The 276,897-nt window shown below is 40.1% G+C and overlaps 2 protein-coding genes and 1 pseudogene across 9 annotated transcripts; all 3 read right to left on the reverse strand.

The window, feature by feature from the left end:
- Positions 1-60,566: 60,566 nt before the first annotated feature.
- Positions 60,567-60,663, reverse strand: LOC129537292 (U6 spliceosomal RNA; annotated as a pseudogene).
- A 4,831-nt stretch (positions 60,664-65,494) lies between these two features.
- BBS10 (Bardet-Biedl syndrome 10) lies at positions 65,495-69,709 on the reverse strand. 3 transcript variants are annotated; one of them, XM_088836811.1, is made up of 3 exons: positions 69,350-69,538; positions 69,016-69,240; positions 65,495-68,816 (listed from the first exon to the last, which is right to left on the reverse strand). In XM_088836811.1, exon 3 carries the CDS (start codon positions 68,810-68,812, stop codon positions 66,836-66,838), a length of 1,977 nt encoding a protein of 658 aa, XP_088692937.1. In that variant the 5' UTR covers positions 68,813-68,816; positions 69,016-69,240; positions 69,350-69,538; the 3' UTR covers positions 65,495-66,835. The 3 variants fall into 3 exon arrangements, with proteins under 3 accessions (XP_088692937.1, XP_088692938.1, XP_055251844.2); XM_088836812.1 differs by having other exon boundaries at positions 69,396-69,528; XM_055395869.2 differs by lacking the exon at positions 69,016-69,240 and having other exon boundaries at positions 69,396-69,709.
- A 5,009-nt stretch (positions 69,710-74,718) lies between these two features.
- Positions 74,719-238,003, reverse strand: OSBPL8 (oxysterol binding protein like 8). Of its 6 annotated transcripts, XM_055396179.2 has the most exons (25): positions 237,636-238,003; positions 175,545-175,653; positions 164,679-164,717; positions 158,206-158,242; positions 149,134-149,271; positions 120,284-120,354; positions 114,847-114,924; positions 112,982-113,083; positions 111,613-111,816; positions 110,159-110,243; positions 108,465-108,636; positions 105,614-105,851; positions 104,899-105,083; positions 101,041-101,122; positions 100,659-100,757; positions 98,472-98,568; positions 95,564-95,662; positions 92,142-92,239; positions 90,152-90,241; positions 88,783-88,919; positions 86,315-86,500; positions 85,869-85,956; positions 83,051-83,156; positions 81,216-81,318; positions 74,720-79,010 (listed from the first exon to the last, which is right to left on the reverse strand). In XM_055396179.2, exons 2-25 carry the CDS (start codon positions 175,584-175,586, stop codon positions 78,878-78,880), a joined length of 2,709 nt encoding a protein of 902 aa, XP_055252154.1. In that variant the 5' UTR covers positions 175,587-175,653; positions 237,636-238,003; the 3' UTR covers positions 74,720-78,877. The 6 variants fall into 6 exon arrangements, with proteins under 6 accessions (XP_088692936.1, XP_055252154.1, XP_055252156.1 ...); XM_055396181.2 differs by lacking the exons at positions 158,206-158,242; positions 164,679-164,717 and having other exon boundaries at positions 237,636-237,667; XM_055396182.2 differs by lacking the exons at positions 158,206-158,242; positions 237,636-238,003 and having other exon boundaries at positions 175,545-175,646.
- Positions 238,004-276,897: the final 38,894 nt, after the last annotated feature.

The raw sequence follows: 276,897 nt of genomic DNA on the forward strand, positions 1-276,897 counted from the left end.
AAAAAAGCCTGAAACCAAGAAACTAATGACTTTATCCTTCCTTTTGTAGAAGAACAGAATTTGCCACCCTAAATATATCTCTTTGGTGTATTAATTGTTTTAAAGTGGTTATTTTCTGAGAAATAATAGACAAGGAAAGGGTTCTGAAAACCAAGTAGACGAGTTGCCCTTTCTTAAGACATATTTACATTTGTAACAGAAATCTCTATTTGTGTGTCTTCCTCTTTGTACCTGGAAGAGGAAAGCTCTAGAAACTCTTATCAATGGAAAAGACAAGGACTTAAATCTGCACTCTAATCATTCTTGCTCACTTTGCTTTTCCTGCTCACTTCTGGTAACTGACTCTCCCCGCACTCAACAACTTTTGTCTTTAGCTAAGGACGGTATTTAAGGTGAGGGCTTCAGCCATTTGAGGGAGTGACTCAGTTTCCTGAGTAAACTCAGTTCCTCAGTTTTCCTGTTAATCTCTCAGGTCAGTTTAATTCTTAGACCAGCCAGAAGAACCTAGAATAGAAGAGGAGTGTCTTCCTCCCCAGCACCTTCACCCTACAAACACACACAGACTTACACTCCTGCCAAACACTGTTTTCAGCTGGTAGGGGAAACACACTAACACTGCCCACGGTAACCAGGCACCCCAGTAACCACGTGCATGAGCTGCTTTACGACAGGAAGTCTTGGTAAGGAATAAAGAACTAACAAGCCACCACCATCTGGAAGAATCTGGGAAAAGCCAAAAGGGGTCTCCACGTGTCCTCCCACCTCCCAGAATCCTCCTCTCTGGCCTCCATCTTGGCTGAGCAGTGTGTGCACCTCCAGGAAGGACCCTGAGTCAGAATGATCGCCAGAGACAACCCGGAAACTAATCCATCACCATAAACCCGAGACTGAGAGCCATGTGGCAGAGCAGTCCTCCCAGGTTCCCTTACCTTCCTGCTCTCTGCCCAGGCGCCCCTCCCCAATAAAGCCTCTTGCTTTGTCAGGACGTGTGTCTCCTGGGACAATTCATTTCCAAGGGTTAGACAAGAGCCCCCTTTCGGGCCCTGGAAGGGGTCCCTCATCCCATAACAGTGCTTCTCAAACTATCTGAGGTGAAGAACCAGTTTTTCTTTTTCCAGTCCATCATGAACTTGCTGCTGCTGCTGCTAAGTCACTTCAGTCGTGTCCGACTCTGTGTGACCCATAGACAGAAGCCCACCAGGCTCCCCCGTCCCTGGGATTCTCCAGGCAAGAACACAGGAGTGGGTTGCCATTTCCTTCTCCAATGTGTGAAAGTAAAAAGTGAAAGTGAAGTCGCTCAGTCGTGTCCGACCCTTAGCGACCCCACGGACTGCAGCCTACCAGGCTCCTCCATCCATGGGATTTTCTAGGCAAGAGTACTGGAGTGGCTTGCCATTGCCTTCTCCGATCATGAACTTACATTTTTATAAAATACAACCAAAAAGGATAACTAGACGAATAGAATAAAGACACGCACAATGCCCCCAGAGGGCCTTTTTGAGACAATGGGAACAACACTGAGTACAGGTTGTACATTAGATACTTTCATTAATCAGCGTTAAACTTCTTTGGTGTGTTGTACTATTGTGCTTAAATGGGAGGATGTCCTTTTTCTGAGGAAACACATGAAATGTTAAGAGATGAACTTTCATGATGCTTGCAACATACTTTCACATGTGTTACCAGAGGTCCATTTGCTTGACCTGAAGCAAGCCAAATGCTGAGATGCGGAGGTTTGTGGCAGAGAAAGAGTTTATTCACAAGGCAGCCAGGAGAGGAGATGCGAGAACAAATGTCAGATGTGCCTCCCTGAAGGCGAGAGGGTAGGGAGATTTATGCGATAAGCAGGGTAGTCCTGGGCATAGAGGTGATTAGAGGTGATAGGGATAGAATAGGATAGTTATACAGGTAGTTGTAAAAGTCCCAGTAGGGAATTATAGACAGAGAGGGAAACCTCTAGAACTCTGGGAGACAAGTGTAAGTTAATGATCACTCAAAAAAGCTATGGGAATGTTTGGAATGAAGCAGTCTTGCTTAACCATAAAGTCAGAAATGAAAATACAAGATATAACCCAGGTCACGAAGTGAGAGAGAACAATGTTACCACACTTTTGTTGATTTAAATAAGTGCTATGACAGTCCCAGTGACCTCATAGGGTCAGATATTCTCCTGCCTGATAAGAAAGAGAAGCTAGTGATGTGAGGAAGAAGGCAGTCTTTTATCGCTCTGCCACTTTCCTTCTATCATAAAAATGTAGCCTACTTTATTTTTCTGGGCTCCAAAATCACTGCAAATGGTGACTGCAGCCATGAAATTAAAAGATGCTTGCTCCTTGGAAGAAAAGCTATGACAAATCTAGACAGCATATTAAAAAGCAGAGACATTACTTTGTCAACTAAGGTCCGTATAGTCAAAGCTATGGTTTCTCCAGTGGTCATGTATGGATATGAGAACTGGACCATAAAGAAAGCTGAGCACCGAAGAATTGATGCTTTTGAACTGTGGTGTTGGAGAAAACTCTTGAGATCCAACCAGTCAATCCTAAGGAAAGCAGTCCTGAATATTCATTGGAAGGACTGGTGCTGAAGCTCCAATACTTTGGCCACCTGATGTGAAGAGCTGACTCATTGGAAAAGACCCTGATGGAGGGAAAGATTGAAGGTGGGAGGAGAAGGGGACGACAGAGCATGGGATGGTTGGACGGCATCCCCAACTCAATGGACATGAGTTTGAACAAGTTTCAGGAATTGGTGACGGATAACACGACAGAGAATGAGATGGCTGGATGGCATCACCAACTCTGTGGACATGAGAGTCCACGGGATTTGGTGATGGACAGGGAGGCCTGGTGTGCTGTTATTCATGGGGTCGCGGAGAGTCGGACATGACTGAGCGACTGAACTGAACTGAACTGAAGGAAGCCTGGCATGCTGCGGTCCATTGTGTGGCAAAGAGTTGGACACAACTGAACGACTAAACTGAACTGAGCCCACTTAATCTTTGAGGCAGAACTCCCTTGCCTGCCCACTTGCATCTCTCTCAAGTGTCCTATGTTAGTAAATCTACTTCTTGCCAACTTCAAGGAGATCAAACAAATCAATCCTAAAGGAAATCAACTGTGAACATTCATTGGAAGGACTGATGCTGAAACTGAAGCTCCAATACTTTGGGCACCCAATGTGAAGAACTGACTCATTGGAAAAGACCTAGATGCTGGCAAATATCGAAGGTGAAAGAAGACGGGCATGGCAGAGGATGAGATGGTCAGATGGCACCATTGACCCAATAGACATGAATCTGAGCAACCTCTGGGAGATAGTGGAGGTCAGAGAAGCATGGAGTGCTACAGTCCATGGGTTGCAAAGAGTCAGACACGACCTAATGACTGGATAAAACAGCAGAGCATGATCTGAGGGTGGACTTTTCTGGTCCTCTGATGTCAAAAGACCCCTGCACAGGCCCAGTTTTAGGGTCAGTGGTCCCAACCATTCAGAGCTGGCTCACACTAGACAAGAGCCCACTCTAAGTTCCTGTAAAACAATAGGCTATGTGAAGCTGGAAAAGTATGCAATTAAAGACAGGAAAAAAGAAAGAAAAAACACAACTAAAGCAAACAATCAAGGAAGGCAGTTTATAAGCAGAGGGATCTCTAAAAATTTTATTTTTTTATTGAAGGATAATTGCTTTACAGAATTTCGTTTTTTTCTGTCAAACCTCAACATGAATCAGCCATAGGTATACACATATCCCCTCCCTTTAGAACCTCCCTCCCCTCTTCCTCCCCATCCCACCCCTCCAGGTTGATACAGAGCCCCTGTTTGAGTTTCCTGAGCAAATTCCCGTTGGCTATGTATTTACATATGGTGGTGTGAGTTTCCGTGTTACTCTCTCCATACATCTCACCCTCTCCTCCCCTCTCCACATGTCCATAAGTCTATTCTCTATGACTTTTTTCCATTGCTGACCCGTAAATAAACTCTTCAGAACCATTTTGCTAGATTCCATATGTGTGTTAGAATATGATATTTCTTCCTCTTTCTGACTCACTTCACTCTGTATAATAGGTTCTAGGTTCACCCACCTCATTAGAACTGACTCAAAGGGGTTACTTTTTATGGCGGATAATATTCCATTGTGTATATGTACCACACCTTCTTTATCCATTCATCTGTCAATCAACATCTAGGTTGCTTCCATGTTCTAGCTGTTGTAAATAGTGCTGCAGTGAACAATGGGATACATGTATGTTCTTCAATTTTGGTTTCCTCAGGGTAAGCAGAGGGCTTTTAACAAGCTGTTTCCTATCCTTTATTCTGCAAGATAAGCTCAAGAATTCCTGTTAGTCATCAGGTTCTGTTAACTCTATGGGTAACGGTTTCAAATGTTTCATCATCAAAAAAAAAGCACATTAATATAGACAGAAAAACAGAGGACAGACAGACAGATCCATGACAAAAAGAGAAGAAGGAAGAAACGGAGGGGCAGTAGGAGGAGTGAAGGATAAAGGAGAGAAGGAAGGAAGGAGGGAAGGAAGTGCGGTGGTCAAGTCAATGTGGCAAATATTTAACCAGGCCTATTCCCATTCCTATTCCTATAGAGTCGGACACGACTGAGCGACGGAACGCAACGGATTCCTATTCCCGCAGGGCCTGGGTGCAAATGGAGACTCGTATACCATGTGCCGGAGAAGGGAATGGCAACCCACTCCAGTACTCTTGCCTAGAGAATCCTGTGGACAGAGGAGCCTGGTGGGCTGCAGTCCATGGGGTCGCTGAAGGTCAGACACGACTGAGCGACTTCACTTTCACTTTTCACTTTCATGCCTTGGAGAAGGGAATGGCAACCCACTCCAGTGTTCTTGCCTGGAGAATCCCAGGGACGGGGGAGCCTGGTGGGCTGCCATCTATGGGGTCGCACAGAGTCGGACACGACTGAAGCGACTCAGCAGCAGCAGCAGCATACCATGTGCCCAAATATTTAAAGCTATAAGGAAAACTCACAAAGTAATACAACATGATTCATCTTTTACTTTACCAATATATCTTCAAAATGACCTAGAAGCCAAGTTCAGATTTAGAATTCACAAACTCCTACAAGCGTTGTGCTAGAACATGGCAGTGCAAGCAGAGCCAACGTCTAGTTTCCTGGCCTGTAGCCAGTTGCCTTCCTCTCCCTCCCGCCCCCCAGGGTCCATCCTGCACCATAAGGGACTTTATGCATATACATGGGTGGCACCGCAGTTCATGCACTCAAGCATTATCTGTTAGGCAACAGAATATGCCGTCCTCAAAATACGCCATGTCGGCAGAAGGATTATTTAGAGCTGAAGGCAGCTGAGAAGCAGCAGATACAAGGAAAGCTCCCTGGCCTTCCTCTATTCGCCTAAAAGCAAAACACAAATTTTCAGAGGAATCCCTCCTCCTTCCTCGGGGCCAGGAAGAACAGAAGGTAATCACCAGAGACAACTTTAGATCCCATAAACCTGGTAGTCGTTGTTGTTAATCCGACCCTTTGTGACCCCGTGGACTGTAGCCTGCCAGGCCGTCTGTCCATGGGATTCCCCAGGCAAGAGTACTGGAGATGGCACCAAAAGATTCTACATAACAAACTTTACTAATTAGCTTCTATTCGCTTCCTAGATATTTGCCTTACCATTATTTGCTGTCCCTAGAAACTCAAGGTCCTTTTTCTTTGTCTCATCACTTTTATAGAAAATTATCATTACTTTGCTAAGGTACTTCATAAACTTAAGTTCTAACTAAGCCTTTGAATTACTCCTTTTCCCCTGGATATCTCCCTCATACACATGAGGTACACAGGTTAATAACATTGTTTTATTTTCTCTTATTAATTGTTATGGGGATCAGACCAAGAAATTCGAAGGGTGGAGGGAAATTATTTTTTGCTCCTCTCCATAGCCACATCACTGCTCCCCACCCCCACAATTGTTTCTTGGCTGCCTTTCGGCCAAGGGATGTGCATAGTGGGTGTGATCTAACGTTATGAAAACAGATACAAAAATAGATAAAAGTAGCAGGAATTCCAAGGTCTAGACTACCTGAAGTTTATGGGATAAAAGTGAGGGATGAAGGGTGGGAGATGAGCTCTTAGTGGGATGCCTTTTGACCTAGAACACTCCTCATCTCTTGGGGAGGAGTAAGGCTGGAGGAGCAAAGAGGTCTTCAAAGCGTGGGGTGGTATTGATCTAGATAAAGAAATACACATTCTCAGTGAACTTATTCTTTCAGTTTTTAGCATTGTGCCAAATATTCCCCCACTTTGCTAAAAACACCTTTCAGATAATTTAGGAAGAACAATTTTTTATTCCATTCTTTTCATGTATCTTTCTAAAAATTACAGGGGAGAAACTTTTAGCTGAGATCCCTGGAATAAAAAAAGATTAACAAGAGAAAAATCAAAGAAGTTTATTAACATGTATACCTCATGCATACATGGGAAATACCCAGGAGAAAATGAGTAACCCTCCAAGGTACCTTAGAATTTAGGCTTAATTATCATTTTAATTGGGAAAGGAAAAGAGGAATGCATTTATCTTACGGGAGAAAAAATGATTTTTAGGAAAGATAAATAGGTCCTTAGAAGAACAGATGGAAGGTGTGATAGTTGGTGATAGAGTTTGGATGTGGTGTCAACTTATAGTCTTTTCAGTGATAACTGTCAGTCTTCCCTGGTTTATGAAACTCTGGGGCAGGGGGGAGGGGAATCTATGAAAGCTGAGTTACCTTTAGAGGTTCCGTATTTAGGCAGGTAAGTGGTGTTCATAGAAAACCTCTCTTTATATTTACTGTTTTCAAGTGCCTACAGGTCAAAATAATCAGTATACTGCTGCTGCTGCTAAGTCACTTCAGTCGTGTCCAACTCTGTGTGACCCCATAGACGGAAGCCCACCAGGCTCCCCGTCCCTGGGATTCTCCAGGCAAGAACACTGGAGTGGGTTGCCATTTCCTTCTCCAGTTCATAAAAGTGAAAAGTGAAAGTGAAGTCGCTCAGTCGTGTCCGACCCTTAGCAACCCCACGGACTGCAGCCTACCAGGCTGCTCCATCCATGGGATTTTCTAGGCAAGAGTACTAGAGTGGCTTGCCATTGCCTTCTCCGATCAGTATACTAAAGGATTATATTTTGAGGTGGCATGTCCTGAAGTCAGTGTCTGTGTCTACTTGGAATTTCCAATTGACAAAACTCAGGCACACAGCTACATCTGACTTCTAAGAGAGCTCAGAAATGCTCTCTGACAGTTTACCCAGGAAAAGAGGGAAATAATCCAACTTATCCAACCTCCTCCATATACTAACAGAGTAGATATTTGGAAGCTGTGCAAGTAATTTATGGTTTCAGCCAGACTTCATGAAAGCATGAGGCCTCTAGGGGTCTCTGTTTCCTGGAGGACTCCATGAACCTTCACTTGACCCAGTGTGGCCATGGATCTCTTAGGAGACCTTCAGTCTCCAACCTCATACGTTCCTGAGATTTTCTCCTGGGGAAATCTGTATTGCTACCTATCCCTTTCAAATGTACTTCATGACATTAGTGCTTTAGCCAATTTGGTAGTATTCACTGTATATGTCTCCAAGACTGTCACACACTCACTCAATAATTCATGAATCACAAAACACAAATGGAGGAGTCCATCATTGTCTTCTTAAGTAAAGCCTTAGTAAAATTAGGTGGATTTCAGAGTGTTTTCTCTGGCTAGGAAGGCCCTTAGGTAAGGCACCAGACCTTTACATTCCCTCATCACCAACCTTGGCACCCATCACGTAAAAATCATCCAATATGTGTATGTTAGATCAAATTGCTTTCAAGTTTGATAAGTCATTTTATCACGTGACTCTAAGTTTTTAATTGAAATTTTTATTGCCGTAATTGTAAACTTATATACAGGTGTAAGAAATACTATAGAGGGTCTCTTGCGCACTCCTCCAGGTTTTCCCTACTGGTACCATCCTGCAAAACTACAGTGTCAATCACAACCAGGACACTAACTTGGATGCAATCCACCAATCTTATTCTCCTCACCCTGATTCCTCAACCCCGAGCAACCACCAATCTGTCCCCCATTTATGATATTTTACTTTTCAATCATACAGTGTGTAACCTTTCGGGGTTTTAACTTTTTCTAGTCAGAGTACTTCCCTGTCACTTCATTCCAGTGGTTGAGTACATTAATAATTTGTTCCCTATTTTATTGCTGAGTAGTCCAGTTTAACTACTCACCTTGAAGGACATCTGGGCTAATTAAAGTTTTTAGCAATTATAAATAAAGCTGCTATGAAACTCCATATACAGGTTTCTTCCAATTTTTATAGTTCCACTTTTTAGAGAAATATTGTGACTGAATCAATCTATTTACTCTTATATTCTGCAAAGTCCTGGTACCCTTTATAGCTTTCATTCCCACTTTTTTTTCAGCAGCCTCACTCACCCCAGCATATAGCTTCACTTCTGAATCTTGCTGACTTTACCTTCTTCATATGTCTTCTGTTGCCAGAAATGTATTCAAGCATCCAGTTTTACTCTGTGCCTAATATTCTTGGACATGCATCTTGGATCTACTTTCTCTTTCTTGTTACCTTTTTCTAGATCTTGAAAATTTTTGTTTTACTCCAACATTCAGTTCCTTGTAGACCCCCAAGGTCTTCACCCTGGGCTAGTTCTCCCCAGGGGAGAATCTCTACCTTGCATTCACTAAGAAGAAATTTCCACTCTAGCTTGTTCATGGACATTCAGGAGACACCCGTTTGCAACTGGTAGCAATCTTGTTGCTTCCATGTGAGATTACCACGTGATCTCAGCAGACCCTGAATCTGCCAGTGCCTTTGATCTTAAGACTTCACAGCCTTCTGGGACTTCCGTGGTGGTTCAGTGGCTAAGACTCCATACTCCCAATGCAGGGGGAAACTCCTGGTCAGGGAACTAGATCCCACATACATGCCATAGGTAAAGACGTTGCATGCCACAATGAAGACTGAAGACCCCTTATACTGCAACTAAGATCCGGCATAGTCAAAGAAAAAGAGCGAGCAGTTCTGTTAAAAAAACAAAAAACAAACCAAAACACTAGACTTTCAGAAAAAAAAATTCACCATCTCCAGAACTGTGAGATAAATGTTTGTTGTTTATAAGCCACCTGATCTATGGTGGTGTCTTATAGCCGCCTCAATAGACTAAGCTATCAAGAAAGAAAAGAAAGGAAAGGAATGGACTTGGACTTTTCACCTACAGTCCAGAGCAGAGCTGATTCTGGGTCATTCCCTAAAAATCAACAATTAAAATCTTCCAGGACGTAGCCATCAGCAACCTATCACTCCAAAAGAAGACATTTATGGTTTCTGAACTCAGTTCAGTTTAGTTCAGTCGCTCAGCTGTGTCCGACTCTTTGCGACCCCATGAATCACAGAACGCCAGGCCTGTCTGTCCATCACCAACTCCGGGAGTTCACCCAAACTCATGTGCATCGAGTCAGTGATGCCATCCAGCCATCTCATCCTCTGTCGTCCCCTTCTCCTCCTGCCCTCAATCCCTCCCAACATCAGGGTATTTTCCAGTGAGTCAACTCTTTGCATGAGGTGGCCAAAGTGTTGGAGTTTCAGACTCAGCGTCAGTCCTTCCAATGAACACCCAGGATTGATCTCCTTTAGAATGGACTGGTTGGATCTCCTTGCAGTCCAAGGGACCCTCAAGAGTCTTCTCCAACACCACAGTTCAAAAGCATCAATTCTTCGGCGATCAGCTTTCTTCACAGTCCAACTCTCATATCCATACTGGAAAAACCATTGCCTTGACCAGATGGACCTTTGTTGGCAAGTAATATCTCTGCTTTTTAATATGCTCTCTAGGTTGGTCATAACTTTCCTCCCAAGGAGTAAGCGTCTTTTAATTTCATGGCTGCAATCAGCATCTGCTGTATATTGTCACCCTGCTTATTTAACTTATATGCAGAGTACATCATGAGAAACACTGGGCTGGAAGAAGCACAAGCTGAAATCAAGATTGCTGGGAGAAATATCAATAACCTCAGATATGCAGATGACACCACCCTTATGGCACAGAGTGAAGAGGAACTAAAAAGCCTCTTGATGAAAGTAAAAGAGGAGAGTGAAAAAGTTGGCTTAAAACTCAACAATTCAGAAAACTAAGATCATGGCATCTGGTCCCATCACTTCATTGGAAATAGATGGGAACAGTGGAAACAGTGTCAAACTTTATTTTTGGGGCTCCAAAATCACTGCAGATGCTGATTGCAGCCATGAAATTAAAAGACGGTTACTCCTTGGAAGGTTTCTGCACTAGTTTTCCTGAATTCCAAATGATAACTACCATCAGATTAAATCAAGAAGGGAAGAAATTCACTTTGTAGAAGAGTAAAAGTTTCTATTGTAAGTCATTTTTCACTTTATGGTCCAAGGACTTTCACTGGAAATGGGGTTTCTCTAATTTTGCTGAGAGAACATCTGGAAAGATAATTTACAACTGAGACTGTCAAAATATCGCCGCCATAGTGGGCATCGTTTTGGACAGGGTTTTGACTCACTGCAGCTGACCCGTGCCCCTGGGGGATGGAGCCTTGTGCTCGACTCATAATAAGATTACCCGCCTTCCTCAGGCCTGTGCTATCAACCAACCCTGCCATTTATGAAGGTACATAAAATAATCATAGAAGCCTCTGATGCAGTGACGATGATGACAATGAAAAAGCAGAGAAATAAAACAGGGCCAGCACAAAGAAATGCCCCTGTGTAAAAGTTAAAGCCAGAGAAGCTGTGAACTTAGGACACTGTCATTAAATACCAGGATTTATTATTTACAACCAAACACTGAATTCTATAAGGTAAATATTTCAAGAATCTCAGGTTTAAAGTTATCTTAACTGACCACGGGCCAAATGTGCAGACATGTTTAGATCTTAAAAAAAATCTTGAGTAGAAAAAATTATGCAGAATAAAATTACCTATTACATAAAAGGCTAAGCATATACAATAAAAGCATGCACTGATTGCCTTACCCCTTCACAGATCACAGCCTTGAGGGTGCTTGTGTAACTCAATGAAGTTAGGAGCCATGCCATGTGGGACTACCAAAGATGGACAGGTCGTAGTGAAAAATTCTGACAAAATGTGGTCCACTGGAGGAGGAGATAGCAACTCACTCCAGTATACTTGCCTTGAGAACCCCATGAACAATGTGAAAAGGCAAAAAGACATGACACTGAAAGATGAGCCCCTAGGTCAGGTGTCCAATATGCTGCTGCTGCCGTATTTTTTCCATTCAAGATTGTTTTCATGATCTAAACATGTTGCTACCTATACATCAAGTCCATTTATTTTAACTATGATATTCTATAACTACATCACAGTTTATTTATCGATTCCCATATTATTTCCCTTATTTTCTTGGGCTCCAAAATCACTGCAGATGGTGACTGCAGCCAAGAAATTAAAAGACACTTGCTCCTTGGAAGAAAGGCTATGACAAACCTAGACAGCATATTAAAAAGCACAGACATTACTTTGCTGACAAAGTTCCATATAGTCAAAGCTACGATTTTTCCAATAGTCATGTACGGATGTGAGAGTCGGGCCATAATGAAAGCTGAGCACCAAAGAATTGATGCTTTTGAACTGTGGTGTTGCAGAAGACTCTTGAGAGTCCCTTGGACAGCAAGGATATCAAATCAATCAATCCTAAAGGAGATCAGTCCTGAATGTTCATTGGAAGGACTGATGCTGAAGCTGAAGCTCCAATACTTTGGCCACCTGATGTGAAGAGCTGACTCGTTGGAAAAGACCCTGATGCTGGGAAAAATTGAAGGCAGGAGGAGAAGGGGACGACAGAGGATGAGACAGTTGGATGGCATCACCGACTCAATGGACATGAGTTTGGGTGGACTCCAGGAGTTGGTGATGGACAGGGAGGCCTAGCGTGCCACAGTCCATGTGGTTGCAAAGAGTCGGACACGACTGAGTGACTGAACTGATATTAGGAAGCATCATCTTCAATTAAAAATTAGAAATAAAAGGTATATCTGCAAACAGAAAAAATAACTAATGATATATTTATATCGTAGAATATATGTGCTATTATAAAGAAGGAGAGAAAGGCATTAATTTGGAAAGACGTCCGTGATAAATTAGCATAAAGAATAATCTTGTTTGTGTTAAAATAAACTTTAAAAAACCCTCTATGTATACTATAAATGCATATGCATCTATGTATACTATACATGCATATAGAAAGACAGACCCTATAAACCCAATGAAAAGACACTCAATAAGCAAAATGTTCCCATGGCTGATTCATGTCAAGGTGTGGCGGAAACCACCATGATGTGGTAAAATAATTAGCCTCCAATTAAAATAGATTAATTATTTAAAAAATAAGCAAAATCTTAACACTTACCATGTTAACATTAAAATTAAAATGTTAACACTTAACATTTACCATGTAAATGTTACATGGTAGTGGAACCAGATGGATGGGGGGGGAACAGACTATACATTTTTATTTTATATGGCTCTGTGTTATTTGATTTATCGTGTGTTACTTTTAGAGTTTAAAACAGCAACAATAATAAGGCACTAGAGAAAAAAGGAAATTAGCGTTTGATTTTTGCTTTAGACTCTTTTTTTTCTAGATGATGTACTATCCCCCAAACAATCCTTCCTTTCCCATCTCCCTCAGATAAGTCCTTCAAAGGCTATGTTGTTTCTTCATTTTTGCGCCAGATAATAACCCAACTCACACTAAAGTGTGAATGACTGATGCTATCTTAATGGTTACTTTTCCCAGGGATATTTGGATTTTTCAAAGGGCTGTGGACAGGCTGTAAGCTGTAACTTCATTCCTCTCAATGCTTTTATAGTTTCAGACAAGAATGGGATGACTGGAGGCTCTTGGCCAAGAAATCTTTCTGATATCCGTCACTTCTGGACCCATCACAGATCCCTTACTCCAAATATATGTTCCCGAGCTCATTTAGGGGAAAGCATCCCTATAGAGTTCCTTAAGATCACAATTTCAGGAAGGCCCTTTTCATTTTATATTGGAAAACTGAAAAACATTTCCACAGTTACACCTGTGGAAATTGAATCATCCAAACACATTCTAAGAAAACATATTTCATTTTCTGCACAGCAGAGGTGAGGAGATTTTATTTGTCTTCTTCCTTTTGGCTACACATAAAGTCCCTTGCATCTACAGAGAAATCGATGATCAGTTTTATTTTTCTCTGAGTGAACTGACCACCAGGGTTCATCCTGCAAGGACAGACTTGCTTGGACCAACCTCAACAACCTGAGGCAAACTGTTAACAACACTGGCAACCTCTCCTCTCACTGTGGAGGCCCTGCTGCTGATGGCAACAGCAGCTCTGGGTGTGTGCAGAAGCACCCGCGCATTCACACCTAAGAACTCCTCCTGGAAATGTTCCCGATGACAAGGTGATGCTTTTAATGGTCCAATTTGGGGAATTCTAGTTGAGGTGAAAGTGGATGAGAATGAGTCAGTCTACGTTTCATGGCCTTTTTAAATGCAGGGAGAAAAGTAAAGCCAGCAAAGATTTCTCACCCCACCCATTCCACTGGGACTCTTGCTTCAGGCCCAAGAGGAACCTGGTGGGCCAGAGCAAAGTCCAGTGTTTGTTCTCATTTACCCTGAGCTCAAACTTGCCTGTAACTAGCTCTGTGCACATCTCCCCACAACACAAAGCCATTTAATTAAAGGGAGAAGAATAAAAAAGAGAGGCTATCTCAGGACACTTCACTGATTTCCTCTAGAGCAGTCATTCTCAACTGGAGTGGATTTTGACCCCAGGGACTATCTGACAATGTCTGGAGACATTTTTGGTCGTCACAGCTGGAGGCGGGAAGGGGCGAACACTACTGGCATCTGGTGAGGCCAGAGACGGTGCTAAGCACCCTCCAATGCAGAGGGAGCTCCCTGCGAAGAATTTTCTGACCCCAAATGTCAACCGTCACAAGGCTGAGAAGCTCTGGTTTCCGCACTTGATCTATTGCTAGCGAGCAACTCTTGATGGAGTCTGTGAGGCACTAGAGATTTTCAAGTACTTCTTTGCTTTCCATTTCAGAAACCAAATTGGTCTGTTTAAGAGTCATCTTCACCTTAATGGAAACCATCAAAGTAATTTCTCCTCTTTTCCACCTTTAATAGGAATAACAAAAGCAGTGGGAGCAATAGCTAGACGTCCATTGAGACTGCCCTCGACAGCAGGCGCTAAGCTAAGCACTTTGAGAATCATCGCATCAAATCTTCACAATGGCCTTTGAGGTAACCACTGCTGTCGCTGTCATTTTGGAGACAGGTTCACCCGAGGACACTCTGCCAGGAAGAGGTAGAGCCTCGGTAAAGAGGAGTACTGCCCCCAGAAGAGCGTGTGCCTGTGACAGACTCCTCGAGCCCAGCCGCGCTCCTAACTAGTGAGTGGAGACCCTGAGGATTTCCAAGACTCTACAGGGACGCTGGGCAGACGGAGACTGAAAGGCAAGCACAGCTGAGGTTTGCAGAGCCCGCTCACCGCAGCCCTGACCCTTTTCAGAAAGAAGGCAGCTCAGCGAGAGAAACAAACCCTGAAATGTCCTTTTACTGTTGTAAAATTTTATTACTTTCTGGGTTAATAGTTCTATAATCCCATCTCTAGTAATGAAAGAAGTTACAGGATATTTTCGTATAGGTTAGCAATCTCTTGTCAGAACCCTATGTGGCTGGGTATTTCATAACATAGAATTTTAAATTTTTTCAGAAAGGTTTTGCATTCATATACTATATTTCACATAATATTTCAGAGGAGTCTGCAGATAGTATGGGGCTGAGTGTGTCCTCCTAAAATTCATACATTGAAAGACCAGGGAGCTGCAAGCTAATTCCCAAAGTGCACACAGGGCTGAGGGGCTTTCAAGTTCTGATCATTCTGAGTGAAGAGTCCTTAGTGAACACCCAGGGAATTGGGCAGATACCCCAAAACGACCAGACATTAGCAGGAAGGCTAAGCTAGCTTGAAGTAAAGGTGACTCTTAAACCCACCTTAACAAGGCTTGAAAAAGAAGCCCCGAAACTTTCAAGCTGTTGAGGGAGTGTGTGATTTCCTTGGTTCTGTCTCGTCACAGCAAAAAATTATAAATGACGGATGGGCCAGGGTTTATAGCTCAGTTTTATTAGAAAGCAAAGGGAAGTACATCCTCAAGGCGTGAGCACGCACTGACCCAAAAGACACGGGGAGAAGAGAAGCCCCGGGCTCAGTTTTGGCTCCTCTTCTTATGTCTTCTCCTCCCCCTGAGCCTGCCCTGTGTAAACTGGGCCAGCCGGGAGGGCTGCGTGTTCTACCTGAGGTCCTCACTCCGGTCCTCGGACCTTCCTTTGCTCTATTTTTGCAGCTTTTCCCTTCTTTGTCTTTTAGCCACCGCCACTTTGGACTCCTTTTTCCTATTCTAATTGTCACGCATGTGTATGCTCCTCGGTTCTTTGTCTCATCACAACAAAGATTTGGAGTGATGGACATTAAAGCCCCGTCAGCATGTCACAGCTCTCGGGTCTTGGACCAACTGTGCTATAGCTCTCAGGTCTCGAATGGACCGTGTTATAGCTCTTAGACAAATCAATGTTACAGCTCAGTGTTACAGCTCTATTTTATTTAGAAGATAGAAGGAAAATCCATCTTCAAGGCGTGAGGGCACGTTGGTCCAAAGACGCGAAGAGAAGAGCGGCCCAGCGCGCGGGAGAGAGAGGGAGGGCATAGGCACGTGGGAGAGAGAAAGAGGGAGAGAGAACAAGCGCTTGGCTCCTCCTTTTATATGTTTTCTTCCCCCTGGGCCTGCCCTATGCAAATTGGGCTTAGTCAGGAGTGCTGTTCTACCTGCAGTCTTCACTACGGTCCTCAGACCTTCCTTTGTTCTATTTTCGCGGGCTTTTCCCTTCCTTGTCTTTTGGCCACCGCCATTTTGGACTCCTTTTCCCTATTCTACCTACCTAACATAATGACCTAACAAAGCCTTGAAAGGACCAAGCCAACAGCAACAAAATCCAACACTCTTAAGAGTTAAGTTCAACAAGGGACACATGGTTTTGAAGGTGTTAGCCTGCTGTGGCCCCCTTTGCCTAGCAAAGCTATTCTTTCCTTTTACCCCCCTCCCCCAAAAAAGAATAAGTCCAACAAAATCAAGTATGCAATTTTATATTCCAAGAGTCACTAAAAGTTACTAGACATTTGAAGAAACAAGGAAATGTAATTCACAGCTAAGAAAAAGTTAATTGATAGAAACAGATCTAGAAATGATAGAGATGAGGCAACTGGCATATGGCACTTTAAAGAACTTGCAAGAACAGTCCACCTGTGTTTAGTGTGGTCAAAATCTGTAGGTGTTCTCTCTTCAGCCATTCTTAGTAATGTTTCTTTTATAGCTTTATAGACATAAAGCTTTAAAAAATAAATATGAAGCTTTATTATCCAAATTATAAATATGTTCAAGGTTAATGTATACATCAGACATTATTTTAACAAGTTTATCAAGATTTTAGTTTCTTCAACATTAGTGGGAGTGCTGTCACTACAAATTTCTTATGTATTTTACATTATGATGTTCTTAAATTCTGTAGGCAGCTATGGTGGTTGAATTCTATGTGTCAACTTGGCTTAACTCTGGTGACTAGTTATTTGGTCAAACACCAGTCTAGATGTTGTTGTGAAGGTATTATGTGACATGTGGTTAACACCTGCAACTAGTTGACTTTAAGTAAAGATTACCCTCAATAATGTTAGTGGGTCTTATCCATGCATTTGAAGGCCTCAGTGCAAAATCTGACATTTTGGAATTGCCAGCCCCCATGATCATGTGAGCCAAATCCTCAAAATAGATCTCTTTCACATATATTTTAAAACATACAAAATAATACTTTATTGTTTGCGTTTCTTTGGGGAGCCTTGACTGATACTACAGCCTTCTGAATATTCACATTGATTTAAATGCTCAAATTTTGTAGTATATGGTAGTGGCTTGCTTCATGACCAGCAAACTAGAAGCACACGTTCACTTCTGCTGTGTCAAATTCATTTGATAAACATACAGTCGTGATCTATATCGTCTGCCCTTTGCAATTAGTTCTTGATCATCACTGCACAGAAAATCTTCCACAGCTTGCCATTCAGTTTTTAGTCATACATTGTTTTGATTCTGATATTCTATTTTTCATTAAGACAGACACCCCTTTCTGTTTTCTGTAATAATTTTTCCTACTACATTATTGATTACAACAGGTACTTCTTTTTCTTCTCTTCTCTGTTGCCTACAGGGACAGCTTCTACTCTTTTCAAAGAGTGAAATTAAACCCAAATTTCAAAAGAACAAAAATGCACACAGCAGATATGATAGTGATGAGTGGGAGCTCTGAGACACAGTTAATGATTGAAACTGTCTTTTCCACCAAATGAGTTTTTTGTCCCTGCGCTTACCAAAAAGGGTCCAGCTTTCAGAGCTTTTAGGATATTGTGACTACAGAGGAAGGGCTGTGCAGCTGTACCTGCCTCCTGCCGAAGTGCCACATGTTTTGAAAAATACTGGTCCTTATTTGACTAAGCAACAAGACAGAATGTTCTCTGGAAAGAGAACTCCCCCTGCCACCCACTTTTGTTACATATGGGATGTTGAGGGGACCCTGAGCTCACCATCCTGGCTGGGGTTCCTCGGTTGAGCTTCCAGAGCAGTGGAAGGCAGAGCCTCCAGACCCAGCAGGCAGCGCTGACTGCCAAGCTGACCTTGGCTCTCACAGTTCTTTGCTGGGCCAGCATTTTAAGTCCTGGCCAAGTTGGTACCCCAAAGGCATCCCTTTTTCTGTTAATATCAAGTCCTACCAAACTTCTGTTGCTCTGTGGGCTTCTACTCCGCGACTGGTGGTCCCTAGGGTATAGGCTTCTTTGATTCATCGAATCTATACCGCCTGCTGGGGGTACAGGATGAGGGAGGGGTTGACGGCCAAGCAGCTCTGCACCACTGGATCCTGCTCCAGAGGGACACACATGCACAAAAGATGGCGCTGCCAAGGGCCGTGTGATACTTAGTTGGGTTGGAGCCCAAGTCAAGCGCGCAGTGCTTTGTGACCTGGAGCAGACCACAATCAACTCAGTTAAATCTACACTGAACCAGGATAGTCTGGAAAAAAAGCTCTAGGCCTTTTGTCTTAGGTTCTGGCCCTATCAAGGAAAAGTCATCCAGAGCCTACGGCACAGACTCCTTCTTGTTGGGGGTGAAATGAAGAAATGCGAGGGGAGTGAGAGGAGCTGTGAATATATCTCCTGGTCAACAACATCCCTGATCTCTAGTCTTTGCCCCATTATCTGATAGACTTAACTTCTAAATCCATCTTACCTGGACTTATGGGATGAAAAATACCCAAAGAATCAGTGTCAACAGAACATTTTCCCCCCAACAGGCACTTTCAACAAGACTACACTTTCTAGAAACATGTCTCAGTGATTCTTCTTGCCCTTGATCCTGTTCTTGAGGGAAGAGCAGGAGTAGCAGTGAATTGGAACTCTAAGATTCTCACGGTCAGCACAGTGGATTTTACAATTACAGAGGGAGGGTCACTGTTTTACAAAGTGACGGAGGAGTGAATGAAAATGGAACAAGACTTCTCACAATCAGCCTCTACTGCAGAATTAGCATTGAGGTTGCTGCTCAAGCCATTTGCTTACTCACCACCCTGGAGGGAAAAAAATAACCTTGGAAAAGACTCTGATGCTGGGAAACGTTGGGGGCGGGAGGAGAAGGGGACGACAGAGAATGAGGTGGCTGGATGGCATCACAGACTCTGTGGACATGAGTTTGAGTGAACTCCGAGAGTTGGTGATGGACAGGGAGGCCTGGCGTGCTGTGATTCATGGGGTCGCAGAGAGTCGGAGACCACTGAGCGACTGAACTGAACTGAATGGTTAATTGAGGCAGTAAGAGATGTAATTGGAGGGGGTGTTGCATTTGGAAGCAAAGAATCCAAATAAATCCCAGCTTCCTTTCCACCTCTGTTTCTCTCTTCTCTTTGGGAAATGAATCAAAGACATTAACGACATCAGCACTGCCAAATATTATCAGATCTCAACACACACGCTGTAACAGAGGTCACCCTTCAGTAAGGAAGAACAGCCCTACAGAACATTTGTGCTCATCCCACTCTTTAAATTAAAATCTTGACAATGTACTTGGCTGCTTGTGTTGTTTTCACAAGAGTCTAGACTGGAAATCTAATTATACTGCATTTTAGAACACTGACAAAAGGCTGTCTTTTATAGGTTATAGCCTTATGGCCTAGATTCGTCTTCATATACGTTACTTGAGTAATGTATATGTTACTTCATATACATTACCTCATGTTAATAGTCTGAAACACCACCCTTTATACAGTTAATACAACATTTATTTTTGGTATTTAAGAAAGTGAAGGCTTAATACCATCCACAAATTAAAAGTTCAAAAAAGAACTGCCTTAATCTCAGCCCTCTACCTAGACGCCAGGACTTGCTCTGCTGAATTCGCTATCACTAAACCCATTCTGGGCTTTTCCCTCATAGCTCAGTCAGTGAAGGATCCGCCTGCAATGCGGAGAACCCGGGCTAGACCCTGGGTCTGGAAGACCCCCTGGAGAAGGGAATGGTAACCCACTCCAGTGTTCTTGCCTGGAGAATGCCATGGACTGAGGAGCCTGGCGGGCGACAGTCCATGGGGTCGCAAAGAGTTGGACACGACTTAGCGACTAAACCACCACCAAGACCCATTTTACAGATAAGAAAACCGCGCAAATGAGACAGAGAGAGATATGCTTGAAGTCACAAACAGTAAACATCTGGACTTGGAGAATTTGCTGACAGAAACCACCTTCTTGACTATGACATGAAACTGCCTCTGACTAATGCTCTCCTCGGCCAGGGCCTTGAGGCCTGCCGTGGTTTGCCCAACACGCGTCTCTGTCTCATTCGCCCCACGCTCACTCTCCCGCAGTCACACCGGCCTCCTTGCTGCTCCTTGAGTATTTCTAACGCACGCCCCCTCAGGGCTTCTGAAACGACTGTTTTCCTCCACTTGCAACTGTGTATCCCCAAGCAGCTTAATGGCTCTCCTCACTTTTTTGGCATCCATTCAAATGTTACTTCAACAAAGCAGCGTTCCCTGGACTCCCTCTTCATAAATCCCCTTGCCTCTGGCCTCTTCATTATTATTTTAATATGCAGCATGAACCTTCAGAATACTTCCTAAATATTGCTGGTGTGCCTGCATGCTAAGTTGCTTCAGTCATGTCTGACTCTGTGAGACCCTTCAGGAGGGTAGCCCGCCAGGCTTCTCTGTCCCAGGCAAGAACACTGGAGTGGGTTGCCATTTCCTCCTCAAGGGGATCTTCCCGACCCAGGGGTTGAACCCGCATCTCTTATGTCTCCTGTATTGCAGGCGGGTTCTTTACCAGTGGTACCACCCACAGTTACCTATTTACTGTCTATCTCTCCCAATCAGAACGTACGCTCACAGGGCAGAGAACTTACCGATGGGCTCACTGCTGTGTTTCTGGCTCTTAGAATGGGCCTGTAACATATGAAACACTCGATAGATGTTTGCCGAGTGGAAGAATAAAGGAAGAAAGGACAGACTAGAGGGAAACGAAGTAACTCATTCACATAATGATGCTGGTTGTGCAATCACTGCTTTCAATGCCAATCGTACCAACACATGATGTTTATTATTTTCTCACTCGTAACTCGAAAGATTTCTTTTTTTTTAATTTTTTTTATTGGAGGCTAATTATTTTACAATATTATATTGGTTGGTTTTGCCATACATTGACATGCAAGATTTCTTCATGTCATTTCCTGAAGCAGATGAAGATTCTAGCTCTAACTTTCAAAGTGCCTGGGAATGAGGATAATACAAATTAGTTCTTCGATTATCATTGTGTTCACAAACTCCAATATTTACTATGTACTTAACGGGGTCTAGACACTGAACTAAGCACTTTACATGGTTTATTTCATTTTACTGCTGCAACAGGGCTTTTCATCATTAGTACTGAAGTGGGCAGTGTTTATATCTGTGACCACTGGGGTCATTCTACCCAGATTTAAATCCTGGATCCACCACTGACTTGCTGTGTGGCTCTTTTTACCATCTGTAAAGAGGACGTGATATGACATTAATTGTACATAACCAGTAGCGTTGTTTTGAGGCTCACATGAGATCATACAGTGGAAGCACCTGGTGTAGTCCGGCACATAGCAAACATTCCAACATCTGTGCTGTAATTATCCCCACCTTCCAGATCAGGAAACCAAGCCTGAAAGCGATTAAGTAACTTGCCCAACATTACGAACAACTAAGAAGTTGTGCTGGGATTTAAATCTGACACTGTTTAACATTGAAGATTTTTTTCTTTGACATACCATCTTTTCTGCCTCTCAGTCTGGCTCTGTGTTCAAACGGCCCTAGTGAAGTAAGTCAAGTGTAGAAAATTCGATCAACTCAGCTAGCATTGTCTTTAAAGGGCCCTCTTTGAGTGCTTGCAAAGTGAGCCCTGATGCATTTGTAAGAAGAATTAGGCTGTGATGGTGACCTTGAGAGTTGTGGATATTTATACACCTCTCTAGAAAAATTTGATCCATGATTATCTAAACATGAAAATAGTGCTTCTAGAAGAAAATTTAGGAGACTACCCCCACGATTTGGGACTAGGCAAAGATTTCTTAAGATATACTAGCTGTATGATGAAATGGACTATATAAAATTAGGAATTTCTTTTCACCAAAAGACACTACTGAGCGAATGAAAAGGGAAGCCACAAAGTAAAAGAAGTTATTTGCAACATTCAACAACAGACAAAGGATTCTTATCCAGAATGCATAACTGTTGGTCCTTTAATGGACCGGAACCTGGTGGTGCAGAGTCGACCGATGAGAAAGTAAAGCAGAGAGAAAGAGGCTGATGTTCCTGGTTTACGCAGAAAGTCAATAGAGCCCCTGCATGGGGCTTGCTCTGTTCACGAAGGCCTCAGGCGCCTTCTCAATGGGGTGAAGGCACAGAGCGCCTTCTCGAGAGGGTCTTAGAAGCCCGAGCAGGAAAGTGAACCCAGAGGGCCTCTACGCTCCAGGAATTAGCCTGAAAAAGAGAGGGGGAGAGAAAGCAAGACACGGGGACCAAAGCTCTGATGGAGCAAAGGCGTTTTATTCAACATTGTGCAGGTATTTATACTGTCTTACAAGACAGCTACTTTCAGCAGAGATAAAATCAAAACTTACAAGTTATCAAGGAAACATGAGGTCATCCACATGAAAGAGAGAGAGTTGTAGTCACTTTTACCATACAGTTCATAAAAAGGAAGAGGGTACTTATCACCGTACAGAGAAACTAACGAAGGAAATGCCTGGATTCCTCAGCCCCTGGGAGAGGCTTGCCTCTCCTCTTAATTCCTGAATATTCAGGAATTAATAAGGAACAGAGAACTCTTGACAGATCCAAAACAGCACACAGGAAGCCTCCTGTTATGCTTCCTGACACATAACCCTACAAATAAATATGAAAAAGCTAGGGAACTCAGTAGAAAAGTGAGGAAAAGACATTGGGACTTCACAAAAGGTCTCATCACAACGGCCAATAAACAGATGTTTCAGTTCAGTTCAGTCTCTCAGTCATGTCCAACTCTTCGCAACCCCATGAATCACAGCACTCCAGGCCTCCCTGTCCATCACCAACTCCCAGAGTTCACTCAAACTCATGTCCATCAAGTCAGTGATGTCATCCAGCCATCTCATCCTCTGTCGTCCCCTTCTCCTCCTGCCCCCAATCCCTCCCAGCATCAGAGTCTTTTCCAGTGAGTCAGCTCTTCGCATCAGGTGGCCAAAGTATTGGAGTTTCAGCTTTAGCATCAGTCCTTCCAATGAACACCCAGGACTGATCTCCTTTAGAATGGACTGGTTGGATCTTCTTGCAGTCCAAGGGACTCTCAGGAGTCTTCTCCAGCACCACAGTTCAAAAGCATCAATTCTTCGACGACCAGCTTTCTTCACAGTCCAACTCTCACATCCATACATGACCACTGGAAAAACCATAGCCTTGACTAGACGGACCTTGGTTGGCAAAGTATTGTCTCTGCTTTTGAATATGCTGTCTAGGTTGGTCATAACTTTCCTTCCAAGGAGTAAGCGTCTTTTAATTTCATGGCTGCAATCAGCATCTGCAGTGATTTTGGAGCCCAGAAAAATTAAGTCAGCCACTGTTTCCACTGTTTCCCCATCTATTTCCCATGAAGTGATGGGACCAGATGCCACGATCTTCGTTTTCTGAATGTTGAGCTTCAAGCCAACCTTTTCACTCTCCTCTTTCACTTTCATCAAGAGGCTTTTTAGTTCCTCTTCACTTTCTGCCATAAGGGTGGTGTCATCTGCATATCTGAGGTTATTGATATTTCTCCCGGCAATCTTGATTCCAGCCTGTGCTTCTTCCAGCATTCCTCATGATGTACTCTGCATATAAGTTAAATAAGCAGGGTCACAATATACAACCTTGATGTACTCCTTTTCCTATTTGGAACCAGTCTGTTGTTCCATGTCAACGGTGTTTATTTGTTTTTAAATGTACCTAGCATGGGCTTCCCAGGGGGTAAAGAACCTGCCCACCAACACAGGATATATAAGAGACTCGGTTTGCACCCTGTGTCAGGAAGATCCCTTGGAGGAGGGCATAGCAACCCACTCCAGTATTCTTGCTTGGAGAATGCCATCGAGAGAGGATCCTGGCAGGCTATGGTCCATAGGGTCACAAAGAGTCAGACACGACTGAAGTGACTTAGCACAGCACAGCAGCATGTGAAATTCCCAATTAACATCCAAGAATCTGAAAAATCCAGAAAAGTCAAACGTGGTGTGGATGCCATCAGAGAACTGTGTAAATAAGACAGGATTCATGTCTCCAGGGAATTTCCTCATTAAAATACACAACACAATACAGTGCAAGGCATGATGTGTAAAGCAAAGGTTTAAAGCTCGTGGTGACAGCAGAGGTTAATTCTGAATGAAAGGAACAAGGAGGCTTCAGAGGACGTGACACTGAACTGTGCCCTGATGGATGATCAAGTGCGTGGGTTGATAATGTGTCTCTCCCCAGTTGAAGGCACCTTGAAGGCGGCACTATTGCTGTTGAGGGGCAAGGGGGACAATAGGAGCATATGTCTGACCAATCTTCCCGTGTGCGTGTGCTTAGTCGCTCCTCCTGGAGTGGCACCTTTTTAAGGATCTGTAAGACATGGGGCTAAAACTTCAGCGTTCACTTTGCAGAGAAAAACGATCAAATGTAGTCCCTCTGTCATTAACTCATTCCTTCCACCTGTGGAAGAGACTGCCCCTGTTCTGGCTCCTCCTCTCTGCAACCTGCAGCCCAATTTCTATCCAGGTTTCCATGGGAAGGCCACTGAAATGGAGATTCTTTTGGGTTGCACCACATTTTCTTCAGGGGTCAGGTTTGATTGGATATTCCTTATGACCTGTCTGAGTTTCGTTTCTACATCTTTAGTGAAGTCACTTTTGTCGATTATCAACCTTTAGCCTCTGGAAGCTTTGGGACAGGCAGAATGTGTGCTATTTCAGCTAACTGATGCTGGCTACCCAGAGTAAGGGGACACCACGTCCTGCTCCTTTAAAAGGTTTCCAGTGTTAGCCTTCCAGAAATAATGAATACACTGTCAGCTGCTCGACAAGAATTTCAAAGCAACCCTTTTATCTGTGGCAGGAGGGTGTTGAGGTTGGCCTCCTTTGCTGTCTGTCATTCCAGTTTGAAGCACAATAGCTTTATTGTTCTTCTCCAGAAAACAGTGAAACCCTCCTAGAGCCATTTGGTAAAGGGATTTTGGAGGAAAAAAATTGCCTGGCTTTCCAGCAAAAATAAATAATTTCCAAGTGAGCCTTAAATGAAATTGCAGGGACCCTGTCCTTAATGCAGAACCAAGCACAGGGGTTGATACTCCCTGACATGTTTCACAACAGTTCGTTTGGTTGTTAAGGATTTGTTTATTATTTATTTTATTCTTTTGATATCCCCCTTTTAAACTGTTTAAAAATAACTCCCTTACCTAAAAGTTTCCTATAGTCTTATGTAGGGCAGTGGGAAGCCCGGGAGAATGATAAGACTGAATAAAGATTTGAATTGGATTCCTAAGGGAAAAAAGAAACATAAAGAAAGTGGCTGAAGTTCGACAAACTTCCAAAGCTGATTAGAAAACATCTCGTGGGAGAGGTTCGTGGCTGGCCGCGATACTGACAACGGCACGAGCGGCAGTCCGGCCTGTGCGCACTTGCTGTGCGGCTTTCACCCCGAGCTCCATGGGGCCTCTGCGTTTCCTGGTGCTCTACAGAGACTGAGGGGCCTCAGAGGGAGGGCTCCCAAGCTCAGCACCCCTGATCCTGAGCCCCATGACTCACTGTAATCACCGTGATCTGGGCTTGTACCTGTTTACATGCTGTTAAGTATGTAAGAGTGTTTGAAAGCGTGTGCGCACGCACACACACACACACACACACATATGTTCAAGAGAAGTGGAGGGGGAAGAAGAGCTCAGAAATCGTTATTATGGGTCATTTCCCTTAGCATCCTTCAAGAGTCTCTCAAATGGACCCCCAGCAATTCAATCCAGTGCCCCTTAAACTGTGAGGACCACCCTTAGACAGGGCAAGCAGGGCATCTTGCCACAAAGAGGGCCTCATGTTTCAGAGGGCCATCCTTAAACATTCCTAGGTCCCCTCCAATGCCTGGGACTGGCTGAGTCCAGCAGTGCCGTCCAGGCAAAGCGCTCCCGAGCCCGCCTGGTCCCTGGGCCTGTCTCTCCTCTGATCGGTGCGCTCTGAAATCCTGGTATTTGATCACTGGTATTGATCACTTCCCCTCAGGGAGCTCTGGCAGTTTCCCCTCTGGGGTTCTTCTGCCATCACATGGCCAAGCCCCGGCGCCTGGAGAGCAGACTGACAACCAGTTGGTTCCAGCCGGCCACTGTACTGTTAGTTTTTCTTTCACAAGAGAGCTTCAGACTGGGATGCTAGAGTAGTGCTGACATTCTGATTTGGGTTACTAATACTTAAACTCACAGAAGACATAAGAAAACTCAGGGCTTTGGACAACTGACAGTCCACTGCCCATATCTGGATCTGAGCTGCATCTCTGGGCCTGTCCAGAGGCACCTGAGTGTCCGTGCTCCAACTGTGGAGCCGTCTCTGCTCTTGAGCACCCAAGGGCATTGACAGTGGTTGCAGGGATCCTTTACCTCTAACTCTTGCTGCTAGCACCAAGGGCGGTTGCCAACTCCTTCTGTGGGAGAGGTACAGCATATCCGGGAGTCCTCAGGACTGACCAGGCCTGTCACCTCCAAGAGTCTTTGAGGTCACTGATGTGCAGTGGTAACAGGTCTTCTGATCTATGTTCTCCCAGGTAGATCTTACAGCCTGCCCGAAGATGGATGGCCATTCCTCGAGTAAACGGACCTGTGCTCTCCCCATGAGGCCCACAGGCTCCTCTTCCATCCTCGTTGCACGTGGTGGTATGGAAGTTCAAAGTGTGTTCAATGTAAAAAAGATGACATTCTAGGAATGCAGTGACTGTGGCCTAAAGAGTTCAAAAGAAGTCATGGTTGGAATATGAGCTATTCTACATTTAAGGTATACAATTCTGAACAATAAATCTAACATGAGTGGAAAATGAATTAGTATTCACATTTCCCTGCATCCCCTGGACAAGACTTGCATTTGTGGCCTTCATCAGTGATCACGACCTCTGAGAGAGTAGCCACACCGGTGAGGACCCTGGAAGTCAGGACGACAGGCAGCGTGACGGATGACACCCCGTTAGGAGTAACAACACACCCAGCATGAAAGAACTGATTTTAGGGAAATCAGGAACAAAAAAACCTATCTTCTTTTTATACAAATAGCTTGAGAAAACCACGACATTTGAGTAATAACTGTATCGCTACCTTTTGCTTGCAGTGGGAGATACAAATTAGCCAGGAACAGCATATGTAACAAGAAGGAACATGAAGAGATAGTTCCTTGATCCAAATAGAACAGATGGGTCCTGGATCTGATAGAGAATCTTTCATTAGTCGATTGAATAGAAAACAATTATGAATATCTCAACTTCACCCGCTTTCTAAACCATCAGTCAATCCTTTTTCATGGGCAATGAACTTTGTAATACATTCTTAATCAAAATTTTCACATAGAGAGGACCCCTCCAAATATTCTGCCTACAGACTTACATATTCTAGGGGAAGCCCTCCCACCCCTGTCTTGCCTGATACTTTGTAATAATTTCCTAATTGATCCCTCTGTTTTTTAAAAATCTCTACCCATTCTAGTGCATCTTCTAACCTGCCAGAGAGTGCTCTTTCTAAAATGCAAACCAGTCAAGTTTATCCTGCTTACAGTTCTTTGGTATCCAGAAAACCAAACTGAAATTTTTTGGCTTGGCACATAGTTCCCGTCACAATCCAGCCCCTCCTTATCTCTCTTAGCCTCATCTTCTTGTGATATCCCACAGCCCCTCGATGTTCTAGCCACCCAACTGTCAACTTTCAAGATCCTCAGTGCTCTTAAATGCTCTACCCTTTCTTGGGATTTCTTCACCACTTCACCATGAATCGTCTTCCTAAATGGTTCCTACATGTCTGGCAAGACTCACTCAGGGTGTCACCCCAACTGCCTCCCTGAATGTCTTCTTTCTCCTCCAGTTCTCCCAGGCTGAAGGCATGCATGGGGGCCAGTGCAGCTAGAGAGTAGTTGGGGGGAGGGACGACAGGGAGAGCTGAGGTCAGAGGGTGTGCCGCTCAGTCCACAGAAGTCCTCAGAGGATTTTATTCTGAGAAAGCCGTGAAGCCATCAGTGGTGCACCCCTCACCAGCGAACTGCACCTCCCAATAGTCACACCCTGAAGAAGTCCCTTCCCACTCTAAATGTAGGCTAGCGGTGTAACTGTTTAACCCAACACAACACGGCAGAAGTGACACTGTGCCAGTTCTGAGCTTAAGTCATCAATGAGAAGACATGGAAACTTCTGCTTTTGTGCTTTGCGAATCCCCGGGCCCCATGTAAGATGTTCAGCCACCTGCTGGAGAGACCGTGTGCACAGGCCATATGAAAAATGGAGAGGCCTCAGATTACATGGTGAGAGGAAGAGACCCATCAGCAGCCCATCTGAGTCCAGCTCCCAGCTGTCCCTGCTAAGGGACCAGACATGTGCATGAAGTATCTTGGATATTCTGGCTCTACCCATGGGTAAAGGTCCTGTGAGACCATCACTTGAGCCCCAGTCAATCTACACAATCATGCAAAAACAATAAAAAGGTTATACCAAGCCACTAAGTTCACTGATATCTGGACTGGGACTCAAAGGTGAGAATGTGTCTTGGCATCAAGAAAGATAACAAGATGTTGGGTAGGGGGTGGGCAGTAAGTACCATTAGCAAACCCCACACCTGGCATCACAAAGCAGGGCTCAGAGACCCAGCAGGTAGCTAGAGTGCATACCAGGCATCCGACAAGCCTGGACTCATGCCCACTGCTGACCTAACCATACCTCCCCACTCCCTATCATGCTCACCCTACCAGTCTCACACCTGACCGAGAGAAATGAGGCATCCAACAAGCTCAGTGTGACCTCCACCCACAGCTGTGCCAGGCAGGAAGGCAAAGTGACCAGCCAGCTGGCAAGGAGGAGAGGACAGGAAGCTGAAGCCTGATGAGATGCTGTAACAGAAATGGCAGGAGCTGATTATCAGTGAGTCCTCTGCTCTTCTGGTCAAGGGCACAGATTCCAGCTCAGCTAATCTGGCTGTATTCCATAGCCACCAACAAAACCTCTAATCCCAGTCAGCTGTCCAAACTGGTCTCCCTCCTTTAGTCTCGGGAAAGAGGGACGAGATACCATGTCTAATTCCAGGATTTCTCAGGAAAATGCCGTGTTGTGAGTGAGTCCATGTAACAGTGGCATTATCAAAAAAATAACTGGGTTCTGCCCTTCATCCGCTCATCTCCTTCCTTCCCACATCCCAGACTAAAGCTGTTCCTCCAGCTGAATTCCTTATATTTATTGACAGGATCACCAGTCTCCACCCAGGCCCTCAGCTTTAAACTTTGACATTATTTTGAAGTCTCTCTTCTTTCCACCTCCCTCACTCAATCTGCACCCTGATATCACTTTTGCCCATCTCTTAGATCACTCTCTTTATTCCTGTAGTTCTAGGTTAGGTCTTGTAACTTACATGAAGGGTTCCAGGAACTGCCTAGTTGGCATTGCAGCTTCTACTTTTTTCTTCCCTCCATCTTTTATATCTTCGCAAGAATCATCTTTCCAAAATATGTTCTCAGCATGTCATTTTTCAACTCACAATCCATCAGTGATTCTCTAATTCATGCAACAGGGCTGCAAACTCAACTACCTTCAGGTGATCTGAGTATAAGATGTGACTGAATGTTTAGGATGACAGGGCGCTGCAGAGCCCTGCTGGCAGGTGGAGAGAATGGATCCTGCTAAAGACATTTATATTTCCTATTTTTAGAACTACTGTCCTCACCAAGGGAAACGCAAAATTTCTCAAAATAAAGGCCAGACTCTTTAGTCTGATTTTCGAAGGTTTCTATGAGTAGATTCCAACCTACTTTTCTAGGCTTAGAGCACTGCTGTCAGACGTGGTGCGTATATGGCATGTGACACACTTTTCCATCCCTGGTCCCTGGTGGGTACGGCTGCTGATCACGGTTTTCTTTCCTGTTGGGCTCAGGTTCAAGCCCAGGATCCTCTTCGCCCCACCACTTCGGAGAGCAACTACGAGCCAGCAGGGCTTAGTGTGCTGGTGAAAACCCACTCGCCACTGTGTGCAACTCATGTCTGGTCAATTCCAGCTCGTGCTGAATCCCCACATTCACCGCACCATACTCACCGTGCAGACTGAGAATCTGAAAACAGCTAACAACCTGTTTGGCTGTTTTACTCCAGCCCACACTCTGGCTTCCCTAAGAGGCTCAATCCCATTTCAGGTGAGCTGCCCACTGGTCACTATGGGCCATTACAGGAGACAGGTCCCGATCCTGGTAATGTGCTCCAGAGAGAGGCTTAGATGAGGGTCGCATCTCAGCAAAAGCAGACATCTCAGACCTCTCCCATCGCCATGCTCTACTTCTAGGCTTGCAGTGGCAACTGACCTCAGAGAGACCCAACCCTGTTGATACGACTGTTTAATAGACTTACTCATAGCAAGTCTTACTCACTGGTCCTGCAGACTGGTGTCCATAGGTCATACTCTGTTCATAGGTCATTTGTTAATGTTGTGTACACAGATTCACTCTCCCTAGAAGCATCATAATCTAGGTCACTTGGTTGATTTAGCTCAGTGGCACGTGTGGCTTGTCAGAGCTATTTATGGGATAGCATCCATACAGAGTCCAAGATGTCCCCACTGAAGAGTTTATTCTTTCTACTCTGTAACACTTGCTTCTATGACTTGGGGTCTGCTTCCCCTTTCCCTATTTAATTGGGGTCCGCACACTTCAAAGAGCACGATTTTCCTCTTTGTTTGGCAAGATGTTTATACTTTCTTCTAAAGCAACTGAATTTACTCTCTGTTGTATAGGAGAAAGTAAGACAGAGGTTAGTAATCCCACACAGATGAACTAAAAAAACCCAAGGGAGGGGCAGTAGGAGAAGAACGATTTATTTTACCACATACTTAATGGAGCTAGTTTGTCTTCACTCATGATTCTCTTGAGAGGCCTTCAGCCTGGAGCCTGCTGTGATGGACGCCACACTTGCTCCATATGGATGCTGTGCCCTAACAACAGGCCTGCAGACAGCAGAGCTGGAGTCCTGCCTCCCGTGTCACCCTAGATGCTACTCTGATTGCCCGTACGGGAACATTTGCCTCCCACAAAGCCTTAAAATTATTAGGTCCCTGGGACAACCAGCGCTAACACAGCAGATGTGAGAGTGAGTGTGTAGGGTGTGTAGTGTGTAGGTCCAACTGAAGCTGGGAACTAGGACCTCCATTCTCCCCATTTGTCTCTTCAAAGTTCCTGTTTTTTCTTTTCATACGTTTTTTATTTAGGAATAAACTCTGATGTGGATTTAATGTTTGCATCCCCCTCCCACCTTTCTTTATATGTTGAAGCCATAACCCTTAATGTGGCAGTACCTGGAGGTGGGACCTATGGGAGATGTTAGGTCATGTGGGTGGAGCCCTCATGAAGGGGGTTAGTGCCTTTACAACAAGAGCCATGAGAAAGATGATCTCTCTTTTTACCATGTGAGGACACAGCAGAAGACAACCATCTGTAAGGCAGGAGGTCTGCCCTTATGAGACACTGAGCCTTCCTCTTGGACTTTCCTGTCTCCAGAACTGTGAGAAATATATGTATGCTGTTTATAAGTCACACAGTCTACAGTAATTTTTATAGAAGCTGGAACTAAGACAAACTCCCGCAAGAATTAGTTAAATTTGAAGAGAAGGAAAAGAGGTAAAATCCATGCTAAGGATCACTTGCCAAAGTACGTCTCCCAGGGAGAGTGATTACTTCCATTTTTCCATCTATACAAAAGGTGGAAGGTAGCATTATATGGTGAGAATTCCTCCCCCCACAAAGCCCCATGGAATAGAAAATTGTTAGAGTTGGGGTTTTATTGTTAATAAAGACACTCTAACAGGGTGGGGGGATTCCTAGAGAAAGCAGAACTTGATGACCGCTGGAGAAATGAACCTTCAAAACCACTTAAGTTTCAAAAGCTTGTTCATCACTGAAAATTCGCCTCAAATGTGATGACAGGGTTTACCCACACCCAGGCCTCCCATCTGATCCCTGCCCCAGTTCAGGGAATACACACTGTCCCCTGGGCCTGGGGTCAGGTAGAGAGTATTCTTTAGCCTTGAGATGTCCACTGCACACGGAGTTGCATTTTATGAAAACTCATGAAGAATTTAAAAATAATTTTTATTAACCATTTCCCCAATTTAATTGATATAATCACTTTTTTGTAGAGAGGAAAACGTAATTTTACCAAAAGGAGATGCTGTGTCATCCCTACTCCCACCTACCAACCCTCACAATTCTTTGTCTGATCACCAATAGGGTGACGCTGGGCTTCCCTCATGCCTCAGTTGGTAAAGAATCTGCCTGCAGTGCAGCAGACCCAGGTTTGATCCCTGGGTTGGGAAGATCCCCTGGAGAAGGAAATGGCAACCCACTCAATATTCTTGCCTTGAGAATCCCATGGACAGAGGAGCCTGGAAAGTACAGTCCATGGGGTCACAAGAGTTGGACACAACTTAGTGACTAAAGAGAAAGAGAGGGTGACTCCAGATTAATATAACATGCCACCCTGTAAGAAATTATGCCTGAAACAGACTCCCAGCTGAGAATCTGTGGTTGGAGGCTGATGACAATGACAGTAAAGGGAGACAGGGACCTGTGATACTTAACAAAATGCCTGTAAAATAACAAACTAGTAACTATACTCTTTGGCCACCTCATGCAACGAGTTGACTCACTGGAAAAGAGTCTGATGCTGGGAAAGGTTGGAGGCAGGAGGAGAAGGGGACGACGGAGAATGAGATGGCTGGATGGCATCACCAACTTTGTGGACATGAGTTTGAGTGAACTCCGGGAGTTGGTGATGGACAGGGAGGCCTGGCGTGCTGTGGTTCATGGGGTCGCGGAGAGTCGGACACGACTGAGCGACTGAACTGAACTGAACTGAACTATACTCTAAAACTGACAGAATTATGTCCCTTTCTTAATCATCATAGAGATTTTAGGCTTTTTCCGTAGTTAAAATTTTATTAGGAAATATGAATACTCAGATAGACTAAAAAAAAATCACAAGATATGATGAAAATTTAATTAGGAGAAAGCCTAGAGAGAAGGCCATGACAAATAATAGCACATAAAATTTCTCTGACAGCATCAATAGTCAATCATGAGACTTCTAGTTTTCTCAAAGCCATGTTTTAATTTCCTCATTGTTCAATTTATTTCTCAGCAAATATTTAAGTTTTTTAATTCATTACCTCATATAAAGTTAACATCTGTGCTTTGTCTTTTCTCCCCTCTAAAGATGTTGCTTTAAATGGCAGGCCAGGGTGTAGGGTGTTTGATGTTCTCTGAGTTACCACGAGTTCTGGGCTGTAAATAAATCATGAATGTACCACATCAATCATGAATTATTCATTTTTGCCTGTACTTTCTATAGAACACTATGCATCAAAATTGAATCCAAAGTACTGAAATTTTAGGTGGTTAAGATCATTAAAACAGCTGGTTATTCAGCCCTGCAAAAAGATTTAAAAAAAAAATCTGTGTCTATGTAAAAATTCTTACCAGCTGGAAAAAGTACAGCCCTCTCTGCACTCACCAACACCACGGCGGTGCATTAGGCCGCAGAGGACACAAGGGGCTTAAAAACAGAGTGTCAATGTCATGAGGTATATATTTCAATTTTTTAACTTAAAAATAGTATTTTCCGATTATGTGCATCCTTTTAAGCCTTTGGGCTTGCAGCCCAATTACATGGCTGTCTAATAGGATATTTTCTCCTCTTTCACAAATGGAGCACAGTCTGTCCCCAACTTACCAAGTACCCAACTTAGAAGTTCCAAAGCTTCATTCAGAAGTTGTTTGATTGGAACAGATCAAACACATTTCTCAGAGAAGCAAGACGAGTGGTTCTGTTCCCATGCAATGTCATAGCCTGCTGACTCACACGATACCAGAAATATGGACCTAATGATAATCTAGAAAGTGATCAACAGATAGAAACATATTTCTATGGAAAACTGTCTATAATTAAACTTGGGATGGGAAGAACAGAGTTCCTGTCATTTCTCCTTTGTTCCTGCCTTCCTCAGCTGGTATGTCACACAGGCCTGAGGCTGCTCCAGCCAGGCAAGGGTTGGGAAAAAGTGCAAAATGGCAAAGAGAGGGTGACTATGCTTGGGTGCACCCATGTGGAGGATTGACTGTTAATTCCAGAATAATTAAATTAAATTCTTTGAATTAAAATTTAAGGTTTATATGTGTTTCATGCATGTGTGTACATACCTATGTGTATTTTCCAGCAAGATAGTCTTATCCTTTTGCTAGATTCTTAGAAGGATTCCAGACCTCAGACTTAAAAAAAAAAAAATCACGACTCATCACTCTGGCAGATATAAACAAAGAACGGAATGAGGCTCTTGCCAGCACAGCCCCTCAACACTGTTCTTCCATGCTGGGCCATCACCCAGTGGAAGGCTGACAAATAACCCCTTCCCTGAGTGCCCGAGCGTGCTCCATCTCCACTCCCAACAAACCTGGCTGTCCCAGACCTGTTTCCCATAAAGCATCTTGCAGCCCTACTCCCCCAGGTCCAATTACTAGAGAGTTAATGCCTGGCCCAGCAGGGGACCCCAGGGACCAATGCCTGTTCTCACTAGCTCATGCCTTGGCCTTGCTAAGTCACTTCAGTCATGTCAGACTCTTTGCGACCCTCTGGACTGTAGCCCACCACGTTCCTATGTCCATGGAATTCTCCAGGCAAGAATACTGGAGTGGGTAGCCATTTGCTTCTCCAGGAGATCTTCCCCACCCAAGGATCGAACTTGCAACTCTTATCTCTCCTGCACTGGCAGGCGGGTTCTTGACCACGAGCACCCCCCTGAGAAGCCCTGGTTAGATATTTTAATGTCAACCCTGGCTCTTCCACTCATTCACTGTATGGACTTGGAATAAACTACTTTACTTATCAGCTTCAGTTTCCTTCTTGGTGAAATGAGGGATGAAAATAATACCTAGCTTGCTGATACGATGATGTGAGAATTCAACCAGAGTATAAATTAAGTGCCTGGCATAGAGAAGGCGATCTAGAAATGGTAGCTATTACCATTCTTAAATGAGATAATCCTTGGAAGATACTTGTGTGCTTAGTCATGTCCGACTCTGCGACCCCATGGACTGTATCCTGCCAGGCTCCTTTGTCCATGGAATTCTCTAGGCAAGAATACTGGAATGGGTTGCCATGCCCTCTTCCAGGGGATCTTCTCAACCCAGGGACTGAACCCACGTCTCCCTCATTGGAGGCGGATTCTTCACTGCCTGAACCACCAGGGAAGCACTGGGCAAACTGTAAGTGCTCCATAAAGATGAAGTAGCATCACCCCCTACTGTTCAGTGGCTATTATTATTATTGACATCCTCTAGAAAACCCTTCACTGACTGGTAGATGAAAACTAATGACCTTGATCTGCTAACTCAGGAATTCTGTGAGTCTACTGCAGACATGTTTCCATGCCTCTGGTATCAGAAATTGATGTTCCGTCAGCGACGCCCTTCAGAAGGAAACATTCTCTGAAGACTGTGACCTATGCTTTTGCATTTTTAATAAATTCATATACATTTGCACCTTAGGCAGGGTCGGCCAATTAGAAAGCTTATGAATATTGTCTGTGCTCCAAGAGTGCAGGTTTGGGAATACCCTGATTGTGTCCAGATGGTTTTGGCTATTACATGGAACGATTTAGCTGATGAACTATGTCATCAATATTGAATCAGGAAATTTTCAGCCAGGAAAAAGAGGATTCAAATCCTTCTTTGCATAGCTTTGTAATTTGCATACCCCAATCTGGGCCCCTCTTTAGAAAACTGGAATAAGGTTGTCCTCTAACTCAATCCATATGCTTGGCACTGTTCCCACTGCTGTGACGCCCATACACTGTGGCCAGCAGTGTTCCTGCGTCAGCATCTACATTTCCTGATGCAACAACTGCCTCCATTTAGGTGCCCTGTTCTGTATATCTGCCCCCAAATAAATTCTATATAATTTCATATCAAGAAAGCCCCAATAACCTTTCACAGCCTAAGTAAGAACCCTAAACAAACTCTTTCCTCCTTTGTGATAGGTTTCAAGACACACAACCCCAATATATAACACATGGACATAGCATATATTTTTAAGCTAAAGGAAGTTGAGATATGGCATGTGCAAGAAAGACTTTCTGACCTTCCCCTGAAGCAGGACATACAACTCAATATGAGAGATGCCCTCTCCAAACTCAGAGGAAAGGAACCTCCTCATCTCTAAGACACTACACGGAATCTGAATGAACAGGCCATGCCGTTTCCCCAAGTTTACTACACTTATTAGCTCATACTTTTTTTGGCTGTCACATTTTCCCCACCACTCTATTCTCTTCATGAAAGCTAGCATAAAAGCAAGTGTGAGGGTGTGTGTGCGAGAGGCGTGAGTGAGCCTGCAGCTGCGAGAGACGGCTTGCATGGGAGCGACAGAAACTGAGCCTGCGTGAGAGATGGAGGCGGAAACGGGAAGACAGGAGGGAAGGGGAGGGGAAGGACACAGTTCCTCCAGTGTCCAGTGTTGGAACAGAAGCAGCAGGCTGTAACGGGAGAGTCATGACTGTGCCCAGGCTGGGGCCCTGCACTCCTCTGCCCTGCAGGGTCCCCGCTGACGAAGGCTGAAGCGCAATGCCATCTGGGCTGCAAGCCTGGACTCAGGCCTACGGGGACATCCCGGAATGCTCTCACCAGGCTTCAGTGCAGGAGGGGCAGCTTGGTGAGCAAACGCTTCTTTCATGGGATCACCATCAGACTGATGCTGACAAGCTGACTTGGGAAGGCACCAATTTTCTATACGGACAAGAGTTTCCCTGGTGGTTCAGACAGTAAATAATCCGCCTGCAATGGGGGAGACCTGGGTTCAGTCTCTGGACTGGAAAGATCTCCTGGAGGAGGGCATGGCAACCCACTGAGCAACTAAGCACAGCGCATAGCAGACACTTGAAGTGGATTACCCATTAGTTCTGCTCTTTCTGAATCACATTATTCCCAAGGAAGTAGGCAGGCAGAGAAAAGTCTATCTTAATAGGTAGGGGAAGGAGTCATTGAAATGGAACCATATTTCCCACAGGATACTGTCAGACTTGGAAATTGTATCTCAAGTTTGGTGCCAAAAGTATTCTCAGATTTTGCAGAAAAAAATATCTGAGTTGCATAGTGAATCTTAGATCAACGGTGGTTAGAGTGTAACTCATTTAGAGAGACATTAGAGACAAATTGCAAAATTTCCCTAAAAATGGAAACTTTATTAAAGACTGATTAACTGAATAAAAATATGATCTCAACGAGTCAGAAGTGGGAAAGTAGAAAACAAAGGAAAATGAAGAAAAAAGAAAGAGAATCAGGAGCTAGGAGAGGGACAAAGCATACCTGTACTTTGGGAAGACAGGCTGTCAGGAAGAACAGGAAGTTAAAACTGGGGGCTCTAGTGGCTCTGTTTCAAGAACAGCCCTGAGCCTTAGGCCTCTTCAGAATGCCTGTGCCAACTAGGACAGCGGAGCCGACAGGGCGTCTCAAACTTGAGAGGCCGGTGGCTCATTGGAAATGCAAACTCCAGGGTCCCAAGGCTGTGGCCCTGATTTGTAGTCTCCTGTGGGACCCAAGCATCTACATGTGTACATGCCCTCCAGCTGGTTCTGATACAGATGGGCCATGGGCCATACTCCAGGAAACACAAAGTCAAGACTCTTTTTTAACAATTAAAAGAAAAACATGTTGCAAATGCAAACAAAAGCACTTCCTCCGGGTCACAAGGTGAAATGCCAAGCCCCTTCAGGGCCTGAATCTAGGTCCCACCCCAACAGGAGCCCACCCATCCCTGTGACCTCCCCTTTTATGGGCTCCCCAAGCCCACAAGCCGCTGGGATGGTAAGGAAAGCTCCGACTGAAGACTGTTTTCTCTCATGAGAGCAGTTTTTCTAGAACACTGTGTAACTATTTTTTAAAATTTATTTATTTTTAATTGAAGGATAATTGCTTCGTATAACTATTTTTTCCCATGGAGGGTAGGAAATCACTAAATGTGATAATCATGTTTCTAGGTTCGGAAAGGCAGAAACCTTTCAGTGGACCAGGACTTGAATATAAGAAGCAGCTTAATTTTTGTGCAAGCACAACTTTAAAAAAATAAACAGCAACAAACTTTTCCCCAAGCAGTTGAAAGGTAATTAGCGACACCAACATTTTCCATGTAGTAAATTAAAATGATTAAGAAGAGGTCTACCATAATTGATAAAGAAAGGCTATTGACGAGGCTGCAGGACACTCAAATGGCCCCTTTCCAGTCCTAAGAAAATGGGAGACAACCTGCCTAATGCAGCTGATGCTCAGAATATGTTTATAAGGAGAAAGTCCGTTTCCCTTTTGTGTCAAGTCATTTTCTTTACTTACTATTTCACATTGATATGCCTAAGGAAATGAATGAGTCTGAAGATATTCAACAGGTATTTCTTCTGCTAGAATTGCAGCTGAAATCCAAAGCTGAGACTGATACCTAAGGAGGACTATAAGTTCTAAGGAAGAGTGACGTTGGACACAGCCATTCAGGGTTTGTTAAGAGTGACCAAATGTGATCTTGTGGCCCTTAGCTGACACATTCCTCTAGACTGTCAAAGGGAAGGCTAGGGATTTGGTGGGGGAGAAAGGCTTTCTTTGAAAAGAGCTGTCAGTTAGGAGAGCGGGTTCTGGAACATTCCTCTACCTCCAGTGAGGTGAAGGAGCAGCCAGAGGACCCCTCGGAGCCGAGGGTGCGCTGTGTGCCACAAAGGGAAAGGGACGGATCACCTAATCCCCAGCGGGATGCTCACTGAGGAGGCAGTCTGCATGCGGCCACAGGAGTTTGGGTGTACGCCTTAGGAAGACAGAGGTGGCCCCCAGTGGGCACTGACGGCAGGGCCGGAGAGCGGCCTGGCCTCTTAGGCTTAGCGTGGGAGAAAGGGGGCAGGGTCAGAGCGGCAAGACGGCGCGATGTGAACACTCGGAAAAGCAGCTCAGCAGAAGAACTGGGTGGGAAGGCCCGGAGAAAGCACCACACGCGGCGGAGAACAGAGCAGAGCGCGAGGACGGAAGCGGACCCGGGGAGCAGCCGTCACGGAGCCACAGACACTCCGCACAGGGAGGCGCCGGTGGCACCGGCTTTCTTCCACGAGAGAGAAGGCGCTCAGCGGCCAAGAGAGGCGCTAGAATAGCGCCGACGAAGTAACACTTTGTCCCCTTTCCTATCACCCTTCTTTCCGTCCACCCCTTGCTCCAAATGTGGACGAGTCAAAAGCATTCTGGGGGGACATGGAGTAAGCACAGACTACGTCCCCTCCCTGAATCCAGCGTTCTGATGTTAGGGTGGGCATGAGCAGCTTTGAACTAGAGGAGAGAGCAGAAGCTGGATATTCGATCTGTCTGGATTTCCTGATTGGTGAAAATAAGAGCATTCTAATACTCCACAGTGATAGGTAAGGCCGAGGTACCCAAAGACAGAAAAAAAGAGAACCAGTGGGATGCCTGATAGTAGTAAGAAAAACAAGACAAAACATGGGCATTTCCTGATTGAATTCTCTAGAGTCCTGCCTGTTTATTAAACCAGGTATCATCGCAATATACACAAGTTACAAAAGGACAGAAACGCAAGTAAGACTACTGCTGTCACCAGGAAACTGGACAAGGGAGGCTGGATTCTGATTGAGATAAGAGCTTGTGTGTGTTCTCCGAGACTTTGAAGCCTACCCCAGGCTAAGAAGAGTGAGCCTTTGCCTCAGCGAGGTTTGTTTTTCAGGGCAGAAAGCAGAAATTCAGGAAGGCAATCTCTCCTTCTATCTTTTGTAAAAGATTGTGTGACTTATGAAAATATTAGCAGATGCAGAACAAAAGGAATATATCTGAGGGTCAAGAGAGGGGAGAAATTTCCCTCAAACGGAAAGAAAATAGAATTCAACTAGATTCACAGGTAGCCTGCCCCTCCTTCCAAGAGCACCATGAACAAGAAGACAGAGCTTAGAGGCTAACAATAGACCATGAAGAAGGTATGTCCCAACCAGTGCGCTCCATTCAAGGCACAAGGAAGACCTGGATAATGAGACCAAATGATGACAGGAGTAGGACACCATATAACCTTCTTAAATCCTCATTCATCCCCAGGCAAGATTAAATTCTCCACTAAGCTGGAGGTCCGTCTAGTTAAGGCTATGGTTTTTCCAGTAGTCATGTATGGATGTGAGAGTTGGACTGTGAAGAAAGCTGATCACCGAAGAATTGATGCTTTTGAACTGTGGTGTTGGAGAAGACTCTTAAGAGTCCCTGGACTGCAAGGAGATCCAACCAGCTCATTCTTAAGGAGATCAATCCTGGGTGTTCATTGGAAGGACTGATGCTAAAGCTGAAACTCCAATACTTTGGCCACCTCATGCAACGAGTTGACTCACTGGAAAAGACTCTGATGCTGGGAGGGATTGGGGGCAGGAGACGGGGACGACAAAGAATGAGATGGCTGGATGGCATCACCGACTTGATGGACATGAGTTTGAGTGAACTCCGGGAGTTGGTGATGGACAGGGAGGCCTGGCGTGCTGTGGTTCATGGGGTCGCAGAGAGTCGGACATGACTGAGCGACTGAACTGAACTGAACTGAAGCTGGAGGTATTAGGACCTGGGGTCAGACATAATATGATCTTTTAAAAAATTTCTTATTTATTTGACTGTGCGAGGTCTTAGTTGTGGCACTCAGGGTCTGTAGTTGCAGCATGTGAACTCTTAGTCGTAGTTTGTGGAATCTAGTTTCCTGACCAGGGATCGAACCCAAACACCCCGAATTGGGAGCACAGAGTTTTAGCCACTGGACCACAAGGGCTAAGAATTGACATTTACTGACCATAAGTATTTGGAGTTGTAAATTCATATCCACTACATGACAAGATTAAAATAAAATAAACCTAATTGGGACTTCCCAGGTGGCTAAGTAGTAAAGAATTCACCCGCCAATGCAGGAGATGCAAGTTTGATCCCTGGGTCAGAAAGATCCCCTGGAGAAGGAAATGGCAACTCACTCCACTATTCTTGCCTGGGTAATCCCATAGACAGAGGAGCCTGGTGGGGTAGAGTCCACGCGGTCACAAAGAATAGCACACGACTTAAGTGACTAAACAGCAGCAGCAGCAAGTATCTAGATAAATGCCACAAAAGAGATATATGATAAGAGGCTGAGAACACAGCCCTCAGGAAGGGGTGACCAGCAAATCACTTTATGGAGGAGATAGGATCTGAGCTAAGCTTTGCATTTTGTGTAGGATTCAAATGGCAGCAGGGGCGGAGGGGTGAAGGCATCCTGGTATTGGCAAATACATGGAGATGGGAAAGTCAGAGGGAAAAAGTGTACAGAAGCGCTTTACTGCAGTTATCCTTAGAAGATGCTGCATAGGGAGATCAGGGATGAGAAATGGAATTGGGTGGGGCTTGAATGGGGATCTTGGAGAAAGAAATGGCACCCCACTCCAGTACGCTTGCCTGGAAAACCCCATGGATGGAGGAGCCTGGTAGGCTACAGTCCATGTGGTCGAAAGAGTCAGACACGACTGAGCGACTTCACTTTCACTTGAATGAAAATCTGAGGATTTGCATTTATTTTGGCAGCAACAGGGAAACACTGATAGTTTTTAAGGGGTAATGTGACATGATCAGAGATAAGCATCAGAAAACACCACTCTGGCAGAGAGCTATGGGATGAACAGAAGAAGGAAGTGATCAAGATGGGATGGGAAACAGGTTCCTGCTGAAATCCAAACGGGAGGTCACGGAAGGGCAGAGCACATGGCAGTAACCTCCAATTACAGAAAGGGTGTGAAAGTCGCGGACGAGGGAGAGTCCAGACGTGCATGGGTGAGACCAAAGAGCTCTAGGCGTCAAGCGCAGCCGCTGTGAAGACTCACAATGCTGTGGAAAGCTGCTCAACAGCGCGGGAGGAGCTTATCTAAGACTGACGCGGTCTGCGCGCCACGCCTACCCTGACGGCCGAACTCACAGTTGGGTAGAGAAGTCAGGAGTGCGGGAAGAGTTCAGAGGTGAAGACTCCGCGGCGCCTTCGTAGCGAAGCTGCCTGTCTCCCCAGCTGGGACTGTCCCTTTCTGGATGTCTCGGAATGATCTGGAGCGGAGGAGGGGGCGGGCCGGGCCCAGAGAACCGAAGGGCAGAGTTTGGCCAGGAACGCGGCTCAGTCCCCAAACTGAACCTGAAAAGAACTGATTTTAAAGAATTTTTTGGCTTACTTGAGACCTTCTCCTATTTTCCCCAGTGATCTCTTTAACTCCGGGCCCCTCTGTCTTCCCCAGCACTTCTCAAACTTTCTGTCCCATGAACTTTTCTCAAAAAGAATGAATGAATATATACCTGAGAGCCCAGTAGACTTCCTGAGTTTGGAGAGGTTCTGCCACTTTTAACCGGGTGGACCTGGGGGGCATTTCCTAATCCCACTTGGTCTCAGTTTCTTTACCTCCCAGCCTCCAATTTTTTTAGTGGAAAAAAAAAAAAAAACTGGTAGGTTTTTGTGGAGAAGAAATGAGGTAATGTATAATAAAGCACTAGACAGAAGGACAGGTAAGTGTCAGCCTCTCAACAAACGTGAGTTCCCTTCTTTTCGGCCCTGCACTTGTCACTAGCAACCTCTGGCAGAGATGAAGACCCCTGGTAGAGAGCAGTGCTGCCTGCCACACAGAACACACAGCCCTCGTCAGCTCCATAAATGGCAACTCCACCCTTTTGCTGCTTAGGCCATGTCTTAAAACCATTGTGAATCCCTCTACATCCTACATGCATACCTCTGACAAGTCCTTTTGACTTCACCAACTAAATATGTCTGGAATCTGATAGCTCTTTACCATCTCCATGATAGCCATACATCCATCCACTAGTATCTCTGCCCTTGTTCAGTTGCATCCGACTCTTTGCAAGCCCTTGGACAGCAGCATGTCAGGCTTCCCTGTCCTTCACCATCTCCTGGAGTTGGCTTAAACTCATGTCATTGAGTTGGTGATGCCATCCAACCATCTCGTCCTCTGTCACCCCCTTCTCCTCCTGCCCTCAATCTTTCTCTGCCCTGGATTACTGCATTGGCCTCCTAATTGCTCTTCCAACTTCTACTCTTGCCCCTCACAGCAGCTAGGATGAACCTTATAAAATCACATTCTCTTACTTGCCAAACATTCCAATGTAATGTTATCTCACTGATCAAATCCAGACTGTCAACCTTGGTTGAAATGGGTGCAAATAAACTCACTTCTGGCTCCTCTCTGGTGTCATTTCCTACCACTCTCCAGCCCCTGACTTCCTTACAATGTTCAAGCAGGCTTGGCATTTACTATTCCCTGCCCTTTGAATGTTCTTCCTCACATACTGCAGAGCTCTCTTCAAGTCTCTCTGAATTAACATGCCTCCCAATTTCCTTTAAAAGAAAGAAAGAAAGTGAAGTCGCTCAGTCGTGTCTGAGTCTTTGAGACCCCATGGACTGTAGCCCACCAAGCTCCTCTGTCCATGGGATTCTTCAGGCAAGAACACTGGAGTGGGTTGCCATTTCCTTCTCCAGGGGATCTTCCCGACCCAGGGATTGAACCTGGGTCTCCTGCATTGCAAGCAGACGCTTTACCCTCTGAGCCACCAGGGAAGCCCCAAAAGAAAGAAAACACATCTTCAAATCTTTTTCATTAGAAAAAGTTTTCTCTCTCCTCCTTAGACAAAAAAGCAAACTCTCTTTACTCTTTAACTTTTCCCTATTATCCTGCTTTATTTTTCCCTTCATAGCATTTACCATTATCTGTCACATTATACATTTACTTGTTTTTTAAATCTCTTTCCAGCAGACCCATAAACTCTATGAGAAGAGTTTCCTTTTTTTTCTCTACTGCTATATTCCCAGTGCCTAGATGGACTGGGAATGGTGCCTAGATGGCACCTCATTTTTAAAAAATTGAAGTATGTTTATTTACAGTACCTTGCTGGTTTCTGTACAGAAATGGTATTTTTTCGTACACTTTTCCATCATGGTTTATTATAGGACAAAGTTCCCTGTGCCATACGGTGGGTCCTTGTTGTTAATCTATTTTACATACGGAAAGTGTGTATCTGCTATTTCCAAACTCCTCATTATCCCTCTCCCACCCCCTTTCGCTTTGGTAACCATAAGTTTGTTTTCCATGTCTGTATTTCTGTTTCATAAATAAGTTCATTTGTGTCCTATTTCAGACTCCACATATGAGTGTTATCATATGGTATTTGTCTTCTCTGACTTACTTCACTGAGGATAATGATCTCTAGGTCCACCCATGTTGTTGCAAATAGAATTGTTTCATTCTTTCTTAGGACTAACATTCTATTGTCTACATATACCGCATCTTTATCCACTCAGCTGTCGACATTTAGGTAGTTCTCATGTCTTGGCGATTGGAAACAGTGCTGCTATGAACACTGAGGTGCATATATCTTTTTGGATTAGAGTTCCCTCCAGATGTATGCCTAGGAATGGGATTGTTGGATCATGTGGTAACTAGTTCTATTTTTAGTTCAGAAAACTAAGATCATGACATCTGGTCCCATCACTTCATGGCAAATAGATGGGGAAAAGTGGCTGACTTTATTTTTCTGGGCTCCAAAATCACTGCAGATGCTGATTGCAGCCATGAAATTAAAAGACGCTTACTCCTTGGAAGGAAGGTTATGACCAACCTAGACAGCATATTAAAAAGCAGAGACAATACTTTGTCAACAAAGATCCATCTAGTCAAGGCCATGGTTTTTCCAGTGGTCACGTATGGATGTGAGAGTTGGACTATAAAGAAAGCTGAGCAGCAAAGATTTGATGCTTTTGAACTGTGGTGTTGGAGAAGACTCTTGAGAGTCCCTTGGACTGCAAGGAGATCCAATCAGTCCATCCTAAAGGAGATCAGTCCTGGGTGTTCATTGGTAGGACTGATTTTGAAGCTGAAACTCCAATACTTTGACCACCCGATGCGAAGAGCTGACTCATTTGAAAAGACCCTGACACTGGAAAGATTGGGGAAAGGAGGAGAAGGGGACAACAGAGGATGAAATGGTTGGATGGCATCACCGACTCAATGGGCATGAGTTTGGGTGAACTCCAGGAGTTGGTGATGGACAGGGAGGCCTGGCATGCTGCAGTTCATGGGGCTGCAAAGAGTCGGACATGACTGAGTGACTGAACTGAACTGATTCTGACTTGTGTCAAATGGTACTTCATTGAGGTTCTTTTTAAAAATTTTTTTTATTGAAGGATAATTGCTTTACAGAATTTTCTTGTGTTCTGTCAAACCTCAACATGAATCAGACATAGGTTTACACATATCCCCTCCCTTTCTCCCATTTCCCTCCTCATCCTACCCCTCTAGGTTGGTACAGAGCCCCTGTTTGAATTTCCTGAGCCATACAGCAAATTCCCGTTGGCTATCCTCTTTTTTACATATGATGATGTAAGTTTCCATGTTACTCTTTCCGTACATCTCACCCTCTCCTCCCCTCTCCCCATGTCTATAAGTCTATTCTTTATGTCTGTTTCTCCATTGCTGCCCTGTAAATAAGTTCTTCAGTACCATTTTTCTAGATTCCGTATATGTTTGTTAGAATATGATATTTCTCTTTCTCTTTCTGACTTACTTCACTCTGCATAATAAGTTCTAGGTTCATCCACCTCATTAGAACTGACTCAGATGCGTTCCTTTTTAAGGCTGAGTAATATTCCATTGTGTATATGTACCACAACTTCTTTATCCATTCATCTGTTGATGGACATCTAGGTTGCTTCTATGTTCTAGCTGTTGTAAATAGTGCTGCCATGAACAATGGGATACATGTGTCTTTTTCAATTTTGGTTTCCTCAGGGTATATGCCTAGAGTGGGATTGCTGGGTCATATGTGTTCCTGTCAATTTCTCCTTTTATGTCTGTTAGTGTTTGTCTTATGTATTGAGGTGCTCCTATGTTGAGTGCATAGATATTTACAATTGATATGTCTTCCTCTTGGATTGATCCCTTGATCATTATGTAGTGCCCTTCCTTATCTCTTGTAATCTTCTTCAAGGTCTATTTTGTCCGATATGAGGATTGCTACTCCAGTTTTATTTTGCTTCCCATTTGCATGGAATATATTTTTCCATCCTCTCACTTTCAGTCCATGTGTGTCTTGAGGTCTGAAATGGGTTGTTTGTAGTCAGTATATGTATGGGTCTTGTTTTTGTATCCATTCAGCCATCTGTGTCTTTTGGTTGGAGCATTTAATCCATATACTTTTAAAGTAATTATTGATATATGTTCCGATTGCCATTTTCTTAATTGTTTGGGGTTAATTTTGTAGATCTTTTTCTTGTCTTGTATTTCTTGAATATAAAGTCCTTTTAACATTTGGTATAAAGCTGGTTTGGTGGAACTGAATTCTCTTAACTTTTGCTTGTCTGAAGAGCTTTTTATTTCTCCATCAAAGGAACCAAGGAAACCAAAAATTATATCTACCAGTTAAGAACAAAACTAACTAAAGCACAAACTGGAAAACAAAACTAAAGCAAGGTGCCAACTGGGGAATAAAGCAATGAAAATAAAACTAACAAATATGTTGATAGGAAAGGAAAGAAAGAATAGACATGCAAAGTTAAAAAGAGGTAGAGAAGGAAGATTTATATACATTAAAGATTAAGTGCAAGGAGAAAAGAACAGTAGGAAAAACAAACAAAGGAATAAATGTAGAAAAAATAATAATAAAGGTTTAAAAAAATTAAAAAAAAAAAAAGAGAAAGAGAAAAGGAGAACTCCATAGAATTGCAAAATCCCAACATAGAGGCAGAGGTTTATAGCAACAATTGAAAAATGTGACTGAGAAAAAAAAATGCTCAGAAGCTTAATTAGATTTCATGGTGCCAATAAAATAGTCAAGGCTATGGTTTTTCCCGTGGTCATGTATGGATGTGAAAGTTGGACTGTGAAGAAAGCTGATCGCCGAAGAATTGATGCTTTTGAACTGTGGCATTGGAGAAGACTCTTGAGAGTCCCTTGGACTGCAAGGAGATCCAACCAGTCCATTCTAAAGGAGATCAGTCCTGGGTGTTCATTGGAGGGACTGATGCTAAAGCTGAAACTCCAATACTTTGGCCACCTCATGTGACGAGTTGACTCACTGGGAAAGAGTCTGATGCTGGGAGGGATTGGGGGCAGGAGGAGAAGGGGACGACAGAGAATGAGATGGCTGGCTGGCATCACCGACTTGATGGACATGAGTTTGAGTGAACTCCAGGAGTTGGTGTTGGACAGGGAGGCCTGGCGTGCTGTGATTCATGGGGTCGCAAAGAGCGGACACAACTGAGCGACTGAACTGAACTGAACTGAACTAACAGAGGGGGGAGAAAAAAAGAAAAAAATCCAAAATAATCTACAGAACAAGTCAAAACATAAGAATAAAAAATGCTTTTCTTGAGTCACTGCTGTCAGAGTCCTTTCCCGCGCTGGGAGTCACAGTCCAGCTCACCTCCCTAGGATGCCCTCCAACACTGTGCTGATCTCTGGACCTGCTCTGGGAGCAGCTCACATTCTAATCTGGTCCTCCTCCTGTGTGTTCTTGCCTCCAGTGTCCACAGCTGTCAGAACGAGTGCACTTTCTTTTGTGGGAGCTCGCAGTGACCTTTTATATATTCCACAGACACAGAGTCTGCCTAGTTGATCGTGTGGATTTAATCCGCAGCTTGTACAGCTGGTGGGAAGGTTTTGGGTCTTCCTTAGCCACACTGCCCCTGGGTTTCAACTGTGGTTTTATGTCCACCTCTGCATGTGGGTCGTCCACTGGGGTTTGCTCCTGAGGCTGCCCTGGAGCACTGGGGTTTGCCCCTGTGAGGGCCAGGTGTGGAGGTGGTGCAGCTGCTTGGGTCACAGGGGTTCTGGCAGCTCCAGGTACTCAGGGGAGTTGGCGGCTAGGGCAGCAGGAAATACAGTGCTCTAGAAGGGTATGGCATCCCGTACTGGCCAATACGCTCCAGTATTCTTGCCTGAAGAAGCGCCCTGACAGAGAAGCCTGGCGGGCCACAGTCTACAGGGTCACAAAGAGTCAGACGTGACTGAAGAAACCCTGCACACATAGATGCATGACATTTTTTGCCCGTGGCAACCCTGCTCCAGTGAGAATTGGGCGTGAAGGTGGTGCAGCGTCTTGGCTTGCGGGGACCCTGACGGTGCCAAGTGTGCAGGGACACAGACTGCCTCTGCTATGGCCCTATCAGAGTCTGTTGTCAAGAGGCCATGGTGATGGCTCCACCCTCTATGTGTGATTCAGCAGTATCACCTTGCTTCCATAGCTGCCCGGCTTTCCTCCACAGGCCTTTCCCACCACAATCTCCTCCCTCACATCCCCTCGATCCGTCCCTCTGCAGTCAACTGCAGCCCTTGCCCTAGGATTGCTCCACGACCTTTAAACTCCAGCTCCCAGCCACTGCGCCTTCCAGGGAACCTGTGTCCCTGTCTAGGGTACGTATGGCTGTGGCAAGGACTGTCTGATTCTCATTCCATGTAGGCTGCCACAGACCAGCTGTTTCATTCTCAGCCTAAAATGTTCCTCCTCTGACTCAGACAACTGCCCCAATGCGGGGATCTGACCCCTGCTTCAGTTCCCCCACCCACCGAGGGCAGGTTCAGTCCTACTAACACTCCTGTTTTGGCCCCTAGCTCCTTCATCCTACTGAGTTTCGCGTGGTTCTATATGTTCTTTCCTGATGACGGGTCCTCCTGTCCGCTCTCAGCTGGTGTTCTGCGTGCGCTTCTGTGTCGGAAGGCTTACTCCTGATGCATCTGTGGAGAGGAATGTGCTCCACGTCCAGCTCCTCCTCCGCCCTCTTGTCCTCCTTCATTGAGGTTTTGATTTGCATTTCTCTAATTCTTAGCAATGTTGAGAATATTTTCATGTTCCTATTGGTCATCTGTATGTCTTCTTTGGAGAAATGTCTATTTAGGTCTTCTGCCCATTTCCTTTTAATCAAGAAAAGTATTCCCGGATATATCTACCTGAAAAGTCTCTCCAGGAATGCTCTCACTCTAGTTTCCCATGAGGCATGTCAGTTCCTTCCCATCCTGCAGGACCTGTTCAGTATCCTTTTCTCTGAGAACTAAAGTGGTTTAACCCTCTTCACCTTATTCTCTATCACAGTAAGTGACTTGAAACAGTCCTTCATAACTAGCAGTTTATATTTTTTTGCTCTGTTTACTCTTTTAATGTCTATCTTTCTGCTGGGAAGTGAGCTCCATGAGGGCTGGAACTAGTCTGCCTCACTTGGGCCACACAGAGGTCCTTAAAAGAATGGTGAATGAATGCATGTGACTGCAGTGGCAATGGGAGAATGAGTTTCAAGCAAAAAAAAAAAAAAAGAATATCCGCCTGTAGATGCGTCCAGCTTCTTACGAGGTAGTATATCTCTTATGAGGGAAGAATAGACTTTTATACTGTCCCTTTCCAACCTAGGGAGACTGGTGTGCTAACAGGCAGTTACCCAGAGAGAATGGCCTTTTGTTTAGCAGAGAGCCTTAATGAGGTTAAGGATTTACCAAGGGAGGCTTTCATGGGTCCCGAGCAGTGAAGTGGAGAATAAAAGTGTTCTACATTAAAAGAAGCCGTGTTGGCTAAGGCTGCCATGTGTGCTGTTCGTTCGTGCCGTCGCTCAGTCGTGTCCGACTCTTTGCGACCCCGTGGACTGTAGCCTACCAGGCTTCTCCGTCCATGGGATTCTCCAGGCAAGAATACTGGAGTGGGTTACCGTTTCCTTCTCCAGGGGATCTTCCCGACCCAGGGATCGAACCCAGGTCTCCCACATTGGAGGCAGATGCTTTAACCTCTGAGCCACCAGGGAAGCCCATGTGTGCTGTGTGTGTGCTTAATTGCTCAATAATGTCCGACTCTTTGTGACCCCATGGACTGTAGCTCATCAGACTCCTCTGTCCATGAGGATTCTCCAGGCAAGAATACTGGAGTGGGTGGCTATGCAAGAATACATGGAGTGGGTGGTCGGGATCTTCCCGACCCAGGGATCAAACCTAGGTCTCCTGCGTCGTAGGCTGATTCTTTACCATCTGAGCCACCAGGGGTTGCCATAGCAAAGTAAAATAGACTGGGTTGCTTAAACAACAAATTAAATTTCTCACAATTCTTCAGGTTAGGAGTTCAAGATCAAGATGTCAGCAGGGCTGCTTTCCTCTGAAGCCTTTCTCTGGTGTGTAGATGGCCATTTTCTCCCTCTGTCATCACATGGTCTTTCCTTTGAGTGTGTCTATTTTCTAACTGCCGCTTACAAGGACACTCATCATTTTGGGTTAGGGCTCACTTTAGTGACTCATTTTAACTTAATTACCTCTTTAAAGATCCTATCTCCTTCTGTGACTGGCTCATTTCATTTGCATGAGGTCCTCTAGTTTCATCCATTTGGACCCATATTTAGTTGCTGTCTATTCTTTTTAATTATTTCTTTAAAAATTTTTTTGGCTGTGCAATGTGACTTGTGGGATCTTAGCTTCGCTACCAGGGATTGAACTTGGGCCCTCAGCAGTGAAAGATTGAAGTCCTAATGACTCTACCACCAGGGAATTCCCAGAATTTCCTTCTTTTTCAAGGCTGAATATTATTCCATTGTATGCATATACTGCTGCTGCTGCTGCTGCCGCTGCTGCTAAGTGGCTTCAGTCGTGTCCGACTCTGTGCGACCCCACAGACGGCAGCCACCAGGCTCCGCTGTCCCTGGGATTCTCCAGGCAAGAACACTGGAGTGGGTTGCCATTTCCTTCTCCAATGCATGAAATTGAAAAGTGAAAGAGAAGTCGCTCAGTCGTGTCTGACTCTTTGCGACCCCATGGACTGCAGCCCACCAGGCTCCTCCATCCATGGGATTTTCCCAGGAAAGAGTACTGGAGTGGGGTGCCATTGCCTTCTCCGATGTATATACTCCTTTATCTGTTTATCCATCAATGGACATTTAGGTCGTTTCTATATTTTGGAATTAATAATGCTGCAAAAAGCGTGGGAGTACAGATCTCTCTTTGAAATCTTTGGTACCTCTTTGACTTCCCTGGTGAGCCAGTGGTTAATAATCTGCTTGCCAATGCAGGAAATACAGGTTTGATTCCTGGTCTGGCAAGACCCCACATGCCATGGAGCAACTAAGCCTGTGCACCACAGCTACGGAGGCCCATGTGCCCTACAGCCTGTGAGACACAGTGGGGGAAGCCCCGCAGCGAGAAGCCCACACACCACAATGAAGAGTGGCCCACAGCTGCCGCACTAAGCAAGACTACCCGCAGCACAAAGACCCAACGCAGCCCAAAACAAGTGAGCTGATTAAAAAAGCTATTTCTTTGAGATCCAGATGCCAACTCCTTTTGGATATATATACTCAGAAGTGAGATCGCTGGATCATGCGTGCATGCTAAGTTGCTTCAGTTGTGTCCGACGCTTCACAACCCTGTGGACTGTAGCCCACTAGGCTCCTCTGTCCATGGGATACTCCAGGCAAGAATACTGGAGTAGGTTGCCATGCCCTTCTCTGCTGGATCGTATGGTAGTTCTATTTTTAATTTTTCTGAGGAAGTTCCATTCTGTCTTCCAAAACAGCAGCACCATATTACATTTCACCAACAACGTACAAGGGTTTCAACGTCTCCACATCCTCTTCGACACTTGTTGTCTTTTGTGTTTTTGATAATATCCATCCTAATAGGTGTGAAGTGATGTCTCATTATGATTGCACATAAATAATAAAGTATCTAAAATAGTCAAGCTCATCAAAGCCGAAAGTAGGGGGGAGGAAATGAGGAGTCGTTGCTCACTGGGTATACAGTTTTAGCTATGCAAGGTGAATAAATTCTGGGGACTGCAGCACAGCACAGTGCCTGCAGTTAACAATACTGTAATGTATACTGAAGAATGCATTGAGAGGGCAGACCTCAGATTAAGTGCTCCACATGCACATATAACAGGATACGGACAGGAGGAAACTTTGGGGGTGATGGATATGTTTATCACCTGGATTGTGGTGATGGTTTCACGCATGTATGTCTATGCTCAAACCCATCAAATTAAATACATTAAATATGCGCAGTTTTTTTACACATATCGATTACTCAGAATAAGTACTTCAGCCACAACAAATAAATAGAATACAGAAGTTGGAAAACTGGTAATGAGATGGATGAGGGAACACAAAACTCCATCCCATGGAGGGAGGCCAGGGATCCTGCAGGAGCAGATGGTGTTGGGGAGCCAGCTAGGCGTCTGCCAAAAGCCACTCCCCCTCTTCAGAGGAACAGAGTTCAGTTACGCATGTGGCTGCCAAGCTAAAGCTCTGTTCCCTAGTTACCCTTGTCACTAGGTGTGCTCCCCTGACTATGGAATGAGAGTAAAGCAACACATGCAGCTTTTGATCACTGACTTAGAAAGAACGTGACTGCCCTGCATTTCTACTTTGTCTTATCTGTGAATGGTAACCCAGCCTTGTCTGCAGCCCAGCTTTGACTGTTCAGTGAAGAGTGGACAGTTCCCTGTTTTGTCACAAGCCATGAAATGGGTGGGAGACTATGAAAAATAGAATATTTTTAGTTTGGCAGAAATTTGTAAGTCATATGTGGCAGGAAGTTTTTTAAGCTCAGTTATTCAAATCTCTCTTCTATTTAAACTAGCCTGATCCCGTGTAGCGGATCAGACTGTACAGACAGAATTCTCAGTAAAAATCTCTGGAGAAAAGACCCTTTCAGGATTACCTGATTTTATAGGGATCTGTGTCTTATATTGCCCCTAGTTTGGAAGTCTGTAGAAATTGAAGTTAACTTGTGAAAGGCTGATGATGATGCAAACAATTCCATTTTCAGAAATACAAGTGAAGTTTATCCAGTGACAGTGCATCAATTTCCACTCTATGGAAGATGCCAGTTGTCTCTATCAGCAAATTCAATTCTGTATTCCTAACTGCCTATATATGTGCTTTTCCTTTAGATTTTCCTTTGAACCAGTTTTGAGTGCTCACTGGTTTCCTCATTAAATAATGAGTGAAATAAAATCTTCAACACATATATTTGTATGAGAGCACAACTTTTAAAAATCACGTTTTAGCACACTGATTCTCTAGCAACTGAGCTCATTCCCAAAAGTGGGGTTGGCAAGGGGTTGGGGGAGATCCCTGAGTTTCTGATTGAGCATTTACCCAGAAGAGACCAGTTGAGTGAGCTAATAAAAAGGGAAAAATAATGTCTACCCTCATTCCTGGACACAGAGGCTCTAGATTTGAGTTTATTGCAGTCTTGAGTTATAAAAGTCATGCTTGCACAGCCAAATTTGAGGACTGCTGTGACTGTCCTCCTTTTTTTTTTTTCTGACCCTACATGTTTAACTAGTTCACTTATATAAGAATAAAATGGTAATAGCAGATGTTTGTGCTGGGCTTAGAGAAATAGGATGGGAACCTGAATACCACTGGATGTCTCTCTCTGCCTCCACCTCTCTCTCTTCTCCCAGCACTTAAGTCTTTACCTCTTTCTGTGTTAATCTCACTCTTCCTAAACCGGCTTCTCCATCTTCTCCAAGTTGTGGACAACTATTAGCATCTCAGCATCTCTTACGCAAATCCTTTGTGGAAAAAAACAAGAGTGCCATTAGCATAAGTCTTTTTTCAAAACTGTCAGCAGGAGAAGGAGCTTTCTAACTTGGGAAGGAGGGTGGAATTTTTTTACAGGGCTTCAGTAGGCAGGGTCAGCTGAAGTTCAGCTAGTTTCAAGAGTATTTGTTCCAAGAGGTTCTGGGGAAAAGAAGGAATTATTCAGACTAATTAAGTGCCATTGTTTGGACAATCTGGATTTTACCAAGAGAAGTCGGAGGAAGAGGGCAGGGCTGAGGTCACGTGCAAGCAGGGGTACAAGCTAGTTGACAAGGACATTGAGGGCCACAGAAGGAACCATGCGGGAACTGTTCTTCAGTGCCCTTTCTTTCTTATAAAAGATAGACATGCCCTATGAACATAGTTACCAGTGAAAAAAAAGTAAAGATTTAGGGGAAGGACATATCTATTCTTATCACTTATATTTTGCTAGAAGAACAAGTTGGTTCACACTGTGAGCTTCAGTCAAAATCCCCAGAATTTGAATCCTGACTTCCTACTGATTTTTTTCCATGACCTTGGGCACATACTTAACTTCAATAAATTCCAGTTTTCTCATTTAGGAAGTGAAGAACGTATACTTCAAAATTTAAATGGATTGTGTACACAAAGAGTACATCATTGTATTGTTGTACCCACGTGTTCCGGGAAACAAACTCACTCAGAAGGACAATGCAGATAGTCAAGTGTAGTTTATTACACCAGCGGGCCCAAGGCAGAGTCTCCTTTTAGCGAAGGACCCCGACCAACATTTGTGAAAATCTTTTATACCTCATGTGTACGTGTCTGAACCCACCACTCCAAATTCCTTGAGACTTACATAAACCAAGGAAAATACAACCCCAGTAACCCCATCATTCACGTGCTATGTGCTCACGTGCTCAAACAGTCAAACAGTTAGCCAATAATCAATAAGCCCGAGGTTACACTCCAATAGATACAGAAAAATTTATGGCCTGTCTGGAGGAAGGAGGGATTAGTGTATGTTTTCTCTTAGGTGATGAGTAACCTAGATACGATCTTCAAGGGTCCCCTGTCTGGAGGGGGTCTTATCCTTCTGTTGTCATTTTCATAGGCACTAAACACAGAGTTCAGAGTCCATTGGAAAGGTGGCAGAGCATGATCAGCATGAACAGGCCTAAGATGGAGTCCAGGCCCTATGAATTCCTTCTTCAGTATCTGGAATATGTTCAACAGTTATAATTTTTTGTGATGATGAAGATGATGGTGATATTATGAAGGTACCAAAACCTACTCATTTATACTTTTAAACTACCCCCTCATTATTATTTTAAAATAGAATATTATAATTACGAGGAAACTCATACATCACTTCAGGCAGTGGTCAAGCCTCTCCAAAGAGATCACAGGGATCCAGGAAAGAGCGGAATGGGGTGGGGATTCATGGGTGGTAACCTCTGCCCTACAGGAGAGGGTAGGTGAATATGGATAAGGGAATCCTCATTTTACAGTTGAGTCCAGGCTCACTCTGTGTCTTTTTGTGAGTAAGAGAGAGTATGAGTGTGAGTGTGTGTGTATCCATGTGCATTAATGTGTCTGGATCCAAGTATGTTCACAGGATATGATGAGTAAACAGTATGTGACATCAAGAAATTATCAGCATTGACACTGATTACAGATGCTGGTGAATTAGCAATGTAGGAAGGGGAAATAAAATTTGGCTTAGCTGTGAAAAAGTAATACTAGAGTAGTTTTTTTTTTAACAGTCATTTTCATGAACCCCTTACCATTTACGCTAATTACCACGCAGCACAATCGTAATTACAAGCATCATTAAATATGTGCCCAGTTAACTTTTCTGTAAGTTGTCTTGATTAGAATCATCATCTCTGCTTTACTCAGACACCTGCTCAGAAATATACTGTTTCAAGTCTTGCTACTTCAGGGACTATCGAGTGGGACCTGACTCCCTGGAGCTTCAGAACCACCTGCCAGGTCACACTGATACTAATTCTCGTTGGAGAAAGCAGTTCTCTCAATCATGCCCCAGTGCAGGAGGAGGCACAAGATCTTTTTCTCTCTGCTTCCCCGCCAGCAATCCTCCAAAGGGCCAGGTAGCTCACCTCCTAGAGCTGAGGGGACCCACACAACTGAGGGAGACACACACACGACAAGATTCAGTGACAGATGCAGAGAGAAACAGCCAAGAGAGGAAGAGAGGCAGACACAGAATGGGGGGCAGAGGCATAAGTGGTCTGCACCGCGAGGAGTGTGGATTCAGACATCTTCGCAAAGCAGGCTGCTTCTCTCTGATACTCCACGAAAAAGAGTCGTTCCCACAGCAGGCCCGGCCAGTCTGGGGATCCTTCCTTGACCTGGATGGTGAAGAAGCAGGAAGAGGGGGATGAAAAGCAAAGGGCGGGCAGGGAGAAGAGAGGGAGGTAAAGTAACAGAGAGACGGGGAAAGGCAGGGGAGTGGAGGGAAGGCGAGAGGGCTGTGAGGGGCTGTGGGTCTGCTGGACGCTCAGTCAGTGCCCATCTGGCCAAGGAAGCCGAGGGGGCACATCCATGTCCCCTCTCCTTTGTGATAAAACTCCCAAGCCCTTAATAAGCTGTACGTGCAAGCAGTAACTGGCTTCCTGCCACGGACCTGGAACAGAGCCAAGAGCCTTTACCTGGATTGACTCACTGAGTCCTCAAAACAATACGATCGTGATGCCATATTAGGGAAGAGGAAGCTGGCACGTGACTTGCCCACAGTCACCCAGGTCGTGAGTGAGATTCAAATCCTGCCATCTGGCCCCAGATCCTAAGTTCTCAACCACAACATAACACCACCAAAGCCAGTTACATAATAACTCATAGTTAAGGGATCCCGGACTTAAAAACATTCTTGTTTAATTAAAATTTATCTTAAATTAGCTTAACATACAAGTCAATCAACATTCCCAGAATAAAATGTTTTCATTTCCATGAAGATGTCACTTTTTCAGTTCAGTCAGAGAAGCAGGGGCAGAATTCTAGTGTTGTACTTAACAGAGAAACAGACGCCTCCAGGGGTTTAGTGACTCCATCCATGGTTTCCACAAGGTGGACAGTGCAGATTCCAGTGTTCCACCTCCCTGTGTTTGGGTTCTGTTGCATTTCTGTCAAAAGACATCGAAGGGACTGGAATTTGGTCCCTCAATGACTCCAATTTCCCCAGTGGAAACTCATGCAAAATCTATCAGCTTTCAGCTTTCTAATTCGTTAATAAGTAATGATAATTTTTAAAAGAAATCATTTGGTTATCATCCTTGGAGATTAACTGGATAATTAATTTTAGCTAAGTGCTTATGAAATATAAAGTGCTTCATAAGTCTCAGGATTTATGCGCTCATGTTTCTCATCAGGCCTGTAGGGCAGAAAGTCTCCGCAAAATGAGAAGCTGATTATGAATGGCCCTCATAACGGCTGATTCTCACTAAACTGCACCAACCCCCATCAGAGAATTTTTTGGATAGGCAGAAAATTATCAGAGGCATTGTTATATCTCAGACTGAAACTCTGAGCACTGAAGTGCAAATCAAAGGGAACTGGCAAGAAAGGGAACTCGGCTTCCTGTTTACTCTGTTGTAGGGCATTTATGCATCACACTGACTTTTCAACAGGGGAAACTTTGGGGGCTGATGGTGATGCAAAGGGCTTCTAATGTCTGTAGAACCCTTCCCAACCCAAGGACCGAGGGGACAACCTGACCCCCTGCTTCCTTACTGTAAATGTTGACTTCTACAATGTATCGACAAAATTAACATTTAAGAAGGGCAAGAAGGTGACAGCACCCATTAGTGATTAAAAGCATGAACTTGAGACTCTTACAGCCTGACTTTGAACCTGGAACCTTTGAACGTGCTGTTCACTAGCTGCATGTTAGGAGCTTTCCTGGTAGCTCACCTGGTAAAGAATCCAACTGCAATGTGGTAGACCTGGGTTCGATTCCTGGGTTGGGAAGATCCCCCGGAGGAGGGAATGGCAACCCACTCCAGTATTCTTGCCTGGAGAATCCCATGGACAGAGGAGCTGGCAGGCTACAGTCCATGGGGTCATAAAGAGTCAGACACGACTGAGCGACTCAGCACACCACAGCACAGCTGCATGTTCACAGCTTACCCATTACATCTGTGCAAATAATTCCTAAATTCAGCTGATATTTCTATGTAAAAATGACTACGCTTCCCGTGGACGGAAGATCCTGGAGAGCTACAGTCCACAGGGTCGCAAACGTGTCACGAGTGACTTTAAGGACACAACTGAGCGACTAAGCACATGCGCCATGGAAGAAGGTATTTTTCTGCAGCTGAGCTGCACGGCAGAGTGGAGCGAAGGGTGGAGAGAGAGAAAAACGCTTGCTATCGCTTTTATCTTAAAATAATGATTAAGAATGTGCTCTATAAAACAAACAAAAAAGTATTTTAAGTACAAGGCTTAATGGAGCAATCACAATAATGGGAGCTAATACCATGACGCTGTAAGCCTTTGCCCATTCTGTAAATATTCACTGAATTCCTGACACCTGGGGATTCAGAACTGAGCAAAACAAACAGGCCTCTGACTGGGGAATTGCCACCCACTAATTATTTATCATTCCAATAAATGCCGTCATGACAACCTATGGTAAATGCAATAAAGGGAAAGTCCAGGACACTATGGAAGAGTATAACTAGAAAGTCTATTTTGGAATGGGAAGTTAAGAGGGGACATTGAACCTAAGACCTGGAAGGCAGGAGTAAATCAGCCAGATGTGGAACATTCTGGTCAGCAGGAAAAAAAAAAAAATGACTACGCTATAACCTTTGGAGAACTTGGTGACTGTAAAGACTGAACCAGAAAGATATGTGTACAATCTAATTCCCTGAACTTGTGAATATTATTTTACCATGGCAAACACTGTAATTAAGTGAAGGATTTGGCAATCCTTCACTTAATTAAAGGTATTTAGCCTGAGTTATCCAGTTGTTGGTGAGAACCTAACAGAAGCAGAAGAGATTAAGAAGAGGTGACAAGAATACAAGAGAACTAAACAAAAAAGATCTTCATGACCCAGATAAACATGATGGTGGGATCACTAACCTAGAGCCAGACATCCTGGAGTGTGAAGTCAAGTGGGAAGCGTTACTACGAACAAAGCTAGTGGAGGTAATGGAATTCCAGCTGAGCTATTTCAAATCCTAAAAGATACTGCTGCTAAAGTGTGGCACTCAGCATGTCACCAAATTTGGAAAGCTCAGCTGTGGCCACAGGACTTGAAAAGGTCAGTTTTCATTCCAATCCCAAAGAAAGGCAATGCCAAAGAATGTTCAAACTACCGCACAATTGCACTCATCTCACAGGCTAGCAAGGTAATGCTCAAAATCCTTCAAGCTAGGCTTCAGCAGTACATGAATTGAGAACTTTAGATGTACAAGCTGGGTTTAGAAAAGGCATAGGAAGCAGATATCAGATTACCAATGTTCGTTGGCTCGTGGAGAAAGCAAGGCAGTTTCAGAAAAACATCTGCTTCAGGGAAGTAGAAAAGTAAAGTAGTAAAGACTTTGACTGTGTGGATCACAACAAACTGTGGAAAATTCTGAGAGAGATGGGAATACCATCTGACCCGTCTCTTGAGAAACCTGTATCAGGTCAGGAAGCAACAGTTAGAACTGGACGTGGAACAACAGACTGGTTCCAAACAGGAAAAGGAGTACGTCAAGCCTGTATATTGTCACCCTGCTTATTTAACTTCTATGCAGAGTACATCATGAAGAATGCTGGGCTAGAAGAAGCACAAGCTGGAATCAAGATTGCCGGGAGAAATATCAATAACCTCAGATATGCAGTTGACACCACCCTTACGGCAGAAAGTGAAGAGGAACTAAAGAGCCTCTTGATGAAAGTGAAAGAGGAGAGTGAAAAATTTGGCTTAAAGCTCAAGATTCAGAAAACTAAGATCAAGGCATCTGGTCCCATCACTTCATGGGAAATAGATGGGGAAACAGTGGAAACAGTGTCAGATTTTATATTTTTGGGCTCCAAAATTAGTGCAGATGGTGATGGCAGCCATGAAATTAAAAGACGCTTACTCCTTGAAAGAAAAGTTATGACCAACCTAGATAGCATATTTAAAAGCAGAGACATTACTTTGCCATCTAGTCAAGGCTATGGTTTTTCCCGTGGTCATGTATGGATGTGAGAGCTGGACGGTGAAGAAAGCTGATCGCCGAAAAATTGATGCTTTTGAACTGTGGTGCTGGAGAAGACTCTTGAGAGTCCCTTGGACTGCAGGGAGATCCAACCAGTCCATCCTAAAGGAGATCAGTCCTGGGTGTTCATTGGAAGGACTGATGCTGAAGCTCAAACTCCAATACTTTGACCACCTCATGCGAAGAGTTGACTCATTGGAAAAGACCCTGATGCTGGGAGGGATTGGGGGCAGGAGGAAAAAGGAATGACAGAGGATGAGATGGCTGGATGGCATCGCCAACTCGATGGACATGGGTTTGGGTAGACTCTGGTAGTTGGTGACGGACAGGGAGGCCTGGCGTGCTGCAGTTCAAGGGGTCGCAAACAGTCGGACATGACTGAGCAACTGAACTGAGACACAAAAATGGAGTCATTGAGGCAAATCCAAATGTTGGTTGGATCTCCTGGATCACCGCTCAGGAGAAGGGAGACTTAGTCAGTCTTTCCACTGGTCCATTTGTCTTCATTCATTCACTGAACTTACTGAGTGCCTACTTGGCTAAGCAGGATCCTATGTGCTGGAAATAGGGAAGTAAAGAAGTCCACATTCTCATGAAGTTTATTCTAGTGCAGAAAGCAGTCATTGTAAAAAATAAACACACACACTAATATCATTAGATGTGTGCTTCAAAAAGAGCTTACCAAGGTAGGAAGGTCATGGAGAAGGAATATGCTTAGATTGAAAAGTCACGAAAGGTATCTCTAAGGAGGTGACAAGAAAGTAGAGATACCTGAATAAAGTGAGGAAGTGAGCCCTATGAAGATCAGGGAAAGAGGTTTGTTGTTTAATATGGAGCTCTTCACGTCATCCTTGCACAGGGACCATGCTAATCTTCTCTGTACCGTTTCAGTTTTAGTATATGTGCTACCGACGTGAGCAGAGGGAAAGTTTCATGCAGACAGAACAGCAAACGGAAAACTCAGAGACTGAGATGGACTGTGTGTTCAAGGGACAGAAGGAACGCTGATTTGGGTACTCGTTAGTGCTGTCTGCCAAGAGTTCTCTCTTCTTCCAGGCACAAGGTGGGACGGAACCACCTGGTTCTTCTGTGCATGGGTTAGCACCGTGTGACTAATTCTGGACAGTGAGTCATGAGTAGAAATGCCATGTGCCACTTCTGAACACAGCCCATGAAAGACCCTTTAGATCTCTTTTCTCTCTCTGGCATAATGACTGGTAAAGTTAAAGACAGCAACTGCTCCATCAGCCCTGATCTAGGAGAAAGAAAATCATGTGGGGTCAGAGCTCCTCGCTGACCTTTAATAGCTATGTTAGGACGTTAATGTGCATCGTGTCAAGCCTCTTGAGATCTGGAGGTCTTTGTTACCTCAGTATGGCATAACTTGTCCTGACTGACAGTGTAACTGGGGAGAAAGCCGGAGGGAGAGTGGTGGGGTAAGATTTAAGGATAAGCAGGAGATAGAACACGGGCAGCCTTGTAGACTATGAAAAATTTGGATTTCATTCTGTGTGAAGGAAAAACCTTTGGAAGATTGAGCAGAGGGATGGCATGACAGGATTTGCTTCTTAAAAAGAATCATTTAGTCAGGTAGGGGAAGCCCTTGTTCATGAGAAATACATACCGAGATATTTAGGGATACAACTTGCTTTCAAATGGTTCAGGAAATGTGTGTGTGTGCGCACACTCATGCATGAAGAAAGGGTTAAATGGTAACTGGTGAGTTCTGATGTAGGGTTTGTGGGTGTTGTGCTCTTTTCTCAACTTTTTTTGTGGAGTTAAATTTTTTTACATAAAAAGTTGGGGGTAGGGAAATCAGTCCAGGATAAAACGCAAGGTCTAGAAGCAAGACCATTAGGAAGCGATGGCAGGTGAGATGAAGTGACTGGGGGCTGGAAAGGCAATCCTGAGAAATGGGCAGATTTGAAGTCTACTTCATTTGTGGGGCAGTGGGATTTGCTGGTTGACTGCAGGATGTGAAGGTAAGACTGGAGTCAAAACGGCTCCAGATTCTTGTTCTGACTGAGTGGGAAACTGGTGATGCCACTAACTCTGCGGGACAGCAGAGGAAGAACCAGGTCCAGAGGACGTGGACGTCATCCTGCTTTGGACACGTTAAGGGTACGCATCCATGTGAGACTGGGTTGGGAGGGGGATAAATGAGTTGGGAGTTGAGAGAAGAGGTTGGCTGGAAATACAAAGTTTGGAATCATTGGCCTGTGGTGGCATCCTAGTTATAGAACTGAACAGAAACCCACAGAAAGCAAGTGCAGGTGAAGAAGGCGCCTGAGCACTGGGGAACCGCAGCCTAACTGGCTGGGAAGGGGCTCATGCGGCTAATTTGATTTCTCTTCTCATTCCATGCTTACTGAGCAACCACCTGATGATTACTTGACTTCCCACAGATAGGTCCGACTGGTCAGATGGACTCGGAATGATCTCGTTCCTGGGACAGTTCTTATTGTAAATAAATTGGTCACACTCATAAGTGTGGTTAGATTCAGTCCCTAAGACCGAGCCATTCTCGGCAGGCTGATAAAATCTGATGGTGAGTCTACATGAGGAGCCAGACGCAGGGCTGGAAATTCTCTGAGGAAATGAATGCCACACTGCTTGCCCGCACGTCAAGACTCTGATGCTGGGAAAGGTTGGGGGCGGGAGGAGAAGGGAACGACAGAGAATGAGATGACTGGATGGCATCACCGACTCGATGGATATGAGTTTGAGTGAGCTCCGGAGTCGGTGATGGACAGGGAGGCCTGGCTGCTGTGATTCATGGGGTCGCGGAGAGTCGGACACGACTGAGCGACTGAACTGAACTGAACTGAACCGAACCTCCTGAGGAAGGGTGTTTCCAGAATTGTTGCGAAAACCGCTACCCAGTTATGGCTAAGAGAATATTCCCCTTTTTGACTGTTATCTTTTTTTTTTTTTTGCTGTAAAAGCACTGATCCATTAGTGTGATTCTCACATCGTTCTTCCATCATGATCCTGCATTTCCTTAGATCAGGATCCTTATTTTATTAGCTATTTAAGGGGCATTCTATATGTGTGTGCTCTATTTTTTAAAAATTTTATTTCATGTCAATAAGTAGCATCCAAATGGCTCAAAAATCAAAATGCCATAAGGTATACACTGATAAATCACCCCTTCCATATGCATGTTTGTGAGGCACTGTCCCTAATCCATTTAGCTTGTGGATCCGTCTAGATTTGTATGTATGCTTAGTCACTCAGTTGTGTCCAACTCTGTGCGACCCCATAGACTGCAGCCTGCCTGGCTCCTTTGCCCATGGAATTCTCCAGGCAATAATATTGGAGTGGGCAGCCATTCCTTTCTTCAAGGTATTTTCCCGACCCAGATATCAAACCTGGGTCTCCTGTATTGCAGGCAGATTCTTTACCGTCTGAGCCAGGAGGGTTGCTACCAATCTCTTGCTGTTTACAAAGCTCCATCCTAGCCCCACTCCCCGCAAAACTAGAGTTTTTCTTTTCCCTGCTTTGCTGTGATGATGGGGAAAACATACTCTATTCCTTTTGGAAGGGAATGAGTAATTTCTGATAGAAGTTCAGGCTCAAACTGAACGCTTCCCTGTCCGTTTTAGTCTAAAACATGGGTATCAAAATACTTCCAGTGCACCGTGGTTAAACAACTCTTTGGCTAAAGCAGTTGAAGGATGTTCAACTATTTAATGCCTATTGTTTTGAAAATAAAAATGGATTGTGCTGGCCCAATGAGAAAAAATAAGGGGTTCATAAGTTATTGGGGAAAACGTGTTTGTGGAAGGTAGACTGACATATAACTACAGAAAACAATAATAAAACATCAGTTGAGAACTTTTTCTCTCCATAGTATAGCAGACTCTGTTTCCCAAAGATAGCTGCCTCAACATATCTCACCCCATACGCTCTTCTTATAAGGTGAGATCGACATTTCCCATTTTGTAGTGGGGCCTGTGTTTCCTCCCCTTGAATTTCAGCTGACCTTTATGGGTGCCTGAACCGACAGAATACAGTGAAACTTGTCCAGCTAAATCCAGGCAGCTCTCAGAAACGTGAGAGGTAATGATACAGTGATTCAAATCAAGTAAAGTTTGAATAAAATTTCTGAATGAATAAAAATATTCATCATGCAGCAATAAAAACAGGAACATGGTCTTGATTTTAATCATCTTTACATTTTCTTTGGTCTTTTTTTTTTCATTTTCATTTTATTATTTTTTATAAATGTTTTGTTTTTCTTTTTATTTTTTTATTGGAGGCTAATTATTTTACAATATTATATCGGTTGGTTTTGCCATACACTGACATGAATCCGCCCAGGGTGTATATGAGTTCCCCTTTCTGAACCCCTCTCCCACCTCCCTTCTCTCCTTATCCTCCCTCTGGGTCATCCCCGCACACAAGCACCTAGCATCCTGTATCATGCATTGACCCTGAACTGGCGATTCGTTTCACATATTTCTTTTATTCAGATTTTACTTTAATTTTATCGATTTTTGTTGCAGGTCACCTCAAACCCTTTGTGGAAGTGGGTTTAAGTGTAACATAACCACATTTTTTGAAATGCTCTTTTATCTAACTCAGTAATGTGAACTCCCTAGTGTTATTCTGCAAAGGACAGGGATGACCCATGAAAGCTTTATAACCATTTTTGAGGATGTTTTTAATGAAAAGAAAAAAGATTGCTTTGTATAGACCTGTTCTACATTTTCTGCTTCTTTCCCCTGCAAACAGATTCTTTTCTATGAAAGTTTGATAGAAATAATTAGGACCTCATGTATGAGGACCAGAGCTCCCCAACAGACATTTATTGGCTACTACTATGTGGCAGATATTAGGTTAGGTACCAAACACAAACACTCCCAGATTACAAAGGGGCTCCTGGACCAGTGACTACTTACAGTTATATACGCCTACCCAATGAAAGGCATGGGCATGCATGGAAAAGTCTTTGAATGCCTTCACTGATGGAAAAGTATTTAAAACAACAGCAGCAAAATAAAGGAAAGTTATCAAGAGACCTGACAGGCAATTTTTAAAAAGTGAATGAAAAAAATGATACAATAACTTTACAATACATCTATATATCTATGGATTTAGTATAAGAGAAATAATACATTCTCTCCATAATCACAGAAGTGAAACAGTGTTATCAAATACGACATAAGAGGTCCAGAGTGGTTTGGCTCAGACGGTAGGCTAAGATGGTAAAGAATCTTCCTGCAATGCAGACCTGGTTCGATCCCTGGGTCAGGAAGATCCCCTGGAGAAGGAACAGCTACTCATTTCATTATTCTTGCCTGGAGAATTCCATGGGCAGAGGAGCCTGGCAGGCTACAATCCATGGGGTCTCAAAGAGTCAGACACAACTGAGCAACTAACACTTTCACTTTCATATAAACTTTACAAAAATAAACTTGTATTTAATATAAAAGATTTGCAATGATGGAACATTAGTTTTTTGTGTGTTATCCTTGTGCAAGGGTCATGCTAATCTTATTGTTCACATTTCAGTATGTGTGCCGCCTTTTAATGTATTGTCAGTCATTGCTTTTTCAAGTTTAACTGTAATGAAATTTTAAAAATTGGTTTTCGTAAATTTATTTCAGTCCAAGTGGTGTCACTATCCACTACACATTAACCTTTAAGGAAAAGTGCCTGAAGGTAGGAACCATATCTGTTTACCACAGTATTTTCAGCATAAGCACGCAATAAGAATTTATTGAATTAGTAAACAGGAAACACATAATTAGAACAGATTAAAGGAAACAGTTTTATTCAACAAGCCCTTCTGAATACTTGGTATGAACATAGTACTGCCTGGGGTGTTACAGAGAACTACCAAAAGTAGAAGATACTGCCCTTATTCACAGCTAGAATCACAATATTATTTGCACTTATAAACCTTTAAAATATAAACATTAAAAAATTCATACGACACATAAATATAGCAGTCTCTCGGTATCCAAGGGGACTGGTTCCAGAACACACCCCCAGCACCACCTCCAGCAGACACTAAAATCTGTGGATGTTCAAGCCTCTTATAAAAAATGGCAGAGCATTTGCATATAAGCTATGCACACAGTCTTTGTACTTTAAATCACCTCTAGATTCCTTATAATACCTAATACAATGTAAACACTATGTAAATAGTTGCCAGTGCACCTGGCCAATTAAAGTTATGGTTTGGGAATTTTCTGTGAATTTTCTTCCTGATTATTTTCAATCCACAGTTGGTTGAATCCATTGATGTACAACCCACAGATCAGAGAGTCAACTGTAACCCTCAAATTATTTGTTACTACTGAACTACGGCTATGCATCAAATACAAGAAAACCCAACAGATACATGAACTATCTTGCAAGCTCTTAGAGAACAGGAGAAAATGATAGTACAAATTTCCTATTCTTTTTGGAATTATTTCAACGAAAGAAATGAAAATAAATACAACCCACGAAATCCTATTTATGGCAACATATTCAATGGTGCATGAATGGTGAAAAAAAATCTAACCAGGCTCTAAATAAGGGGACAATTAAAGTAAAAAATAATTTTACTTATATACTGTTTGAGAAAAAAGAATGACACTTTTGCTACAGAAATTATGAGTAGGGAAAATAAATTTTCAATAAAGCAAATATTTTACGAACTAAAATAGGATGGCATTTGGAGACTTCATCCAAATCTGAGATTATTCTATTAACTAACTATAGAAAGGCAAGGCAGAAGGGAAGAACAGTGAAAAAAGATGCAGAAAAGTAAAAGGGAGCTATGAGGAAATACCTTCCCCTCAAATCACAGACCAACTCAGAGCTGAGACACAGGGACGCTAAGGCCGAAAACAGATCGACTTACTCAGATCTTGGCTTCACTCATCCAGGCTTCCTCCTCAGAACTGTTCCATAGTGACTGCAGTCTACAATATTCACATCTGAACGTCTGGTGGCCTCATGTACTTCTAAAAACTTTAAAGTTCTGCTGTTTTCCTAACTAGGTTGAATTAACTTGAAAATTAGTGGCCAACAAGTGCCTGCCTTGTTTTATGGCTTGAGTTGGATTAAAACTCTGGTTAATAAAAAGCTTCCAATTTTATAGTTCCTCTTCTGAATCTTGATCATCAACTTCCTGAGGCTGTCTCTTAATATTGATTACTAAGTCAACAGTCAAAATGTTTGTCAAGCACTGAAGAACTGAAGTTAGTAACTGGTATTTACCAGCAACTGATTCCAAACCCGTTTGGTTGCTTATCATGGGTTGACTGGTTTGCAGTGCCTGGAGAGCTCTTAAATATACTTGTGGGAAGCTGTAATTTCCTTTCTTAGACTTATACAAGATTTTGGGAATGCCTAAAAGTGCATTAGCTATTATCCTACTAACCATGGTTTGTTCTGATTGCTGGCATTTTTTGGCATAGTTTAGAAGATAGTAATGCAATAAGATCTCAAAATTACCACCCACAGGCAAAACACAACCAGCTGGTATAGATGAGAAATAGTAACTTTGGGAACTACACATCGCTATTGACTTACATCTCAGTGGTAAAATGCTGTCCTTTGTAGCAAGTTTTTTAACCTGTAAATTTTCATAAGAAATTTCTTTTCTAGTATTTTCTGTTTTTGAGTTAGCAGAATTACTCTCAATAAATGGTTCATGGTCATCCATTATCCTCCCTTTGTTTGGGGATGAACATCTCAATGCTTCATCTGTCTGGTATGAATCTGTTACTGCCACTTTTGGTGTTGAACACAACACATTTTTCTCTAATTTGATGCTTGGAACTATCAAATTTGAACATACTTTTAAATTCGTTTGAGTTTTTGCCAGTTCACCTTTGTTCTTTACAACAGTGTCCTGATACGACCTTTGTATTGAGCAGTTAACACTTTTTGGTAACTCATTACTTTCTCTACTATTCTTATATATACGAGGACCTGATGTACAATTTTGGTCACTGGTTTGCATCACATAATTTAGATCAAGGTCTTTAAATACCTGCCGAAGCATTTTAAATGCTCCATGTAAAGCATCCTCATGTTGTTCAACAAGACCCTGCACCGGTCCACAAAGAACTATACAATGTGGTATAAATGAACAGGTGCTCATCAAGCCAAGATGAACATACCTTTTGGATCTAAGGATGAGGGGTTTACAGAATTTCACCAAAGCAGTGTGAGAGAGTTCATACTGAGAAGAGGCCTCTGGTAGTACAAAGGGAGCAAGACCAATGACTCTCTGGATAAGAGAAAGTTCTTCAGGTGATAAACACTCCACCACAGATATGCCATTTAGTCCTGCACAATAAATTACTAAGTCTGGTTGTTTCACAGTAGATAGGAGTAATTTTACATTCTGATTCTGTAAATGTTTCACTATTGCTTTTGTTCTTTCTGTAATCCAAAACTGAGATGTCTGAAACTGTGCTTCTGAATTTAGAATAAACTCTGACCCAGAAATTGAAAAAAGAGGCTGAATGGTTTCTGTTACTATCACTATTCTTATGTCACCATCTGCTGGACAGTACACAGAAAAGTCTCTCTGAAGCACAAGCCCAGCTATGTTCCTGGAATCGGAAACAGGAAGGCCGGTGACACTAACTTTCAACTCAACAAAACAGTCATCCACTATCTCAAGTACTTCTTCAAACCTACTTTCACAAGCCGTACACTTGAAAACATAGTCACACATCAACTGAGATATCAGGTTGTGATTATTTCTTCCCACTCTTCCACAAAAGTATGCTCCTAAGAGCATCTCTAAAGAGTTCCTACACAATGTTCTTTCTTTAGTGCATGAAGAAAAGATGGACAAGAAGTGTCTACTTAAGTAATGGTCCATAACATAGTCTAATATCTGTGTCTGAAATGTTAGAAGAGCTTGGGAAATAAATTTCCACTGACAGCAATTTTTCCAATGCCTTCCATAGGTTTGAATATTTTCAAAAAGGAAAGAATCCTTTTCCTTGTCTGTGATCTCACGAAGTCCTCTGAGTAAATGGCAAAGAAAGATAATAAATGTTTTAGCACCATCTCCTGTTTTTCTTAGATGACTGGAAACACAGGCCACCATCACCCTGCACAAGAAAGAAAGAAAGCAACTCAGATTTTCAGAAGGCTGCCTTTCCACATTGGAATCAAGTTGAAAGCATGTTTTTACATCTATAAAATGAGAATACTATCTCCTTGATGTACTTTGTTTTTTCCCTTTTAAAATTTACTTAAATACAGGCTGAATGCTTTCTGTTACATAAAAGGGAAAAACAATAGAACCACCTTTATGCTATTTCAAGATTCTAGGGTTGGGTCGAGCTGGAAGGAAAGGAGAAATGCCCTTTTCAGTTTGGAATGTTCCCGAGGACAGCGCTCTAACTGAGCGTACAATGGTCTCATCCAAAGCCAGTTTTTTCCAGAAACAGCTTCAGAGAAGCCCCGACCTCTTTTCCATCTTCGCGGGCTATTGGACCTCTAGCTCCTACTGGCAGAATGGCTGGGCTTTTTCTGCTGGACGAGAGGAAAAAGGTCAGTTTTCCCAAAGAGCAAAACCTTACGGACAAGAAGTCTAGGGAGATGACGTGAAGTGTCCATCTGGAGTGTGGGACGTGAGTACCTAATTAAAGGATGCTCTAACGGGCTGGAGCGTGCGTCGCGGGTACCTGGCTACGGGATGCTCTAAATGTAGCGCCTTCAACAGGCGGCCTCCATCCCGGCTGATCAGCACCTCGCCAGTGGGCTTGGTACACAGAACTTGCCGCCCTTCGGGTCCCAGGCAACCGCTCACGATGGTTTCTAGCACTTCCGCCACATGCAACGCCACCGTCACAGATCCCGCAGCGGCCATAGGCCTTCAGGTTCCAGTGGCCTACACACGCCGCTCGCAGAAAACCAGGATTGCCAGGAAGGAACAGAGCACGGCTACCGCCGGAACCGGAAGGGGCGGGTAGAAGACCGGAAGCCGGGGCAACGAGGCTTCTTGGTTGGACGAGGGTCTGCCGTCCCGCCCGCCCAGCGGAAATGGCCAAACCTTTCGGCCAGTAGAGGTAGCGGTCCAAAAGCCCGCGAAGGTAGAGAAAAGGTCGGGGTTTCTCTGGAGCTCTCTGGAGAGGAAGCTGAAAGCCCTTCCCAGCTCCCAGGTGCGAGGCTTCAGCTGCCACCAGATCCCTCCGTTTCCCAGGAGCTCGGCATGATAGTGGAGGGACTGGGCGCTGCGGCTACAATTCGGTTCGTTTCCAAGCGTCAAAAATTCGTTCCCAAACCTCTGCCTTGAACTTGTGCATATCTTGTCAACATTCTGCACCAGCGGCTTTCTTTCGCGATGCAGGCCAGATGAGGAGGGCCTGGCCACGGTCACCAGCCGCAGGCTTCATGCTTTCTGCAGGTGGCTTTGCCACATTTCCAGGCCTTCAGTATCAACATGAAAATTTTCTTTTTCTTTAAGAGGTGATAGATGTGAGGACTTACTGGTAATCAGTAGTATGCTTTAAAAAACAGTGACCCAGGATTACTGCGCACAATCCGACGGCAGGGGAAAAAAAATACCGTTAAGCAGAAAGAACATACTGTTTCTTACGTTAAGACACACACCCCTCTCTTTTAAGGATGAAATGGTAAAGAGCACGGGCTTAAGATTTACCTGGGTTTGCTGTGCCATTTACATATCTGTGACATTGTCTCCACTTTTCTCATCTTAAAAGAAAAAATGGTGATATGTAAAAAAAACTTTTGAGGGCGGCAGTGGGGAAAACCCTATGGACGGAGGAACCTGGTGGGCTGCAGTCCCTGGGGTCGCGAAGAGTCGGACACGACTGACCGACTTCACTTTCACTTTTCCCTTTCACGCAATGGAGAAGGAAATGGCAACCCACTCCAGTGTTCTTGCCTGGAGAATCCCAGGGACGGGGGAGTCTGGTGGGCTGCCGTCTATGGGGTCGCACAGAGTCGGACACAACTGATATGACTTAGCAGCAGCAGCAGGCAGTGTTTACAAAGCTGTGGGATTTTTGGGGGGTTTTTTTGGCATGGTGTGTCCTAAGTACTAAGCACTCAACAAATACAACATACTCAACAAATTACCGTCACGTGTCACCAGTGTAGGGACCCACTATTTCCACAAGAAAGGGATCTTTTGTAAGGTTCAAAAATATTATCAACCCAATACAATACAACTATATAGGAGTTTGGTCAACATGAGTAAAATTACCTTTTAGATGTTTCATTGAGGTTGAACAGTGAGAGGCGATTTTCCCTATCCTTTACTCCTATGTATAGGACAGGAGACACCTGTAAGCCCTCCCATTCCCGGCAGTAAGACAAAACTCACTCACTCTTAGCCACAAGTAACTGAGGGCAGCAAATACTGGATTGCAGGATGATGGAGGAAAACTAGAGGAATGATTCCGTGGAACATATGTGATGTTGATGTTGACTCAGTTGGGACTAATAGATAATTTGTGGGGGGGAAACGTTTTCATGTGAGTTTTGTTACCTATGCTTATGTAAGCAAACCATTGAATAGCATGGTAATCCAAGTCTATGCCCCAACCAATAATGCTGAAGAAGCTGAACATGAACGGTTCTATGAAGACCTACAAGACCTTTTAGAACGAACACCCAAAAAAGATGTCCTTTTCATTATAGGGGACTGGAATGCCAAAGTAGGAAGATAAGAAACACCTGGAGTAACAGGCAGATTTGGCCTTGGAGTACAGAATGAAGCAGGGCAAAGGCTAATAGAATTTTGCCAAGAGAACACACTGGTCCTAACCAACCCCTCTTCCAACAACACAAGAGAAGACTCTACACATGGACATCACCAGATGGCCAACACCGAAATCAGATTGATTATATTCTTTGGAGTCGAATATGGAGAAGCTCTATACAGTCAGAAAAAACAAGACTGGGAGCTGACTGTGGCTCAGATCATGAACTCCTCATTGCCAAATTCAGACTTAAATTGAAGACAGTAGGGAAAACCACTATTCAGGTATGACCTGAATCAAATCACATATGATTATACAGTGGAAGTGAGAAATAGATTTAAGGGACTAGATCTGATAGAGTGGCTGATGAACTATGGATGGAGGTTCGTGACATTGTACAGGGGACAGGGATCAAGGTCATCCCCAAGAAAAAGAAATGCAAGAAGCCAAAATGGCTGTCTGAAGAGGCCTTAAAATAGTTGTGAAAAGAGAAGCAAAGGAGAAAGGAAAGACATACCCATTTGAATGCAGAGTTCCAAAGAATAGCAAGGAGAGATAAGAAAACCTTCCTCAGTGATCAGTGCAAAGAAATAGAGGAAAACAATAGAATGGGAAACACTAGAGATCTCTTCAAGAAAATTAGAGATACCAAGGGAATATTTCATGCAAAGATGGGCTCGATAAAGGACAGAAATTGTATGAACCTAACAGAAGCAGAAGATAAGAAGAGGTGGCAAGAGTAAACAGAAAACTATACAAAAAAGATCTTCATGACCCAGATAATCATGATGGTGTGATCACTCACCTAGAGCCAGACATCCTGGAATGTGAAGTCAAGTGGGCCTTAGGAAGCATCACTATGAACAAAGCTAGTGGAGGTGATGGAATTCCAGCTGAGATATATCAAATCCTTAAAGATGATGCTGTGAAAGTGCTGCACTCAATATGCCAGCAAATTTGGAAAACTCAGCAGTGGTCACCAGACTGGAAATGGTCAGTTTTCATTCCAATCCCAAAGAAAGGCGATGCCAAAGAATGTTCAAACTACCGCACAATTGCACTCATCTCACACACTGGTAAAGTAATACTCAAAATTCTCCCAGCCAGGCTTCAACAATATGCGAACCATGAACTTCCAAATATTCAAGCTGGATTTAGAAAAGGCAGAGGAACCAGAGATCAAATTGCCAACATCTGCTGGATCATCAAAAAAGAGTTCCAGAAAAACATCTATTTCTGCTTTACTGACTATGCCAAAACTTTTGACTGTATCACTGGATCACAACAAACTGTGGAAAATTCTGAAAGAAATGGGAATACCAGACCACCTGACCTGTCTCCTTAAAAATCGGTATGCAGGCCAGGAAGCAAGAGTTAGAACTGGACACAGAACAACAGACTGGTTCCAAATAGTAAAAGGAGTACACCAAGGCTGTATATTGTAACCCTGCTTATTTAAATTATATGCAGAGTACATCATGAGGAACGCTGGGCTGGAAGAAGCACAAGCTGGAATCAGGATTGCCAGGAGAAATATCAACAACCTCAGATATGCAGATGACACCATCTTTATGGCAGGAAGTGAAGAACTACTCCTTGAAAGGAAAGTTATGAACAACCTAGACAGTATACTGAAAAGCAGAGACATTACTTTGTCAACAAAGGTCTGTCTAGTCAAGGCTATGGTTTTTCCAGTGGTCATGTATGGATGTGAGAGTTGCACTATAAAGAAAGCTTAGCGCCAAAGAATTGATGCTCTTGAACTGTGGTGCTGGAGAAGACTCTTGAGAGTCCCTTGGACTGCAAGGAAATCCAACCAGTCCATCCTAAAGGAGATCAGTCGTGAATGTTCATTGGAAGGACTGATGGTGAAGCTGAAACTCCAATACTTTATCCATCTGATGCGAAGAGCTGACTCATTGGCAAAGACCCTGATGCTGGGAAAGATTGAGGGCAGGAGAAGCAGGAGACGACAAAGGATGAGATGGTTGGATGGCATCACCAACTCAATGGACATGGGTTTGGGTGAACTCTGGGAGTTGTTGATGGACAGGGAGGCCTGGCATGCTGCGGTTCATGGGGCCACAAAGAGTTGGACACGACTGAGTGACTGAACTGGAACTGGAAGAACTAAAAAGCCTCTTAATGAAAGTGAAAGAGGAGTGTGAAAAAGTTGGCTTAAAGCTCAACATTCAGAAAAGAAAGATCATGGCATCTGGTCCCATCACTTCATGGCAAATAGATGGGGAAACAGTGGAAACAGTGTCAGACTTTATATTTTTAGGCTCCAAAACCACTGAAGATGGTGACTGCAGCCAATAAATTAAAGGAGTCTTACTCCTTGGAAGGAAAGTTATGACCAACCTAGATAGCATATTAGAAAGCAGAGACATTACTTTGCCAACAAAGGTCCGTCTAATCAAGGCTATGGTTTTTCCAGTAGTCATGTATGGATGTGAAAGTTGGACTGTATAGAAAGCTGAAGAATTGATGCTTTTGAACTGTGGTGTTGGAGAAGACTCTTGAGAGTCCCTTGGATTGCCAGGGGATCCAACCAGTCAATCCTAAAGGAAATCAGTCCTGAATATTCACTGGAAGGACTGATTGTGAAGCTGAAACTCCAATACTTTGGCCACTTGATGGAAAGAGCTGACTCATTTGGAAAGACTCTGATGCTGGGAAACAGTGAAGGCAGGAGGAGTAGGGGACAACAGAGGATGAGATAGTTGGATGGTATCACCGACTCAATGGACATGAGTTTGGGTAAATTCCAGGAGTTGGTGATGGACAGGGAGGCCTGGCATTCTGCAGTCCAGGGGGTCGCAAAGAATCGGACATGAATGAGCGACTGAACTGAACTGAATGATAGCAAGGTTTTTTTTTTTCCTTATCCATCACAAAGGGGTTACTTGATTTGAGCGATGGATTATTACAAACATTTAAAAGTAAAGTGCTTCGATCAGAGTTCTATTTAAGTGTACGGTGGAAACAGAATGGACATTAAAGTCAGACATGGATTCAAATTTGGGCTTGCTATCACTCTGATTATGTAGCTTTCAGAATTATGTAACTTCTATGAGCCTCAGATTCTTCATCTCTAAAATCTAACTTCCACTTCTCTGAAGGTTATTATGGGCATTCAAGAAGAATGAATGTAAAACATCATGTAAAGCATATATTAGGGACTCTAGCTGTTAAATCCTTCACCGTCATTCACAACTACCCCCCAAATGACTTTTAACCAAAAACTTATTACTAAGTAATTTAGTCATCATGTTATATTTAAAGTCATTTGATCAGTTTGCTCTTTTTAAAAATTTTATTTAGAATGCCTACTTGAAGTTAGCATCATTTTACAGATCATTAGAAAAATTCAATTCTTTTGTCTCTGCAAACATTTATAATAGGTTAGGAGTAACAGATTAGAAATGTAATACATTACAAAACAGTTGCCTATGACTGTCTGTACATTTACTGTGCACCTTAAGGAAAAGAACTGGACAGTGTGCTGTACTTACACAGAAGATGACACACTTTTATTCTATTTTACAAAACTGACCAGTGTTTGAATTTATAAATGATCATTAAACAGAATATTTAACTCAGATGTATAGTTAACATGCTAAAAAGTAAAAAATTTCAACTGAAGTTGTGTGGCTCATCAGTTCAAATGTTTCATGGCATTTTTTCTTTAAATTTAATATTGTAATTCTCAAGTAATTTTTCATGATAAATTCAGAAAGAAAATTTTCTAAATATTTTAGAAAGTGTATTCACATTCATTTTGTCACGGGTTTCTTGTGGCTCTTCTAAATATGTTAATCATATTAAGGAGACACTGGTCCTATACAATTTTAACAGTCCAACCTCAATTAAAACTGTAACAAAACAAACAGCATGTTAAGAGTAACAAAAAGTAAATTAAATATACTAAATTCACACTACAGGTAAACAAAATAAAACCAAATTACATAATAGTGGCAGGTTAAAGAATCTCTTTTTCCACGTAGTCAAATAAGATAGAAGTTCAAATGTAAACTTAGTGATCTGCGTGGGATTCCTTCCCTCTCAGCTATGGATCAAATTGGAAAATTTGGTATAAATGCTGATTTTAATATTTCTGTGCATTTAACATAATTCAAAATAATCTGCAGCGTCATGTATGGCTCATCAAATGTCATTATCACTGTATGTCAAACAAAAAACCCCAAATATATTCACTGTTCACTAGAAATGCAAAACACTGGAAAAAATGCAATTTTATACATTTGTTTTCTTAAATGTTTGACCAAGATATTCTTCAAAAAGTTAAAACTGCCTTCTCCACATAATTTTGTGTACATATGGCACGAGCTGACATCCTAAAACAGTGTGAATTCCATCGACAAGGCACTATTTAACAATACTCAGAATAATCTGACAAGTCTACTTCAGTGATGTCTGAAAGTAAAGAATACATTTGAGATAGGTAAATGGACAAACTCTTATAAAAGTACAGCATTACTGTTTAAATATACTATAGCTATATAAAAGGAAATAAAGTGACACAGAGAAATGACCCTTTATGACAATTAAACCTATAAACACTTTAAATCATATTACAGTTCTGTAACACAAAAATGACAAAAAATTATTTTCTTAAAGGCACAAAAGCGTGAATACTAAATGAGAGTTGTATTTTACAAGGCCAACTTTTTCAATGGAATGGTAACAAAAATTACACTGTACCTTTATAAGTAATACAAAAAAAGTATTGATATGAAATACAAATGACATATCTACCGCTGAGACCTACTTATATCACACACCCTATTGTCTCTTCTTGGGCCAGCTACATCTCACTAAATGGTAGATAACTGAAGGCATAGTATATTTAATAACTAAAACAAAAATGCACATGTCAGTAACTATTATTTGTTTAAATTTTCCAGTGAAAAAATAAAATTTTTGATCAAATGAAAAAAAGAAAAAAAAAAACTGGTTATAGGTCTTAAATCCTAGAAACCATCATGAGATTCTCAGATAACTGGGAACTGTAAATCACAATTTTTATGAGTCCACGTGTGAAGGAAGATTAATCTCAGGTGAAGAACATTCAAAGTCAATTACATATATGGCTAAATACAAAGTTCATTATGTGTTTTAAAGGATTCACATACTAAGCCTAGTATAAGAACTGATCTAAAACTAAGCCACCAATTCCTGAGTTTTGAATTCAGTTCACAGAAAGGAACTCATATAACTAAAAGGAACTCATATAACTAAGACTATTAGATTAGACATATGCTTTTAGTGTATAAGAAACAGCATGAGTGTCTATGGCCACACCACCCTGAACGCGCCCGATCTCGTCTGATCTGGGAAGCTAGGCAGGGTCGGGCCTGGGATGGGAGACACAGCATGAGTAACCCTGCTCTTTCTCATGAAATGGTTTTTGACTCCTGGGATAAGAACCCATAACATTTGCCCTAACAAGGAAGTTTTAAAAATAAAGAAAACAACTCCCTCCCTAGTCTTAGAGGATAGCCACACAAATAAAACACTAAGACCAAATGATAAGCCTAAAGCCCCAAAAGGGAGTTTACCAACAAAAAAAAACCTTAAGTTTTCAGGGTTTAAAGATGAAATTATTTTTGTGATCAGCCAATCAACTTACATAAATTAATTCTAATTTAAGCCATAAAAAAGGATCAAGTTGTACAATATTTACAAAATATATATTAATGATAGGCAGTTGAGCATAACATTGGTAACAGAGAGTGAGTACTAAAATGATATCAACAAGTATGAAATACAAGCAAAAAACCCACTTGTTTAGTGTAGTCATACCTATGCTTATATTGGGTGTAGGTATATCTTATTTATGTATAATCTATTTTAAAAAATTTTCACAATTATTGTTTTGCCAAAAATACATGAGAAATGGCTCCTCATAAAACCTAAGGAGACTAAAGATCACTATATTGGTTAGGAGGAACAAAGCAGGCTCTTCTTATCATTTTCAGTTTTCAATAATTTAGTAATCTTTCCTTTATTGTATGCTTATCATGGTGTAAACAATTGATTATAACTTTACTAGTGCCTCACAGTCTCTTCTTAGTCAGGGGCAAATGTAGCCAGAGCAAGTATTTCCTCTCTGACCTTCATTTTCATTTCAAAATCTACTTTTGGAATTCTAGGATACATAAAGTAAAAATATTAAACTGAAAAAAAACTTAGGGAAAATGTTTGCCTGAGCCTGAACAAAGGAACCTTGAGGAGCTGTGGTTTTGCCACAGTCTGCAGTTACTGAGAGCAGAGGAGAGCAGAGAATTAAACCTCGGGACTTGATGCTCTTCTTAGATGCTCAACTTATTGCACATTTTAAAGAAACCAATTTTAAAATGCATAATTACCACCACACTAAGTGTCTTTTCTTATCACTCTTCTCTTATTTGGCTTTTGAAGTAAAATATGGGTTATATATATATTTTTTCTATTCTACTGTTTCACTGAACACACCAGAATCTAAATGAAAGCTAAAGAAAGGTTTTCATAATGAAAAATCACGATTATCAGCATTTTATATGCCCTACAAACATCTCTAGAATTTAGCCTATGTTATTGGACCAACTGAGTTTAAAAAAATAAGAAAAAAGGACAGTAATCAAGTTTGACCAGACTTTTTTCCAGCAAGTGCTTAAGTGGGTATTATATACGTATGATAAGAAAGATAGAATCAATAGATCCAAGTAGCTGCATACCAGTTTTCTGCTGTTGATATACATAGATTTATACTTGTATCTATAAATATTAAATTCTAGGGATTAAAAAAATCTTGTGTAAACTTTTGAAAAAAGCAATTTGCCACTTTGTCTCAATTTGACCACACATTTTGTTTGTTTCCTGTTTGTAAGAAGACAGTTGAGCTGAATGCTTTGGAAATGATTTTTTTTAACAGTACAGTGTGTTGAACTATTTATGCCTAGTATCCCATTATTTCCCATTCTGTAATTCCTTACTGATAAAAGTTTTGTGCCTGTTTTATGAAGAAAATAGGTTGTTACATATATAAGATTGATAGCATTTTTCTTACGACTGACATTAATGCTATATATTTCATTACATGAACATACCATAGACTACAAAGATTACTGTAAGGTATATATAAGACACAATAGTGTATACATGTGGATTTATTATACTCACATGTAGACACATTCTGACAAAAGCTAGAAACGTTCTGGCACTTAACACATAGTTCACTTTAATAATCAAAAGAATAGCGCTTGTTTCAGGTTAAGGATAAAAGGTATGAAAAGTCAGCACTTCTACATTTATTTCTAAGGTTTTCAGTTTTATAAATATTGTGATGTTTTAATAAAGACCAAACCAACTTCAACATTGGTCCCAGGCCAAATCTGATCATTCCAGTTCATTAACTCAATTGTAAAGGACTTCTACTTAAACATGAAGTTTATTATGACTTGAAGCAAAATCAGGAGAAAAATGATGATGTAGTCTTTTTGTTGAAGAAAATAATCCGTGGCAGGTGTGCTTGAAATTAAATGATTTCGAAGAGCCATAATATTTCTACAAAAATAAGCAACAATAAATGTAATAATTATTTATAAAAAATGATAGCAGAGAAATCACAATTTGATATATGGCCACATAATTCAACTGTATAAAATTAAATTGAATAAAATTCAAACAGTTACCACCCCCTGAACAGGGAACTGATTATGCTATGTGGACCCACTAGTAGGTTTTGCCTAAATCTGTACTGCACACTGTACCAAATGTATGACTTAATGATGTGTGTTAAGCATGGCTTCTCTGATGACTCAGTGAGTAAAAACTCTGTCTGCAATGCAGGCGACACAGGAGATACAGGTTTGATCCCTGGGCAGGGAAGATGTCCTGGAGAAGGAAATGGAAACCCACTCCAGTATTCTTGCCTGGGAAATCCCATGGACAGAGGAGCCAGGTGGGCTGCAGTGCAAAGGATTACAAAGAGCTGGACATGACTGAGCGACTAAGCATGTCAAACATAATTTTTAAAGCCTGCAGACTTTAAAATATATCACCTTCTTTGTTATCACAGTGGTTTTAAAACAAAAATTTTGCCTCTCAGTTGGTCCACTGAAGTTATTTTATCTTTTTTTAGGGAGACAAAGATAGAGATGGAGAAAAATCCTTTATCAGGAAAAAAACAAATTTTATGATATTTCTAACTTGAAGAAAGCTCTGTAGGCATTTCATATGCTAACAAAAATAAAATGTTAATTTAGTCACAATACAAGCTTACATTATCCTCGTGCGACTCTAAATACTTTGCCTCAAACAAGCTGATTAGTGAAGATGTTTTCTTTTTATGACTTCTTTTAGTGTCTTCCCAGTATAGAAGAAGAAAGGCAAAATGAATAAGTAGGCTCACTAATTTATAAATAAAATTAAATTAGGAAATGTGATCACTTTATATAAGGACTGATGATACCAAGATGCAGAAGACATGCTCCCTGCTCTAAAAGAGCTCACACTCCAATTGGGGTGGAGTGGGAGTAGGAAAACAGACACACAATTAGCAACTCTGTAGTACAGTAAGCACTCAGAAAGACTAATGGGAAACAGACAAGGCAAGTGGAAGAGTTAGAAACACCGCGAGAGGATGAGTGATCAGAAATGTTACAAAAAGGGTAGCATTTGCATTATACTCTGAAGGATAAACAGGGATTTTCTTGATGGGCAAGGTGGGAGGAAGGGCAGTTTAAAAAGTGGATTCACTGTGGGCAAAGATCCAAAGAAAAAAGTGTTAAGTCACTCAGTCATGTCCAACTCTTTGCAACCTCGTGGACTGTAGCCCACAAGGTTCCTCTGTCAATGGAATTCTCCAGGCAAGAATACTAGAGTGGGTTGCTATTCCCTTCTCCAGGGGATCTTCCCAACTCGGGGATCAAACCCAGGTCTCCTGCACTGCAGGAAGATTCTTTACCACCTGAACCACTAGAGAAGCCCTTATATGAAAGGGTACACTATATTCTGGAGATGTGGGAAGTTTCATAGGACTACAGCACAGGGTCAGTGTAGAGGAATGGCAAGAGATGAGGTTGAAAATAGCAACTAAATATAAGCTATACAATCACCAAGAAGAGAATAAATATCTTTAAAAAAATCCTCCAGAACAGCGAGCACTGAGTGCTGAATACACAAAAGCAGGCTGGCTAATATAAAAAATTTTAACATCTGTTCTGCAACGGCATACAAGCAACCTGAACTTGTGCTGGCCTGAGTGACAGAGCAGAACAGGAACCTTCCTTTACAAGGAACTTCCCTAGGTGTTACAATCTTTCGGTGCTGGATCATGGGGAGGTGAGTGTGGGGAAATGCAAAGGGAACACTCAAAGGGCTCACCAATTGTTATGAACGTATTTCGATATTTCAACAACTGGAACATTCCAACTAAAATTAGCCATGTACAAAGGACTGTGGAAGGCTTGACTTTCTCAAAAACCATCCCACTTCCACATTTAACTCAGCTACATTCCTAGTATGCCACCGCAGTCAGATGAAGAGATTCCAGTTCCAGCCTCACAGACGAGACAAAACAACCTCCCTCTCTCCCCCAGTACTTTAGTGCCAAAGGAATTTCCTGTTTCAGGAATCGGTGTTAGAAGCCAGGGTTCTAGTTTAGCTTAGCAATGTTATAAAAATGTAAAGTTTGCATATGACTTCCTACGTAACAGGATTTTTAACTCCTCTGGACTCAAATGAATAGTCACTGTCAGTACAGATTACCTTTTAATTTCTTCCTGTGTTTGTTTAATAGATTCAATTGAAGTTTGAATATCTCCCAGTTCTATCCCTTTCTTTCTTCTTGCACTTGGTTTTACTGATTGAGCTAAAAAGACATTGAGAATAAACACAGTGAAAATAGTGGACATACTTAACTATAAACAATTTATATTTCAGATTAATGATTCTCATGTAATAAAAATTTTCCTAGATGTTATTTTATGGTTTAGAGACTAACATACTACTCCTAATACTTCAGATTTTTGAAGTTTCAATCATAGTTCAAAACTGGAACACTATAGTTTTATTAAAAGTAACCATAAAGTAGTTAAATTTTGGGTTGAATCAGTTTTATTTTTTAGCCAGTTAAAATAGACAAAAATATTTCTTTAAAAATATATATATTAATCTGGAGGAGGTATTACTCTTCTATCTCTTGCCTACTTGTATACATATGAAGAAGTCAGCTTTTTGAGCATCCTTTTCAGTTGTTTAAAATTAACTGTTAATGTTATCTTTATTCTCTTAGTCACCTAAATTTTAAAACTTTTCTGTTGGTTTTAGCATCTCTTCTACAAATTTTTATTGTCAACCAACAAAGTGTATGGTATTTTTTTAATCCCTTCAAGTAGCCATTCCTTCCTTTCCATTTTTGTTTAGATCTTAATCTCTCTCCAGGTCTCAGTTATCTCATTTGCAAACTTGGGATAATAATAATACTCAAACTTGCATGGTTGTAGTAATGTGTGTTTAAACCTCCAGTTTGGCCATGTTAGGTACTGAATAAACGATAGCTGATACATTATAGGTAATACAGTGGAGTGGATAAGACAATGAATTAAGGAGCCAGAATACCTGCATATATAACATATACACACTGCCTTACAGGGTATATGACCTTGGGCAGGTTAACCTGAGCCTCAGTTTCCTTTACTGTGAAATGGGAACAACAGCATAAATAATATTCTCCTTTTGAGCACAATGGTACCATGTGACTCCTGCTTTTAAAAAAACTTTACTCATTTTACTCCTCTTTTCTCTTGTCCACTCACCTGCATCCCTCAAGCCCAGACTGCTATAATCCATTAAAAATACTAATAATTCATCAGGGTTCCTTTCCTCTAAGAACCTTCCCTCAAACTGAATTCAGCTCCCTTTCCTTTAAACTCTTTACTATTTGTTATCTACTGATTTCTTAGCATTTACCATTTCTTCGTTTCTAGTATTATCTCTGTAAAACTGAGTTCCCCAGCTTAGTGTAAGCTTAGTAAAGACTATGGCTTTAACAAAAAACTTTATTTTCTCATAACATCTTGGACATTACCTTAATCTTTGACTATATCTCCATGTAGTTCAAGACAGCTTATAAATTATGTGACTTAGAAATGGCACACTAGTTAATTTAGTTCATAATTTTGATATAGTTACATTTTTACTTGTCTGTGATTTCTAAACACCACAGTAATTTACTATGAGAATGAAAAACTTCTGAAGCATGGACCCGAACCCAAAACTCAAGAAATGGTGCCTGTGCTGAATCCAGGAAACCATCAACAATTTTCCAGAAGTTAACAAGGCATATGAGCTACTGCTACTGTGTGTTTCTTGATTTGCATGCTTCCCTCTTTTTCATTTCTATGACTTTACCTTGTGGCCTGGTTTTGAAATTTATCTATAATCTAAAAAAGCTTTTCTTGCACATCATCCCTATCCCCTATCAAATCTTACAAATCTTCTTGAGTTAATATGAAAAACCATTTTAATACATCACAGTATAGTAATATCCTTTAAAAAATTTAGACTCTTTACAGTCAATAGTCTGAAATAAATATTTTTACCTTCACTTCCAGACGAGTCCTGGATATCAGGTTCTGGGGAGGAATAGCCTTTTGCCACTTTCTTCTGTTGCCTGGTTGGCTTATGCTTCATTTTTGGGACACTAACCTGAAAACAAAAACTCATTTTATGATGTGAATTTGTGCTGAATTTTGTAACTAAAGATCAGTGTTGTACAACTGCAAAACTGTTCATGGGCACAATACTTAGAAATAAAAACAAATATGAAACAGTCTAATTAAAACGTAACAAGATGTGATACACTTATCAAAGTATTTAATGTTAATAGGAAATATTAATTTGGCACAAACATTGAAGAGTGTAAGAAAATATACAGTGAAGTGGTTTCCTCCCCACTGTTGATCCATATACACCCAGTCTCTCCTCCACTAAAAAGACACTCAATGCTATTAGTCTGTGTATCTTTCAAGAGATATTTCTATGCACACACAAATATGAATACAGATACCCTACTTTTCTAACTGCACAGTTAGTACATCTGGTACAATTAGAAAAGTGAATTGCCATTTCCTACTCCAGGGACCTTCCCAACCCAGGGACTCAACCCACGTCTCCTGCGTCTCCTGCGTTGGCAGGCAGCCTCTTTACCACTAGTGCCACCGGGGAAGCCCAAGTTAGTACCTCTAGTTGAATGTTAATTTAACAGTGCTACTTTAAGATCATACCTGTCTCCAACATTACAAACATTTTCACTAAATGATGTTGGGTTTCCAATAAAATTATTTACCTAAAAGTTTTAATAATACCTGGATAATGCAGAAAGCATCTTACAATAAATGGAAATGATATTATTGTCACGCAGGGCATAATTTAAACTTACTGTAAATATCTGAGTAAATGTACAAAATTCAAAGTATATTTAACTATCAATTAGGACTAAATTTTCCTTAGACTAAAAAATGCAAGAGAAGAAACTAGAAGTAGAAGGGCAAGGTAATTTATATGCTTAGAAAAACACAGAACCAGTGGTCTTAAGTCTTTATTCTTATCTGTTTACCGTTCTAAGTAGGAATTATCCCGTTAATGATGCCTTGAAATAATTTTGGAAATCTTACTCACAGGCTTCAAATTGAAATTTGTATAATTTTATTACAGAAAATAAATAATAAGGCAAGTTCTAGATTCAGCCTACACTGTGCCCTCATACTTTAAATCATGGAAACCTAAAATTTTATAACATTTAGAATCCAAATCCACATTCTTAAGAGAAGTAGATCAAATAGTAGTTCAAGAGACTGACATGGCCAGATGCAAAGATAAGGAGATTGGTAAGGCCGGGTGAGAAGTTATTTAAAATGAGACAGGGAGTCAGTAATCTAACTCTCAGTAGACAAAAATTTAATGTGATCAGTAAACTCTACTGTTAGGAACTATAGATGCCCTATATGTCGCTATCATGATAGTGTTGTTAAAGGAAGAAACAAAATTTAAAATTAAAAAAAATTCTAAACTGTGATAATGTGTATATATGTATACACACAAATTTTTTTTTTGCCATTTTAACCATTTTAGGTGTACAATTCAGTTGTATTACGTGCATTCATAATATTTTGCAACGATCAGCACTACTTCCAAAACATATTCATTACTCCAAAGAGAAACTCTGTAACAATTAAGCAGTAACTTCCTATTCTCTCCTCCCTTCAGTCCCTAGTAACCTCTAATCTTTCTATGAATTTGCTTATTAGATATTTTATATAAGTACAATCAAACAGTATCAAGCCTTTTGTGTTTATTTCACTTAGCATGTTATTTTCCAAGTTAATTCATGATGCAGCATGTAACAGAACTTCATTCCTTTTTAAAATGGCTGAATAATATCCTGTTGGAAACATATACCACATCTTGTTTATCTATCTGTTGATGGACACTTGAATTGTTTCTGCCTTTTGGCTATTGAGAATAATGCTGCAATGAACACTGATGTGCGAGTATATGTTTGACTCTGTTCTCAATTATTTTGTGGTAGAACTGCTGGCTTACACAACAATTCTACATTAAGTTTCTTGAAGAACCACCAACTCAAGCTCCAAGCAGCTGCACCACTTTATATGCCCACCGGCACTCTATGAGGGTTTCAATTTCTCCACATCCTCTCAACACATATTTTCTATTTTTAAAATTACTATCATTCTAGTAGGTGTGTAGTAGTACCTAACCTCCTTGTAGTTTGATTTGCATTTCCCTTATGACTAATGATGCTGAGCATCTTTTCATGTTTGTTGGACATCTGTCTGTCTTCTTTGGAGAAATGTCTATTCAAGTCCTTTTTCACTTTCTACTTGGAATGTTTGCTTTGGTCAAGTAATGAGTTCTATATATACCCTAGGTATTAAACTCCTCCGAGATAAATTATTGCAGATATTCTCTGCTGTCTTTCACTTTGATAATATCCTTTGTTGCACAAAAGTACTGATTTTGATGAAGTTCAATGCATCTATTTCTTCTTGCTGTTCCTCCTGCCTTTAACGTCATCGTGTGTGTGTGTGTGTATGTATCGCTTAATTTAAAAACTATTCATACTAACAATAAAGAAGAATACAGGGCCAAATAAAAGATTATGAAGATTTACTCCTTTTTTCTTCTAAGAGTTTTATAGTTTTAGCTCTTATTTTAGGTTGTGAATCCATCTGGAGTTAATTTTTGTGTATGGTTTGAGGAAAGGGATCCAACTTCATTCTTTTACATGTGGAAATTCAGAACTATTTATTGAAGACAAAGAAGCAAAGAAAGTGCGGGAGAACTAAAGGGAGGAGGTTCCTCTAGGACTGGCAGTCTAATTACTTTTTGAGTACATACCATTGGAGTGCGATGTTTCACTTTGGTCTGGATAACACCATCTTTTTCGTACTGTATCATATCATTAAGTGGGTCCCATGGTCGAGTACTACATAAATGAAAAAAAATACCACTTGTTTATGACTAAGCAAAGCATTCAAAAACTTTTTCAGAAACTTTCTATTCTATGATTAGATTTTCAATGGTAATTATAAAGTTAGCCATAAAACTAAGATCTGTCATATCTAATCTTCGGATCTTCAACTTATTTTACAGGCTAACTATTATCACAGAGTCAAATTTATAATGAATATCAAGGGCAAAATCTCATACTCTGTGTGTGTGTGTGTGTGTCTATGTATCACTTAATTTAAAAACTATTCATACTAACTAAAAAATCTAGAAATAAAAGCAAAAGACTATGAGATATTATCTGTAACATACTTTTTAACTTTTTAATTACTTACTCTGCAAACTTGTAATGCCATTCTCCTGTAAGCGAGTCAAGTTCAAATAACTTGCAAGTCCACTCTTCATTTTTTGTTTTCCGCTCTCTGGCAGCTTGTCTTTGAGCTTCTTCTAAAACGTACTTTTCTTGAGTAGCTTCTGTTTGGTCTTTGGCATTTATGGCTCGAGTTACCCGCTGCCAGAGTCTAATTCATGTGCAAAAGTAACATTGAGAAAACAACAGAAAATCAAATTTACACGGAGTAGGTTTGAGTCTCCTTGACAGGAAATGATGCCCATGTGGGTTTTTGGCTTTGACAAAGCTAAAGCTCAGATGCTTAGAAACAAGTCAAGATATAAAAAGTAAGGCCTTAAATACAGCAAGACAGTGGAGACCAATATCTTTTCTTGGCAAGAGAAATTTATTACATGAGTTCTTAAATATATGGAAATGAATGGTGCTGACCCATGCTGATAGAACTCTAGCGAAGGCTCAATAATCTACATTTTTAACAAGCTCCCCAGATGATTCTTGTACATGCTGATTAAGATCCACTGGCCTCAAAGATACAAAAGTGTAATGTCATGTTTCTCAACCTTGGATGCAGGATCTGTCAGGGAATTTAAAAAATCAGAAGCTATGGGAGTGGGCCCAAGTATTGTTTTTGTAATGTTTCCCAAGTGATTTTAACGTGTAGCCAGTGTTGAGAATCACTGATTTAATAAAAAGACTACTTTTCTATTAGAAGTAAAATCTTTTCCCCTACTAAAGTTTAGTTTTATATTAGATACATTAAAATATATCTATATTCTACCCTTCTGGCAAGATAGTATGTTGTGGACTGAAAAAATAAAGGCTACAGAATCAGATAATCCTTGATTTGCCACCTCTTGGCTGGGGAACTTACAGTTACTTATCTTGTCTAAAATTCATTTTCCTCATCTTAAAAATATGTTAAATTATATCCATGTCTTAAAAACAGTCATATGCCTTGGCAAAGTTTCACTCTTGATGGAGAGCATCATGTGGTTGTAGTAAAACAGAATTTTTTCTTTTAATGTGAAAATTTTTTTAAGTTGTTAGTGAATTTGTCACAATATTGCTTTTGTTTTATTTATTTGTTTACTTCTTTGGCCATGAAGCATGTGGGACCTTAGTCCCCTGACCAGGGATTGGACCCAAACCCTCTGCACTGGAAGGTCGAGTCCTAACCACTGGGCTGCCAGGGAAGTCCCTGAAACAGAATTTTTAGAACATGGAAAACTCAGTTTCTGAGTACAGAAGGACAGTGGATGTAGACTTGAATCCTCATGAGAAGAGAATGATATGTGTGAAGAAACTCGTACTGAGGACTCAGCTGCTTGATGTATATAAAGTACCTAGTAGACAGGCTTTTACACAGCATCCCCCTTCTCCTAACACAAAGAAAGGAACAGAAGACTACAACTGAGCAGTATGCGTACAATATTTTTTATGTACTTCCCTACTGGCTCAGACAGTAAAGAATCTGCCTGCAATGCAGGAGACCTGGGTTCAATCCCTGGGTTGGGAAGATCCCCTGAAGCAGGGAATGGCAACCCACTCCAGTAAAGTACAGCAGATCAAGCAAGAATTTCATGATTTAAGGACAGAAATTATGGCCTTAATTAGTCCCCAACTAATAGAAGTCCTCTAGAAGCTGCACAGCTAGTGCTGTAATTTTTGTATTTTGGAAAATAAAACAAAAGAAGATTTTGTTCTGCTCCCTCCACCTAGAGTTCCACATACCTAACCTGGGTTAGAAAACAGCCAGATAAAAACCAAGAATCATTAGTCCCATATTTTTCTGTCTTTTTAGTTCCCTGATCGGGGATTAAACCTGTGCCCTTGCATTGGGAGCAAGGAGTGTTAACCACTGGACTGCTGCTGCTGCTGCTAAGTCACTTCAGTCGTGTCCGACTCTGTGTGACCCCACAGACAGAAGCCCACCAGGCTCCCCCGTCCCTGGGATTCTCCAGGCAAGAACACTGGAGTGGGTTGCCATTTCCTTCTCCAATGTGTGAAAAGTGAAAGTGAAGTCGCTCAGTCGAGTCCGACCCTTAGCGACCCGACGGACTGCAGCCTACCAGGCTCCTCCATCCATGGGATTTTCTAGGCAAGAGTACTGGAGTGGCTTGCCATTGCCTTCTCCGACTGGACTGCTAGAGAAGACCTAGTCCCGTAATTTTATGCAAGCAAAAAAAAGTTTTGTTTTAAATAGGCCCTGGAGTAGATAAGAAGAGAAAGGAAAAAAAAATAGGAAGCTTTAATTTAGAGCAGAAGAGCAGCATGATTTGTATTGTAATTATTTGATATTCACACACACCAAAACAAAACCCTGTCACATCTCACAAATAGTAAACTACTTTGCTGAATTCAAACAGAAAAAAGTGATCACATTGTTGAGGGATTAAAAGAAAAAAAATTCTTTGGATTTTCATGAAGTTAACTGAAAAATGGTATACTTACTTCTCTGATTCAAACTCTCCCTGCTCTTCAAATTTTACAGTGTGCCTTATTAATCTCCACTGCTTAATGTCTGGTGTTGGATTCCAGAAAACCTCTGAATTATCAGTCTTTTTGTCAGTAATAAAAACTTCACTATCCTATATTTAAAGATATTAAAAATTAATGTAGAGAATTGCCTTTATTTAAAAGGGAATTATGTAGTTCAGTAATAACCATTTCTTCTTGACACTTAATCCCAGTAAAACAAACACATTTCTAAAACAAATATAACAAGTACTTTCTAAAAGCCCCAAATCTCTTGTTATGAAAACATTAAGATTAAATATGTAATACTTGTCCTTTAAAAGTCTGGTTGAACAGACAAACAGTTCGTGAGTTCTCACAAGTTTCACTCAATACTCTGAATCATCACAGTGGCACAGTGTTTGCCATGGTTGCTGCAGACCAGTGTGAGACGCTGTAGACCATCTGCGTGTTCATACATGCAGGAACAGCTGGGAGCGCTTCTTAGCATTAGAAACCTGAGCACAGCCTCATACAGTTTTTTTTTTTTTTTAAAAAAAAGAGTTCTATCTTTTTTCCAAATGATATTCAGATAGGAAGTAAATTCTAAAAATAACAGAGCATTGTGACCTCTTGGTTGAGTTTATAGGTCCATGTTCATTTTAACATCATATTTCCCATCATTTTCTGATTATAATGCAGAAAAAAGCACATGCTAGAGTTAACAGTGAGAATGCATCTGGCCCTAGCATGATATGATCTTTTTTTTTTATTAATTTAATAAGCTCCTCTTAGAAAAATTACATAAACATGAATTTAGGTCATCAGAGAAGTAAATAAAAGCCACTGCTCTCAAAAAACATTGTATCTTTTCCAAGCTCCTCAGAAGGAACTAGAACTCTTGCTGGAAACACCTCTTCTGGTGAGAGGCAGTATACTGCAGTGTGTAAGCACAGCCTTGGAACCAGAGTGTCAAGGCGGGAATCTTACTTCACCACTCTGAACAAATTATTTAAATTCTCTGTGCCTCAGTGTCCTCCTCTGTAAAATGGGGACAAAATAATAACACTCACTTCATAGGATCACTTTATTAAATGATTTAATATAAGTAACATTTTTAAACAATGCACTCCATAATAAGTGATATAAAAGTGTCAGCTATTTTTATTGATTTAAGGTTTTAGAAAGCTCAAATATTAAACTAAACATTATTGATAACAGAGCAATACCAAAATATTTAAGTTGAAGCTTATGTTGAATAGTCATGCTTTTAGAAATGGAACAAGTGAACTTATAAAATCTGATGTTTAATTTTTTCCCACTGAATAAAATTCTTTTTGTAAAGCTAAAATATAAAAATACTTACCCAATGTCCTTCCAAAGTAGCTAGTACTTCTTTCCCCAATTTTAGTTTACCTGATATTTGATTAACACAGTCACTGCTACCTAGAAATGGCTTTTAAAAGAAAAAGTGTTGAAGAAACATTTTACTCTTAACATATTTACATACAATGTAGACAAAAAAAAAACAACAGAAAAAGTAACTGTATAACTATACAGTGCTGTTGAGGGACAAATGGTGAAATACTGACTCAAATTTTACTCAGAAATGTTCAGTAAAAATTTTGAACTTATTGTTGTGTGTAAACAGATAAAAGCAGACTATATAGGTCCAAGTAAACATGCTAAGAACGCTAACACTGAAATAACTGGCTCGTGTCTCGGGCTGTCTCGACTCAAGACTGTATTCTATCCATGCTGCAGTATTTGATGCAGTAACAACTCAGCAAACGTAAGCGACTTAACTCATATATTTAATAGGAACTCCTCCTTTAAAACAAACCAATAAAGCAACACTCAATCACAAAACTTCTGAAATTCAATTAGAAGAAATATATTTTGAGTCACTATATTGCCTTACTGATGTCTGTCCTCACTGACAAAATTTTGATGCTCCAATCTAATCTTTAAAGATGTCATAAATTACCTAAGACCTCTTCAGTCATGATTTTCAGTATTGTTTGCTAAGAAGGAAAAAAATCAAAGAGCACTGCATCAGATAATACTTAAAGAGATCCTTTTCATTGGTGCAAAGCTGCTGATCCGCTGGATATCAACATAGCCAATACCTACAACTAATATTTGGCTGTAAGCATTAAATAATTCATAGAAATAGTTTTATCTAAAAATAATGCTGTGCTGCACCAACAAATGACACCGTGAAAGGATCTTATATTTCCCTTCCATGCTGAGGCACACAGACTTTTCCAAAGACGACCTCAACTGTGTCTCCCCTCCCCCTGAGCCCACACGCGCTTCCTCAGTGAGAGCCCGCACCCAGCCTCTTACTGAGGAACGGGGTCTGCATCCCTTCCCCTTGCACCGGGGTTTGTAACTCTTCAACTAGTAGAGAATGGGGGAAATGATGAAGTTGACTTCTGAGGCTAGGTCATGGACAGCAATGCGTCTTCTGCCTTGCTCACAAGGACACTTGTACTTGGAATCCTGAGCCAAATAGAAGTCTAACTATCTTAAAGTTCCCTTGATGTGAGGAAGACAAGATCACATGCTCAGATCTGCAGTCCCACTCTTTCAGTCACTTCAACATTATTTACATGTCATCAGTCATGTAAGTGATGAGCTTTCAGATGTAACCAGCCCCCAACTATTAGTCTCTCACAGCCTCCGTAACTGTTGCACCAGGCATAATGCAGCAGAGACAAGCCATCCCCAATATGCCCTGTCCAAATTACTGGCCCACAGAACCACTAAGAAACAGAACATAGCTGTTTCTAAGCTTGCAAATTTCAGAATATGTCAAGTCAGAAATAATATGTAATACAACTCCTTAATGTACACAGCTATAGCTCAAGCTGATATATACTTCTTTTCAGATATATACTTTTTGGTATTCTGTAAAGCAATGCTTCAAATTACTAAGAAATTTCCATTCATTCTCTCCTTCTTAAATTTCCTATGGACTTCCCTGATAGCTCAGTTGGTAAAGAATCTGCCTGCAATGCAGGAGACCCCAGTCGATTCCTGGGTTGGGAAGATCCCCTGGAGAAGGGATAGGCTACCCACTCCAGTATTCTGGCCTGGAGAATTCCATGGACTGTATAGTTCACGGGGTTGCAAAGAATCGGACATGACGGAGAGACTTTCACTCACTCGCCAACAGTTTTATTAACTAAAATTAAAATCAATAAAATCACGGCTTTCTACTGATTTGAATCTTCCAAGGCTGCCTTTTCATGAATTCTGTGTTCTTATATTTAGTTTTCAATTAGGAACAAAACTGTGCTCTTTGTTCAAAGCTCCTCTTTAGGTGATACCTCCGATTATTCTCTACTAACCTTTAGTTTGAATTCAAGTATTGCACTGTATCCAGTTTTTTGACATGTAATATTGACTGTTCCACCAAGCTCCAGTGTCATTGTGCCATAAAGAATTCCTAAAGAAAAAAAAAATAAAAAACAATTTTCACAAATGTTTGAAGAGAGAGACACTGGCTTATCACAAGCAGAACTTTACAATTTAATCTCCTTCTAGTAGAAACTAATAATTCAAGAGGATCCTATCTTACCCAATAACAATCTATAATATACACACAAAGTTGGTTCTGAAGGATTTAAGAAGATAACAGTTGATCCACATTATCTGCAGATTCTACGTTTGCAAATACTCTAAAATACTTTTTTCTTGTTCTTTTTAAGCTGTACCATAAAGCATGCAGGATCTTAGTTTCCAGTTCCCCCACCAAGGATCAAGCCCATGCCCCTTGGAGTGAAAGTCAAAGTGCTAACCATGGGATTCCCTATTCCCACCATGAAATTCCCTATTCTCACCAAAATAAGTTAGCAGTCCCTACCCAGAGCACTTTTGTAGTCATTCATGGATGTGTGCAGAGTGGTGAAATATCTGAGCTGTCCAATGCGCATGCTGAAGTTAAGTCAAACAAGGCGAGACGCTGACTTCTGGTTTCATTGCTCATGCAGTCTTTTACGCACCGTGCTTCTTGTTGGTGATTTTACTGTTTACAACCCCCCAAATGTAGTGCTAGAGTGCTCTCTGGTGTTCCTACGCACAGAAGACTGTGATGTGCCTTACAGGGCAAATACGTGCGGCAATGCTTGGTTTAGGCATGAGTTATAGTGCTGCTGGCTGTTAAATCAATGTTAATGAATCAGAAACATATGCCACGAGAAAGCAAGTAATCCTTGTCCCGAAAGAATCTGCCTGCAATGCGGGAAACCTGGGTTTGACCCCTGGATTGGAAGATCCCTTGGAGGAGAGCATAGCTCCACTCCAGTATTCTCGCCTGGAGAATCCCCATGGACAGAGGAGCCTGGCGGGCTACAGGGCACGGGGCGCACATGACTGAGCGACCAAGCACACAAGTAGAAACAAACTTATGTTTTGACTGGGTGACGAAAATACGGTGACAGAAGGCTCACGAGAACCTCACCATGTGTTTTCCCCAGGAGCAATAGTTGGGCATTCATTAATTCAGCGTTATGGTGACATTATAAAAAGTAAGTACTGCAAACAACAATAAGATAAATTTAGAAATCTCCCCATTTTGGCACTTGACTAAAAGTTGGGGAAATTCTGGGTTTGATGAGTTAAACAGGCTGTGTGTGTTGTGTATGTATGTTCTTGGACTAATTTCTTTTTTCCCCCATGTTTATCATTTCCATAGTTTGTATATTTTTACCATGTATGCACAGAAACTATATAAGCTCATTTTGCATACAGTCATACTATAACAGGTCTTTCCTCAATGTGATTTTTTAAACAACATTTCAGATAGAATTTTTAAAAATTTTCATACAATTTTTAAAGATTATTTTCCACTTACAGTTATTATAAAATCTTGGTTATATTCCCCATGTTGCATACACATCCTTGAGCCTTGAGCCTATCTTACACCCAACAGCTTGGGCCTCTACTTCCCGACCACCAAAATCCACTCCCAACTGGTGACCGCTAGTTTGTTCTCTGTATCTGCCAATCTGCTTCTTTCTTGTTATACTCACTAGTTTGTTGCATTTTTTAGATTCCGTGTATAAGTGATACACTGTATTTGTCCTTCTCTCTCTGACTTGACTCCTTAGCATAATGCCTTCCAGGTCAGACTAAACTCCCATGGCAGTCTTTAATATGCAAATACACAATGCTAATTTTCAAGAGAGGAACAGACTATGCAATGTTTCCAAGTTATCTGACTATGGAATTCTTGCTTTATAAAATAATTTGAGACTACTGATTTAGGGAACACATCTTAGAAAATATACAAAGGTAGAAAATAATAATTTCCTCATTCACAAGAGGCTAAAATTTCCTCTTTTTTCCCTGCAATATAAACAGTGCTATAAAAAGTTTTCCATGTTGCTATTTAGGTCTGGCATCAGGTATTTATCTACATAAAGTATCATTTTACTTATTCCAAAATTTTAAAAATATATTTATCAATTCATGATTTCAAATGCTTCACTTCATGCTTATTTCAAGAACCACACATGAAGCTCTAAGAATTATCCAGCCTGAGGCCACAAGCTGGCACTCTTGTACTTAGTACCAGGTACATTCATGGTATAATGGATGGGCTCAAATAGCCTAGAGCTTAGTCTCAGCATTCTTACTAACTAGCTGGTCTGGCTTTAGGTAAGATTCCTAACCCTTACAAGTTTTTTCATCTGTGAAATGAGGCCATATTAAGTAATTTCTATATTTTCATGAATCAGTTCCTAAAATAGAGGATAATTACCCTAAAAAGCTATTTTTAAGAAATGGGTTGGAAAGGATGGTATAGATGATGGAGCAGAGTGTTTAAGATGATGCCATATAGAACTGCAGTACAGATTGCAGAGCTTGTGCTAACCTCTATCTGCCTCATTTTGTTGTCCATCAAACAAAGATAATATTACCTAATTTATAGGGCTACTGGAATGATTAGATGTGTTTATAAATGTAGAGTGCACAGAATAGTTGAGTGCCTGTCCTGTCCTGACAGTTATTATTTAATATCTTTATCTGTACACTAAATAATGGGAGAAAAGCATAATACATAAATTTTTAAGAAATTGCCAAGTAAGGATGATAAAAAATTTTAAGGAGCCTGTTACAGTGAAAAGCAGTAAATTAACATTTAAGGAATGGGTAATGGTACAAAAAAATGAAAATCACTTTCAAGCATTCTGAAATAGTCAGTCTCATCAAATTTTACAACTTGCAGATAAGGCAAATGAAATTCCATTATTATAAATTAGTCTCTATCAAACTAATATATATGTCACAGAAAGTCCATTGTGGTGAACTAATTCACCACAGAGTATTCAGCTGCTGTTGCTGCTGCTAAGTCACTTCAGTCGTGTCCAACTCTGTGTGACCCCATAGACGGAAGCCCACCAGGCTCCCCCGTCCCTGGGATTCTCCAGGCAAGAACACTGGAGTGGGTTGCCATTTCCTTCTCCAATGTGTGAAAGTGAAGTCACTCAGTCGTGTCCGACCCTTAGCGACCCCACGGACTGCAGTCCACCAGGCTCCTCCATCCATGGGATTTTCTAGGCAAGAGTACTGGAGTGGCTTGCCGTTGCCTTCTCCGGAGAGTATTCAGCAGATGGTAGCAATGATAGTACGTATCTGTAAATCAAGGACACTTTCAAACAAAAGGCCAAGTAACTCCATCAATCTCAAAACATAACAAATTATGGTCAAATACATTTACTTAAAAAGAAGAGTTAGGGGAAATCTAACAAGTATGGAAAATATTTACCTTTACAATGAGCATATGGCATTGTCATCACATAATCTTCACCTCTATTCAAGAAAGTTAACCGTGCTTCTCCTTCTAATATCGCAGATAATGAGTTTCCTGAAATAAATACTGCTTATTAAATTTCACAGAAAATAATTTAACCATTCCAAAACAAACAAAACATATTGAGGACATCTATCAGGTATCTACAGTAGAAAAGGGTGCTTAGAGGGAAATTTACAACTTAAATTAGAAAAAAAGAAAAATTCAAATCAGTGATCTGACTTTTTACCATATGGAATTAGAAAAAGAACTAATTAAATTCCAAGTAGGTAGAAGAAAGGAAATAAGGATGAGCAGACATCAGTGTATAAAGTGGACAGATAATTTAGAAAATTAGGGAAGCCAAGAATTGATACAGACAGATCAAAATAAAGAACACAAATCAGGAATAAAATGAGCAGAATCACTACAGAGCCCACAGACAATGAAAGGAAGTAAGAGAATATTACGGATAATTTTAGGACAATAAATTTGAGATCCCCTCTGGCTCTTTTCCTTTTCAGGTTCCTATTCTCTGTCTAGCGGCCATGGTTTCTTCAAATTTAGTGCTTGGTTCTCCAGGCTGGAAAGGTTGCAATGTTTCTACCAGTTTACCCTGTTAACCATATGTAACCTTAAGCTGAGAAGCAAGGATTCCTTCTGTGTGATTTCTGTCCTATGACTGTGGACTTCCCACTGAATTTGCCTGCAACTGCTCTCTCTTTAATACCTTCAGGCAGCTGCCTTTGGTATTAGGGCCAGATGTACAGAGAAGGGTGGTCCAGGAGGGCTTTATTCAGACATCTTTGTCCATATACATTTTTAACACGGTAAAACCACACAAACCTTTTGTATTCAAAACTGTATACATGTGCTGGCATATCATTAAATCATTTGTCTTTTATTATATAGTATTCGTAGCCATATTATATCTTAAAATAACTGAATGTTTCCTTATTTTAAAGGAAATATGTGTTCTTCATGGGCAAGTTGAAAAATCCAAAGATAATTATCCATAATTCTATAATTCAGGTTAATCATGAAATCTTGACTTTTTTCCTAAACGTGAATGCATCTTTACTTTTACTTTAAAAACATGAATACTTTTAAAGTAGAGGTGACTCAGAGCATAGATGTAGTCTGCTTTTCATTTAACATTGTATCATCAGCTATTTCAGATTATAGTGTACATTAGAATTACCTGAGGAGATTGTAAAAATGTATATTCTTGAGCCCAGTGATTTTTGACTTGGTATGTCAAGACTGGGGTTCAGAATTCCAAAATCTTAACTCGTATTCTGATTATGAAATTGACGGTTCATGCATACAATTTGAAAAACAAGAGCAGCTGTCCCAAATGATGATAAATTATTTAAACCATAGCAAAATGGCTAAGTACCTATATTTCACCTGCTCCACAGAATATAAGAAACCCATTTAAAAATAAATGGTTCTTAGGGCAAAGACTAGTGGTACAAGAAAAAAACAGATCAACAGACCTGAGAAGACAAAACCTGAAATAGAAAATAATGCCACTAAAAATCATTTATAAATAGACACTGAGAAAATTAACTGGCTTTTAGGAAAAGAAAGTTGTGTTCTTACTTCACTTCATTCACAATATATACATCAAAGTAAGTTCCAGGCAAAATAAAGATCAATGAAAGCATAAAAGTATAAGAATATATAAGTGAATTATTATATAAGCTGAAGTGCGAAGGGATTTTTCTAACTGTGACATCAAAAGCAAAAACCATCAAAGGAAAAAGTGATAATTTAGTACATCAAAATGTCAAGAGACTACTCGTTAAAAGGAATACACTCTGCCCAGATGTCATTAAATTTAGCTTAATTTAGATTCAAGAAAATGCACCAATTCCTAAAACAAAATAAATTATCAAACTCTCCATGCAAGAAGTTTCTATATGAGCAAGTCAATAACCAAAGAAGAAATGAGGAAGTTACAAAAAAATTGCCCCTACAAAGTCTGAACTTAGTAAGTTCTTTCAAAGTACAAAGGAACAGATATCTCTGATATACACAACTATATTCACTATAACACTGAAAAAAAGAAGGCTAGCTGCAAGTAATCCCGGAAAGCGAGCTGTGTAGTTGGTACTCAATAAAAATTCTACAAGGGTAGAACACACATTCACAAAAGCTATCTACACTATAGTCAGGGTAGGGACATGAAGAGATGAAGGGTACAGTGGGGAAAAACTCAAAATACATGCACTTTCAGAAGAAAATGATCACACTCTGAAACAAGCAAAATATAAAACTAGGCAAAAAAAATCAAACCCACAAGCCAAACAAAGCAAGCATCAAGTGATGATCTGCTTGTTTGAATTGTCACAGGTTTTAGATTAAGATTTCCTACTGTACATATTTCTTTATTTTCCTTCTTCTTTTTTTTTTTTTACAAAAGTTTTTATTTTTAGTAGCATGTTACTTGACTCAAGGTAAAAATATCATTACTCTCAATATTGAACTCTGGATAAGTATTCTAACTGTATTTAGATTCTCTCTCTCTCTCTATTCAAAGATTAAATCAAATGATCAACCCCTCAGGTACACTGAAATGAAACAAAAAATCTTAGTAGAGCTAAAGGCAAAAGACATATATTGTGGACTAAAATGGTGAACTAGAGTGGACAGTCGTTAACCTGTCTTTTGATAAGTGGTGTTTGCGGTAAATTTACACATAGATGAAACCTCACAAAGAAAAACAACAAAAACGAAAAGTCATTATCCAAGTAAAACTGATACTTAATGACATACAAATCCCTTGCTGAAAACAGTACAAGACACCGTCTACATTAAAGCTCACCAGAAAATACTACATCGCAGAAAAGTGTATAGACTGAGACATGGGCAGACTCACCATAGAACTTGGACTTGGCCAGGATACTGCCACTAAGGCAAAACCCATCTTTTCGGTTACTGACATAAAAGGCAGATATTGGTGGGTGATGAGACACCTATTGAATACAGGAAACATACACGGAAATATAATAATTATAAGCATATTACTGTGATATTATCAAAAGCTCCAGTCTTAGAAGTATATTCTAATAAGGAATTAAAAGAAATATTTGGTAAGTATTTAACAGTAAAGTTAAATATTGAGGATTGCAGGAACCAATCTCCAAGATGTATCTCAAGGAAAGCCAGCTCCTGGTATACACAGCAACAGATGAGCTCCTCTTACACTGTACCCAGGTCAGTTTGCATGGGAGTCATAGTATGTCGCCTCTGAAATCAGGCCTTAATGCAGCAGGTATCTTGGTGTGTGTGTGTCTCTCAATCATTAGCTCTGAATAGCCAGCTTCCATGTTGTGAACAACTATGGAGAGGCCCATGTGATAAGGTACTGACCTCCTCCCAAAAGCCATGTGATGACCTTGGAAGCAGAAGCCTTCAGAGGACTGCAAAGGTGGCTGACATCTTGACTTCAACCTCAGGAGAGATCCTGAGCCAGAACCACCCACCTAAACAGCTTTCAGATTCCTAACCTTATTATACGAAATAATAAATGTTTGTTGTCTTAAGCCATTAAATTTTGCATTTGTTATACAGCAATGAATAACTAATACAGTGGCTATTCTTCATGTAGTTACTGAATAGACTTAAGAAACTAACAAAAGCATTAACAAATGTCATTTTAATAATTAATATTTTGATACGTATACATCTTAAGTTTTCTAAAATGAGCCAAAGGTAAAATTAATCACTTTTCAAGCTTCTAAACTTAGTGAAGAATTACAGCAAACTAAAATGCTATCATTTAAAAAACTAATACAGATAAAGTGCTTTCAATCTGAGGAGTACATCAAAATTTATTGGGAAGACGAAGATTACTCAAATAACACATTGTATTCTCACAATCCTTACATTACAGGAAAGATAAGCAGGCCGGAATTTATTTAGATGAAAATCTAGGAAGAAATAGGGTTTGAAAATTATTTTTAAAAATAATGAGGCAAAAAAGTACAATATCAGGTTATCTAATTGTGTAGGCACAGATCTAACTACTGTGGAGTGCTTAAAAAGGCAGGTGAGAGCAAGTTGCTCAGTCGTTTCTGACTCAGCGACCCCATGGACTACACGGTCCATGGAATTCCCCAGGCCAGAATAATGGAGTAGGTAGCTGTTCCCTTCTCCAGGGGATCTTCCCAAACCAGGGATCGAACTCAGGTCTCCCACATTGCAGGCGGATTCTTTACCAGCTGAGCCACCAGGGAAGCCCCAAAAGGCCAGCAATGTGAGATAAATTTATAAAGATATGGAGGACTCTGAATGAATTACTTTGCCAACAAAGGTTCATCTAGTCAAGGCTATGGTTTTTCCAGTGGTCATGTATGGATGTGAGAGTTGGACTGTGAAGAAAGCTGATCGCCGAAGAATTGATGCTTTTGAAGTGTGGTGCTGGAGAAGACTCTTGAGAGTCCCTTGGACTGCAAGGAGATCCAACCAGTTCATCCTAAAGGAGACCAGTCCTGGGTGTTCATTGGAAGGACTGATGCTAAAGCTGAAACTGCAATACTTTGGCCACCTCATGCAAAGAGTTGACTCACTGGAAAAGACCCTGATGCTGGGAGGGATTGGGGGCAGGAGGAGAAGGGGACGATAGAGGATGAGATGGCTAGATGGCATCACTGACTCGATGGACATGAGTTTGAGTGAACTCTGGGAGTTGGTGATGGATAGGGAGGCCTGGCATGCTGCAATTCATGGGGTCACAAAGAGTTGGACATGACTGAGCGACTGAACTGAACAGAACTAAGCTGAAAGGATTTAAATTTGATTCAGGAATTCGAGAACCACTGAAGTATCTGGTCAAAAACAAAAACAGAGCAAAGCAAGAAAAATAAAGACATTTTTGATCACAGGATTCTATGACTATAAGAGAGTATGGTATTCAGTAGTACTATTAAGAGGTTAAATGCTTATCAAATGTTCACTAGTAAGAAAGGTTAATCAACAGTGAGTTTGCTGAGTTAATATTTTCTCTAAAAAAAAATCTTAACTTCCAAATCAGTTTTCCTTCTATAACAAGCATTTCTAATACCTGTTCAGCAATATAAAAAGTTTTGCTGTTTGTTCTGGGATGAATCCACAAACAACGGAAAGTCTCACCAAGTATAGGATTATAAGGTTTCTTCAGTCCCTAGTAAAAAACATACAAGTTTCAAATTATAAACATAGAAGATTCAAAGTACTAACTTAAACCAGTCAAGATGGGCTTAACTGTATAATCTGAGAATTATCCTTATAAAATCATAATGACATGAAATAAAACTAAATGACTTCAATCAGAATACAGGTCTAAACAACCAAGTATTTTGCAATTTTGCTAACTGAAAGAAGGCTTGCAATGTAATTATTCATAAATAATCTAAATAACCCCCCCAAAATATATAAGGCTAAAGAAAGTAAAACATAAACACTACCTTTGGCTTTTTATAGAATCCTGACAAATACCATTTCACTACTTTCTTCAAACGGAAGTAAGGATTTTCTTCAAGAGCAGCACTAAAAAACAAAATGATAACATGTAAAAATTTTACAGAACATATCACAAAGTCTTCCTAATATTAATGAAGTGAAAAACTGAATATGAAATGATAGGAAAGTATACAATTCATATTTAAAACAGATGCTAAAAGTAACCATGTCAATCAGTATGCAAGAATCATTTTGCATAATCTAGCTATTTTTCTCCCCATTTTTTATTATTTGATATATTGCCCCAGCCTCTGCTTAAGTAGTTTTTGAAAACTCTCTAAACCAACGTTTCTCAACTGGGGCTCTATAGAACACCAGATATTGCTAGGAGTTCTACTTGAAATTGTGATTGAAAAAAATAAAAATAGATTCTGAGATTCACACACTGCATGATCCCTAGCATTTGCAATGATGAAGCAATGGCCAGGCAGTCTTGCTAATGATTTCATTATAAGTCTTTGGTCCTTTATGTCAGAAAAGGACCACGTGCACTTGATCTAGTCTATTTTCAGCTGGTGATGTTAATTAGAAGTGATCAATAGTAGCTGGTGAGTGCTATAGTACATCAGCCTCTTCCATGAAATTGCCTCTCTGAAGCACATGACTATGTGCCCTTTTAGTCCCTGGTATAAAATGCAGAAGTTTCAAATCACCAATATGGAAGACAAAATAATTTATATCAATCAAAAAGGTTTTAACCCCATCTTAAGACTTGAATCTCCCCTATTTGCTACCAACTGATTTTCCAGAGTTATTTAATAACTACCAATTTAATAGATAAAGAACAATTTTCATCTTAAAAGAGACTGTTTTAGAAACTATGACTTGCCTGTCCCCTTGCCCTTTTGCTATTGGTGGAACATAGGAAAACACTGTGCTTTTCAGAAGTCAATCTGAGAAGTTTCATATATATACATATATATATATATACACACACACAAACACAGCAATTTAACTATTTATACTACTACCTTCAAGCATGTCTAAAGGTCCAATATGGTGATTTTTGAGATGAAGTGTGATATGGAGGAGGCTAGGCCTAGGCTCAGAGAAGGCAATGGCAAGCCACTCCAGTACTCTTGCCTAGAAAATCCCATGGATGGAGGAGCCTAGTAGGCTGCAGACCATGGGGTCGCTAAGGGTCGGACACGACTGAGCGACTTCACTTTCACTTTTCACTTTCACACATTGGAGAAGGAAATGGCAACCCACTCCAGTGTTCTTGCCTGGAGAATCCCAGGGAAGGGGGAGCCTGGTGGGCTTCCGTCTATGGGGTCACACAGAGTCGGACATGACTGAAGTGACTTAGCAGCAGCAGCAGCAGGCCTAGGCTTGCTGACAACTGTGCCAACTTAAAGTTGTTGAACTTTTTGGGAGTTATCCCTCTGACTGTGCTCTTCTTTTCTTGCTTTAAATTCTCTTACTATGAAATTTATTTAAAACTTTACATGCATGTAGAACACATAGTTCAAACTCCAAAGCAATATGAAAAACTATACAGTCTTGCCATTGCCCCATTGCTCCATGTTCTTCCTACTTAACCTACCATAGGCAACTTTCTTTTTAAAATGTTTCTTTTTATGCACAGTTTTTTAAAAGCATAAAGAAGCAAATATAATATATAGCCTTTTTCTTTAAAAGGGACAGGAAACAATGCATTCTTTTGTACTTTGCTTTTATTTTTTTTTAACATACACACACACACACACACACACACACACACACAATCCTGATGATCCCTCTAAATCAGTCTACAGAGCTCTTCCTTAGTGTGGATATACCATACATTACTTAACCCGTCAACTGTGGCTGGACACTTGAGTTATCTAAGTGTTATCAACTTGAGTTTTGCTATTTCAAGCCCTGCTGCCACAATTTTGTATGCGTATCATTTCGTACATGTAGAGTTGTATCTGTAGGATTACTGGATCAAAGAACTGAATGCACTGAGATAATTTTGGGAAATACTGCCAGGTTTCTTTCAAAGGCACTGTGCAAGTCTGGATGAGCCAGCAGCAGTCTATGAACGCCTGTTGCCCACACAGCCTCCCCAACACTGTGTGTTGCCTGAAGTGCAATCTCTCAATCTGGGGAAATGGGCATCTCTCAAGATCTTATTGTGATTCATAGGAACCTGCCTCATATTCTGAGAGAAATAAGTTTCTAGGTGGATAAAAGAAAGGATAACTGAGGTATAAGAACATTTAGATTTTTGGTCAATGAGATGGATGGAAAAATAGATCTCACTATGGTTTGAATTTGCACTTTTATTTATTATTATTTTTTAATTTATTTTAATTAGAGGCTAATTACTTCTCTTATTTAAAGTTAAGTTTACATGTTTAAGGACCTGTTTCTCGTGTGTGTGTTAGTCACTCAGTCGTGTCCAAAGCTGTGTGACCCCATGGACTGTAGCCCACCAGGCTCCTCTGTCCGTGGGATTCTCTAGGCAAGAGTACTGGCGTGGGTAGCCATTCCCTTCTCCAGGAGATCTTCCTAACCCAGGGATTGAACCCGGGTCTTATGCATTGCAGGCAGATTCTTTACCACCTGAGCCACCAGGGAAGCCTTAAGAATCTGCCTGCAGTGCAAGAGACTTGGGATTGATCCCTGGGTTGGAAAGATCCCCTGGAGAAGGGAATGGCTACCCACTCCAGTATTCTTGCCTGCAGAATTCCTTGTTTCTATACTTCATTTTTAAACTTCCTGGTCATTTCTTCCACTCTTTTTTCTATTAAGTTATTGATCATTTTCATTCACTGGTTAAGAACTCTTTTTTATTTTAGGGAGCTTAACACTTCATGTATGACTTAATTTGCAAAAATCTCCCACAGTTTTATCAATTATCCTTTGAATCAGCTTATGCTTTTTTTCCTTGCAATATTCATTAATAAACTAATTCACTAATAAACTGAATACAGATAATGATGAAGAATCTAAAAGTCAGATCACAAGGCCAGAACCTTGTATCTCAGAAAACACAGCGCCTTGAAACTGCTGCTGGAATATGGGGCAGCAGGCAGAACCTTGAAAAGTATGGTTCTCCAAGAAACTGCTGGGAAGGAGGCAGGCAGATCCTCCTCTACCTCCTTTAGGCCTGCCTTTTTCAGAAATACACCCAGGATCAGCTGGCAGGAAGAAAAACAGAGTGGGGATTTATTCCATGAGCCAGCAATTGGCAGGGTGTTCCGGATGCAATAAGCTGCACATGTCTCATTGTGTACAGAGAGGATAAGCACAAACAGAAGCAGAAACCCTAGGACAGGACCTGCACGAGGACCCAGGTGAGGAGAACAAAGGATGCCAACCAGCTCTCCCTGTGCTGCGTTAGTACACAGGTCAGGGAGCCTGTGATGGCAGTGCTGTCAAGGCAGAGGCAGAATTCCTGTCTTGCTCAAGTTTGCGATCACCCCCATTTGACCTCATAAATAGAAACATCACAGCAAAGCATTAAACATACTTCTTATTAAGGTCAGCTATACCAGTGGTGGAGAAGAGAGAACAGGATCTCATTAGAGCTTGGTTTTCGAACAGCATAATAACACGTCTGACACTCTGCGACCCCATGGACTGTAGCCTACCAGGTTCCTCCGTCCATGGGATTCTCCAGGCAAGAGTACTGGAGTGGGTTGCCATTTCCTTCTTCAGGGGATCTTCCTGACCCAGGGATCGAACCCAGGTTTCCCACATTGTGGGCAGACACTTTACAGTCTAAGCCACCAGGGAAACCAACAACTGAAATTAGCACTCTGAAAAATCTCTAAAACCATGAAGCATCTTTTAAGAAATGAGAATTTACTTACTCAGATAGGAAATCTGCATGATAATAGTAATCTGAAAGCTTATCCAGGAAAGAACGGGGTTCCAAAATAAATGTAGGCAGAACCACCCTGGATAGATCCATGCCAGGACGAACTTGCTTCAGCAAAGTCCAGATAAGGCTTTTATTTTCTTCAGACACAGTTTCTGTTTGAGATGCCTCCCCTGCCTTTTGCAATTAACAAAAAATACTAAAATACTGTATTTATTTCAGATGCATAGATACGTATGTAGATAAGACAGCTAATGCAGAAAAAAATAATTCACTATAGGATTATTCCGAGCATTCTCAAAATGTGAAAATAACCCATTAGGCAATTAGTCAATAGCTATAAAATTTAGTAAAAGGGTAGTTGCAAGAGACACTGAAGTGAATGATATTGTCAAAGAATCCATTACAGAAAATATCATACACTATTTATACTAGGTTTACTTCTATGCATTAACAACAAGGTTATAAATTCACACTCCCCTGCAGTTTACTCTGTATCTGGCAATAATATCAAGGAGTATGTTATTTCAAAAGAAAACCTGAAGAAAATATAAACTTTCAATTCAATATACTACATTGGCACTTGTATGAGTATATATGAATACTATTCTCTTTTAGGAACATAAGCAATAGGTCATACAAATATCTTCAATTTCATCTGTTAAGTTCACAGAAAATAAAAATCTTTGAAAATCACAAACTGTTACCTCTCCAAGTTCTTCGTGGCTCTGTTCAGTGTAGGTGGTCTCTTTCAAAGGCTCAATAGGCTCAGGCTCAATATATGAGTCATCTTGCCTTTCTGATGTGTCTGTGTCACTTTCTTCACTTTTCCCCATCACCTCATTGTCAGACTCATCATGCTCTTGATCATTTTCTTTATCAGATTTATCAGAATACATATCTTGGTCCTTAAAATGCTGCCGTTCAATTTCACTATCATTTAACCTTAAGGGAAAGAATTATTAGCAGGAAGGATAAAGGAGGTTAAGAATATTTAATTTATAAGTAAGAATGATATGTAACACTTACTGAGAATTTACTATGTGCTGGACACCATTCTAAGTGTTTTACATATATAGTTTAACTCATTTACTTGTAAAAATGCCCTATGAGGTAAGTAAAATGATTATTCTCACTTCACAGATAAATGGGGGCACAGAGAAACTAAAACATGGAAAATATTAAAAGACGACACTCTGAGCTCTTTGCTTCTCTATTCTTTAGTCTAAATTTTTCAAAACAAAAATTTTAGACTATTTCTTGCTGGAATTTTTTCTTAGTTTTACAAACATCACTTGAATGTTTGAATCAATGTATCACTTCTGGTCTAAAGAAAAACTTCAGCTCAAGACCACCAGATTCTCAAGTGAACACAAATGAATTATGACCTTCTACCTGTAAAGGTCTCCAAATTCACTCATAATAATTCCAAAAATAAAGGAGAAAACATATGAGGCAATTATGTTGATTTAATACTTGACTGAGACGTTTAACCTTGGGAAAAAATCCAGGAAGAATTACAAAAGGAAATTTCAGTTTAAGGAAATGAACTTTCAGCCTAAAATTGCTAAGCTGCTATACCCAACCTTATTCTTACTTACATGATTAGGGTTGCTAATCTGCATAAAAATGAAATAATTAAACAACTCATTTCCAGAATCAAATTTTTTTTAGAAATTTCTTATTTGAGAAAGTACCTGTGAGTTTCATTTGGTATAAAAATTTTATAAAGCTCTTTACAAATGAATACATGGTGCCATTATATATAACTGATACTTTAATAATGCTGAGATAAGTAACAGACCCTAGAAGCTCCATTTGATTATTATTTTAGTGTATATTTTTAAAAAATCTTCCTACATTTAGATTTTAATCAGAGAACTCCTAATACAAATTCATTTTTTTTAGAATACTTGCTATTTCCTTTCTTATCCTTTACAATCACATATTTTTAAAAAACATTAAGTCTAAAATTTCTGTCTTTGCTTTCTTACCATTTAGTCTCTCCTTTACCCCTCACAGTGTGGTTTTTATTTTATTTTGTTTTATCCTCTGTTCCCCTTTGGCAAGCTATCCAGTTTCAAGACTTCATCATCACTTCTATTTGATGATTTCCCATGCTTGCTTTTAAATGCTTGGCTGACCATCTATATATGTCCAGAAATCACTGCTTCTTCAACATGTCCAACATTTATATTATCCAATTACATACAAAAAAAAGAGGCTCAAAATTTTTAATGAATACATATGTGAAGCAGATGAATTTTTAAGATCCCCACATAAGCGTATTTAAGGATTACCTGTTATTCAATAAGACCAGGGAAGAGGCCCCCACAAAATCTCACTCCTGTATCAGTTGCATCTCCCTCCCCCCGCACCCTATCTCATTCAGGCCCTTGTACTAGGATACAATAAAGCTATGCTGCTCAGTCACTTCAGCTGTGTCTGGCTCTTTGTGACCCCGTGGACTGTAGCCCGCCAGGCTCCTCTATCCATGGGATTCTACAGGCAAGAACACTGGAGTGGGTTGCCATTTCCTTTTCCAAAAATAAAGCTATAGGTTACATTAATAGATGTACAAAGAAAGCATGTAAAAGATCAGGTAATGGTAGTTTTAAAAGAGAGTAAAAAAAAATAGTCAAAAGAAAATGAAGAAAAAAATTCAGTTCTGGTTACAGGGAGGAGAGGAGAGAAGCGGCGTAACCTTGAGGAGAATAACCTCAACACCGATATGATAAGTGACTACAGAGAAGCCGAGGGTTGGGGTCAGGGAGGAAAAGGGGAGGTCTATTTCTCTTGCAAAGCAACAGAAGAGATCTGAACCACTACAAATCTCTGAACCTCTTCTTTCCTAGGAGAAAATTTTTTTTACTATTAACTACAACAAATGCTTCAGGGGAAAATAGACAAAAATACGATACAATTCAAGCTTGAAATTACCATATAATATAAGAATTCCGCAAATACCAGGTGGAATAAGCCAAGTCCCATTTAAAACAAAACAAAAAAACCCAATGTTATAGAACAGCAACAGAAGGATGAATGACATCTTTTTTATGAGGCAAGAAAGGCTTCATATATAATATTTGAGATTGAGATTGGCCTTGAAGAAAACACAGGAGTATGATAGAAAAAAGCAAGGAGGACTAGAAATCGTTCTTAATGGAGGGAACACCAGACACAAAGACAAGATTGTAGTATTGCTGTATTTAGGGAAGAACAAGTAATTCACATTAGCTGGAATCAAGAACTTTCTACACCTCATCATAGCAACTAAACAAATTTTAAACCAGGCCATAGGGGTTTAGTGGAGTAGGAAATGGTAACCAACTCCAGTGTTCTTGCCTGGAAAATTCCAGGGACAGAGGAGCCTGGCGGGTTGCGGTCCACAGGGTTGCAAAGGGTCAGACATGACTGAGTGACTGAGCAAGCACACAAAGGGGTTTGAAGCAGACAAGTTTCAGTCCTGAATTTAATGCAAAACTTCTCGGCCTGCCAACTCACCTAGGGAACAACACAGTCTTGAAAATAATCGTATTAGTGGCAATATCTACTTACTGGAAATTGTCACCACTGTGGAGATTGTTGGCACGTAATAAGCCATACAAAGTCACGTGTGTGCTCTCTGATGAGATGCTCAGGTCATGTTCTTTTCCTTCCCTGATCATTGTACGTTTAAGAAGACCAGAACATTTCAAAGCCAACTCCAAAGCATCCATCCAGCACCTTCCTAGAAGAACGTAGATTCAAAAGCAGTGTAACTCAAGGAACTAGAAAAACTAGCATCCAACATAATTTATCACAGTTAACTTTTGAACATATTCTTTCAGAAACATGCACTGTAAAAGCTAATTAGAACATAAAATCCTTCCAGGATTTCTTCAGTATAATAAATGCTTCTTGCATTCTAAATATCTAGAAACCACTGGTAAATAAATAGCATTAATGCACATTAGGAAACACACTTAATCTAAAATAAGTGTACTTAATTTTCAAAAGCTTCTAATGTTAACACATAGCATAATTTGAAGGTACCAAAAAGGTACATAAAATATACCTAAGAATTATGTTTCTACTAGGAAACAAACTAAAATAATATTTTGTTGTTGATAAGACATCTATCCCAGGTTTAACACCTCAATTTTAAGTCAGAAAAATGCCCGTACAAATAATGTTATTGTCATATTAGTCAGGAGAAAGAGTAACAATTTAATTTTTTAATGTGTGGTTGACTATATATACATTTTTAAATTTTATTTTATATTGGACTTACAATGTTGTGTTTCCGGTGTACAACAAAGTGATTCAGCTGTACATATACAAATATTTATTCTTTTTCAAAACCTTTTCTCATTTAGGCTGTTATAGAATGCTGAGCAGAGTTCCCTGTGCTATTCAGTAGGTCCCTGTTTGTTATCCTTTTCAAATACAGGAGGGTGTACATGTTGATCCCAAACTCCCAATTAGGTCCTCCTCTCTTACTATTTTTGAAATGAAAATTCAGAACAGTATTAGCAGAAAAAAATGTTAATTGCTCTGAGAAGTCATATGTATTTGTTTCAAGATATGTTAAAAAATCAGCCAAATAAATAATTTTCATAATGAAAATGCATGCATATGATATTTTAATTAAAAAAATAATTATCTAGTGAAAGGAAACTTTAGAACTAAGGTTACATGACTCCCTAAGCTAAGATGGTCTAAACCATAAAACATAAAAGTTAGGGGGAAAAAATCCATTACCAGTTATTAAGGTTGTAAAGATACCTTGCTTTCATATAAGTTATATCCTCCCTATGTCTGTCTCAGGAAGTAAATATTAAGTAATAAAGTACATAAGAGAAGCTTGCATTTGAATGTCTTATGTCAAGAAAAATAATGCACATGGTGTCTCATGTTAATATTTAATGATAAAAGATAAATAGCATTAAATGTACTTCTAAAATGACAAAACAATGAATTACCACAGAGAACACTAACCAAGTCAAAAGAGTGTTGATATGTCATGAACGATGAAGCGGAAACTCCAGGCTGCTAATTTATCACTCAATTATACAATGCTTCCTTTCTATCAGATTTCGCTGTTTGTCAACCAAGTTGATATAAATATTTAGTGTTCTAAATAATTTATGATTATAATACCTTTACTGAAATTCCATACTAAAGACAAATTTCCCAAAGGAAAACACAGTCATATATGAAATAAACCCTTAAAAATGAGGATCGAAATCCAACCCATTATTTCTATTTACCATCTGACTCTGAAGTGGCTCGGATGATCAGATAACTGCTAGGTAAGGGCTGAGTTATGGATCCAACTGCTTCACCTTTTGGACCCTTAAAAAGCAAAATAACAAAATAAATGGTGTAGAGTATTATGAGATCTCAACTTTGTATTATTCATTATTACCTGTAATAAACTAAGTAAGGCATGGATTATAATTTTTAAAAGCAAGCAAGGGTTAATTTCATGCTTCTTGAGAGCAAATGTCAAGTAGTCAGGAAAGCTTTCCTCTTCCACCAAACTTAACTTCCTTACCAGAAAACTGAATTTATAGTTAACACTTAATATTACCTCTGCAGATGGTTTACATATTTTTAAAAAGCCTAAAATTTAACATACTAGACCAAATTTTAATTTAATGGAGAATTTCCACACTACAAAAACTACTAGCTAAGAAATACTAAATTTCTGGAAGCCTAAAGAAACAGCTGGAAATATACGAAAGAGAGAAATGAACTTTTACTAGGTCTAGGGAAAAATAATTTTTTAAGTTGTCAGATCAAAGAATAAAACAGATTTTAAGAAACATATACATCAGGAAGTAAGGAAGAACATTCAAAATGAAAAAAAGTAGAAACAAATCAACATGATTTCAACAAGTCCTACCGTATCCCCTGGGTGTTTTGAAATGGCTCTATAATTTATGGTCCAGTTCCTAGAACCACTATAGAGTAGGAACATGAGTCAAAGTGCTTGGGTTTCAATCTAGTATGACTCCATACGAGAAAAATTACTTAAGTAACTTCTTTAGGCCTCAATCTCTTTATCTGGGTAATAGGAGAAATTTGTATCCTCCTTACAGGTAGGAGAATTTTAAAAAAAGATTCCATATAGTATGCTGAAAAGAGTCCCTGACACAAAGTAGAAATTTACAAACATTATTCTGTTCCTATTCATAGGAGTGACCACAGTCATGCTTTTTAGTTATAAAAGCATTAGAGCTCCATCTTCCAAGAAGGCTGCCTCTCAAGAGTAAATAAGACCACTTCTGTTTACAGGCTTCCAGTCACAAGTTTACATCACTGCAGGAAAGACCACCAAAAGAAAAGGCAGCTTCTATTCTAGGGAGTCGGACAAATTGATCAAGAGAAGAACAGTCACAGTAAACCAGATACAATATTACAAAGCAAAGCGAGTAATTGCAAACTAAAAAAATAGTACAAACAATCCCCACAGACAAGAGATAAATTTGGGAAACATCTTCTGGAGAAATGTTTAAGCTCGATCTTAAAGGTAAAATAAACTAAGCACCGTGGTGCACATTTCACTGTGGGTAGAGACAGAAGGAGAACAATGTGACTGAAGGCAGAAACGGTTCCAGCCGAGGACAGCAACCGCCAGTCAATCACTCACTGATTTAGCTCAGCTCTACTTACAGACTGTCATCTTTACTTTCTGCCCGTGTAACAAGTGCTTACTTACCTTCACTGCCCAGATAGACTGCTCCAAAGGATGGAAAAGTTTAAAACAAAAGCCATCCTTTTTTGATGGACGTTCAATGATCTCACAGGCATTCAGAAGGACTGTTCCTACCCACTGACCATTTTTCTGGGTTTTATAGATCAGCAGCACACCGGGTTTCAACACACACCACAATTTGGTCCAGCTCTTTAGGGTACCACGAATCTACAAAAATAAGTTTATTTTAAGAAATAAAGGTCCGTTTTTCTACTTCACAAGATACTAAATGAATAGAGGCAAACAGTGTGTTTTAATCTAAAATTTTCAAAAAATGTACACTTTAAATTCACTAGATGTACATTTGTTAAGCTACTAATTATCCAGCACTACAAATAGATGTGAAAACAGCATGACTGCTACTTCTAAGGAACTTAAATTCTAGTGGGAGACTGCATCACATCAGCAGTTTCAAAATAATCCTAACCCTCCTGGCCAGGTCAGGGGCCACTGAAATATACTTTCCTAGTACCAAGATCTGGAGCTTAAAGACTTAGTAAGTGGAGCCAATAGAAGTCCAAAGGTGTTTTCAGAATAACCTGCAGGAAGACCTCAGTGTTACTTGAATTATCAAGGAAACTATCACTAGACTCCCACTTTAGTAAGAGAACTTCCATGACAGATCTCACAAAGATTTTAGTTTGAAGGCTGTACCTACCCTTGGGGAAAGAGAAAAGCTTTTCAGGGCTGGGGTGATTTTTAGGTGAAAGCCAGGTACCAAAATTTTCTGGGAGTCAGGGTCTTACAAGATCATTCTCAAAGTTAGCATTAGTCTAAAAAATTCCTACCAAATATCCTACAAATAATAGTGATACAGAGAACAGAGTGACTAGGATGACAGAAATGGAAATAAAAATAAGTAGAAAAACCAGAGGCTAAAAGAATAAGATATGGAAATAGCAATACGTATGTTTTTCGGAAAATTTAAGCTTTTCAAATGACAACTTTTACATTAACTTTGTCTCATATCTTCACCAAAATGCATATACACCAAGTCTACAATCATACTAAATGAGAATTTGAACAGCAAACAGAATATTTCTTCACTGCACATTGATTAGACTATGTCCTGTCACATATATCAAAAAGCTTTTTTAAAAGCACTGCTATCCATATTTGATGTTACTGTCAAGAGAGCCAACATTAAGGTTCCTTCTCTCCATTAAGATTGGAACACAGATCTTCTGGGATACAATTAATGGCTTCTTCCTCAGTGAAAAAAAATCATCCTAGAGTTGTTTTTCTCGCAGGCTTTTAGGCAGGTGCACTCTGGGCTTTCCTATGCCAGTTGGTAAATATCCAGCAGTTTGAATTCAAGACAATACAAACTGACCTTCAACCAATCAGCCATAACAATAACAGAAGGGTCTGTGATCGTACTGAGTAACTCCTTTGTGGCTCTTTTCTTCTCTTCTCGATAATTTTTCTTTTGTACCTATTTTACAGAAATAATAGAAAAATAAAAATTAACGTGCAACAGGCAATTTCTTGTCGATTTTTTTAACTTTATGGAATGCAAAAGTTTTACACTGTAAAATAAAAATTTAAACCTCTTTTAGAATTCTAGCATCTTAGGACAGAAGAGCTTTTTTTAAAAAAGAATTTTACCCTTTTAAAGTTACATAATACATGAATATGAACTCATGGTAAAAATTTCAAACAACAAAAGCTAAAAACCATTTTTAATATACCCTCTCCTATTCTGATCCCCAGAATTGATCACTGTTAACCTTCAGGAAAACACTATAACATTCAGGAAACACTACACACTCAGGTCTTTTCAAATGCATAGCTTTTGTGTTTGTTTTTGCTTTTTCTAACATAAAAAAAGGTTCTCCAATATTTCCTGGAGTATTTCAACTTTATTTCCATTCCTTGCCTACTTCATTCTTTTAACTGCTACAAAGGATTCTTACTATGAATAAAACAATAAGAGGTAACATTTACTGGACACCTTCTGTGTACCTGTCCCTACTGTAAGCACTTTACATGTATTACCGCATTTAATACTTACAATAACCTTGGGAAGTAGGACTATAATTATCCTTATTCCACAGATGGGAAAACTTGATACACAAAGAGTAAATTGCTCAGTATCACATAGCTAAGTAAGTCGTGGAAGTAGAATGCAAACAGAAGCAGACTGGCTCTAAAAGACATGTCTGATCCACCATGCTATACTGCTTCTATAATTTTTCTTAATATACTCTCTGACTGATGGTAATCTGCTCTGTTGTCAGTTTTTCATTCCATAAACAATGCTATAACTATTTAGGATTGGCAATCTTGCTCTCTTTCCTGACACTAATACATAAGATACAAATAATTAAGAAACCACAACAGTGAAATTAATACATTTGAATTATCTAAGTTTTACCCTTTGTAAGTCACTTTTGAGAATCTGGGAAAGCAGCAGTGGAGCAATTTTATTAATTATTACTTTGCGTTGCTTATGAATAGAAGAAGATAACCTATCAGTGACTTTTCTTAAAGTAAAACACAAAATTTTCCTAGTTGCGCTTAATGGAAAAGAGACTACATACACACAACAAAATTTTAATAATTATACAGTCAAAAAAATTTAGAGTTTGGTCTTTATTAATGTGCATAAGTGAATTACAGATTTAATATATGATTATAAATGTAAACACGTATGGGATCAGATATGGAAACGACGGGGAGTGGCAAAACAGACTGTACGGGAGTCAAGAATCAACCAGAAACATGCGCTCCTCAGGCTCCAGGGTCTGCGGCCATTCGGAAGGCAAGGCCAGTATTACCTACTTCTTAAGGGAAGCTAGAGACCTGGACTGTAATTGTTGGCTCCAATTTTTTAAACACTGTGTAGGCCAGACAAAATGTATCTAACTGTGGACCAAATTCAGCCCATGAGCTAGCAGTCAGTAAACTCTGCGTTCAAAGGGCAGAGAGCTTCCCATCAGGTGTTCCATAACACAGTGACGTGCTGGACTCAGGCACAACTGTGCAGAGACATTCTGTCCTCAGCCCCCACCCCAGCTGAGGGCAGGGTAGCGCTAGGACGGTCATCAGAAAGCCCCTTCAGCTGACTCCAGGGTGCCATGCAAACATTTGTTTTTCCTTTAGGAATACAAACACTTCTTTCTTTAAGTTAATAGCCTACCTGCAAAAACACAGGACAAGCGTAACATTAGTTATGAAATAACTGTGGAAACCAACCTTGAGAGATTCCTTTTTTGTAAGCTTGCTTGAAGCTGAACTGTCTTTCTCTGAGCCATTATAAAGTTTAGACTCAGACTGAAACCACACAGACATGAAGAAAAGAGAAATAATAATTAAAACTGTCACTTATTCTCCATATACATATGGCACATAAAACTCATGTTCAAATTATGTTCGTGACCTTCTTCCCATTCATTACTGTGATTTTAGGCAAATATCAATTTTCAAATACTGATTTTTCTTATACAGTATTTGGGTTTGAAAACTAATCCACATTAAAGCGACAGAAACACAAAAATAAAAACGAATCAGCATACAATGTAAGGTTAAACAAGATCATTTGAAAATCTCTACATTCTGTTTTTCAGAGTACTTCTAAAGAATATAATTATTTTATACAAAATAATTTTTAGGACAAACGTATCCAAAGCAGTGTAATTTTTTAGACTGAAATATTTTAAAAACCAAAAAACTAGCAAATTGCTGGAAACCCTGCCCTGTTACTACTCCTTCTCCAAAGGGAGTAGATACAAACATCTTCAGAAACTAGTACTGAAGTACCCTAATTCGTAGAGTGTTTAAAAACATGCCCAGCACTTTTTTCCAACTATCCAGTGCCTCGAAAAATAAATATTAATGCCTCAAACTTCTTTCCTGATTTTGCTTATACTTGATATTTCAATTTGATCCTTATAAGAATCTTGAAAAACAGACATAACAAGTGGTTTTATCTCCATTTTACAAATCATGAAAGGGAGGCTCATGGACATTGATTTTCTAGATAATCAATCAATAGCGGGCATCAGAACGTAGTGCTCTTAACCCAGTCCTCTTTTAAGGAGACTATTTTCTTCCACCAGTAGAAGAATATAAAACTAAAAGCTGCTTCTATAAATACTGAAACAATAAAATTGAACATATTCCTTCACTGTCCTATGAATTTCATTTTTACCTATTGTTAGACATGGGAGAAGGTACTTCAAGCTCACAGCATTACTCCTAGGGCCAAGAGAAGTATATGGGAGTTGATTTAAATGGTAGCTTTCACAATGGCCAGAACTGCATGATGTCATTAGATGTGATCAAGGAGGAAGAACATTGGGAAATAAACTCCCTCACTCAATTTTAAGATCCATGAACACAGGGACCATGCTTATTCAACAACTGCAGCCAGATATCACCTGGGGTAATTTGGGCTTTGCAGGGGGCGTGAGTGATAAGAACCCACTTGCTAATGCAGGAGACTTAAGAGACCTGGGTTTGATCCCTGGGTCAGGAAGAACCCCTGGAGAAGGGCATGGCAACCCACTCCAGTAATCTTGTCTGGAGGATCCTAAGGACAGAGGAGCCTGGCAGGCTATGGGCCATAAGGTCCCAAAGAGTTGGACATGACTGAAGTAACTCAGTAAAGAAAGGGCTCAGTGAATACTTTCAGAATTATTAAAATGAAACTAGCGTGTGCAGTTCATCTCTCTTAAAAATGCCTCTGCTATTTAGTACAAAATATGAATTATTATGCTGATGGTAAAATAAGTGGCTGAACTGGAAGGGAACTGCAAACTACACTCAATGTAGAAGGTGGGGATTAACCTAATTAAGTTTTTGTTAAAGTTACTCCTTTGAGAACTGTACTTGAAACATCACACGGCTTACTTCCATGATGACAAGATATACTGTGATATCAAACCCATTTCACAAAAGTCATCAAGCCAAACAGGTCTCCGTCCTCTCCTTGCTGCTGGAAACTCACAGATGACACAGCTACTGTCAGAGGAATAGAATAGTTTCCATTTCCCACAGCTTAGGAAAATATATATTATAATATACGTTTTAGATATTATTAAGTAAAGAATTTCCATTGTATTAACTCAAAAGTTAGTGAAAATGAACAGTCATTTGACTCTTTACCAATACTATAATAAATACTTTACGTGTTCTGCCTCTTTTAATCCTCAAAGCCACCTTATGAGACAGTATGAGTTTCTTCTTCTGCTAATTAGGAAACTAAGACTAGCAGATTAAATAACTTTCCAAAGTCACAGAGCCATAAATAGGTGATCTGGGATCTGTGCTCTGGTGTGCCTAATTCTCAAGTCTCGTGCTCTCAGTACATTTATTGCTCACTTTTTTACAGCTATTCATACAGAATCTTGGACTCAAATTTAAGACTTATCTTTATGAACAACAGGAAACCTATTTCCCTAGACATGACAACATTGGCTTGGAGGTTCCTAAATGACTCTGGCATCTAAGGGACCAGCAGGCCAAACAACTAGAACAAGAGCTCGCTGAATCACAGCATACATACCACGAGAAACCCTGCCATACGATGCGGCTAGTTTTGGGGAAAGAAAAGAAATCCAGCGACCAAGTCCTATATTCTTTTTAACATAATACTAAGTCTCATGAATCAACAAGTTACCTTTTAAATACCAAGAATCATAAACTTTTTATTGGAAATATTTTATTAAACTAAGTTTCCTTCTTTGATAACCTTACTGACCACAGTCTTAATGATGACACCTATGGGCTGTTTGACTATGGGAAAATATTCTCTTCTAGCCTTAATTGCCTTATTTATAAAATAAGGATATTCCTACTAACTCACAGCGCTGCTTTGGGTAATGAGGCAGTGTGCATGATGTGTTTAACACAGTACTTGATATATATTGTGTTTCAGATTTGTGACTATCTCCTAGATTGCAAGTGTTGGCAAAAATATAATCTTCAGATAAATGGAACACTAACATAACTAGAATACGTTCGACTTGCTTTGAAAACTAAAATACTGTAGACATAAGGAATAACAGCAATAATGTTACTATGATTCTATCAGATATTTTGATTTGGAAAGGTTTTTTTTTTTTTCAATGTCCAAGTAAACATATTTTTTACAGCAAGTGATAGATGGCTTAGCAAACCCACAGGCAAGGAGACTGACGACTGGAGAATCAAGTCAAGAGATCTCAGCTCAGAAACTCCGTATCCTTGTAATAGGATTCCTTTTATCCCACTAAAAATATTATTCATGCTGGCAATTCCTCTCATTGAGATAGACTATTAAAATTTATTTTAAAATGCTAAAAGGAAGATGGGATGATCTGATTAACTGCCTTCTTCAATTCACTCATTTACAGGATGCATAAGAAACAGGAACTGCTTTTATTTCTAAAATGGTGGGGGCTGAGGTAAAGAAGGGTTGTGCCTATTGGTCTCAATTATGTATTTTTAAGAAATAACACTTAACTGCAAATTCAATGACCTAAATGACAGTATTGATACTTTTTGTATCAAATTCATAAAAGTATAAGGTTTAAATTATTTAATGGCCTCAGTTATACAGATCAATCACAGAAGGAATAACAAGATTTTGTTTTCCGAAGTTACTTAGGTAAGAACAAAATCTTCATAATTCCATGAGAATAAGGCTTGATATAAATGCACAGATTTTAGGATTCTTCTGAAAAGTAATACAATAGAATATATGTTAAACTATTCAAGGACAAGCTGGTGACTGTATCTGTTAAACTAACAGAATAAACTGAGATTAAGAATCAATAAGATTCAGCTCTTGGAAAATAACAGAACGAGTACAATTTTACTTACACTAAATAGTTACCACACCAAGAAGCCCATTCATTCACTGTAGTTCTTTATTCAAAGGAAGAAGAATGAGTTCTCAAACACCTATTATTAACCAGGTACTTTGTCAGGTACTTACAGCATCACAATCTGTGAGTTAGATTTTATCTCCTTTGTACTGAGAAGAAAACTGAAGCCACTGTGAATTCTTGCTCTAACACTTTGACCCTTGGAGAGCTATCTAACTTCTCTAAGCTTCATTCATAAAATGGGGCCAATAATACCTGTCTTCTAGCATTGTTAAGAGAGTTAAAATGACACTTAGCAAGCTCTTAATCAAACTAGTTATTAATATCATTGCAATTAGCATCTAAGAAGTCATAGGCAATATGAGAATCAAGATTCAAACTCACTTTTTTAACCTTAAAGGAGCAAGTGCTTGGTGTCCAGAACTTCCTGAATAAAAGAAATACTCTATATCTGAGTGGTTCAATATGGTAGCCACTAGCCACATATGGCGAGTGAGTTATTGAGATGTGGCTTGTGCAACTGAGGAACCAAATTTCTAATTTTACTTAAAGTTCATATACAATTCGGTGCTATTCTACTCGAGGTGCAGTCTCGTTTCCTTATTTTTCATTAATCCGCACTGCTTCCCTTTCCAGGCTCCCTCTCCTCCCAACCCTTTCTGCCCCTCCCCCATTCTCCTATGGGGGCTGCGGTGGGTAGGTCTGGAGTTTAGGCTTCTGAGTAGGAATACCAATTTAACATACATTCACCAATGCTGGTATTAACCTGAAAATAGGTTTTTAAAATTCCATAAATTTCACTGCATTTCTAACCATGGCAGAACCAAGATAAACTATCTCCTTGTTAATTATGCATCTTATATAAAATGATGAAGGCACTTCTCATGTATTTCTCTTTGTATTTTATACATACAAAGTACGACACTAACTCTCACCTTATATACTTTTACCCATATTAAATAGAGGATGGACTTTTATGTAATGAAAAGTTAAGTGTGAATAAAATTTGTGTAAAAAACATCATGGAATCCTCCCACTCAACCACTCTCAAGAATAGAACAAAAAATGTCCGATTTTACAAGCAAAGCCTTTTCTAAGAATAGCAGAGAATTCACTAGCTTAAGAAATAGATTTTCTTACAGTCACAGAAGTTTGATTCCATAAACATAAAAGCTTTTTCTGCTACTAAACCTGACCAGAAATAAGTCAAAAGTCAAATCCATTGACAAATTATAGAAAATCTAGTGAATTACAAACCCATAGGAAAGCCTATGCATCATCCAGTACTTCTCAAATTTGAATAGTACTCTTCAAATTCTCAACAGACCTAAGAATATATACAAGTACCCAATTTGAAAATTACTAATTTAGGGAATGCTGTCTTATCCTAAGAAACTGTCTTTCAGTTGCATGCTGCTATAGCAAAAGATATTTGGTCTTTAACTGTTAAAAAATGTACATGTTTTTGATAGTCATTTGAATGAACCCAAAACACTAGAAAACACCCAAAAACTAAAAAAAAAGAACTGACTCTGTGTCCAGATGGAAGCCTCAGACTGAAGTCTGAGATGTGCTGCTGCAGCAGACATACCAGAACAGTGTCACTCAGGAGAGAACCCTGGTTATCATCGGCTGTATTTCCAAATAACCAATGCACCTAAACCAGCCCAAGGGGAGTGTTCCTTTTCTCATAGATACTACCTGGTTTAGATATACCAATATAAACACATCCCGTAAAAACCTGGTAAGAGTTTGGTGTTAGTTCACTCATCTTAAATATCAGAAAAATATTATGATCATATATTTGAGGACAATATGCTTACCTTGCTCTTTGACATAGAAAGTGAAGATTCATCTTTATTTTGAGGAATGTCTTCCTTTCCTCTTTCAAAGCCTTTAAAAACATAGTCATTATTTCAATATTACCAAATTTGAACATACACAGGCAATAAAAAGCAAATATACATAAGTTATTTAATTTCAAATACACATTATACAATATTTGATGTATATCAGTGCAAGAAGCCTAGATTCAACATACAGTTTTAAACTATTATAGTTTAAAGACTACTAAGGGGTCATCTCTAGTAATTCTTTAGAATAAATCAAGGCTTACAGAGGCACCGGTGTCTTTCCCTGAACCCATCAACATAAGATAAATACTTCTTTTCTCTGCTTACTTACGTGGAATGAATTCAATACTCACAGAATGTTTATTTCAGTTAGTTGTTTTCTAACAAAGAACCAACCCAACATACTTTTCATATCCCTTGTCAAACTGGAAAACAACTCCAGAATTGGTGATAAAAGAAGACTAGGGAAATGAATCTGAATTGAGGGACAGACTTTTAAAAAAATCTAATAATGTGCTTACTGTGAGAATTAAATGAGGATGCATAGCAAGCAATTAGCATAGCATTTGCACACTGTATATATTCAATTAACATTGACCTTAATATTATTATTGACACTGACTACTGTTAAATAAATTTTAAAAGGATAAATATAAAATATGAGTGCATTCCAATCATGTAACATTAATACAGCACCATGGATATGTGTGAGTCACTGAGTGGTGTCCAACTTGTTGAGACCCCATGGACTACAGCCTGCCAGGCTCCTCATGGGATTCTCCAGGCAAGAATACTGAAGTGGGTTGCCATTCCCTTCTCCAGGGGACCTTCCCGACACAGGGATCGAACCCAGATCTCCTGCATTGCAGGCAGATTCCTTACCATCCTAGCCACCAGGGAAGCCAATATAGCACTATGCCAAAAGCAGTTAACAAGTTAGTGCTACATGGGTATAATCAGAGAAATGCTAATGCTGAGATCCGTGTGGCCGCAGTAAGAGGAGCAGTACCCATTTTAATGGCTCTTTCTACTTTTGTGGACAAGTGGCGTTAACTCTTCTCTACAACCATTTGTTCTGAGTCCAATAAAGCCTATATAAAAATTCATAGAGCAGCGCTTAAAAAGTTACCAGCAGTATCAGTGCTTGAAGCATTTAAAAATAATTTCTAACATATCAATGAGACCATTTATTCTGTATTTGATTCATATTAGCTAAAACAAATCCATTCTATTTTCTTAATTCAATGATTTTGCCAATTTGTTTTTTTGGTAATATGAAGAAGAAATCTTTGTTTCCTTTTCCATCTTTGGTAAGGAGCAAGATCAGGCAATTTTAAAACTGAGGAGAGGGAAAAAAAATCTTATTAAATCTAACATGGAATTTTAAATGAAACTTACCAGAATTTGAAACTTTAGTGTAAAGCAAATCAAAGTTACATAATTCAGCTTAAAATTTCTAAAAATATTTATTCAGAGTAATAAACATAGGCAATTCTCAACACTAATGAATTAACATTAATTATTTCAAAGATCTTCTAAATATATGTATAAAAGAACAAAGATTTTCTAAAAATATAATTATGAATGGAAAAAAGATGATGTCTTCCTTTATTTTCATAAGAAAAAGACTATTCAATTTCTCCAGTGTGGTTTTGGTTTCAGATAAATCTGTATCAATGCATTTATTTATTAGACTAATAAAATGGCTACTTCACAGTATCTATATTCACATATTATTTTAACAACAGAACAGGAAATTAAAACAAAGTTATAAATCTGAATAGACCTTTTAGGAATATGCAAATATGTCTTGCAGAAAGTTTCGAACATGGGAAAAGGACACACAAAAACAAGACTAAAAAAGATCCCCAAAAAACAAGGATAGGTCACTCATAAACCTAGGTTGAATATTATCTGTCAGACCAATAAATGAATACCATTTTAAAAGATTTTCTATACCTCAAACTTGCAAATCATTATTTTAAAAGGTGGCCCCGATGACTTCCACATTATTTAAAATTATAGCAGATAAAGAAAAAGGCTAAGTCCGTCAAAAACTGAGTTTCAGCTAAGTGCAAATAAGCAGATGATTACCATAAAAGGTAATGACCATATGTATGTGCATATGCTAAGTTGCTTCAGTTATGTCCGACTCTTTACAACCCTATGGACTATACCCCAAAATGTACAAAAGCCTTAAAAAAGAAGGTACTGTCATACTGTACACTATGCTTTCAAGGGTAATTCCAAGGTAAGCAAAGCAAAGTGCATCATATGAAGGACTTTCTCTTTAGACTGGATAAACATGGCTCCCTAAAAATGTGCAAGATAATCTTTATCTTAAAAGGTCAGTCATGAAAGTACTGTATTTATTAGAAGCCAAAAAGGGCTCAGCCAAAATATTTCTTGAGAGTCTTATTTATTTTCCATGTGTGGGTATCTAAAATTACTTTAAAATCACTCCTTTATTTTTTTATTGTGACATTTAAAAATAAAATCCTGAAGCCTACGATACATTATTGACCATTATCAATAAAGTGCATGGATTTCCCCCCTGGCTCTGCAGTAAAGAATCCGCCTGCAATGCAGGAGACTTAAGAGATCCAGGTTCGATCCCTGGGTCGGGAAGATCCCCTGGAGGAAGGCATGGCAATCCACTCCAGTATTCTTGCCTGGAGAACCCCATGAATAGAGGGTGCTGGTGGGCTAGAGTCCACAGGGTCACAAAGAGTCGGACACGACTGAAGTGACTGAGCATAGCACACAGCACACAATACATTATTGACCATTATCAGTAAAATGCAGAACAGTTGCAGTTCATGACTTTTACCAAGTTTGCTCATTAGTGATATCAGGCAGTAAATTCTCTTCCTACTATCCTCCTCACTGCTACCACAAGAGAGAAACCTACATCCCCACCCAAATGGCTAAGATTACAAGGACTGCTGCTGCTACTGCTGCTAAGTCACTTCAGTCGTGTCCAACTCTGTGTGACCCCATAGACGGAAGCCCACCAGGCTCCCCCGTCCCTGGGATTGGACCATCCAAATACAGGTAAGACTATGGCACAACTGGAATTCTATTCACTACTGGTGGGAATGGCATAATCACTTTGGAAAGCTATTTGACAGTATCTACTAAAGTTGAAAGTACTCATATTCTAAAACACAGTAATTCTGATCCTAGATGCACCAAAGAGACGAGTCTATTACATGGTCATAAAAAGACAGGTACAAAACGTTCAAAGCAGTTTTATTCATAACAGCAAAATCCGGAGCCAATTCAAATGACTATTAATAGTAGAATAAATGAATACCTTATGCAATAGTCACACAATGGAATGATAAACATCAATGAAAAAGAACCAATCACCACTACACAAAACAACAAGCATAATACTGAGTGAAAAAAGCCACCTCTCGCCATCAAAAAAAAAAAAAAGCACATACCATATAATTCCATTTCTACAAAGGTCAGGAACTAGCAGGAGAAGGAAATGGCAACCCACTCCAGTACTCTTACCAGGAAAATACCATGGGCAGAGGAGCCTGACGGGCTACAGTCCACGGGGTCACAGGAGCCACGACTCAGCAGACTAAACAACTAGCAAACCTAACCTATGGTGGTAGAGGTTGGAGCAGTGGTTTACCCTTGTCGTAGGAGGAAACTGACTGGGGTGGGTTGGGGCCTGAGCAGATCTTCTGGGGATCTGGGGAGTGGTTACACATGTGGGTGTGTGCTCTGCTGTGCTTAGTTGTTCAGTCATATCCAACTCTTTGTGACCCCCTGCCAGATTCCTCTGGGGATTCTCCAGGCAAGAATACTGGAGTAGACACATAACTAAAAGTTTAAAAAGTTGTGCAAGTAACTATGTGTAGGTTATGCCTTAATAATTTTTTAAAAAAATTCAGATGTGCTCTACCAGGTCGCTTTGATCACGTCTGACTCTTTGCAGCCCCATGAACTGTAGCCCACCTGGCTCCTCTGTCCATCGAACCAGTGTCTCTTGTGTCTCCTGCAGGTGGGTTTCTCTCTACTAGCGCCACACTCTTTCCTTATCCTTCTAATTTATTAGACCGCTCTTGCTATGGCATCCTTGCTTACTTAGTCCTTTAACATATCCTGCTCTGGGCTGATTAATCCATCAACAATGATAATTATGAAGATAATTAATGTAATATTAATGAAAACAATAAGGCAACCAATATCCATTTGCAGGAACATCTGCAATTTTAAGATACTATGACAATTTACTCCAAATCTTTAACATCAAGCCCCCCCTCCACCAAGTATCAGGTATATTCTATATAATTGAAAAAAGTGAGGCTTACAGCAACTAAGTAATGTGACAAATGTCAATAGGTGACAGTATCAGCGCTCATTCAAACTTAGGTCTAACTTTAAAACTCATGGTGTTTCTAGAATGTCAGAGTGCTTCTCTAGATTCAAGGCCAGCGTCTTCTGGGAGACATGTTTAGACTGCATAAACACAGTTAGCTGTCTCCTGAGACACAGCACTTGGTACATTTGCACCACTCCATTTATCACAATATACTTCAATTATCTGTTTCCATGTTCATGTCCCGTACTTGACTGTGAGTTCCTGAAAAGAAGGGTCTCAATTCTTATTCATCCACTCAAATTTTGATAAACTGACCCAAAGACTAATAAAAATGGACTCTAATTTTACATGAAGTAGCTTTTTAAAATATGTGAAATACAGCACACCTTCAGAAACATATCTAAAACATAAAAACATAATTTAATGTATGCAATAACTATCTGCATAACCACCACTCAAATCAAGAATTACAGAACTGTCAGCATCCTGTGAGAACCACCCCTATGCCGCTCCACGCCATTCTTGACCCTATCTACTCTTCTTTCCCTCAGAAAGAACTACCTTGGCCTTCACGATTATTTACCAGCATGCCACAACTGGTATTTCATTTCTTTTCATTGCTGATTAGAATCCTATTGCATGACTCTATCACTATTTATCCATCTGCTTGTGTTGTTTCTAGTTTGTTCCTCTTGCAAATATAGGTGATACAAATATCGTTGGCAATGCATCCTAGTAGACATATATCCATGAGTATCTCTAAGGTTTAAACCAGAAGCAGAACTCCTAGGCCTGAGTATACGTGTGTCTTTAAGAACACCAAATTGTTTACCATCTGTTTATTTTCCCCCTAACAGTGTATGATAGTTCTCCTTTTCCCACATCCATGGTAACATCAATACTGACAAATTTTTTAATATTTTTGCCAATCTGTTGGGAGTGTCAATGGTAAATCAGTGAGGCTTTAGTGTGTTCCTGATCACTAATGATATTGAATACTATCTCATATATTAATTAACAATTTTTTCTTTGTGAAGAAACTCTTCAGTATATAAAAACAAACTGTACTTTTTCTTGATTTATATAGGAATTCATAATGTTTTCCAAATATTGGTTCTTTGCCAGTTATATTTATTACAAATATCTCCCCATTCTATGGCTTGTCTTTTAATTCTCTGCATGGTCTCTTTAGATGAATGTCTCTTAATTTGAACACTGTCAAATTTAGCAAACTCATTCTTTTAACAGTTAGTGCTTTTTGGTCTTAAGAAAGTCTTCCCTAAATCTGTGGGAAAATAGCATGAAGATATTTTCCAGTAATATAGTAGTAAAACTTTCTCCTACTAATTCAATGGAATATTATTTCTGAATAAATTAGTACACTGTCCCTAACTTCTTATTAACAGATGAAAAATGCTATCATCACTGATAAGATATAACTTTTTATATACCTCATTAAAAATTGGTTCAATAATGTTTAGATATAATAAAGCAAGTTTTATACTGCTTCAGTCTTGTTAAAATCAGATTACATACACAGTATCTGAAAATGTAGATTCAGCAAACATTTACAAATATAGAATTACTGCATTAACTAAAATGAACACAGCCAAGAATTAAGAAATTGTACAAGAAAAAAAATTCGGAGAAGTCAAAATATACTAAAAAGATCTAACTATATACTAAAGCTTCTTCAGAGTGTCTGTAAATTTCTTTGTTCAAAGTTTATTTCAATTTCCAGGTACATGGACAAAGGGTACCATTCTATTTTATAACTCATCATACAGAAAAAGGTCATACCAATTTGTTCCTTAAGGTAGAAGTGACCAAAAAAAAAAAAAAGGGCGGGTGGATTCTCCTAAGGAAAATGAAAACTAAAAAGAGTTGTGGTCAAAGCAGTAAAACAAAGCTATCTTTAAATATCACTAATGTATATCCTCTCTTTCTCTAATGATGTTAGATAAAAACAGTAAAATGTCCCAGAAAAAAATTATTTTTCACTTTTAACTTAAAAAAGTCACTTCTTTGAAGTACCTAATTCTATTCAACTATTCTACCTAGCTGATAAAACATATTAGAAAGAGCTTTTTATCATGGCTGGTTTTAATATTATTGTTAGTTGTATTAAGAAGAGTATGGAAGCATCTTTATGAATATGACCTTATCTATTTCAAGAATTAGAAAACAAAGCCAAACTTCTTTTCCACTAAAAGAAAGCTATCTGGATGACCTTCAATATTCTCTTGGACAAGAGAAACTCACAACTCTGTCTTAAATCAAATGAAGTAAAAACCAAACTTTTAAAACGTTTAAGTTTTCTATTGTTAAGTAAGGTCACCTGATTATTCTCTACATTAAGTAGACTCATAGCATGAAGGTCAGCAAACATGTGCCAGCAAGCTTGCTGGCTTAAAAAAAGAAAAACAAGGAGCCAAATACAGAAATGGAACTAAGTCACATTGAAAAAGCAAGTAAGTATTCAACAACATTAAAAAAAAAACTTGCTTGTTGTATTTTCAGAGTCACTTCTGAACAAAGAGAGTGAAACCTACGCCACTGTGAGAATACTAAGAAAGAAGCATGGCAGTAGCCACGCCACACTAAGAAGACTAACCACGGATTATCAGTGCTGCTTAAAGCTCATTTACTGAGGCCACAGTTCAGGACTATGGCTTCCAACACTTTTCAAAACGCTCTTAGAAAAGAAAATGAAGTCAGTGAATTTGTAACAATTTATTTAATTGTCCAAGTAACACTGTATCTCAAGAGAATGTATGTCCTACCTATCAGCAAGAGTATTCACAAAAAGCTAAGAAGAAAGGCTAGTGTGAAAAATGAAAATATAATTCGAATTTCCCAAAATGAGTGTCAGAAAAATATATAAACAATTAAAACAGGCACCAGTTTCAGTCAATATTTGTCATGAGGATTAAAAGAACATTTTTACTTTAAAAGAAAAATTTAATCTTAAAAGAGTAGATATGATTACGTAGCAGTTTAATATTCTGAAAAGAAAACAAAGATTGCTTATATCTTAACATCTATATCCAAATATTTGGATATTTAAATATATAAATATTTAATAAACACTTAAATATTTATATACAATAAATCTTTTTCAAACAATAAAAGATCAGTTAACAGCTACATCTCATTGACCAACTGTTTAATGTCTAAATCATAGCTGTCAAACGTCTAATTTCATTTAATAAATATTGCCCTAAAAACAACATTTTCTAAGCAAAAACTGATCACACATAAACACATTTAACAACATGAAGTAAGGCATTTAAAAAATTAAATTACACAGATAACTTCATGTTAGTCAGGACTTAATCTATTAAAGCATAAACTAAACATCAGTTTTCACAGTTACTATTTTGCTTGAGAATGGTCAAACAAATATTAATATTAAATATGTGGGTTTCACTTGCAGAAACCTCAGAACAATTGGTTTATTTATAGAATTTTATCCCAAATCTACAAAGGGCTTTATTTCTATCAAAGGGTTATAATATTTATTTCAATAATTAAAGTAAAAGCTCATGCTATAAGCACTCAAGATTCATACTTCAGTGAATTATTAGCTTTCAAGTTCAAGCATAAAGAGACTGTAAAAGAAAATATGGAAAGCCAAGCCATATAGTAGCAGTTACTAAAATCTAACCTTTCACTTTAGAATTGTTTTGCTTAAAAGAAAGCAGCTTTAAGACGTTAAGATGTCTAGTTTATTTTAATGAAAAGTCTATAAGAAATTAAGAAAAGAATGCAAGATTAAACAAACAAACCTGGCAAAGAAGGAGAAAGTTCATTGTATCCTCCAAATGAAGCGTTCCGGACAAGCTTTCGGCCATCAATTCGTGGAGGAAATAAAACAGGCGAAACCACAGTACAGGAAGAAAACCTACGTTGTTGTGAGCCGTCTTCTTTCATGGCTTAAAAGGCCTATGTAATGTATACGCTCACCCAGAAGGCTAATTAGACCAGGATGGCAATAACAGGCTTTTCTTCACATCCAAATATAGCGAACCCACCAGCACAAACAAAGGACACACACATTTAACAGCAAAGGAGAAGGACCAGAGAGCGTCAAATCAGCAATAAACAGATAGAGAAAGAGGCTGACAGGAAAGGCATTAAGCCATGCTGCGGAGTGTTTTAAAAGAAATGAGCTGAAAAACAAGAAAGGCTATTCCACTGTTCTACCTTTTTATCAAACCAGTAATGCCCTGCATCGAATTACTGCCTTAGTAAAACAAAAGCAAGATCAATACTTAGAGATTCAGGATGAAATAATAAACTCAGTTTTTCTTTTCTCAGAAAATGCAATCCTCTTCTCATACTCATTATGCTTTTATAGTATCTGTCACACTTCCCACGTCTTCCAACTCTTTCCTTCCCAGTTTTTGCTTACTTTAAAAATGGATATAACACTGTTTATCTTTCCTGAAGCTTCGAGATTTATATCTAATCTACTGCTTGCTTTAGCTATGATTAAGAGTTCATAAGGGAAGATATTCTTTCAAGTACATTTTTGATGGATCCCAATGGCTAACGCAGAGAATAAACACTTAAATTTTACCTCTAGTAGAGCTACATGTGTCATTAAGACAGTTCTAATGCAAACCACTAACAGAAAAGATTAAAAGGATACCACTAATAATGCTGTATGCTCCAATATGTTTCTCTGAAAGAGATGCTATAGTTCCTCTTCATTACATTTAAACTTTTCAAAACATATAAATCAACCAATAAATATTTTCCACTTAAAACTCTTATTTAAAAAATGCAACTTTATTATCACAGTAACAAATATAAATATCTTTTATTTTTCTGGGTTAAAACTAAGTGACTAGGATGATCCCATATCATTAAATCTAACAGAAAAGTACCTCTAGCCAAAATGATACACTACGTCATCTCTTTACACCTAATCTTTAAAATTCCAAGGAAGACTTTCCCAGTTATATTAAAAATCCATTTACTTTACTCTACACCTTAAGCTCCAATACTTTGGCCACCTCATGCAAAGAGCTGGCTCACTGGAAAAGAGTCTGATGCTGGGAAGGATTGGGGGCAGGAGGAGACGGGGACGACAGAGAATGAGATGGCTGGATGGCATCACCGACTCCATGGACATGAGTTTGAGTGAACTCCGGGAGTTGGTGATGGACAGGGAGGCCTGGCGTGCTGTGATTCATGGGGTCACAAAGAGTCGGACACGACTGAGTGACTGAACTGAACTGAACACCTTAACTAAAGTTAAAAAACTTTAAGCCAGTTATTTTCTTTATATACCCTAGACTGATTTTTCTAACCACAGTTCTTTCAACCTGGAAATACACCTTCTTAGACAACAACAACTCAGTTATAACTGACTTCGTGGTTCACTTTTATAGGCACTTCACTGTAAGACCTCCATTTCCTTCCTCACTTCAAGGCTGGTTTCTCCATTCATACATAACAGCATCCCACAAAATCTAAGACTACTTCTCTTCAAAAGAAAGGGCATGTAAACAAACTTCATTTCCTGTACATACTATTTCTTTGGCAAAGGCATTTTAAAATCGGTTAGTGATAAAAATGGTTTATGGTTGATACCTACAATTATAACAGGTTTTGGGTTTGGGAGTTTTTCCCCCACTTTTCTCCCTTGTCATGAAATATAAACTGCCATTTAATATAGGCATCAGAGAAATAATTATAAATAATTCACACAGTGGTGCCTACCTCTTAAAGCATAAAGAATATAACATCACAAAAGGCATTTATAGTGCAATGGTTAAACAGGATTTGAAATTTAAATTGCTTGGGTTCAAATCCTAGTTCTAACCTAGTTGGATACATTAGAGCCATTGACTTAATTTTTCTGTGTCTCTGTTTCCTCATCTATAAAATTTTAATAACATTATCTATATTACAGGACTGTTATAAGGATCAAATTGGATAATAGATGGAAAATCAAGAAAGGTTCCAGGTTAAAATGGTAGAATGAAGATGGTGACCTAAAAATGTATTCTCTCCTAAAATTCGACAAAATTTATAGGAATGGAGTATTTTTTTAAAAAAGCATACACAAGTGTGGGTATGTATTCCACAAGTATGCATCCAAGAGAGGACACATCAACACATAAACTTGCCCCTGGAAAGCATGAGATGAATTTGCAGTCACCTGTCCTACAGGTTCAAGAAAGTTGAGCCACACATAAGGGGTAAAAACTGAGGACCAACCCTACTGACAGCAAAAAATCCTTCTACAGATACTTAACAGCACCGCGATTAGGAATCAGACAAGCTACTGATATCAACAATACTGGAAACAGGACAAAAAAGTAGGTAATGTCTCCAAAACTAGAAGGAAAATGACTTCCAATTCAGAAGTACATATCCAGTCAAATTATCAATTACATCTTAGGGCAAAATAAAATATTTTTAGATATGCGGGGTCTTAAAATTTTACTTTCCATGCATGTTTTTAAAGAATTTACTAGAATAATCATTCTTATCTAGGGCTCTACAATAGAATTAAGCTTAATGAACTAAAACATCCACTCTTTAAAATAAATTAACTCTTTTCTCCCATGTATCTATTATGGCTCTTACCATGCACCATATTCTTGGGAGAATTGAGAAAATATTCACCTATATTATTTGTTATATGCCTTCCTCATTTCCCTCTCAGGAACTCCCTTGAGAAAGAATATAAAAGAATATATACTCTACCAAAAAGTGACAGCAACTCAAGGATACACATTAAAAGATGCTTGCTCGTTGGAAGAAAAGCTCTGACAAACCTAGACAGCATATTAAAAAGCAGAGGCATTACTTTGCCAACAAAGGCCAATCTAGTCAAAGCTATGATTTCTCTAGTAGTCATGCATGGATGTGAGAGTTGGACAAAAAAGAAAGCTGAGCGCCGAAGAATTGATGCTTTTCAACTGTGGTGTTGGATAAGACTCTTGAGAATCCCTTCGACTGCAAGATCAAACAAGTTAATCCTACAGGAAATCAGTCCTGAATGTTCATTGGAAGGACTGATGCGGAAGCTGAAGTTCCAGTACTTTGGCCAACTGATGCGAAGAACTGACTCATTGGAAAAGACCCTGATGCTGGGAAAGACTGAAGGCAGGAGGAGAAGGCGATGACAAAGGATGAGATGGTTGGATGGCATCACCGACTTGATGGACAGGAGTTTGAGCAAGCTCTGGGAGTTGGTGACGGACAGGGAAGCCTGGCGTGCTGCAGTCCATGGGGTCACAAAGAGTCGGACACGACTGAGCGACTGAACTGAACTGAGAATACAGGAAACAGGTTACTCAATATAAAGAGCTGTCATCATCAAAATGTCTCCTCCTATCACTGCGCTATCTCTTTTAGACCAGAGACAAATTCTGTGAGATTTACCGACATTCTTTTCTGACGTTGACATGTCCTGACAGTAAGCTGATGAGGTTTATTCTCTTTCCCTCATCCCCTGATGTACAGATAAACTGAGGAGATTTCGAATACATGGAAGTAGTTTCTTTTTTTTTAACTTTATTTTTTAAAGCAGTTTTAGGTTCACAGCAAAATTGAGAGGAAAGTACAGACATTTCCTGTACCGGTAAATGTATTTTGAAATTACCTAACACTAAAAAGAACTAATACCTCTGAATATATTATCTCTGGTCTAGGGGCTCTTTCCATATTAAAATGGCAGACATTTGGGCAGAGGCAAAAACCACAGCATGTACAGGACACAATGACGAAAACCATCTCAAAGAAGAAAAAATGCAAGAAGGCAAAGCAGTTGTCTGAGGAGGCTTTACAAATAGCTGAGGAAAGAGGAAGAGTGAACGGCACGGGAGAAAGTGAAAGACAGACCCAACTGAATGCAGAGTTGCAGAGAACAGCATGGAGAGATAAGAAGGCATTCTCCAATGAACAATGCAAAGCAATAGAGAAAAACAACAGAATGATAAAGATCTCTTCAAGAAAATTAGAGATGTCAAGGGACAATTTCATGCAAGGATGGCTACAATAAAAGACAGAAACTGTAAGGACCTAACAGAAGCAGAAGAGATTAAGAAGAGGAATACACAGAGGAACTACACGGAAGGTCTTAATGACCTGGATAACCACGATGGTGTGGTCACCCACGATGGTGTGGTCACTCACCTAGAGTTGAACATACTGGAGCATGAAGTCAGGCGGGCCTTAGGAAGCATTACTACAAACAAAGCTAATGGAGGCAATGAAATTCCAGATGAGCTTTCTAAAATCCTAAAAGATGATGCTGTTGAAGTGTTGCACTCAACATGTCAGCAAATTTGGAGAACTCACCAGTGGCCACAGGACTGGAAAAGGCCAGTTTTCATTTCAATCCCAAAGAAGAGCAATTTCAAAGAATGTTCAAACTACCTTACAATTGTGCTCATTTCACATGCTAGCAAGGTATGCTCAAAATCCTTCAAGCTAGGCTTCAGCAGTACAAGCTAGGTTTAGAAAGGCAGAGGACGCAGATATCAAAATGTCAACATGCACTGAATCATGGAGAAAGCAAGGGAATTCCAGAAAAACACCTACTACTGCTTCATTGACTAAGCTAAAGCCTTTGACTGTGTGGACCGCAACAAACTGTGAAAAATTCTTCGAAAGATGAGAGTACCAGACCACCTTACTTGTTTCGTGAGACACCTGTATGTGGGTCAAGAAGCAACAGAACCATTATGGAATAACTAACTGGTTCAAAATTGGAATAGGAGTATGACAAAGCTGTATATTGTCACCCTGCTTATTTAACTCATATGCAGAGTACATCATGTGAAATCCTGGGCTGGATGAATCACAAGATGGAATCAAGACTGCTGGGAGAAATATCAATAACCTCAGAAATGCAGATGATACCACTCTAATGGCAGAAAGTAAAGAGGAACTAAAGAGCCTCTTGATGAGGGGGGAAAGAGGACAGTAAAAAGGCCAAGTTGAAACTCGACATTCAAAAAACTAAGATCATGGCATTTAGCCCATTACTTCACAGCAAACAAAAATGGAAAAAGTGGTAGCAGTGACAGATTTTATTTTCTTAGGCTTCAAAATCACTGCAGACAGTGACTGCAGCCATGAAATTTAAAAATGCTTGCTCCTTGGAAGGAAAGCTGTGACGAACCTAGACAGCATATTAAAAAGCAGATACACCACGTTATGGACAAACGTCCATATAGTCAAAGCTATGGTTGTTTCAGCTGTCGGGTACAGATGTGAGTTCAGTCAAGTTCAGGTGCTCAGTCATTTCTGACTCTTTGCAACCCCATGAACTACAGCACACTAGGCTTCCCTGTCTATCACCAACTCCTGGAGCTTGCTCAAACTCATGTCCATCGAGTCAGCGATACCATCCAACCATCTCGTCCTCTGTCATCCCCTTCTCCTCCTGCCTTCAATCTTTCCCAGCATCAGGATCTTTTCAAATGAGTCAGCTCTTCGCATCAGGTGGCCAAAGTAATGGAGCTTCAGCATCAGTCTTGATTTCCTTTAAGATTGACTGGTTTGATGGGACTCCCAAGAGTCTTCTCCTACACCACAGTTCAAAAGCATCAATTCTTCAGCAGTTGGGCCATAAAGAAGGCTGTTGTGCTTAGTCACTCAGCCGTGTCCGACTCTTTGTGACACCATGGACCATAGTCCACCAGGTTCCTCTATTCATGGGGATTATCCAGGCAAGAATACTGGAGTGGGTGGCCATGTCCTCCTCCAGGGAATCTTCCCAAACCAGGGATCAAACCCAGGTCTCCTGCATTGAAGGCAGATTCTTTACCATCTAAGCCACCAGGAAAGCCCTAAAGAAGGCTGAGTGCCTAAGAACTGATTGATGCTTTCCAATTGCAATATTGGAGAAGACTCTTAAGAGTCCCTTGGCCTGCCAGGAGATCAAACCAATCATTCCTAAAAAAAAAAAAACAAAAAAAACCCTGAATATTCACTGGGAGGACTGATGCTGAAGTTGAAGCTCCAATATTTTGGCCACCTGATATGAAGAGCCAATTCCTTGGTAAAAACCCTGATGCTGGGAAAGATAGAAGGCAGAAGTAGAAGGTGGCAGCAGAGGATGAGATGGTTAGCATTACTGACTCAACGGACATGAGTCTGAGCAAACTCTAGGAGACAGCAGAGGACAGAGGAGCCTGGCATGCTGCAGTCCATCGAGTCACAAAGAGTCAAACACAACTTAGTGACCGAACAACAACAACAGCAAAACCTACAAAAGGCCATAATAGAAAGAATCCCTAGATTCTCCTGCTGTGAGCCCAAAGAAAATGCCCAGCTTCAGTTTCTCTTTCTATAGAGCCAAAAGATCAGGCCTAGAGAAGGCAGCTCACTGTCAATATTAGAACTCTAATGAGTTCCCTGGACAAATTCCAGATCAGCTTTATTTAAAAAACAGATGACTGGCAAACATGGCTGATATTTTGAAATAATCTAATTCGGTAGCTGGAAAATGCACTTAAACCCTATAAAGTTCCATATGCACATTCAGGATAAAATATACTGGCTTAAGTTATTATATTATAACAACTATATACTTTAATCTTGAATCTCAAGATAATTAGTGAGGTTTTAAGAGATTTAAAATTCTTAATGCAGCAAGAAGAATTGGGAAAATATCAAAATACTAAAAACAAACATCAGTCAACAAGAATTTAAGAAAGCATTACACCCAAACATGAATAGAACCACCACCTTAAAAAATGAACTAAACATTTGACAGTGGTACTATACAAATTCAGCAGTGTTTCCTTACAGAGCACAAAATTTTAAAAATAATGTAGTTATTTACTATTAATTAAGCAGCTCAGTCTTAGCAAACAAGTCTATTAATAACCTTTCAAAGGACATATAATTTGAGGTGGTTGACAATGATCTTTGCTTTAAAAAAGAAAACACAACAATAAAGCTCTCAATTTCCATCCTCGAAGGAGACAAAGTAAATTCTTAACTGTAATTAGTAAAATTTCACTGATGAGTATATGGCTTGAAAAGTACACAAGGCAATTTTATTTATCCCACATTTCCTCAGAAAATAACTCTTGTAGCTTCTCATTACTAAATATGTTCTCAACAGCAAATGCACATACAAAATTAAAAGGATAGTTTTAGACTGGAGAGCATTCTTGTCTATATATCCCTCACGTCAACAAGATAAGACAGCACTTTCCTTTGGTGGAAAGTTCTTTGTAATTATATGTGTATATGAAATAATCATTCATTTAATAAAATATTTGATGAGCATCTACTTTGGGTTAGAAATCATGTTAAGCACAGGATAGTTATGATATAATAGCCCCTAATTTCTGCTCTTATTGAGCTTTCAACATGTGTGAGTACATGGTCATTAAAAGTTGACTGAAACTCAGGGTCTAGTCCCACAAAACAAATGTTAAATGAGGTGCTTAGGTTTCTTTCTAAGACTGTTCATAAGACTCTACTTAACTGAAAATGTACTAAGAGCATCTATGAATGTAACTGTTATTAATACTATCTAAGAATTACACAGTAATAAGTTTTCAAAAGTGTTTTCACGTATTTTCTCAACAGATTCAAAGAACAATAATATCTCGGTTTTACAGTTAATTAAGCTCTGAGGCATGGGCTTCCCAGGCGGTGCTAGTGGTGAAGAATCTACCTTCCAATACAGCATGCGTAAGAGATGTGGGTTCAGTCCCTGGGTGGAGAAGATCCTGTGGAGGAGGGCATGACAACTCATACAGTATGCTTGCCTGGAGAATCCCATGGACAGAAAAGCCTGGCAGGGTACAGTCCATGGAGTCACAAAGAGTCGGACAGGACTGAAGCGACTAAGTCCGTACACAAACTCTGAGGCATACCGGCTCAAAATCACACAGAAAATGAGCAAGAAGCCAGACGAGAATCCAGCCACGGAAACAGTGATTACTTTCCCCATCTCCTCATTCTGCTTTCCCTGGGCCTGCCAACACAAATGCATCAGGCAATTTTGTGGTAAGGTGAGAGTCAAAAGAGTGGGGATAAAAAACACCATCCCAGGGTCTGTGGTAGGAAGGGATAAAGCGAGAAATATCTTAATGACAGTGAAGAAGAAAGGAGAGCCTATAGGACAGACACCACTCAACTGGATCAGCTTTCACATATAGGGACACTTTGTAAATGAAGGACACAATTCAAAACTTTAAAATTCTATTTCTCAAAAAATTTTCCACTAGAAAGATGTGCAAATATCATGCTAGAAAAAAAACTACTACACTTTTTCCTTCTGTATAACTGAGTTCTCAAAACATAACAGATAAAAAAATTTTCACTCCTTTCCAGCGTTCTCAAGCATGGGAACCATGTTATAAGACAATATTGCTTATACATTGTTCTAGGATGGCAAGAATGAATATCCATCTCTCTCCTAGCAGATATTCAAATATTGGTGCCAATGCTCAAATCATTTTACTTATCCACTAGAGACTCAATCCAACTGCATGCTGGCTTTCAAGTTGGATATAATTTAAATTATTGGCTGCCACACTCCAGATATTTCCTAATGATGAGCCTAATAAGGTCCTGAAGAAGCTATTTTGATTCCACAGCTGTAACCACATATCTAACTAACTTCATGGTCCATTACTTCATCCGAAGCACACAGATTTCCTTATCTTTTACCCTAATATCCACAATGTCCTCACACAGGTAAATGACTATGTGAGGTAGGTAAACCACAGGTGAATCTGTGGACCAATAAAATTCCCCTCCCTAAATTGCAGCACTGACACCAGGGTTCTCAACTCGATAAGACACAGTATTTTAAAATCCAAATTCACAGCCATCAATCCAGAAAGGGATGCTAAATATCATACAGCAGGAAGACTGTAATCTCATAACAAAGGGCAGTTCTTTAAACTGAAGGAAGTTCACTTAGTGAAAGCTCCTAACAGTGTATTTATTTTTCTCTATGGACAAGGAAATCGCCACACTGCAGCACCAACCCACAGTCTATACCACTGAGAAAGGCTCAGCCTCTCAAACTTTGGAAGCAAATGGCAGGCGCTGGGGGGGTGGGGGAAATCCATCAGAAAAGAGCTGAGAAACAAGTGCACATATTATCTGATAACCCTTTACTGTTATCTTAATAAATAAAGTAGGGAGGAAGGAATATATGAATGTATATGTTTATGCAGAGAAAAGAACCCTTTGTTGTTCTTAATGTTCATCTTACTCCTTTGTTAAAGAAGCAATTAATAAGACCTGGCAAGGATAAGACAGACTCTCTTATCTTTGTAAAGATGCTTAAAACAAAGCTGAATTATTCATTTTCACTTTTCAACAAATGATTTCAAAGTATTTCATATTTCGCTGTGGTAATAGTTGAAGAACACATATCCTGCAACATTTCACAAGAGAGATTTATAAAAATATTTTATTCTTATTTTCTTAACTTGCCAAATATTCCTCTTTCATTACATAATAGGTATTTTCATAGCTCTATGAAGCAATTACCCAAACACAAGGAATTTCAAAGCAGAAAAAAACTATGTCTGAAGATATAACTTTGGAAATCTAACTTACTGAGGACTCAGAAACTTAGAGGAGAAAATCAACATAGCCTCTAATTTATACTCTTTCTAAAGAAAACAATCAACCAAAGCACAGCATCTAGGAGAAAAAAATAAAGTGGGGGTGGGGAATAAATTCAAGTTTCCCTTCAGGCAAAACAATCTTCATGAAATATAAGACACATATTCAGGAACACACTCGGTATGTGTGTATGGTCTCAAATAGTTTCAGAATTGACCCTAGAAATGTCTTACCAAAGAAGGAAGAACTGCTTCGGTTCATGGAGGAAACTGAATTCTACGTCTCCTTTGTCTGTGAGCCACTCTAATGAAGCTACTCTGTTTTGGTCACCTGAGATTGTACCAGCAGTGTTTCAAACTGTCACCTTGGGGAAATCTGTATGACATCTTCACAAGAGTAAACTCTGTTAAAGTTAGAAATATCAGATATAGACCCATCATGTCACATTCAATACTGCCAGAGCACTCACGGTGAAGGGACTTCACAGGTTTAAGAAGATTTACTAAACGATAAGAGAAACACAGTATACTAAGTGTAGACATTTTAATTCTAGCCTAGATGAATCAAACATGCCTTAAATTAACTTTGATAAAACTGATTAAGCAGGTAAAACTTCTAGTTTTAAAACTTTAAACACAAAATTAGCTTGAAATGATTCATAAAAATTTTGGCATGGCAACATTTTAAATTCTCTCATAGAGCATTATAATTGAAAGATTTTTTTAAAAAATAAAAGCATGAAAACAGCTTTTTATAACCAAAGAACCAAGGGCGCCTACAAGATAAAAGTTAGGAATTCATCCAGTTTTGATAATAGTCTCAAACATGATCTAGAGGGAACAGAACATCTAGCTATAAGATAAGCTATACTTTGGTCTCCAGGCTGCCGCAGCATTGCCCTTATTCACAAGTACAGGGGAAAAGGGAGATGACAAGCCTAACTAACTACAAGTCTGTCTTTCTTGATAAACGATCAAAATATATTACACTCAAATCAGTGTGAAACAAATATCATTCTACTCAAGGGACTATAATACTACTTAAGTTAAAACTACTTGAAATAAACTAGTACTTAGTCTTCAAACAGTGAAAAAAAAATCTAGCAAATGCACAATTTTTAGAATAACCTGATTCAACATCATAATCTAAACATGTAACAAATAAAAGAATATCTTGGGCTTTAGTGAGGACACCCAGAGTCTCCCTAATTTCTCCAAAAAACCAACCAAACAAAAACTTAAAATGATGGAAGGAAACCACCCTGGAAAAAACCACACAAGCTATTTTTAAGGGAAAGTGACCCATATGAAATCAGCATGAGTCAACATGTACAAAGGAGACTCAGCCAGAAACCGATGCGAGTCTGCCATTCTAAAGTACTCACAACCTTCTAGCATCATACCATGTATAAAACAAAAAGAAAACAGCTCATCTGTAATTCACTCCGGTACAGTAGAATAAACACCATGGGCTTGGACGGTCCTGAATTTGAAACCTGCCTCTGACATTTACTAGTCTTGTGAATTTGAACAAATTTCTTAGCGTCCCTCATTTTCAACTGTCTCAGTGATAAAGCAGACTCAGTAACTGTGTTTGTATCTTGTGGGCTTGTTTCAAAAGTTAATATAAGTCGGCATATAAAACTTTCAATAGTCAGACTCAAGAAGTGCTTGATAAGTGGAAGCTATTAGTATGAGTCCAGGAAATATCACCAAAACAAATGACATTTGAAATAAAAAAATAAATCTATCTACTATTTGCCTGGTCATCCACTCTCTCTCATCAGAGAACAAGGAATAATACATGCGGGGTTCATGTCAGAGAAGGGCTTCCAACACATGAAGATCATCTCCAAAATTTCATTTACTCACTAAAATGTGAGCCTGTCAGCTTCACAATGGCAGGGACCAGCACATAAAAGGTGCTCAATAAAGATACTTAATCACTTACAAACACACAAGTACTTATGTTCCAGGTACTGTGCTAAGCATGGGGGAATATACATAAACACACCCACAAGCATTTATTTACTCTCAACAATTCTCTTCCTTTCGCATTAACCCTGTTAGTTTTGTCAGTTTTGTATTCATCTGAAGAGGCCCTTGCCCCGACAGCCACTTACCTGCACAGTGCTCCCCAGCTGTCCACTGATTCCGACATTTCCTCCAACAAACCCTACCCCCTCAACCAAAGCAGTTCGCCAAACCATCCGGTGAGCCTCTCCTCCCTTACCAGTGTCCCATATTGACTCTGCCACCATTCTTTCATTGCACACACCTCGCAAAGTCTATCATTACAGGAGAAAACCCCATACTAGGTCAGGCTGATGCCCACCTCAACATTAGTTGCCACACCCACCACTGCAGTCCCTCCACTTTCCAGCTGGATTCCTAGTCCAGTCAATCCCTAAATCTTCACACCTGACTCCGTCCCTGCCGCTTCTCTGAAAGCCTGCATGCCTGATTCTCCCAGCTTCCTCCTATAGAGCTTCTCTTTACTGACGCTATCCTTTCACCGTCTGAATGTGCGCAAACGTCTCGTCTTAAACAAATCTTCTTTCTGTCCCCTGATCTTTTTCCTGAAGTGCTTCTGTCTTGCTGAGAGGCACTGTAAGTCTTTCTGAAGTCTCAACCAAAAAATTCTTACAGAAGCACTCTTGATCTGATCTTTATTTTGAGGCCATATTCCTACACCCTGGAAACTGAGAAGAATTTAAAATTTATTTATTTATTTTTGCCCGCACTGGGTCTTCTGTGCTCAGTTTGGGCTTTCTCGAGTTGCGGTGTGTGAGCTTCTCACTGCAGTGACTTCTGTTGCGGAGCACAGTCTCTAGGATGTGGGCTCAGTTGTCCTGTGGAATATGGAACCTTCCCCAAGCAAGGATCAAACCCATGTTCCCTGCACTGGCAGGTGAATTACCAACCACTGGACCACCAGAGATAAGCACTGGGGAAAGGATATTCCACACCAAAGAAGCAGAATAAATAAAAGCACAGTCTTCTGGGGAACAGGGAAGAAAGTCATCTAGCTGAGTTCATGATGGGAAAAATACAAAATGAAATTGGAAGGGAAGAATAACATCAGAAACACCAAGAGCGCTGACTATCACGAAATTTTACGAAATAGTACGAAAAATATTACATACAATATTACAAAATATTATGCTGAATATTACGAAATCTGTAATTTATGCTCTCTATTGCTGGTTTCTGCTTGCCGATCCAAATGCTGCTGTACCAGATACACCTGGAGAGCTTTATAAAGGCACAGCCTCACCTTAGAGACTTTGAAAGGCTGGAGTAGAATCTGCAACTAACAAAGAAAGCCCCAGGTGATTCTCATACACAGACAGACCTAGGAGCCACTGCTCTAGGCAACAGTCAACCACTGACTTTCTGAGAACGGGAGTGTCATAAATGCAGATACCTAATGAGGTATTCAGTTACAAGCTTGAATAATGAAGATCTGTATTTTCATTTATAATTTTCGGTTTCCATTTAGTCACATCATTTCCCAAGAGACCTACTCCATTGGCTCCACGTGTTTTACGCCCACACACATCCATAAAACCCTCATCTTTTCACAGTCTCACCTTACAAGCTTCAGTCATTTTCTGTTTGGCTGTCTTGTTAAGAGAGATGAGTCTTGTTACTGGAAGGCAAAGCCCTAAGAGAAGTGAGAGTACTGTGGTTCTATGTAACGTAGGTGTGGAATACTAAGGACCTGACCTAAGATGACCATACTTTAGAAGGAAAATGAAGATAAAGACCACAGCTCTGACAGTCTAACACTTCTAGAAGAAATCACAAAAAAATGCTCTTTGAAACTTGAGGATAGACAAAGATCTCTTTAACTGGTAGGGGGGGGGGTGCTTGAGTCATGGGAGAAAACCTGATAAACTGAATCTCATCAAAATTAAAAATATCTGTTCTTTGAAAGAAGTCATTTAGACAATGAAAAGGCATGCGAAGGCTCTAAGAAAATATAATGTATACAGTTAGCAAAGGAGGATGCTGAAATATATTTTTAAAACTCTTAAAATTCAGTAAGACAAGCAAGCAAGTCAAATTTTTAAATGGGCAAAAATTCTAATCTGACACTTCAGATATACAAGTGGCCAACAAGCATATGAAAAGATGCTCTACACTTAGTCAACAGAGAAACTCAAATTAAAATTACAATGTGATATTACTATACACCCACTAGAATAGCTAAAATAAAAAATATCAAGGATATAAAGCAACTGAAATCCTCATACACTGCTAAGAGAAATGTAAAATGGTGTAACTACTTTGGAAAACAGGCCATTTATTATAAAGTAAAACATACTTACATGATTTTATAACTACTCCTAGATATTACTCAAAAGAAAGGAAAAAAATTAAACTTCACATAAAGCATTCACGACCCAGATAATCATGATGGTGTGATCACTCACCTAGAGCAAGACACCTTGGAATGTGAAGTCAAGTGGGCCTCAGGAAGCATCACTACGAACAAAGCTAGTGGAGGTGATGGAATTCCAGTGGAGCTATTTCAAACCCTGAAAGATGATGCTGTGAAAGTGCTGCACTCGATATGCCAGCAAATTTGGAAAACTCAGCAGTGGCCATAGGACTGGAAAAGGTCAGTTTTCATTCCAATCCCAAAGAAAGGCAATGCCAAAGAATGCTCAAACTACCGCACAATTGCACTCATCTCACACACTAGTAAAGTCATGCTCAAAATTCTCCAAGCCAGGCTTCAGCAGTACGTGAACTGTGTACTTCCAGATGGTCAAGCTGGTTTTAGAAAAGGCAGAGGAACCAGAGATCCAGCCAACATCCGCTGGATCATCAAAAAAGCAAGAGACTTCCAGAAAAAACATCTATTTCTGCTTTATTGACTATGCCAAAGCCTTTGTGTGGATCGCAATAAACTGTGGAAAATTCTGAAAGAGATGGGAATACCAGACCATCTGACCCCGCCTGTTGAGAAACCTGTATGCAGGCCAGGAAGCAACAGTTAGAACTGGACATGGAACAAGAGACTGCTTCCAAATAGGAAAAGGAGTACATCAAGGCTGTATATTGTCACCCTGCTTATTTAACTTATATGCAGAGTACATCATGAGGAACACTGGGCTGGAAGAAGCGCAGCTGGAATCAAGATTGCCGGGAGAAATATCAATAACCTAAGATATGCAGATGATACAACCCTTATGGCAAAAAGCAAAGAAGAACTAAAGAGCCTCTTCATGAAAGTGAAAGAGGAGAGTGAAAAATTTGGCTTAAAGCTCCACAACAGAAACTAAGATCACAGCATCTGGTCCCATCACTTCATGGCAAATAGATGGGGAAACTGTGGAAACAGTGGCTGACTTTATTTTTCTGGGCTCCAAAATCACTACAGATGGTGACTGCAGCCATGAAATTAAAAGACGCTTACTCCTTGGAAAGAAAGTTATGACCAACCTAGATAGCATATTAAAAAGCAGAGACATCACTTTGTCAACAAAGGTCCATCTAGTGAAGGCTATGGTTTTTCCAGTAGTCATGTATGGATGTGAGAGTTGGACTATAAAGAAAGCTGAGCGCCGAAGAATTGATGCTTTTGAACTGTGGTGCTAGAGAAGACTCTTGAGAGTCCCACGGACTGCAAGGAGATCCAACCAGTCCATCCTAAAGGAGATCAGTCCTGGGTGTTCACTGGACAGACTGATGCTGAAGGTGAAACTCCAATACTTTGGCCACCTGATGGGAAGAGTTGACTCACTGGAAAAGACTCTGATGCTGGGAAGGATTGGGGGCGGGAGAAGAAGGGGACAACAGAGGTTGAGATGGTTGGATGGCATCACCGACTCGATGGACATGAGTTTGAGTGAACTCCGGGAGTTGGTGATGGACAGGGAGGCCTGGCGTGCTGCGATTCATGGGGTCGCAAAGAGTCGGACACGACTGAGCGACTGAACTGAACTGAACTGAAAGCATCGTATACATAATGGGGTTATATCAAAAGACACAGGAGCCAGGTTTATGGTTTGGAAAATTTTAGCCTCAAAAAATCGAAATGACTAAATTGACTGAAACCTTAAAAATATAAAACTCTGTACTTATACCTAGGTTCAAGTTTTAGCTCAACTACGTACTAAGTGTGTAAACCAGGGCAAGGAAATTTCCCTTACCAACTACCCGGTTTCCTCATTTGTGAAACAGGGAGAATGATTTATATACCATAAGGTTCTTATAAGAATTCCAGGAGCTAATGCATGTAAAAAGCACATACGAGACATGGGGAATTTTAATCATTATTACTAAGCTTTTGGAATTCTAATTCTTTCCACTCAGAAACTGAAATACTGATCTACAGTATAATACTTGAGTGATCGAAGACCTATCAAAGAGATTTTCTAGATATGTTAATTTCCAACCATTTATGTTCACAACAAGCAAGATTTAATTGGTTTATCTTATTTTAAACACATCTCTCATTTCTGAAAATTATCATATGGAATCATGGTAAACCAGATGCAGATATTGTGCATTACAAAAACCCAATAAGCTGACTTTAACAAAGAAGTACATTCAATATGTAATTCACGCTATAAATATTAATTTACCCAAGAACGTTTAGCTGTAAATCAAGATATATCTAACACTACGGCTGATGTAAATGCAAAAACTAGAGGTTGTACATGGCCATCCATACTAAAAGAATTTCCAAACAAGCCTCTATAAGATGCTGAAGTGTAGAAAAGTCAAAATATCACCCTTCAAGTCAAACTCATTTATTTAAAATAATAATAATAGTAATAATTGTTGAGGTTATTATTATTATTGTTATTAGTCAGCTATCCTGCTGCTGCTGCTGCTAAGTCACTTCAGTCGTGTCCGACTCTGTGTGACCCCACAGACGGCAGCCCACCAGGCTCCCCCATTCCTGGGATTCTCCAGGCAAGAACACTGGAGTGGGTTGCCATTTCCTTCTCCAATGTGTGAAAGTGAAAAGTGAAAGTGAAGTCGCTCAGTCATGTCTGACTCGTAGTGACCCCATGGACTGCAGGCCTACCAGGCTCCTCCGTCCATGGGATTTTCTAGGCAAGAGTACTGGAGTGGCTTGCCATTGCCTTCTCCGCAGCTATCCTGAGTGGGTAGTGGTATTCATTTACCAGGCTCTGTTGTAAGCTTTTTGTGTGTATTAACTCATTTTAAGCCTTATAAAAATCTTATGTGATACACAGATATTATTATTATCTTCACTTTACCAATGATTGAAGCACAACTACTTTATTAAAATGTGCGAGTTTTTTATGATATTTAAAAAATTTTTAAGCCAAAAAAATTTGTCATCCCCAGAAGTAGACTTCATGTCATCTCTTTAATCTAAAAACTAGTGGCAATGGCAAGCCACTCCAGTACTATTGCCTAGAAAATCCCATGGATGGAGGAGCCTGGTAGGCTGTAGTCCATGGGGTCGCTAAGGGTCGGACACGACTGAGCAACTTCACTTTCACTTTTCACTTTCACACATTGGAGAAGGAAATGGCAACCCACTCCAGTGTTCTTGCCTGGAGAATCCCAGGGACGGGGGAGCCTGGTGGGCTTCCGTCTATGGGGTCACACAGAGTCGGACACGACTGAAGTGACTTAGCAGCAGCAGCAGCAGTGCTTAGGAGGCAAGAACCATTTATCCTGACTTTCCTACAGGAACTATATTCCAATGTTTACTAGGCAGCCTTAAGATAAGTGAGATATCTTTCTTACAGGAAAACTTCAGTAACAAATGTAAAACGAATGACAGGATTAGAAAAAAAAATCACCATTTTTCAACCCCTAATGATCATCAAAGGGTGCTTACATCTTTAGGTAAAAAGCTAATGAGGAACAGAATATTTGCTACATTTCACTTTCAGGTAATGAGGAGAGAAAAGATGCAACAAGAGGACCAGGCTGTTTACAAGCCAAGTTTACTGACCAGCCTCACACCGTGAAGGGCAGGATAGTCACGTGTCCCACACGAGTGATTGATCACACATACATCTTGCCAAAAATGCTCAACCTGAACCAAATCAAGTCTTTGCATTTAACTTTCAGTTCATATAAAATATAAAAGACAGGGAAAATAATAAAACACTGCAAAGAGGCAATCAAGTTCAAAAGGTCAGACATAGGGACGCTGACTTAGGTTCTTAAAGAAGTCAAAGGCACAAGAGAAAATAAGAGTAAACAAGGAGACTCTTTGAATTAAAGGAGATATAATGACATAATCAGATGCAATGTATGAACTTTTCTTGGATCTTGGATTCAACAAGCTTATTGGAAAAGACTTGGGGACAACTGGGGAAATTTAAGTATAAACAAGGTATTAAAGAAAGTGAAGTTGCTCATTCATGTCTGACTCTTTGCAACCCCAGGGTCTGTAGCCTACCAGGCTCCTCTGTCCATGGGATTTTCCAGGCAAGCACACTGGAGTGGATTGCTGTTTCCTTCTCCAAAGCTAGGTATTAGCTTATATTAAATAATTATCATTAATTTTGTTAAACCTAATAAAGGTTTTATGGTTATGTAAGAAAATGTTCTTAAATTTTAGAGATGGATTAAGTATTTGGGGGTATAACATCATGAGGTCTATGATTTACTCCAAATATTCCAGCCCCACCCCCAAAGAAATAAAATACAACAAAAGGTTAATAATTTCCTACATTTACCTGATGGGTTTATTTGTGTTAATTGCACTATCCTTACAGACTCCCTGCTTGTCTGAAAATGTTCATGATACATATAAATACAAGAAGCTTAGCAACTAACCCTTTTGTTGTTTCATTAAACTTCAAGTTAAAGGATTTCTCTAAATATTCTAGTACACAGATATATGAAACAGATGAACCATGTTTATTACAGTCAAAATTCTGGTTCAGTTCAGTTGCACAGAACCAAAAAAAAAAAAAATCACATAAGTTGCATCCTTCCAGAATTTTATGTTACTTTACAATGTTATGTAAAAACGTTTCCATCTAATACTCGACTAGAAAAACATTTGCTGTTGGAGTAAATTAGAAAATGGTCATGCAACTTATGATCAACCAGTTAATACTCATTTAAAAAGAAGTAACTAAAGCCTACCCCAAGGGATAATTCACACAGTAACAACACCAAAACCTGACTAATTAAGACTCACCTGTGGCTGATTCATGTCGATGTATGGCAAAACTATCACAATATTGTAAAGTATCCTCCAATTTAAATAATTAATTAAAAAAGTCTGATAATCTACGTATGTATTGGCTTTAAATATCAAATTTAAGTCCTTAGCTTTAAAAGCAGAAGTCTTTCCCCTAGTTATCAGTACTACTGATAACTGATTGGAGAGTTCAAAGCATATGATCATATAAACTTCAGCCAGGAAACAGAATCCAATATAAAAAATGTATCAATTTTGAATTAGAAATGATCATAATCGCTGAAGTTTCCAAGACACTTTCAAAAGGTCTGCAAGGTCAAAACTAGTTTCCTAATACTGTTTTATTGTGCTGACATTTTCACTAGTAGTGCAAAAGCAATGCTAGATGAGACCGCTGGCACCTTGGCCCGTATCAAAGCAGAGGCGCCCAACCGCAGCAGTAGTCACTGACTTCTTCACTGCCATGCACTTGCAGCAAAAGAAGGTCGGTTTCACTGACAAATATCCTTGATAAAGCTAGACATAAATTAAAGAGATCTGCAAACAATGTAAAACAGTAGTTCTCAGCCAGAGACAATTTTGTCCCACAAGGGACATTTGTTAAGATCCAGGGCTAATTACAGTCGTCGCATCCAGGAAAACTGGTATTGACATCTAGTGCATTACGGTCAAGGCTGCTGCTAACAGGACAGCTCCCCTCCACAAAGAACTCTCCGCCCAAAATGACAACAGGGGCAAGGCTGTGGGACCCTGAAGGAAAAGAATACCATTCTTCTCATTCTCACCCAGCTCTTCTTTGGTGGGGAGGGGAGTCAGTTATTTTTCATAAAAATATGTTATTCATATTAGCCTATAATAGGTTTATCATTGTAATTTGAAATGAATTAAGGGTAAGCATTCTAAACAAATTGTTATGTATAAAATAAGCTGCTGCTGTTGCTAAGTCACTTCAGTCGTGTCCGACTCTGTGTGACCCCATAGACGGAAGCCCACCAGGCTCCCCTTTCCCTGGGATTCTCCAGGCAAGAACACTGGAGTGGGTTGCCATTTCCTTCTGCAACATGTGAAAGTGAAAAGTGAAAGTGAAGTTGCTCAGTCATGCCCAACTCTGTGCGACCCCATGGACTGTAGCCCACCAGGCTCCTCTGTCTGTGCGATTCTCCAGGCAAGAACACTGGAGTGCGCTGCCATTTCCTTCTCCAGGGGGTCTTCCCGAGCCAGGGATTGAACACGGCTCTCCCACACTGCAGGCGGACTCTTTACTAAGCTACCAGGGAAGTCCATATGTATATAGTTGGTATGTATATCAACCATACATCAACTCAAAACACAAAGTAAACATTTTTTAAAAGTTTTAGTTTTAATATATAATATAGTAAGTACCAATAGGTTAATTAATCCACATAAAAGTTCTTTGGGGTCTTCAGTAATTTTTGATAGTATTAAAGGAGTCCTGAGACCAAAACATTTGAAAATCACTGAATTAAAAGAATGGTATAACTAACCAAATATTTTAGAGAATATAAAGTGAATTAAAAAGTAGTCCAAAGGAAAATGCGGTCATTTCAAGTGTTTTATGGGTGACCAAAACAAAACAAACATAAACCTCTATAAAACCAAATAGTCAAAAAGAAAAGTCATGATACACCACCAAAGGACAGACCACCCTAAAAAACAAAACAAACCATACACACACAGCCCACCATCAGTAACAACAAGAAACATCAAAAGTACAACTCCGTACCCGGGGTATGAGGACTTGCGGGACTAAAAGATGGCTGATACAAATCTTTGGTTGGCGTTGGAGAAGCCTCCTTCCCTGGGCGCTGACTCATCTTTCCTGGTGTTAGGTGTTGAGTATCGTCACTGTTTGCTACCACGGCTCAAGGAAAGAAGGGAAAAAAAAATTAGTACTTAAGTCACAGATTTACATAACGGCATAGTTAATAACATGGACTAGAACTACGACGGACATGGCCTCAATGGTTACAGTCATTTTACCAACTCGATACTCTAATAATACTTTAATAAATTAAATTACTTTAATAAATAATTAATAAATGTTTCACTTTTAGTTTGCTATCAATTCAAGAGGAATTTACAGGCATGAGTCAAACTACACAAATTACAGACCTCATAAAAGTGAAAATACATATTCTGATAATGAAAGGTATTCCAAGGTTTACTATCAACCTTTCAATGTGTTATTAACTCTACATATTTGCCAATAGAGCAATAAGCAAAAGACAATGCAGAAGACATACAAATGATCAATAAACATATGAAAAGACAGTCGACCTCATTGGTTAATAAGGAAACATTCCAGTTAACAGCAGTATAAAATGGCGTGGTGGCAGTGGATTAGTCACTAAGCTATATCCGACTCTCTGTGACTAGCCTGGACTGCGTGGACTCTGACCGCGTGGACTGCAGCCCGCCAGGCTCCTCTGTCCACGGGATTTCCCAGGCAGGAATACTGCAGTGGGTGCCATTCCCTACGCCAGGGGATCTCCTGACCCAGGGACCGAACCCAGGTCTCCTGTACTGCAGGCAGTCTCCTGCATTACCAACTGAGCCACAAAATAGTATTTCATATGCCCTAGAATTTCTACTCTCATTTCCGATTTTCATGGAAAGTAGGTGTGATTCTTATTTTAAACTTGGGGAAACTTGGAGGTTCAGAGATTGCCTTGCCTAAAACTAATATGAGTAAGATTCTAACAAAGGACCATTTGGTTCAAAGTCTGGTTTCTTAAGAGCTTGCTGCCCCCACAATAAATCTAAATAGTGTTTAAGGCTTCTATCCACCCATCTGACCAAACTACTGATAGAGGAAAGTAATGCCCAGTTCCAGAGAGGACAGAAAAGAAAAAGTACGGATTGAAGGAGTAGGACAAATTGTGAGCAAGTCCACAGTGCCCCAGGACCTTCATTCCTTGATTTTTATGTAACTGTGCTTTCAGTCTACAGAAACCTTAGCTTTATCTTGAGAGAGAATGATTCTGTCTTCAATCTAGATGTAATTTCAAACTTAAGCTAAAGTTTTCAAAATTATATTTTAGCTCCTTAAATTTTAAAGCAAAAATTCAAAAATACTCTCACTATCATCCAAATAAGTTACAAAGAATTTATTTTCCCATCAAATCAATAAAAAAGCATCCTACACTAGTGACTACTAAATTTTTATCTCCTCCTAAACTCAAAAACTCACACATCAGTTGCCTGCCTGTTTTACTTAACAGACATCTCAAATTTATCCAGAACAGTCTTTATTTTGTTTATCCTCCAGATTTGCCTCTCTCCCATCTGTTAATGGAATCACTATTCTCTTCTTCCACTTTCTCAGGCCAAAAACTTTAGGTGTATTCTTTGATTTTTCTCTTTCTCTCACATTTCATAATCAATCTGTGATATCTTTACCTTCAAAATTTATCTGGAATCCTCCTACTTCTCTGCACTTCCACAACTACTACCCTGTTCCAAGACATATTGCCTTTCCACTGATCACAGCAGCATATTTCTACCTAGTTTCCAGACCAATACCATCTTGCTCCTTGCCTGCATAGAGTTCATTGTCTGTACAGAAGCCTGAGCAATCTTTGAAACCATGAATGCAGAAAAGTAAAACTTGAAAACTTTTAAGAGAAAATAAATCTGGGGTAGGCAATGATTCCCTTAAAAAGACACACAAAACACTCACCAATAAAGAAAGCGTGGGGTGGGGGTGGGGACTAAGAATTAACCTAATCAAAAGATAAAAAGAAATTCGGGGGGGGAACAAAGAGATTTGTAACACATATCATCAACAAAGAGTTGGAATCCAAAATATGTTTAAAAAAAATTCCTGTAAATCAATTAGAAAAAGATCAAAAAGGCAAAAGAAAAATAGGGGGAGAGGAATGCATCAAAAAGAATGCCTAAGAACAAGTTTAACCAAGGAGCTGAGAGATCTGTACACTGGAAACTGTAAGACCCTGAGGAGAGAAGCTGAAGAAGACAGACAAAGGGAGAGGCATACTATACTATGGACTGGAGGAGTAACAGTAAAACGTCTACACCACCCAAAGCAATCACAGACAATGAAGCCCTCTCAAGAGTCCAAAGGCAATTTTTTTTTTTTTTTTTACAAAAACAGAAAAAACAATTCTAACATTTGTGAGGAATCACAAAAGACCCCAAATAGCCAAAGAACAAAACTAGAGGCATCACACTTCCTGATCTCAAATTATATTACAAAGCTATGGTAATCAGAACTCCCTGGCACTTGCATAAAAAGGCACACAGATCAATGGCACAGAATTGAGAGCCCAGAAATAAACCTACATGTATATGGTCAATTAACTTATGACAAAGGAGCCAAAAACATACAACAGGGAAAAGGTCAGTCTCTTTCATAAACACTGTTGGGAAAACTGGACAGCCACACACAAGAGAAACAAACTGGACCTCTTACTGTTACAAAAAAATTAACTCAAAATGGCTTAAAGCCTCAACTGTAAGACCTGAAAATATAAAATTCCTAGAAGAAAACTAGAAGTGAGCTCCTTGACATCAGTCTTGGCAATGATTCTTTTAGATTTGACACCAAAAGACAATAAAGGCAAAAATAAAGAACTGAAACCAAATCAGACTAAAACATTTCTGCACAGCAAAGGAAACCATCAATACAATAAATGGCATAAAATGCTTGCAAACAGTATATCTGATAAGTGGTTAATATCCAAAACATATAAAGAACTCACAGTTCAATAGTCAAAGTATACATGAATAGATGATCAACATTACTATTCATCAAGGAAATGCAAGTCAAAAGCACAATGAAGTATCATTTCCCACCTGGTAAAACTGCTATTATTAAAAAGATAAGAAATAATAAGTATTGATGAGGATGCAGTGATAAGGCAACCCTTGAGCACTGTTGGTGGGAATGTAAACTGGTACAGTCATTATGGAAAATAGTATGGAGGTTCCTCAAAATGGAAACCGAGATCTACCACATGATCCACCAGTTCTCCTTCTGGGTATTTATCCAAATGAAATGAGAACCCTAGTTTGAAAAAGATACATGCAGTCCATGTTCATTGTGGCATTATTTACAACTGTCAAGATATGGAAACAACCTGAATATCCATCAAGGAAGAATGGGGAAAGGAAATGTGGTGTATATATATTCAACGGAATACAACTCAGTCATGAAACTGAGCTCACAGATACAGAGAACAAATTGGTGGTTTGCCAGAGAGGGGGATGGGGTTGTGGTTGTGCAAAATGGGTCAAAAAGTAAAAAATTCCAGTTATGAAACAAAGAAGTCATGTGGATGTAACGTACTGCATGGCAACTAGAGTTAATGCTGTACTGTATATCTGAAATATGCTAAGACAGTAAACCTTTGCTTTTATTGAAGTGTGAGAGTGAAAGCACTCAGCTGTGTTCGACTATTTGCAACCCCATGGACTATACAATCCTGGGAATCCTCCAGGCCAGAATACTGGACAATCCTGGGAATCCTCCAGGCCAGAATACTGGAGTGGGTAACCTTTCCTTCCTCCGGTGGATCTTCCCAATCCACAAATCAAACCCAGGTCTCCCATATTGCAGGCTGATTCTTTACCAGCTGAGCCACCAGGGAAGCCCAAGAATACTGGTATGGGTAGCCTACCCCTGGAGTGGGTAGTCTATCCCTTCTACAGTGGATCTTCCCAACCCAGGAACTGAATCAGGGTCTCCTGCATTATAGGTGGATTCTTTACCAGCTGAGCTACCAGGGAAGCTTCCCTTGTGGCTCAGCTGGTAACTGAAGCATAGTTGATTTATAGTATTTCAGGTGTACAGCAAAGTGACTCAGTTATATATCTATTTATATTCTTTTTCAGATTCTTCTCCATTACAGGTTATTACGAGTACGTTTTCAGTTCAGTTTAGTCTCTCAGTCATGTTCGACTCTCTGCGACCCCACGAACCACAGCACGTCAGGCCTCCCTGTCCATCACCAACTCCCAGAGTCCACCCAAACCCATGTCCATTGCGTCGGTGATGCCATCCAACCATCTCATCCTCTGTCGTCCCCTTCTTCTCCTGCCCTCAATCTTTCCCAGCATCGGGGTCTTTTCAAATGAGTCAGCTCTTCCCATCAGGTGGCCAAAGTATTGCAGTTTCAGAAGCTATCATTATAAGAAAAAAAACTCTGTTTAACGATCTATGGTGATGGATGCTAAGTAAATTTACTGTGATTATTACTTCATAGCATATACAGATAAGGAATCATTATGTTGCACACTGGAAACTAATATAATGTACGCCAATTAAATATCAACTACTTTTTTTAATTAAAGAAAAATGGTAGGAAAACATGAACAATTAGTTCATGGAAGAAGAGAAGCAAATGGCCCATAAATGTACAAAAAAAATTTGATCCTCCTTAGCAATAAGGAAAAAAATCAAATCAAGATCACAATGAAATAAATATTTTACACTCAGTAAAACTGAAAAAAAATTTTAAGTCTGATACTATTCAGTGATGGTAAGGATACGGTCAGCGAGTCAACATAAGCATTGCTGACAGAGTATGAACTGATACAAGCACTCTGGAAAACCACTTAGGTCTTATAACCTTGAATTTTAGCATATTCTATGGGTCCAAAAATTCCACTCTTAGCTTTATACCTGGAATACTCTTATATGTGTATACCAAAAGACAAGAATTAAAATGTTCGTAAGAACACTGTTCATAATAGCAAAAATCAAAATAAATATTCATAAGCTGAAAACAATATGGATTCATATATTGTGGTATATGGATATAATGGAATAGTATGTAGCAGTAGATGGAAAAACTGTGGAAACAGTGTCAGACTTTATTTTTTTGGGCTCCAAAATCACTGCAGATGCTGACTGCAGCCAGGAAATTAAAAGACGCTTACTCCTTGGAAGGAAAGTTATCACCAACCTTGATAGTATATTAAAAAGCAGAGACATTACTTTGCCAACCAAGGTCCGTCTAGTCAAGGCTATGGTTTTTCCAGTGGTCATGTATGGATTTGAGAGTTGGACTGTGAAGAAAGCTGATCGCCGAAGAATTGATGCTTTTGAACTGTGGTGCTGGAGAAGACTCTTGAGAGTCCCTTGGACCGCAAGGAGATCCAACCAGTCCATTCTAAAGGAGATCAATCCTGGGTGTTCATTGGAAGGACTGATGCTAAAGCTGAAACTGCAATACTTTGGCCACCTCATGCGACGAGTTGACTCACTGGAAAAGACTCTGATGCTGGGAAAGGTTGGGGGCGGGAGGAGAAGGGGACAACGGAGAATGAGATGGCTAGATGGCATCACCGACTCTGTGCACATGAGTTTGAGTGAACTCTGGGAGTTGGTGATGGACAGAAAGGCCTGGCGTGCTGTGATTCATGGGGTCGCGGAGAGTCAGACACGACTGAGCGACTGAACTGAACTGAACTGAACTGATGTAGCAGTAAAAGCAGATGGTCTTTATCTGTACCCAGGAACATGGCTCAAACCTGGAAACACAACATTAACTACAAAAAACAAGTCCTAGAAGATGACATATAGCATGACACCATTCTCGCAAAATTAAAAACAGTAAAACTTAGGGATACATAGGTAACCTAAAAATAACCAAAAAATATATATTTTTGAAAAGGCAATGAATAAACAGCAACAGGAAATGAACCATCACCCTGGGGGACAGGCACAGACGCGAGCAGCAGCCCCGAGACAGCTGAGAGCGCCGAGCTCTTAAGTCAGCAGTGGGGTCAACATGCACTCACCGTATGAGGACACTTCATAACGGACACATGCTTCATAGAAGCGTTTGCAGTATTAGCACAGTTAGTTCAGTTCAGTCCAGTCGCTGAGTTGCTCAGTCGTGTCCGACTCTTTGCGACCCCACGAATCATAATGGCTACTTTAAATACATTATAAAGGGACTTCCCCGGTGGTCCGGGGGCTAAGACTCCACACTCCCAAAGCAGGGGGCCCGGGTTCAATCCTCGGTCAGAAAACTAGACCCCACATGCAAGCAACTAAGAGCTTGCATGCCTCAGCGAAGACTCAGTGCAGACAAATAGATAGATATATATTAACTACATTATTAGAACAGCTAACAGAATTAAAGCATGCTTTAGTATTCCATCAGAAAGACACACAGATATAAGTCTTAAATAAGTTGGCTATATAAAAAAAGAAATACAAGTGCAAATTTAGTTCTATTCACCTCTTGCTAACTCTTTACTGACGGAGGTATTACTGTTTATAATTTTGATAACCTTGAAATGAGAGGAGTTGTAGAAATAGCAACATACGGAGTATATTTCCTTACAAACCCCAGAAAGCCTATTTTTCTGTTTTTTCTTACATCATTCACAAACATTAACTATACATAAAATTTGCATAATATAAAAATCATTTTGATGCCCTGCATCATTTGCACACTAGTAGAATATTTGCTTATAAACTCAGGAGAGGCAGTGACTTTTTTTTCATTTGTATTCTTTGGCATAAAACTGACAATAAATACTTGCTATGTGCCTGGATCAATATTTGACCAATGAATCACTACAGGATTCCAAAACAGTCTCTGCCTCCCTGTCTAAAGACAGCATCACGGTGCTTCTTCTGGTTCCACTTCATAATGAAAGCAAAACAAAGCAAAGCAGCCTACTTCGCTGAGTATCATATTAAGATAGAAATTAATCACACTGGAATCATTCATAGTAATATAATTAACAAACCAGCTGTAACTTTTAAGGAGGATATGATCCTGTAACTACCATTCTTTACTTTCCGAATTTAACTCATCAATACAAGGTCAGGAGAATTTTACAAGCTTCAAAGTCTGGTTCTTGCCCTTAATCTAAGTAAAAACTACTAAAAAGAAGTTAAGTTTTTTAAAGTCATAAATAATCCCTTAAAAGAAATTCTAGATATCCCCTTACAGAGAAGATGGTATACCTTTTCTCAAATACATTAGTAATTTAAATATGTTGCTATGTATCTTTATAGTTTTTTCACTCAATAGTATAGATCCTAACGAAGTACTAAATAGAATTACATTTCACGCAAAATGATATATGCTCTATAGTAAATAACACAGCCTCAGTCTTCTAATAGTTTTCAGAGTACAATACAAACTCTAATATATAAATTACAATATAAACTCACCTCTAATATATGTTATCTATTTTAATTCATATGTGCTTAAAATATGTAACTATAATAAATGTCTTTTATTTCAAGTAGAAATTAAAGACCCCCGTTTATGAAACCCAGGTTCTAAGAAGAACCACTTCAACTGATATTAAAAATGCAATTCTATTTCTGAAGTTCAGCAGTGACAACCAGTTCCCGTGAGTCAACATCTAAATACATGAGGTAATTAAAGTAACGGAAAAATGCATTAAAAATATCTACCAGGTATCATAAGTAAGGCGGAACAAGAAAACAAAAATGTTTTGGGATGCGTATACTTTTTCCACTTCAAAAACATTTTTAAAAATTTTTTGTTTTGTATTGGGGGATAGCCGATTAACGTTGTGATAATTTTAGGTGAACAGCAAACGGTCTGCTTTAAAATTCTACTATTCTAATAATGCTATGAACTACTCAATACTACGAACTGTTACGATGAGAATAAAAATGGAATTTTAGCATATTACTTTAAATTACCTCTCTCTTTAGAAAACAAAATTATAAGCACACCATATCCATTACTGGGGACAGACAGTAGCTGATCTAGACCGAAGCCCTTTGCCATCATCTCGCCTGGTCCCTCCTTCAACCAGTGAGGACAGCGAGCCCCAAAGCAGTCAGCTGACTTGCAACAGTCACACAGTTATTTAGGAAGAAACACGAAAACTTCCTGAATCAATATAATTTCCACATGTGTCTTGAATAAAGTTAAAACGTTTGATTTAAAATGCAGGAATATTTTAATTATTTGGTTAGATTTAATTCAGTGAAATGATAGCTTTATTCTGATTTTTGAAAACCAGAAGATGACTACTAAACTAGTAACCAATTCTAACTCCTTGGGTATACTTATGATCTTAGCTTCAGACTCTTCATCTACAAAAATTAATGCTTTATTTATATGATCTCTGAAGTTCCATTCACATCAGTACGTTTAACATGTCACAAAGCTTTGAAATTATGTATTCACGGGTCTAACTCTCCTACTAGTATATAATGATCCTTAAGGCCAAGGAACATGTTTTACTCATTGTGTATTCCCCAAAGCTAGCACCATATCTAGTCAAAAACAGGGTTTTTTTTTTAAGCATAAATTTAAAGGATGGAGCTTCTAAATCCCTAGATAAAACAGGCTTCACTTATGAAATTGACAAAATAAAAATAATTTTTTTCATAAGTAGATTATCTACGATATAAAAGTTCTGACAAAAATAAAACAGTATTTCTCACTTCATATGGCAGTGAATTTGTTATACCTTGTCCAGCCTCAAAGTAATCTGATCTGTGCTTTGTGACAATTGTAGAAAGGATACTATAAAAAAGTATTAATTGATGATTTAGGAATTATGAATTTATAAATGGTGAATTAGATAACTAAGTAAATGATCCATCTTTAGATAATTAAGATGTAAGTACACAAACACTATTAATCTCAGATGGACACTGACAACAGATGGATACTGAATGATCATTTATATTCTGTATATTTCAATGCCTGGAAAGAAAGTAGAAGACTTAATAATCAAAATGGAAATACCATGTACCTTTTATAAGTACACATCAAAATATTATCACGTCTGCAACCATGCCATTCAAACTTTAACTACTTACTTGATGGCCCAAGGACATCTTTGCTATCACCAAGAAGCTGTTAATGCAGGGTAATTGAGCAGCAAACAAACAGAATCCAAACCAGGAGGAAGCAAAATGTGCCAGGATTGAAGCGGCAGTGAGACAAAAGGACAGGGAAAGCAGCGTTAGTCCATCAGTGGAAAGCACACGCTAACAATCATCATTTGCGAGGGGTTTTCCCTTCCACACGTTAAAAAAACCTTGTCTTAGGCATTATCGAACGTTTGTTCTAATTGTGGAAAATAAAGGTGGAAAGAAAAAAATGAAATCACCCAAGTATTTTGTTTTGAAAATTACTCAAGTGAAAAATTACTTCCAATTACTATTCAAGGTATGGGTTAGGAGTGATTAAAAAAATTATTGAGAAATGCAAAGGACAGCCAAAAGTTATTCATCTTTTAAATTCAAGTGGTATGAAAATATATAACACTCATGCACTGTTAAATATTAGTACTGCATGCCATGAAAACACTTAACACTATGTAGAATTCAATCTGTTTCTTCTCCGAAAAGAAAGAGGGAGTGTACTGAGTACTTATGTCAAGCACTGTGCAAAGAGCTCTTACAGGCACATCAACGAAGTGGCAGAAAACCAAAGAGAAGAACAATGAAGTTAAGTTAGACAAAACTTTCCTAGGACCCACTAGTATCAAGCACTAGAGCTTGATAGTCATCCAGAGCTACTGGTCTCCAGGAAGAGAGAAGATCAAATTTGTGATTAACTTGCAATCAACCAAAAGAAACAGGAAAAAGACTGCTGACTGTTTATCTAGTAACTATTTTAATAAACAATATGACACTAAACATCACCTACAGACAAGTGTTCTGGTCTCCCTTGGCAGGAAAAAAGTCCTTAGTTCTCTTCCCTTCATTTCAAATACCAAGCATGGGTCTGTATCAGAACTAAAGCAACAACAAAAACAAATAATTCCCACTGATGACATTATTGTTTGGTCTTATTTAAAGGAAATGGGGAGTCTTAACTGGTTTTGCGGTCACCCTCCAAAAAAGCTGCAGTTGTCTGGTTTGGGTTTCGGCTGTCTCCCAGAGGGAAAATAAGCTTGGCCCTGTTACTTCCCTAAGTGAAGGTTATTTCACGACGCGTAAAATTATGTTCCAATGCCTCTAAAGGCATTTGCTTATTTTTCGATAGCTGCCCATTTAAGCTTATTCTTCTATAAATGCATTTCAGTTTCACTGATAAAACTAAAAAAATAAAATAAAATACAGCTTTAGGGACAATGAGGTAATTGTGCTCAAATCCTTATGACTGAAATGGCCATGTTATTATAGCTGGCAAGGCTGTGGAAAGAGATTAAAACGTTTGCGGCAGGCAACTTCTAAAATGAGCCCAGTGGTCCCCGCCTTTTGGTGTATAATTCCTTCTCTTTGGGCTTACACTGGCTGTGCCGAGTTGCTTCTAATAAAGAAAACGGGGCAGAAGGGAAAGCGTCATTTCCAAAACTAGACCGTAACGAGACTAAGATTTCCGCTCTGTTTGGGGTCTCGTTCTCTGCTCTCGCTCTCTCCCCCAGACAGGCCAACCTGGGGAAAACCAGCCACTGAGTCATGAGGCAATCGTGCAGAGAGGCCCAAAAAGGAAAGGAACTGAGGTCCCTCGACAAGCCTTACGTGAGCTTCGAAGGGGCTCTTCCATCTCCCCGACCCCTCAGCAGCAGCTCCTTCCCCAGTCCCGTGATCATAGGAAAGGTTCTGAACTAAAGACAGCTAGATGCTCTCAGATTCCTTTCTCACAGCAACTGTAAGGTATTAAATGTTTGTTTTCTACCACTTAATTTGGGGATGATTTCTTATACATCAATAAATAACTAAGACAATACTGGAAAATTGAAGGAGGTTAGGAAACTGACAGAGACAACTATGGCATATTTTACAAATGCTTCATAGACGTCTTTGGAAAAATGTTCCTGTATTGATACAAATAACTATCAGCTTCCCTAGATTGACCAGTAACTTCTGAAAGGAAAGCAATGGTTGTAACCATATATACTTAGCCAAGAGTATTTAATTTCACAGGGCCAGTCACATTTGATGTTCTCAAGCTGGTCTTCTACTTAGGATAAAAGATTAAGTTCAATTTCATTGTAGAGCTGTATATAATTCTTAAATTATGTTGATTAAAAGCACTATGTCATCTGCGCAGCTGTACACCTTGCATTTTTACTCGCAGAAAAAAACCCTTAGCATACAAGCAACTTCTGAACAACTTATTTCAAACTATGCTTTCTACAGTATTTGCTCAGGGATATCTGTGTTACATAAACCTGATTCTACTGGATTAACCCAGTATTTTTTCAAACTGAGGCACTGGAGGATCATCGAAGTAAACACTGTCTGCTCCTATCATTGATCCATCATCTGTCCACGGATGCAGCCCCCCAAACATTCACTCAGTACCTGCCATACAGACAGGGATCATTTCAGGCGCTGAGGAAGAGAGCAGTGAACAACAAAACTTCTGCCCTTGTGGTAGTTACGTCTAGTGGGAAAGATAAACAGTAACACAATAAACAAGCAAGTTTGTTGTATATTATATATAGTATAAACACTGAGGAAAAATAAGCAGAAAATGAAGACATATAAAATGTTAGGGAAGATGAGTTAAAGTTTTAGATAGGGTAGCTTAAGGAGGCTTCACTACAAAGTTAACTGAATAAAATGAGGACACTTCCCATAAGGACATAAAGGGGAAGAGAATTCCAGGGAGCAGGAAGATCAAGACTAGAGGAGAGCACTTGGATGGGAGCAAGTCTGGAGTGTGTGGAGAACAGTGAAAAGGCCGGAGGACTGGAGCACAGTGCGAGTGGGAGAGCGGTGGGTGAAGTCAAAGAAGCGAAGAGCTGCGGGACTTCATGGGACCGAGTCAAGACTTCCGTTTTATGCTGGATGAGCTGGGAAGTCACTGGACGGTTCTGAGAAAGGGAGTAACACATATAAGAACGTTTAACAGAACTGCTTCAGCTACTGTGTTGAGAACAGATCAGAGGGATGAGGGTGTTATCAGTTCAGAAGTTACAGCAATATCATAGGGGAGAGATGATGGAAACTTGGACCAAGACGGGAGCAGTGAGAGGGACGAGAAGTAGTTAAATTCTGAATATATTTTGAAGGTGAGGTCAACAGAATTTCCAAATAGGCCAAGTATGAGGTAAAAGAAAAAAGGAATCAAAATGAGTCAAGTGTTGGACTTTGAGCACCTGGAAGGATGGAACTGCCGTCATCTGAGATGGAAAAGACAGTAAGACAAGCTCCTTTACAGGGAGAAATGTAACTGCAATCATCCCTTGGTATCCAGAGAGAACTGGTTCTGAAACACCCCCCACCCCCACCCCAGAGCAATACCAAACTCAGTGGATGCTCAAGTCCTGTATTTAAAATGGTGCAATATGAAAATGCTATATAAATAGCTGCCAGCATGTGGCAAGTTCAAGTTTTACTTTTTGGGACTTGCTGGAATTTTTTCCCCCAAATATTTTCCATCTGCAGATGGCTGGATCCATGGATGCAGAACCCTCAGTTTTATATGGAGGACCAGCTATCTCTCAATTTGGAACAGGTTAAGTTTAAAATGTCTGTCAGACATCCAAGTCAAAATATCAAGTAGGCAGCTGGACCTGCAGACCTGCATGAATGGTTTCCCTGCAGACAGGGAATGGTTTAGGGTGGTAAGGAAATAGGATAAATTATGGTATGTGTGAGAGTCAGGGTATATGATCTGAACGGCTTCATCACAGGAGATTAAAAAACGCACTGGAAACAGGCACCAGAAAACATGTATTAGAACAACAGGACCAAGAGTTACTCTGAGACATTACAAACAGCAGCAGAAGACACAGGAAAAATAAGGGTCACTTCAGAAACCTTTCCCAGAAGGGTGTGATGTAGATAAAAAGGCACTAAATTGAGACGCAAGTGAAATCACCTCTCAGGATTATTTGCAAGTGACGCTAATTGGGAAATGAGATGTTATTAAAGATTACACATGAATTTTACCAAGTAATTGACATAACTGAACTTCTACACACGGCTGACCTACACACTACACTTATTCTTGCTGCTGTTAGGACTCGGGCTGAATCTGTGCAGTTCCATGTTGTGTAACAAACAAATAAAGACAATATGAAAATACTGATGTTGAAATGCTCTGTACAAGTACCTTTTAAGGTAGTTCAAAAAATAAAAAAACAGCCACTCTTCTTGGCTTTTGTTAACAGAACCAAAATACTATTGAAATTTCAAAAAATCCAGGAACTGCTTCTCAGCTCGTTCAGAAAAAGACCACTAAGGTATGATAGAACAATGTTCTCTCTCTGAGCAACTCAGCATGTTTACCATCATCCTCTGAACAATGTCCACACAGTCACCATCTCAATTTTTGTTTTTATCATATAAATAAACTCTCTACTTCAGCAGAAATCATGAGCTGACAAATAATAAAAAAGTAAAATGCTTCGAATTTTTTAACTTAGAATTCATTAGTATATTGTATACATAGTATATACTAACAGTACTTTAAAGAATGAAACATAGCCATTATCTATATCTTTACTGATTTTAATTTAAAAATTTCAGGAAAAGAGCAAAATGCAAAAAATGTGATTTTATTTTAATATATTTCTAAGTATTTGCCATGTCATCCATAATTAGCATAAAACTTGCGATCTTTAAGAAATATAAAGGGAGAAGTAGAAATTCATAATCGTACCCTTCATTCTGAGACACCCCTCAGTCCTAAACAGTCCAGGACAGATGGCCACTCTCTCTATATATAATACAGAAACAATACAAAGAGATCTATAGCTTGATTCCATTGCCTTTAGAGCACCTCCCTCTTTTATCGATTTGACTTAGTTTGCCTGGAAAATCCCACGGACAGAGGAGCCTGGCAGGCAACAGTCCATGGGTCGCAAAAGAATCAAACATGACTTAGCAACTAAACAACAAACAACAAAAAATCCGTTGAGCTTAAGAGAAAGTCCAAATAGCTTATCAACCACTGACAGGAGTAGAGTTCAAAATAAACTTGCAAGCAGATGGCACCTCTTTCCCCAATACTGCTGATCAAGTTGTACTCACAGAAGCGATCCTGCTTCAGTGGGCCCCCAGAAGCCACGATTCTAAAGAAGGGTTATATAAAGCATCTCAAGACTGCTCTCCTTAGCGTTATCTTCGGCTCTTAGAATAAGCAACTTTAGTGAGGAATATACTATGCAGCTAAAATCTTTTTGTCCTATAAACAGGACTCATTACACTTAAATAAACTTTTTCATATTCCTACAATCATCTGCAAAACACACATGTCCACATCTTATTCATGAGTTTTGCAGGAGAGATTTTAAGGGAATATTTTTCTGGGACTAGAGTTTATCACTGTTAGAGAATATGATCCAATCTGCCAGGCAGTTGCATTTTTGATACAGCAATTCCACTACTAGGAATGTATACTAAGATGAACATTCAAAAATGTTTAAAAAGATGTGTTCAAAGATATTTATCACATCATTTATAGTAAATGATATACTTAAAACATGGAATTAAATAAATAATAATATATTCACATAATAAAATACTATGTAGTCATTATAGTTTGGTTTTATTTTTTCAGGGACTGAAAAACATCCATTAACATATTGGCTTTTAAAAGTAGGTTATATTGAATCACTTTGCTGTACAGCAGAAATTAACACAACACTGTAAATCAACTATACTTTGGTAAAATAAATTTTTCTTAAAGTACTGATACAGAAATTTGTATGCTTTGACCCCACATTTATAAAACTTCATGTTTAAGATATACACGTGAATACACTTAAGAAGTGAAAGTCGCTCAGTTGTGTCTGACTCTTTGCGACCCCATGGACTATACAGTCCATGTAATTCTCCAGGCCAGGATACTGCAGTGGGTATCCTTTCCCTTCTCCAGGGGATCTTCCCAAACCAGGGATGAAACCGAGGTCTCCCGCATTGCAGCCGCATTCTTTACCAGCTGAGTCACAAGGGAAGCCCAAGAATACTGGATCTTACCAACGCAGGGATCAAACCAGGGTCTCCTGCATTGCAGGCGAATTATTTACCAACTGAGCCATCGGAGAAGCCCTGATAGCTGAGCACTGAAGAAAGAGGCCACCAAAATAATAACAGTGGTTATCTCTGGAAAATAAATTTTATTTACTATATTTTTCTTTGTTTAATTATGCCATATTGTTATATATTATTTTTATAATCAAAAAAGATTAAATGTATTTACATATTGGGCAAAAGAAAATGCAATTTTTAAAGTAAGCTTTTCAATTTACATTAGCTACTTTTTGTAATAACAGAATCATCTAAGATTAAACATAGTAGAAAATGCATTTTAAGAATCTAACTTGAAACCCTAAAAAAATACAAAAATGTTAACATTTTGAACATGGCACCATGTTATTACTCACTGTCTCTTGAACTTCAGCAACTTCTGAACATGGCAAGATCTAAAAAAAAGACAAATTTTCTCAGGAGTGATTTAACTTTGTATACCTAATCTGAATCTGGAGAGTACTCACAGTTTATCGAAGGAATTAAGTGCTTCATTAATCATTTAAAAAGTGGCAAAAAAAAAAACTAAGCCTTTAAAAAAAAAATGACCCCCACTTCAGGAAATTACAGTCAATCTACCAATCTGTCAAGTCTTCTCTGGCATGTTTTGGGGCTTTTTCACAATTCTTAACCTCCTTGCATATATTTAATTATATCAGCCTTTCTACCACGCAAGCCCTCTCTTCCTTTAGTTTCTAAAACACCCCACTGTTCTGGCTTCCTTTCTCCTAATTTCCCACCTCCATCTGTCCTTCCACTTAATAAAACGTGTGAGCTTCACCGATGCTCAGTCCTCAACTATTTGTTTTCTATCTGCTCTCTTACCGCAGATTCCAGTCATACTCAAGGTTCATTTGCTACCTTTACTCAGAAAACTTCCAAGTTTCTTCTTCAGACCTAGCCTATTTCCAAAACTTTATCCTAGAACATTGCTACCTGTATGTTCAGACATTATTGCAAATTAACTTCTGGTTCTAAAATTCTGTTAACAAACTTTAGTATCTCCAGATTCCTCTATACTCCTAGAAACTGCCAAAGACTCCAAACAGTTGCTGTTTATATGGATTATACCTATTCATATTTGCTGAATTAGAAATTAAAAGTGAGAAATTCACTATCTTTGCTAGCTGATCATGGGCAATGTCACAGTAATAAGCCAAGTTGATAGTATACATAGTTTTCCATAATCATGTGATGAAATGGCATTTTACCTCTGTAGCCTCCTCCCCAAAACCCAGTCTAATCAAGAGAAAAGTATCAGACAAGTCCCAGCTGAGTGACACTGCAAAATATCTGACTAGTAGTTCTCAAAAATGTCAAGGTTATCAAAAACAAGTAAAATCTAAGAAATTTTAACTGCTAAGAGGACCTTATGGAGATGTGATGACTAAACGTAAAGGGCTACCTGATGGGATTCACACACACAGAAAAAGAATATTAGGTAAAAACTAAGGAAATATGAAACAAAGAGCAAAGTATGGACCTCAGGTAATAATGTATCAGTATGGATTCATTAATTGTATCAAATGTACCATACTAGTATGTTAGTAATCGAGGAAGGAAACTGAGTACAAGCTATATGGAATCCTTTTATGTTCACCAATTTTCTGTAAGCCTAAAACTCTTATTTAAAAAATGAAGCTTATTTAAATTTAAAAAACCACAGCTTAGGAAAAAAATTAAACCAAGAAAATTTGAAAACACAAGCATACACTCCATTAGCCAGCAGAGCAATGACATCACACTTCACGCGGTCCTGGGAAAAAGTGCAGTAGACGTTGACGAGAGTGAGAAACAAAGCAGATAAGACCGAGTGCCAGGGTATTACCACAGATAATTCAGACCTCACAGGCCCTCTGAAGCAACCCTGAGCTCCACAGTCCTGGAGACACACTCAGACAATCTCCAAACATAACGAAATACAAAAGATTTCTGACTTGGAATTTCTGCTGACGTACCATATAGAACACTGGCTATTTCTTCTATTTTTTCAAAGTCAACCCTTTCTCCAATTTAGTTCCCCAAACTTATTAGAGTCCCATCATATACCTGGAAAATGTTTACATTATTCAACTTATAAGAGAATCAAGGATAACTGTTAAAAGCCAAAAAGAAAGGAAGACATACTAAGAATCTAAGCACTCAAACAATAGAAAATACTGAGTAATATTTTCCCACTTGGGCAGTTCAAACATGACAAATATTTAAGTATATTTAAGTACTGCTATTAATTTATGCTCCTATTAACAGATCTAAGTGATGATCATCAATGGCCATAAAGTTTCTTTAAAGTACTGATAAATAAATTTGTATGTTATGACCCTACTTACAAAATTTCATGCTTAAGGCATACACATGAATACACTTAGGAAAGAGGCCACCAAAATAATAACAGTGGTTACCTCCAGAAAATAAATTTCATTATATTTTCCCTTATTGCTTAAATATGCCACATTGGCATGTATTATTTTTATAGTCAAAAAAGATTAAATCTATTTACATATTGGGCAAATGAAAATGAATTATATGCCTCCTGATGGTAATATACAACACCATCAATGAATTATTCTTGTAAAAAAAAAAAAAAGAACCTGAGTCTGAGCAAGCCTCAGGTTAAAACTGTCTACTAACCAATTGGCAAGAAATATAAGTAACTGAGGAACACATTAAATAATGACCATGGGGGAAAATCCAGATTGTGGGAAACCTACAGGATGGCTACCTTATTTCTTCAGTAAATTGAAAACAAAAATTAAAACTGAAAAGGAAAAATCAAAAACAGATGCAGGAGAAACTGAAAAGATTAAAAAAGACAAAGTGACTTATCAACCAAGCCCAATACAAAGACTAAACTAAATTTAAAGACAAATTTAAAAAATAAAAAAAAAATTTAAATTTAAAAAATTTAAAGACAAAAACTAAATTTAAGCAATAACTAAATATTTGATATTAAAGAATTACTTTTTTTAGAGTAAGAATGGTATTTATGGTTAAAGTTTTAAAGAAATGTCTTTATATTTTAGAGATTATACTGAAATACTTACGAATAAAATGATGCATATGGGATTTTCTCAAAAAAAAAAAAAAAAAATGAAGTGGGAAGGCAGGAGTATACATGAACAAGACTGACCTGAATTAATAATGCTGAAGATGAATGATGGGTACATGAGGATTCATTATACTAGTTTATCTTATTTTTTAAATATGTTTGAGGGCACTCTCTACTGGCCCAGTGGTGAAGACTCCGCCTGCCGGTGTAGGGCACGTGGGCTCCGTCCCTGGTCCAAGAAGATCCCACATGCCATGGGGCAGCTAAGCCCACACACCCTAGAGTCCATCCTCTGCAACAAGAGAAGCCAGCGCAATGAGCAGCTCACACCGCAGCCAGACAGCAGCCCCCGTCGCCACAACTAGAGAAAGCCCTCATGCGGCAAGGGAGACCCAGCACAGCCAAATATACTCACATGCATTCAAAACTTCACATAATAAAGACTGCAAGGAAGTCTGCAAGGAACTCTATTATCATTCTCGTAAGTGTAATTATACTGTTATAGTTAGCCAACAGTTATTAGGAAGATGAAGCTATTTTAATACAAAAGACAATGAGTATGTAGGTAATAAATTGGTGACTAAAATGTCTAGCTACGTAATTATTTTACATAAGATCTCTGCCACCTAAGAATTTACCTAATTTAGGAGCTTAATCTAACTGGCAATTCCTTAGGTGAGATGCCCCACCAGACTACCTGATTTGGGATTATTTGGCAATAGGACCTACTTCACTAGGCTGGCATGAACCAGAGGTTAGTACTGTGACGATGGTAGGTAGAATAATGGCCTCCCAAAAATATCCATATCCCAGGAATTCCCTGGCAATCCAGTGGTTAGGACTGCGTGTTCGCACTGCCAAGGGCTCAATCCCTGGTCAGGAAACTAAAATCCCACAAACTGAGCTGCCAAAAAAAAAAGACAACAACAAAAAAAAGATATTAGAATCTGTGAATGTTTAGAAGCCTTCAGTTCAGTTCAGTTCAGTCGCTCAGTGGTCTCCGACTCTCTGCGACCCCATGAATCACAGCACGCCAGGCCTCCCTGTCCATCACCAACTCCCGGAGTTCACTCAAACTCATGTCCATAGAGTCAGTGATGCCATCCAGCCATCTCATTCTCTGTCGTCCCCGTCTCCTCCCACCCCCAACCTTAGAAGCCTTAGGATCTGAGAATGTTACTTTACGTGAGGCAAAGGACTCTGCAGATGTGATTAAGTTAAAAATCTAGAGATATAGCAATTATTCTGGATTACCTGAGTGGACCCAAAGTAATCCCAAGGGTCCTGACAAGAAGGAGACAAGAAGGTGAGTGTTGCAGGAGACGTGACAACAAAGGCCAGAGGCGGAATGGGAGGAAGGAGCCAAGAGTCGATCAAAGACTGCTACCTCCCGATAGTGACAAAAAGAAACGCAAGGTCCCCTCAGAGCCTCCAGCATGAACACAACATCTTGTTTTTAGACTTCTAATACCTAGAGCCCTGAGATAATAAGTCACTGCTACTTCAAGACTACATCTGTGGCAACCTGCAGCAGCAAGGAGGCCAGCACAATGGCCTGAGCTGCCTTCTCAGAGGCGGAGCTCCTCCAACTACGTGAGTTCATGCTGAGGCTGGATGACCTCAGTCTGGGGGTACTGTGGACAGAATCCTTACGTTAGACAGACGACTAGACTAAACGATCTCTGACAGTTTCCCACAAAGACTAAGGGGGAAAAGTAGCCACAGGACTCAGAGGTTTGCAAAAGGCTCTGCTGATAGCATAATCTTTGTTAAAGATGAAAAGAAAAGGCCTCTATGAGTCAATCCTTAAGTATATAAGCATTAGCCAAACGCTTAGCAGGCAGGTCTCAAAGCATATTCAAATATTAGACAAGCATATGTACCAAATTTGGTGACCCATTTATTATAGATAAGAAACTTCACAGCCTTTCTCCCTCCATTTCCACTTAGGGGTGAGAAGGGGGATCTAATAACAACCAAGTACCATTGTACAAGAATACTTTATGAGGATTATTAATTGACATATGGATAATTTATCATTAGACTTGAATGCATATTATGTCTTAAAGGTCAGTTATTGAGAAACTGTACAGCAAAAATACTGTCCTTATAAATCCAGGAGATCTTTCCAATCCAGGGATCAAACCCAGGTCTCCCTCATTGCATACAGTGCAGACAGATTCTTTACCATCTGAGATACCAGGGAAGCCCCGAGACAAAAACATACAATATACTAAATCAATAATGGTAATGAAGAAGCTAAATTAATGGTATGGTTGACTCTTGAATACGTGGGTGTGAACTACACAGTTCCACTTACAGGCAGACTTTTTTCAACAGTAAATACTACAGTGCTACAGACCAGTGGTTTGTTGAATTGCAGATACCAAAGAACCATGGTTCTGTATCAAGTGTCAGAAGCTCTACCCCAACCCATCTCCAAACATTCAAGAGTCAACTATATTTAAACAAGAGAATAAAAATAACAACATTTAAAATCTGTGTCCTGCTCAAAAATAATACTTAATGTTACCAAAAATAGGCAATTTCATTCATTTACATGCCATATACACAAGCTGTCTGCTGTTGTCAAATGTTCCATATATACAATAGCCATACTTCTTAGAATACGATTTAAAGCGCTCAGTAAATGCTACTAAAATACCAATTTTACTTTATGAGCACTAAATCACAGTCATCAGTAAAAATTCATCTAGTAAATATAAAACTCAAAAGTTTGAGGAAGCTGGGTCATCTGTAGGCCCCTCAAGAAGACACTTACTCATTTACTACACTCTAAGAATTACTGAGCTAAATCATCTTCACCATTCTTTCCACTTCAGAAAGCATATGACTCAAAGTGTCCAATTTAATGAGAATCTTAAGAGTTTCTCAGTTGAGAGTCCCCAATAATACTACAAAGATTTCTACGTGTTTTTAAATTTTTATTCTCTTCTAAAAAGTTGTTTATATAATCAATTTTTAATACAACAAAAGATCTTGACCTTTAATAGACTTTATAACATAGTTTCCTCCGGTAATAGCATCAGTTCAGTTCAGTTCAGTCGCTCAGTCGTGTCCGACTCTCCGCGAACCCATGAATCACACCAGGCCTCCCTGCCCATCACCAACTCCCAGAGTTCACTCAAACTCATGTCCACAGAGTCGGTGATGCCATCCAGCCATCTCATTCTCTGTCGTCCCCTTCTCCTCCCGCCCCTAACCTTTCCCCAGCATCAAAGTCTTTTCCAGTGAGTCAACTCGTCGCATGTGGTGGCCAAAGTATTGCAGTTTCAGCTTTAGCATCAGTCCTTCCCATGAACACCCAGGATTGATCTCCTTTAGAATGGACTGGTTGGATCTCCTTGCAGTCCAAGGGACTCTCAAGAGTCTTCTCCAGCACCACAGTTCAAAAGCATCAATTCTTCAGCACTCAGCTTTCTTCACAGTCCAACTCTCACATCCATACATGACCATGGGAAAAACCATAGCCTTGACTGGACGGACCTTTGTTGGCAAAGTAATGTCTCTGCTTTTTAATATGCTGTCTAGGTTGGTCATAACTTTCCTTTCAAAGAATAAACAATATTACCTTCCAATTTTTCTATGCGTTTCCCCCTGAATAAACCCTGTGCAATTAATTCCACCCTTAGCCTTGCCTCTTGCCATCCTCCCTTCCTAGAATGCTCACCTTGCTCATTTTCAATCCCGTGACCCCTATACCCTATTCATAGTTTGTGTTCTCTTAAGAAACCTTTTCTAACTACCCCAGTGTACGGCAACCACCCAATTTCACAACTTGTATAACTATGCCTTATGTCTCTCATTCAACACTTAGTAAATGTTTATTACTGCCAAATCTATCCATCCCTCTATCTAGTCTTCTCAAAATAAACATAATTCAGACAGACTACATTTTATATCTCTTAACATCTCCTTCTGGAGAAGGCAATGGCAAGCCACTCCAGTACTCTTGCCTGGAGAATCCCATGGATGGAGGAGCCTGGTAGGCTGCAGTCCGTGGGGTCGCTATGGGTCGGACACGACTGAGCGACTTCACTTTCACTTTTCACTTTCACACATTGGAGAAGGAAATGGCAACCCACTCCAGTGTTCTTGCCTGGAGAGTCCCAGGGACGGGGGAGCCTGGTGGGCTTCCGTCTATGGGGTCACACAGAGTCAGACACGACTGAAGTGACTTAGCAGCAGCAGCAGCAACATCTCCTTCACTGGCCAGATCACTTTGCACAAAGACTGTACTCAAAAGAAGCTAACTATCTTAAAAACTAGTGCAGACAATCAGGTTTTACACAACACTGCCACCACACACTGACATGTTGCTGTATATCTTCAAAGAACTTTCTGGTTTCACTACATCATATTGTCCCTGTAAAGTAGGCAGAATGAGTATTCTTGTTTATGTAGAATATTTGCCTCAACATTTTAAATAGTAAAAATGAGATGCAGAGAAAGTGCAAATCCAAAATTATTCAGCAGCGCAGGACTTTTAAAAATGTGTTTTGTTGCCTCTTCTGCCTCTAATTATTTATCATTTTGGAGAAAAGGCTGAATATTAATAGTTATATTAACAATAACCATATCAGCTTTTATTTACTGGGTATTTATACTGTGCACAGATGTGTAAAAAGGCATTTTATAGATAACTCAATTAAAACTCAAGCAAATATTAAGTAGATATTACTACTAATCTTTATTTAAAATCTGAGGAAAACTGGAAACCCTGAAATGTAACTGACAGAGCTCAGATTTTAACACATAGCCAAATATCTACAAAGCCCATGTTCTTATCCACCTCTCTTAGATCTAAACTAACTAGCTTAGGCCATGCAGTTCAAAGGTGATATTTCATTAATAGGTAACTCAAAGGTTACCTCAAGATGAGTTTCGAATAGAGAAAATTTCAGCAGTATTACTGTTTCTAAAATAAGCTACAATATTTCACGGAAAAAACAATGAAGAACAAGAAGAAAACTGATCTCACTGCGTTTTGAATAACTTGTTCTAACCTCCCAATATCAATAGAATTAAGAATAAAAAGTGAATAAAACTTTAACAGTACAGTGCAGACATTCCGGTATAGAATGTAATACTATCTACTTAGATACTAAGCTTAAAAAGATAACAATAAATTTTAAGCAATTCTATCCAGAAAGACAGGTATGATGTAATCAACATGTTAGTGGCAAAGGAAAATGTTCAGAGATAGACCTAAGTTGCATCATTTAAGCTGTAGCTTTTAGAGAAGATAATTAACCTCCCTGAGCCTATTTCCCTGTCTTTAAAAGTGAGGATAAGCAAATATCTGCCTTTAATGATTACTGTCAAGACAATCTGAAAAACTGTATACTCGGAAAACAACAGTTGCTATTACTGATATTTATATCATAACCAAAAGACTTAAAATATTTTAGCCATAAATAAACCTTCAGGAAGTCCATTAGCTTTAAATAAGGAAATACTTATGGTAAAGTAAACAGTATGTTCCAGAAAGGCTTTCATCTTTTTTTTTTTGAAGACATAGTGAAAATAAAATAACCTACCATCAGTTTTCCATTTAAAATTGTCGTTACAATAACCTTCTTCACAAACCAAGTTCCATCCATAACCATTTTATTCTCTATTAACAAGCTATCATTTTAAAGTTTAACTTTTTTTGACCATTAAAGAAACAAGTTTGAACCAGAAATTCAGGAAAGGGTGGGACCAAGTTAACGCAAGTAAGCAAAACTGCATTTTGCTGTCAATCATTGATCCTACATTGGAGCCTGAACAAAGAACATTCACTAAATTAAAATTCACAAACATCTCAATTTAGTAGTGACTTTCAACTTCACGGCAGTATGAAAGAAAAGCTGGCCTCTGCACCATTCCAATATTGTAACTCTGTCAAAGAATCTACCACCTAGCAAGCCACAGAGCTATCAGCTGGCTACACTTTACCCCCTGGCACCTTTACTTTAGGTGGCACAAACATCCCTAATAAAAAGTCTCTAAGGCAATGCCAAAGAATGCCCAAACTACCACACAATTGCACTCATCTCACACTCTAGTAAAGTCATGCTCAAAATTCTCCAAGCCAGGCTTCAGCAATATGTGAATCGTGAACTCCCAGATGTTCAAGCAGGTTTTAGAAAAGGCAGAGGAACCAGAGATCAAATTGCCAACATCCGCTGGATCATGGAGAAAGCAAGAGAGTTCCAGAAAAACACTGACTATGCCAAAGCCTTTGACTGTGTGGATCACAATAAACTGTGGAACATTCTGAAAGAGATGGGAATACCAGACACCTGACCTGCCTCTTGAGAAACCTGTATGCAGGTCAGGAAGCAACAGTTAGAACTGGACATGGAACAACCGACTGGTTCCAAATAGGAAAAGGAGTACGTCAAGGTTGTATATTGTCACCCTGCTTATTTAACTTATATGCAGAGTACATCATGAGGAACGCTGGGCTGGAAGAAGCACAAGCTGGAATCAAGATTGCTGGGAGAAATATCAATAACCTCAGATATGCTGATGACACTACCCTTATGGCAGAGAGTGAAGGGGAACTAAGAAGCTTCTTGATGAAAGTGAAAGAGGAGAGTGAAAAGGTTGGCTTGAAGCTCAACATTCAGAAAACGAAGATCATGGCATCTGGCCCCATCACTTCATGGGAAATAGATGGAAAAACCGTGGAAACAGTGTCAGACTTTATTTTTTTGGGCTCCAAAATCACTGCAGATGCTGACTGCAGCCAGGAAATTAAAAGACGCTTACTCCTTGGAAGGAAAGTTGTGACCATCCTAGATGCATCCTAAAAAGCAGGGACATTACTTTGCCAACAAAGGTCCGTCTAGTCAAGGCTATGGTTTTTCCCGTGGTCATGTATGGATGTGAGAGTTGGACTGTGAGGAAAGCTGATCGCCGAAGAATTGATGCTTTTGAACTGTGGTGCTGGAGAAGACTCTTGAGAGTCCCTTGTACTGCAAGGAGATCCAACCAGTTCATCCTAAAGGAGATCAGTCCTGGGTGTTCATTGGAAGGACTGATGCTAAAGCTGAAACTGCAATACTTTGGCCACCTCATGCAACGAGTTGACTCACTGGAAAAGACTCTGATGCTGGGAAAGGTTGGGGGCGGGAAAAGAAGGGGACAACAGAGAATGAGATGGCTGGATGGCATCACCGACTCTGTGGACATGAGTTTGAGTGAACTCTGAGAGTTGGTGATGGACAGGGAGGCCTGGAGTGCTGTGATTCATGGGGTTGCGGAGAGTCGGACACGACTGAGCGACTGAACTGAACTGAAATCAATATTTAATGGCATCTTTAAAACTGCAACAGGAAAAATGAAAATGAAATGACCCTTGAGCAAAATGTTTCTATGCGTGACAAAGCATCATTTAATTTACCCCACTGGTTAATTTTTTTACTTACTGGAGAAGGTACACTTATAACCACCACCCATACCTAAGTGTTTTAATTTCAGAATACAATTCAAGCATAGGCATCAATATTTATTAAATCTTCATACTTCTATAGAAAAAGTATGTATGGCAACATATATTAATCGGTCGGTCGGTTCGGTCCCGTCGCTCAGTCGTGTCCGACTCTATGCGACCCCATGGACTGTAGCCTACCAGGCTTCTCCGTCCATGGGATTCTCCAGGCAGGAATACTGGAGTGGGTTACCATTTCCTTCTCCATGGGATCTTCCCGACCCAGGGATCGAACCCGGGTCTCCCGCATTGGAGGCAGACGCTTTAACCTCTGAGCCACCAGGGAAGCCCAACATGTATTAATAATTATATCTTAATTCTTTCATTCTGTCCACAGCTGCACAATTTAAGATTTCCAGGCATTTAATTTTGTCAATTGTGAATAAGCTCCTGATTTCAATAAGACAAAGTTTCTTGAGGAAAACACAAACACAAACTATTATATCACTCTGTCTTACTAAATGGCCAGGAAAGCAAGGAAAAAGAGGTAGGAGACAGGGTGGAAACGGCAGTTGGGTTATACTTCAACAAGCTTTAAACTACCTATAATTTTTATATCAACTTTTTTGGAAGTTCATTTTAAATACATTCTAAAAATAAAATGATGGCTTAAATCAAACACTTCCCAATATAGATGGTAGTACCTTATTATGCTGTATTTGAATCACTCACCAAAATTCGGTCAGGTTCTCCATCTGCCAAACTTGCCTCCATAGTGAAAGAAGATAGGTTTACACTTCTCTTTCCATTAATGTTTAGCCATCCTGTAAACCTGGAAATCCTAGAAGATGAAAATCATACACATTAGTTCTGGTATAAAACTTTGATAAGTGGAAAATAAAACATCAAGTATACAAGGATGGAGATAACATTTTAGGCTGAGCTTATCAGGAAAAATCAATAATGGAGAAACAGATCTTGACATGGGCCTTGAAGAATGGTAAAAGTTCAGAAAAAAATGAACGAAAATATTCCAAGTGAAGAGGAAAAGCAAGAGCCAGGTTAAATACATGAGACTGTTTCAAATTTGAAAAGATGCTTAAACCTACTTATAATTGAGGAGATAAAATTAGATTCTTTTTCATTATTACACTGGCCAAAACTAAAGTGTGCTACCACCCAATGTTGGCACAAATGCAGGAAAACAGATGTTCTCAAACACTTTTGTGAATAGAATATAAATGGAAACAATTTAGGAGACGACAATTTAATGAGAGAACATAATATATAAAAAACCTTGTGCTTTTGAATTTTTCACTTTTACAATGAACATCTATTATTTTTATACTTATTTTAAGTCTTAGAATTATGTCTTCACAAGTCTTTTCCCTTTGAGCTTTTTAACTAACAAAGCCTCCAAGATGAACTCCTATAATAATTATATATATCCAGACGTCTCTAATAACCTAATAATTCTTTCTTAAAACAATTAACAAAATTAACACCAAGAAATAGGTTGATTTCTAGTCATTTTCTGGAGTTCCAAGTCATTTTCTTGTCTTTGCAAGTATAAAAGGCTACACTGAACTATAAATACAGGACGGCCATCCTGTGGATACGAGTCAGCATCTTTCCCCAGCCAAGCCTGTCATTGTCCAATAGGCTCACAAAGTGGCCATGGTGGTAGGGATGAAGGTTACGCACGGGCTCAGCAGCAAGACAATCTGGCTACTGCCACTGCTGCGTGCCAAATGTGCCTGCAACAGAGACCTACACTGAGTCCCCAGTACGACACTGCTCCCTGGGGGGATCAGCCAGCTACCTGTGACAAGCTGACGGCACTGGACTTCTGGCTCCCCTGGTGGCTCAGATGGTAAACTATCTGCCTGCAGTGGGGGAGACCCAGGTTCGATCCCTGGGTCAGGAAGATCCCCTGGAGAAGGGAATGGCAACCCATTCCAGTATTCTTGCCTGGAGAATTCTACGGACAGAGGAGCTGGAGCCTGGAGGGCTACAGTGCATGTGGTCACAAAGAGTCAGACAAGACTTGGCAATTAACACACTACCATGGAAGGGGCAGTGCTTTATTCCAGCTGAAATAGATACTTACTCTGCCTTTCCTGCACAAAATGCTTCTGCCAAAACTACAGAATGCCTTGTCTACTTCCTCCTGTTAAAGTACTCTATAAAGCACTGCTGCTGATAAAGGAACTCATTTCACAGAAAAAAAAAAAAAAGTATGGCAATGGCCTAGGGAATTCACAGATCTTACTACAATCTCTATCATCCTGAAACAGCTGGTTTGATAGAATAGTGGCATGACCTTTTGAAGACTCAGCCAGAACACCAGCCAGGTGGCACAATACCTTGCACGCCTGGGCAAAGATCCCCAAAAAGTTCTATGTGCTATGAACGTGCAATATATGGTGCTGTTTCTTGCATAGCCAAGATTCACAGGGCCAAGAATCAAAGAAGGGAACAGAAGTGACATCATTTATTGGCCCACAAGCAAAAATTTTTATTTTATTATTATCACAATGTGTGTTAGTTTCTGGTGTACAGCAAAGTGATTCAGGTATAAATATATACATACACACACACACATCTTTTCTGTGATGGTTTATTAGAGAACGCTGACTATACTTCCTTCTGCTCTACACTAGGACCTTGTTGTTTATCTGTTTCACATAAAGTAGTTTGTATCTGCTAAGCTCAAACTCATTTATCTGTCCCCCACCCCCTTCCCCCTTTAGTAGCCATAAGTTTGTTTTCTGTATCTGTGAGTCTGTTTCTGTTTCGTAAGTAAGTTCATGTCCTATTTTAGATTTCACACATAGGTGGCATCATATGGTATTTCTTTCTTTTTTCTGACTTACTTCACTTAGCACGATAATCTTTAGGCCCATTCATGACGCTGCAAATGGCATTATCTCATTCTTTCTTACAGCTAAGCAGTGTTCCATCGTGTATATATACCACATCTTCTTTACCCATTCATCAGGAGATGGACATTTAGGTTGCTTCCATGTCTTGGCTATTGTAAAATGCGATTCGAGTTTTCTCCAGACATATATCCAGGAGTAGGGTCCCTGGATCATACGGTAACTCTATTTTTAGTTTTCTGAGGAACCGCCATACTATCTTCCATAGTGGCTACAGCAACTTATGTTCTCATTAACAGTGTAGGTGGGTTTCTCCACATCCTCTCCAGCACTTCTTATTTGTAGACTTTTTTTAATGATGGTCAATCTGTACCTCATTGTAGTTTTCATCTTCATTTCTCATAGTTAGTGATGCTGAGCATTTTTTCAGGGCCTAGTGGCCATCTGTATGACTTCTTTGGAGAAATGACTATTTACGTCTTCTCATTTTTTGTTCGGGTCGATTTTTTTTTACTGAGTTGTTATCAGCTGTTTGTATACTTTAGAAACGAGGCCCTTTTTGGTCGAATTGTTCAAAAATATTTTCCCTAGTCCCTGTGTTGTCTTTTCACTTTATTTATGGTTTCCTTTGCTGTGCAAAAGCTTACAAGTTTGATGAGGTTCCAGTTGGGTTTTTTTTTTGCTTTTATTTCTATAGTCTTGGGAGACTGACCTAAGAAAACATTGGTAAAATTTATGTCAGAGCATGTTTTACCTGCATTCTCTTCTAGGAGTTTAATGGTGTCATGTCTTACATTGAAGTCTTCAAGTCATTTTGAGTTTATTTTTGTGTATGGTGTAAGGATGTGTTCTGACTCCACTGATTTACATGCGGCTGTCATGCTTTCCCAACACCACTCCCCAGTAAAACGTTTCTGTTTCCTCTTCCCATGACCTTTGCTCTGCTGCTCTAGAGGTCTTAGTCCCAAAGGAAGGAGTGCTTCCACTGAACTGGAAGTTAAGCCTGCCACCTGGCCACTTCAAGCTTCCCGGGCCTCTGAATCGGTAGGCAAAGAAGGAACTTACTCTGCTGGCCTGGGTAACTGACTCTAATTATCAAGGGGAAATGGGACTACAACGCCACAACGGTGGTAAAAAGAGTATGTCTGGTTATTGGAAATCCCTAAGGGCATCTCTTAGTACCACCATGTCTTATGATTAAATTCAACAGAAAACTTCAATAGCCCAACCTAGGCAGGACTACTACTGACTCAAACCCTTCAGAAACAAAGGTCTGGGTCACTCTAACAGTAAAGAACTATGGCTATCTGAGGCGCATGCTGAGGGCAAAGGAATACAAGAAGGGTAGCGGAAGCAGGAATTTATAAATCTCAGATACCACTACATTACCAGCGACAGAAATGAGAATTATAATTGTTATGAGGACTTTTTCCTTATTTTATTATGAAGGTGTATATGGTGTGTTATATATGCTGTGTATACTCATCAAATAACTGGTTTCTTCTCTCTTCTTATGAGATACACTGACTTTACATCACAGTAGTTAATTACTCTTAACTTTATATCAATATTTAACTTACAGGATATCAAGGAGAATGAACGTCACCCAAGGACTTTGCAGCCTGCCCTGCAATTTCAGACTTGCCAGCCCCCACCAGCACGTGAGCCAATTCCTTAAAATAAATCCATCTCTTTCTTCCCCTTTTTCCTTGTGTATATACGTTTATCTAATTTGTTCTGTTTCTCCGGGGAACCCTAATAAAATAAGTATGCGTGTATTCATTTCTTATCCATACAGACATAGATATATTTATCTCACTGTTCATTCTCACCGCCTTCCGTGTGCTACTCTGTATCTCCTCTTCCACAAAAGCTAAAAGGATGAGAACTCCATTTTACAAATCTTTAATCCCAGAATTCTGTATGTGATTTACATTCCACAAATGCAATGCATTTACGCAGTATTTGGAAGGCAGAAGAGAGACAGAAACAAAGCCATTCTTCTTCTGAATGCAGTAGACACCTGGACTGTGACAGATATGAGGTTTTACAGTAATCGCCGAATGCTCCCCTGCCAGCTCCCTATGTTGGCACTACCCGCAAGCCGTATCAGCAGCAGCAGTGAAAGCTGAGAACAGTCTTTCAAGCTCCACACCTACAGCTTTCCCAATAAATTTTAAGAATCTAATTCCCTTTACTAGTTTTCCTTTTGCTTTAAGTATCTATAGTGATTTGTTCTCCTCAATGAACCTGGCCTGACAAGAGTTTTTTAAAACTAATAATGAAAATATATTGTTTATTAGATAGTAATCAGCGTGGAGAAGAAAAATTAGGAAGGGAGCAATTATACGGCATGCATAGTAATAGGGAGAATTGTAGATAAGAATGAATCTGAGTCAAGATCTCAGTAACATGAGGGGGTGAGCTGCTCGAGTATCTAGAAGACCCTTCGAGGCAGAAGAGGAAACAGCAAACACAAAGATCCTAAGGCAGGAGCACGAGGCATGTTCAAAGAACAGCAAAGAGAGCCTTTCTTGGCGGCCCAGTGATTAAGACTCTGTGCTTCCAATGTAGTGGATGTGAGTTTGATACCTGGTTGGGGAATAAGATCCCACATGCTGTGCAGCATGGCCAGAAGATTAAAAAAACAGAAAAAGGTTTTTTAATTGGCTAACAAAGCAAAATTCACATTATGTAGTTTATATGCACACACCCAAAACAATACAAATGGTACTTTATAACGCAAAAGGTGAGAGTACAGAATAAAGATGAAATGTTTAAAAAATAAGATAAAGAACATCAAGAAGACTAATATGGCAAGTGGAATAAGGAAAAGAGAGAACAGGTGTCCCAAATCGCCAATAGCCTCATAAGACAGAAGGACTCTGGCTTACGAACACTCTGAATGAGATGGGAAGTTATCTGCTGAAAAGAGGGCAGAGAAGTGACAGAATCTGATTTATGCAGGATTACTCTGGCTACTGTCTGAGAAAACATTAGAAATTGGAAGACCACTGCTATAATGCAAGCGTGTGCCAGAATAGCAGCAAAAAAACGTGGCAAATAGTTTTAAATTATTTAAATATTTTGAATATGGAGTCAAAAGGATCTGTTAATGAACAGATACAGGATGTAACTTTAACAAGAGAAACAGACAGAAGTATGCATGGGGGAGTAAGACCTAGATGGTCTGTGTCCTGAGCAACGAGAAGAATGAAACTGCCACTAACATGTGTTGGGTACATTTCAGGAAGACTTGAAGAGGAAAGGGCCGAAAATCACAGCTCCTTTTGGATATATTTACTGTGAGACACTAGTTAGACATCTGAATAGAGATATCAACTGGATATAGTTAGACCTATGCCTGTGGGGTTAAGTAGTCAGGGTAGAAATGTAAACTGAGAGTCAGCATATAGATGGAATTTAAAACTATGAGACTAGTGAGATCTCCTTGGGAATCAGTGTAGGCAGAAAAGAGGACAGAGTACAGAGCTCTTGGGTATTCAATATTAAAGAATCAACATTTATAGAACGAATAAATCCCAATTTTTGCTTTTCAACTTTCAGGTCTACTCAATATAATTATTTTATGCAAAAACAAAATCACTCTATATAAAAAGCTAAAACAATCTTGAGAAAGAAGACCAAAGCTGAAGGTATCATGCTCCCTGACTTCAGAGTAAACTAAAAAGCTACAGTAATCAAAATAGTATGGTACTGCCACAAAAACAAACACATAAATCAACAGAACAGAATAGGGAGCTCATAAATAAACCCACTCAACTGCAGTTAATTAACACAACAAAGGAGGCAAGAATATACAACAGGGAGAAGACAATCTCTTCAATAAATGGGGCTGGGAAAACTAGACAGCTACATGTAAAAGAATAAAATCAGAATATTTCCTTACACCATAAAAAAAAAAACCCCTCAAAGTGGATTAAAGATTCTGATGTTAAACCAAAAACCATAAAACTCCAAGAAGAAAACATAAGCAGAATACTCTTTGACATAAATCATAGCAATATTTTTTGAATATGTCTCCCAAGGCAAAGGAAATAGAAGCAAAAATAAACAAATGGGACCTAATTAAATTTAAAAAGTTTATGCACAGAAAAGGAAACCATCGACAAAAGGAAAAGACAACCTACAGAGTGGGAGAAATTATTTATAAATGATATGACCAATAAGGGGTTAAAAAGCTCATACAACTCAATACCACAAAAAATAATATCACCCAATTAAAATCTGAGCAGAAGACCTGAATAGACATTTTTCCAAAAAAGACATACAGATGGCCAACTGGCCCATGAAAATATGCTGAACACTGCAAATCATCAGAGGAATGAACGCAAATCAAAACCACAACAAAATATCATCTCACAATCTGTCAGAATGGCTTTTACCAAAAAACCCCACAAATAACAAATGCAGATGAGGATGTGGAGAAAAGGGAACTCTTTTATTCCCATGGCTGGTGAGAATGTAAATTGGTACAGTCACCATGAAAAATAGTATGGAGGTTCCTCAAAACACTAAAAATGCAACTACTATGTGATCCAGCAATCCCATTCCTGAATATATATCCAAAGAAAATAAAAATCCTAATTTGAAAAGATACACGCACTCCCATGTTCATTGTGGCATTACTTATAACAGCCAAGATATGGAAGCAACTTAACTGCCCATTAACAGATGAATGGATAAACATATGAGATTATATATCTATCTATATCCATGATATATACATATATATATCTGTATCTTAATCTCTCTCTCTGTATATATACACACACACACAATGAAATGTTACTTAGCCATAAAAAGGATGAAATTCTGTCATCTGCAGCAAAATGGATGAAATGAGAGAATGTTGTGCTTACTGAAATGTCAGAGAGAGAAAGACAAATACTGTACAACATCACTTATATGTGGAGTCTGAAAAATAATACAAATAAATCTTAATGTGGCTGTCAAAGGGGAGAGGTGAGGGAGAAAAAAACAAGTCAGTGGTTTGGGTTTAAGATACAAACCACACAACAAGCACATACTGTAGAGCACGGAGGACTATAGCCATTACCTTATAATAACCTAGCATGGGATCTAATCTGTAGAATACTGAACCACTACGCTGTGCTCCGCAATCTGGGCACTTCCCCTGTGGCTCAATGGAAAAGAATCCACCTGTCAATGCAGGAGATACAGGTTCAATCCCTAGGCTGGGAATATCCCGAGAAGAAAACGGAAACCCACTCTAGTATTCTTCCCTGGGAAGTCCCATGGACAGAGGAGCCTGGAAGGCCACAGTCCATAGGGTCATGAAAGAGTCAGACACAACTTAGCAAGTGAACAACAATACCTGAACCTAATATAATACTAATATATGTAATATTATATAATACAATATGGATATAATATAATTATAATACTGAACCTAATATAAATACTGTAAATCAATTATACTTTAAGAAAAAATAAATTACAAAGGGAGCAGGAAAAGAAAGAGAATTGCCCTAAAGTACTCACAGCTGAAACTAGGGAGTTGAGATGCTACTAACATGTCAAGAACCAAGTTTTTAGTATTTTCTTTGAAATCAAAGGCTATAACTGAAAATGTATAATGAAAACTCCTAGAGGGAGAGGGTGATTGACTGGAAGCTTAAAGTATAAGCAGATTTGTTTCCCCTTTTAAGAGTTTAAAGCTAAAGATGTCTAAATGATAACATGAGAATAAACAGTACATTTTTAAAGTTAAAACAGTGATTAAACACAGACCTAGTGGCAGTAGGCTCTAGGGAGCAGACTTGAAGAGAAGAAAGGCAGTTTCCTATTTTAACTCTTTCTAAACTGTGCATGTTGCTTCTATAACCAAAAAGAATGTCTAAGTTTTTTGTAAAATAGTACAGTGCATCACAATCCTGAAGACTTCTTTCTCCGAACTGCCAAGCTAAAGCTAGGCCTGCGTCCTAATTTAAACACAATTACTAGTTGGACTCAAAAGTTTAGACTCTGTTCCCTCTTTTGTTCCTTTGTTAATCAGTACTGTAGATACTGTTCGGGGGCACTGGTGCCTCACTGTCTACATTTAAACTAAGAAAGTTCCTAGAGAACAAAATGTATTAAAATCTTCTCTGTGCTGGGCCTGATCTGATATTCCAGTCACAGAAAGAATGAAGGAGCACCTACTAGTGAATGACTGAAAGAGGGAGCAACTGACCAATGACTCTGACATACGTCACTTAACATAACAACTCCCTGATGTGTGTGGAGTGACGGCTGTCTCTGAAGGCCGTTACAGGTAGTACAGAGGAGACTGTGGCTCCTATCTCACAGCAGGCTATTTTGTTTCATTAAATGCTTAAGTTATAAAAACAAACCTTCTCTAAAGCGAGAATGCCTATCAATGAACACACCATACATCTAAAGATTAGCACTGCCTTCTTATCACTGGAAACTAAGATTAAATCCAATAATCTTAACCTCCTTCATTGCCAATTTGATTTTTAAAAAAAGATTGCAAGTAAGTTGGTCTAGTTAGTCTAAACTAATGTACAGTATTTAGAGTAGATTAAACCCTCAAGGAAAGTCTAATATAATGAGAAATTAATTATACAAATGTGACACATCCCAAAAAGCTAGCACCAACATGTAATTCATAAGCAGTTTGAAATACATACATATGTGCACGTGCACACCTGCGCACACACACGAGTGCTTTATTAGACCAGTTTATCCAAATGGCTCTCAAAGCAGTGTAGCACATATTTTTCATAAATGTATTCATACTTTGGCACCTATGAATTATGTTAAGATGTTTTCCATTCTGAAAGTAACAACAAGAGTGACAGTGATGGTTCTAACGGAAGACTGAGAGGCAAGCAGAAAGCTGGAAAGGGCAAGAGGGAAGCATGGTTAAAGTGTAAAAGGCAAATTACCCTACCGTGGCTGTACAGCCCGAGAGAGGCAGAGGAGAAAGATGTGTCAGGGAGACACACAGGGAGGAGCAGTCTGGGCTGTCAGACCATGTCTCAGAAAAAAGAAAGGCATGATAAATTACCTAAAGATATGAAGTGTAAAGGAGAGGAAAAATCTAGATGACTCCTCTTATCTGGACTTCTCTGGAGTATGAGGTATACAGGCATTTTCAAGCACTGCCCCTCCTAGAATACCCTCATTAAAAGCACCTCATTTCACAAACATGGGGTTTCCTGGTGGCTCAGACAGTAAAGAATATGAATGCAATGCAGGAGACCTGGCTTCGATCCCTGGGTTGGAAAGATCCCCTGGAGAAGGGAATGGCAATCCACTCCAGTATTCTTGCCTGGAAAATTCCACTGACAGAGGAGTCTGGCAGGTTACAGTCCTTGGGGCTGCAAACAATTGGCAGTGACTGAACCACTTTCACATGTGTGTCTATTTCATAAAGTCACTAGAATCCCGTCTGCATTTATCTAATGTCTGCCGCCTGCTGCTGCTGCTAAGTCACTTCAGTCCTGTCCGACTCTGTGTGACCCCATAGACGGAAGCCCACCAGGCTCCCCCGTCCCTGGGATTCTCCAGGCAAGAACACTGGAGTGGGTTGCCATTTCCTTCTCCAATGTGTGAAAGTGAAAAGTGAAAGTGAAGTTGCTCAGTCGTGTCCAACCCTTAGCGACCCCATGGACTGCAGCTTACCAGGCTCCTCCATCCATGGGATTTTCTAGGCAAGAGTACTGGAGTGGCTTGCCGTTGCCTTCTCCGAATGACTGCCTAACAACACATTAAAGCCCAATCAGTTAAATTCTGAACTAGAAAGGCGTCCAAATACTTTTTATATCGCTGATGTGGCAAATTCATTAAACAGTTCAACTAGATGCACTCTTTTAGATAGATATATGTATGTGTATATTTCAGATATATTTGGTCTTCATCCACCGTTCCTTGTTCACAGCTCCCAAAACCTTTGGAATTTCCTGAGCACAAAAAAAAAGGGGGGTGGTGGCAGATAATATTTGATCTCTTGTCCTCAGTCCCTGAAAACTCTACAGGGAAGGTGACTTTGGATCTCACCCAAGGGTAGGGGCTGGTTGCCAGGAGAAGCAACCATGTGAACAGAGGGCTGGAACTTTCAGTCCCATTCCTTGATCTCCAGGGAGGAAGGAGAGAAGGGCTTGAGGTTGAATCAACTACCACTGGCCAGTGATTTAGTCAATCATTACTGTGTAATAATGCCTCCATAAACACTCCAAAAAACAACTTTTTGGACCCCCTTTTTCCAGAAAGCTTTCACCTCTGGGAAACAGATTTTTTGTCATGCTACCATGCTGAGCCCCAAATTCACAAGAACGGAAACTCCTTCGTTCAGGACCCTGTGCTATGTACATGTTCATCTGGCTGCTGATTCATATCCTTAGATATCCATTTATGATACATCAGTAATCTAGTAACTAAACGTATTTTTGAGTTCTGTGAGCCATTCTAGCAAACTAATCAAACCCAACAATGGGGTATGGGAACCTCTGACTTATAGCCAAAGATGACAGCTTGGACGTGCAACTGGCATCTGAAGTGGAGAATGGGCCTGTGGGACCGAGCCCTTTCCCGGTGGAATCTGACTCTATTTCCAGGTACGTGGAATCAGAAATCAGGAGAATTCTCAGATGTCCTGCTGGTGTCGAAGAATTAACTGCTTGTTGGTTTGGGGAAGCCTATACACATACACTGGAGAAGGAAATGGCAACCCACTCCAGTGTTCTTGCCTGGAGAATCCCAGGGACGGGGGAGCCTGGTGGGCTTCCGTCTATGGGGTCACACAGAGTCGGACACGACTGAAGTGACTTAGCAGCAGCATACACATACACATGATGCCATCAGGTCTGGGAGACCTCAATCCATACAAGTGACAACAGTTACTAACAAAAAGCACAAACAAAAAGATAGTAAAGATTTTCTTGATTTGTTGCTTTACAAAATATACACTGTTGATGTGCAGTACAGGCAAAATGATACTGTAAGCACTTCACCCAGAGGAAAACCAGGAAACCACTACTACCAAATTTCTGAGAAGGTACAAGACAAAGCTCCATATACTCAAAGCTATGGTTTTCTCCAGTAGTCATATACAGATGTAAGAGTTGGGCCATAAAGAAGGCTGAGTGCCGAAGAATTGACGCTTTTGAACCGTGGTGTTAGAGAAGGTTCTTGAGAGTCCCTTGAACTTCAAGGAGATCAAACCAGTCAATCCTAAAGGAATCAGCCCTGAATATTCATTGGAAGTACTGATGCCGAAGCTCCAATACTTTAGTCACCTGATGCAAAGAACTGACTCATTGGAAAACTTCCTGCTGCTGGGAAAGATTAAAGGCAGGAGAAGGGAGCAGCAGAGGATGAGATGGTTGGATGGAATCACTTACTCAATGGACATGAGTTTGAGCCAACCCTGGAGACAGTGAAGGACAGGGAAGCCTGGTGTGCTGCAGTCCACAGTGTCACAAAGAGCTGGACACAACTTAGTGATTGAACAAAAGAAAACAAATTCCATTTCCCATTATCTCTGGACAAAACACTAATATACATAATTCATAAAATGTATGGTTTATAAACCCTTAATATCTATTGTTGCTTCACCATCACTTATACGTCCTTTGTAGGACTCAAAACACATTCATTAAATATTTATTTACTTCCTGTCACATAAGAGACACTGTTCTAGATTCTGAACATATAGAGAGTAAACGTCCTGTCCTAGCTAAAAGATAGCAAAATAAACTGACTAGCATACTACTATATAATGAACCTTATGACAAAGGAATGTGCGGGATGTACCTGCAGCAGCACATGAGGATATTAAACCCAGATTTCTGGAGATGGTAGAGTGAGAGTCCCGTACTCTTCCCCAAAAGTCCTTGCTAAGCCCCTTTATATTGAAATAAAAAAAAATTAACTACCAGAAGGAAAATGTATAAATAAACCCAAAGAGTATGAACAGAGAGTCTTTTGTAAACATTTACAATCTAAAGAGCTTTTTTAAACAGTCTATTTTGAACTCAGGTTTATATTGTTTTTTAGGTTCATTTATCAAAACTAGCTTAATTATCTTCCACATGGATATATAATTCTACAAAAGAATAAAGTAAAAAGGAACAACTGAAATAATATTAAATTATTATACAGCTATGATTTTTATTAAAAATGGATATAGAAAAAGGATAAGAAAATTAATTTCCTAGTTTGAAGATAAACTTTGGTTACAGTAAGATTCTACAATATATATATAAAACACTGGACATTTTGCAGAGTTGGATACAGAGAAGAAATTACTTATGAATGACAAAATATAACTCAGTGTCATTTAAGCTTCCCTAGAGATATCAAGCCAACCTGAAGAAAGCTGCTCTAAGACCTCCCTTACCATACATTCCTATTTCCCCTTTAAAACTTGCAGGCAAAAAAAAGTCATTCCAAAGTAAACTATGTAGCTCCATGTGTTTTAAAAGAAATCAGTTCAGTGCAGTTGCTCAGTCGTGTCCGATTCTTTGGGACCCCATAGACTGCAGCACGCCGGGCCTCCCTGTCCATCACCAACTCAGGGAGTTTACTCAAACTCATGTCCGTTGAGTCAGTGACGTCATCAAACCATTTGATCCTCTGTCATCCCCTTCTCCTCCTGCCTTCAATCTTTCCCAGGATCAGGGTCTTTTCAAATGAGTTGGTTCTTCGCATGAGGTGGCCAAATTATTGGAGTTTCAGCTTCAGCATCACTCCTTCCAATGAATATTCAGGACTGATCTCCTTTAGGATGGACTGGTTTGATCTCCTTGCAGTCCAAGGGACTCTCAAGAGTCTTCTCCAGCACAACAGTTCAAAAGCTTCAATTCTTCGGTGATCAGCTTTCTTTATAGTCCATCTCTAACATCCATACATGACCACTGGAAAAAACAGAGCCTTGACTAGACGGACCATTCTTGGCAAAGTAATGTCTCTGCTTTTTAATATGCTGTCTAGGTTGGTCATAACTTTTCTTCCAAGGAGCAAACGTCTTTTAATTTCATGGCTGCAATAACCATCTGCAGTGATTTTGGAGTTCAAAAAATTAAAGTCTCTCACTGCTTCCATTGTTTCCCCATCTATTTTTCATAAAGTGATGGGACCAGATGCCATGATCCTAGTTTTCTGAATGTTGAGTTTTAAGTCAGCTTTTTCACTCTCCTCTTTAACTTTCATGAAGAGGCTCTTTAGTTTTTCTTTGCTTTCTGCCGTAAGTGTACGGTCATCTGCATATCTGAGGTTTTTGATATTTTTCCTACCAATCTTGATTTCAGCTTGTGCTTCATCCAGTCCAGTGTTCCTCATGATGTACTCTGCATATAAGTTAAATAATCAGGGTGACAATATACAGCCTTGACATACTCTTTTCCCAATTTGTAACCAGTCTGTTGTTCCATGTCCAGTTCTAACTGTTGCTTCCTGACCTGCATACAGGTTTCTCAAGAGGCAGGTCAGGTGGTCTGGTATTCCCATCTCTTGAAGAATTTTCCACAGTTTGATGTGATTCACACAGTCAAAGGCTTTGGCATAGTCAACAAAGCAGAAGTTTTTCTGAAACTCTCTTGCTTTTCGGATGATCCAACGGACACTGGCAATTTGTTCTCTGGTTCCTTTGCCTTTTCGAAATCCAGCTTGAACATCTGGAAGTTCATGGTTCACGTACTGTTGAAGCCTTGCTTGGGGAATTCTGAGCATTACTTTGCTAGCGTGTGAGATGAGTGCAACTGTGTAGTAGTTTGAACATTCTTTGGCATTGCCTTTCTTTGGGATTGGAATGAAGACTGACCTTTTCCAGTCCTGTGACCACTGCTGAGTTTTCAAATTTGCTGGCATATTGAGTACAACACTTTCACGGCATCATCTTTTAGAACTGAAATAGCTCAACCGGAATTCCATCACCTCCACTAGCTCTGTTCATAGTGATGCTTCCTAAGACCCACTCGACTTCACATTCCAGGATGTCTTGCTCCAGGTGAGTGATCACACCATCGTGATTATCTGGATCGTGAAGATCTTTTTTGTATAGCTCTGTGTATTCTTGCTTTCTGCTTCTGTTAGGTTCATACCATTTCTGTCCTTTATTATGCTCGTCTTTGCATGAAATGTTCCCTTGGTAGCTCTAATTTTCTTGAAGAAATCTCTAGTCTTTCCCATTCTATTGTTTTCCTCTATTTTTTGCATTGATCACTAAGGAAGGCTTTCTTATCTCTCCTTGCTATTCTTCGGAACTCTCCATTCAAATGAGTATATCTTTAGTTTTCTCCTTTGCCTTTCCCTTCTCTACTTTTCATAGCCGTTTGTAAGGTCTCCTCAGAGAAGCATTTTGCCTTTTTGCATTTCTTTTCCATGGGGATGGTCTTGATCACTGCCTCCTGTACAATGTCATGAGCCTCCATCCATAGTTCTTCAGGCACTCTATCAGATCTAATCCCTTGAATGTATTTGTCTCTTCCACTGTATAGTTGTAAGGGATTTATGTCATACCTGAATGGTCTAGTGGTTTTCCCTACTTCAATTTAAGTCTGAATTTGGCAATAAGGAGTTCACGATCTGAGCCACAGTCAGCTCACAGTTTTGTTTTTGCTGACTGAATAAAGCTTCTCCATCTTTGGCTGCAAAGAATATAATCAATCTGATTTTGGTGCTGGCCATCTGGTGATGTCCATGTGTAGAGTCTTTTCTGGTGCTGGAAGAGGGTGTTTGCTATGACCACTGTGTTCTCTTGGCAAAATTTTATTAGCCTTTGCCCTGCTTCATTCTGTACTCCAAGGCCAAATTTGCCTGTTACTCCAGGTGTTTCTTGACTTCCTACTTTTGCGTTCCAGTCCCTTATAACGAAAAGGACATCTTTTTGGGGTGTTAGTTCTAGAAGGTCTTGTAGGTCTTCACAGAACCGTTCAACTGCAGCTTCTTGAGCGTTACTGGCTGGGGCATAGGCTTGGATTACCGTGATATTGAGTGTTTTGCCTTGGAAACGATACTGTGATATTGAAAGGTTTGCCTTGGAAAGGACAGAAATAGCAAAATACAAATGAACTTATTTACAAAACAGAAACAAGCTCAGAGAAATTGAAAACAAACTTATGGCTTCCAAAGGGGATAGTGGGAAGGAGGAGGTAAATTAGGACTTTAGGATTACCATCTGCACACTACGATATATTAACTAAGTAAACAAGGACCTACTGTATAGCACAGGGAACTATATTCAGTATCTTGTAATAACCTATAAAGGAAAAGATTCTGAAAAAGAATATACACGTGTATTGAGTATGTGTGTGTGTGTGTGTAACTGAACCACTCTGCTGTACACTTGAAACACATTATAAATCAATTACAAGAAACAGCAAGATAGCCCAGAGAAATAATAATCAACTAGTAGCAACCAGACGCCAGCACCCAGTCTGTGGTCTCTAAACAACATTTCTCATTAAAAGAAACCAGGACTTGAAGAAATGGCATATTCCAGATCTAAGACAACAAATGCACAAGACGAGCCTAGAGCATCTTGTATTTCAGACAGCACGAAAGCTATCAAACACTGAAGAGTCATACAGTGAAGACTCAGGAGCCAACTGGAAGGGGCTACCATCAGCCAAACAAGGGACAAGTTAAGTACTGGAAAGAATAATAATAATAAAGGGTTACAGAAGCTTTGAAAAGTGGATTTAAAAACTTGATTAACTGACCTATAAATTTCATTGCACCAACCACCACAATATATTCCTTTCAAATATATATATATTTCCAAACTTTACTACATACTAAGCCAAAATGTAAGTCTCAAATAATTTGGAAAAGGTTGAAAACATACAGACTGATCTCTGACCATAAAGCAATTAAGCTAGAAATCACTAACAAAAGGCAACTAGAAAATCTCCACACATTTTTAAATTGAGAAATCAACCTCTAAATAAGCTATGGATTGAAGAAGTAATCACAGTGGCAATTTAGGAAGCAACAAGGAAAATTAAATTTTTAACTAAATGATAAAAAAAACATTATTTACCAAACTTGAGGTGAGCAGAGAAAATTTACAGCTATAAAAGGCAGTTTGAAAACCAAATAACTAGTCATCTATTTAAAAAAATGTGAAATGGGAGCAAATCAAACCTACGAAAGTAAAGGATGGAAACAAAAAAGAGCAGAAGCAAATGACACAGAAACTAAGATACAAGAAAGGAAATCAACAAAGTTAAAAATCAGTTCTTTTAAAAGAGTAAAATTAATGAATGCTAGGCAAGACTAAACAACGTGAAAAAAGAACAAAAATAACCAATATTATGATTGATAAAGACAAAAGAGCAAATCCTCCAAACATCAAAAACATTTTAAAAGCAAAATGTAAATACTTCTATACCAATAAACTTGAAAATTTATAATAAACAAATTCCTAGAAAAATTCAGCTTACTGAAACTTCTACTTTTTGTAGAAACAGAAAATCAAAATAGTCCTAGTGAAACTATAATTTTAAAAAACTTTGCAACAAAGAAACAGTATCTATTATTAATGCATTTGTTTGTACTTTTGTATATCTAGTACTTTGCATGAAGAATGGTAATTACCATTGGTATGACATACTATTGTAACTGTATGTACCATACAAGCATGTTATATTGGTTGAGATGACAATGGTATATTTCAAATATTTGGCTTCAAGAACCTAAAAAATTAAAATAACATAAAAGGAACTTACCAGTCTATGAAACCACTGAAAACAAAAATGACAGTGTCCCCTCTGTTTCATCCTCTACACATGAACATGTGTGCACTCAGCAGTGTGACTCTCGCGACCCCATGGACTGTAGCCCGCCAGGCTCCTCTGTCCACGGGATGTCCCAGGCAAAGCGTACTGCAGTGGGTTGCCATTTCTTTCTCCAGGGGACCTTCCCCACCCAGGGATCAAACCCGGGTCTCCCGCATTGCAGCAGATGATTTACTGTCTGAGCCACCAGGGAATCCCCTACACACTCTTCTATAAAACAACTCAGAGATAACAACTTTAAACAAAAAGCTGTAAGACCCAAAATATGGGACATTTGCTTTGGAAAGGTCTGTTATGAACTTCCTGGCATAAAGAGACATGACGAATATTTTTAAATGAATACATTTGAAAAATACATTCTAATATGTATGCAGGTCAGGAAGCAACAGTTAGAACTGGACATGGAACAGACTGGTTCCAAATAGGAAAAGGTGTACGTCAAGATTGTATATTGTCACCTTGCTTATTTAACTTATATGCAGAGTACATCATGAGGAACGCTGGGCTGGAAGAAGAACAAGCTGGAATCAAGATTGCTGGGAGAAACATCAATAACCTCAGATATGCAGATGACACTACCCTTATGGCAGAAAGTGAAGAGGAACTCAAAAGCCTCTTGATGAAAGTGAAAGAGGAGAGTGAAAAGGTTGGCTTGAAGCTCAACATTCAGAAAACAAAGATCATGTCATCTGGTCCCATCACTTCATGGGAAATAGATGGAAAAACAGTGGAACCAGTGTCAGACTTTTTATTTTTGGGCTCCAAAATCACTGCAGATGCTGATTGCAGCCAGGAAATTAAAAGACGCTTGCTCCTTGGAAGGAAAGTTATGACCAACCTTGATAGTATATTAAAAAGCAGAGACATTACTTTGCCAACCAAGGTCCGTCTAGTCAAGGCAATGGTTTTTCCCGTGGTCATGTATGGATGTGAGAGTTGGACTGTGAAGAAAGCTGATCGCCGAAGAATCGATGCTTTTGAGCTGTGGTGTTGGAGAAGACTCTTGAGAGTCCCTTATACTGCAAGGAGATCCAACCAGTCCATTCTAAAGGAGATCAATCCTGGATGTTCATTGGAGGGACTGATGCTAAAGCTGCAACTGCAATACTTTGGCCCCCTCATGCGACGAGTTGACTCACTGGAAAAGACTCTGATGCTGGGAAAGGTTGGGGGCGGGAGGAGAAGGGGACGACAGAGAATGAGATGGCTGGATGGCATCACCAACTCTGTGGACGTGGGTTTGAGTGTACTCCGGGAGTTGGTGATGGACAGGGAGGCCTGGCGTGCTGTGATTCATGGGGTCGCGGAGAGTCGGACATGACTGAGCGACTAAACTGAACTGAATATCGCACTAGTTCTAAAAGAAACAAACGGCAGCAAATAGACCCCATTTACCCTCTAGTGCAGTTTTTCCTCTTACACAAAGACTGGTAAGAAACACATTCTGAGAACATACACAAGCCTTACAGCAGGAGACCAGTCACATATAAGAACAGCCCTATTTTATTCACGTTTGAGTGTTTTAAATTTGACAACTCCACATTTAAACATGCTCATTAATTAGGCCTCTTTAAGAAATTAAACTATTGGTGAGCCAGGATCCGTTCAGTAGCTGCTTTTCCTCGACACTGTAAGATAACGTGAAAGAAGCAATAGAGCAGGTAACATTTTGATGCCACTCTGCTCCAGAAGAAAGCTCTCAAAAGCATCATGTGCTAGATAGAAAGAGCAAAACATTTCCTTCCATCACCTTACTGAACTGCCATTCTCTTCTGAAAATTTTTTCTTGCAGTCTAAGAATGCAACAAGGTTCAAATTTTTCTTACACCCACTAAATCAGCACTTAACAGTATGAATGATAATATCTGTAACTGTTCATAACACACATCTTGGGTTTTCACAGTAGCCGAGACTCAATTCCTCATTATGCCATGTGTGACAGTAAAGGAGTGTAAATAACAAGACCTAATGTTTCTGCCTACAAAAGGAGGTGCATTAAAAATGGTGTGTGGCAAATGTGGAGAAACCGGAGCCTTCGTGAACTGCTGGCAGGAATGTAAAATGGTACAGACACTATAGAAAACTGTACGGTGGATCATCAAAAAAATTAAAAATAGAATTACCATCCGATCTAGCCAATTCCACTTCTGGGTATATACCCAAAACAACTGAAAGTAGGATCTTAAACTGCTATCTGTACACTCCTGTTCATAGCAGCATTATTCACAACAGTTAAAACACAGAAGTGTCCATTGATATATGAACAGACATACAATGGAATTTAAGAAATCGGTCTTAAAGGAGAAATTTCTGACACATACTACAGCACAGATGAACTTTGAGGACTTTACGCTAAGTGAAGTAAGTCAGTCACAAAAACAAACAAAAACTGTATGATCTCACATACATGAGGTACCCAGAGTAGTCAAAAGTACAGAGACAAAGTAGAATGGTGGTTTCCAGAAGCTGGAGGAAGGGGAAACAAGGAGTTATTGTCCAATGAGTATAGAATTTCAATGGCTGCACAACAAAATGAATGTACTTAACTGTATACTTAAAAATGGCTAAGACAGTAAATTTCATGTTATGCGTATTTTACCATAATTTTTAAAATTTAGGGCAAAAAGTAGTGTGCAATCTTCCTACTTAGAAATACCATAGTCATTATCAACTTTCCTCAAAGATGAATATGTCTAGTTCTGTTTAGAGAGAAACCAGTCCCTGTGGCATTGTGATCCCTTTCCATCATGCACTAATTATTCACACTGAATCATTTAAACCTGAAGATCTCATCTCATTTGTGAGTAAATAACCATGTCTTGGGGCTTCCCAGGTGGTGCTAGTGGTAAAGAACTTGCCTGCCAATGGAGAAGACATTAAGAGATGCAGATTTGATCCCTGGGTGGTGAAGATCCCCTGGAGGAGGGCACGGCAACCCACTCCAGTATTCTTGCCTGGAGACTCCCACGGACAGAGGAGCCTGAGGGACTACAATCCATGGGGTTGCAAAGAGTCGGACACGACTGAAGCGACTAAGCACACACGTGTGACCATGCCTTTCCTATTAACAGGCCGTCTTAAATCTTTCAAGTGAACTGGGCTATCAGTACGCCGCTTCTTAAGGACTGCCCATCCATTAAGTCGTTCTAGAACTCAAAGTTTTAAAAGAAAAAAAAGTCCTAAATAAAAACAAACTGTAACGCCTGAAAAAATGTGATAAGGGTTAAAATACAAGAACAAAGTCCTAAGCCAGTAATAGTTACAGTACTGAAATACAGCAGGTTCCTATCCTGAGTTTCCAGTAAGAAATTCTATCATTCCCACTGTGTATCTGCTCAAAAATTAACCATAAACTTACCTTCTATTTCCCTACAGGAAAAAAAAATTTAAGAAGCAGGAAACAGTTTACTGTTTTGTTGTTCCTTTCAAATTTCTAAAGTATCTCCTCCTTCCCTAAACCAAAGTACCTGAAAGAATAAGGCCAGAGTTCATAGAGAACGTAGCAGCTATCCAAAGTCAAGAGGAATATTGAGGGCATTTAAACAACATGCATTTTATAAAAAGCTGATTCCCCACCCACTCATCTCCAAGAGGAAGAAAATTCAAAGTAGCATACTTTAAACGTCAATATAGTATACCTCTTCATTCAACTCAAAAACAGAAGAACAGTTATGAATATGGCAAAATTTCTCAATGGAAAAGCATGAGGATTTAAAAAAAAAGTCATGACTATAAAGTAATAGAAAATAGAGACTATAATATGCTAACATTTAGAACACAAAATACAATATTTAGGTACTACAGTGAATTACAATCATTCAAAGTATATATGTAAATATCCTTGGACTGCAAGGAGACCCAACCAGTCCATTCTAAAGGAGATCAATCCTGGGTGTTCATTGGAAGGACTGATGCTGAAGCTGAAACTCCAATACTTTGGCCACCTCATGCGACGAGTTGACTCACTGGAAAAGACTCTGATGCTGGGAAGGATTGGGGGTGGAAGGAGAAGGGGACGACAGAGAATGAGATGGCTGGATGGCATCACCGACTCGAGGGACATGAGTTTGAGTGAACTCTGGGAGTTGGTGATGGACAGGGAGGCCTGGCGTGCTGTGATTCATGGGGTCACAAAGAGTCGGACACGACTGAGCGACTGAACTGAACTGAGAGGAAAGAAAACAAAATGGTCTCTGAGGTGAATGAATCTTTTAACTGTTAGCAGACTGTTCTTAAGATAAAGAAAACTGGAGATTAAATAAGTTGTGGAAGAATGAAAGCGTCCATAAACACCAAAGTGAAAGAAAGTGAAAGTGAAGTTGCTCTGTCATGTCGGACTCTTTGCAACCCCATGGACTGTAGCCTACCAGGCTTCTCCGTCCATAGGTTCTCCAGGCAAGAGTACCAAAGTGGGTTGCCATTGCCTTCTCTGGGGATCTTCCCAACCCAGGGATCGAACCCGTGTCGCCTGCATGGCAGGCAGATGCTCCAACCCTCTGAGCCACCAGGGAAGCCCCATAAACACCAAACCATGAACCAAAATTTAAAAAATGACTATGAAAGCAATATAATAGAAGGCATACAATTTCAAAGGATAAACTAAGCACAGAATAATTTAAACAATCTGTAAAAGACTGTAAATATTTGTTAGGATTTGATAGAGTCAGCTCTGCTCTTTTACCATCCTATTAACTGTTGATGGTACAACTACAAATTTCATCTAGAAAACCAAACAAGAGTTGTAAGAACAACGATTTATTAAATACAAAAAAATGTCAGGGATTTGCATGCTTCCATCTATCATTCCATTTCGTTCTGTCGCTCAGTCGTGTCTGACTCTTTGCGACCCCGTGGACTGTAGCCTACCAGGCTTCTCTGTCCATGGGATTCTCCAGGCAAGAATACTGGAGTGGGTTACCGTTTCCTTCTCCAGGGGATCTTCCCGACCCAGGGATCGAACCCGGGTCTCCCGCATTGGAGGCAGACGCTTTAACCTCTGAGCCACCAAGGAAGCCCAACTACTAATCTTCAAACAAATCCTGAAAAATGGGTATAAAGTCATTTTTGTTTTAAAAATAGAAAGGACAATCAGGTACTAAGGCCTCCTAACAGAAGTATACACTGCTATGAAGAACTTTTGACCAAAGAGGGGAAAAAAAAAATCAAGCCTCATTCATAAGTTTCTGGACCGAACTGAAATTTATAAAAACTGAGGCTAACAGAAGAACATATTAAATGATACCATGGAGATTCAATATGCAAACTCCAGGCTGTGATAAAAGCTCTTAACCAGGCTTTTTCAATACTGCCAAGGGGGGAAAAATGTAGGAAAGACCGACAGATTAACAGATACTCCAGAAGTATATAAGCCATTGCAGGAGTTCCCTAGGGGCCCAGTGCTTACTGAGGACTCGGGACGCTCACTGCCACGACCCAGGTTCAGTGCCTGCTGGATGTGCTAAGATCCCACAGCTGTGTGCTGCACCCCACCCTATCCTGCCCCCAAAGAAGGAAACAGGCATAGAAGCCATTGCAGTGTATGCACCTTATTTGAACAGATATAAATAAATTATTAAAAAATTATGCACTTTTTAATCATTACTTAAGTAATGAATTATTTATTACTTAAATAATAGTCAAAGAAAGTTCAAAATCTAAATTTAAGGTTATTTACTGGTGTACGTATCACACAGCACAAATAATTTGATTGGGAAAGCAATAATCATTCTATATAGAAAGCAACACAACAAATATGCTCCAAACAACTGAAAACTGATTTAACTTCAAAATGTCTACTTTAAAATTGGAAAAAAAATGTTAAACCACAATAAAATTGTGAATCAAGTAAGAATTAAATACTTTTGTTCAAATTATAAGAGGGGAATTAAAGGTGAATATTTACCTAATGCATGAAGAAATCATTTATCTTTGAGGGAGCATAAGAAATAAAGAAAAATGGTCAAATGTAATAACATTTTATACACTATTAAAAACACAAATTATAAAGGCAAAACAAACTACAAAGTTAGTGATTATAATGTACAAAGTATCCTTTCGAGCATATAAGATCTTAAGAGCTCACTCATTTCATCAATAGTTTTGAGCACTTGGTATGTGCCACCCCTTGCTTTAGAAGCTCAAGTGTCTTCTCTTGGAGGGGAGTTACTGACCAGCAGAGGGCGTCAAATGGCCTACTGGGGCTGGAAATGCTCTTCATCCTGACTTCAGCTATGGTACACAGATACGTAAACATTCACTGAGCTGCACACTTATAATTTGTACACTTTAGCATTAAAGGCTGTACATCGGTTTTTTGTGAAAGCTCATTTGTATTGCCTCCCATTGTTGCTAAATGTCCTTATACACCACTTGGAAGAATCTCTGGGACAACCAGAGAGTGGAGGCCATGTGATGTGATGACAGACGCTCTAAGTAATTCAAGAGGAGAAGACAGATGCATACTTTGAACAGACTACTACCTTTAAGAGCTAAACACTCAAATCACGGGGTTCTATTCACCAGCATACAGCACAGAAGTCCTGACTGCGTTTTCACATATTTCTCCGTCAACGCCGTAGCTATGCCGCCAGGCATGCACGCAACTGTTTCCTCTGCGTCAGCGTTTCTCGATGGCCACTGCTGCAACACCACAGTTTTGCCAAGTGCTGCTAGTGTAGAGTTACATTTTTTACTTGCCTTTATTTTAACTCACCTTATCTAATAAAATCCACACATTTACAGGTTGAGTCACAGGTTTTACTTTTTTAAAACACTACTACTTTCCTAAAATGTAAAACTGTTCACTAATGTGCTGGCACATCTCACACCCCCTACCAAACACTGGAATAGATCGCCACAAAGATCCACATCCAGTGTCAAGGCATGCACTTTCCCATCTGGACGCAGCATGAGGAGACATGCAGAATATTAGTAAACCCTATTTCAGGGCCACACCTCTAACAGCTGCGGACCTTAAGACAAACTATTTTGTATCTCTGTACCCCAGTTTCCTTGTAACTAAGATTCTGAAGTTAAAATGGCCATTACTGAGGTGGCTTTAGACTTTAACACACCAGCATCTGACAGCCAGTGTTTGTACCACTTGTCTAACCACTGCTCACAGAATCACTCCAATATAAAAGAACACAAGTTGTAAGGTAGCACCTCAACTTTAAGGGCCATACTAGGACCTTCCTTCAGAATACTATATTAAGGGGGAAAAAGAACATGGGGTAACCTACAATAACTGTAACAACTCAATAAAGCACATTACAGTTTTCTAAGTTCACATTCACCTGAAATCTTTCACTCTGCAGGATCAGTACAAATAGCTCCTCAGTTCAGTTCAGTTCAGTCGCTCAGTTGTGTCCAACTCTTTGCGACCCCATGAACCACAGCACGCCAGGTCTCCCTGTCCATTACCAACTCCCGGAGTTCACTCAAACTCATGTCCATCGAGTCGGTGATGCCATCCAGCCATCTCATTCTCTGTCATCCCCGTCTCCTCCTACCCCCAATCCCTCCCAGCATCAGGGTCTTTTCCAATGAGTCAACTCTTCGCATGAGGTGGCCAAAGTATTGCAGTTTCAGCTTTAGCATCAGTCCTTCCAATGAACACCCAGGATTGATCTCCTTTAGAATGGACTGGTTGGATCTCCTTGCAGTCCAAGGGACTCTCAAGAGTCTTCTCCAGCACCACACTTCAAAAGCATCAATTCTTCGGCGATCAGCTTTCTTCACAGTCCAACTCTCACATCCATACATGACCACAGGAAAAACCATAGCCTTGACTAGACGGACCTTGGTTGGCAAAGTGATGCCCCTGCTTTTTAATATGCTATCTAGATTGGTCATAACTTTCCTTCCAAGGAGTAAGCGTCTTTTAATTTCATGGCTCCAATCAGCATCTGCAGTGATTTTGGAGCCCAAAAACATAAAGTCTGACACTGTTTCCTAGAGAGGGAAAATATCAGTTCAAATAGGTAATCAAAGCAATATTTATCTATCTTAAATATTTTATTACAATTGAAATGCATATATTCCCTCCTCCTCTTACTCTGCACCGCCCCCCACCATCCTTTAATGGAAAGGCATTTTCAATGAGTGGATCTACAGATTACAATTGAGCACTATCTTCTGTGCTTAAACCACAGCTGTCACAGCTGTAACACACTGTCTGAGATTTCTAGTATCAGTTCTCTAAAATGAAACAAAAAACCAATACAATATTGTAATTAGCCTCCAATTAAAATAAATAAATTTATATTAAAAATAAAACACTTGCAAACTCATAAGTTTAGAGAATCCTACTGTATTTACAATTAGTTTCCCTATGTTTTCTAGTTATCCACACCAAGTCCCAAAGGAGCAATGTGGACGGGCCCAGATGGATGCCCTTAGAAGCCGTGGGTTACAACACAAAAGAACTCTGAGCTTAGGAAACCCATATATCTTATGAGCTGCATAATGGGTGGTAAGCATGCCTATCCTTTGCTCCAGAGGAAGAAAATCTCTGTCTTCCTAGGCTATTCATTACACAATAATCTTTGAAAAGATAGTCCAGAACAAAAGGCAGGCAGTGCTTTACTTGAAAGACACGCAGAAATGCAAGACACCAAGAAGGAATTGATTCCCAACATTATTTCCACCCCTCTCTTATCCAGTACGATGCCCTGTAACATTTCACCTTGTACAGTAAAAGTATTATTATTCACGATAGATCCAATGATTAGTGATTCACAAGCCAGTCCTCTGAGGACTTCTGCAAATGTCCACTGAGAGTCGTGATGAGCAGGATTTCTTCTGATTGTAGACAATCTGAAGAATCTTTTTACATATAAACCACACCGCATCAAGTTCAGTCCTTAATTACTGCATATCTATTGCTTTGAAGTCAACCTCACCACCCCAAAAGATTCAGGGATCAAAATGGTGACACAGAAGCCCCGAGCCCCTATCCTCCCACAGAGAACAACAATTAGACAGCTATCCACGAGCGAAAACAGCTCTGGGAAGGCTGTGAAGGCCATGCAAAAACTTCAGCAACTAGCGGAACAAAACGGCGGGGAAGGGGGTCAGGGGAGAGAACAACGCCATCAAAAGAGAGGGAAGAAAGCTGCATGCTGCTGTCAGCACCCATCCCTAGGCCAGCAATGCTTAGCGGGAAGGGGAAACTCCCCAGCTAGAAGGAGTTCCCCACGCCAGAAAGGGGCAGCAGAGTGAGCAACCAGCTTCCTCAGGTTTTCTGGGCAATGCACAAAGCGCCCACTTTGACTTTACCCCACCCACAGACAAGCAGAGCTGAGGCAGAGACGGCTAGGAACAAGGAAGAACAGCCGGGGTTACCAAGATCACCAGTCTCAGCTGCTCTTCAAAGGACCTGAAGTTTAAAGTTTTTTCAACTGAAGAAAACCAACTGCCAGCACAGCTGCCATGGGTCTCCCGCAGATTCCACCAGCTTTGGCCCCACAGGTGTCTGTGTCCACCAGCTCACAGCTGCCTGAGTCCCTCCCTGCTCCTCCCCCTCCCCGGGCCCAGACAAGAGCCCAGAACCCACCCCTGCAATCAGTCCACGCCTCTGGCTGCACGACTGCAAGACGCTGTCGGGACTTCCGTGGCTGACCTCAGCCACCACACGCCTACTCCAGGAAAAGCCTCCAGTTGCGCACGTGACAGCCACTGGCAGCAGTCATCAGCTCCCACTGTCATGCGCGTGCCTGGAGAAGACTATGCAGCCACGGGAAGTCATGTCCACAACCAGGGCCACCGCGCTGCCTGTGCATCCATCACTGACCCGCACCACCGTGCTCACCTGCACATCCTGGACCAGCCCCCATCACAGGCCTTGACCGTTACCCACCCGAAGCAAGACTCTGTAGTCGTGACAGTGTTTGCTGACAGCCAAGACCTCCCCGGGTGTCAGCACACCCACAGATGACCCCAACCCTCCCTGCCTACCCTGGCATCCACCCTGCATGTATGTCTGGAACCTCACCTGCCCTATAAAGGTACCTGTAGCTAGCTGATCCCGCAACTGAGCCTGCGCACACCACCAGTTACAGCCACTGCCACTGTGTGCCTGAGACCCTTGCCCCAGGCCTGAAGGCACTTCTGAGGACCTCAAAGCCCTTGAAGCCTCTCGAGATCTTTGCAGTGCTAGCCAAGGACCACACCGGTGTTAGTGCTGCGGATCCTGACAGCCTGAGCCAGTGAGCCGCCATGTCTCCTCTGGACCCAGAGCTGCCCAGCGCCCCCGTACTTGGTGCCGCAGACCACTAGACTCGGGGTTCACACCACACTTCAGCAAGCCCCTAACTACAGGTGAACGTCCTCCCTTACTGAAGTCAGTCCACGAAGGCATGAAGGGGCAACTGCTTCTTCAAATACACAAACACTTACTTACGCAAGGCTACAGGGATCATAAAGAAAAAGTGAACCGTGAATCCACCAAAGCAATACAGTAAACCTCTAATAACCCTGGTGGCTCAGTGGTAAAGAATCTGCCTGCAGTGCCGGAGACACAGGTTCAACCCCTAGGTCAGGAAGATCCTCTGGAGAAGGAAACGGCAACCTACTTCAATATTCTTGCCTGAAAAATCCCATGGACAGAGGAGCCTGGCGGGCTACAGTCTGTGAGGTCCCAAAGAGTCGGACACGACTTAGCAGCTAAGCAACAACAACTGTCCCCAAAGAAATGGAGATGCAGGAATTGTCTGACAAAGAATATAAAATAATTGTTCTAAAAATACTCAGAGTGTTACAGGACAGCACAAATAAAAATTTAACAATGTCATGAACACAATATAAGAACATGATGAGAAGATTCAATACCAAAACAAAAAGAAAACAAAAAACCCAAACCACCCGATTTAAAAAAATGGGCAGGAGATCTAATCAGACGTTTTCCCAAAGAAGACATATGAATAGCCAGCAGACACATGAAAATATCCTCACACAGAACAATGTGAATCAAAACCACAATGTGGTATCATCTCACACCTGTCAAACGGCTATGATCTAAAGTCTACAAATAATAAATGTTGGCAAGGATGCGGAGAAAAGGGAACCCTAGTACACTGTTGACAGGATTGTAAATTGGCGCAGCCACTACGGAAAACAGTATGGAGGGTCCTCAAAAACCTAAAAATAGAACTACCATATGATCCAGCAATTCCACTCCTGGGTACTATCCAAAGGAAACAAAGACACTAGTTTGAAAACACACACGCACCGCCTCTGCCCCAGATTCACTGAAGCATTATTTACAATAGCCAAAATATGGAAGCAACCTAAGTGTCCATCAACAGATGAATAAAGAGGATGTGGTATACATACACAGTGGAATATTTATTCAACCACAAAATGAATGAAATTGTGCCATTTGCAACAACATGGATTGACCTGGAGGGTATTACGCTTAGTGAAAGAAGTCAGACAAATACTCTATCTTATCACTTTATAGGTGAAATCTACAAAATAACACAAATGAATGCAAATTACAAAACAGAAACAGACTCAGATATAGACAAAACAAACTAATGGCTACCAGTGAGAGGAGGGACAAAATACAGGTATGGGATTCAGAGACACAAACTACTATAAATAAAACATAAGCAACAAGGATATACTGTAGAACACAGGGAAATATAGCCATCGTTTTTAATAACTTTCAATGGAGGAAAATCTATGGAAATACTGAATCTGTATGTTGTGTAACAAATAGAATATTATACAACAACTATAACTCAACAAAAATAAATAGATAAAAATAAAATATAGTAACTTAGGGGGAAAAAACCCCAAGATGTGAATTCACCAGAGAAAACATAAAAAAGAAACACAGGAATTTGGGAGGTGAATATAATCACTAAACTGAAGAATTCAACAGAGTTTCAATAGCAGCTGAGAGTCAGAAGAATCTATGAGCTCACAGGCAGGTGTGATAATGAGTCAGCTAGTGGAGAGGAAAAAAAAAAAACCACTAATGAAGAAAGCCTACAGGTCTTATAGATTCCTTGAAAAGAAACTACGTATCACTGAAGTCTCAGAAGGAAAAGAGAAAAGGGTAGAGAGTTTATTTACAGAAATAATGGCTGAGAAAATTCCCAAACTTGAGGAAGAGATTTGAACATCAAGTTCATGAAACTAATAGTTCACCCCAAAATTTCAAACCAAAATTATCTTTTCCAAAAAGGGAACCCTCTCCTACACTGTTGGTGGGAACGCAAACTGGATACAGTCGTCATGAACAGTAAGGAGGTTCCTCAAAAAACTAAAACTAGAACTACCATATGACCCAGCAATCCCACTCCTGGGCACATACCCAGAGAAAACCTTAATTCAGAAAGATACATGTACCCCAATATTCAGTGCGGCACTATTTACAATAGACAGGACATGGAAGAAACCTAAATGTCCATCAACAGAGAGATGGACAAAGAAAATGTGGAATACATATACAATGCAATATTACTCAACGATAAAGAGGAGTGACAGAGTGCCCCCACAGGAATACTACTCAACCATAAAAATGAACAAAGATGGTGCCACTTACAGAGATACCTGCACTCCCATGTTCCTTTGTGGCAGTATTCACAATAGATAAAGTATGGAAACAACCTAAAAGCCCAGCAACAGAAGAATGGCTGAAGAAGGCGTGGGGACTCCCCTGGTCCAGTGGTTAAGAACATACCTCCCAGTGCAGGGACATCGGTTTGATCCCAAGTCGGGAAACGCACATACACAGGGAAACTGAGCTAGCGTGCCGCAACTACTCAGTGTGTGCGCTAAAGCGTTTGCTCTGAACCGACAGAAACCTCCACACCACAATGAGAAGCCCCTGTGCCACAACCAGAGAAACCCCACACACAGCCGACAAAAAGGGTACTGGATGGCCAAAGGTTTGCTCAGGTTTTTCTGTAATACCTTATGAAAATACCAGAAGGACACTTTTAGCCAACCCAATATATATGTACAATGGAATATTATTTTGTCCATGCCTTTTGTAACATGGATGGTCCTTGAGAGCCAGGTAAGTCAGATGAGAAAACACAAATCCTGTATGATCTCACTTATGTGTGGAATCTAAGAACAACGAAGCCATAGGAACAGAGAGCAGAACGGCGGTAGCCAGAGGCTGAAGGTAGCAGGGCAGAAATGGGAGGATGCTGGTGAGAGGGTGGAACTCCAGACACACGAGGAGTAAGTCCCAGGGATATACGGCACAGCATGGTGACTACAGTTAACAACACCACACTGCACACTTGCAAGTGGCCATGACAGCAGAGCTTTAATGTTCTCACCATAACACCAAACACAAAGGGCAACTACGTGAGGTAAGGGATGTGTGTTAACGGACCTTTCTGTGACAAATACTTCATAATATACACATGCATCAAATGATCACACCGTACACCTTAAACTTACCCAGCATTTATTATACGTCAATTATAGCTCAATAAAGTTTGGGGGTAGAGGGGAGCATGTTAACTCTTATTAACTCAAAAATAAATAATATTATTGAAACCTTGGCAGCATGGATAGTACCTGGCACACAGCTAACACTTAAAAAAAAATTCATTTAATGAATAAAGGAAACAAACAAACAAAAAAAAAAACCAAAGGAAACAAAAAAAAATTCTTAAAAGTAATTGACTTGAGGGACTTCTCTGGTGTCCAGTGGCTAAGAACCCATGCTCCCAATACAGGGGTCCTGGGTTCAATCCCTGGTCAGGCAACAAGATCTCACATGCCTCAACTAAGAGGTCTCATGCTGCACCTAAAAAAAGATCCCACATGCCACAAGTAAGACCCAGCGCAGCCATGTAATAAATCTTTTCAAATTGACTCCATAGTTTAAATCACATATTCAAATAAGGATATGAACTAAAGACAGGGGGAAAGCAACTAAAGTACAAAACAGACCAGTCTTAATAAGTGCTATTTTATGTTCATGGCAAATCTACAAAGGCTGAAAATCTACAAACCCAAGTTCAGCCAAGAAATAGTTAAAACTGCAAGGCTAAACCAACCAAGGACTTCCCCGGTGGCTCAGTCAGTAAAGAGCCTGCCTGCAATGCAGGAGACCCGGGATCGATTCCTGGCTTGGGAAGATCCCCTGGAGAAGGAAATGGCAACCCACTCCAGTATTCTTGCCTGGAGAATACCATGGACAGAGGAGCCTGGCAGGCTACAGTCCATGGGGTCCCAAGAGTTGGACACGACTTAGCAACTAAACCAAACCAACTAAGAAACTGTAATAATAGTTTTTCTTAACCTGTAATAATAATTTTTTTTCTTTAACCTGTCCATATTTACTTCCTCTTCCTGTGATAACACACTGAGCTCTTCCTTTGAGGAAAAGGTCCCTCCTCCTCCAAAGTATACAACTGGTGCCCTGCCCTTTCCTAACAAACAGCAGGCAATAAACCCAAGCCAGGCCACTCAGTCCCTATCTGTCTCAATCTCTGAAAAATCTGAATCATGAGCTGAATGATCACATGACTGGAAAAACAAAGAACTATCTGATTTAACGGAAGCTCCATAAAGACTACCCACTGCTTCCTGTTCTCTAGATCTCTGGAGCTGCTCAAGTGTCTGTTCGTTCTAAAACTCAGTTTCTTAGCCTTTACTTTAAGAGTATGAGCTGATCATTCTAGTGATTTACTTAAATGTTAGACATAGGTACTATTTCAGTCACTTATAAGCAAAACAGGTGACCTCTGAATAATAAAACAAAAACTTCAAAATACTTTAAAATGCAGTTACAAAGGTGAAATCAATGTCAGACCTAGACTATAAAACACTATATATGCTATCATAAGAAAAAATACAATAGCATTATATCACCCATTTGTTTCTGGCTAGGTGCCCTGCTGCTGCTGCGGCTGCTGCTGCTAAGTCACTTCAGTCGTGTCCAACTCTGTGCGACCCCATAGACGGCAGCGCACCAGGCTCTGCTGTCCCTGGGATTCTCCAAGCAAGAACACTGGAGTGGGTGCCCTAACTTCATTAAATAAGATCCATCATATGAACATCATGCAAGATCAGGCTTTTATCAGAGCCATAAGAAGAAAAGATTGTGTTTAATCAGAAATGTGGTCTCCACCTCAATTTTAGTTTGGATCTTGCTATCCAAGGTGCGTCCTCTGGAGCGCCCGTTTCATATCTTCTCATCCACTATCAAATGAAAGATTTGTGGTCAACTGCATGATTAGTACTAAGAGGAGAAACATCTAAAAATATCTATTCAAGCAGCTGACTGACATTTCCATTTGTCTGACTGATCTACTGCAGTCTTCATGAAACAGACACAGGAATGCACACAAAGTGATGACAAACTCTTCTAATACCCTGGACCACAGTCGATCTGTAACAACGTAAAAAGGGAAAGTTACTAACCTACCTCTACCGCAACACCTACCTGGTTTCTAAAATCCTAAGTTCTGTCAAGTGCTAAGCTAAGAAATATCTTTCAGAGGAGAAATGTGATTTTAGTAGGAAGAAAAAAATACACATATATTTCTACTGTGGCCTAGGACTTTATTTTACACTATAAGTTAATTAAGATGCATAACCCAGGGAATTCCCTTTTGGTTCAGCCGTTAGGATTTGGCACTTTCACTGCAGAGGGCTGGATTCAGTCCCTGGGGAACTAAGATCCGACAGGCCCCATCTGAGGCCAAAGAAAAGGAAAGGAAAGAGAAAACAAAGAAAAAAAATGCATAACTGAGATCCATCATCAACAGTTCCAGTATGCGAGCAGTGAAGAGAATGAATACCAAATAGGCAGAACATAAAAATCTCTGTCTGGTAAAGCACACAATATAATTGGAAGAACCAAATATACACGTGCAACATGTGTATTATCGATTTGACAAACAGAAGTTTGTACATAATTGAATACATGTTACATTTACCTTTTCTCCTGATATGTTTACTCTTACACACAGCAAGGAGGTTTAACAAGAAAAATAAAAGCATCTGGGCACTGTCCCAAAAACAAGAACCCAGGACTTTTACATGCAGCCAGAAACTAGATTAAATGCAACCTGTATCTAATATTTTTCTTCAACACGTTCCCATTAAACACACTCTATAGTTTTGGCAACTGCCATCAGAGATCATCAAACATTTATGCAGCAGACTGCTTTAGGCAAGGTTGGGATGTTTCTGGTAAAGAGACAGAAGAAGGAAAAGAAATAATGTGAAATAATTAAAAAGTGTTACAATTTCATTTCCTGTCAAGTTTCAGATTTGGTATTTAAATACTTGGCTTCTGGTACACACTTCTGCTACTGCAGCTCCAATTTGCTGACCTTGTCAAAAATCATATATATGTACCAAAGAAACGTAGGGTTCAATGACAGTGACACAAAGGAAAAACCCCAAATGCTAATTTCTTCCAGCCAGGTCAAGGTAGTTAACATCTTCCATAAAATAAACAGTATTGCCCCGGCAGATACCAAACACAAAGCTCCTGCTGCTGATGGCAACATCTTTGAAAGCAGAAACTAACAAAGACAAATGAAAACCAAAAACCAAGGATGCAAACACAAGCAGTGAGGGCAAGGGAGTAAAGTATGCAGAGATTCTTTCTTCTACTTTCAAACTAAAGTCCGGTTGGGGACTCCATCTCTAAAAAATTATAAAATAAAGAGTATGGCATTGGAATACCATGTATATATCAATGGAACAGAAGCAGAAGTCCAAAAATGGATCACACACATGGTCAATTATTTTTCAACAAAGGTGCCAAGGAAATCTAATGCAAAAAACAAACAAAAAAAATACTTTCAATTAAAACTAGCTATTAGGTAAAAGAAAAAAAACTTGGCTCTTACACTAAACACAAAAATTACCTCAAAATGAATTATAGAACTAAATTTAGAAACACTGTAAAACTCCTAGAATAAAACACGAGACAAATCTTCACAACTCTGCAGTAGGCAAAAATTTCTTAAGGGACCAAAAGCATAAACAATGAAAGAAAAAGCTAGTATGCTGAATGTCATAAAACGTAAAAGCGTCTCCTCTTCAAAAACAGTTAAGAAAATAAGAAGGCAAGCCGCAGACTGGGAGAAGACAGGCACTATATTTACATGTATATATGACATATAACATACACAGACGTATATATGACATATATACATACACAGACGTATATATGACATATATACATACACAGACGTATATATGACATATAACATACACAGACGTATATATGACATATATACATACACAGACATATATATGACATATATACATACACAGACGTATATATGACATATATACATACACAGACGTATATATGACCGATAACTAAGAGCTTGACTATACTTAAGAAAAAAAAACTTAAAAGTTAATAATAAGAAGAAAATATCAATTTTTAAATAGACAAAGATGTTTTAAATTTACCAGAAAAAGATACAAATAACCAATAAACCCATGAAAATGTGTTTGATACCACTGGTCACCAGTGAAATACACACGGAAAATCATCAGACATTACTGCAAAATCATTAGAACAGCTAAAACATTTCAACTGACAATGTAAGTTTTGATGAGGACGAGAGGCAAACAGAACTCTCATACACTTTTTTGTTGGTGGGAATGCAAAATGGTACAGCCACTCTCAGACAATTACACAGGAAAAATGGAAATATATCCACTCAAAGACCTGTACCGGAGAAGGCAATGGCAAGCCACTCCAGTACTATTGCCTAGAAAATCCCATGGATGGAGGAGCCTGGTAGGCTGCAGTTCGTGGTGTCGCTAAGGGTCGGACACGACTGAGCGACTTCACTTTCACTTTTCACTTTCCACTTTCACACATTGGAGAAGGAAATGGCAACCCACTCCAGTGTTCTTGCCTGGAGAATCCCAGGGACGGGGGAGCCTGGTGGGCTTCCGTCTATGGGGTCACACAGAGTCGGACACGACTGAAGTGAATTAGCAGCAAAGACCTGTACATAGACTTTTCATAGAAGCTTAATTTTTTACAGCCAAATTCTAAAAACAAGTCAAATTGTCTATCAATATGTAAATGGTTAAACAAATTATGGTATATTCCATTCTATACAACTGAACAGTATCTAACAATAAAAAGAAACAATTTCAAACACACACTGAGCAAAAGAAGCCAGATAAGAGAATAGTCTACGAGTCTATATATGTGAAATTCTAAAACAAAGACAATCTATAGTGGACAGAACCCAGATCAGTTATTGCCTGGGGAAGAGTGCGGGTAAGAGACATGAAGTGGGAGAGGGCACAAGGGATTCGGGAGACTGACGAAAATGTTCTACATCTTGGCGCTGGTGGCTGTTACATTTGTCAAAATGCACACTATATTCTTTAAGTGGGTATATTTTATTCTGTGTAAATCATACCTGAATTTCAAAAAACTTTAAGTGCTGCTGGTGACTTATGTGGTAGAGAGGATAAAAGAAAAGATTACAGAAAGAAAGGCAGAATGACATTAAAGCTATGTTTTTAAAGATCACAAAGTTAAAATTCGGCACGGCTAAACGACTATAACAGGGAATTTAATTTCAAAGAAAAGAAATTCCAAAGAATGCTCAAACTACCGCACAACTGCACTCATCTCACACGCTAGCAAAGTAATGCTCAAAATTCTCCAAGCCAGGCTTCAACAGTACATGAGCTGTGAACTTTCAGACGTTCAAGCTGGATTTAGAAAAGGCAGAGGAACCAGAGATCAAATTGCCAACATCCGCTGGATCATGGAGAAAGTAAGGGAGTCCCAGAAAAACATCTACTTCTGCTTTATTGACTATGCCATAGCCTTTGACTGTGTGGATCACAACAAACTGTAGAAAATTCTTCAAGAGATGGGAATACCAGACCACCTGACCTGCCTCCTTAAAAATCGGTATGCAGGTCAGGAAGCAGCAGTTAGAACTGGACATAGAACAACAGACTGGTTCCAAATAGGTAAAGGAGTACGTCAAGGCTGTATATTGCCACCCTGCTTATTTAACTTCTATGCAGAGTACATCATGAGAAACGCTGGGATGGAAGAAGCACAAGCTGGAATCAAGATTGCCGGAAGAAATATCAATAACCTCAGATATGCAGATGACACCACCCTTATGGCAGAAAGTGAAGAAGAACTAAAGAGCCTTTTGATGAAAGTGAAAGAGGACAGTGAAAAAGTTGGCTTGAAGCTCAACATTCAGAAAACGAAGATCATGGCATCCGGTCCCATCACTTCATGGCAAACAGATGGGGAAACAATGGAAACTGTGAGAGACTTTACTTTTGGGGGCTCCAAAATCACTGCAGATGGTGACTGCAGACATGAAATTAAAAGATGCTTGCTCCCTGGAAGAAAAGCTATGACAAACCTAGACAGTACATTTAAAAGCAGACATTACTTTACCAACAAAGGTCCGTCTAGTCAAAGCTATGGTTTTTCCAGTGGTCATGTATGGATGTGACAGTTTGAACTATAAAGAAAACTTAGCACTGAAGAATTGATGCTTTTGAACTGTGGTACTGGAGAAGACTCTTGAGAGTCCCTTGGACATCAGGGAGATCCACCCAGTCCATCCTAAAGGAGATCAGTCCTGGGTATTCATTGGAAGGACTGATGCAGAAGCTGAAGCTCCAATACTTTGGCCACCTGATGAGAAGAACTGACTCATTGCAAAAGACCCTGATGAAAAAGACCCTGATGCCGGGAAAGATTGAAGGTGGGAGGAGAAGGGGACAACAGAGGATGAGATGGTTGGATGGCATCACCAATGTGATGGACATCAGTTTGAATAGGCTCTGGGAGTTGGTGATGGGGTGCTGCAGTCCATGGGGTCGCAGAGAATCAGACACCACTGAGTGACTGAACTGACTGGTAAATTGGGAATAACTCACAGGATAGCTATGAAAATTAAATGAGATAGATCTAACACTATTCCTGGTATACATCACAGAAACACAGTTCAGAATCAGAATCAGTGTCACTGTTAGTCACTCGGTCGTGTCCGACCCTCTGCGACCCCATGGACCATAGCCTGCCAGGATTCCCTGTCCATGGAATTCTCCAGGCCAGAATACTGCAGTGGGTTGCCATTCCCTTCTTCAGGGGATCTTCCCAACCCAGGGATTGAACCTGGGTCTTTTGCATTGCAGGCAGATTCTTACTGTCTGAGCCACCAGAAAAGCCAGCTCAGAATAGTTAAATCTGTAGCTATCTATTGGAATAGGAAACGGCAACTCATTCCAGTATTCTTGCCTGGAACACTCTATGGACAGAGGAGCCTGGTGGGCTACAGTTGATGGGGCTGTAAAGAGCTGGACACAACTGAATGACTGAGTACATATTTACCCAAGTTAAGTGTTAAGGTGAAGCCAGGAAAATAAGTAATAATTACATAGAATAAAGAGCTTTAGACGAAATAGTTTTAGACACCAGCTTTAAAAAGAGAAAAGAAAATGAATGAAAGGATGCAGGCAGAGGCAATAGCAATGGGCAGAAGAGTGGAGGCAGAAGGAGCAAATTGTGTGTAGGAGACGGCAAAATTAGCATGTCTGTGGCAGCAAGTCCATATACGGGAGTGACCAAAAAACCAGGGCAATCGTCCCATCTGACGCAAATATTCATTTACATTTTACAGTAGGATTCAGAATAGAAATGATACAATGATACTTCTGCTGAGAAAATATGAATATTTAACATTCATCAGTCTCTTCGTTAGCCATAGTTCTTTCCTCCAAAGAGAAATAATTATTAAAATGTAAGTATAGCTAAACAACATAGGAGCTTGCTGTGCGTGAAATTATGAAAGCCTTTTACATTTTCCAGAATCTGAATTCTGTAAGTGATTGTTATTTTGGGAAACAATACCAAAAAGTCTCCCCCCAAAAATATCAACTACAAGAGTTATATCAAGGCACATTAGTTAAGAAGGTACCAGAATGCAATAATTATATTTCAAGAGGCCTAAAGTGACCAAGATTGGGATTCTTAGGTATTCATAATTTTGAAATATTTTTACATGTATACATTTTAAATGTCTAATAAAAAAGTGCAGGGTTTGCATTTTTATGGCATTTAAACTAACTTAAATATTTATTAAGGTTTTACATGTGTGGCAGAATAATTCCTTTGTATATTTTATACACAGGAAAGTGTTTTTTCAATGCTTTGTATCTGGGACGTGCAAGCTTGAGTCGCTTCAGTTGTGTCTGACTCTCTGACATTATGGACGGCGGCCGGCTAAGCTCCTCTGTCCACAGGATTCTCCAGGTAGTAACACTGGAGTGGGCTGCCATGCCCTCCTCCAGGGGATCTTCCAGGGATCTTCTGGAGACCCAGGGATTGAAACTGTGTCTCTTACATCTCCTGCACTGGTAGGCAGTTCTTTACCACTAGTGCCACCTGGGAAGCCTTCTGTCTAGAGACTTGGCCAAAATAGAAATAATCTGAGCTAATGTAGTTGCTAGAATGAGGAACGTTCAGAAGTGCAGAATGAGACGGCACAATGAGAGACAGTATTAAAGGACAGCAATGCTGACCTTTAAACCGAGTGGCAGCGACAGAGCTCCAGTGAGGACAGCACACCTACAGGACCGAACCCACTCGAGTCTCTTACTGAGAAAGGGCCTTATATAGTGACAGTCGGCTCAAAAACAAGGTTTTATCTGCTTCACCCACCTCAGAGCTATAGCCAGCCAGAGGCCGCGGCCCAGAGCAAAACATACAGAGACTAAAGAATGACCTTATCTACCTTTGCTTTTTTGGGCCTGTAATAACTGTAATACTTTGATGTAATAACATCAAAGTAATAACTGAAGTCTCTATGAAGACATAAAAAATTATTATGTATCAGTCACAAATGCTTGTCCCTTTAACATTTATTCTTCATGACAATTTTCATAAAATACTTTTCAAAGAATTTCCTCTATGTACACTAAAAAAGGAAGTGACTAAAGAAATATAAATTAGAAAAGTTTTTAATGATAAGATTAGCAGTAAACTATTAGGTAAGACCCACCACTGTTTTTTGTTTTCACTTTTTATTGAAAGCAGATCTGGGGAGGCTAATAATGCTGCTGCAGCTAAGTCACTTCAGTCGTGTCCGACTCTGTGCGACCCCATAGACGGAAGCCCACCAGGCTCCCCCGTCCCTGGGATTCTCCAGGCAAGAACACTGGAGTGGGTTGCCATCTCCTTCTCCAATGTGTGAAAGTGAAAAGTGAAAGTGAAGTCGCTCAGTCGTGTCTGACCCTTAGCGACCCCACGGACTGCAGCCTACCAGGCTCCTCCATCCATGGGATTTTCTAGGCAAGAGTACTGCTACAGATTATTTATTGTTTTTAAAATGAGGATTGTGAAACTTTTAAAATCAAACACCTCCAAAATAATTAACGGGATGATAAGAAACATGAGAGCAGTCCTTTTATGTATAGTTCTATTTGTCACTGTAAAGAGAGTTATTTTATTTAGAGGTAGGAAATTTGCCCATGGAGCATACTCAGGTTAAAGCTAAGAGGAAGAGGTTCAAAAGTTAAAGGAATAAGAAAGTCTGTTATGGGGAGCCCTGAGAGTTACTACTGGGAAAGTGGAGAGGACAAGCCACCCTGAAGCTCTCACTTAAGAGTATGAAGCATGAGGCTGACCAAAACCTCTGCTCCGTCTTCCCGTAAGAGTATGGAAGAGCTGAACTAACTTTTCAGCCAACCCAATATATTCAAAGCCAGTCATAAAAGAACTATGCAACCCAGCAGCCAGGTTTATAGAAAAAAGAATACATGTATCAATAAAAACAAACTGAAGCTCTCCCCGGGCAAGCCACTGTTGGAGTCATTCGTTTTCTCAATTATTCTTCTTTATTCTTGTCTCTGCCTTAATAAAACTGGAAAAAAACAGCTAATTGTTTAAAAAGCGTTTAAGCACAAAAATTAAAATATGAAGGCCAGAGAAGTTCAAAATATATAAAAGTGACGAGAACTTATTAGAAAAATACAAGCTTAAGATTAGGAATACGAAGATTCCCTACAAGTTTAAAGGACAAAGAACACTATGGATTAAAAAAAGGTGAAAATAATTAAAAACAGAGAAAAATGAAAAGGAAATAAAATAAGCAGCCTGAGACACTGACAGCAGGAAATAAATGTAATATTCACAATGAGAACAGAGCAATGCTAATGCCAAAGCCAAACCACCTCACTCAGAGATTCTTCAAACTGAGACTGCTCTGCCTTCTCGAGTCTTGTGTGAAAATTTTACTTAGTCAGTGACTGCAAAGTAAGAAGCCGAAGACCAGAAAGCACAGCTCCCGCCTCCGAGCCACGTCTCCTGTCCTTTGTTGCTGTTTAGTCCCCCGGTCGTGTCCGACTCTTCGTGACCCCGTGGACTATAGCCCTCCAGGCTCCTCTGTCTGTGGGATCCCAGGCAGAATACTGGAGTGGGTTGCCATTTTCTTATCCAGGGGATCTTCCCAAACCAGGGATTGAACCTCTGACTCCTGTACGACAGGAGGATTCTTTACCACTGAACCATCTGGGAAGCCCTTAGAGATATTAGAAATCTTCAGATCAATCACTGGCAATCTCTAAATTTTACAGATGTAGAAACTAATCATAAAGGGATTAAGTGATTTGCCCAAGATGATGGAGCAAAAGAGACCAGAACCCTTGTCTCAAGACTCAGTTTGATGTTCAGCGAACAAAATATAAATTCAATGGGAGGAATTATTAAGATTCAGCCTTTTGGATTTAATATGTACTGACTGGTGGAAAAAAACTGCAAAACAGCATTATAATCCCAGTTCTGTTTTTTTTAAATTATACATACATGTACATAAGGGCGGGGAGGGGGAGTGGATTAGGGGAAGGAGAGACAAGGGGAAGAATAATACTAAACTGATAATAAGCAGACTCTTTGGGACATAAAGTGGTCTAGCGGCAACAGAAACTAACTGGATGAGCTTCTATAGCTGTTGAATTTTACAGACAGCATATGTTGATATGTTTGTGCTTTAAAAACACTAGACAAAAATACGTCACCCAGAAACTGTCTCTCCAAATGGCTTAAGTCTGTCCTCACCCCCATCCCCTCCCTCACGCGCATGCACACACGCACATCCACAAACTGGAAAGACATTACTGTGCGATTGGGGCTGACCTTGAAAGTATCTTAATTCGGCTTCACATTAAATGTGGTCTTCCTTAAGAACAGTGTAACATTAACATGTTAGAATAATTCTAACAAGCCAGGGTAATTAAAGAAATTAAAAGTTTGAATTATAAAACACATTTAAAGAATTTTCCTTTTTACCTGGAACTAACACAACACTAAATCAACTGTACAATTTATTTAATTTTTTAATTTTAATTCTTATTTAGATACCTAATAGTAATAGAAAATGAATTAATACATTTGTAATGAATAAGAGTATTTGTAACTTAAAAGCTACTTTCATAAAAATACACACTAAAACGGTTTCAATCACGTTAAAAAAACCTTCTTGGTAGGTTAGACATCCGTCCAGCAACTTCCCTCCCATAAGCTTACCATTACACTATGGCATTCCTTGCAAAATGGTAAAGACTTGAGTTCAGCCCTCTATGTAAATTATGAATTTCAAAATCAACAGGTCCAAACACTGAGATTTTATTAATATCATATAGTTCTCAATAGAACCATATGCCGGTTAGTCGCCCATCAAGGTTACTTTTCCCATATTTTGAAATTTTAAATATCTCGCCAAAGAATAAAAGAATAAGTAAATTATATTTTCTTCACTCCTTCCTCCACTTCCTTCTGAGCCCACTGAAATCTGCTGCCTGCCTCTGTAATCCCACTACAGGTATTCACACGAAGAGCCTTCACTGCCAAGTTTAAGGCTCCCTTTGCCATGCCGGTCCAAAGACGCTCCTGGCTGTCTAGTCCCTCTAACCAATCCTCTTTTAATTCTTTCCCTGGCTCTCTCCACTCTATTACACGTCTTGTAATCTAAAGCATCTCAGTGTTTCATTCTATTAGAACCTCTTCTCTTCTCATTTTCAAACGCCCTCTTCATGCAGCTACTCCATATTCACACCACCAACTTAGAACTTTATCCTAAACCAAAATCATGTATCTAGTGACCTGCGGCAGAGGTTTGAAAACTTTAGGAAGCATCAGAATCACCGGCAAGGCTTGTTCAAAATCACATTTCTAAGCTCCACTCCCAAAGCTTCCGATTCAACAGGTCTCAGTAAGAACCCAAGAACCTGCACTTCCAACAAGCTCTAGGTGACACACCTTGAGACCCACTGGCCTACAGGATTCTCCCTTGGATAAGCCACAGGGACCTTAACTTCAAGTCTCCCAGCATCTACCCAGTCACTTCAAACCATCTTACACGGCACCGAGTGATTATGCTAACCTCGTTCACTTCAGGATCCCTTTGTTTAAACTATTCTAATGAACCTTGAGACAAAAATCAGAGTCCTTAACAAGATCTCTCAAATCCTGCATGACCTGGCCCCTGCCTACTGTGCCACATTAATGCCACTCTCATTATTATTTTTTTTTTTACACACACTGGACTCTCAGTTCTAGCAAAAGCCAAGTTCCTTGCTGTTCCAGGATATTTAAACAAGATGTTCTGCCAGAAATATTCTTCTTTTCCCTCTCAGCTTAAGTCACCTTCCTTGGCTCCCCTCCCCCACTAGGTCAGCAAAATTTTCTGTCACCCTCTTATTTCCTCCTCTTAGCACTGTCCACAGTGGTGACTACACAGTGAATTGCATAATTAGTAGTTTACAGTCTGTTCCCCATCCTTCCCATACACACAAATTCAAAGAGGTCACGTCTATCTAAGTTCCCACTAAATTTTCAGTCCCGTGCACAATGAAAGTCAAACTGTTAGTCGTTCAGCTGTGTCCAACTCTGGGACCCCATGGTCTGTAGCCCGCCAGGCTCCTCTGTCCATGGGATTCTCCAGGCAAGAATACTGGAGTGGATTGCCATTCCCTTCCCCAGGGGATCTTCCCCACCCAGAGAGCAAACATGGGTCTCCTGCATTGCAAGTACATTCTTTACCACCTGAGCCACCATGACTTACACTCAAATATCTGTTGAATTAAAGGTCTTGTAACATTCAATTATTCTGAAACCTCAAAAGGAAAAGTATTATGAAAAAGGGACTAAAGGCATTTTTTAGTATCCCTTAATAATCACAAATGAGGAAGCTTCATTAAACTCTATCCTTTGGGATTTTAAATCTAAAAATTAATGCTTGAAAAGATAAAATGAAATCTTCCTGTTACGAGTTCTTCTGCAACAAGATATATATGTATAGTATTGCTTAGTATCTGTACCAACAGAGTACAGCACTGATATCCAAAAGCCATTCAGTAATGTATGTTCACAATGTCCCCCAGTATAATTTTTGCAAAAAGGTTATTTTATGTGTAAACCTACATCAAAGAGTATACTCAGGCTTAGCAGCAGAAGTGCTTTTAGTTCACACTAGGAAATGGGACAAGGTAGCTGACTGGAATTACACCTAAATACAGATAACCACAAATTATATAATATGAATATAACTGAGAATTATATTATTATGCAAACGAATGTTATATAGGTTCTGATCTCCTTTAAAATGGAAAGACTACCACCTGCCTTCCATGTATAATTCATTCACCAACTCTGAAGCACATGCTAAATCAGCATAGCACTGGCCTAAGTCACAAACAGAGAACAACTATTTTAAGATGCAACTTTTACTAATTTAGCAGAATTTACATCCAAATAAATTTACATCTCCATTAGAGTAGTCATTTTTAGACTGTTTCAACTTGCCATCATGCAAAACAATTCTAGAACTCCTCTCTTCTAATCACTTTCTTAGCTACCATATAAATGACACGAGAATAATAGGTTTCATCCTTTGGGTTACTGATTATTTTTAACTAAAGATGGCATTTCTCATTTTGTTCCCTAATTTTCTGTATGAGACTGAGTTCGGAATGACTTCCCATTTTTTCCAAATATCAAATTCATTCTCAATAGATGTCATTTGCCATCAGAGAATATACGTAAAAGAATGAGGTTGAAGTCATTAAAGAAATGTCAAAAGAATAGTTTCAAAAGTATTTTTGAAAAACAGTGACATTACTGAAATCAATTCAAAATAACTCTGAACACATCAATCATGTCTTAGGTAAGTTTTAATATGCTTATCTAAAAGCTGGTCAGACATTTCTACTACAGGCACAAGTCAGACAGGCCTGATCCCTGACTTCTTGTTTCCCTGAATAACACATGATATCATACAGAAGCACATTTACTGTAAAGTACAGATTAAGAAATGCAACAAACTTTAAGAATAAAATCTAGTGGTCTACTCTAACAGCATGGCTTGGAAACGCAGTACTGTATTCTGAAAAAAAACACAGCTAGAGAATGAGATAGGCTAAGTTCAACTTTTTGCTTGGCCTCTTGGCAGCTACATGACTCATCATGTTACTTGACTGAACACAGAGTCGGTACAACATCAATAATTCTATCTGTAAAATGGGAATGAAATCACCTATTTCAAAGCCATTGTAATGACTATATTACATGACACCCCCTAGCATCATCAAGGAATTCTCAAAAGAACCTAAGAGGCTATCTATTCCAACTCTCCATTTTCCTAAGACCCACAGAGTCGAAGTGCTTTGCCAAGGTCACAAAGTTACTTAGCAGGAAAGACAATACTTCTGGCAGGTTTTTTATTTTCCCAGTGCATCTGCTTACTAAATCAGTTAGTGTTTGTAAAGCTAGGTTGCAGAAGGCTGTGACACAGGTCTCAAAGACTGTTTCTGATACAGTAATAAACCGAGGCCTCTTAAGGACAGTATTTGGAAATATGTCACTGGCCATCATGTATTAATAATTTAGCCCAATATATTAAATGTCTCCCTTGGATTTTAAGTCTTTATTTTTAAACTTAGATATTTTAAAATACAGCTAAAACTACCTCATTCTATGTGAATTTGCTGTTTCTTAAAAGGTTCTTTTCTAAGGAAAATATGAACCTTGTTTTAAATCATGATACTAGAAAAAAGTGAATGTATTTCCATTAATTACGGTAACTGGCTACAATAAACCAAAGGACTTGCACCAGTTTCCTACAAGTAAATTCATATCCATACTTAAAGGTGGGGGTTCTTCACTAAGGATCAAAGTTTGAAATGCAAGACTAAAGTTAATTTAGAATAACCTCAAGGAATTTTATTACTGATTTTATTATTCAGTCCCGCAAACAATTTCTTTATAATTTGATACAGCTAAGAATGGTTTTCTACCTTGGGCATGAAAGAAAAATGAGTGTCTGATGCTTAACTCTGGCCTAGATGTTTCTGGGTTTTGAATTCAAGGTATAAATTACCACAACCAAAGTACTCATCTTTAATTTATCATGTAAGGTAACCAAGATACATAATTACACTTCCACATGCCAATTCAAAAAGGATCTATGAGAATTAACATAATTTTTAATACTTCAATTAAAAATGACTATCGAAAAAGACAACATATGTAAATAACTCATACTGAAAGACTTCCTAAAAGAAAACTGATCAATATGGTGACAATGAAAAAACTTCTTAGAGAATACCAAAAAAAGCATAACTTTCTGAATTTAATTAAAATCAATTTGTGTCATAGCCACAAAAATGTATCACTGATTAATTGCAACTTACACTCTTGAAGAGGCTAATTACTACTACTGTAAATTAAGTAGAAGCCACCAAAGAAAACCAAGTAAGATTCAGCTAGTTAAAACACTAATTATGTTAAGCAATCAATCTCTTAAATGAGTCTGTTTGCACACAGGAATTCTTCCTTAGTACTGACAGAGTATTATTTTTAAATTCTTACACTCTAATCAGAAATTCTTGACAAAACAAAGATAATAAACCTACAATTCCCCAAACTGAAAAATAAGGTACTATCCATACAATGCTAAAGATTCTATTTTAAAACTTTAGGAACAGCGAGAAGAAGTACCAAAAGTATACACATAATAGAAGCAATAAAGTATACCATAATGGGGCTTCCCTGGTGGCTCAGAGGTTAAAGCGTCTGCCTCCAATGCAGGAGACCCGGGTTCGATCCCTGGGTCGGGAAGATCCCCTGGAGAAGGAAACGGTAACCCACTCCAGTATTCTTGCCTGGAGAATCCCATGGACGGAGAAGCCTGGTAGGCTACAGTCCATGGGGTCGCATAGAGTCGGACACGACTGAGCGACGGAACGGACGGATACCATAATGAGCCAGACAAGAAGGATAGTGATTATAACAAGTATCTAAAAGGGAAAATGTTGAGAATACCCGAAAAAGGTAGACCAGGAGAAATATAACCATGACCCAATCAAACGTCTGGATTCTAAAACCAATAGTTTCACAGAATATAGAGAAAGTTCACAAAACAATCAGTGAATAAATATCAACTGCATTAGGGAATGTTTACAACTTTGATATCCCCTAGAGCAGGCAAATAAAGAAACTACACAAGAGCCGATTTCTTTTCTAAGCTACTTTAAATTTCAAATAAGCATGTGCTGTGTAGGTTCCACAGGATCTTACATAATCAGGCCAAATCTAGGCGTTTAAGCCTTCCAAATCACAACCCTTCCGACAGGATTTCAATTTCAAAGTAGTCAGCATCTTAAAAATCTGGATTAAATAAACTTTGGATTGCAGGAGCATTATAACTCCAATCATAAAAGACATCTCAGCAGTCCAAAGCATAGCTGGAAAAGAAGGAATGACAAAGTCTCATGAGAGAAGGACTGGACGAAAGGAACAAAGAAGAGCAGGAACACCGCGGAAGACGGGGAAACAGACGTTTAAATGTATTTGCTCACCATAAATTATAATCAATCAATTTCCCTAAAACTTTGAGAAAGGAGACTGGAAAATAAAAACCAGAATAAAGCATACAGAATTTAAACAACGCTGGGAAGTTTTTCTGAGTATAAAATAAAAGAAGGAGATGAAAATTATGGCATTAGTGAACCACCTAGGCCTGGAGAATCCCAGGGACAGGGGAACCTGGTGGGCTGCCGTCTATGGGGTCGCACAGAGTCGGACACGACTGAAGCGACTTGGCAGCAGCAGCAGCAGGCAATCTAAGCTCAACATTTAAAGTACCAAAAATAATTAGGAAGAAGAGAAAGAAAGGTTATAGAGAAAAATATCAGTAACTAAGGAAGCAAAGCAGATATCACAATTAAGGCAGAGAAGTAAATGAAAACGAGTAACACCTCATCTGTCTTGACACAGCTGAGAAACAGAAAGTATACAATGAGTAATCACAATGTGACAGGAGTCACGGGCTTACAGGTGACACACCATTCTCGAGAGAAAAGGTACCATCTGACACACAATTCTAAACGGTCTCACTCAGTTTTCAAGGGACAAAGTAGAAGTGGCAAGAGAATCATGATGACGTGTCCAAGCTGGGGCAGACGACAACAGGAGAGGAAACAGACTAAGGAGCAGACAAGAATCAAAAAGCAACCAAACTTCAGGACCAACCGGCAGAAAGATACAAGTATCTACACAAATCAACAGTGAAGAAATACCAGCGTACATCAACACAGTATCATGATCACAGTGTTTATGAATAAACCTGCATTAACAACAACAATAACAAAAGATAGCAAAGGCCTCCAACAAAAGACGATGGACTAAATATAAACCTTCCCTCCAGTTATTCCAGATATCCCACTGAAATAAAAACAGTTCATACACAAAAAAAAATAAGAGCAAAGAAATTAACAGCAGAGACGGGGCAAAATAGGGGTCAGGAAATGGGAGTACATGCCACCAGGTATAAGGTGGGCTCAAGGATGTACTGTGCAACACAGGGAATAGAGCCAATATTTTGCAATAACTGTAAATCAAGAGTAACCTTTAAATTATAATCAAATTAAAAATAAGACACACACGGAAAGTGGAGGTGAGCAGTACAGAGAGAGAAGTCAACAAGCTTATGAAAGATGAAAACAGACATGAAATTGCTTGATATAACAAGCAGAGGAAGCCACAGCTTCATTCTATCCTGTAAAAGGGTGGGAACCAATATATCTGACAGAATCCCAGAGAAGCATTATTGCAAAGTAAATAGTTCAGCAAAGGGTGGGAATAAATAGTGGGGCTAAAAATAGGAGAATTATATATTACCTGACTGAGTGTTTAAGGGACAGCTCATTTCCCAACACCCATCTCCAAGCAGCACCTAAACAACTGGCATTTACTCCCTGGCAAAATGACAGTTGGCCTTTCTCTAAAGAAAGCTCACTTTCTCTAAGATCATGGAATCTAGGGGATGCTGGCACAGATAATAAACACTTCTAACCTGCATATCGTCATCCTGCTTGTTTAACATATATGCAGAGGACATCATAACTTATATGCAGAGAAACGCTGGGTTGGATGAAGCACAAGCTGGAATCAAGATTGCTGGGAGAAATATCAATTACCTCAGATATGCGGAAGACACCAACTTTATGGCAGAAACCAGAGAGGAACTGAAGAGCCTCTTGATGAAGGTGAAAGAGAAGAGTGAAAACTCTGGCTTAAAATTCAACATTCAAAAAACTAAGATCACGGAATCTGGTCCCATCACTACATGGCAAATAGATGTGGAAACAATGGAAACAGTGAGAGACTTTATTTTCTTGGGCTCCAAAATCACTGCAGATGATGACTGTAACCATGAAATTAAAAGACACTTGCTCCCTGGAAGAAAAGCTATAACAAACCTAGACAGTGTACTGAAAAGCAGACACATCACTCTGCTGACAAAGGTCCACCTAGTCAAAGCTATGGTTTTTCCAGTGGTCATGTATGGATATGAGAGTTGGACCATAAAGAAGGCTGAGGACCAAAGAATTGATGCTTTTGAACTGTGGTTTTGGAGAAGACTCTTGACAGTCCCTTGGACTGCAAAGATATCAAACTAGTCAATCCTAAAGGAAATCAATCCTGAGTATGCACTGGAGGGACTGATGCTGAGATTGAAGCTCAAAACTTTTGGCCATCTGATGCAAAGAGTCAACTCACTGGAAAAGACCCTGATGCTGGGAAAGATTGACGGCAGAAGGAGAAGGGGCCGACCGAGGACGAGATGGTTGGATGGCATCACCGACTCAATGGACATGAGTTTGACCAGGCTCCGGGGGATGGTGATGGACAGGGAAGTCTGGGGTGCTGCAGTCCATGGGGTCACAAAGAGTCGGACATGACTGAACAACTTAACAACAACCTGGAATTTTGAGGGCCCATGGCCTGGCTCCCCTCCCTCTTAACACAACACTTGCCAATAGATAGGCCCCACTCAATATTGTCCTGTCCATGAAGTGCCGTGCCTAGAATTCCTATTCAAAGAAAAAACCGTAATACTGAAAACAGTCCAAGGAACAGAGTGGGAGGGGAATATCCAGACCAGGAAGCTGGTCCTTCTTTCTGAAACATTAATAAAAGACAACGAAGCACCACCAGTCATATAAGGAAAACTAAGTATGAAAAAAAAGATTATAAAAACAAACATAAAAGCTGACAGGAAAAGGAAATATTTGAGGAAACACAAAATGCGTTTTAAAAATATGTTACTTTGGATATTCTGAGACTAAAGAGAGCACTAAAACATAAGACAAGAAAAGAACGGCAGAAAAAGAGAACAAGAAAATTCATAGATTACCCTCTCCTCAAAAAATCAGCCAAATAAACTAGGGAGAAAAAAGTCACCTGAACACAGAGCTAACTAAGAAAATCACAAAATATGAAAGCAAAAATAAGATGAGGGTCAGTCCAAGCAAGAAAACATCTGCCTACTGTAGAACAGACAAGAAAACGAAGAGAAGAAAATATCAAAGACAGAAGAGGATTTCTTAAGAGTTGAACAATCTGATTCAAATATGGGGAATTGAGTGCCTATAACAAATATAACCAAAACAAAACAAAACCATGCACTCCTCATTATGAGTCTGCAGCAGAAAGATGAAACAGAGAATATCCTCAAAGTTTTCAGTCAGAATAAAGAACAAACCACCTTAAAAGGATAGGGAATTAGACAGCATCTGACTTCGAACCACGCGCTGGAAGACAACCAAGCGCTGCTTTTCAAAGTTTCAAAGGAAAGTCATTTGCAACCTACAATACTGTACCAGAGTCAGTCAGTCAGTTCAGTAGCTCAGTCGTGTCAGACTCCTTGTGACCACACTGATTGAAGCACGCCAGGCCTCCCTGTCCATCACCAACTCCCACATCTTGCTCAAACTCATGTCCATTGAGTCGGTGATGCCATCCAACCATCTCATCCTCTGTTGTCCCCTTCTCCTCCTGCCCTCAAACTTTCCCAGAATCAGGGTCTTTTCTAATGAGTCAGTTCTTCGCATCAGGTGGCCAAAGTATTGGAGCTTCAGCTTCAGCATTGGTCCTTCCAATGAATATTCAGGACTGACTTCCTTTAGGATGGCACCTGGACTATCAGTTAAATATGAAAACAGAGTAAAGACATTTTCATACATAGAATGATTCAGAAAATTTGCCTCTCAAACACACTTTTTTGGAAGTTAGTCGAAGATGTACTCCAGAAAAAAGATCAAGTAAGTTTAGTAAAAAAGGAACATCTATAATAGAATGGACCCAATTCAAGAGGCCAGTGAAAGGAAGTTCCAAAAAGAGACCTAAAAGGCAACCAGTTCAAATTGAAGCTGAATTACAGGCAAGGACACATAAACAGGGTCACAATACAACAGGGAGTATGCTGTAGAGTTGGTCGGAGGAGAGGGTGGAGACTATGATAAAAGAATTCAATACCCAAAAAGGAGGCAATTAGAAACATCAAGAAAGTAAGATGTCATGTCCACTGTTTTTAATTCAATGGCTAGGTTGTAAGCAACTGATAAAGTAAAATCCACAGGACCACAATGGTATCAAGATATTCTTCAAGTGGCCTAAGGGTTGCTTAGTAGAATCTGTAGGAAAGAAGTCATCATCTGAGCAGACTATCTGGCCTAGCATTACATATTATTTACATAGTCTTAGGATCAAAACTATATACTGGTTTTTGTCATTTAGAGATGGACATAGGGACACAACAGCTGGGGTTTGGGGGATGAGGGAAATGTGTTTCGCTAGGCAATAACAACCATAGCTACCAGTCTAGAAAAAAGAGAAAGGAAAAAAGAAAAAGTGGACAATCCAGACAATGTCTAAGCTGATAAATTAGTGTTTAAGTGTAGATTCAATAGAAACTATTTTATAAAAACGACATAGCTTCCTCTGTTACATATTCATAAACAAACCTCCCCCATGAACTCCACCCATCTTCGAAAGGGAGAAAAATCCCTTTAATTAAAGGTAAGTTTGTTTCCATTTAAAATAATTTCTTTCAGGTTAACTCCAGTTTTTGAGATAGCGGTTCTCCACCGAGGACTTGCCCCCAGGGGGCATCTGTCAGTATCTAGAGACACTCTGGCAGTACACTGACGGAGGTTCTACTGGCGTCTAACAGGCAGACGACAGGGATGCTGTTCTACAGTCCACAATGTGCAGGACAGCATCGTCACACAGAGGGTTATCCAGCCCAGTATGTCCACAAAGCCAAGCTGGAGAAGCCTGCTTCATGGGAACTCTCCGCGCTTCTACAGAGAAACATTTACAGGCTGTGTGTTCCCTATTCTAACGATGGTGTCTGGATGTAGAGGAAAGCCTCTGTGGGCACAGGGAGTGTCATGATCGGTCTGAGTGTGGACCCACGGCCTGCCCTCTGGGTCCGCATCAGCCTTTGAGGTTTGATAGGGTCACAATGGCATATGCTGATGAGGATGCTGCACCAGCATCCAGTGGGCCTCCTGACTTGGCCCCACCTCAGCTCCTGCTGGGATGGATATTCTTAGGGCCTCAGCTACCTCTTACAAGCAGCCCATGCTTAGCATTAAGGCCACACTAGCTGCTTAACAGCAAACTTCAAAATGTCTCACTACAATTATACAGTTCATCATGAGCGCTGCTGTTCGGTGCACAGCTTTCTTCCACGTGGTAATCCAGGGGCTTGAGATCTTCCTAATCTCGGGTTCTATCCTGGGCATCTGGCCCTTGGATTGGAAAGGAGAAGGTAGAGAAAGACAGCTGCTTTTCTCCCACCTCTATTCAGAAGTGACAACACATAACTTCCATGCATGTTGCCCTGGTGAAAACCAGTCATCCGGTCCCACCGAGAGGCAGGGGAGCAGGATGGGGGCGGAGGAGAGGATGACGAGAAGTGTATTCCTGGCGGGGCAGCCACTCCCAGTGTTAACTGAACTAAAGTGAGAGCACAAATTCCGGGGAGCACTGAGCTGACTCGTCCACAGCCGCCCTCCCACAACCTCTAGGATCTAGCTGGTTCTTCTGCTCACAACAGTCCCCGCAGGACAGGCGGGCTGGCTCTCACTCTGCTAAATTCTATTTCCTGCACTTGGATTATGTGAGAACTTCCAGATCTCTTTCATATCACGTAAGAAAAACAGGAAACTCACAGGATGCATCTCCTGGTCTTGCTCTGCCTGAAGACACCACTGTCTCCGCCCGCAGCACTCTCGTGTCACAGAGGGTCAGGACAAGACAGTAAGCTAGTTACACGGCTGTGGAGGTTCTGAATGAAGCAGTCTGCCTCTCCAGATCTCTAAAATATTAGGTAGTAAGAAACTCCTTTCATGATCATTAATGAATATTTATAAAGCATTCACACCTTGCAAAACAGCCTAGGGAACTATTACAAACCCCCCACTATGATGCACAGCACTGTTTTTCTCTGTTTCTGGACTGTTGATCTTGATTGTTACTATAGTCAAAACAACAGGCAAAATTATACAGTAAGCAAAACTCGTCCTCAGACGTGCCTCACCCTACTCTCCACTTGAACAGTGTACCTGTGTCTTAACGTCCAAGGAATCTCACCTCCTTATTCTTGTTTTAGAAAATAAACATTTATTTATTTGGCTGCTCCAGGTCTCAGCTGCGGCATGAGGACTCCCAGCTGGGGTATGTGGGATCCAGTTCCGTGATCAGGGATTGAAACCGGGCCCCCTGCACTGGAAGAGAGGAGTCTCAGCCACGGGACCACCAAGGAAGTCCCCTCACCTCACTACTGAGACAAAATAATAACACATTTTGTACCACGAATAAGTAACATACAAAAGTGTTACTTTGACTGGACTATGTCTCCCCAAACCTATTCAGTTCAGTTCAGTTCAGTCGCTCAGTCGTGTCCAACTCTTTGCAACCCCATGAATCACAGCACGCCAGGCCTTCCTGTCCATCACCAACTCCCAGAGTTCACTCAAACTCATGTCCACAGAGTCGGTGATGCCATCCAGCCATCTCATTCTCCATCGTCCCCTTCTCCTCTCGCCCCCAATCCCTCCCAGCATCAGAGGTTTTTCCAGTGAGTTGGTGCAAAAGTGACTGTAGTTTTGCACTGTTGAACTCTGATGTTTGATATTGGAATGTGTTCTCAGATAAATGTGGCTAGATTATACACTGTTTTAATGCAATTTCTCACTTTATGCTTTCTGGCTGATGATTTATTACTTGCTGTTTATTGTATATTTATTTTAGACTATAGAAATGATGTTAGACAAAAAGCAAATTCAACCAATTTTTTTTTGAGGTCAAAATGGGTCATAAAGCAGCAGAGACAACTTGCAACATCAACACCGTATTTGGCCCAGGAACTGCTAACATACGGTGCAGTGGCTGTTCAAATGAGAAGAGAGCCTTGAAGACGAGGACAGTGGCTAGCCGTCGGAAGCTGACAACAACCAGTTGAGAGTCATCATCGAAACTGACCCTCTCACAACTACACTAGAAATCGCCAAAGAACTCAACACCGACCATTCTACGTTCATTTGGCATTTGAAGCAAACTGGAAAGGTGAAAGCACTCAATAAGTGGGTGCCTCGTGAGCTGACCAAAAATAAAAAAAATCACCATTTTGAAGTGTTGTCTTCTCTTATTCTATGCAACAACAACACACCATTTCTCGATTGGATTGTGACATGCGACGAAAAGTGGATTGCATAAAACCAGCAATGACCAGCTGAGTGGTTGGACTGAGAAGCTAGAAAGCACTTCCGAAAGTCAAACTTGCACCAAAAAACAGGTCATGTTTCACTGTTGGCTGGTCTGCTGCCCATCTGATACGCCTCTCGGAATCCCAGTGAAACCACTACATCTGAGAAGCGTGCTCAGCAAATCAACGAGATGAATCGAAAACTGCAATGCCTGCAGCCTGCACTGGTCAATAGAATGGCCCCAATTCTTCTCCAAGACAAATCCCGATTGCACGTTGCACAATCAATGCTTCAAGAGTTGAATGAATTGGGCTACCAAGTTTTGCCTCATCTACCATATTCACCTGACTTCTCACCAAATGACAATTCTTTGCAGGCAAAATGCTCCCACAACCAGGAGGCGGCAGAAAAAGCTTTCAAAGCGTTCGTTGAATCCCAAAGCATGGATTTTAATGCTACAGGAATAAGCAAACTTATTTCTCATTGGCAAAAATATGTTGATTGTAATCATTCCTATTTTGATTAAAAAAAGATGTGTTTGAGCCTAATAATAATAATCTTCATGATCAGAAATCACATTGACTTTTGTATCAAACAAATACTATACCCTCACCCCATCAAAATGCACTTATTACACATATTTCATAATTTTCACTGGAGTATGAGCCCTCTTTTAAGAAACTAAGTAATCTGATAAACTCAGTTCAGTTCACTCAGTTCAGTCGCTCAGTTATGTCCAACTCTTTGTGACCCCATGAACTGCAGCACACCAGGCCTCCCTGACCATCACCAACTCCTAGAGCCAGCTAAAACTCATGTCCATCGAGTCAGTGATGCCATCCAACCATCTCATCCTTTGTCATCCCCTTCTCCTCCCGCCTTCAATTGTTCCCTGCATCAGGGTCTTTTCCAGTAAGTCAGTTCTTTTTGCATCAGGTGGCCAAAGTATTAGGAGCTTCAGCTCCAGCATCAGTCCTTGCAATGAATATTCAGGACTGATCTCCTTTAGGATTGACTGGTTGGATCTCCTTGCAGTCCAAGGGACTCTCAAGAGTCTTCTCCAACACCACAGTTCAAAAGCATTAATTCTTCAACACTCAGCTTTCTTTATGGTCCAACTCTCACATTCATACATGACTACTGGAAAAACCATAGCTTTGACAAGATAACCTTTGTCAGCAAAGTAATGTCTCTGCTTTTTAATATGTTGTCTAGGTTGATCATGGCTTTTCTTCCAAGGAGCAAAAGTCTTTTAATTTCATGGGTGCAGCCACCATTTGCGGTGATTTTGGAGCCCCCCAAAATAAAGTCTGTCTCTATTTCCACTGTTTCCCCATCCATTTGCTATGAAGTGATGGGACCGGATGCCACGATCTTAGTTTTCTGAATGTTGAGTTTTAAGCCAGCTTTTCACTCTCCTCTTTCACTTTCAACAGGAGGTTCTTCAGTTCCTCTTTGCTTTCTGCCATAAGGATGGTGTCATCTGCATATCTGACGTTACTGATATTTCTCCTGGCAGTCTTGATTCCAGCTTGTGCTTCAACCAGTCCAGCATTTCTCATGATGTACTCTGTATATAAGTTAAATAAGCAGGGTGACAATATACAGCCTTAACCTACTCCTTTCCCAATTTGGAACGAGTCTGTGATTCCATGTCCAGTTCTAACCGTTGCTTCTTGATCTGCATACAAATTTCTCAGAAGGCAGGTATTCCCGTATCTTTTAAGTATTTTACACAGTTTGATGTGATCCACACAGTCAAAGGCTTTGGCATAGTCAATAAAGCAGAAGTAGATGTTATTTTGGAACTCTTTGCTTTTTTGCTGATCCAACACATGTTGGCAATTTTATCTCCGGTTCCTCTGCCTTTTCTAAATCCAGTTTCAATATATGGAAGTTCTCAGTTCATGTAATATTGAAGCCTGATTTGGAGAATTTTGAGCATTATTTTGCTAGCATGTGAGATGAGTGCAATTGAGCAGTAGTTTAAGCATTCTTTGGCATTGCCTTTGTTTGGGATTGGAGTGAAAACTGACCTTTTCCAGTCCTGTGGCCACTGCTGAGCTTTCCAAATTTGCTGGCATATTGAGTGCAGCACTTTCACAGCATCATCATTTAGGATTTGAAATATCTCAGCTGGAATTCCATCACCTTCACTAGCTTTGTTTGTAGTGATGCTTCCTAAGGCCCACTTGACTTCGGACTGCAGGATGTCTGGCTCTGGTGAGTGATCACACCATCGTGGTCATCTGGGTCATGAAGATCTAGTTTGCATAGTTCTTCTGTGTATTCTTGCCACCTTTTCTTAGTATCCTCTGCTTCTGTTAGGTCCACACCGTTTCTGTCCTTTATCGAGCCCATCTTTGCATGAAATGTTCCCTTGGTGTCTCTAATTTTCTTGAAGACATCTCTAGTCTTTCCCACTCTATTGTTTCTTCTGCTAACAGTGGCATCTGGCAGCTAAAAAAGTTATTTTAACAGTGGACATTTCAAAAGGACAGATTTTAATTATATAGATTTGTATGATTAAATATCACTCATAAAAACCTTAAATATCATTCATAATAACCCACTCATACCAATTCTGTGCATTCGTTTTACTCTTTAAAAAAATGTATGAATTTTTAAAATTGTAACAAATCACCTTAAAATACAATTCCAGTTTAGTCTGCAATTTCTGAGTGAGAAAATGGCAACGGAATGAACAATAATGAATTATTTGCTTTACTCCACATAAAATAAAGGATGTCATCAAATACACATGAAATGAAGCAAATTGAGGTAAGCTTACTACAATCTGTATTTCCATAAAATCTCGAAGTCAAAATAGACTGAGAAAGATCATAAAGGTCAAGACCTGACACAAGGGGCAACTGCCAATAAACTACACAAGGCAGTACAATGTGATGGCTAAAAGGTCAGGTTTCGATGAGAAAAGTCAGGCTAAATCTTGAATTCAAATCCTTTTGGCAAGTTCCACCACCTGCTACTTACCCTCCCTGTGACTCAGGGTTAGTTCAAATCCTGGCTCTCCAGCCTACCACTTAATCTCTCAGTGCTTGAGGTTTAAAAAGGGATATGAAAATAGCCTGATTTCGGGGGGAGGGGATCACAGTCAAGTACATATGTCAACTACCTGATACACAGTTAGTACTCAACACATATTAGTTACCATTATTATTGTGACCAACCACTCCTACTAAGACACCTTCAGGAGCTATCAATCTCCCTCTGAATCTATCAAGTTTTTAACAACCCTGAATTAAAAAGTTTCTTTTTATTTGAAAAGTCTTCAAGTTCAAAAACTGTTTCCTCTTTTTTTATTCCCCAGTCCTTTGTGAACATGGAAGATGGCTTATTGTCTGAAGATTCAAGACTCTTTTTGGTCTTTTCATAATACAATTCCCTTTCAAATATTATACAAAGGACAGCCTGCTTTATGAATTTAAACACTGAAAAGAGTTCACAAAGTATAATGCAATTTTGAGATTCATGAAAGAATACACAGCTGCTAGAGCAAAAAGCTTAGATAAGAAATGATGCAGAAATCTATAAGACTGCTCACAAAATATTGAATTCTAAACTAAAACACAGCAGACAGAGACTCTTCATGGTTTACAGTCACTCAGATCACTAAAAACATACAGATGATATTTTCAGTAATTTTTTTTTCTGTAATAGCAGAAAATGTACTTTTTTGTTTGTTTTCCACAACAGTGAATAGACAGATTGCATGACAGGCAAGCACAATTTCTTCAACAACAAATTCTGTAAAGAAAGCCTAAAGGTTCAGATTTTTCAGTAACACATATCCCTTAAAGCTTTACAAATTTGAGGTATCTAACATTCCCTGTGGTTTGTACCATTAAGAAGTAACACAATTAAGCCTCATTTCTATCAGAAAACATTATGCTTGACTGAAAGAAAATTAAGGATCTAGAATTTAGACACTGGTAAATTTAAAGGTAACACAATGGGTCAGTGCAAAGATAAGTAGATATCAGAGTCTGTGATAAATACATCAAAATATTTTTTAAAGCTCTGGGAGTTGGTGATGGACAGGGAGGCCTGGCATGCTGTGATTCATGGGGTTCCAAAGAGTCAAACACGACTGAGCGACTGAACTGAACTGAATGACAAAGAAATGTTTTCAGTAATTTAACGTTTGATTTCTCCTATGTGTTAGTACTGAAACAGGCACTTTGGTGGGGGGGAGGGGTTCAGGGAGAATGGATACATGTATATGCATAGCTGAGTCCCTTTGCTGTTCACCTGAAACTCCGTTTGTCAGTTAAATCCCAATACAAAATAAGAAGTTTCAAGTTTGAGGGGGGGAAATATTGAAATAGGCACTTTGACATACATTTTGTAATCTCATTTCCCCAACAACCATTTGAATAAGGATTATTATTCTCCTTTTACAAATGAGAAAGCTAAGGCCCAGTGGTTTACCTAGCTTTCTTGTATAAAGTGAAAGTCGCTAAGTAGTGTCTGCTTCTTTCCAACCCCACGGACTATACAGTACATGGAATTCTTCAAACCAGAATACTGGAGTGGGTAGCCTTTCCCTTCTCCAGGGGATATTCGCAACCCAGGGATGGAACCCAGGTCTCCCGCACTGTGGGCAGATTCTTGACCAGCTGAGCCACAAGGGAAGCCCAAGGATATTGGAGTGGGTAGCCTATCCCTTCTCCAGCAGATCTTCCCAACCCAGGAATTGAATCCTGGTCTCCTGCATTGCAGGCAGATTCTTTATCAACTGAGCTATCAAGGAAGCCCCTAATTTCTTGTATAAAATGCAGTCAGAAATCCCATCAAGTTTTCCAACCTCCAGATCAATGGTCCTGCTTTCACTCTACCATTGTCACTTCCAAAACTCAAGTACTTTAAATTTTAGCTCTTATAAAGTGTGTCAACACTTTTTATCAAGGAGAGGTAACAGAAGGGAAGAAGAAAAATTCTTCATGTTACCAAAAAAGACTCACTGTGTTTAATCTGGCATGACTACCCAGTCCAATTTAAATGCTTTGGTTCAAGCTGTCTACCCCTTAGAACATCTGCTTATCATCAGATACACCGCTTTCAGTCAAGACTTAGATGAAAAATCACCTCTTCCAAGAAAGTTCCCCAAATGAAATGAGTTGCCTCCCTTCTTCGACACCTACATCATTTTTGTGACCTCCTTCCTTGTATCTAATCTGGATTATATTATCACATACTCCTCTGTTTTCCAGTCATATATCTGGAACCACATTTTTTCATTCAATAACTCTTAAGCATTTGGAACTTCAATGGTTCTTGCTATCATGGAGAGTTTACATTGTTTCCAGCTTTAACAACAAAAATTAACAAAGGGTAGAAGAGTATGACGTTTCAGGACAACAACTCTTTCCTACAAGGTCTCTGAAGAAAGCTCTCTCCTTGCAAACTTGGTAACATTCTTTAGGGAGGAAAAATCCTTCTATCAAGTGTTCCAGATGAGACCTTCAATTTCATGCCTTTGAGAGGATATATGAGGGGGTGAGGACCGGAGAATGAGATGGCTGGATGGCATCACCAACTCTGTGGACATGAGTTTGGGTGTACTCCGGGAGTTGGTGATGGACAGGGAGGCCTGGCGTGCTGTGATTCATGGGGTCGCGGAGAGTCGGACACGACTGAGCGACTGAACTGAACTGAACTGAACTGAGGACCAAGCTGGGAGGAAAGACAGATCTAAACTCTTTTAGAGGTTTCCAAAAGAAAATATTGACGTGAAATCTTCACACATTAGTCCAGATAGTTCTTTCTGTGTTCCAACCACAAGGAAACTCTACTTCAATTTCCCTGAACGCAGCTACCTTCACTAAGGAAGTACTCAGAGACTTAATTCAAGTTGCATTTATGTATTATTTGTAGGTCATATTCATAAGGTAGAACCTTTTTAATTCCTCAATGCTCCAAGATTATTGCAATAAAAGTTTTCAGCTTTGGATATTATGATGTAAATATTAAATTACAATACTTGAAGTATTATTAGGATAAAGATTTTCCAAAATAATATTAGAAAACTCTTAAGTATCACTTCTTTATTTTGTCATTTCATGCTTCAATTCAAATGATCTGCTCTTGAAGGATTATTTATAAACCAAGTTTAAATGTACTAAGGACACTCATTACAGAAATTATGCAATTAATTCCTTAAAAAGAGAGATGCTTTTACAATGCAAGCTTTGTAAATTCATAACTTTACCACTTTTTTCTTATTAATAATTCCATTACACAGAGTTGTGTTATTTGTTTCTTAACTATCTTTTATGGCTTTTTCAACTCAAAAGAAACCTAAAAACCAGATATTACCAAATTTATAGGTACCATAAATGCTTTGTAAGAAACATTTGATTGCCTCTAAAAGGTCATAATGTTCTTACTGGGGAAAAAAATCTGTGAAAAACCTTTTCACAGATCACAACTACAACAAATATTATGATTCAATGAAAGAGAAATAAACCATGGTCGCTGGGGGTCGGACACGACTGAGCGACTTCACTTTCACACACTGGAGAAGGAAATGGCAACCCACTCCAGTGTTCTTGCCTGGAGAATCCCAGGGACGGGGGAGCCTGGTGGGCTTCCGTGTAAGGAGTCACAGAGTCGGACACGACTGAAGTGACTTAGCAGCAGCAGCTTCTAAGCACCTGTGTACAATGTACTGTAGCTCAAACAGTTCACATGGAATTTGAACACAACTTAAGCTCCATAATTAAAGACCCAAAAAGTAGCTCTTGTTTCATCTATTCCCTTTTCCATTACTTTGAACAGGCATGTTGCAATCATTCCACACACAGTTACTAATGAAAAAAGAAAAAAAGGGGGGGTAACATATTTTAAATTAGCTGTAACAGAGGACACTCTTCCTTCTTCAACCTGTTTCATAAAGCCAGCATGATCTTAAAATTTTCACTGCAAAACACGTTCGAGCAAGCACAGAAATTCACCCTAGTCTCTCCGCTTGGTCAAGTTTAGATAACATTGGATGAGATAGAAGGAAAACTAACAAAGAATTCACAATCCTTGGAATCTTAAGGGAGGCAAAAAAAACACAAAAAACTTTTAAATAGATTATTTTTGAAAAGACGTACAGTGGCTCTGATTTGAAGCTAAGTTTCAGAGAAAGTTAATTAAAAATGAATAACCCTACCATACACAGTGCAATGTAATATTACTTAGAAGTCATTTACATCTTCCAGCATCAGAAAGACAAAAACTTCATTAAATTGTTTAAAATAAATATGTATATAACATCAGTCGGGTAAATTTCTCCATCTATTTAAGTAGGAGCCCAAGTTACCTATTTTTTCAGGAAGTATTTAGAGAAAATTAAATTAGGTATGTTCCCCAATCGCAGATGTCTCTCATGAAGAGTGTCGAATGACTTTTGTGAATGGAAAATCTGCATATACTGTGGCTTCGGCTGGGCCGGTCTTGAGTGGATGGCTCCATGAACCAAAGGCAGGCTCTTTGTAAAGCTTCTTGGAACCCGATTCCATTCTCCAGAAAGGGCTCAGACACAAACACTAAATTTAAAAGTACAGCAAAGGCTTCGCCTTCCTCCTACGCTACAAGAAGGCCACAGGAACTGAGGCTTAGAGGAACAACACCGTGGCGCTCGGCTCTCCCAGGGCGGGCGCGGTCTGCGGTGCGCGCCACAGCCCTCCTCCGGGGCTGTCACAGGAAAACGGGAGCCTCGCCTGAACGGCATCAAGAGACAAAGCGCCACTCTCCCCGGCGCCAGGGCTTCCGGCGAGACCCCGCCGTCCGCCCGAGCAAACTTCGCGCGGGGGCCGGCTCGCGGGGCCGTCCTAAAGGCGGTGCCGGCCCCCTGCCCCTGCTGCGGCTTTGTGAGGCTGCAGACGCACTCACCGTGGGCCCCGAAGCACTCCATCCTCCCCAGCCTTTGCAATGTCCCACTGCAAGAGGGGACACGGGGACCAAAGGAAGCGTCCCCGGCGCGGGGTGCCCGCAGTCCCCGCCGGCCGAGCGCAGAGCGCGGGAGGCAGCGGTGCCGCCGCCCGGAGGGTGCGGACAGAGACGCGCGCCACACTCACCGGTGCGGAGCCCGCGGAGAGGCGGGGCGCGGGCGCTCGGTTCCCGTGGGGCCCCGCACGCGTGCAGGCGGCCCCAACTTCTCTCGGCCGCAGTCGCCGGCCGCAGCTGGGGCACGAGCCCAGCCCAAGCGCGCTGCCTCGCGGCCGAGGAGGCAGTGCCCGCTCGGCCCGCGAAGAGGGCGGGAACGCCGGCCCGACGGTCTGCCGGCCGGGGCGGGCCCCCACCTCCCTCTGTCTGCGGGCTACCAGCAGCGGCTACCGCGCCGGCGACAGTGCAGCCGCTGGGGCTGCCGCTACCTCCGCCGCCCGCCCGGGAGCGCGTCGCCGCCTGATGCTGTCATCCGCCGCGCCGCCGCCGCTCTGGGCCTCCGGAGCCGCCGAGCTCCTGCACATTCGAGGCCCCGCCCCCAGGCACGCCCCTGGCACGCCCCCTGGCACGCCCCTGCTGGCGGCCTCGGGCCACGCCCCCTTCCCGTCACGTGACGGCGCGCGGAGGCGGCCGCCGCGCTGGGCGGGCGTCGGCCGCACTGGAGTAACTGTCAACAGCTGTTTCGGGCGGAGTCTTATCGCAGCCGAAAACGCCTCTGCACACCCTGGGGTGGTCTCGGGAGGCGAGCCCAGCCGCCCGCCCCGCGCCTGCTGAGGCGAGGCCTTTGGGACCGGTCGAGCAGGGCCCTGCCTAAACTAAGGAGACTGTCCCGTAGAGCTCCCGGGTAGGACTCAGGGTCCCCCCACCTCCCCAGCCTGGGGCTTGCCCAAAGTTTTAGACAAGCAAAGGAAAAAAGCATCGTGGTGTCTGCCTTGGAAAGCAGTAACTACGTCTTCCTATGTCTAGGAAGTTGTGGTATTTAATGTACTGTTTTCTTCATTAGAGATTTTTACTTTTGAGGACAGGATGGTGCATTTCTTTCATGCTGAGATGAAAATAGCTTAGCAAAGTTATTTTGGTTCCTAGTCCTGTTTGGGATCCTTCTTGCCTGTTTAACAGTCATTAAGTTTTACAATGTGTTAGGTTGGTGACTAAACAGATACACAGGCGTTTGACGATTCATTCCGTTTTTAAAATAAACCCTAATTCTTGATTTTTTTTTTCAGGTACACTAACTTTTGGACATAACCTTTTGCCTTCCCTTTTAACCAGAATCCAAGGAACTGGCTCCTCAACCCCATAATGAGAGGAAGAGTAAAGTGTCAGTGACAGTAACAGTACAAAAATGAGGGCGGTAGAAAAGCAGAAAGATCATACTCAAATTCTGTTAACAATGAAGGCACATGAAAAAGCTTTCACTAATATGTAAACTCAGTTTGTAACTCATTTTTGCTTCTAACCCAGAACTAACTTCTTTTCTTAGGTGATTCTCATCTCATTTCGTTTTCTTAAGAGGTCAAAAAACATTCTGATCAGCTGAATACTTTGAAATGAATAAGCAGAAGAGTTTGACCTATATAATTCTTATTACTAAAATATTTCATAGAAACTCTAAAAACATCATGGAATTTAAGACTCACCTTTATTTCATGTTACCCAAGAAAGAAAAGAAACTTTGCCAATTAAACTGTGCCATGCCGCTGATTTTTTAAAGATGCATCTTAAACTCGGAGATGTTAAAATATGAAAAACAATGAGTCTTAGAATCTATGAGATATTATAATGAGGTGGTGTTCCAATGAGGAAACGATTCTATAGGTTCTGTTCTGAAGTCTGAGAGATTGTAGTTGTGGTTCAGATAAATATGAGGGAAGTTTAGTATTCTGTGAATGACACAATTTCAGTAAAGCTAGTAATTTTGGAGTTTGTGAGCAGATTGAAGCCTGTCTTCTATTTTCTAGAGCAGGGGTTTTAGAACTGACTCAAAAGTCTATTTTACTTTTTAATGATAGGTTAGAATGGAATCTAAAAAGATCAGAGTGTATTTATAACAAGGGCAAGGATTCTGAAACTTTGTTTCAGTTGTGGAGGAGGGTGCCTATGACCTGTGCTGTGATTTAAAGTGTTATTTCTTATTCTTACTTGCAGTCAGATAGATTTCAAAATCGATGGACTTTCCTGGTGGCTCAGCAGTAAGAAATCAGCCTGCCAAGCTGGAGACATGGGTTCGATCCCTTGGTCCGGAGGAAGATCCCCTGGAGAAGAAAATGGCAACCCACTCCAGTATTCTTGTCTGGGAAATCCCATGGACAGAGGAGCCTGGTGGGCTACAGTCCATGGGGTCACAAGTATAGGACACAACTTACCGACAAAACAACAACAACAAGACTTCAAAAAGAATGTTCCCAGAGCATAGATAAGATGCAAAATACACCATCTGAGCTCTTTGGCTTTTCCTTGAGTTTGGGAACTGAGACTAAAGATTAGATGTAGGTGATGAATTGCCTTGTCTAGTCCTCTTCTGCCTCAACCCCACTTTCTTACACTGGCTGTTGAAAATAAAGTCATCTATTGAAATGGAAAGCACTGTACTGGAATCAAGGAAGCTTAGGTTAATTAGATATGTGGCTAGATAAATTCAGTTCAGTCAGTCGCTCAGTCGTGTCCGACTCTGTGACCCCATGACTGCAGCACGCCAGGCTTTCTTGTCCATCACCAACTCCTGAAGTTTACTCAAACTCATGTCCATTGAGTCAGTGATGCCATCCAACTATCTCATCCCCTTCTCCTCCTGCCTTCAGTCTTTCCCAGCATCAGGGTCTTTTCCAATGAGCCACTTCTTCCCATCAGGTGGCCAAAGTATTGGAGTTTCAGTTTCAACATCAGTCCTTCCAGTGATTATTCAGGACTGATTTCCTTTAGGATTGACTGGTTGGATCTCCTTGAAGTCCAAGGGACTTTCAAGAATCTCCTAGACCACCACAGTTCAAAAGCATCAATTCTTCAGCGCTCAGCTCTTTATAGTCCAACTCTCACATAGGTACATGATTACTGGAAAAACCATAGCTTTGACTGGATGGACCTTTGTCAGAAAAGTAATGTTTCCACTTTTTAATATGCTGTCTAGGTTGGTCAATGCCGGCTCCAGCCACGCAGATGAGAGACGCCTAAAGCTGAAACCCCAATACTTTGGCCACCTCATGCGACGCGTTGACTCACTGGAAAAGACTCTGATGCTGGGAGGGATTGGGGATGGGAGGAGAAGGGGACGACAGAGAATGAGATGGCTGGATGGCATCACCGACTCGATGGACATGAGTTTGAGTGAACTCCGGGAGCTGGTGATGGACAGGGAGGCCTGGCGTGCTGTGATTCATGGGGTCGCGGAGAGTCGGACATGACTGAGCGACTGAACTGAACTGAACTGAGGTTGGTCAAAACTTGTCTTACAAGGAACAAGTGTCTTAATTTCATGGCTGCAGTCACCACCTGCAGTGATTTTAGAGCCCCCAAAAACAAAGTCTGTCACTGTTTCCATTGTTTCCCCATCTATTTGCAATGAAGTGATGGGACCAGATGCCATGATCTTAGTTTTCTGAATGTTGAGCTTCAAGCCAACTTTTTCACTCCTATTTCACTTTGATCAAGAGGCTCTTTAGTTCTTCTCTGCTTTCTGCCATAAGTGTGGTGTCATCTGCATATCTGAGGTTATTGATATGTCTCCCAGCAGTCTTGGTTCCAGCTTGTCCTTCATCCAGTCCAGCATTTCTCATGCTGTACTCTGCATATAAGTTAAATAAGCAGGGTGACAATATACAGCCTTGACATAATCCTTGCCCAATTTGGAACCAGTCTGTTGTTTCATGTCCAGTTCTAACTGTTGCTTCCTGACCTGCATACAGATTTCTCAGAAGGCAGGTCAGGTGGTCTGGTATGCCCATCACTTTAAGAATTCTCCACAGTTTGTTGTGATCCACATAGTCAAATATTTTGGCATAGTCAATAAAGCAGAAGTAGATGTTTTTCTGGAACTCTCTTGCTTTTTCAATGATCCAGCAGATGTTGGCAATTTGATCTCTGGTTCCTCTGCCTTTTCTAAATCCAGCTTGAACATCTGGAAGTTCACAGTTTATGTACTGTTACAGCCTGGCTTGGAGAATTTTGAGAAATACTTTGGTAGCGTGTGAGATGAGTGCAATTGTGCGGTAGTTTGAACATTCTTTGACATTGCCTTTCTTTGGGATTGGAATGAAAACTGACCTTTTGCAGTCCTGTGACCACTGCTGAGTTTTCCAAATTTGCTGGCATATTGAGTGCAGCACTTTCAGAGCATCTCTTTTAGGATTTAAAATATCTCAGCTGGAATTCCATCACTTCCACTAGCTTTGTTCATAATGATGCTTCCTAAGGCCCACTTGACTTCACATTCCAGGAAGTCTGTCTTTAGATGAGTGATCACACCATCGTGATTATCTGGGTCGTGAAAACCTTTTTTTGCATAGTTCTTCTGTGTATTCTTGCCACCTTTTCTTAATATCTTCTGCTCTGTTAGGTCCATACCATTTCTGTCCGTTATCGAGCCCATCTTTGGAATGGGAAAGTCTTTCCCATTCTGTTGTTTTCCTCTTTTTCTTTGCATTGATCACTGAGGAAGGCTTTCTTATCTCTCCTTGCTGTTCTTTGGAACTCTGCATTCAAATGGGTATGTCTTTCCTTTTCTCCTTTGCCTTTCGCTTCTCTTTTCACATTTATTTGTAAGGCCTCCTCAGACAACCATTTCTTAGACTGGCTGTTGAAAATAAAGTCATTTATTGAAAGGGAAAGCCCTGTACTGGAATCAGGGAAGCTTAGGTTAATTAGATATGCGACTAGATAAGTTACTCCCTGCATTTCAAGTTCTGATAAAAGGGAGTTGGACTACATGCTCTTTAAGGAATGATATGCAATCTTTTTCTTCCAATGGATGATGTTGACACGTGAAACAAATAGTCACTAGTCAAGGTGTACCCAGGATTATGCAAATTGTTTTCAAACTACCTATAACTCCTCTCTCACAGACACACACACCCACACACTCACCCAGAATGCACGTAAGTGAAAGTGAAGATATAATAGGGAAGACAAATGTAAATAATTAATAGATCGCAGAACCGAATTTGGGTCCCCTCACTGGTGCATAGTAAAGTCATTCCTTGACACCAAGTTGTGGTGAAGGAAAGTACATGGCTTTTTGCAAGGTGCCCAGTGTGGGGTCAAGCAAAGAGAAGAGGCAGTTTATGCTCAAAAGACCCAAACTCCCTGATGGGAAGGGTTTTTAAAGGCAAAGTGAGGGTCTCAGGGTGCCTTATCAGTTTGTGGACATCCTTCTGATTGATTGGTGGTGAGGAAACAAGGTGATATTTGAGAGTCAACATTAAAATCTTTCTGGTCCCACCGGTCTGGGTTCTGTGTGCTGGGGGTCAGCAGTTGACTTCTTCCACCTGGTGCGAATTTTAGTATCTGCAAGACAGCTCAAGGATATGGCTTGGGATATTATCTATAGCCCTCGATGAGGAACTAAGGCCCTTGACTTTGTTTTATGGCTAAACTATTATTTTGTCCTGCTTGACTGGTTTTCTTTGTTCCTGCATTTTCTCACTGCTCTGATTAAATCTGCTCTTTGGAATTTGGAGAAAGCTAAAACTTTTCTATAAACAAGAGTGGGAGAGAGGATTCCAGTGTCTGTCCCTGGAAAGTCTTTTTGGGGTTCTGCTTGATATCAAGCATATCTTTCATTATCTTTTGTATTTTAACTATTGCTAGTAATAGTTACTTGTCATGAATGACTAATGATTTTAACATACATCACAATTGATTGCACCAAAATGGCATCTCAATGCATTACAGTTGAAAAATATATGCTTTTTAGATCCTTTCAAATCTGATATTATAGGATTTCAGGAAATAATCATTCAATGTTGCATTTTCAATGTAATCATAACATAAGCAGAAACTGTAATATGTGATATTGAACTGTAACTGAAAAGTATTCGGTAGCTTCCATTTTCTGTGTTAAGAGAGGCCCTGCAATTTGCTACTCTTAAAATGATTTTAAGGATAGTATTTTAAACTAAAACTTTTTATTATAACTATCCTATTTAAACTCCAATGAGAACCCATGTCTTTTGCCTAATGTTTAATTAATTATACATTTCTGAGAATGAAAAGTTTTCTTTTTTTCAAATCAGTTTAAACACTGACAGGCATGATAATCTTTCCCATAGAAAACTCTGACCTAGAATGAGAGAAATTTGGTTTGAAGGGTGTTGCTTTTTTTTTTTTTGGTTTTGGTTTTTCCTTTGAAAGAAAATGTTAGCCACTCAGTACTGTCCAACTCTTTGTGATCCCATGGACTGTAGCCCACCAGGCTCCTCTGTCCATGGCATTTCCCAGGCAAGAATACTGGAGTGTGTAGGCATTCTCTTCTCCAGGGGATCTTCCTGAACCAGTAATTGAATGCAGGTCTCCTCCACTGCAGCAGATTCTTTACCGTCTGAGCTTTTTTCTATTCAGTTCAATTCAGTTCAGTCGCTCAGTCGTGTCCGACTCTTTGCGACCCCATGAATCACAGCACGCCAGGCCTCCCTGTCCATCACCAACTCCCGGAGTACACTCAAACTCATGTCCACAGAGTCGGTGATGCCATCCAGCCATCTCATGCTCTGTCGTCCCCTTCTCCTCCCGCCCCTAACCTTTCCCAGCATCAGAGTCTTTTCCAGTGAGTCAACTTGTCTCATGAGGTAGCCAAAGTATTGCAGTTTCAGCTTTAACATCAGTCCTTCCAATGAACACCCAGGACTGATCTCCTTTAGAATGGACTGGTTGGATCTCCTTGCAGTCCAAGGGACTCTCAAGAATCTTCTCCAACACCACAGTTCAAAAGCATCAATTCTTCGGCGATCAACTTTCTTCACAGTCCAACTCTCACATCCATACATGACCACGGGAAAAACCATAGCCTTGACTAGACGGACCTTCGTTGGCAAATTAGCCTTCCATTTAGACACTTATATTGCCAAAGACTGCTGATGAGGCTTTTAGATTAAAATCCTAATTTTTCAAAGAAGATTGAGAGCAATTTCAGACATAAATAAAGTTTTTGACATTATCTTGAAGTCTATGAAGTGGATTGTACTGTTACTCTTGGTCATGTGACTTGTTCTAGCCAGTTGTTTGTGAGTAGATGTGACACATGCTAACTTCTTTAATTTTTAATGTAATCCATTAGTCTTGAACTGCCTGCCGTGAGCAAAGCATGTTCCAAGTAGTGTCTCAGAATGAGAAAAGATGTGGAGAGACCTGAAATTGACCTTTACCCTGGAGCAGTACTGCAGCTAACTTGCAGCTATAAATGTGAAAGAAGAGTAAAACATGAGTGCTTCTTGTTGTAAATTACAGAGATTTTTGAAATTGTTGTGTAACATAACCTCACAGAGCACCTAAAGGGAATTTTAGCCAACAGATGAGTAGTTCAAAGACTAAATGCACTCTAGAACAATATGTAAACTTCCATTTAATAAAATGAAATGATAGATATCTACAAAATAGTCAGCCAGATATCTGATAGACCTTCAAATAAAATTTATATTAAAAAGAAAGTCTACTTATAAAATCTACAGATTTCCTTGCAAAATATATTCATATTGATTTTAAGCATTTCTGCTTACTATTATTTATCTTAAGAAAATATCCAAGAAAGTTTGGCAATAAATTTTAAGAAAGAACATAGGCTTTGTTTTTGGCAATATTATGGGCTAGGTATCTCATTGATTAACTGGCAATAAAGAAATTATTACGTCAAAGAAACTAAATGAAGGCAGAAACCTAAACAGGTGAGCAGATCCTAAAGCATACTTTTACCCTGTGGACATTTGCCAAACCCAGTTTACATGAAATTTTATTTATTTAATAAGAGACAAAAGCCACGACCTGCCCTACAGGCACACACATACAGAGGGAGAAGCAGCGTTCCAAGAATTATGCATTCAGTTTAAAGATATACTAGAAATAAACTTCCCCCATAATAGCATATACAGTTCAGTTCAGTTCAATCGCTCAGTCGTGTCCGACTCTCCGCGACCCCATGAATCACAGCACGCCAGGCCTCCCTGTCCATCACCAACTCCCGGAGTTCACTCAAACTCATGTCCAGAGTTGGTGATGCCATCCAGCCATCTAATTCTCGGTCATCCCCTTCTCCTCCCGCCCCCAACCCTTCCCAGCATCAGAGTCTTTTCCAGTGAGTCAACTCATTGCATGAGGTGGCCAAAGTATTGCAGTTTCAGCTTTAGCATCAGTCCTTCCAATGAACACCCAGGATCGACCTCCCTTAGAATGGACTGGTTGGATCTCCCTGCGGTACAAGGGACTCTGAAGAGTCTTCTCCAACACCACAGTTCAAAAGCATCATTTCTTCTGCGATCAGCTTTCTTCACAGTCCAACTCTCACATCCATACATGACCACGGGAAAAACCATAGCCTTGACTAGACGGACCTTTGTTGGCAAAGTAATGTCTCTGCTTTTTAATATATTATCAAGGTTGATCATAACTTACCTTCAAAGGAGTAAGCGTCTTTTAATTTCATGGCTGCAATCAGCATCTGCAGTGATTTTGGAGCCCAAAAAAATAAAGTCTGACACTGTTTCCACTGTTTTTCCATCTATTTCCCATGAAGTGATGGGACCAGATGCCATGATCTTTGTTTTCTGAATGTTGAGCTTCAAGCCAACCTTTTCACTCTCCTCTCTCACTTTCATCAAGAGGCTTTTGAGTTCCTCTTCACTTTCTGCCATAAGAGTAGTGTCATCTGCATATCTGAGGTTATTGATATTTCTCCCAGCAATCTTGATTCCAGTTTGTGCTTCTTCCAGCCCAGTGTTCCTCATGATGTACTCTGCATATAAGTTAAATAAGCAAGGTGACAATATACAATCTTGACGTACTCCTTTTCCTATTTGGAACCAGTCTGTTGTTCCATGTACAGTTCTGACTGTTGCTTCCTGACCTGCATACAGGTTTCTCAAGAGGCAGGTCAGGTGGTCTGGGATTCCCATCTCTTTCAGAATGTTCCACAGTTTATTGTGATCCACACAGTCAAAGGCTTTGGCATAGTCAATGAAGCAGAAATAGATGTTTTTCTGGAACTCTCTTGCTTTCTCCATGATTCAGCGGATGTTGGCAATTTGATCTCTGGTGCCTCTGCCTTTTCTAAAACCTGCTCGAACATCTGGGAGTTCACGGTTCACATATTGCTGAAGCCTGGCTTGGATAATTTTGAGCATGACTTTACTAGCGTGTGAGATGAATGCAATTGTGTGGTAGTTTGAGCATTCTTTGGCATTGCCTTTCTTTGGGATTGGAAGGAAGACTGACCTTTTCCAGTCCTGTGGCCACTGCTGAGTTTTCCAAATTTGCTGGCATATTGAGTGCAGCACTTTCACAGCATCATCTTTCAAGATTTGAAATAGCTCAACTCGAATTCCATCAGCACCACTAGCTTTGTTCCTAGTGATGCTTTCTAAGGCCCACTTGACTTCACATTCCAAGATGTCTGGCTCTAGGTCAGTGATCACGTTATCGTGACTATCTTGGTCGTGAAGATCTTTTTTGTACAGTTCTTCTGTGTATTCTTGCCACCTCTTCTTAATATCTTCTGCTTCTGTTAGGTCCATACCATTCCTTTCCTTTATCAAGCCCATCTTTGCATGAAATGTTCCCTTGGAATCTCTAATTTTCTTGAAGAGATCTCTTGTTTTTCCTATTCTGTTGTTTTCCTCTATTTCTTTGCATTGATCACTGAGGAAGGCTTTCTTATCTCTCCTTGCTATTCTTTGGAACTCTGCATTCAGATGCTTATATCTTTCCTTTTCTCCTTTGCTTTTCGCTTCTCTTCTTTTCACAGCTATTTGTAAGGCCTCCTCAGACAGCCATTTTGCTTTTTTGCATTTCTTTTCCATGGGGATAGTCTTGGTCCCTGTCTCCTGTACAATGTCACGAACTTCCGTCCAGAGTTCATCAGGCACTCTCTCTGTCAGATCTAGTCCCTTAAATCTATTCCTCACTTCCACTGTATAATCATAAGGGATTTGATTTAGGTCATACCTGAATGGTCTAGTGGTTTTCCCTACTTTCTTCAATTTCAGTCTGAATTTGGCAATAAGGAGTTCATGATCTGAGCCACAGTCAGCTCCTGGTCTTGTTTTTGCTAACTGTATACAGCTTCTCCATCTTTGGCTGCAAAGAATATAATCAATCACAGAAAATTTACTGTCTTAAACAGAAACAGATTTAAAACAGCTTCAACTGCTGAAATTACGAAACAGACTATAAAATACATAAAACATATTGTTGCTGTCGCCCAGTAGCTCAGTTGTGTCCGACTCTTTGCAACCCCGTGGACTGCAGCACACCAGGCTTTCCTGTCCTTCACTATCTCCCAGAGCTTGCCCAAGTTCATGTCCATTGAATTGGTGATGCCATCCAACCATCTCATCCTCTGTCGTCCCCTTCTCCTCTTTCCTTCAGTCTTTCCCAGCATCAGGGTCTTTCCCAGCATCAGGGTCTTTCCCAGCATCAGGGTCTTTCCCAGCATCAGGGTCTTTTCCAGTGAGTTGGCTCTTTGCATCAGGTGGCCAAAGTACTGTAGTTTCAGCTTCAGCATCAGTCTTTCCAATGAATATTCAGGACTGATTTCCTTTAGGATTGACTGGTTGGATCTCCTTGCAGTCCAAGGGACTCTCAAGAGTCTTCTCCCAACACCACAGTGCAAAAGCATCAATTCTTTGGCGCTCAGCTTTCTTTATGGTCCAACTCTCAGATCCATATATGACTACTGGGAAAAACCATACTTTTGACTAGATGGACTTTTGTTGGAAAAGTAATGTCTCTTCTTTTCAGTACACTGTCTAGTTTAGTCATAGCTTTTGTTTCAAGGAGCAAGCGTATTTTAATTTCATGGGTGCAGTCACCATCTGCAGTGATTTTGGAGCCCAGAAAAATAGTCTCTCCCTATTTCCATTGTTTTCCCATATAGAAGTGATGGGAATGGATGCCATGATTTGTTTTTTGAATATTGAGTTTTAAACCAGTTTTTTCACTCTCCTCTTTCACCTTCATCAAGAGGCTCTTTAGTTCCTCTTTGCTTTCTACCTGAAGGGCAGTATCAGCTGCATATCTGAGGTTACTGATATTTCTTCTGGCAGTCTTGATTCCAGCTTGTGCTTCATCCAGCCTAGCATTTATCATGATATACTCTGTATATAAAACATGAATAAAAAATTAAGACAAGCTTGAAAATATGTACAGAGAACAAGAAACTATAAAAAAAGACTGCAGATATTTGAAAAAAAATTGACAAGTTTAATTGTCAGTGGGCAAGGTTAGTAGTCTATTTGACAGAGCAGAAGTATGATCTAGGGAACTAGGAGACAGAAATGATGAAATTATCCTAAAGGCAACAGAAAAATATGAAAGAGATGTTAATTGACATGGAAGACATTATGAGAAAATCTAAACTAATTCAAATTATAGCTCCAGAAGAATAGGAAAGAGAAAATTGTGCAGAGGCAATATCTGGCAAGATAATGGATAAGAATTTCCAGAACTGATGAAAGACTCCAATCCACAATCCAAAAAAGTTTCTCAAATTCCAAGCAATTTAAAGAATAACAAATCCATATTTAGATACATTATAGTGACACTGTAGAACACCAAAAACAGAAAAGAAAGCCATAAAAGTAGCAGAGGAAAAAAATACAGATTATCCTCAAAGTGTCTGATGACTGACTTTTCACCAGTAACAACAGAGAGCAAAAGGGACTGGGATAATGTCCTCCACGGGCTGAAAGGAAACGGCTGTCAGTCTACAGTTCAATAACCAGTGAAAAGGCCTTTCAAGAGTGCCACAAGAATAAAGGCATTTTCAGGCAGTAAGAGCAGAGTTTGCTGATAATAGATTCTCACCAACAGAAAGTCTAAAGAAGAAATATCTTTCTTCAGACAAAAATGAAATGATCCCAAGTGGGAGGTCTGAGAGTTGAGGCTGAAAGAAAGACATTTGAAATTGGCATATATTTGCATAAATATAAAAACTATTGATTATGCAAAACAGTAAGAACTGTTAAAATTATTTTAATATTTTAAATGAAAAACAATCATCCATATGCCAGCAACAGGATAAGTCCAATCAGATTCTCACTTTACAGTTACTATTCAACAGACCTCATCAGACCAAGTATGTCACCCATTTGTATTATTGTCTCCACCTAGAATATGCCTTTAAAAGCAAAATCACTAAACGCTTCCATTATTTTGCTCTTCTCTCATCCATATAGGCAAAATTGTATTAATATTTTATTGGCATTCTCTTTTTAAATAACTACTGGTGCTGCGTTTTAAGTGTTTTTCTTCATAACGACATTCTTAGTTCAAATTTGCATAATATACCAATGAAGATGATTCACTAATAATCAGGCTAAGAAATTAGCATATATTTAGGAGGTCATGATTTGGAATAATAAAAAACAGAATTATTACTGTTTTTCACGTAACTGTGAAGCATTAATGATTCCCACCACAGAAGTCTAAAAATGAAAGTTCATCATAACGCATTATGTAATTACATATTCACAGGTTAAGGACAATTAAATCTTGTTGAAAAGCTCTGCCTACTCTTTCCACCCACATTGCCTATTCGAAGTTAGGTGCATGTTATGACTTTTAATACATCTCTGGAAATAGTTAAAAGTTTATGCTCAGGTGTTAGGGTTGACTCCTGAGTTTTAATTCAGCTCAGAGGGCACTCTAAGCTCCAAATAAATTTTTAAAAGAAGAACCCATCTCTTTCTGATGACTATCTGACTACATATCACAAGTTCTAAATATGTTTTTCATTCCAATTTTGGGAGGGTGTATAATTATGTAAGGATGGGAAACAGACCACACAACCCCTTAAGGTTCTAAAATTGGGGCAACTATAGTGCAAAGATGGTAAAGGAATTATACCTCATTTTTTTCACCAAAGCTTTACTCTCTTTCCCTCAGCCACAATGATATTATTCAAAATATACTTTCTTCTATAATACTTTTTTAATAAAACTATAACTTCACTGCAGAATGCTCCAATGACTTTTATTTCTTTGTATCTTTTAACATATAAAAGATTACATATTACTAGTATAGATTAAACTTTCTGAGAGGTCACAAGTAATTCAGCTTGTTTAAACCAGATTTTACTTTCTTTGATTTAATAAGTTATCAGTTTTACCAGGACTGAGGCCCACACTCTTTCAAAAACAATCTATCAAGAATCTATGTTACTCCACCTCTTTCCTGAAATGAATGAGAAGAGACAAGAGGCCTCACCCTATAAACTAACAGTGTTTCAAAACTGTCCTTTCTGCTGTTCTCTGCTGGAGTGACGGCGCCGTACTCCACCACCCCTCCCAACAAGGACAGATCCTGCTTACCTAGGTGATGTCTACCAGATATTCTAGGTAGGCAGTGTCTCTCCTACCCATTTAGAACGCTGGTACCCCGCGGCGACACAGTGGAGGGAAAAAGCACCTACCTTATATTCCAATAACATCTGTCTAGTGCATTCCTGTCAGGATCATCCCTCTGTTCTAGGTCTTGCTGATACTCCTCTCTACTTGTTTTCCGTCAACTCCTTTGGGAACTTTTGCCTAGTATCCTTACATGCACAGCTAAATGAGGCTCCCAATCCCATTCCCCCAGCCATTTCCTTCAACCACAAACCTCGGTAACCATCTCTTAGAAATGAACTGGGGTTGACACAACCCCATTTAAGGTTGTCTTTGAATGTCAGCTCCTTTCCAGAGATGGCTGAAGATTGCGCCCCTAGTGGTCCCTCACTGTTGACTACTTCCCACTACTTTTTGCTATCAGCCAATAGTCTTGGACCTAACATCATTTGTATTCTAACTCTCCCCTCCCTTCTTATATTGTTACAAAAATAGTACCCTATATAAACACAAGGATCTAACCTAAGAACAGGGAAAATTCTGGGAGATAATGACCTTTATTCACAAACGAAGACAAGGAAAAGAAAGGAGGCACTGTCGTGGGTTAAAAGAGATGCATCAGACTTACCAACCAAATGCAATGTATGGACCTCTGATTCAAACAAACCACTTCTATAAAAAGACATTAATGGGATATTCGGGAAATTTGGGGCTTCCCGGGTGGCTCTCTGCTGGAGTGACGGTGCCGTACTCCACCACCCCTCCCAACAAGGACAGATCCTGCTTACCTAGGTGACGTCTACCAGATATTCTAGGTAGGCAGAGTCTCTCCTACCCATCTAGAACACTGGTACCCAGCGGCAACAAAGTGGAGGGAAAAAGCATCTGCCTGCCAAGCAGGAGACCAAGGCTCGAACCCTGGGTCTGGAAGATCCCCTGGAGGAGGAGATGGCAACCCACTCCAGTATTCTTGCCTGGGAAATTCCACGGACAGAGGAGCCTGGCGGGTTACAGTCCATGGGGTCACAAAGAGTTCGACACTACTTAGCGACCAGACAAAAACAACGGGGAAATTTTAATACTGACTTCATGTTCACTTCAGTTCAGTTCAGTCACTCAGTCATGTCTGACTCTTTGTGACCCCATGGACTGCCACACATCAGGCTTCCCTGTCCATCACCAACTCCTGGAGCTTGCTCAAACTCATGTCTATCGAGTTGGTGATGCCATCCAACCATCTCATCCTCTGTCATGACTTCATGATACATGATATTAAAGAATTATTGTTTTAAGTGTGATAATCTATTTTTTAAATATCTCATTTCTTATTTATTTATTTATTTGGCTGTACCTGGTCTTAGCTGGAACACATGAGATCTTTGTTGCAGCATGCAAAATCTTTAGTTGCTGCATGCTAACTCTTAGTTGTGGGATCTGCTCTTAGCATGTGGGATCTACTTCCCCAGCCAGGGATCAAACCTGGTCCCCTGCACTGGGAGTTAGGAGTCTTAGCCACTGGACCACCAGGGAAGTCCCAAAATGTCTCATTTCTTAAAGAAACATATTCTCAACTACAACTGTGCCCCCTGCTTAAAAAAAAACAAAACAACTTTTAAAACATGTAACTTTCTTTTATCTACCTGTACGTGAGGCTAATGGGAATGTACTCTACAACTATTACTTATTTTCTACCCTTAACAAAATATAATAATTGTTCCCTCTTTATCATGTCTATAATTTTTCTGAGTTCAGTTCAGTTCAGTTCGGTCGCTCAGTCGTGTCCGACTCTCTGTGACCCCATGAATCACAGCACGCCAGGCCTCCCTGTCCATCACCAACTCCCAGAGTTCACTCAAACTCATGTCCATAGAGTCGGTGATGCCATCCAGCCATCTCATTCTCTGTCGTCCCCGTCTCCTCCCACCCCCAATCCTTCCTAGCATCAGATGTCTATAATTTTTCTGAGTAAAAGTGTTCAAGTCAAAAGCAACTCACACTACCTATTATTTGCTCCAAACCTCTGTCAAACTACTGTGAAAGTCCAACATTATATAACCTGTGGCAAATAGATCTGATTGAGCATGTTAACATCTTTAAATTTATATAAGACAGTCTACAAATAAAGATTACTCTAGAGATGCTAACAAGCAGTTGTACTGATCTCCTTGGCACTCACATGATTTAGCTACAAATAGAATTTGAACTGATTCCAAATGCACAACTGTCAAATTCATAAAAAGTAGCCCGAAATGTCAAGTAAAAGCTTAGGCTTTGCCTTGAATAGCACTGACATCTGAAAAGAAAATCAAAAGTGTTCTGTTAATGTTTTATTTCTTTAAGTGCTAATATTTGATAAGAACTAAGTAGAGACATTACTTTGCCAACCAAGGTCCATCTAGTCAAGGCTATGGTTTTTCCCGTGGTCATGTATGGATGTGAGAGTTGGACTGTGGAGAAAGCTGATCACCGAAGAATTGATGCTTTTGAACTGTGGTGTTGGAGAAGACTCTTGAGAGTCCCTTGGACTACAAGGAGATCCAACCAGTCCATTCTAAAGGAGATCAGTCCTGGGTGTTCATTGGAAGGACTGATGCTAAAGCTGAAGCTCCAATACTTTGGCCACCAGATGCGAAGAGTTGACTCACTGGAAAAGACTTGGATGCTGGGAGGGATTGGGGGTAGGAAGAGAAGGGGACGACAGAGAATGAGATGGCTGGGTGGCACCACCGACTCGATGGAGGTGAGTCTGAGTGAATTCCGGGAGTTGGTGATGGATAGGGAGGCCTGGCGTGCTGTGATTCATGGGGTCGCAAAGAGTCGGACACGACTGAGCGACTGAACTCAACTGAAGTGCTTTTATTTCATGCATAGAAATCCCATTAGGTTACTAGTGAAAATTTAGAAACTGTTTTAAGTTAGTATGACTATTAGGTCCAAAAAAAATCTCAAAAATCACTTCAATCAGCGTTACAAAATTTATTCATATAAATTTGACTCACCAAAGTAGTGTAGAGGAGTTGAGCTCCAACTTTAAAATCAGACAGATCTCGATTCTAATCCTAACCATGTCATTTATAAGCTATGTGACCTCACCAAAGCTCTTTTCCTCATCTGTAAAGTGGATATTTTAAAAGCCTATTTTACAGTGTTGTTATAGGAATCATAGAACTCAAGAAATAGAAACTCTTACCATTACAATCTTTTGGAAATACCACATTCTATACAATGTTACTAGCTGTATTTTCACTCAACTCAATTAAATGAAAATAATACAGAGACTAAATACTCCACCAACTTGCCTTTGATACCGAACTTTTGCATCAACTGGCCTAATCCTAAGAATTACAAACGATACATAGATAAGCATAACTTCAGGCCATGGGAGCAGGTTTATTTAAGGATCTGGACAGTCCTCCTTTCAAATATAAGGGTCTCACATGCAATGTAATAATGAAAGACCTTTCTTCAGCAACCAGGTGATTGACTCAATTTCAGAGTTGTGTTTTCCATTCAAGTAAGATTTCCCACCAGCTCTCTTACCATACATGGAGTCAACACTCTTAAGCCAGTCACCTCTTGCCAAACTCATTTCTTAAGTACAGTGAGTCATAGTAAAACAAAATGTATCCCTAACCACAATGCATACATCTCTTTTTTTTTTTTTTGCCTTCCCATTTGCTTAGCAACCCAGAATATGATTTTTCATAGCTGTAAAGCTGACTTTTTGAACTCTTTCTCTAAAAGATATTAAATGTAAAGACTGGATGGGCTCAAGGTTTACATTTTGGAATACTTGTAGATGATGTAGTATATTTTTATACAGTATCTTTCACGATATTTGATGACAATTATTGACACTTAAACTGATAACTGAATTAACAATATGGCAGGCTTATCCTTACATAAAGTAAGGATAAAGTAACTTTTGACTAAGAAGTAATTTGTGTGACATTACTTAGATACTACAGAGATGTCTATTTCCTCTTCAAACATGAAGCTCATCCTTTAACACTCATTTAAAACCCTCAGGTGAGCCAATAATTTCAATAACTGCAAAATAATTCTAATTTAATTGTTTCTGCCCTATTCTGACATTCTTCAGTAAACTTCGTTACTTGGAACACTTTGGTTATTCTGAAATATGGTTCCTATAGGAAGGAAAAATAAATAATAATTATTTGCTTTCAATTACTATTTTCAAAGTAAAGATATTTTGGGAACTAATGAGAAAAACTGAATTGGGATTTTAGATAAGATGAAAATGTATTGATCTGGAAAGACGGAGATTTTTAATTTTTAAAAAGGGGCTAAGTTACAAAACTGTACATCAAGTATGATAAAACCACTTCAATTAAAAAATACATATTTATCATGAAAAAATGCTCAACATCCCTCATAATCAGAGAAATGCAAATCAAAACCACGATGAAATACCATTTCATGCCAGTCAGAATGGCTGCTATCCAAAAGTCTACAAGCAATAAATGTTGGAGGGGGTGTGGAGAAAAGGTAACCCTCTTACACTCCTGGTGGGAATGCAAACTAGTACAGCCACTATGGAGAACAGTGTGGAGATTCCTCAAAAAACTGGAAATAGAACTGCCATATGCTCCAGCAATTGCACTCCTGGGCATACACACCGAGGAAACCAGAATTCAAAGAAACACATGTGCTCCAATGTTCATTGCAGCACTGTTTATAATAGCGAGGACATGGAGGCAACCTAGATGTCCATCTGCAGATGAATGGATAAGAAAGCTTTGGTACATATACACAATGGAGTATTTTTCAGCCATCAAAAAGAATACATTTGAACCAGTTCTAATGAGGTGGATGAAACTGGAGCCATTATACAGAGTGAAGTAAGCCAGAAAGAAAAACATCAATAGAGTATACTAAAGCATATATATGGAATTTAGAAAGATGGTAACCTTAACCCTGTATACAAGACAGCAAAAGAGACATAGGTATATAAAACAGTCTTTGGGACTCTGTGGGAGAGGGTGAGGGTGGGATGATTTGGGAGAATGGCATTGTAGCATGTATATTATCATATGTGAAATGAATCACCAGTCCAGGTTCGACGCATGATACAGGATGCTCGGGGCTGGTGCACGGGGATGACCCAGAGGGAGGATAAGGGGAGGAGGGAGGTGGGAGGGGGGGTTCAGGAAGGGGAACTCATGTACACCCAGGGCGGATTCTTGTCAATGTATGGCAAAATCAACCAAAATAATATTGTAAAGTAATTAGCCTCCAATAAAAAAATAAAAATAAAAAAATGCATATTTATATAATATGTATATGCGTATATAGGGATAAATAAAGATATACAATAAACTGTTAACTGTGGTAAACATCTGGGTATGGAATATGGTTGTTTTCATTGTCCTATTTTGCTTACATCTACTGGCCAGAAGTTTTGTTAGTTTTTATCTATAAGATGGCTCAGTAGCACTGAGTCATTTTTAACTTCAGTCAAAACAGTTTTGTTAGCGTGTGTTGTGACAGCTGTCACATCAGCAGGCATTTTTTAAAAAACATCAAAATTGGCTAAAAAGCACAAAAGGGTTGTCATTGTTCTTCACCAAGTCGCGTCCCACTCTTTGTGACCCCATGGACTGCAGCACGCCAGGCTTCCCTGTCCTTCACCATCTCCCAGAGCTTGCTCACACTCACATCCTTTGAGTTGGTGATGCCGTCCAACTCAATGACTTTTTGTGTAGCCATTTTAATATCAAAGATGAAAGAAAGAAAGCAACATCTTCAGCATATTATGCTTTATTATTTCAAGAAAGGTAAAAACACAACTGAAACACAGAAAAAGATTTGTGCAGGGCGTGCAGACGGCCCTGTGACTGATTGAACGTGTCACAGTGGTTTGCAGGGCTGCTCTGGTGGCTCGGTGGTAAAGAGTCTGCCTGCTAAAGCAGGAGATGAGGGTTCGATCCCTGACCTGGGAGGATCCCACATGCTGTGCAACAACTGAGCCTGTGTGCCGCGATTACGGAGGCTGTGTCCTACAGCTCGGGAGCCACAACTACTGAAGCCTGTGTGCCCTAGAACCCCTGTTCCACAAGAGAGAAGCCTGCACACCGCAGCTAGAGGGTGGTCCCTACCTGGTACACCTAGAGAAAGGACCCAGCGCAGCCGTAAATGAGCAAACAAACTAAAGATTCTTAAAAAGCGGTTAGTGAAGTTTCATGCTGGAGTCTTCTCGCTGGGTGATGCTCCACAGTCAGGTAGACCAGCTGAAGTTCATAGTGATCAAATCAAGACATTAATTGAGAACAATCCGTATTATACCACAGGAGAGATAGCTGACGTGCTCAAAATATCTAAATCAAGCGCTGAGAATCATTTGCACCAGCTTGGTTGTGCTCATCACTTTGATGTTTGGTTCCATACAGGTCAAGTGAAAAAAACCTTCTTGACTATTTCTGCATGCTATTCTCTACTTAAATGTAAGAAAAATGTTCTGTTTTCAAAACAAATTGTGATGAGCAATGAAAGGGAATACTGCACAGTAATGTGGAATGGAAGAGATCCTGGGGCAAGCAAAATGAACCACCACCAACCACAATGAAGTCCAATCTTTATCTGGAAAAGGTGATGTTGTATATATTGTGGGAATGGAGCTCTGTTATAAGCTTCTTCTGGAAAATCAGATGATTACTTCCAATAAGTACTGCTCCCAGTTAGACCCACAGAAAGCAGCACTTAGCAGGAAGCATCTGGAATTAGTCAAAAGGAAATTCATGATTTTCCTTCAGGATAGCTCAACACGACATGTTTCTTTGATGACCAGGCAAAAACCGTGATAGCCTGACTGGGAAGTTCTGTGTTCACTAGACATTGCACCTCAGATGTCCATTTATTTTCGGTCTTTATAAAATTCTCTTAATGGAAAAAATTTCAGTTCCCTGGAAGATTGTCAAAGGCAGCTGGAACAGTTCTTTGCTTGAAAAGATAAAAAGTTCTGGGAAGATGAAAGTTGAAGTTGCCTGAAAAATGGCAGAAGGCAGTGGGACAAAGGGCTTCCCTGCTAGCTCAGCTGGTAAAGAATATGTCTGCAACACAGAAGACCCCAGCTCAGTCCCTGGGTCAGGAAGATCTCCTGGAGAAGGGATAGGCTACCCACTGCAGTATTCTTGGGTTTCCCTGGTGGCTTAGACACTAAATAATCTGCTTGCAATGCAGGAGACCTGGGTTTGATCCCTGGGTTGGGAAGATCCCCTGGAGGAGGGGATGGCAACCCACTCCAGTATTCTTGCCTGGAGAATGCCCATGGACAGAGGAGCCTGGCGGGCTACAGTCCATGGGGTCTCAAAGAGTTGGACATGACAGAACAATTGTTCAGGCACAGCACAGTGAAACAAAACCGTGAATATGTTGTTCAATAAAGTTCTTGGTAAAAGTGACAAATATGTCTTTTATTTTAAAATAAAAATTTAAATTATTTTTAATAAAAAAAATGAAGGAACTTTTTAGACAGCCCAATAGATCCAACATTCTACTTTGCAGGTACTACCTTTATAATGACAAAAGCTTATTCAAAAAAAAAAAATCACTATTTCCTACTGAGCCCACATACAGCTTCTGAATAATCATCAACAGGAGTGAACTTTCCAGCTCGGGAGGTTGCCAGGGCACCAGCCCAGCTGGTTATTTCTTCAGAGCCTCTCCTTGCCTGAGGATTTCCTTGGCCTGTGCCTCTTACCTGTGGCTCAGAAAGGCAACATTAGCACCAGGCCAGCACAGGCTTTTCTCCTTAGCTGCTGCTGCTACTGCTGCTAAGTCACTTCAGTCGTGCCGACTCTGTGTGACCTCATTGACAGCAGCCCACCAGGCTCCCCCGTCCCTGGGATTCTCCAGGCAAAAACACTGGAGTGGGTTGCCATTTCCTTCTCCAATGTGTGAAAGTGAAGTCTCTCAGTCGTGTCCGACCCCTAGCGACCCCACGGACCGCAGCCCACCAGGCTCCTCCATCCATGGGATTTTCCAGGCAAGAGTACTGGAGTGGCTTGCCACTGCCTTCTCTGATCATCACTAATTAACAGCTTGTTTGTCTCCTGTTTGCCTTTGGGCAGAAATTCTATTTCTCCCTTTAGATTTGTTAATGTTTGTTTCCTTTGTTTAGGTGCTCCCTTCCTGGCTCTTACAATAGTAATATGGTTCTTTTAGAACTTCAGTGAAGAGTAACTTCCATTTTTATCTCTGCCACCTTCTGTAAGTTGAAAAAGCGTTTTATTTAATTAGTGATTTGGGGAGATGAAAATAAAATCCACCGCATTCTTGCCATATTTTTCAAATCTACCTATCCACAACAGATTATGTTCTGATCTGTTTCTCATTCTCAAACGTGAGTGAATCAAGCCCATGCTTACCTTCTCGATGGAGGCCTGGTGTCTCAGATGGTAAAGAATCTGCCTGCAATGCCAGAGACCTGGGTTTGATCCCTGGGTCAGGACGACCCCCTGAGAAGGAATTGGTAACCCACTCCAGTATTCTTGCCTGGAGAATTTCATGGACAGAGGAGCCTGGTGGGCTATATGGGATCTCAAAGAGTCAGTCACGACTGAGCGATTAATATTTTCTGAGGCCTAAACTTTCTTTTCTACTGTTGACCACACCGAGTGTGAAGTGGTGACTCTGCCTAAGTTAGTCTGTCCTGCAAACTGAAATTTTCCATTAGTATGTCATCTCCCATTTGGACTTGAGGAGGAGTATTGAAAATCTTGGTCGTGACTGTACACTGAACTCATATTGTCCAAGCAGATTTATCTGTAAAAGGTGTATTCTTTTGTGTTGTTTTTTCCCTCTCTCTGGCTGCCTATCAATTGGTTCTGAACTCAGAAGAAAGTTAAGGCATGTAAGCACCTATCACTGCCTCATCCCCATTATTGACAGGACGATTCTATCCAAAAATTGCTTTTTAATAAGAACTTTGGTCTTGGAAAATAAAATCTTACCAGCCTGACAATAAGGGAATAAAGGATCCCAGGAAAGAACGATAGCAATTAACAGAGGATCAGTAAAATAGGAATTTGTTCTTTATTCGTGAATTCCTACTGTGTATTAGGCAACGTTCTAAGTGGAAGTTTAGAGTTAGAATACTTTAAACAAAAGTTCCCTGGTACTCTGACTGTTGTGAGTTTTGAATTGTTATAATGATCAACAGCCAAGCAATGTTTTTTATTCAAAGACAATGTGATTCATTCAATATAATAATCATAACATTTGGGTGCTAATTACTTATCAATCAAAAAATTCCCATAAAATATCCAACTGAATCATCAAAACAAATCTGTGAGACAGAACAGTCTAGGTTACACTGCAGTTGAAAAACAAGTCAGTGCTTTAACTGAATACAGAGTTATTTCTTGTTCCAAAAAATTGGCTTTGGCAGCAGACAACTGTTCTCCACATGGTGACATAATAACCCAGGCTCTTTCAACCTTGCGGGATCACCATCTTAACTTGAGTCTCCTTCTGTGATTGCCCCAGTAGGGGAAGAAAGACTGGGAATTTCATATAGGCTTTTCATGCCTTCATTCTAGAATAGACACACATCAGTTCCACAATATTTCATTGGCCAGACTGAGTCACATGGCCCCATCCAATCACAGGATACACAGTCAATCCACTGAGTACTCAGAGGGAAAGAGAACGGAATACTAATTAACACTAGCAATGAATACCATTAACGGTGGTGGTGGCTTAGTCACTAAGTCATCTCTGACTCTTGCAACCCCGTGGACTGTAGTCTGGGGTTGTAGTCTTTCAACTCCTCTGTCTGTGGGATTCTCCAGGCAAGAATACTGGAGTGGGTTTCCATTTCCTTCTCCAAGGGATCTTCCCGACCCAGGAATCGAACCCTGGTCTCCTGCATTGCAGGCAGATTCTTTACCAACTGAGCTACAAGGAAAGCCCATTAATAGCTATTATTAATAGTTTTAATAGCATTGATGATATTACTAGTCAGAGGATACTCTGATTCCAGAGTTTGTGCCTAAACTCTATCCTATATTACCTCCCAATATCACACTAGAAGCCTGGCAGAACCTAGCCATCACTGGAGGATATTTAATTCAATTCACTTAAATTCCGTTCAAATCAAATCAGCATACATTTACTGGAGGCTGTCTTTGTGTCAGGCATTGCAGTTCCATATGGAGAAGGCTTAGATTATTTGACCATATAGATCTGTTCCTATAGGTATAAACAAATAGAACAACTGTGGTGGTTAGTTTTATGTGTCAACTTGACTGGGCCACAGTGCCCAGATATTCTGTCAGACTTAACTCTGGATGTTTCTGTGAAGGTGTTTCTGAGTGAGATTCACATTTAAACTGGTGGGCTTTAAGGAAAGCAGATTTCCCTCCATAATGTGGGTGGGCCTCATTTGATCAGTTGAGAGCCTTCATAGAAGAAAAACTGACCTCCTCCAAGTGACAAGGAATTCTGCCAGCAGACTACTTTTGGACTGGAACTGCAATTCCTCTCTGAGTCTTCACAATTGCTTGAAGCAATTCCTTAAAATAAATAAATCTCTCTCGATACATATATATATATAAAACAAGATCCTATGCAAGCTCTATTTTGATTTCAGATAAAAAAAGCAGAATCCTAGAAGAGTGTACAGAACTAAGTCAATGTTTATTGTATTTTCTTTTTTTATATATTACATTTTCTTTTTCTTTTTTTGGCCATGCTGCATGGCTTTTGGGATCTTAGTTCCTAGGGATTGAACCTGGACCCTGGTAGTGAAAATGTCAAGTCCTAACCATTAGACAACCAGGGAATTCCCTATATTTTCTGTAATACAAGAAATTTAAAAAAAAAAACCTCTCTTATAAAATACATAGATTTTTGCAAAAATCTTACCAGACTGAAAAAACAACCAAAACAATCTGCCACACATAGGCCTTAGAATGTGGTTTTACAGTCTGTCTTCTTAGGGGAATGTTCTAATTATCTTCACATATTCAGTGTTGTGAGAATATGTGGCTAGGTGTTAATTATAATTTTAGAAGAAATTCAGTTCTACACTGCTGAGATGCTAACTGTCTCCAATTATAATTTGTTCTCCCATACAAGATATAGTTTCTGAAGTATTTAGTTGCCCCCTGCTGGTCACACAAATTTTAGATTTCCTAAAAATATGTGTTTCTCAGTAAATTGCATATGATGATAAACTTCTAAAGAGATGCATTGAACTTTTCATTTAATGAATTCACCATAGGTTTCCAGCGCTCAACTGAGATAAGTTAACCCATAGTTCTCTTAAGCACAATCCTCTTCTTTCTTTTATGTCATATTTTGTGTCTCTTTAAATCCTTTTTGGAACCAAATGGGAATAACATCAAATTGAGAGGGATTAAAAAGCACTTGTTCCAGAATCTTAGAAGCGGTATTTTTATTCCATCTCTGCTACTATCTCTCTGGCTAATCTTAGACAAGACACTTTAATTTCTTGATTCTTACTTCTTCATCTGCAATTTGAAGTATAACTGACATGTCGTAAACTGTACATGTTTAAGGTATAATTTGATGAGTTTTGACTTATGTATACAACCATGACACCATCATCTTAATCAAGATAGAGAACATATTTGTCACTCCCCAAAGCGTTTCCATGTCACTCTATTTCTTTCCTCCTTCCTTCTGCCCCTCCCATCCTTCTCCTATCCTCAAGCAGTGATGTGTCTTCTGTCACTATAGAATAGTTTGCATTGTTTCAGAGAAAAACAGAAATGTTAGGCTCAATAGTTTAAGTGACCGAAGGGAAATTGTAAACACTTAAATTTTTTTAAACTTGAGGCTCCCTGTTTGAAACCTGGGAGAGAAGTGTGACGCAGTGGTTAGAGCCCTGAGCTCCAGAGTGAGCAGACAGGAGCCTGGGCAAATTACTCAATATCCTGACGTTCACAGCTTCCCTGCATTTAGAGGAAGGGATAATAACAGCATCTGTCCTCAAAAAGATGTTGTGAAATTGCATGCACAGCAATTAGCTCAGGACCAGGCCTGTTCGTACAATATACTCAACCAACTAGACAGTCACCTACCTTTAGACATTTCAGAGTCCTAACTCACATTTTAGGAAAAGGAAATGAGAACTCTGACCATGCAGACAGTGCAATCGTAAGGCAACAATTTCAGAAGTTTTATGTGAAGATTACAGTAATTCACTGTGCTACCCATGGTGTCCATGTGATTCTGATTTGAGTCCTTTTGATGAGTACCCCACTGGTTTTTCTTCCTCATAACTCTTTCTCCAAGTGTCACGTGTCCTTTTGTTGTCATTATTCTATCCATACCATCCCCAAACATGGGACCTGACGGTCACTGATTTGACAAATGACTTGGCCAGAGTAGAGTGAATTGTAGTCACATCAGATGACAGGCGCTGAAAAAATAGAGATAAATGAAGAAAACTAGTTCTTTTTTGGTGACAAATGTTCTTTAATAGTTTTCTTCTCTATATTTAAATGCCTCTGTCATTCTTCCTGAGCCATGATACTTCACCAGCTTTACTTGATAGCACTCTCTCTCTTGACAACAGAAACTAATTAAGCTCCCCTTGCTAGCCCAGCCCAAGGTAAGTTCTGGCCTTATGAAGGAGGGAGTAGCTTACAAAACTCTTCTGTGCTTTCTTTCTTTTTTTCATTTTAAAAATGTGTTTATTTTTGGTTGTGCTGGATCTTCACTGCTGAGTGGGGGCTCCTCCCTAGTTGCGGTGTTTAGGCTCGTCATTGCAGGGGCTCCTCTGGCTGGGGAGCCCGGCAGGCTCTAGAGAGGCCTGTGGGCTCCGTAGTTGTGGCTCCCCGGCTCTAGTACAGTTGTGGTGTATGGACTTGGTTGCTCTGTGGTGTATGCGATCTTCTCGGACCAGAGATTGAACCTGTGTCTCTTGCATTGGCAGGTGGATTCTTTACCACTGAGCCACCAGGGAAGCCCATCCCATGCTTTCTTTCATGAAGTCTTAGCATTGCTTTATTAAAGATAGTCCAGAGAAATTATATGGGGTGGAGGGACGTGTCTCCTCCTTACTGTCCCTCCTGTTTTGCAATGTACTATCTATATAGGTTTATTCATTCCTTCTTCCTTAACCTGACTTCCCTCCAGGAATTAGAGTCTATGACTATAACTTATGAGCAGGTAGTTGATTTTGGACACAGATCCCAATGAATAAGAATGAAAAACTGGGAAACTAAATCATGAAGGGAGGGAAAGCCAGTTCAAAGCTAGATGACCAACCTAGACATTTCTGCAGGCAATTAGGGTTCAGTTTTCTAGATCTCCAAATAGTATTCTAGAATTCATCTAGAACTGTCCGCCTGAGTGAAGGGGAGGGCAGCATTTATCTACTAGTTTCTACCCCGCATCGTCCAGTGTGGCAGATAGACCCTGAGGTAACTACCAGTGACCCCCGCCTTCTGGTATTAGTGCCTTTCTTTAAGCGCCTATCTCTGTATGTAGGTGGAGCCTGTGAATTGCTTCCAGCCAATTGTTGTCGTTGTTCAGTCACCAAATCGTGACCGGTTCAGTTTTGACCCCATGGACTGCAGCAAACCATGCTTCCCTGTCCCTCACCATCTCCTGGAGTTTGCCCAAGTTCATGTCCACTGAGTTGGTGATGTCACCCAGCCATCTCATCCCCTTTCACCCTCTTCTCCTTCTGCCTTCAGTCTTTCCCAGCATCAGGGTCTTTTCCAAAGAATCAGCTCTTTGCATCAAGTCGCCAAAGTACTGGAGCTTCAGCTTCAGCACAGTTCTTCCAAAGAGTATTCAAGTTTGATTTCCTTTAAGATTGACTGGTTTGATCTCCCTGCTTGGTTATAGGGCATTACTCCCATAATCACATTACGTGGCAGATGCGATGGGATATATCACTCCCATCATTATGTTACATTAGGAAAGAATTCATCTCATTAGCAGAATTGCTCTTTCTCACATTGCTGCCGCTTTGAAGACACTAGCTGCTATGTTTTGAACTGCCTATAGAGAGAGCCACATGGCAAGGAACTCAGGTGGCCTCCGTAAGTGGTGGACAGCATCTGGCTGGCAGCCAGCAAAAACCTCTGAAACTCTCAGTCCAACGACGGCAAGGAAATGAACTCTCCCAACAACCTAGAGTTTGGAAGCACATTCTTCTTCACTTGAGCTTCCACATGGAAACACAGCCTAATCAAATGTTCAGTGTGAGACCCCAGAGTGGAAACTCCAAGTAAGCTGTGCCTGAACTCTTGACCCACACTGATAAGTTTATGGGGTTCGTTACATAGAAATAGAAAGCTAATACAGATTTTAGTACCTAGCAATGGCAAGCCACTCTTGCCTAGAAAATCCCATGGATGGAGGAGCCTGGTAGGCTGCAGTCCGTGGAGTCGCTATGGGTCGGACACGACTGGGTGACTTCACTGTCACTTTTCACTTTCACACACTGGAGAAGGAAATGGCAACCCACTCCAGTGTTCTTGCCTGGAGAATCCCAGGGACGGGGGGAGCCTGGTGGGCTTCCGTCTATGGGGTCACACAGAGTCAGACACGACTGAAGTGACTTAGCAGCAGCAGTGGGATGCTGATGTAACAAATACCTAAAAATGTGTCTGTGGTTTTGCAACTAAGTGATGGGTGGAAACCGGAAAAATGTTGAAGAACGTGATGGACAAATTTGATCTCCATGACTGGGATCACCATGACTATCGGTAGAAATATGGACACCGAGGGTGCTATGGAGACCTCAGAAACAAGTGAGGAGCCTGGTACTGGAAACTAGAGGAAGGAGAATGCTTGCAGTGTAGTGGCAAAACGCGTAATGAGATTGTCTCCTGCAGTTATGCTGAAAGCGAAACTTGTAAGTGGTGAATTTTGTTATATATAGTTAAGGTGATTTCAAAGCAAAGTGCTAGAGGTGACACTGTTTCTTTTTGGTACATATACAAAATGCAAAATGTCAGCGAGAAAGAGAGAGAGAATGTAACGGAAATATTGTTAAATAAAAAAGGATCAGGACTTGATGATTTTGAAAATCTTCATCTACCCCAGGTGGTTAAAAAATATTAATCCTAGGAGGTGGCTTCTGAACACTGTCAGGAAATCCTGCTCTAGAGAAAGATACCCAGGAAGTAACTCTGCAACCTTTTGTTAAAACTTCAAAGAGATCAAAAGGTCACTGGTTTTCAGTCACACCAAAGACCATTTTAAGAGATAAAAGGTGTCTCAGATCCTCTCTTCCCAGATGGGCTACTGGTAAAGAACCCACCTGCCAATGCAGGAGATGCAAGAGACCTGGGTTCAATCCCTGGGTCAGGAAGATCCCCTGGAGCAGGTAATGGCAACCCATTCCAGTATTCTTGCCTGGAGAATTCCATGGACAGAGGAGCCTGGCGGGCTACAGTACAGGGCCACAAAGAGTTGAACATGACTGAAGCAGCTTAGCATGCACACAGATCCTCTCACTCGAAGAGCCTCTAAGTTCAAAGGTGCTATTCCTCAGTGTTAGGCTCTCAGCGGTAGCCACAGATAGAGACTGAGTTATCCTGAAGCAGTCTATGCATTGTGTGGTTTCTGTCTCAAAGAGTGAACTCCATGCCAACTTGGAATGAGAAGGACAAGGACGTAATGAGCAAAAGGAGACTATCAGATCCTCTAAATTTTTCTGGCAAGATGTAGACTGATGAATCTGCTCATCCTCACCTGTGAACACACGCTCCTTCCCATGAAGAAGAGAGGATGACTTTGAGGGCTGAACCCAGAACCCAGGGGGTACCGCCGAGAACCACGAAGGACTGTTTTCAAGCCAAAGAACCTAATCAAGGAAACTCCCAACATTCACCTAGCTGTATTTCAAAATTGCAATGGACCAGGGACTCTTTTTAGCCTTTCATTTTTTCCCCTTTATAAACTAGAATGTCTATCAGTAATATTACTGATACATCTGTCCCAACATTGAATGCTGGGCTTGTTGGAAGCAGATGCCTGATTTCTTTGGTTTCATACATGCACAGGAGAAGAGGAATTGTACTCAGGAAGTATCACTTTTTCTGAGTCCACTCAAAACTGGCAGCCCTCCAAGCCACCCCAAGTATTGCATATGATGGCTCACGGTGCCATTTTCTTAGTGATAAAATGCTGTTCTCCTCCTCCCCTCCAGTCTTCCATCAGTGATTTCTATTGGCTGAACCTAGTCAGAAACCAATTGCCAAAGGAATACTGGGAAATACTATTTAACTGGTCATGTCCTGTGATTCAGAGTAGAGCTGGGGAAGGGCTGGGAATGATGGATCTGAGAGCAAATAGGTTAATGACCACCAAAGAATCTAAACACCTAGAAATCTGCTACAATTCAGCCCTAATGTGGTGTCTCATGAAAGGTTAGTCTCTCCTTTTCATTTCTATCCTGTTTTGTCAGTATCTTTTTACCTCTTAGGTGATTTGCTTCTCCTTTGTTAACTTGTCTGATTGAGAGGACCATTGTCTACACTCAAGACGAATAATTAGACCATTTTTCTTTTTCATTGCAGAATTCCTGTATAACAATAATATAGCCCTCTACTTTTTAATGTCAAACCCTCCCTTCCATTTATGTTTTCCATTTTCCTTGTCCTCCAACACTCTTACTATACTTTCAGTTCAGTTCAGTTCAGTTCAGTTGCTCAGTTGTGTCCGACTCTGTGACCCCATGAATCACGGCACGCCAGGCCTCCCTGTCCATCACCAACTCCCAGAGTTCACTCAAACTCATGTCCATCGAGTCGGTGATGCCATCCAGCCATCTCATCCTCTCTCGTCCCCTTCTACTCCTGCCCTCAGTCTTTCCCAGCATCAGGGTCTTTTCAAATGAGTCAGCTCTTCGCATCAGGTGGCCAAAGTATTGGAGTTTCTGCTTCAACATCAGTCCTTCCAATGAATATTCAGGACTGATCTCCTTTAGGATGGACTGGTTGGATCTCCTTGCAGTCCATTTTCTATATCTATCCCATATTTTACCAGTTTCTGCTCTTCTAAGTCAAAATAAGCACACCAGTTCCTTGCATCCTACACTCTCCAGTCCTATTCTAGTGAATGATATAGATTATGAGTTTCGATCACCTGATCACCTAACTATAATGAACACAGTCATGGTTATGACTATGGTCATGACTATAGTCATGGTTTTGTTAACTGGAAAGGATATTGTTAAGAAAAACAAACCTAGGACCTCAGCACTCAAATCCACATACCGCAACTAGACTGAGGATTCTAGTGCCATTAAGCCTGTGCTCTACTCTGTCTTCTAGAGATTATCTTGGGATGGGGGCATCAGAATTCTAACCACATAAAGCTAAAGTTTAGATCAGACATCAATAAACCAGAGGATGCAGTTAATCCTAACTTTATCTGACTCAAATTTTCTGCTACTTCAACTCAAGATAGATTTGAACAATTTCTGGATCGAGGAAATATAGCCACTTTCACAGAGGAGAAACTTTCATTCTGTTTCCCAGTAGACCAAAGAAGGTTGGCCTGGGTGGGGCTGTTGAGGACCGCAGTTCTTAAGTGTTTAGTTTCAAAGCCCATTTACACTTTTAAAAAGTATGTAGAATTCCAAAGAACTTTTGTTTATATGGATGATATCTGTGGATATTTACCATATTAGAAATTAAAACTAGTGATTTTTTAAAAGTTATTGATTCCTTTAAAAATTAATAATAAGCCCGTTATGTTTTAAGATAAATAACATATATTTCATGAAAATTAACTCTATTTTCCAAAATAATTTAGTGAGAAAAGAAGTACAAGTTTTATATACTTGTAAATCTCTTTAATGTCTGGCTTTGTAGAAGACAGTTCAATTCTTATATATCTACTTCTGTATTCCGCATGTTCTGATAATGTTGTCTTGGTTGCAATAAATGAGCCTCGCACACATATGTAATCAGACAAGGAAGAGGAATTTGAATAGCTTTTTAAAAAGCTAATTGTGAATGTAATTCTTTGCTTTCACACTACCATAAAAGTGATAATTTCTTAGTGGTTATCAGCAATGTAGAATCTGCAATTGTATGAATGAACATTTGTATATTGTAACATTAAAATATATTTGTGTATTATGGTGTGTCTTGAACTTTGAATGGGTCTTTTAGTCCTACATTATTTTGTAATGTCATGCATTGGCCATTTGGAAAACAGTGGTTCATCGAGTTATACATATCTTCCAAATGTTGACGCATTTCATTTTGAAATATCGAAAACTCACATTCATTAATGATATAAGCACTCATCAGGACAGTCTTTAAGAATTAAGAAATTGTGAGACTCACAGGGATGGATATAGGTTTTCCAAAACTCTGAATTTTTCTTGAAAGCTCAAATTTTATTCGTAACAAAAAATGCTGAAAGTTGTTTTCATTGAAGTTATAGGCTTACTTCGTTAAATTTTGAGACAATGTCTGCCAAATACCCAAGTCTGAATACTATAGTTTGTCTGTCATTCTTTCAAATAAAAATGATGTTCCATATAAAAAGTGGCTTGTTCAGTTCACAACTTGATTACATAAATACTTTTCCTTGAGGCAACCATTGTTCTTTGGTACGCAGCAGGAATGCTTTTTGCATTTTGCCTCACATTAACTTTTGAAAGACATGTAATCAAGGATTCAGATTTAACAAAGTTAATAATTTTTACTATTTTATCAAGAATATTCTTAAATTCTCTTTTTTTCCTGTGAGTACAGTCATTCCTTGGTATCTGCGGGGGTGGTTCCAGGACACTCTGCAGCTGCTAAGATTTGAGGGTGCTCAAGTCTCATATTAAATGGCGTAGTATTTGCATATAACCTATTGAATATCCTTCTGTATATTTTAAATTATCTCTAGATTACTTATAACATCTAATAAAGCATAAAAATATGTAAATGGTTGTTGGAGCAGCAAATTCAAATTTTGCTTTTTGAAACTTTTCTAAAGAAAAAACTTTTAAAAAATTTCAGTCCATGGCTGATTGAATCTGTTGGTGGAACACAGAGGGGCTGACGACTGTTCGCAGCAACGAAGAACACAGTGACTACCAGCAGCTTGGTGTCACTGCTTTGATCTCTGTTAAGGCACTAACAATTTCACCCTCCACTGCCTTTGCATCATGGTACAAATATCAACACAGTAAGGGCGGCAAATAATGTCTTAGTATTATTGTGAAAATAGTTTTGACCTTGCAGATAGTCTCCTAGTTACTTCACAGGGTCTGCAGGCCACATTTTGAGAGCCACCAGTCAAAAACAAATCTAAATTCTAAGTGGAAGCAATTCATTTTTTCCGAATTTTGCCCCTCTGAGTCAAGTCTGTGCTGTTATAAACAATCTTGGCCTAACTGTTCTCTCATTGATCTTTTCTGCTTGCTAATAAGCATGACCCATCATATTCTGTTCTTGGTTCCAGCTCAGTTCCCCATTTCTAACCCTCCATTCTTCTTGCCAAAGTAAAGATTTCTTGCCTCCATTTTTATCTACCTAATCAAACCCTACATTAATCTTCTAATGATTTCCACTTCAATTATTTTGATCTTGTTCCAGGAATCAACCTAGCCCTTCAGGGTAGAATTTTATTCATTCATTTATTTCACTTATACATTTATTGATTATTTAATCAATGAATCAAGTAAGTTCATTCACTTTAAAATGAATTTCCTGCAAACCTACTATTTCATTTGTTAGAGAGATGGCATTTGGTTTTGTCTTTAAAGGGTGAGATGATTTGAAGAAATGAAATGAAAGTTTAGGTTTCTCAAAGTATGTATAAGAAATAATAATAGATTTATGGAGCTAAAAAAACCCTCCTCCTTGTTTGGGGAAAGGCAAGGAGGAGGATGCAAAAAGTAGAGTTATTAAGACCAGGCCAGAAAGTTAGTATATGGTCACCTTGTGGAGGTATTGAATGCCTGGAGTTCATTTGGTAAGCAATGGGGAGCTACCAAGGATGTTTCAATAGAGGCAGAGGAAATGCGGTGAAACAGGCTCAGTCACTATTTGCTTAAGATTGTTTGGCAGCTGTAGATGAAAAGAATTTAGTGGAGAAAAGAGACTTGAGACAAGAAAAACCGGTTGGAGGCCTGAGCTCAGGTGGTGGCCCTAGAGATGAGTGGAGATGGCTTTTGAGAAAAATGAGGAAGCAAGTTCAGTAGGTGGTGGGGAGGGAGAAGAGGTTTTCAAAAATGACTAGAGCTTCCAGCATGGGAGAAGGTGATGCTGCTCACAGAAATCAGGAAGTCAATAAAGGGACGGATTGTGTCAGGCAAGACAATCAGTTCAGTTCCTTACCTGTGGGGAACTTAATGTTATAGCACTGACAAGAACTGGAACCTGACAAATATTAGATTATGGTTATGCTAGACTGGCTTTATAATTGTCTCTTTGCAATATAAATGTAAAGGGGAAAATGAAAAATGCCGCCAATATTTTAGTTCTCTGTAGTTTCTCTTTAGACAAATACAGCAGGAATCTATAGCTTTTCTGTGGTCCATATATCACAAAGATATCGCTCATAAAATGATATATATTTATCAAATGATTTGCAAGTGTTAATTATTCTGCTAAATTGAATGTCAACTAATTCTTGCAACAGCACTTAGACATTATTATCTGGATTTTCATAAGAGAAATCAAGGTACAAAGAGATTAAGTAACTTCTCCAAGTTCAAATAGGAAGTGATGCAATGACACTTGAAACCACATTCTGTGCAGTTTCGAAGTCCTTGTTTCTTCTCCTCTGTATAGCTAAAGTATTTTTGTGCCTTTCCTCCATTTTCCTTTTCACAGAATAAAAAGGGAATTGTGCCTTTTGACATGGACCATTGGTTGTTACTATACGATTGTATCCAGTGATTCATTAATGCCATCTTCGGAGATCTGTGGTAAAGAATCTGCCTGCCAATACAGGAGACACAAGAGATGTGGGTTGATTCCTGGGTCAGGAAGACCCTCTGGAGGAGGGCAAGGCAACCCACTCCAGTAATCTTGCCTGGAGAATCCCATGGACAGAGGAGCCTGGGGGTCTACAGTCCATAGGATCGCAGAGTCACACACACACACACACACACAATCTGTCTTAGGAAAGTATCCTGCTCAGGGGGCTCTCCCTTTTTATTTCCAGCTTTATTGAGATATAATTGACATCATCACTGAACAAGTTTAAGGTATACAGCAAATGGTACATGTATTGTGGTACAATATATTACATGTATTATGGTAATGTTTAGCTAGAATCCATTATCTCATATAGATAAAAGAAAAACAAAAAACAGGAAAAATACTTTTCCCTTGTGATAACTTTTAAAATTTACTCTCAACAACTTTTCTATACATCACACAGCAGTGTTAACTATAGTTATCATGCTGTACCTTTCATCCCTAGTACTTATTTATCTTGTAAGTGGAAGACACCACCCTTATGGCAGAAAGCGAAGAAGAACTAAAGAGCCTCCTGATGAAAGTGAAAGGGGAGAGTGAAAAAGTTGGCTTAAAACTCAACATTCAAAGAATTAAGATCATGGCATCTGGTCCCATCACTTCATGGAAAATAGATGGGGAAACAATAGAAACAGTGACAGACTTTATTTTTTTGGGGGGGCGGGGGCTCCAAAATCACTGCAAATGGTGACTGCAGCCATGAAATTAAGATGCTTGTTTCTTGGAAGAAAAGTTATGATCAACCTAGATAGCATATTAAAAAGCGGAGACATTACTTGGCCAACAAAGGTCCATCTAGTCAAAGCTATCGTTTTTCCAGTAGTCATGTACTAATGTGAGAGTTGGACTATAAAGAAAGCTGAGCGCTGAAGAATTGATGCTTTTGAATTGTGGTGTTGGAGAAGACTCTTGAGAATCCCTTGGACTGCAAGAAGATCCAGTCAGTCAACCCTAAAGGAAATCAGTCCTGAATACTTATTGAAAGGACTGATGCTGAAGCTGAAACTCTAATACTTTGGCCACCTAATGCGAAGAACAGAGGATGAGATGGTTGGATGGCATCACTGACTCAATAGACATGGGTTTGGTGGACTCCGGGAGTTGGTGATGTACAGTGAGGCCTGGTGTGCTGCGGTTCGTGGGGTCACAGAGAGTCAGACACGACTGAGTGACTGAACTGAAATGAGGTTAACTTGTTAGCAGTTTTTTTAGATTCCACATATATGTAATATCATCTGATATTTGTGTTTGCCTGACTTACTTCACTTATGATAATCCCTAGGTCCATCCATGTTGCTGCACACGGCATCATTCCATTCTTTTTGTGGCTGAGTAGTATTCCATTGTATGCATATACACCATCTCTTCTTTACCCATTCATCTGTAGATGGACATTTAGGTTGTAGAAGTGTGTATCTTTTGACCACCTTCCTCCAATTCTGCCTTCCCTGACACTCCCCCACTCCTGATACCCACAAATCTGATCTCTTTTTCATTGAGTTTAGTGTTTTGTTTTTCAAGATCCTGCATTTAAGTGAGATCGTACAGGATTTGTCTCTGTCTGACTTCTTTCACTTAGCATGATGCCCTCAAGTTCGATCCATGTTGTTCTAGACGGCAGGCTTCCTTCATGTTTGTGGTTGAATAATATTCTGTTCTGTGTATACACTGAACTTCTTTATCCATGTGTTTGTGGACAGACATTTAGGTTGTTTCCATGTCTTAGCTATTATAAATAATGCTGCTATGAACATGGGGATGCAGATAATCTCTTCAAGTTAGTATTTTTGCTTCCTTTGGATATATTCCTGAAGTGGATTGGCTGAATCATATAGTAGTTCTATTTTTAATTTTTTGAGGATCCTGTATACTGTTCTCCCTGTGGCTGTACCAGTTTACATTCTCACCAATAGTACACAAGGGCTCCCTTTCCTCCACATCCTCACCGGAATTTTTTTTATCTCTCATCCTTTGGATGAGGCTACTTTAACAGGCATAAGGTGATATCATATTGTAGCTTTAATTTGCATTTCCCTAATGATGGGATGTTGAGCCTCTTTTCATGTACCTGTTGGCCTTTCATATATCTTTTTTTTGAAAAATGTCTATTCAAGTCTTTTGCCCATTTTGTAATTGGATTACTTGGGTCTTTTCATTTAGGATATTTTGTTTTGGGGGAATTTTTTGGCTATTGAGTTGTGTAAGTTCTTCATATATTTTGGGTAATAACCCCATATCAGATATCTATTCACAAATATTTTTTTCCATTCCATGGTTGTCTTTTTACTTTGTTGATTATTTCTTTTGCTCTGAATAAGTTTTTTAGTTTTATGTAGTCCAATTTGCTTAGGTAACATATCAAAAAATCATTGACAAAACCCACGTCAAAGAATTTTTTTCCTATGTTTTCTTCTAGGAATTTTATGGTTCAGGTCTTATGTTTAAGTCATTAATTCATTTTGAGTTAATTTTTGTGAGTGGTGTAAGATAGGAGCCTATTTTCATTATTTTTTTTGTGAATATCCAACTTTCCCAGCAATATTTATCAATGAGGCTGCCTTTTCTCCATTGAGTGGCTCTCTTTCAACAATTTTCATGGGCAACTAATTTCCCCTCCAACTACTTTTGACTACTTTAATGGGCAACTACTTTCCCCATTGCAATGATAATTCCTGTCCTTACTTAAGACAGAGAGAGCTATTACCTCAGTTCAGTCGCTCAGTCGTATCTGACTCTTTGTGACCCCATGAACTGTAGCACACCAGGCCTCCCTGTCCATCACCAACTCCCAGAGTTTACCCAAACTCATGTCCATTGAGTCGGTGATGCCATCCAACCATCTCATTCTCTGTCTTCCCCCTCTCCTCCTGCCTTCAATCTTTCCCAGCATCAGGGACTTTTCAAATGAGTCAGCTCTTTGCATCAGGTGTCCAAAGTTTTGGAGTTTCAGCTTCAACATCAGTCCTCCCAATGAATACTCTGGACTGAACTGATCTCTTTTAGGATCGACTGGTTGGATCTCCTTGCAGTCCAAGGGACTCTCAAGAGTCTTCTCCAACACCATAGTTCAAAAGCATCAATTCTTCGGCGCTCAGCTTTCTTTATAGTCCAACTCTCACATCCATACATGACCACGGGAAAAATCATAGCTTTGACTAGACAGATCTTTGTTGATAAAGTAATGCTCTGCTTTTTAATATGTTGTCTAGGTTGGTCATAACTTTCCTTCCAAGGAGTAAGTGTCTTTTAGTTTCATGGCTGCTATCACCATCTGCAGTGATTTTGGAGCCCCCCAAAATAAAGTCTGTCACTGTTTCCACTGTTTCCCCATCTATTTGCCATGAAGTGGTGGGGCCGGATGCCATGATCTTAGTTTTCTGAATGTTGAGCTTTAAGTCAACTTGTTCACTTTCCTCTTTCACTTTCATCAAGAGGCTCTTTAGTTCCTCTTCACTTTCTGTCATAAGGGTGGTGTCATCTGCATATCTGAGGTTATTGATATTTCTCCTGGCAATCTTGATTTCAGCCTGTGCTTCTTCCACAAGTTATTAAGAGAGCTATTAAGTAACAAAATTAATTTAATTAAAACCCCACAACTTAAGAACAGATATAGCAATGTTAAATGTAGCTATGGTAAGTACTGTCATTAAAAAATGATAAAGAGCTAGGTAAGTTCCTCTGAAACCACTATCATTTTAAAAAATTTTTATTGGGATATAGTTGATTTGTAATGTTGTGTTGGTTTCAATGTTGTGTGATTCACAGCGAATTAAATCAGTTACATATATATATATACATATTTGTTTTAAGATTATTTTCCCATATAGGTCATTACAGCGTATTGAATAGAGTTCCCTGTGCCATACAGTAGGTCCTTATTAGTTATTTATTTTATATGCATGTGTGCTAAGTCTCTTCAGTCATGTCTGACTCTTTGCTGCCCTATGGACGGTAGCCCTCCAGGCTCCTATGTCCATGGGATTCTTCAGGGAAGAATACTGGAGGGGGTTGCCATGCCCTCTGCCAGGTGATCTTTCCAACCCAGGGATCAAGCTTGCATCGTTTTTTTTTTTTAAGAAAATCAACTTTGAGTTATCACTCAAGCTTGCATCTTTAAAGCCTCCTGCATTGGCCCGTGAGTTTTTTTTTTTTTTTTTTACCACTAGTGCCTCTTGGGAAGCCCATCTATATGTGCCACATCCTTTTATCTAGTCCTCTGTCAGTGGACATGTAGGTTGCTTCCATACTGGCTATTGTAAATAGTGATGCAATGAACATTGGGGTGCATGTATCTTTTTGAATTATGTGAAACCACTAAATTTAGACAAATAACAGAGAATGACCTTAATAGCAAATCAGAGCATTCATGTATGCAGGTCTTCCTCTACATAGGAAAAATAGAGGATGATGAGTCTTGGAAATTAACATTATGGTTGGAGGTTCCCCCAGAGTGTGATGAGCAGAGAACCAAGAAAGGCACAGCTATGCTACATCTGTTATACTGCAAAGTGTGGCACTTGGTCAGTACTCAGTGAAGGTAGGTCCCTTTCCCTTTTGCATTTTGGAAAGTATTTCCACGTCTCGTTTTTTTACCCTATATATATTGAAAAGAAAATCCCAAGGAATAAACTGTTATTGTACTGGTACATAAGAATCTTTACTCACTGAAACTGACTAGATGATTCTGTAGATTGGTCTCTGCAGCCTGAATATTCTGAGTTTGCACTCTCTCTGTGGAAATTGATCACATATTCCTCTGGCCATTGAGCTGTGATAGGAAAGATCTTCCTGCCTGGAGTCAAGCTGAGCATGGGTCTCACAAAAACAAAGGCCCACGACACTTTTTGTTTGTTTTTTGGTTTTGGCCATGCCAAACAGCTTATAGGATCTTAGCTCCCTAATCAGGGATTGAACTCATGCCC

This window comes from Moschus berezovskii, chromosome 6, assembly GCF_049115385.1.
Source record: "Moschus berezovskii isolate FMDL1 chromosome 6, NW_MosBer_1.0, whole genome shotgun sequence".
Classification (NCBI taxonomy): domain Eukaryota; kingdom Metazoa; phylum Chordata; class Mammalia; order Artiodactyla; family Moschidae; genus Moschus; species Moschus berezovskii.

What these genes read in the sequence shown, in the direction of transcription:
- BBS10 (XM_055395869.2), bottom strand. Translation starts at nt 69,580, where the DNA reads ATGGCCGCTGCGGGATCTGTGACGGTGGCGTTGCATGTGGCGGAAGTG. An exon ending in TTAGAGCATCCCGTAGCCAG is followed by an intron (nt 68,817 to 69,395) that starts GTACCCGCGACG and finishes TTTCTTGTGCAG; the next exon opens with GGTGATGGTGGCCTGTGTTT.
- OSBPL8 (XM_055396179.2), bottom strand. Translation starts at nt 175,586, where the DNA reads ATGGAGGCAAGTTTGGCAGATGGAGAACCTGACCGAATTTTG. An exon ending in AGCCACTTCAGAGTCAGATG is followed by an intron (nt 108,637 to 110,158) that starts GTAAATAGAAAT and finishes ACGTTCTTCTAG; the next exon opens with GAAGGTGCTGGATGGATGCT. An exon ending in TGAAACATCGCACTCCAATG is followed by an intron (nt 83,157 to 85,868) that starts GTATGTACTCAA and finishes TTTTGTTTTCAG; the next exon opens with GTTAGTGTCCCAAAAATGAA.